This window comes from Micromys minutus (genome assembly GCF_963924665.1).
Source record: "Micromys minutus genome assembly, chromosome: 9".
Classification (NCBI taxonomy): domain Eukaryota; kingdom Metazoa; phylum Chordata; class Mammalia; order Rodentia; family Muridae; genus Micromys; species Micromys minutus.
In genome coordinates, this window is record NC_137978.1 from 41,072,148 (window position 1) to 41,333,262 (window position 261,115).

The 261,115-nt window shown below is 43.7% G+C and overlaps 6 protein-coding genes across 7 annotated transcripts; 1 reads left to right on the forward strand and 5 right to left on the reverse strand.

Moving 5' to 3' along the window:
• Window positions 1–9,649: 9,649 nt before the first annotated feature.
• COL8A2 (collagen type VIII alpha 2 chain) lies at window positions 9,650–31,868 on the forward strand (the record flags this gene model as incomplete). The annotated part of the gene is made up of 4 exons (XM_080920768.1): window positions 9,650–9,775; window positions 18,739–18,783; window positions 29,171–29,367; window positions 29,950–31,868. Exons 3-4 carry the CDS (start codon window positions 29,187–29,189, stop codon window positions 31,866–31,868), a joined length of 2,100 nt encoding a protein of 699 aa, XP_080776894.1. The 5' UTR covers window positions 9,650–9,775; window positions 18,739–18,783; window positions 29,171–29,186.
• Window positions 31,869–35,083: 3,215 nt separating this feature from the next.
• Window positions 35,084–41,191, reverse strand: ADPRS (ADP-ribosylserine hydrolase). 2 transcript variants are annotated; one of them, XM_080920607.1, is made up of 6 exons: window positions 40,966–41,191; window positions 37,412–37,508; window positions 36,974–37,181; window positions 36,710–36,894; window positions 36,299–36,399; window positions 35,084–35,866 (listed from the first exon to the last, which is right to left on the reverse strand). In XM_080920607.1, the coding sequence occupies exons 1-6, from the start codon at window positions 41,180–41,182 to the stop codon at window positions 35,574–35,576; spliced, it is 1,101 nt and encodes a 366-aa protein (XP_080776733.1). In that variant the 5' UTR covers window positions 41,183–41,191; the 3' UTR covers window positions 35,084–35,573. The 2 variants fall into 2 exon arrangements, with proteins under 2 accessions (XP_080776733.1, XP_080776734.1); XM_080920608.1 differs by having other exon boundaries at window positions 35,578–35,866; window positions 36,330–36,399.
• A 525-nt stretch (window positions 41,192–41,716) lies between these two features.
• On the reverse strand, window positions 41,717–44,309 carry TEKT2 (tektin 2; the record flags this gene model as incomplete). Its single annotated transcript, XM_080920913.1, has 9 exons — window positions 41,717–41,930; window positions 42,063–42,142; window positions 42,302–42,445; window positions 42,580–42,687; window positions 42,816–42,930; window positions 43,036–43,179; window positions 43,597–43,802; window positions 43,946–44,071; window positions 44,154–44,309. 9 exons carry the CDS (start codon window positions 44,307–44,309, stop codon window positions 41,717–41,719), a joined length of 1,293 nt encoding a protein of 430 aa, XP_080777039.1.
• An 18,624-nt stretch (window positions 44,310–62,933) lies between these two features.
• LOC308424874 (protein argonaute-3) lies at window positions 62,934–134,409 on the reverse strand (the record flags this gene model as incomplete). Its single annotated transcript, XM_080922062.1, has 19 exons — window positions 62,934–63,042; window positions 63,851–64,050; window positions 66,059–66,160; window positions 67,935–68,069; window positions 68,504–68,698; window positions 71,287–71,377; window positions 72,779–72,938; window positions 79,963–80,147; window positions 81,912–82,045; window positions 82,735–82,857; window positions 84,035–84,154; window positions 85,279–85,426; window positions 85,548–85,635; window positions 90,390–90,524; window positions 112,505–112,641; window positions 113,581–113,789; window positions 117,117–117,237; window positions 124,876–125,047; window positions 134,391–134,409. The coding sequence occupies 19 exons, from the start codon at window positions 134,407–134,409 to the stop codon at window positions 62,934–62,936; spliced, it is 2,583 nt and encodes an 860-aa protein (XP_080778188.1).
• A 9,477-nt stretch (window positions 134,410–143,886) lies between these two features.
• Window positions 143,887–171,547, reverse strand: LOC308423853 (protein argonaute-1). Its single transcript, XM_080920633.1, has 19 exons — window positions 171,398–171,547; window positions 166,567–166,750; window positions 164,353–164,473; window positions 163,797–163,978; window positions 163,234–163,370; window positions 162,872–163,006; window positions 162,652–162,739; window positions 162,007–162,154; window positions 158,425–158,544; window positions 157,947–158,069; window positions 157,680–157,813; window positions 153,136–153,320; window positions 148,260–148,419; window positions 147,996–148,086; window positions 146,824–147,018; window positions 146,100–146,234; window positions 145,457–145,558; window positions 144,982–145,181; window positions 143,887–144,748 (listed from the first exon to the last, which is right to left on the reverse strand). Exons 1-19 carry the CDS (start codon window positions 171,420–171,422, stop codon window positions 144,640–144,642), a joined length of 2,574 nt encoding a protein of 857 aa, XP_080776759.1. The 5' UTR covers window positions 171,423–171,547; the 3' UTR covers window positions 143,887–144,639.
• Window positions 171,548–197,426: 25,879 nt separating this feature from the next.
• LOC308424876 (protein argonaute-4) lies at window positions 197,427–225,917 on the reverse strand (the record flags this gene model as incomplete). The annotated part of the gene is made up of 16 exons (XM_080922063.1): window positions 225,798–225,917; window positions 222,156–222,337; window positions 221,865–222,001; window positions 221,635–221,769; window positions 220,587–220,674; window positions 217,906–218,053; window positions 217,425–217,555; window positions 217,159–217,273; window positions 216,841–216,974; window positions 215,426–215,610; window positions 213,830–213,989; window positions 209,852–210,167; window positions 209,612–209,746; window positions 200,325–200,426; window positions 199,863–200,062; window positions 197,427–197,535 (listed from the first exon to the last, which is right to left on the reverse strand). The coding sequence occupies exons 1-16, from the start codon at window positions 225,900–225,902 to the stop codon at window positions 197,427–197,429; spliced, it is 2,382 nt and encodes a 793-aa protein (XP_080778189.1). The 5' UTR covers window positions 225,903–225,917.
• Window positions 225,918–261,115: the final 35,198 nt, after the last annotated feature.

Consider the following 261,115-nt stretch of genomic DNA (forward strand, 5'->3'; position numbering starts at 1 on the left):
CACACTGCTCGTTCCCAGCTCCCCGCACACACCTTTGCTGGGATCTCAAGCACACCTTTAGTCCCAGCACTTGGGAAGCAGATGCAGTAGATCTCTGAGTTCGAGACCAGCTTAGTCTACAGAGTGAGTTCCAGTACAGCCAGGGCTACATAGAGGAACCCTGTCTTGAGAAAAACAAACAAAAAACTAAGAAACGAAACAGCAAAAGCTCCCAGTTCTTTATAATAGGATTTAAGTTGTCTAGGCTGGCCTCAAACCTGTAATCCTCTTGCTGAAGCTGGATATAGATCCTTTTCACCAGAGCTAGATAGATGGTTAAAATGATACAGTGTGTGTGTGTGTGTGTGTGTACGTACTTGTGCAAGCAGACTCTCATATGCACACATATTTCGGTCTGTTGTAGACATTAGAAGACAACTTTTGAGACCTGGCTTATGCTACCTGGTGAGCTCTAAGGTCAAACTCAGGTAGTCAGGTGTGGCAGTAGGTGCCTTTATCCCAAGCCTTCTTGTCAGTCACAGATAGGCTTTTAAAAAAATGTTCTAAAATTAATTTATGTGTATGGATGTTTTGTCTGCATGTGAGCTACTCTGGGGGTTTGGGGAATCAAATTTCAGGCCTCTGGAAGAACATCCAATTGTCTTAACCACTAAGCCATCTCTCCAGACTCCAGGTAGATCTTAAAGGGAGGAGACAGGTTGTCTTGGGCCTGTTCCTTAGGACAGACTAGGGCCTTGCATTTGACCAAGTTATTGGGAAACTGGACTGAGGCTTTTCTTGGTTAACACACCTAAGAAGAGCTGGTTGCATCATGCTGGAAACACGGATTGGTTCATGAGGATGGGACCAGGGTTCTGAGGCCTCAGGAACAAGATGGTTTGCACAAGACTTCCTTTAACTGTAGTAGGCCACTGGGGAATAATGTCACATTTCCTCAAGTAGAGGGAGGTGACCCTCAAGGATTCCATCCTTGGTGCCTCTTTTCCTCTTCCTGCAGATAGAGTCTGGGGCTCCATGACAGACCCTTTGTTTTGATCAACTGGAGTTGGGTTGGGACTCAGCATAAAGCCAACATAATGCCATAATCCTGTCATACCAGGTTTGAATGAATGAATGAATGAATGAATGAATGGGGTGAGGAGATGAATATTGGGACTCACGGGAAAAGCTCTGTGTAGTATGTGTGGACCCTGTCAAAAAATCAACTGCACTGCCCTGTTCTTTGAATGAGGGCTCCTCTTTCTTCCTCTCCATGCACCACATTCTACTTCCCAGCAGCCATTTCGGCATGAGGATTTGGATCTCTCCTTTCCCAGAAATAACAAACATCATGGGAGTTCCAAACCCTGGAAACAGGGCCTCCCTAATTGGTTTTTCCCACCTACAGCCCCACAATTGAGAAGTGTGCACACTGGGGGCTACTGAAGGACAGACCCTGACTTCCTATCCCTCCCCACCTTGTGTTCACCCTGTAGTTAGTGAAAGGTAGACCATCCTGCCCCCTGCCCCCCATTATGCCATACACTCTGTCCCAGCAAGATAAGGCAGGATAGACAATCTCTTGCAGGAAAAGGCTGACTAGTGGGGAGCGATTCTGGGGAGCCTTAGCTTCTGGCTGAGTTCTGGGGCGAAAGGACAGCCTTTAGGTCAGGCTGGTTGGGCAGAGCTCTGGACAAGTCGTGCTTTGCAGCCTTTAGCCACCAGAGGGCTCCAGATCACCACCGGATCATCCCCAAAAGTGACTGTTGGGACTTAGGGTTTGTTTGGTTTTGTCTTGTTTCTTTTAATTTGCTCAAAGATGCACCTGATGAGATAAATCTTAGAGGCTTGTCAAGGCGTGGAGTACCTTCTCCTAATTACCCCCACGAGACCCAACAGCAAGGCTCACGTGGCCACTATGCTAAGCGGCTGCCCGCTACACTCAAGGCATTGGAAGAATCTATTGGCCAAGGCTGTCTAGCCGCGCACACTCCAAAGTCAGCCTGGCCTCATGAGCTGTTCAAGGTAGCTCTGAGCCCTCCCTTCACCAGTCCCCCTTCCTGAGTAGGGTCCAGAGCCCCAGCCTCAGGACTGGACCCTGATGAAGCTGTTCCCTTCCTGCCCCAGACCCCACCTTGGCAGTCTCATGTTCAGACTATACCTCCTGGGAGGTTGGCCCTCCCTCACTGGGCATCTGGGTCCAAGAAGTGACGGCAGCAGAGGCCTTAGGAGCTGAAATCGCATTAAGTAAAATTAAAATAGACTCCTAACAAGTGGTTCATTGTGGCGGGTGAGAGGTGGGGGTGTAGGAAAGCATCTCCGTCCTCCTGGAGTTTAAGTGCTACCATGTGCTGTTCCTTGGAAGCCAGTACTAGTGGGAAGGGAGGGTGGTGGCAGGCGGAGACACGTAGTTACTGCTGTTACTGCTCCTGAGCCTTTGATGTAAGGCCAGGCCTGACCCCAGGACAGCCGCTGGCCACTGCTAGGGGATCTGTGGGGTTCAGCACATTCCTGGGGGCAATTTACACTCTGGCAGGAGTAGAGGAAAGTTTCTACTGTGGGGAAGGGAAGGGGGCTGCAGCAGTAGAGGCTGGGGAGAAAGTCTTGTAAGGATCTATGGAGGGAACCAAGGTACAGGGCTCCCTTGGACCTGGCTTGGTTGGAGGCCTCTGTTGGTGCTTAAAGCACCTTCTTACCACACTGGCTAGCCGCAGTTAGCTCAGGGGATGCTGGGAAGCAGCTGTTCTTTCCTGATGGTGATGGCTGGGAATGTTAGCTGAGCCAGCATCTCCAACTGAGCTGAGCCAGAGGAAGGGCCGGGAAGAGAGATGTGCAGGGGCAAGAGAGCACAAGTGAGCCCGGGCACGCGTGACCTGTAACAAGCACTAATACTTATGGCAGAACCGCTGTCTGCCAGTGCCGGATAAACAGCTCCCCTTATGTCTTACAACCTAATTACTATTCTAGGTTGCAAAAGAGGGACCGAGGTACCGAGCTTGTACTTGGCACATGCCGGATTTGAACCCAAGAAATCAAGATTTGAGCATTTCGCTGTGTCTTGGACATGTTGTGGATGTGTTTGTGTTTCCTTGTACTTGTTTGTGTGTAAACCCTTTGACATTTTTATTTGTATTTTACATGGTAGGGTTTCATGTGGCCCAGGATGGTCTCGGGCCTCAAACTCATCTAGTCTAAGAGGATGACCCTGAACGGATGCTTCTGCCTTTGTCTCCCAAGTGCTGGGATTACAGAACAGTGGCTGCTCTTCAGAGCACCCTCATGGCAGCTCACAATGGGTAGTAACTCCATTTCCAAGGAGACAGAAGCCTTCTGGCATGCACGAGCACCAAATGTATACACAGTACACAGATTTATATGCAAGCAAAACATTCATACACATTAAAGGGACACATTTTAGCAGGGCAGTGGTGGCTCACACCTTTAATCCCAGCACCTGAGAGGCAGAGGCAGGTGAATCTCTGAGTTTGAGGCCAGCCTGGTCTACAGAACTAGTTCCAGGACAGCCAGGGCTGCACAGAGAAACCCTGTCTCAAAAACAAAACAAATAATAGGCCTATGCTGCTGGCCTAGGCTCTGTGATATGTGCCAGAGCTTCTGCCCATTGCTGAAAGCAGAGTAAGGGGAAGAGAGGCTGAAAGTGAGAGGCGAGTGGTCCCAGCTCTGCCCTCTGTAGCTGCTGGACATCAGTTGTGGATGCTGAGCCTGTGTTTTCAGGGAAAGGGATTATGTAATCACTTGCTGTTTGAAAGGTGCAACAAAAGAAGGTCAGTATATCGACTTCTTAGCGTAGACAGAGTATTCCGTAATTGGCAGTTATAGTTACTGTGGCTGTTACTGGGAACTGTCTTTCAAAGTCACTGTATGGATGTATGAGTGTGGCAGGGTTGTGGCAGGGTAGTCAGTCTTGTGCCAGTGTCATGTCTGTGTTGCTCATTGATGTGCAAGGTGTATGCTCAGGAAATGTTCACGGCATGCTGACTGTATGGTGAGGGGAGAACCTTTGAAAGAGGAGGATGTGGGCAGGTCCACAGGACCCCATGCGTAATAATCAGAGGACTCAGGACAAAATGAAAATGTGGAGACAGGTGGATGCGGCAGTAGGTAATGTTCTCACATTTGCATGGAGAGTCCACACAAATCCAGACACAGTGGCACGGTCTGATAGTCTGATAGTCTGATGTAGGTGATGGCAAACAGGAGCCCCTGTCTGAAACAAGATGGAAGGCAAGGGCTAACACCAGAGGTTATCCATACTGTGGCATATACATACCCAAGCGAGAGCACGTGCACAAGTGCACACACACACACACACACACACACACACACACACACACACACGGGGCAGGGGAGGAAGAGAGACAAACAGAAGGCAGACAGACAGACAAGAGATAGGGAACTCCTTTGTTTAGAAATTGTTTTGAATTTCAAGATGACTAACAGGGCTACATGCCCATATTAGTGGGGAGCCCTGGGGGGAACCCCCATAGTCAGCTCTGACTCCACCTGTCTGTAGAAATTAATTATTCCTGGCCCTTCTCCTGGAACAATTGCCAACTTGTTGAGGAGAGGAGAGGGCCCACCCCGGGGAGCATGAAGAAAGGAAGGCTGCTCCGTGTCAGGTCAGGAGACAGATCCAGTGGTGGCCTTTAGATTTGCACCCCCTCCTCCATCTCCCCGCCAGGAAGACCCTCCAGAGCCAGGCTCACCTCCCACCATCAAGCCGACCACCGGGTGGTCTGGGCGCATGTGGTCACATTTAGATGTTGATTGAAGCAAAATTGTTATAAGATTAGAATACTTAAGATAACTTTAATTTCCACTGCATTACTGGGATTTTTGAAGCTGGAACTAAGAATCCCCTGGAGTGGAAGCTGTACAAGGAGGGTCTGCATTTCCCTCAGCTGGGGGTGGGGGGGAACAGGCCCTTGACAACCAACATGGCAGAAAGCAGTGAGCTAGAGGAGAGAAGAACTTCCTAGAAATCTCAGAACCAGGAGTTGGTCCTCTAGCAGATGTAAGGGGTGGGGGGGGGGGTTGGGCCCTGGTGGAACAGGAATTTGCCAGTACCGCCACCCCCTCCCAGACTATTTGTATGCCCTGGGCCACACATCTGTGCAAACATCCTTTCCCTCAGTTTGCCAGACAGAAGGGTGGCAAGGGGGGGGGTGTCTCATCCAGAACCTCTATGGGCTCCAACGGGAGTGGCTGGAGATGGAGGGGTGGGGGGGTACTTTACATTGGTAAAACAAAGCAAACTTGAAGGAATGGAGAGCCACCGTAATGGACGTGAGGATTACTAGCATGAATTGTTATTAAATGCTGGTGATAAAGATTCCTGACATTTATTGTAACTCGGCGCCTGATTATTTCTGAGCTACTCACCAGACTTTTATTAAACCCTCTGTTAGTCTCTCTATCTCTGGTTTGAACAGCACTCATTTCTCACAGTTCTGAAGGTTGAGAGTCTGAGATCAGAATGCCTGAACGGTCAAATTCTTGATGAAGCCTTCCAGGCTAATACTTACAGATGGATATGTGTGTCCTTAGGCAGCTGCCGCAGTTGCTGTCTCTTTGAAGAGACCCTCTGGCACAGGGAAAGTCCTTGGGGAAGCCAGCTCACTTCCTTCTTATCCGTGTGACCACCATGAGTGAGTCAGTCAACCCCCCTAGCCTCAGTTTCCCCATTTGCCAAATGGAGACACTAATACTAATGACCTCAGAGGTTGTTGTTGGAGATTAAATAAATTGACACAGGCCAAGTGTGCACTGAGGGTCCCAGGAGAAACTTGAGGCTTTAAGAAACGAGGTTTCTTGTCTCCAGTGACAGAGAGGTGGCACTGGGCCACAAACTAAGTCTGCTCCCTGAACCAGAAGGCCCATGCCAGTACTGGCACTACCCGGGGCTACGTAAGGTACCTGCCTGGTCTGGTTCTGTTTAACCACCCATGCATTTGGTACCTCTGCTCAGCACCACAGTAGTCTTTGAATCCTCGCTGGTAAGCCTACCATCCTTTTGTAAAAAAAAAATAAATTTATTTATTTTATGTGTGTGGGCGTTTTGCCTGCATACACAGACATATGTACCACATGCACCACGCCTGTGTATGTGTGTGCATGTATGTATCTGTTGTCTGTCTGTCTGTCTGTCTAGATAGAGTCTCTTGTGCTATAGTCTTGAGAGGGGTTGGTATTCATCCTTTTTTCTGGGGAAAGGTAAGGTTCTCTGATTTCCAGAAATGTTGATGCACTCAAAACACATAACCTCTACCTCCCACCAGTAGCGTCTGCTTGGTCACAGTGGCTGCCAGTTGGCCCAGAGTGGCTGAGGGGCACTAGAATCTGCCTCTCCACCAACTTCAGTAGCTTCCCCCCCTTTTCTATTTTTTTTAAACCTATTTATTTATTATATGTGAGTACACTGTGTTCAGACACACCAGAAGAGGGAATCAGATCCCATTACAGATGGTTGTGAGCCACCATGTGGTTGCTGGGAATTGAACTCAGGACCTCTGGAAGAGCAGTCAGTGCTCTAACCACTGAACCATCTCACCAGCCCAGCTTTTTTTCCTTAAAGGTGGGTTTCAGGACTCAGACTTGGACCGTCAGTCTTGCAAGAGAAGACTTTTACCCACAGACCTGTCTTGCCAGCCCCAGATTCTGCTTCCTTTCTTTTTTATACTTTAAAAAAATGTATTTATTTATGTACTTTATGTATATGAGTGCTCTGTTGCGTGTATACCTGCAGCAGGTATACGCTTGGATCTCTGTGAGTTCTATGCCAACTTGTGTTATGTCTACTTTTATTTCTGGTCTTTCTGTTCTAAAAGGAGACCATAGCCATGAGATCAGGGTGAAGCTGTCTCAGTTTCTGGGCAGCAGGCTGGGGTCAGGTAGCTAGAGCCCACCAGGGATATGGGAGTCTTTATGCCTAGTGAGCACTAGTGATATAGAACCTGACCATTCCTGAGCTGGTTGCAATATACTGGGCAAGGGAGGAGAAAGGGCCCACTAGGAGGGGTGTGTGGCACTGTGACCAGGTCTGAAGGGCTGGGGAGGGAAGTGGAGGGGTATATCAGGGACTCGGGGTTGGCATCTCAGTGCAGGGCCAGCTGGGTTTGTAGTTCAGTGAGGGCACGTGCATGAAGCCCATGGGAGTCTCCTTCCAGCAGCTTATCCTTATCGGCCATATCACTTGCACAACCCAGTGGTTTACACGGATTGAGACACATGAACCTCACGGCAGTCCGAGAAAGCTGTTGGAATGAGGAAACTGAGACACGAGAAGCTAAGTGGTTGGTTCAATGGTCCGTAGCGATGTGGTGGCACTTGGATATGAACCCAGGCAGGCTAACTCCAGAATCCATGGTATCATTCTCAATCCCTGCTGCTTAGTGAGCTCCAATCCTTTCTCCGAGTGCTCAGCCCCAACCTGAGCCCCATCTAAGGCTTGCTTTTCACACTAGTGATGGTGAAAGGCCAAACCTCTCAGCTGCTCTGACACCCAGTCCCTGCCTACCCCCTCCCCCTTCCTCAAGTTAGGCTCCAGCTTGACTTTGCTGTACTTCCTCTGGGCTGGCTCAGGCCACGAAGCAGGACCCAAAGACCTCCCTGGTAGCTCCCCAATTTGAGGGGTGGGATAGAGTACGCCCAGGCTTGGGGGTGGGTGGGGTGAGAGGCCCTGATGAATAGTGGTGGGGCAGCTGTATACCTTGGCAGGGGAACAGCTGAGTGAGAGGCCCTTGGAGGGCAAGCAGGAGGGGGAAGGGGTGAGGCTGAGACAGTGCTGGACTCTCTCTGTTCGTTCCCCCAAACCTCTCCTCGCCTCAGTTCATCTAAAATCCTCCACTACATTATTGCTGCCACCTCTTTTCCTTGGATGCCTCTTTAGCTTCTGCAGCCTGGCTACCAAACCTGTCCCGGACTCTAACCATCTGCCTGAAGCTGAAAGGGCCGCTTTTCTGTGAGGCCTGCCTGGTCCTGTGGGCCTCTTCAGCAGTCTAGGAAAACACTGGCTTTGCAACTGTTGCTCTCCTGGCTCTTTCCTGCCTCAGCTGCATCTCTCAGGGCTTTGCAGATCCCTCTTCTGTCTGGGCGGATGCAGTTGACCTATGCTGAGTCCTGAGGGTGGGGATGGGGTAGCTTCTCCCAGCTTCTGCGCATCCCATGGAATCAAGTGCTGGCAGCCCACAGGTCCTATTTCCCTTTTGGATCCTTTGAAGAGCCACAGACTCCCATCACCTGCTTTTCCTTGCCTTACCATTCCTAGGACATTAACCAGAAACCCAGACTTTTTTTTTTTTTTTTTTTTTTTTTTTTTTTTTTTTTTTTTTGACAGGATGTCTTAGTTAGGGTTTCTGTTATAGTGATGAAACACCACGACCAAGGCAATTTGGAGACGGTTTTTATCCGATCATATTTCCAGGTGACAGCCCATCACTGAGGGAAGTCAAGGCAGAAACTAACTCAAACAAGGCAGGAACCCGGAGACAGGAATTGAGGCAGAAGTCATGGAGAGGGGTGCTTACCGGTTTGTTCCTTAAGGTTTGCTCAGGCTATTTTCTTTCCTTCTTTTTCTTTTCTTTTTTGTTTTATTAGACAGGGTTTCTCTGTGTATTCCTGGCTATCCTGGAACTCTGTGGACTAGGCTGGCTTTGAACTTACAGAAATCGGCCTGCCCCAGCCCACTGAGTGCTTAGTTAAAGGCATGTGCCCCCTGCCGCCACCACCGCAGCCACAGCTGCTGGTACCACTGCCACCCATTTCAGCCTGCTTTCTGACAGTACCTAGGACCACCAGCCCAGGGATGGTCCCCTACCGACAATGAGCTGGGTCCTCCATCACCAATCATGAATTAAGAAAGTGCCTTATGGTGGCATTTTCTCAATTAAGGTTCCCTCCTGTCACATAACTCTAGCTTGTGTCAAGTTGACATAAAACTAGCCAGCACACAAGGTCTATGTATGTAGTCTTGGCTTTCCTAGAATTCACTATGTTCTAGGGACCTGGAACTCAGAGATCTGCCTGCCTCTGCCTCCTGAGTGCTGGGATAAAAGGCATATGCCCCCCCCCCCCACTCCTTTAAGACGCCTCTCCTCCAACACCCAAATCCTGTCTATTTAACTGCTGCAGCTCCTCTCAGGGTTGACCCTTCCTCCAGACTGCATGCCTAACTGGACCATCCCAGGACTTCCCATGGCCCTGTCTGTTATCTGTGCGGCAGCGACCTGGTTTCCCATGGCTCCCCATTTCCCTAAAGGTGACATCTAACCAACTTCACTCAGTAAGGCCCTTGCTTGCCTTTGTAAGTACACCGGCTCAGCTCACCGGACCATCAAGACCTCCCTTCCTTCCCCCTGAGTCCTCGTGGCTCAACCTAGGTCACGGTGTTGGGGGGGGGCGGGAATCTTTGAGTCTTGTGTGAATTCCTTACGAATGGTGCCCTACAAATGACTCCGTGCACCCCACCCTCTTTGCAGCGCCGGTGTTCCCTAGACCAGCAGCCGTCTAGGGCAGAGGTCCGCGGGGCTCGGAGGCTGCTAGCCCGCTGCGCTGCGGGCGGGGCGCGCACCCTTGGCTGTGGCTGTGGAAAGAGCAGGGCGGAGGCCCCGCCCCACCGCGCCCCTCCCGCCGCCCGCCCACTCAGCCGGGACGCGGGGCAGCGGGCAGAGCGACGCGGAGCTCTGGAGGCACGGACCCCGACGACGCCCGGGTCCCAAGCCTGCGCCATCCGGGTGGCCCTCAGGCGCCAGAGCGCTGCCCGGAGGCCGCCCTGCAGGTAAAGGCGGACAGCGTTGCTGGGGTTTGGGCCGGGGGTGCACGGGGCGGGGGGACACTCGAGGGCCGGATGCAGCCAGGTGTCCAGCCCCGACGGGGATCGATCGGTGCCTCAGGCCCCAGAGCGGGGACAGGACCTGGAGGCGACTTACACCGTGGGTTGACCCACGAATGTGGGGGTTTTCACCAGTCCCCAGGACGTTAACGACAATAGAGCCCCCCTGTTTCCTCCCTCTCCAACACTAGACAGTGGCTCCTTCACCTGTAAAACGGGAATAGCAAAACTGCCTTCGAGGTGAGGTCGAGTAGAGAGGGGGAAGTGAAGGGAGACTCAACGTTTATCTTACCTTCTCTCCCCATCTTTCTGCTATTTCTGATTCTCCGGTGACCTCCAAGTTACTTGGGTTTTCTGTCTCTACCCGAAGTTCTTTCTATTTGGAGTAACCTGGCAAACTCTACCGACACCGAAGACTGAGGCTCTGAGGAATGTCTCTGCCAGAGGCTCTGCACCCCCCACTCCCATTGAGACTCGTAGGGATTGAGGGGATTGAGTCTGACCAAAAGTGGCTGGGATCCCAGGTCCTTGGAATAGCTTTCTGGTGTCTCCACCACATGGGTCCCAGGAGGCTCCGAGGTAGAGAACCAGCTATCAGCCAGAAGACTTCTGGAGTTGAACCCAGGACAAACCCCTCTGAGTTTGCTTGGAGTGTGTGTGTGTGTGTGTGTGTGTGTGTCTGTGTATCTGCTAGAAAACACTTTGTCCGGGAGAACAGCCTAGATTCCTCACACAGAAATGCATCTGACCTTTCAGGGTACAGAGACAACCCAGAAATCTTCCTTCACTTGCCTGCCACAGAAGCTGGGGGAGGGGAGGACAGAGATGCTGGAGGATGTGCAGATGGGGTCTCTCGGTAGAGATAGCAGATCCTCACTGGCCTAGGCAAAGGGATCCACACCCCATCCCCACCCCCAGGAAGAGTGGGGGGGTGTCACAAAGAGAGCTGGCAGTCTTGGGGGGGGGGAGTCTGGCCTCCCCTTGAGCTGATGAATACAGATGGAGACTCTGATACCCAGAACCTTCTAAAAAGATAGGTCACACATACAGCCACGCTCCCTCCCACTGAGACTCACACACAATCACACACTAAATAAAGACTCAGTAGACACACACGACCACACTCTTACCACAGATGCTAAAACAATGACACGCATGTGCACACACAGTAAGCCCCATGTGGTCCAGCCAGACATACTTCCACAGGATAGTTGTACACACACACACACACTCACACCCCCGTTCACACTCCACATGCTCACTAGGGTCTCTCCGGTTTCACTTCGTCTACCCCAGTGAACGTGAGTGTTTCCACTTTGGCTCAGAGGAAGGGAAAGAAAGGAGGGAAGGGAATGTGTCTCTTAGCAAGAGGGAGGGAAAAGATACCAAACACCGCTGTCAGCCCAAGCCCCCAAACCCCACTGCTCTGGGCCCCAGCCAGACCAAAGGATATGAGCCCAACTTCCCTGCCCTGCTGGCCTGAAGCTTACTCCAGAAGTCAGTGACAAGCATGGGCCTCTTTGTAGAGAAGTGGGACCTCAGATGAGCAGGTCCTGAGGCTCTCACAGAGTTGGGTAGATGAACCCGAGGCACCAACATCTCTCATATGGAGTGCATCTATGAGCTCAGGGTGCCTGTTGAGGTACAGAGGGGAAGAACTGTGCAAGCTGGAATTCAGGGCTCAGAGTATGGGGAGAGGAACAGAGGTAACTCTGTAATGCTTTCAGTGATACAGAGAGTTTTGTTAGTTGGGACACACAGTAGGGAGTTGGGGGACCATACCGGTTTGAAGTCAGGGTTCTTAGGTTATTTTCTAGAGACCCGGGTGTGAGCTGCGTAGTGGTACCAACTGGGAGAGACTGGCTGGTCTGCGCTAAACATGAAGGGGACCCCTTCATCTTCCAGGCAAGGAGATTTTGGAGGAGGCCAGACAGTGTGAGAACAGGGATGGAAAACTAAGGAAGTGGTGACCATGAGGATGGTAGGAGGGGTTGATGAAGATGTGGTCATCTTGGGGAGAAGGGCAGTGGTGGCTCATGCCTTTAATCCCAGCACTTGGGAGGCAGAGGCAGGTGGATCTCTGTAAGTTCGAGGCCAGCTTGTTCTACAGAGCTAGTTCCAGGACAGTTGGGGTTACACAGAGAAAGCCTGTCTCCAAAAACCAAGAAAAAAAAAAAAAGAACATACTCATCTGCTTATGGGATCGGTAGAGGTCGGGCTGGGAGCCTTGCTTTGCAGCTCTGTGGCCTGTCCCCACAGGAAACATGGGATTGGCTTCCAGTCTCATAAACTACAATGACTGGGGACTGGAGCAAGGTATGGCCATAGGTTGGGGGTTGTCTCTAAAAGGCACTGAGTGTGTACAGAAGCTGGGGTGCGTCTAAAAGGCCAGAAAGCGCGCTCATGCATGCACAGACATGAGCAGGGGAAGCCATGCTCTCCGAGAGAGTTTAGATCTCTCTGTTCCCTGGTCATTTCCAGACTTGGGAGGATACCGGTAGCGGATCTCCAGTGAAGAGAGCATATGCAGGTTCAAGAGTTGGCCCTGGCGCTGCCCGCCTCTGCACCTCAGTGGAAAGGTGGGGGAGGGGTGCTCCCAGGTACCTTTGTCATCCAAGTAGCTCTCAACAGTATGCCTGCCACCTCCCTGGTTGGACCATGGAGAATAGAAGGGAGCTGGTGAACACCTTATGGGGAGAGCCAGGCCAGCATTACTGGCCATCTAGGGATGATGGGATTAGAGACATGGGAGGGATCATCTGAGGTCACAGAACAACCAGGGGCAGAAATGAGAGAAAGCAGAGGCCTGAGCTCAGGCCCTTCTCCACAGAAGCAGCCTTCTCTCACAGGCCTATCAGGGACCTGGGGTAGAGGGAACCTCACCAAACTACCTTACACTCCCTAATTTTTTTCTTTATTTTAAAAAGATTTTATTGTGCAGATTTTTTTTTGCCTGAGTGCATGTCTATGCACCACATGCATGTAGTGCCCTCGGAATCCTGAAGTGGATATTGGATCCCATGAAACTTGAATCACAGACAGTAGCTACCATGTGGGTCCTGGGAACGGAACCTGGGTCCTCTGGAAGGGCAGCTAGTGCTTTTAGCCACTGAGCCCAGACACCCTATGATTTTAATTCCTCTTTCTGTCTCTTTGAGAGAATGTGACAGTTAAGAGTTTGATGCAGATTTGTTGTTCATTAGGCTGTCTGTTGACATGTTGCTAATCCTCCAGCAATAGTACAAGGAAAGGAGCGATGGCTCGTTCAGCAGAGCAGGGTGGGTCAGACGCCAGCGTACTTGCTGAGTGCAGGGCTGGAATTCTCAGCCAGTCTATGACACCCACCTCTGGTCCTTCCCTGGGCTTGATTCTCTTCACTTTGGGAAAAGAGTGGACAACTGTCAGCATCTCCCCTATGCCACACATCTCTGTAACACTATTTCCCCCAGAGAGGAAACAATTAAGTACAGTAAGGACAGGCCCATGGGGAGACTCTGGCACAGAGAGGGCTGGGCTGTTGTTTTTAAGTATCTGAGACCTCTCAGTGGTCCCTGGCAGGGACACCTAACAGTAAGGAACACCAGTTCCTTCAAACAAGGGCTCTGAGCCTAGGATCTTGGCCTCACCTGTCAGTCCTGGTGGCTGCTATGAGACCTCAGTGGCCATGCTTCTGAGATGGGCTAGTGATGCTGGCCTGGCTCATCCTGGAAACTGAGGGGTGGGAGGCCATTTCTCCTCTGCAAGCTCTCAGAAGCCACTCTCTTCACCCCCTGCTGCCAGCATACCTATGAAGTTCCGGCTGGCCCGGAACTCTCTGTGTAGCCTAGACTGACCATAAATTCATCCTCCTGCCCTAGTCTCTTGAGAGATAGAATTTCAGGCGTGAGCTACCACGCCTGGCTGAGGCCAACTTTTTGGCACCCACCCCTTCCAGCATCTCAGTCCTTAAGACCAGGAAATTCTCCCTTCTGTCTAGCCTCCTTCTCTCCCACTGTGCTGGCTGCTGCAAAGCTTGCATGGGCCCTCCAGGCCACACTCCTGACAGGCGACCACGAGCTTATTAGTTCGTGGCAAACATTCTTTTCATAGTTCCTGGAGCACAGCAAATCCGACGCTTAGCCAGGAATGCAGAGCCCCCTCCCGAAGTGGCAGCAGGGACTGGGGAGGGGGTGGAAACCCTGGGGGTTAGCCAAATTGGGGATGAGCTGAGTGGATGTGGCAGACAGCCCCCTCCAGGAACACTGCATCTCAGCTCAGGAGCAGGATGGAGGGTTAGCTTCAGTAGCTTTGGGCTTAGCCAGCTTGGCTCCAAGCTCTGGGACCAACCTCTACCGTTTTGCTGATGAACTTGGGCAAGTGACCCATCTGTGCCTCAGTTTCTCATCTGTGAAGTGGGGTTTAGAATATTTCACATGTCTGCTGGGAGGAGGTGACATGGTGCTGACATTTTAAATGATTATAGTGGACATGTATCAAGTTCCCATATAACAATTTGCACTAAGTCCAGTACGCATAAACAGCATGTCTATTCCTCGTGCAAGTTTTAGGAAGCAGAGACTGTTTAGATATCGCTAATGAAGGAGTCAAGGCGCTGGCTAGTGGGGTCGTAAGAATACATTCAAGGAGCCAGAGAGATGACTCACAGATAAAGGTTCTTGCTCTCGAGCCTGACAACCTGAATTGAACACAAAAGACCCTCATGGTGGAAGGAGACAACTGACTCCCCAAAGCTGTCCTCTTACCTCCACACCGGCCCAATGGCACCCACAACCCTGTCCCCTAAGTAAATATATGAATACTTAAAAAAATAAGGTGTGTAATATAGTCGGGTGTGCTGACACAGGAGGATTGTGCTGTGCTCTACTTGGCTTGGGTTTCATAGCAAGACTCTGCCTCAAAACAAACAGATAATCAAAAAAGTCAGCTTCTCACTGCCTGGTTTGTTGGGCAGGAGGATCAGGACTTCAAGGTCATCCTTAGCTACAACTGAGTTGGAAGCCAGCAGGGTTAAGGAGACCCTATCTCAAACTAAACAGAACAAAACCACGTGCACACATGCTCTCCAGTGTGTGTGTGTGTGTGTGTGTGTGTGTGTTTTGTTTTGAAGATTTATGTATTTTATTCATGAGTACATTGTAGTATCTTCAGACACACCAGAAGAAGGCATCAGATCCCATTACAGATGGTCGTGAGCCACCATGTGGCTGCTGCGAATTGAACTCAGAACCTCTGGAAGAGCAGAGTGGTTCTTGAACGTATGCTTTTTTAAAAAAATAAGACACTGGGTTTGGAGGGATGGCTCAGTGGTTAAGAGCACTTGCTGCTCTTGCAGAGGACCTAGATTCTGTTCCCAGCACCAACATGGCTGCTCACACTCACCCATAACTCAGTTCCAGGCCCAGACTCTCTCTTTGGGCTTCTGAGGGCACCAGACAAGCAGGTGGCGTGTATATATATTACTTCCAGGCAAAACATTCGTACAGAAACAAATAAACCTGAACCAGAAATGTTTGAATTGGGACCGTACCCTTGACCTGCCCATAGTAGGTGCCCCCTGGCCAGCACCACCCTGCAAGGAGCAGAATTTTTCTCCCAGGGCCATTGGAAATCCTCAGGACCTGCTTTTGGAACACTGTGGTGAGAGCTGGGCCTGACACCAGGCTAGCCCCATTTGGGGAATTGGCAGCTCTCAGAAGCTTCTAGGTGGGGATGAAAGCTGTTTCTCCCACATCTGGTGTTGGATTTAGCTGTGCAAAGGGGAGATGTCACCAGAGGAGGGAGAGGATTAAGACATAGAGAACACAGCCTCTTTGAAGAAAGCTCAGACAGGGCCCTGGTGCGCCCCGCCCATCTACCCTGCTCTCTACTTTGTAGAATCTTGGGAGGCTCTCAGTTGAGGCTGTCCACTCTGTGACCAGTGTTTCTGTCCATAGTTGTGTTATCTGGGTTGAGGTGGCAGCTTGGGTAGGGTAGAGTGGATTTAGCAAACAGGACCCTAATCTGAAGGAAGCCCAAGTATGGGGGCAGTGGCCCCTTAAGGACTGGCCAGACCTGCTGCCTTTAAGGTAGACCTTGGAGACTGGATTTGGCTCCTCTGGGCCTCGAAGATCCTTCTCAATGAAACCGGGCAGGAGTTCCAGCCTTGCAGACCTGGAGGAGGTGGCGAAGGTATGCTGAGGGTGGGGGTAAAGGGGAAGTGAGGTGGTTTAGTGGGTTCAGAGGCTTTCTTCCAAGCCTGAGGACCTGAGTTCAATCTCAAGATGCAGATGGTGGAAGGAGAGAAATGACTCTTGAAAATGAAGTCTGATCACCGCGTGTAGTGGCCTTTGATCCAGCCCTCAGGTGGCAGAGGCAGGCAGATCTCTGAGTTTGAGGCCAGCCTGGTTTACAGAGTAAGTTTCAGGACAGCCAGGGATATAGAGAGAAACTTTGCCTTAAAAAAAAAAAAGAAAGAAAGAAAAGAAAAGAAAATTATTTTTTTGACCTGCACATTGGTGAGCGGAGGCATGTATGACTCTCCCCCACAATAATGAAAAATGTAGTTAAAACATTTTTAAAGTTATGCCTGGGATGTGGCCAATGCTGTTCTGTGAATAGCATGGATTTAAGGTTTATTATTTGTTTTGTTGTTCATGTTAGATGTTCTTGGGATTTAGACACTGTTATTAGACAAGCATGTGCAGCCAGCTTTGGGATAGACCCAGATCTCTTGACCCAGATACTCAAGGCTTTCCTCAGCTGAACCCAGGCAGCCCTCTCAAGCAAAGTCACCTGTTTGAGGCCTGCGCCAGCAAAATGGTTTAGCAGGTACAAAAATGGTTGCAGTATTAGCCCAGTGACCTGAGTTTGGCTCCCAGAGCCCAGGGTGGAAGGAGAGACTCAGTCTCTCCAAGTTGCCCTTTGACCCCAAGCACATGTGTATACATGGGTGCATGAGCAAAGATTTAAAGGGGGGGGGTCGCTGGCTCAGTGGTTAAGGCCACTTGGCCTTGGACTACATCTGTAGGTCCCGTAGCTGAAGATAACCTTGAGTTTCTGATCCTCTGGCTTCTACCTCTTAAGAACTGGGATTACAGATATGCGCTCACACACTGAGTTTATGTGGTGCATGTGGTGTTGGGGATTGAGTTCAGGGCTTTTGAGCTAGGTAAATACTAACTGAACTATATCCCTAGGGCCAGCTTGTGTATGTTTACATGTGTGTGCTGGGGATGGAACTCAATCTTATGCTTGGCCAGTGAGCTCAATCCTATCTCCCTAGATTTTTTTTTTTTAAAGTCCCCTTTGTCCCTTGTGTATGTTTAGGATTCTGCCACACACCAGTTCTCCTGGCCTGGATGACCAGTCCTCACCTCCGAACAGCTCAGTTCATATTTGTAGCCAAAACTCAGGTCTAGCTAAGATCAAATGCCCCACTCCCACCCCCAGCGAGGAGGAGCTGATGGCAGGGGGTTTGTACTGAGCGGTACAGACTGCCCAGCCAGGCCCCAGCAGCCAGGCCAGAAGTTTAGAAAGTGGTCTCTGCTGGGGTTCTGGTGTTTACTGTAGCCGGGCTGTTCAGGGCTCAGCAAGGTGGAGAGCCGGCCAGGAGCCGCAGGCTTTGGCATCAGGCTGTTCGTGCAGCTACAGAGAAGGCCAGGCTGTCAGAGTTTCCATGGGATCGGGCAGAGGCAAGCAAGCAGCTTGGGGAGAGAGTGACGAAGCCTCCCTCTTCTTGCCAGGTGGGCTGGCTGGGTGTCCCCTCTTTATTCTCTCAGAAGTCATGTCTGGGTCTGAATGTCATGGCCCCCAACTCCTCTAAATACCTAGACTGGGGTTTTTTACAAGTGTTTGGAGACCAAGGTCTCATGTAGCTCCAGCTAGCCTTGAACTCACATTGTGGATAAAAATGACCTGATTCTACTGTCTTCACCTTGCAAGTCAAGGGCTGGGCTGAAAGGCATGTATCAGGCACCGTACCAGATTTATGCAGTACTGGGGATGGAACTAAGTACCCTGTGCGTATCAGGCAAGCATTCTCCCAACTGTCTTATATCCTAAGCCCTGAACCTGGTACCATGTTTGGTTGAGGCACAACTGGAGGCTCTGAAGCTCTGGCTGCTCCTGCCTCCCCACTGCCTTATATGCCTCCCCATTGATTGCTAGCGAAGGCAGGTGTGACTTCCAAAGCTTGTCTCCCTGACACAGAACTCCTGCTGGTCTCCAACTCCAAAGGCTTCTAGACCATCCCAGAATCTCCCAGACAGATAACCACAGCCTGAAATTCCTTTACTCACCTCATCTGCCGCTCAGATTACTATTCCTTTTTCAGAATTCAGCCCCAAAGCCCCTTCTTCCACACAGCCTTCTGGAGGAAGCTCACTGGGGATTGGAGGAACAGTGTGCCCTTCTCTGAGCTTCTACAACCCAGAGATCTTAGCCAATTGTGTGTGTTGGGGTGGGACTTTTTTTTTTTCTTTCTGGAGACTAGTCGTACTATGTAGATCAGACTGGTCTCGAACTCACAGAGCTCTATGGGAGTACAGAGATTCAAGGGCAAATCCTGCGGTGATGACTTTTTGACTACAGCTTCCTGCTCTTACAGGGCAGGGGTGGAGACATCAGTATGAATGTCCCTAGAGGACCATGTCCCCATCTTAGGGGCCACCCCCAGTCAAGTTTAATGTAGAGACCAGGGTTGGCTCCGACAGGGCACACAGAGGGGTTTCCTCAGTGCCTGAAACCAGACCAGTCTCTAAGCACATAGAATGAAAGAGAGGCACTTTCTAACAGCAGAGGACCCCGCGCTGAGGAGGGGACCTGCTGAGCTTCTGGTCAGGTGCCATGACTAGCTGGGGGTGTCTGACTGGGAGAGGTTTCCCTGGTTTTCTCCAGGAACCCTCTCATTTCTCCTGTCGTTTATTCCCCAGGCTCACCTCTTCTAGGACGCTCGTGGCCCCGCCCACCTGAAAAAGGTAAGCTAGATCTGGGCGTGGTTTTCTGGTACCCTAGACTCGGAAGAGCAGTGAGTTGTTCATCCTCTGGTAAACTCATTGGCTCCTGCGGCAGTAGCAGCCCCCCATCCCATGTTCGGGGTGCCCTTGCTGCCGGCTTCTCCTGCAAGTGACCTCAACGCCTTGTGCTGTAAAACCCCGGCCCAAGTCGGAAGCAGCTTTTTCTCATTTGTGAGCTATCTTGCCTCGCTCCCTGGCGCGGCCGTGTTTGCTTGGCCCCGCCTGAGTGCAGTGGCCTGGCCGCACTCCCGCCGGCTCCCTCCCTGCCCAATCCGGCCTCTCCCGTTGCCGCTGCCGCCACCACGCAGGGAAGCCGCGAGGCCCAGGAATCTTGGCCGGCTGGAGCGACAGCGGCCGAGGGTGGCGCTCCGGAAAAGGCTGCAAATGGGAACCAGAAGGCGAAGAGCTAGCTGGATGGAGGCTGAGGAGGTCCGGACTGCCAGGCTGAGGCTGGGTGGCTGGGTCTGGAGACCCTCCAGTCTGTTTTGGTCAGAGGCTCAAGAGCTCTGCTGGAAGCTAGCACAGAGTGACGTCCGCTGAGGCCGTAGCCCCTGATGGAGGGAGCCAGATGTCTTGGCTACCCGCCTGGGGGAGCGGTGGCCGTGGGTCATCTGTCTCAGCCTGGACATTCATTCTTACCTCCCTGGCTGGACGTTTGGTGGCAATGAGATGTTTCTCCAGGGGCTAGCAGGTGTCTAGACTCAAGTGGGCAGAGGCCAGGGGCCAGGCACTAAATGTAACCTGTAAGGAGGGAGGGCATTTGGCTAGCTTTCTGTTAGCCCAGGCCTGAGGAACCAGGAAGAGCCCCAGCTGCAGGCTTTCTTGAGTCCTTCTTGAATGATAGAGAAGGGAGGGCTGAGTGTGTGAGGAGGAGGCTGGGAAGGCTGAAATCGAGGGTACTCTGGGCTGTGGTGAGTTTGTCTTATCCCAAGGCGGTTAAGTCAGCTCTACTGCTAGGCTGGGTTAGTTCCGCTAGACGGCTCTGTTCCCTAAGCTGTAGTCCCCTGCGCGCACCAGGTGTGAGACGCTGGGACCCTTGAGTGGAAAGGCAGCTTGGTAGGACAGTCACCATGAGCAGAGGTATACTTGAGCTCACAGCCACCGGGGTGCTGAGGTAACCAAGCATTTCCAAAGCTTTGGGACAACCCTTACCACACATTTAAACTAGGGGACTGAGCCAGAGAGGTCCGGTAGACACCCCCCCTCAAACCCCAGTTTCTAGCCAGACCTCATCCAGGGGGGCAGATACAGAGCCGAAGTCAGCATGCATAGGTATGGCCTGTCCACACTGGCCTTGCAGAAGGCCTTGTTACCTGACCGGCAGCTCACAATTTGCCAGAGCTGGACCTGGACCTCACTCAGGGGATAGACACCTCGGTTTGTTACAAGGGCATGGGAGAGGGTAGAGTCACTTGCATAGGCAGAGACAGATACTGAGATATGAAGACAAAGAAGAGGACTTAAATGGTTCTCAGGGTCCCCTCCCCAGCTCTTAGACATGGAATGTGTTCCCACAGTGGGGCCTCAGTGATAGTTCCGTACGATGGATCTTCTCTGCATCTGCCCCCAGAAGCCACATGAAAGGCAGGACAACACAGATGTAGCCTGTGAGTGCCAGGGGGCCATCAGAGAATCCAGAGCCAGCAAGAGCCATAGGCAGAGCTGTGGTAGCAGGTGGTCCACAGTCAGGACTCGTCAGCATAGCCTAGAAGCTTGGCTAGATGCAGACAGGGTTACACCAGCCACATCTGATCTGGTACAGGCTATGGTTTGAGAACTGTTGTTGGAGTCCACATAGACAATGTGGAGGGTAACAGACAGGTTAAAAGTGGAGGGGCGGAGTGAACGGGTCCTGTGGGCTTTGGTAAACACACACACACACACACACACACACACACACACACACACACACACACACACATTTTGGAGACAGGGTCTTCTGTAGGCCAGCCTAATCACTTGAACTCACTATGTAGTGAAGGATGACTTTGAACTTCAGTCTCCTGTCTCCACCTCCCAATTGCTGGGATTACAGGTGTTCGCCACCACACACCCATGGTTTTGTGCAGGCCAGACAAGCCTACTAACAGCTGAGCTACATCCCCTGAGCCCTCAGCAAGGTCATTTATCAAACCTTTATGGAGCGTCTGGGTTGTGCCAGCCTCTGGGCTGGTCTTGCTTGTTTGTTTTTTCCAGACACGGTTTCTCAATGTAGCTCCAGCTATCCTGGAATTCACTCTGTAGACCAGGTTGCCCTAGAACTCAGAGATCTGCCTGCCTCTGCCTCCCAAGACCTGGGATTAAGGTGTGCTCCACCACTGCCTGGCTGTGCTGTATTTTGGAAAACAAGGTCTCTCTATCCCAGGCAAGGCTGTGGGGAAGGGGTAGAAGTCATAGGGAGGGCTAGAGGAGACAAGTCCACAGAACTGGATCTGTGGCTAGAAGGGAACGGAACAGAGATGTGTAGTTGTGGCTACCTATAGGTTATGTGTAGGTGACTGCTACATCAGAGCCCTCAGGAAGGAGCCAAGTGAGCTGGAGGTAGAGGATAGTCTCTCCTAACACTGCCAAGGCAAGGCAGGGGGTGTAGACTCTGTATTACCATATAAGGAAGCGATGATGTTCAGTCTTTTATCCTGGGCACCTGGGTTGCAGGGGAGAAAGGAAGTTGGGAGGAAATGACAGCTGTGTGGGAAGGTGGGGCATATGTGCAGTGAGGGGCGGAGACTGGAGACCGTGCCAGTACGTGGTGATGGAACAGAATCTGGGGTCACAGGGAGACCTGGAACTAGACGGACAGTTCAGAGACCATGAGGCTGAGCCACTGTGTGGGAAGCCTGGCAGAGGAAGAGGGTGAAGAGACCCAGCCTGGGGTCAGGCAGGGATATGCCTGGACGGTGGGTAGATTTGTGGGGCAAGAGGCAGGAAGCCACATAGGAGGCGTCCACACTGAGACCCCTAGGGTGTAGTCTGGCCTTCATCCCCTTTCTTTTCAGGACTCAGGAACAGGAAAGGGCTTAGAGTTTGCAGTGTAGGCTGAGGACCCAGGCTGCTGGGCTGCTGGCTGGGTCATGTTCTCTGCTCACCCCTGGATCCTTAGTGACATTGTTCTCTGGAAGAACCAGGGAACGGTTCTCTCTAGAAGGGCAGAAAAGAGACATTCAGACTTCATTCCTCAAGAACATATGATTTGGATGGAGGCGAGATGCCACTTTGTATCAGGAAGGTATGTGGCTGGAAGGAAGGAGTCCCTGGCCATGAAGATAGCACACCTGGAGGGTCTGGTGGCTCCCATGATCTCAGTTGATCTTTTTGCCGAGGACACTCAGAAAGGCTAAGTCACTTGCCCACTGGTGGTATCCCCCATCTCTAAGTAGCTGTGCGGGGGGGGGGGGGGGGAAGCTTTAGGAGGATTAGGAACTGCAGTCACCTGACAGGTGAGGGAAGCAGAGCCACGGGGAGACCAGAGAGAGGGGAAGAGGCTGGGGAGTGGGGACCAGGCACTGGCCGGGGCTCTGCTGAATGTCTGCCCCACAGGAAGCGGCTCACAGCATACCTGTGGTTTGGCGGACCGGCCGCCGCGCCTCCCCGCCGCTACTCGCGGAGCCGCCGTCTGGGGTGCTTGGGGCCTGGATTCTGCTGCTCGGGTCGGGTTCCACCCGTTCCCACCCCGGGGCGGGGCCACAGCAGCCTCACCCTGCGCCCTGTCCCCGGGCCCCTCGGAACCACGGGCTAGACCGCTCGGTCGGGGGTGGGGCGTGGGGTAGGGTGATGGAGCGGGAACACACCTGGGATGCGACCCTGGGGACCGGCTCCGGGAGGGGAGGGGTCGGCCAGCGCCTCCTCCCACCTGTGTCTGGACGCCCCGGGGCGCCCGCTCCCAGCCAGTCTCCTCCGCCTCTGGGAGGAGGCCAGGCTGCCCCAAAACGCTGACTTGGACGAAATGGTGTTTTACGGCGATTTGTTGAAAAGGGGGGAAATCCCCATTAAGGACTTGCAGCTGTCCAAACACCGCGTCTGCCCCGCCGCCGCCCGGGCGCAATCCCCTGAATCAGCGTCTCCTGAACGCCGTCCACCTCTGAGGCTCCGCGCCCCTGCCATCCCTGACCGCGTTCAGAGTCCACACCTCCGGAGAGGTCACCAGAGACTGTGATGGCTTGCCTAAGGTCACACAGCCAGTCATGGGCAGAGCTGGCTGGAGCCTTAGGACTCTCCTCCTGATCCTCATCCCCCCCACCCCCCTACCCCCGCTTGGCCAACCATCCCTGCTGGCAGAAGGAGCAGCAGATGAATTGTTCCCTTTGCTCCACGCTTTTGGAGTGAGACTAGGCGGTGCAGACACTCTTCAAGGGGAAATGTTGCAGCAGTCGTTGCTGTGTTCTTGATGGTTAATGGATTGAGGTAGTCTGGCCTCAAACTTGCCAAGCAGTCAAGGATGACCTAGACATTTCTGCTCTTCCTGCTTCTGCCGCCGCCCCACCCCCACCCCCTCAGGCTCCAGGTGTGGGCCACCATATCCAGCACCGTGTGTCCTTTAAGTCTCCTGATGAATTGAGCTGTGGGGCCTCACTGTGTGCCAGCTTTGCCATGTAGGGACAGGGAGAGGAGGGGTGCTAACTAGGACATAAGAGCCAATCCTGGCTCCACAAACAGAGGCTGTGTGAGGCAGCCGATGGACTGGGTGTCCCCAGCCTGCCAGAGCAAGTGAGAGTTAACCAGGTGGACCACACCAAGGAGGCAGGGGATGCAGAGGCCACAGAGTCCCTGGGCCTGGCACACAGGCCCACACAGTGCCACATCTAGGTTCATTGGCTCTTTTCTTCAGTCCCGAACAGGCTCAGCTTCCACTCCCCAGCCTTGCGCCCTCCCGGCTGAAAGAAAGAATTTTTCTTGCCACTCTCTGCTACCCTGCCTGACCCTTGGAATGTTCCAGGCTCCAATGGCAGGAAATCTTAATGGTCACAGCTTTGGTTTGTCACAGGTCTCTGTCCTAGCCCTGTCATCGCTGTCCCCCAAGCTTTTGCAAGCATTACTGTGCTTCTTTGAACCTCTGTCTCATCTGCAGACAGGCCCTGACAGCGCCTTTCTCATGGAAAAGGCCACCAAAAAAAAAAAAAAAAAAAAAAAAAAAAAAAAAAAAAAAAAAGATTTTTTGGGGCAAAATTATCTAGAACATGCTGGACACTACATTTATGGACTATTGTTTTTCTCACTCTCCAAACACACACCTAGTACAGACCTGGCCCCTAACCTCAAGGAGGGAGTCTCTCCCTCTTCCTCTCCCCTTCATCCCACATCAGTGTTGAATAGACGTCATCAGAAGGGGCACGCCCTCTTCTGGCATGCATGTGTACATGCAGACACAAAATTCAAATCTTAAAAAAGAAGAAAAAGAAAAAACACAACAAAAAGTGCCGCCTGATTTGTATGTTGCAGGCTTAGCCAGACCCTGTGCACTGGAGGCTGAGTCTTGGTATCAAATCAAAGCCTATAAGACAGGTCTCTCTCTACATCTATAGCTCAAGACTGAGCTTTACACGAATCCACTGGGCTCTGTGAGGGGATCAGCTTGAGTATGACACTCAGGGACCCTAGTGACAGGTGTCACTGTCAGGCCAAGGCTCAGGGAGAGCAGGGGTCCTTTGAGGTCAGAGAGCTGAGATTTGAACCATGGACCTTCCCTGCAGCCTATGCTTAGAGGAGAGGGATGAGAGCCACAGCACAGACCCACAGCAGAGAGGGATTTTCGTCCTCAGGCCCAGAGAAGGGATTGGAGGGAAGTTCACTCTTCACTGGATCAGATCAGTGAGTTCCAGGACAGCCAGGGCCACATAGAGATCTTGTTTCAAAACACCAAAAGCACAAAACCAAACAAACCAATGAGCACACCCCCAGAAAAACCCCAAACCTCCCCCCTCCAAAAACGACAGCCTATTGATATGTAATTCAGGGATCTTACAATTAGTTCACTTAGATGTACAGTACAGGGCTGGATCTGTGGTGCAGTAGGTAGAAATCCTCAATTTAATCTCTAGCACTGAATAAACCAAACCAGGCACAGTGGCTCATAGCTGTGGCCCAGCACTCAGGAAGTGGAGTTGGGAGCATCAGAAGTTCAAGGTCACCCTCAGCTATGTAGTGAGATTAATGACAGCATGGAATACATGAGACCCTGTCTCAAAAAATAAATGTACAGTGCAGTTTTATTTTTATTTTTAAGGTTTATTATATTTCTATAAGTATACCGTAGCTGTCTTCAGACACACCAGAAGAGAGCATCAGATCTCATTACAGATGCTTGTGAGCCACCATGTGGTTGCTGGGAATTGAACCCAGGACTTCTGGAAGAACAGTGCTCCTAACTGTTGAACCATCTCTCCAGCCCCCGTTTTTATTTTTATTTTAAGACATAGTCTCACTATATAGTCCTTACTGACCTGAAACTCTATGTAAACCAGGCTGGCCTTGAACTCACAGAAATTTGCTTGTTTCTGACTCCTGAGTGCTGGGATTAATGAAGTGTGCCTTCATGCCAAGGTTAATTTTATATATATAGGTGTTTTTCCTACATGTATATACGTATTAGCATTGCCTGATACTAGCAATGGCCAGAAGAGGGTGCTAGATCCTCAGGACCAAGTAACAAGTATTTTCAAGCCAATGTGTGCTGTGAGCGGGCAGAGTCAAGTTTAGGTCCTCTGCTGACCACTGAGCAATTCTGCTAGCCCCAGACTTTAGCTGAGATTACAGTCTGTGCTACCCAACCCAGCTCACCACCAGTTTTCAAGCATTTCATTGCTCCTATGTAGAAGGCCATATCTGTAAGAATTGTTCCCCATTGTTCCCTCCTTCAACCCTCAACAACCCCTGATCTACTTTCTGTGTCTAAGCACTTAAAGATTTATTTATTTACTTATTATAAGTACACTGTAGCTGTCTTCAGACACACCAGATCCCATTACAGATGGTTGTGAGCCACCATGTGGTTGCTGGGATTTGAACTCAGGACCTTGGGAAGAGGAATCAGTGCTCTTAACCGATGAGCCATCTCTCTAGCCCTAGTCTAAGCATAAAAAAAAAAAAAAAAATGGATTCAGAGCTGGGACATAACTCAGTTGGTTAATTACGCCTGAAACCTTGGGTTTGATCCTGAGCCCACCCACTGGGTGTCACCCTAATGTTGCAACTCTGATGCTTGTTTTTAATTCAACATATGTATTGAACAGAAAAAATGTGCCTCCTTTTTTTTTTTTTAATTTAGGGGGAAGGGAGGAGGTGCCCGAGCACACATGTGAAGCCCAGGGGAGGTTGTCAAACATAGCCATGGCTGACTTTAATTTTTTGTTTGTTTTTTGAGACAGGGTTATTCTGAGTAGCTCTACCTGTCCTGAAACTCACTGTGTAGTTCGAGGCTGGCCTCAGACTCACAGAGATCCTCTTGCCTCTGCTTCCTCAGTGCTTGGATTAGAGGTGTGCACCACCTCACTTCACCTGGCCATTTGTTTTAAGTTTAAACATTTTTTAAAGTTTCATGTGTCTATGTATTCTACCCCCGTGTGTCTGTGCACCATGTGTGTGCAGAGCCCACAGTGGCCAGAAGAGGGCATCAGATCCCCTGGAATTGGAGTTTCAGATGGTGAGAGCCACAGTGTAGGTGCTCGGGAATCAAACCTGGGTCCTGTGGAAGAACAGTCCATGCTCCTAACTACTGAGTCAGCTCTCCAGACCCTGCAGTCATCTTCTGTCCCAAGGGAGTATCTTTGGGAAGAATGTGCTTATATATTCTTTCCTGAGGCTGTTTCTGCTGGTAGCTGTTTTGTGGCAGTGACTTCTCTTAAGGGCATACTCTTGGAAAAGATCACTTTTTTAGGCTTGGAATTTGTCTCAGCTGGAAAAAATCCTTGCTTGGCATGTGCAAAAAACCTGGGTATAATCCCTAGTACCCCATAAAACTGAGTTTGGTGGGTCACACCTATCATCTCAATACCAGGCAGGTGGAGCAAGGGTCAGGAGTTCTAAGTCATCCTCTGTTGTCTACCAAGTTGACCCTAGCTTGGATTACACGAGAACCTGTCAGGAGGAGGAAGAAGGGAGGAGGAAGAGGAGGAGGAAGAACAGCCAAGTGTGGTGTCATGCACCTGTAACTTCAGCAGGTAGAAGCAGGAAGATCTCAGCAAGCTTGAGACCAGCCTGGTCTATGTAGTTCTGGGCCAAACAGAACCACACAGTGAGACCCTGTCTCAAAAACAAAACAAAAAGGGAGGGAGGGTTTCAGAATACCTGCAGCTGGGGGAGGAGGGATGGGGTGGGTGGAGATGGGAGCAGACATGGCTGGAAGGACTTGACCCAAGTGCTAGGATTGGTCCTGAGTCTGGGCAGGGGAGCCGTGGGTTGGAAGATGGAAAGGAAGGAGGGGAGCAAGCTGGAAAGATTTGTGTACAGGTCCCATGAACTGAGACCTCTTCTTGAAGGCATCAGACAGCTGTTTTGACTGGGAAAATGAAAAGAAGACCACATCCTATTTAAGAATTTGTGAAAGGAGCTAGAGAGCTGGCTCAGAAGTTAAGAACACTGGCTGCTCTTCCAGAGGTCCTGAGTTCAATTCCCAGTACCTGAATCTGTCTCACATCTGTCTGTAACTCCAGGTCCAGGGGATCTGATGCCTTCACACAGACAGACATGCAGGGAAAACACCATGGTGGCTTATAACTATCTATAATGAGAGATCTGGTCCTCTCTTCTGACCTGCAGGCATACATGCAGGCATAATGCTGTATACATAATAAATAAATAAATCTATTTAAAAAATTGTGAAGCCAGGCATGGTGGCATACACAGTTAATTCCAGAACTCAGGAAGCAGAGGCAGGCTGATCTCTGTAAGTCTGAAGTCAGCCTGGTCTACATATTAAATTCCAGGACAGCCAGGGCTACACAGAGAAACAAACAGAAAACCACTTTCTGTTGCCTGCATGGGGTTACCAAGGGTTATAATCTGACATTTGGGTGTTTGGAACAGAGTCTGGAAGAGCAGTCAGTGCTCTTAACTACTCCACGATCTCCCTAGCCTCTATGCCCAGCTATGTCCAGTTTTTTCTTTTAAATTAATTTATTTTATGTTCATTGGTGTTTTGCTGGCATGTCTGTCCGGGTGAAAGCATCAGATCCCCTGGACCTGGAGTTATAGACAGATGTGAAACAGATGTGGATGCTGGGAACTGAACCCGGGTCCTCTGGAAGAGAAGCCAGTGCTCTTAGCCTTTGAGCCACCTCTCCAATCATATGCCCAGTTTCAAAAAGCATTTTTGGGAGGCACACAAAGTGACTCAGGAGGTAAGGGCTCTTGCTTCGCAGCCTTGTGGCTTGAGTTTGATCTCTGGGACCCACATGAGAGAAGGAAAGAACTGATTCATGCAAGTTGTCTGCTGACTGCCACCTGCATGCATGCCCTTCCGTCAAATAAATTAGCAAGATGTAATTTAAAAGGCATTTTTAAAAAGCAGTGCATTGTGTGGAGATCAGGCATGTTGTTCTAGCATCCCAGCTAGGCTTGCTTTCATTTGGGGCTGTTATGGATGATGTAATGCCATGAACATTTGCATACAAGATTTGCGTAGACATTTTACCCTGTTTTATTTGCCCCAACTCCCTCTCTGGTGAGTGCATTATTCAAGCTGGCAGAACCCAGGCCTTGTTCTCTGAGCTGAGCTCAGTGCTGTGGATACCTGGGACACAAAGGGCTATGCAGCTGTCAGAAGAGGTTTTGCAGGATAGGGTCTTGAAGGATAAATAGAAGGTAAAACCAAGGCCCAGAATTCCAGGGTTCCTGGGACCGGGGAGCTGACCTGTAAGGAGTCCTGGGTGAAAGAGTAAAGGCTGCAGGGAGAGGAAGGGAAGGCGGGGCTCATGATAAGGCATTGGCTTCTGGAAGTATAGCGTCCGGAAGGACATCAAAGTGATAGAGAATCACAAGGATCCAAGTCAAGTCCCAGGCCTGTCTCCCCTGTATCATCTGGGGTTGGCAGTGACATCAATATGCCCATGTTGAGATGAGAGTTTACACCTCTGAAGAGCCCCGGTGGTAGGTACTTGGCAGGAAGCCGTCCTGCACATGGATGGCAGGGCCCTCATCTTGAAAAGGTTTGCTTTAGCAAGGGATGTACTGTCTCCTAAGGTTCTGTCTGGTTGCCACCAATACTCAGCTGGGGAGATTGGTGAGGCTCGGAAGAGGTTTAGCAGAGCGTATATACAGACCAGTGACTTTGAGATTCGCTTTTGAATAACAACTGATCCGAACCCGTGGTCCTGGTGGCTGGTTTGGTGACAGCCTTTCTCCTTTATTCCTGCAGCACATCCACGGACACCATGCAGGGGGCTCTGATGCCCCTGCCTTCGCTGTTGTTGTTGCTGTTGGGGTGTGGGCCAAGAGTGTCCTCTGGCGGCGGAGCAGGGGGCGCAGGTGGCTATGCCCCAGTAAAATACGTGCAGCCCATGCAGAAAGGACCAGTGGGACCGCCTTTCCGAGAGGGCAAGGGCCAGTACTTGGGTGAGAGCCTCCCTACTCAACCATACTCAATATCTCTCCCCCGCCCCACCCCACCTTTCCTAACTCCCTCCAGACCTTACAGAGCACAGCTCCTCAGTAAATCGTCCCACCTCCATTTATTCTTCCTTGGGCTGGTCCAGGGATTCTCCACTCTAGAGAGTGGAAACAGGCTGTGGTTGGCTGGTACAGGTGGTCTTCGTATGGGGGTAGGGCCGGGCAGGACAGTAGATTGGTAGCGAAGCAGTTTGACTCGTCTGTAATGCGGGTTATTGGCGCCACCTGGTGGTAGGATGGCCACCAGGTCTTGCAGCTATAAATAGTCTAAGTTCGTTGGTCAAGACCTGGCCAGGAAGTTGGGTACAGGGGAGCCTTGGATGAGGACACCTGCAGTGCTCTCAGGATAGCAACTAGACAGCTCTGAAGTCCCTGCATTATGAGGGACAGCTCTGGGAGTGTTCCCTATGAGCAGATACAAAGCCTGTTCCTCCGCAGCGCTCTGCAAGTCGCCATGGGGGAATGAATAGATGAAGTACCCAGACTCCATTGTCCAGGTCCCTGACTCTCCCTTTCTCTCTCTTTCAGAAATGCCTCTACCGATGCTGCCAATGGACTTGAAAGGAGAGCCAGGCCCCCCTGGGAAGCCGGGACCTCGGGGTCCCCCTGGGCCTCCTGGCTTCCCAGGAAAGCCAGGCACTGGAAAACCTGGAGTCCATGGACAGCCAGGCCCTGCTGGGCCCCCTGGCTTCTCTAGGATGGGCAAAGCTGGTCCCCCAGGGCTTCCGGGCAAGGTTGGACCACCAGGGCAGCCAGGGCTGCGGGGAGAGCCAGGGATACGAGGGGACCAGGGCCTCCGGGGGCCCCCAGGACCTCCTGGCCTTCCTGGTCCTTCAGGCATTACTGTCCCCGGAAAACCAGGTGCCCAGGGGGCTCCAGGGCCTCCAGGATTTAGGGGGGAGCCAGGACCCCAGGGAGAGCCTGGACCCCGAGGAGATAGAGGCCTCAAAGGGGATAATGGAGTGGGCCAACCAGGGCTGCCGGGGGCCCCTGGGCAGGCAGGTGCCCCTGGGCCCCCTGGGCTGCCTGGTCCAGTTGGCTTGGGCAAACCAGGTTTGGATGGGATACCAGGAGCCCCTGGAGACAAAGGTGATTCTGGGCCCCCTGGGGTTCCAGGCTCTAGAGGAGAGCCTGGAGCTGTGGGTCCAAAAGGCCCCCCTGGGGTAGATGGTGTGGGGATACCAGGGGCAGCAGGGGTTCCAGGGCCACAGGGTCCAGCAGGGGCTAAAGGGGAGCCAGGGCTCCGGGGACCCCCTGGCCTGATAGGCCCTGTTGGCTATGGGATGCCAGGAAAACCAGGACCTAAAGGAGACAGGGGCCCAGTTGGAGCCCCAGGGCTCTTAGGAGACAGAGGCGAGCCAGGAGAGGATGGGGAGCCAGGGGAGCAGGGTCCACAAGGACTTGGGGGTCCACCTGGCCTTCCTGGATCTGCAGGGCTTCCTGGTAGACGTGGGCCACCAGGATCAAAGGGAGAGGTAGGACCTGGAGGTCCCCCAGGAGTGCCTGGCATTCGAGGTGACCAAGGGCCTAATGGCCTGGCTGGGAAGCCTGGGCTTCCTGGTGAGAGGGGACTTCCTGGAGCCCATGGACCCCCTGGACCAACTGGCCCCAAGGGTGAGCCAGGTTTTACAGGTCGCCCTGGAGGGCCAGGGGTGGCAGGAGCCCTAGGACAAAAAGGTGACTTGGGGCTTCCTGGGCAGCCTGGATTGAGGGGACCTTCTGGAATCCCAGGACTCCAAGGCCCAGCTGGGCCTATTGGGCCCCAGGGTCTACCAGGCCTGAAGGGCGAACCAGGCCTTCCAGGGCCTCCTGGAGAGGGAAAAGTGGGGGAGCCTGGCTCTGCTGGTCCCACAGGGCCCCCTGGAGTTCCCGGCTCCCCAGGGCTCACAGGTCCTCCTGGGCCCCCTGGGCCCCCTGGGCCTCCTGGTGCTCCCGGAGCATTGGATGAGACCGGTGTCGCTGGTTTGCATCTGCCCAATGGTGGTGTGGAGGGGGCTGTCCTGGGCAAAGGAGGCAAGCCACAGTTTGGGCTCGGTGAGCTGTCGGCCCACGCCACTCCAGCTTTTACTGCTGTGCTCACCTCCCCCTTCCCTGCCTCAGGCATGCCAGTTAGGTTTGACCGGACTCTCTACAATGGCCACAGCGGCTACAACCCAGCCACCGGTATCTTCACCTGCCCCGTGGGAGGCGTTTACTACTTCACTTATCACGTGCACGTCAAGGGCACCAACGTATGGGTGGCCCTGTACAAGAACAACGTGCCCGCCACCTATACATACGACGAATACAAGAAGGGCTATCTGGACCAGGCCTCCGGAGGGGCTGTGCTCCAGCTGCGGCCCAATGACCAGGTGTGGGTGCAGATGCCCTCAGACCAGGCCAACGGCCTCTACTCCACCGAGTACATCCATTCTTCCTTCTCAGGATTCTTGCTCTGTCCAACATAACCTGTGGGGGGGCCCTGCTGCCCTGGCCTCCTCCTCTTTAGCGATAGAGAGACCTTTCCAGTTACAGAGTTCTCCATTGGAAGGAAAGAGCCAAAAGCTGAACAGAGGCAGTGGCGGCCTTGGCCTGAGAAGACCGACCTGCTTTCTGTAGGCCGAAGTCGTTTCTGGAAAAGGTTGGCCTCATTTCCTTTCCCCCAGATGCACCGCGGGGTTTGTAACCCTGTTCTGGGCCTGCCTGGTCTGCAGGCGGCACCCCAGACTCAGCCCGGCCCCCTCGTGAATCTGGAAGCTGCTGGGAGAGATGGCTTCCCTGTTGGCCTTAGATGGCATGAAATGAGCCCAGGGCTTCTTGTGTTCCCTGGGTCTCTTCCAGCTCCCCAGGAGCCTCCTCTGAGGTTTTTGTTTCCCTTCGGGAGAAAGGAAGAAGGGAATGAGGACCATGGAGGCAGACCATATGGGTAGATGCCTGCAGTGATGAGTTCAGACCAGTCCTGACGGGGACAGTTATGTGGCTCTTGCTCCTGGCCTCTGAAAGACTCTTAAAGCAGCCATCTTTGGAGATCTGTGAGGGGACATGGATCAGGGACAAGCTGATCACTCTTCTGCTTCCCTGGTTATCTCCACTGGCTCTGGCCCTTCAGCATGAGTGTGGACAGCCACGGGCTGAGACAGAACTCTGTGTAGTGTCTGAACAGATTGCAGAGCCAACCAGGACGGACGATCAAGCAGATATGATGCATGCCCCTCCCACTTCCCTCTCACCTGCTGGGGGCGGGGTAATTCTCTCATTATCAGACTGTTGGGGGTGCTTGGCAACCCCAAACCAAGTGTCTTCAAGGCAGAGCGCCTCTTGTCGGGCCCTCTGAACAGAGGCACACAAGCTTGTGGGTGAAGACTTCTGTTTCTCTTTAATAAGCATCACGTTGTGGGTATTTAGTGTCTACTAGAGGGGGCTCATCTGTGGGTTCTCCCTCTCTGCCCTCTGCTTCCAATTTCCTGTTCAAAGCAGTGTAGGACCCAGGAGGCTAAGGATCTGAACAAAAGGATGCCAACGAGCCCCACTGGAATGAGCTGGCTCTAGAGGTTTCTACCATCCTCCCTCATCAGGATGCTCCTGCAGGAAACGGGCGGGCTGGCTTCCCAGCTGGCCTCAGTGCTGGGGGCTAGGGATGGTGGACATTCTTGCCTATGTAAGGATGGCTGCTTTCTCTGTGGTTCATGATCTTCCTCAGCCCTCACCCAGCCAGCCTACTTCACTGACCGAGTGTCAGTCTGGGACATCAAATAGGCAATCCAGCTGTGCTCCCGTTTGGGCACATTCACCTGCCCATGCTGACAGACTGAGGGTGAAGGCCTAGACTTCTCCCGGGCCTACAACTGCAGAGCAGCCTAGTGGACTTCTCACTTCAGTTTCCAAAGGGGGGATCTGCCTGCGACAGCAAGAAAAAAAAAAAAAAACCCTGGGACTCTGTGTACTTTTTTCCTGCCACACCCAAGAGAACCAGCTAGAGTCTCAGAGCATGCCTGGTGGGCCTTTTCAGTGTCCTCCTTTCCTGGGTCAAAGCCACTAATCTGATGGTCAGAGATTAATCTGCTCCCAGAAGGAGCCCTGAAAGCTGGTTCAGAGCAGAGTTGCCAGACCCCACCCCGAAGCCTTTAGGGAAATTCCGAAATGTTTGTGGATTGGAGCTGTAGGTACCACGGATCAGCTTCGACAGTGTCAGATTTTTAACTATGACAACTACACTTACCTTGTGCTTTTTTGTATTTTGTATTTTTTTTTTTTTTTTAAAGATTAATGATTTCATTTCTAACTTTGTGTAGGAAGTTCCTTTCTACTAACCACGTACCCCATGTCAGGTTCAGGGAAAATGCACCAGGGAATCAGAGAAAATAGGATTTCTTTTTGGAAAGAAAACTACAGTGCTGTTACTGACCAACCCCCAATAAAACCTGTTGTAGAAACACATGCTCTGACTGACATGTTACAAGGGCGCCCATGTGCTTCTCTGGCCCCTTGGGGGCTTTTCCTCACACCTACTCACTCAGGCTCCTGATGGCCTGTTAGAAGCCACTCCCTGCTCCCTCACTGCTGCCTCAGCGCCACCAGGCAAACTCTGGAGGCATTCTATGAAACCAAAGGGCCGTGGCTGGAGCCGGATTGAACTTTGCTGGAACATTCCTGTAAGCCCTCAGGAGCAGTGGGGCATGGCAGTTGGCTCAGGATCCCAAGGGCCAAGTTACCACATCTGATATAAATTATGAATGAAATTGTGAATCTCTGGTCCTGGGGATGGGGGGGGCTTGTGCTAGGCCCAGTGCTGAGGACGGGTTAGAGGGCGCTGTGCTGTGCAGAAGCGCCTGCTTACAGCACAGGAGCAGCGTGCTCATGTCCTGGGCTCTGAGGATCTGGTACATCAGATAAAAGCCACGTCCTGCTGTCTGCCTGCCCTGATAGAATCTCAGCTTGGCTGGAAGCCAGCTGCCTGACAGTCATGAAACAGGCCAACCACTGAGCTAGCTGCACAACCTTGCCCCTTCACTCAACCTGCAAGGATGCTCAGAAATTATCCTCATGGTTTGTGGGAGTTTCAACTGTCTTCTTTGTTTTTGTTCTTTTTTAGAGACAGGGTCTAACTATGTAGCTCTGGCTGTCCTGGAACTCACTTTGTAGACCAGGATGGCCTTGAGCCCAGAGATCTGCTTGACTCTTCCTCCTGAGTGCTAGAATTAGAGGCATGTGCCACTATGCCCAGTTTCAACTGTCCTTTATAATAGATGCTGTACAAAACTTCCTTGCAGGCCAAGGCCTTCAGCCTGGGCCTCGAGATAAGGAAGCATTCAACACAGCACTGGGATGCACCAATCCCTGTTTAAGGTGGGTGTGCTGCATCTCCTACAGGGTCCCTTCTCCTGGTTCAGCCAGGCCTGAACTATCTGAGGAAGAACAATCAGTTTCTACCCAGTGTCTCAGGGTAAGCATTCATCCATATGCCTGGACAACACTGTGCGACTTCCAAGAAAAGCCGTTGATCAGACCTACTCTGCCCTTCCTGGTTGGAAGTGGCAGATGGTCCCCAACACAGCAGCTACTGCCTTGGGTCCCAGTACTGGACAAGTGCAGTCCAGGTAGCGAGTTACTACTTAAAGACAATCCACCAGTGGAGACAGAAATAGGACATGCTGGGATTTACAAAAAACTGTTTATTGCTGTGACACCCACCAGAAGCTGTTAAAGAGCCCATCACTGTGAGGGCCCGGGCCAGGCAGCCAGTGGACGGGCTGAATGCCAGTCTCAAGAGCCAAACAACCTGCTGCTGGCTCCGCCCACTCAGCAATAGGCTGTCAAATTAGTTAAAACCCAACTGGAGATAGGACTCTCCCATAGGTCCACCTTCCCAAGTCCCAGGTCCTAGAGGAAAAAGAGTGCCACAAATACCCTTCAAAATAAGACCTGCCCTGGTCCCTCATAGTTCTGAGGACCCTGGGGTGTCATATAGCCCTGCAGCAAGCCAGAGCTACAGCCCCAAGGAGGCACCAGCTCCTCTGTTCCACAGGCTGTCCCAGGACTCCGGTCCCAAGGGAACCTCCAGCCTGCCCTCCAGGAATGCAGGGCAGGTGAGTTAACCTAAGGGAACTGTGGATTACAATCTGAGTTGTCCTTGGGCCCTGATGGTCCTGACAGGGCCACTGAAACTGTGGCCTTTACGAACTCTCTTGGAAGACTCGGTGCAGGCTCTGGGCCAGGACGTCTGTCTCCTCATAACCCTCACAGCTTTGCTGCCAGCTCTCCGGCACCTGTTCCATCCCATAGTAAGCTCCAGCAATGGCGCCAGCCATGGTGGCTATGGTGTCTGTGTCCCCACCAAGTGAGATGGAGTAGATGAGAGTCCTCTGGAGACTGTTGAAGGTGGAGGGGATCTCAGGATCAGGCTCCATGCAGCGCAGGAAGCAGTAGATGGCAGTGGGCACAGACTCAAAGGCGGCAATGCCATTTCCTGTGGGAAAGCCAGGGCACAGGAACTTGACCTTGCTTCCTGCCAAGAGCTGGCACTCCCAGCTTTGTGCAGGGCCATGCGTGAAACCTCAGGCTCTACAGAGAGACTCCTGGGGACCCACAGAGCCTGCTGGTGGCCAGGCAAGGTCCCACCTACTCCTGTGCGTGGCTTTCTCTCTCCTAGGGCTGTTGAAGCGTGGGTCACTGTAAAGGACTCTAAACTGTGCCCAGGACACAGGTATCAGGCACATTTACATCCATAACCACGTTAGTGGACAAACTGGTGCCCAGCTGCCTTTTCTGGGGACACTGACCCTTAAGGCTGCAGGTCCCATGTTCATAGGCCTGCCAGGGCCCTACAAAGAGGAGCTCTGGCTGTCCCAGCAGCCCCCTCTGCCCCATGGTCAGCTGGGGTGCATATCAGTCCACCCACCTAGCTCAGAGACCACATCCTCTCGGCTCACCACGTCCTGCTCCAGCAGCTCTCCGACCTTCTTCAGCCTACTGGAAAACGGACGCTCCTCCATACCCAACCTGGGGTTTGGGAAGCAATTTCAGAAAGGTCAGAGTGAGCAGGCAGACACAGGCAGGGGGATCGAACCCAAGAGGAACCGGGGACATCAGGTCCCATCCAGGCCCATGTGCCTTAACGGTGTTGAGAGGGCAGAGGTGTTTTTTCGTCTGAGACACTGAGGACCATGGACCTTTTGAGGCAAAGGGGCCTCTTCTAGCCAATCCATAAAGTTCCCAGTGAAGAGAGGACGGTTTGGCTTTGCAGCAATGCCCAACACCCACCCCTGCCCTGTACACACTGTGACTTGCCCTCGCTCCACCCTATACTCACTCCTTGGCATCCAAGACTGACTGGGCATCACCTTCCAACTCCTCCATGTGGCCCAGAAGCTGCTCAAGGAAGTGCTCACTGGATGATACACCCTGCAGAGCGAGGTGCACAGCCAGGGCCTGCAAGATGGCACCGTTGTAACCCAGGGAAGAGGCATGGGTCAGCTGAGCGGAGAGCCGGGCAAACTACGGAGAGGAGGAGCCACCGTCACATCTCTACAGACAGAGCTGGGAAAGGGGACTCTGTGACCAGCCTGCCCAGTACCTTCTGTACATCTTGGACACTGCTATAGGCCAGCGGGATGCCTGCTACCCGCATGGCACCCCCATTGCCATAGGAGCCCTTTCCATTGAACTGGGCCCGGGCAGGCTCATAGACATCACGGCACTTTGGATTCAGGAGCTTCTTGAAGACAGTGATGACCCCGGCCCCGTACCCTCTGTCAGGGTCCTTCTTGTATTCTTGGGCAAACCTGGTGAAGAGAAGGGAGGCAGATGAGAGTTTCAAAAGTGCCTCTCAGGGTTAGAAGAAAAGGCGGGGCTGGGTTGCCTAGGGTGTCTGTACCGACAACGGCAGTTTTAGCCTGGGAAGCAGATGTCAGCCAAGGAAAGGGTCTTGCTGAGGGGAGGGGTGCTGAGTATATACAGGTATTGCTCCTCTCTTGAGGCCTGTCTGGTCTCATGCCAGGGATACGTCGCTCACCTGTGAGCCATGTCCACCTCGTCGAAGGCCTCCTTGGCCAGCAGGGACTGCACCAGAGCCCTGGTCATGGCGGTGTCATCTGTATAGTACAGTGTCTCTGCAGGGAAGAAGGCGATGGGGTGAGAGCTACCCACAGGACCCCAGGGCAATGAATGCTTGTTCCTCTTGGTGGCCCAGCAGCTAACCTGGTCATGATGTAGGTCAGCTATGATGACCCCTCTGTGACCTCTTACCCTTCCTCCTGCAAGCTAGGAAGTCTTCAGATCTCAGCCTTGAGATCTCCAGCAACCGTCTCTTACAAGGCAGTAATGGGGCCACACTGATTTCTGAAGGGAAACCTTCCACTCCCTTCCTCCTTTCCTACTTACCATCTTAGTAGGACCTGCCTGGGCTTCGCGCCTCCTACCTCCAGTGTGGCGTTACTCACTGCCACAAATTCTTAAGTGGGACATTGCCTACTTCTGTGGGACTGTGAAAGGCAGCTTGGTTCCCAGCTAGAAACCCTGGTACCCTAAGGGACAGTAGGCATGTTGTCTGACTCCTGGGAAACCAGGCCTGTCACTAGCCACAGCCCTCCATAAATTTGTGGCCATCAGTCACGTAAGGGCAACACCCCAAACCCCTTTAAAGGTGAGGATGTGACCACAGGTCACGTAGGCTCAAGACTGATCTCCATTATAATGAGGTACCTAAAGGCCTGGAGGCTTAGCCAATGACCTTTCCTTCCCAGACACTCCTCCCTGCAGAAGGTATTTAATCTCAGGCCCACCCTGAGAAGTGGGTACGGTTTTACTCATCCACTTTCCCCCATGACAATAAATATCTTAAAACCATGGACTGTCTCTTTTCGTCAGGATCTACCGTAGAGAGCTGTGGAGAAGTCCTTTGCCTACAGAACTGCTGTCTAATCTCTCATGGAAGGAAGGCCTCTCTGCACTCCAAGCCTATAGCCAACCACCAACAAGACAATCACTCTCACAGGCCAGATCCAGCCAGTAGGCTCCCACTCCGTTCCCAGCATTTCTGCTGCATCCAGCAGTGCCTGGGTGTCTAAGAGCCTGAGAACCAGACAACCCCGGCCTCCTTACAGGCCTGGGGCCCCCTGAGCCAGCTCAGACTGTCCATTCCTGCACCTCAGGCTTCCCCACCCCCGAAGCATTGCCCTGCCGAGGGTAAGTGTGGTCAGACTTCCCCTCTTGCCTCTCCAGCCCTGTGATGGAGCAGACGCAGAACCCCCACCTAGCCCTACATACTTCCTTTAATTCATGGGACCTGTACACAAATCTTTCCAGCTTGTTCCCCTCCTTCCTTTCCATCTTCCAACCCACGGCTCCTCTGCCCAGGCTCAGGACCAATCCTAGCACTTGGGTCAAGTCCTTCCAGCCAGGTCTGCTCCCATCTCCACCCACCCCATCCCTCCTCCCCTAGCTGCAGGTATTCTGGAATCCCCTCCTTTAATGTATGTCTGTGTACAAGCACACCTGGTACCCAGGGAAGCCAGAAGAGAATGTCAGGTTCCTTGGTCTGGAGTGACAGATGGTTGTGAGCTGCCACGTGGTTGCTGGGAATCGGACCCGGGACCTCTGGAAGAGCAGCCAGTGCTCTTAACCGCTGAGCCATCTCTGCAGCCCCTTTTGGTTTCGAGACAGGGAGAGTCTCACTGTCTGTAGTTGTCTCGCCCAGAACTGTGTAGACTAGGCTGACCTCACACTTGCTGAGCTCTTCCCGCCTCTTTCTTGTGTGTGTGACATCACACTAATCATGTTCTGGTACTTCTAACATGCCATACTCAAAGAGGCTAATTAACCTGCTAGAGCAGGTTCTTTGCTTCACTGAGAGAAGACAGTTCCTGAGAATCGACTCTTCTAAAGAGCGCCCCCTGGATCTCTCAAATAGCCAGTCCACTCCCTCCTTGTAGCTCAAACTCCTCCTCTTCTTAGGTGGCCCCTGTATCCCACCTACATAGCTGTAAACACACTCCTGGTCTCTGTCAGCCTGGCCAAAGGTAAAGGTCACCCTCCATCACTGGGGTTAGGGGCTGCTCTTTGCCCTTCTCTATATATCCTCACCACACCTCTGTCCTCCCTCCGTTTGCTCTGTGTCCTGGTCTTCCTGAGGGAGCCACTCTTGCATCCCAGCTCAGGGTCTGACCTGCTGCCTAGTTAGATGGCATCTCTTATTGCCAGTCCCTTAATAAGGGCTGGGCTCTGGACTCAAGCTGCAACGTTTGTAGAGACTGGAGCAAAAGGAGAACCTCTTTTTGGGATCATACTGTAGGAAAAGGACCACCAAAGTGAGCCACCCCCAAAGGGAATCTCAAGGCCAAGAGGAACCAAGCAAGCCACTTAGAAGTTAGGTTGAGTGGCTGGAGAGATGGCTCAGTGGTTAGAGCACTGGCTGCTCTTCCAGAGGTCCTGAGTTCAATTCCCAGCAATCACATGGTGGCCCACAACCATCTGTGATGGGATCTGATGTGTGTCTGATCTGATGTGTCTGAAGACAGGTACAGTGTGCTCATATATTAACAAAAAGAAGTTGGGCTGAGCTCCTAGATTTAGCAATGCCCAAAGCCGGGTCTTCCTTTGCGCTGCTCACTGTCAGCTCTTTCATTCAGACCTTCTTAAATTGGCTTTTCTGCAGCCACAAGGGTCCCAAATACCACTCAACCTAAAACACACCCTTTATTCATGTACCATACCACAAGGTAATCAAATTGTTGCCTTTGTCTTATCTTTGCTTTCTTTTTTTTAAAAGAGATTTGTTTATGTATTTATTTATTATTTATTTATTTTATGTAAGTACACTGTTGCTGTCTTCAGACACACCAGAAGAGGGCATCAGATCCCATTACAGATGGTCGTGAGCCACCAAGTGGTTGCTGGGAATTGAACTCAGGACCTCTGGAAGAGCAATCAGTGCTCTTAACCACTGAGTCATCTTCTCTAGCCCCTCTTCGCTTCTTACTACCCGTTTTTACATGTTCTTGATCCACTTGACATGGTTTTCTGGGTCGAGACTACCTCGACTTTTCTGCAACACACCAGTGACCCCATCCTGACATTCTTTCCTGTTATCATTCTTCCTGCTTCTCGGTGCACACCTGTCCTTCCTCAGCTCCATCCCCTACCTCTAAATGCCTCTTAACTCAATGTCATCAACGGTTCTGGCGACGGTCCCCTTTTACTATGCTACATGGTCTTAACTCAGAGGACAAGCTGCCTATGCAAGCGAAAGGAAGGGACATGTCTTAACAGACTGGGGACAGATCCCGCGGACGCCCACATCGGGCCAGCAAGTTGAGAAAGCTGGCCACGCGGGATCTGGCTCTAGCCAAGATTTTAGGCGAGGCCTGCGCTCTGATAGTGGACGTGGCTGGAGACCTACTACTAGGAGAGCTGGAGGAAACCGACCGGGTCGCAGGGGCCTTCAGCCTCGTGGCTTCGCGGGAGCTCGCTGCAGGAGCCACCATCTCGGCAGCCTGTCTGCGCGTGCGTCCCCGAATCTCGGTCTCCCTCGCCCCGGGATGGGGACCCGATCGCTGGTGCCCCGCCCACCTGTCCGCGCGCTGCCCGGCGTGCCCGGGTCCGGCTCCAGGCTCTGAACGTGACTCAGGACTGACGTCAGGCTGACGGCATCGTGTGCCTCGTAGACAGCGCCCACGCAGTCGCCCAGCAGCGCGCCCGCCAGGCAGCCTCGGAAGCGCGAGAGGGAGCGGGCCGCACCAGCTCCGCTGCCGCCCGCCGCCGTCATCGCTGCCACGGCCGCCGCCATCCGCGGGCGGACTAGTCGCCACTTCCGGCGCCGACGCTGCCGCCTCCTAGATCGTCCCTCCCTGCGGCCCACAGCGCCCCTTGTGGCCTGGAGTCTCAGCCTAGGTCCTATCCCACGGTGCCACCCAGCGGCTGGGGTGGGGGGGTCGCAGTGCCCCGCAAGTGCTCGAGTGCTTTGCTTTGGCGCTCCTTACCTTCCCATTTGTAAATGACACCATACATCGGGCTCGCAGCTCCCTAAAGTCTCGCAGGGGACCCTTTGAAAAGCACCTGAACAAGAATGCTGCCCATTCAAAGCCACTGCTGCCCGCAGGTGAGCACCCATATCTTTACACCCGCATTTCTTCTGGAGTCGCTTTGGACTCGATCCCTACGAAGTCTGGGTGACTCCGTCTCTCAAGTGGACTGTCTTCTCTCGGTCAGCCATCCTCATGGGTAGCAGAGAAGAGCCTGGTTTGAGAACTCCATCTTTATTATTTTACTGTCCCCTCACCCCCCCCCAACCTTTCATTCCCCCCCCCCCAGCCGCCAAAGTCTAGGTTAGCTCCAGCTGGCACATTTTGAGAGGACTCAGTGTGCGGTTTGTCGTGCGCGTGAAGGTGTCCACTTGGGGCACAAATTTCTCAGCCGGCACCGTCAGCTTGCGCCGGGTGTCCATACACTTGGTGTCCAAGAGCATGGTGTTGGCCTTGCACGCAATATCAGCCTGTATCCGGGCCAGGTGCTTGAACAGAGCATCTAGAGCATCCCTGTAGAGGAGGCATCGACAGCTCTCAGCCGCACATCAGGCTGCAGGGGCCAGGTCATCTCAACCGCATAAAGCCCCCAGAGGGACCAGCAGGCAGTGCCTCCTACCCTTCCTGCCCTCTCTCTGAACCTACTGTGTTTGGGCAAGCTTCTGCTTCATGGTGTTGATGGTTGCCTCCAACTGGTGGACTTCATCAGTGAGGCCATACTGTGACTAGAGGCAGAGGGGCAGGATGGGGTTTTCAGTTCACCCTCATGGCCAGGCCACCTCGGGCCAGAATGCTTATTCCACCAGGAACGCGTACAGAGGGGGTAATACCGAGGGCTTCCTAGCAGACAGGGGCGGTCCGGTCCCCACTGGGGGCCCTTGTACCTGGTCTCGGCAGAGTTCCACATTGGGCCGGTAGGTTCTGGACTCCAGGCGGGTATGAGCAAGCTTCAAGTTCATCATCTTTCTACGCAGGTCCTCCTCCAGGCGCCGAATGTCTCCCTGCAGCTCGGCTATCTCTTCTAAGGTCTGTGGCAGAAATTACTGGTCTCCACCAGCAAGACTCACACTAGGGCTCTCAACTGAGAGAGCTTCTGGGCAGGGTTCCTCGTGCCTTGGCCTCACAGCCGGGAGGGAAGGGCGGGGGGTGGGGCGGGACTCACGTTTTTCTCTTGCCACTTGAGTTCACTGTACAAACTCTCCATTTCCCGGAGCCGCTTCCTGAAGGCAAATTCTGTTGCAACTCTCTGAGCTTCCAGTTCGTTGTTGGTCTGCGTGAGGAGAATGAGCCAGGCCAGAGGAGAGTCATGGACTCGTGAGACTGCAGTTTTAAGCCAGGAGAAGGGCTGACGTGTGGTCAGTGTGGAAGGAAACATAGAGATGAGCTGGGCTTAGTCACCTGAGCAATAGCTAGGGCAATTGCTTCCCTCAACTCTAAGGCTGCTTTCATCTCGGCCTCTGCGTGGTCCTTGTTGAACCGAGTGAAATCATCCCATTGCTGCAGTGTGGTGGAGCTGCGGAGGCAAGAAAACAGGGGGCTCACAGGGACACCCGAGGAAACAGTGGGCTCACAGGGACACACAAGGGACAGAAAGGACTGACGAGAACACTGGTCTTACTCTTTGGGGACTCGTGTGGGGTTGACTTTCAGGGAGATGTTTGGGGAAGTGAGGTTGAGAGAGAGACAGCCCCTGTCGATTTCCAGGGTCTCCATTTTGTCCCGGTGGTCAGAGCTGAGCTGCTGCCGGATTTCCTGCAGGAGGCTGGGGAGGGAGAAGGCACTGGAGCCTTCAAGGGCCCAGGATACAGTCCTCATTGGTCTGCAAGAATACTGAAGGTTTGTGGTGTGTGTGTGTGTGTGTGTGTGTGTGTAAAATGATGCATATGCTGCTGCATCTAAGACAGAACAGCCTCATGAGTGTCTCCCAGACACAAGGCACAAGTATGTGACTTCACATGCATGCACGAACACTTACAATAAGGTGCCCAGAGCAATGGCAGAAGCTCTCAGCCAAGGAACAAGGGCTGTCTAGGATCCTAACAATGACTAGGCCTTGGAAGGCACGCTCTAGATAAGTAGTAGTTTCTGCTAGAAGGCCGGGAGGGACTGAAAGTGTCGTCCAGTAAGTCCTGTGATGTCTCCGGTGTGTGTGAGTGTGCTCAGGCCCGTCCTGCCTCACCAGAGATGTTGGAAGGCCTGGCTGATCTTCTCCTGCAGGACCTTCTTGGTGCCTTCGATGACTTCCACCTCTTTCAGCAGCTCTTCCTCCACAGGGTCCTTCACCACATCAATGTCTCGCCGACTCTCCCTCAGAGTCAGGCACTCGATGGCCACATCCAGAGGCAGGTTCTTGGCCTGTAGGTTTTGCTCCGCTGATTCTTTGGCCTAGAAGGGAAGGGCACAGGGATTGCTGGGGCCGTGCCCTCACTTCAGCTGAGGGGATCGTGCCTTCCAGATCTAGAAATGGGGTAGGAGGAGGAGGAGGCCTTCGCATCAGAGCTTGCTGATGCCCAGTCCCGGCTCCCTGCCTGTGTCAAACTGTCGATCTCAGCATCTAAATCTGTCAGACACTTGTCCAGCATCTCCTTCCACCGGTTGACTGTATCGATCCTCTCTGCCAGGCGGGTCCTGTTGTCATGTTCATCCCATACAGTCTGGAAGAGACAGAACCACATAAAAAGGATGTCTGTGGTTAAGGACTCTCCCATAGCCCATAGGCCTGAGCAGGCCCACAACCTGGTTGTTGGTTTCATTGCGAAGGATCCGGGCCTCCTGGCGGATCTGGTGAGAAGCATCTCGCTGCCGCTCCGCATTGGTGGACAACAGGTAGCTGTTGGTGCGCCAGTCGGAGAGCTGGTAGCGCTGGCTGGGCTTGACACTCAGTGTAGCCATGGCTAAGGAGCCAAAGGTCTAAAACCCTTAGGCCTGTTCCGGATCACCACCTGCACAAGAAAGAAAAGCGCCTTTTCTGGACCCTGGAGCCTGTCCTCTTGGCTCTTAAGCCCTTTCCCGCAGAGTCTGCTGGGAAGATTTTCAACTCAGACCCCCCTCCAACTCACTTCCTGTAAGATATTAGCAATCAAGCTATATTTCCTCAGTGGTCTGTCTTCAGGCACAAAGCCCTGGAGCCTGCAGATGCAAGGATGCACGTAAAGGAAAGGATAAAGTGGTGTGTGTGTGTGTGTGTGTGTGTGTGTGTGTATGTGTGTGTGTGCGCGTGCTCGAGCGCGCGTGTGTGTGTGTGTGTGTGTGTGTAGGAGACGCCAAAAAAAAAAAAAAAAAAAAAAAAAAAAAAAAAAAGGATGGCAGGGAACATACCCCTTAAACCAGTTTCCACCCCTACTTCCAACAATCACTCTTTTCCAGGCTGTAGGCCAGGCCCACGGGGGATCTGGGAGATGAGCCTTGTTTCCTTTCCAGAGTAGTGTGACTGGGCTGGCACACCCAGGCTTTAACCAGCTATCTGGGTAGGGAGGGCAGCCAGGTCCCTTGCCCCGCCTGGTATGGAGAGGGCTGGCCGCCGGGTAGGAGGAGCTGGAGTCAGAATTTGGTGTCCAGCAGGTTCCTTCCCGTGCTCAGGCTCCACCTTTGGGGTTTCAGTCAATACCCGGGCCTGAGGACTGCGTCAGGGTGCCGCCCTCGTCCCCACCTGGTCTCCCCGCTCGCCCTCTGTGCCCTGGTCGGAGAACTCCTGTTGTTTGCGGCTCTGGTTGCCGAGCAACCGCCCCCTCCTCGCGTGGTCACCTGCGCCCCTGCGATGTCACCAGGGCAACCGCGCAGCTGCGGATCTAGGAACTGAAGATTTTAGTTTCGAGCAACGGTTTACATTGACAAGATTTTTAAAAGTATGGATAGTTCATAGGAACAGTAAAGGCTTCCCTCTCAGGCTCCCGTTCCGTTCAGGCCCCGTTTCCTTCCGCGGTCTCCTTCCAGAAATTGGTGGTGTAACAACAAATATATCTTAGGCTGCCCATCTAAAACAAATATATTCCTTTGATTTTGATTCGCCCAACAGTTTTACCATTGTTTTAAGCCATAAAAAACACAACAAACAAACAAAATACCCAAACAGTATTCCTTTTATGGAGCGCATACACCTGGAAAAGCAAACGGGTTAGTATTAGAGAACAGGGGCTGGACTCAGTAGGCCCTGCTTGTCTAATTTGAGATATCACCACAGCCGAACTGACAGCGATGGTTCACAGTTGTAATCCCAGCACCCTGGAGGCAGGGACTGGCAGGCACAATGTGTTCATCCTTCCAGCGTAAAAGTGTAAAAACAGGTGGAGGTGTACGGATTTGGCCCGCAAGTGGAGGGTGGGGTTGCCTTCTAAGAAGTGGGAGGTGCTGGATGGAGAGATGGCTCAGCGGTTAAGAGCACTGACTGCTCTTCCAGAGGTCCTGAGTTCAATTCCCAGCAACCACATGGTGTCTCACAAGCATCCGTAATGAGATCTGATGCCCTCTTCTGGTGTGTCTGAAGACACAGTGTACTCCTATGCATAAGGTAAACAAACAAATCTTTAAAAGAGAAGTGGGAGGCCCTTGCTTTTAAGGGATCCTTCCTTCTCACTAGTTCCAAAGCCCAGGAAAACTAAAACAGATTTTTTTTTTTTTTTTTAAACTTACCGATTTCCCCACTATGTAACCCAGGCTGGTCTCAGCTCAAATCCTCCCCCCTCTGCCTTCTAAGTGCTGAGATTTCAGGTGTGAGCCACAGACTATTTTGTAGACTCTGATCGGCAGCTCATAAACGGGACATGAACTGGAGTTGTTTGTTCATAGACAATCCGTGTAATCCCTGACTGTCCTGCAACTCACTTTACAAACTAGGCTGACCTCGAACTCACAGAGATCCACTTGCTTCTGTCTCACAAGTGCTGGGATGAAAAGTCTGTGAATGGGAGTTTGTGATAGAGCTCTTTTACAAGTATTAGAATAGACAAATTAATTGCTGGAGGAAATGATGGATCTTTAAGTTACTTGGCTAATTAATTTGGAGGGCATTAGGGACTGAACCTAGGGCTTCATAAATTCAGAGCATGTGTTTTACTACTGAGCTATATCCTGTAGCAGGAACAGCAGGGCTGCTTCTATGTAAATGCTGGGGGCCATGCAGAGGTAGAAGCATCTGCAGGAGGACCTAACTGAGGACTGCCCGTGACACCAGCATTCCTGCAGGAGGACCTAATTGAGGACTGTCTGAAAGAACAGGATTGCTGGTGTAAACAGTGCTAGCCAATCAGGATTGCTGTTCAGGAGAGATGCTTCTTTGGAGCCAATGGGGGTGTGGGTGGAGGGTATTAATGGGTATCAGAGAAGCTTGTTCTCACTTGCTCTGTGTTGTTGACTCTGTGCCAACTCTCCCCCAGCCCCCAAGAGCAGGTAGGGTCGGGCTGAGAGCTGTCCAGGGCACAGGCAACATATGCCCAGCCTTAACTCTGAGCTTGCTTATTTGGAAACGCTTTGTGACAGAAATAAATAAATGCTTATGATGGCTTGGGGTGGCTTCAGCAAGGACCCGTGAATGGGGAGGTGGCCCTACTTTTCACAGCTCCTGAGGCTTCCCAAACATCCTGGCCAAGGGAAGAAACTGTTTCCAGAGTTCAGTCAACTGATGGGTTGGCCAAGAAGAAAGGAGTGATGGGGATTAGTGAGAGGTTGGAAGTGTGTCGGTAGCAGAGTATCGCCTCACCTCAACAGGCACACATATGTGATATGTATGAACGAGAGAAGAGTGAGTGATATCCCGTCCGGCCATTTTGTGTTAGCAGCGCCAGGCAACTGATACCATTACTGTGATGGTCACCACTTTCAGGGAGCTCAGCTCCTGTGTGGGATGTGAACACACCACCAAGGATTTCCCAATGTTGGTGAGTTCCTGGCACATGCTTGCCCATTCACCAGCCAGCTGTTTATTTGCTAGGATAGAATCTAATGGAAGCCCTGAGGTCTTTTGATTTCCTTTAGTTTTAAAATTCTCCCACTCTTCTGCTGGAAGGGAAATTCGGACCAGATGGCATCTATCATCTGAAAGAAAAGGAAACCAGGATAGAAAGAGCCAAGCAAATGGCTGAGTGGACATCCAGGAGCAACAAATGTCAACACTGGCGTTAGAATGATCAGTCTCTCGGCTTTACTTTGGGATCTCCTTGGTAGGGTTGTGTACGGATGTGGGATAGGAAATTTATTTTGTGTGATGATTTGGTTTCTTTATCTTGGAGTGAAGGTAGTCCTGTGAAGCAGGACCTCAGGCAGGACTCCTCTTGGTCCCTGTACCTTGCGATCTCCTTGAAGGACTAGACACGCAATACAGTGTGAAACGTGGGCAGAATTTAGCGCAGAGCAGAGGATAGCACACTCCTAAGGACTGAGCATGCTCAGGCTGTGCAAGCAACACACACCAGCTGAAGGGAAAATAACTGTGCCTGTCTAGAAAGGCTTTCTCTTATTGCCAACATCTCTAGAACACGCAGCTCTTCCCAGGGGACTTTGCTCTGTCTAGGTGGTGATTGACAGGTCAGTTTTGCTTTGACTCTTGAGGATGGGGCAATGGTGGGTGTGTCTCTTTTCTTCAGCAGAACTCCTGCTGGACAGTGATCTTACAGGGTTTAGAGCTCCTGGAGCCAGATTCTAGATGGTTATCCACTAATGACTTTTGACCCTTGGGTTCTCCCTTGCTAGCACCAGAGATTCAATAGATCCTGTTCTTCAGACCAGTGGGTCTGCTACTCCTGTCTGTGGTTTTACAGGCACTGACTGTCCGGGAGCCTTCTGAATTATGCAGGATCCTAGAGACAGACCACAAAAGCAGGAAATCTGAAACCTGCAAAAGCAAAACATGCAGAACACTCACTCATAAAATTCAGGTACTTCTTTATTTTGATTGATAGTTCTGGGTTATATAAACCTTTTTTTCCCCTACTGCACACATTCCTTCCCCTGATGCATCTGGCTTTAATTTTATGTGTGCCTAATTTTGCATACTAATTAGGGGATTTCCCCTCAGAGTTGACTTCGAGGACACAGTTTATCTGACTTCGCACCTACCTCCACTAGTCTCGGCTGGATGGGCCAGCTTACTCTGAGCCTCATATTTAAAGGAACATCCTTAAATAAGGCTGTCCACGAAAGGCCGCTGATGTTTGTTAGAGACAGAGAAGCTCATCCCATTTTTGGGGGGTGGGTCTTTACACACAGTTTGATGCAGGTGTGGTCCTAGGTTGTCAAGTGCCTTGTTGAGGAGGGTCATGTGTACAGCTGTAGCCCAAATCAAGTGGAATCCCAGGTGGCTAAGATATTCTCTACGCCTGTCTGCCTTATCACCATGACTACTTTATGTATGCAGGGTCAGGGGTCACCTAGATCTTTATGCTTGATAGGCAGGTTCTCAGCCTGAGAATGAATACTTTTTGTTTTTTTTTTTTTTTCCAAGACAGGGTTTCTCTGGGTAGCCCTGGCTATCTTGGAACTCACTCTGTAGACCAGGCTGGCCTTGAACTCAGCTCTGGGGAGTAGTTCTTGAGGGTACCCAATAAGATTAAAATTGATCATGTCAAAAACTTTAGATCAGGGCTGGAGAGATGGCTCAGTGGTTAAGAGCACTGACTATTCTTCCAGAGGTCCTGAGTTCAAATCCCAGCAACCACATGGTGGCTCACAACCATCTGTAAGGGAGGAACCTGATGCCCGCTTCTGACCTGTGAATGTCTAGATCACAGGATGCAGAAAATGAAGTCATGCTCTTTAAAAACGTTATTTATTATTGTAATTATTGCTGTTGTGTGCATCGGTGCATTTATGCTATGGTGCCCATGTGGAGGTCAGAGGACAACCTTCAGGAGTCGGTTCTCTCTTTCCATCCTGAATTCTGATGACTGAACTTAGGTCACACAGCCAGGCTTGTCTGGTAAGTCTTCTACCTGGCTGGTAAATGTGCTGGGATTCTCTCTTCCTCTCCTTCCCCCTCTTGACAGTGTTTCTCTGTGTATCCCTGGCTGTCCTGGAAATAGCTCTGTAGACCAGGCTGGATTTGAACTTACAGATCCACTTGCTCCTGCCTCCCGAGGGCTGAGATTAAAGGGTGTGTCACCACTGCCTGGCAGAATTCTTGACTCCCGGTTGGTCAGACTCTTGACTAAAGGGCTCCTTTTCCTTCCTGTGCTCCACAATTTTCCCCACTTTCCAGCCTACCTTGGGTTACTTGTTAAGGGTTTATGATTACTCTAAAGTATAATATGGGTATTTCTGATAGGTCTATTATTTTATTTTATGTGTACAAGTGTTGTATGTATATGTTCCATATGCATGCTTGGTGCCCACGGAGGCCAGAAGAGGGTGTCATGTTCCGTGGAGCTGGAGCTACAAATGGTTATGAGCTGCCATGTAGACCAAATGGTTTAAAACCAACTTCTTCTAGCTCAACTTCACACATAAGGTTTTGAATTGATTTTTTAGGGTACGACAGTTAAACTGAAAGGAAACAGCACCAAGCTAGAAATACAGAAGACAAGCACTTTTGATTAAAAACTTTATTAGCTTTCTGCTTCTCATAATCACACATCATCTTTAAGGAGTTAACACGACAGATCAGAGCCTGGCCCCCAATACACAGTAAAAGAATTCAGCATTTGGTGACTCTACTAACATGTGATCACATACATCACCCCCAGGAGAGTTCCCATTCCTCTTCTTAAATATGGCAGCCAAGCACCATTCTGTATCTTTTCTGGTCCCTTGGTAACTTATAGCTCAGACTTACTCCACTGTCTTCCCTGGTGTTAGCGTGTAGCTAACTATGTAAAAAGGCGGCAGGTAGACAAACATTATGAAATGCTGCAGTCTAAATACTATAGTAAACTGTTCTTATGAAAAGCCAACAGGGGATATGAGGAGAGCTCAGGCGTGTGACAGAGCTACTGCGGGAGGGGACAGTGGGAAGCAGGCCAGAGTCCCATGTTGTTCTCTGGTGTCAGTAGGAATATTTGGCAAGAGCTGGGAGTATAAGAGGGTGGGAAAGATTACTCTGAATTTATGTAATATTTCAGTTTCAAAACATTCTGTTAACTCTGAAATAGAAGTTCACATCTGTAATACAAATAGGCACACATGGTTAAGGTGTTTCAAAGGTAAATTTAAAAGGCTATCCATGTGGAGGACATTTCACAGGTGGCCCCACCCTCCCCACATGTCTTATAATATTCAGTTCGCTCCTCGGAAAAGTCCCTTTAAGAAGAAGATTAGTTCTTCATCCATTACTCAGGGTTTAAAAGCAGCAGCAATTGTCTGAAGCAGGAGCAGTTAGCGACGCTTTGTGTAGACGAGAATCTAGAGGGAGGGGCAGGCTTGCAATGGAATGGGCATACTGCCATCTTAGTGTTCCCAACATGAAAGAAACAACATATTATTGTGTCTCTTTGAACTTAATCCATATAGTATTATAAAGTATTTACATATACACACACACAGACAGCACTGTTTTCCACAGCCTACAAATGCACCTACGTATTAATTCACAAAATAATACTTAGAAGGTACAGTAATACTTTTATGGGTCCATAACAGAGAGAGACATTAAAGCTACACACTACAGTAAAACCCATTTAACAGTGTTCTGATACATCAGTGTTAGCTATTGCACTGTGCACGGTGCCTTTTCTTTTGAGACAAGGTCTTGTTCCATAGCCGTGACTGGACTGGATGACCCTCCCATCCACCTGCCTTCCAAGTGTTGGGATCACAGATGTGAGTCACCACACTCGACTTTTTTTTTTTTTTTTTTTTTTTAAAGCATAAAGTCCCTCGACTTCTCACCTCGTGATTCTAATTGTTCTATTAAACTAACAACAGATATCATATTTGTTAGCAAGAAGTCGGAAAGGCCCAAATGCTTGCAAGAATGGGAGGTCAGTATTAGTAGAAATAAGAATCAACATTGAATTCATCTGTACCCTGTATACTTAGCATACATTCATTTTTCTTTAAAAACAAAAGCAATAAACTTGTCTGTTGCAAAAGGAGTTGTTTATACCTGTGGTGATATGCCCTTCTTAGAAACAGAAGAAAATGGGTTTCCTATTGGAAGGCCCTGCCTACACTCCACAGATACATGTGTCATACATCCAATATCACATGCAGCCAGTCTCTCTGATTTTTGAGAGAGGATCTCACTAAGTGGCCTTGGCCTCAAACGTGTGTCCTGTCTGCTGCAGCCTCCTGCCTGCTGGGACTCGAGGAGTCTGGCTTATGCTCTAACTTTTATAGATAAATGACAGAGGTTTTTAAAAAGTAGAGCCAAGTTCAATTCTGTGAGTGACAAGTGAAATCAGGACACTTTGCTCTTAGGACCTACCTACCTCTCCAAGGGAAAGGGACCAAATGTCTGCTAAGAAGTGGATGAGGCCTGGCAGAAGAGCAGCTGAGGTGCACAGGAAACACAGGCACCTGGAGACCAAGGGAAAGATAAAATCTGGGAGCCCGATAGCCTCCCCACCAGCTCACAGTGCAGCCGTGACTACTGTAGCACCACCGGAAGGAATGTAGTTTTGAAAACTTACATTTTTGCCAGCCGTTCTTACAAAGAACAAGGTGTGCCCATATGCTGACCTCTGGTGGGGAAGAGCCGGGACACACCACATCGAGGTGCCTCCACGATTCTCACGCTTGTCTCATGAAGAATGAGCTGCCTTAAAGACTTTCACAGGGGCCAACAGCAAAGGATCCCTCAGAACCTTCTCTGCCACTCTGAACTTCTAAACAGCTTTTCCTCTGGGGAAGTCAGGTGTTCTTCACAAACAAACGGATTCTCAAGGGGACTTGGTGAGGTAGGTAAGGGCAGGTACCATCACTACAGGGAGACAGGGACAGTGGGAAGAAAATGCCAGTGGTCACAGGACAGATGACTGGCAGAGCCATCGTGTTAGCATTATGCTGTACAAACCCTTCTACTCTCAGAGGCGTAACGCATTTCTTAATAGTCCTTTTAGTTGTGATCTGTTAAAAGTCACATTGGTTACAACTCAGGCCTGACTAGAGATGGGTTGATTTTTTTTTTCCTTTCTATTTCTAGAGACAGGGTCTTATACCGCCAGGGCTGACCAGAAACTTAAATGTGTGACCCCATGCCTGGTGCATATAAGGTTATGTTAATTTACTTATGTGCGTATGTGCCCACTGAGGCCAGGAGGGCTGGAGTTCCTAGCATTTGTGAGCTGTCAGTGTGGGTGCTGGGAACTGAGTTCTGGTTCTGACAGAACAGTAAGTGCTCTTAACAGTTGAGCACCTCTCTCTAGGCCCTAAAAAAGTACTTTTTATATAGTATTTTTTACATACCAATAAGTCAAATGTGATAAATATATCTATATAACAACTTTAGTTAAATAAATAAATATGTAGGAGGAATAGTTTAAGAAAGCAAGAAATATGTAAATTAGTATTAATCCATTCAACCTATTTAAAAATATATACTTACAAAGCCATATACTAAAATAAGTAAGTTTTGTTCTTGGTCTGGAGCTTGTGATGTAGACTAGGCTATTCTCAAAATCAGAGATTGCCCAGGCTCCTGGTGTGTTTTGATTAAAGGTCTGTGCCACCATGCCTGGCTAAAAATAGTCTTCTCAGGGAGCAGGGAGCGTCAGGCAAACGGCCTTTCTTCCCCAACTATTCACCCTTCAGAGAAACTGTAAACTGCCTGTAAACCTTTTTGTTTAAAGAAAAGAAAAAGTGCCCAGAGCTAAAAAGGCACCTGGAAAATTTTCAGACAAGAGTCTGCCAGTTTGAGCTTGCTCTTCTAGGTGGTTGTTTTCTGGAGGTGGCGGTGGGCGGGGCTGGGGGCGGGAGGGGGTGTTTGTGTTTGCGATGCAGGAGCTTTAGCACTTGAAGTACACGTGTTGGCTTGCAAGGCCCTCATCTCATCAATGAGTCATTCCCTGACTGTGAAAAGAGAGCTGCTTGCAATTAGTCATTACCAGATATTGAGTATATTTCTATACAAACCCAGGCTTCCTCTTACGAACTCCTTGGGACCAAACTGGATGTATTAACCAGATGGAAACATTTATACCAAGGTTCTTCCTTCCTTCTAACCCACCAGTGTTGCCCCCAAGTCTGCCCAGGAAAGTCTGACAAGGCCCAGACTGGGGTTTTCTAAGGAGAGACCCACCAAAGCTACAGTAACACCAGGCTCTACTTAAGGATGACAACTTCAAGGAACCTCCTCCCTGTGATACAGAGGCGACCTCTAAAATGTAAATTTGCCAAGACAGGCACCGCTCTGGGTCTGGAACAAACAGCCAATACACATCTCCATTACATCTTCCCTGACATCTGAGTGGAACAGCAACAACTGCTCCTCTATCTGTGATCTGTGAACTTGGAAAATGCTAATACAAGGTCTCTAGGATCCCAGCAAAGAAACTGTCTCTCCATTTCCCTTCCCTGTCTGTTCCCAGCCTCACTGGTCAGTGTCTTTATAAATCCCTCCTGTTTCCACAGATCCCTTTAATGAAGGTAGAGTCACACCCACAACAGACTGAAGCCATTCCTTCTTTGAGCTGAAGATTATCTACCGGCTAAATCCAGGCAGTTTTGTTTGCTTTGAAGATGGTAGCTTCAGGCACAACACAGCAGCCTAATTTCCCTCTCTGGTGTCTGTTTCAGCCAGTTACAAGTTTCCTAGGATGGCCTCCAACTCAGTACGTAATCAAAGAGAACCTTCAACTCTGACCCTCCCGGGTGCTGGGTTGGGTTACAGGAATGTACCACCAAGCCCAGTTTGTGAAGTTAGGGGTTGAACTCAGGGCTTCAACCACAAGAGGCAAGCAGTCTTCTTCCGCACGAGCCACGCCCCCAGCCACTGAGCAGCCTCTTAAACTGCAAACATCACGGCCCGTGACCGGGAAAAATAAAATATGCAGGGAGGTCTTCTTGAGCAATGTGTACATCTTTTTTTACTCACAGGACTGTTCCCTGCACAGACACTCGGTTCTGAAGAGGTGGACTGTAAACTTAAAACAAACCATCTGGAATTTCAGTGTTGATGTGGATGTGTGGGGCCTCCCACGGAAGCTCAGGTACCCAAAAGCTTTTAGAAAAGAAAACTGGATTTCAGACAGCCTCGAAAACATAAGTGTAAAAGAATGAGGTGCCCAGCTACTCCGAACAACGAAGACAAACAGTAAAATCGAAGATTCAGTGATCACGGGGACCTAGCTATACTTGCAGGAAAACAAAAGTCACTTGAAGCCTGAACAGCTAACAAGCTCGTCCGATCGGCGCGCTGACATTCAGGGAGTACTTGGTGGGTGAAGGAAGGCGTGAGCTTAGAAGGTAGGTTAGAAAGCAAGGTGTGTAACTAGGATGCAGAAAGAAATGACTCGGCTAATGCTTACATGAAGTCGCATGCTGATTCCTTTTACAGCGTGTTCTTACTATAAAATATCTTCTGATTTACAAGTACTTAAAACCTTCCCATTTCCTCCCTCTCAGTGGAAGAACAGAATATAATGCAGGAAGTGAAATGCATTGAACCTCAACAATCTGACATTTAAAAATTCAAGGGCTGAAGAGATGGTTCAGTGGTTAGAGCACCGAGTACTCTTCCAGAGGTCCTGACTTCAATTCCCAGCAACCACATGGTGACTCACAACCATCTGTAATGAGATCAGATGCCCTCTTCTGGTGTGTCTGAAGATAGCAACAGTGTACTCATATAACTAAAATTTAAAATTAAAAAAAAATTCAAGAAGGGATAAAGGTTCTCTTCATTTCTCACAGGAAAGGAAAATTCCTTAGCAAGCAAAGGAGTGTAAAAATATAATGGAAATATTTTACCTTCTTAAGGGAATATGTCTTTTTCATATACTTACATTTAAAGGAGTCATTGTGTCAATATAAATGATACTGAACTACTAAAAAACTGCAGTGATTGTATATACTCGAAATTAATATCCTAATCACATTTTATAATGGCTTTTCAATTAGTTCACGTTACTATTTATTTATTTATTTATTTATTTATTTATTTATTTATTTTGTAGTTCTGGAGACAAGGTCTCACTCTGACGCCCTGGATGACCGGAACTCACTAAGTAGCCAAGGCTGGCCTGGAATTTACAGCGGTCAGCCTGCCTCTGCCTCTTGAGTACTGCAATTAAAGTCCTGCACCATCATTTCAGGCCTTCTGAGGTCAGCTTAAATCAGCTGCAACGCTTTCATCATTCTGTCTTTTTCTTCACCGATTAAAACTATTCTAGGAAAGTTCAGGGTGGCAAATCTTCCAAATAATTATGGGAAGGAAACAAATCTCATTTGGAAACCAATTATCAATAACTTGCATATTCTTTTCTGCTTGTCTACCTGACTATAAAGTGAGTCACAGTCTTGAACAATGTGCCTCAAGCTAAAAAAAAAAGAAACTAAACAATCATTTATTTGACAAACTTCCCCCAAAACGCAATCAGGTAGAATAAATCCAGTTTGTTAATGTTTGCTATCCACTGAAGGGGAAAAACAAACCTAATGTACAGAGAAGCCCCCTTCCTATCTACATGTAGAAATTCACCTAAAGACGGTCTTTAATGCCCATTAGATAAAGCACTAAATATTCTAAAGCAGAGAACAGTGTTAATGGTTTGTTGGTAAAAATCCAAACTCTATAGAATTAGTAGTTTGGTTGATATATTAACACACTATCTCAATTACTGCTAACGTCACAAAGAAGGAGAAAAGCCAGATATGTCTATGAAAATAAAATACTTTAAATTCAATATCTGGGCAAAGTGCAAAAGTTGCACACAAATTGCCAATAAATCTGAACACCACTACAGACAAATTAATCTTAAAAATAAGCTAATAATTGCCAATAAGACATTATAAAAATGAAAAAGTTTAATGTGCAAACAGACACAGCTCACCACAGACAGTCAGTGTAATTTGACCGATATTCTTACATAATGCCGCAGACAAGGTTATGGAGGGGCAGTGGTTTCTGTGTGTTTTTAGTACAGTTATCTTCTGGAGGAATTGATCACCAAATTCACAAGCAGGACTTTGTTAGACTGACCATCTATCTGCTTACTGCTTCTGGCTGTGAGAAAAAGCTGCTAGCTTCCTAAATGACTGTGTTCCTAGCGCGCTTGAATGGTCTCACTCTGCTTATTACCACAGCCCAGATTTGTATCCACACCCCCTCAGTGCTAGAGATGAAATCGGGGCTTTGTCTATGCTAAGCAAGCACACACTCTTCCAATGAGGAGTTACATACCCTCAAACTACAATCTACTGTTAAATAATAAACCACGCCCCCTTTCTGTCATTTTTTTTTACAGTCCTTCCACCCTGAAAAACAGGAATCATTTAAAATAGTCATTACTGTCTAAAAACCCAAATCTTCCCTAAAGACTGAGCTGTCCTGTTGCTTTCTCCCTTAAACTAGTTTCAGTGATACAGCTCTTCCTTTGTAAGTACCGTCCTTAAAGACGAGTCATTAGGAAAGGTTAGGTCAGGAGGTAACTTGTGCTGAAAACGGAAAAGCTTCTCATAATGTAGTTCCTGCCACGGCACCTTTGCCATAGGGCACTTACTTCTATATCTGTTATCTTATATATATTATAGATACTTTAAACATAGCTGAGAATTAAAAATTATGTTTTCAAATCTACAAAATCCATTTGGTGAGCATTAACTTAGACGTGTTACTACATACAGGTCCCTTGGTTCTCTAGACCAAATTCAGGACAACAAACAACACTATTTATATGAAACTGGCATACTCTTGGTATTCTCAATTATCATGAGAATTTTTAGCTTTATGTTGTTTGAAAAATAAAAATCTACAGCACCATCTTCAGAGAAGGCACTTTCTAAGAACCACCTTGTGTTTGGACTTAAAACCCAGTGTCTACCCTGAAAAACCTCTTTACTGAGACCCTAATGTAAAAACAATAGCAGATTCTGGTGACCTTAGACATTGATTTCAGAAAAGGAAGGGGGCCCACTTCTGGCTGGGCGATTTGAGAAGATCCTAATTCTGTCATTGGTTTGCTGTCTATAACTTTGCCACAGTCTTCTACTGGGAATCCCACCCACCACACTGAGCTTGGCCATCCTTTTATTTTAGCTAATGTTATTAACTTCTGTGCTTTAAGAACAGAAGATCCAGAAAGCTCTAGGGCACTCCTTTTGATGGGGTGAGGTAAATTTCATCTGGCCATGAATAATGTCTACAGAAGCCTTGTTCGTTTTAAAGTTGCTGACTTACAGGGAAAATTAGAAACATAAAATGTAATGTTATTACTATCTTTTTTTTTTTTTCTTTTGGGATGTATTTTAATCACTATATAACCACTCCCTTTCCCTGGGACTCAGCTTGGGTTTAATTAATAAGAGCATCATATTTACCGTTGCCAAAATGTTTCAGAGACAATTCTCTTTCTGGGTTCTTTTGTCTTGTGTTTTTCTTTTTTGGGGGGGCTGGGGAGCAAGGGTTTGGCAGAGTTGGAGGACACTCTGTAACCATGTAACCTCGACTTGGCCTCAAACTGACCAGGTTGGTCTTGAACTCCAGTTTCTCTGGCTTTAGTCTCTGGAATGCTAGGATCATAGGCATGCACTAAGCCCAGCTGCCTTTCTGATTTCTATATAGACTTAAAAATTACAACGTTTAAAAGTACATTTGTGTGTGTGTGTGTGTGTGTGTGTGTGTGTGTGTGTGCTTGAGCTTGCATGGGTGGCGCCATGACATGTGTACGAAGGTCAGAGGGCAATTTTTGGGAGTTAGTTTCCCATAGTTAGATTGTCTTTCCACTATCTGGGTCCCAAGGATTGGGCTCAGGTTTTCAGGCTTGCTGGTGAGTGTCTTTACTGCTAAGCCATCTCCCTGACCTCTGTCTTGACCTTTACGTAGTTATTCTTGGCGTGGTTTTTTACTCATAGAGTCACAGAGATCTTATGTGTTAAGTGGAAGGGAAACAAAGACACTTTAAGTCAGGATTGTAACACGACTCAGGGAGATCTCGCTCAAGGTAAAGTTCTCCAACTATTTTTAATTAAAGCTTCAGAGATACCTATAAATTCTCAAAAAGGATGAAGGGGACTAACACTTCATGAATAAAGCAGCTGAATCAAGAATGTTGGACAAGTGAACTGTATTCCTTTGAGAAACTTAGGCAGCTTAGAAGAGACAGGTAAACTACATGGAACTGTAGTAGCCTTTCTCTGCTGCAGGAGAGTACCTACAGGGATGAGGTAAATAAAATGTTTGCTGTGCACTGGACATGGTCTCCTGTTGCTGAGGCTGGCTTTGAATTCCTGATGCTCCTGAGGGTTGGGGTTATAGGTGGAACTTATACTTGGCTTAATTGAACATACAGCTCAGTTAATAACACCCAGTTAATAATTATGTCGAGATGTCAGTTAAACTTCTTGGCAAACCATTATCATGAAGGTTTGAAAGATAAAGGAACAAACTATTCTACCAGTGTCCAAATTCCTTGAATTTCATATGAATTAAGCATATGAAAAGTCCCACTGTGTGTTTCGTATAGACATCTCTCTGGCCTTCACTTGTATGGTTGCTTGCCAAGTGCTCCCACTGCCTGTGACTAAGATCTGGAAGCCATCTCTACTCAACAGCAGCTAGTTTCTTATTCCCCAAGACACACTTCCAGCTTGTCACCCTAAGATCTACAAGACACTATGAAAGTCAATATCAGGCTATGGGAGCCATAGAGAGCCTGGCTTGGACAACTTGGTGGGTCTTTTGAAGGTGAGGAACCTCTTTGCTACCTCATCTAAAGGAGAGATGAATCTTTACCAAATGCCTTCCAAAACACACAGAACATTCCTACTGAAGTCCCTTCTAGATTCTCTTTAGGAACAAAAATAAATTAATAGGTAATAAGCAGAGGTATTTCCAGACTATTTTTTCCTGGAAAACTTGTTAAAAGATAATTATCAACAAAACAAAAGGTCATCCATATTTCCGTGGAAATGTGCCAAAGCCCAGAACTGAGAAGACTGAAGTGTCCTCATGTGGACTGTCAAATGTAAACTAACCGTACGTTTCTAGAGCAAAGGTATTCTGTTAGTAAACTGAAACCAGCGCGGTGTCATGTGCTTGCTGTTCGTTACCTTCATATTTTATGTCCCTAGACTTATCTAAGAAACAAAAAGTGACTGACACTAGCGTGGCATCTCACTTTTCTCCTTATTGTTTAGCGCAGTAAATGTTAGACCTACTTCAATAAATAGAGCAGCTACAGAATTATTCATGCGTGGTCTCAATGCCAGGGCTTAGGTACTGTAACATGCACATGTAACACGCACACGCTGCAGACACATTTGCCATCAAGCATATACATTAACCCCGCAACTCTTCTTCACACGAGAATCGATTCTACAAGTTGTTCAGATTGACGATTTAGTCAATCTTCTAAGCCATACCAACAAACAGAACAAAACAACAACAAAACCCAACAACCTGTAAGCCGACACTCATCAGCCAGGACCAAGAGTTTGGTAGAAGAACAACATTCCTATGGCTTCATGATGTTCAAACCGAAAGGAACTTAAGAAAAAGATTAGGAATTCTACCCAGAAATGGAAAAATAGCATACATCTCAAGAAGTATTTTCTATAGGCCTTTTTATCTTAAAATTCTAAGCACAAAGTTTGTTGCCATTAAGTTTGGTAGTAGGCAATTTATTAGTAGACAAAATAGAAATACACTATACATATTCTTCTAAGTTAAGGATCTTAAACTAGCAAGACCGAATAATGTAAATAATCTAAAACAAGAAACCATTTAAAAGATAAAACCTATATTTTAGGAAAAAAAATCCTTCCCTTTAAAAAAATCCTTTCAAATAAGAGTCAAAGTAAGGGCTTCGCTCTGGCATGTGTGAGATCAAAGGTCAGGAAAGGGACAGGCTACTCCCTAAAGCTCCTCCCATGAATATGTGCAGGGGCCAAAAAAGATGTTTTACTTATACTGGGCAAGCACAGTCCAGTCAGACTTTTACTATGGAGGCTGTACCATTCTATTCTCTTGGCCACATTCCCCAACAGTCAAGCATGATGGTGGGAGCCCAGTGGTCCTAACTACCAGGGAGGCTGAGGGTACTTCTGGAGCCCAGGGGTTGGAGGCCAACACAGGCAATAGAGAGGGACTTTGTCTCCAAAACAAACAAGCAAACAAACCAACCCCAAATATGTTGGAAGGAGTTTTCTTTTGCCAGGGTTGAGATAGAAATATTCTGGAAGGAAAAGAAATGTATGAACCATATAACTATCCTTTGTAAAGTGCTTTAAAACAGTAGTGAGAATTGCATTTTCGATACTTCAAAGCAATGAACATAAAAAATACAGTACTTTCTTTAGTGTTCTGGCAAAGGGACAGAATTCATGCCTGTAGGGCATAGGCTCAGATTTAGATTCAAAATTCAGTAAGTTGGCAATATTGCAGACTAAAGGTAAGAGCAAATGGAGACCCAAAAGCATTCCTGTTCATGGCAGACAGAGTTCCGAGAGGCTGGCACTGCCCACTGCAAACATCTGCAGTGTCTGTCCTCAGAGCTGGTGTGGGGACAAGAACAGAGAAAACTCACATACAGTTTTCCTGAGTTACAAACTGCACAGCTCCTGAACCTGACGTTACTGAGAAACAGCTCTGACTGCTTTAAAGTTAGGAACCGAAGCTGCTGGTTAAAGTGGAGAAACTACTGCATTTCAGAAATTTTACTAATTTTAAATGATCAAAGTCCTGATTCCCTTCTTCATTGCCATCTTATTTTTAGAGAGAGAGTTTAGAGAGAAAGTTATACTTGTAAAAGACAGAAAAATCATCCAGCATTTTCTTAATTCCTTTCAGCCAAAGAAGTACAATTCTTCAAGGAGATACATTTTTAGATAATTTAAAATATTTAAATCTTCAGCTGTTCACTGGCATTTTTAAAAGCCGAAGTTCAATGATGTCCAATCTCTTAGCTAAGTCTCCTTTAGTTGGTTTTACTCCTTTGGCTATAATTGTTTTAAGGAATTGCTTTAAAACTGAAAATTATGAAACTCTCCTTCTGAAGTTAAGGCGGTATTGCCTTTGGCCCCCTTAAATGACAGATGTCTGTTCTTCCTGCTTCCGTGGTGGGGACAACACACAACTTTCCTGTAAACTTGCTATTGCACTGAAGGAAAGCAAAAACTCATCTCAGTTTTTTAAACATGATCATAGTTCTATAAAAGATGTAGTCAACACAGCTTCTAATTATTAAAGCACTGTTCTAATGAATATAAAGGCAAAGGGAGCTATACTTCAACATAATATATGTTTATATATACATATATGCTTATATACACATATTATATATATGTAACATATATATGTAACATATATATATGTGTGTGTAACACATATATGTAACATATGAAAATCACATTAAGGTATGAGGGCAAGTAAGTAAACTAGCAAAAACAAAACAAAAACAACCCCAATTCCTTCTTTTTTCTATCCTATAGAGTTTCAGATTTTAAAAATATTTACCCTTTATAAAAAGCTTGAAGGAATTTCCAGGTATAACTCATAGAAGCAGAAGGCTTTAGAACATTTGCCGCTGGTCAGAAAGATGTTTGACAGGGTTTTGTATTTATAGCAGCTTTAACAAATTCACTACAGAAAAGAATCCTCGGTTGCCACTGTTTCTGAACATAGTGCACATGTGGTAAATCCAGAGCAGAAAGGAGCAGACCCTCCCAAACATGGTGTCAGGAGTGGAGGACTGCTGTGTGTGAGACAGGAGCTAGGAGCAGGGTACATAGAATGAAATCAGAAATCTGGTTTGCCAAGCCTTCCTTCAGTGAGCCACATGTATGGACACATGAATGTCACTTGTAGCTATAGGGACAAAGGAATGGATGCCGAGGGCCAGGGAGGTAGTGAAAGAAAAGGATGTGGCTGAAGGAAGGATACAAGGAAAGACAGTTCTCCAGGGGGATGTATTATAAAATATGCACACAGACATGTATATGCCAGTCATCTAGATCTAGATACATATGCACATGAAATAACGTGTGGGTGTTGAAAATACAGACTCCTTTACAAGAACAGATGCACATATAACTGAACAATCATTATTTGTGTAAATGTGTGTTTTTAAGCCATCATTCACTTTTTTTCTTTACTTTTTTTTTTTTTTTTTTTGCAGAGACAGTTGTGCTGCTAAGCAACTTGAGGTAAAGGCATTAAGAGAAGTTAGACTGTAAGACGTGAGAATAAACAACAGCAATGCGTCTTCTACAGGAGACCGCAAAAAAAGCAACGGGCTGGCTCCCTCGTGGACGACGGTGCTGCGTTCTCTGACAGAGTAAACGATTTTCCTCGGACCAACAGAAGGACCAGACCCCTACACAGGATTGGTGTCGGTATGGCTGGCAGCCTCCCCAGTGCACTGACCCCATTGGAAACATACACTGCATGTTGACTCGCCTTGCAGCTCTTCCTCGAGGAGAACACACTTGGACTTGTTAAGCGAAGTACATTGTGCGTAAGGTATCTTGGTGAATCTGTACAGCCTTGGCGAGAGCTTGTGGGTCGCGTCCATTGCTCTGTCCTGAAACATGGCTTCCTTCAGCACTGTAAGGGACGGTGAACACAAACATCCTGCTCTAATGTAGTAGCTCTGGAGAATATTACATGTTGCAGAAAATCCCAAAAATACTAGAAAATAAGAGACTGCTGTAGTGAACTTTGTGTCTGTCATTTAGACTCGATAAGGCCAATTTTACTTTGGCTCTTTCATTTTCTCAGGATTAATTAGAAGCAAATCCCAGACACCATGCCATTTTGTCTAATACATACATATAATATAATATAATAAATATAATATAATATAAATAATATCTTCCTTGGGTAATCTGGAGAAGCAACTAAGTTACTAGATAATTCTGGTTTTTTTTGAATTTCTGTTATTTTTTTATGTGTATGAGTATTTTGCTTGTATGCCCATAAGTTCCCTGTGCATTCCTGGTGCCATGGGTCCCCTGGAACTGGAGTAACAGGACAGTTGTGAGCCACCATGAGGATGCTGGGTATCAAAACCAGGTCCTCTAGAGGAGCAGCCAGAATTCCCAACTGTGGAGCCATTCATTTCCCCGGGCCCAGATCTTTCGATTATTAGTGAGTCCACATAGTATTTTTAGTAAAAAACCCTATTTTGGGCCACTGGTTGTCATTGCTTTTTGACACAGTGCACTGGCTGTCTGACAGCCTGTGGAACTTTTTTTTTTTAAATTAAACTATTTTATTTATTTACATTCCAAATGTTGTTCCCCTTCCCGGTCCCCCAAACAGAGGTACACATGTACATAAAAAACAGCCCGAGGAAACCAGACTCTATTTGGCTTCGGTTTAAGAATCCCTACTTTGCATAGTTTCATATTACCTGTCATGCTCCTTGTCCACAAGATGATATCTGGCTCTGAATGCCACCAGGTGAGCGTAGTATGCTGGTGCGGGGATAGAAACAGATCTGGTGCAGCGCACGTACGTGTGACAGAGCTGGTAAGTGAGCAGCTGAAGTTCATCTGCAGTGAAGCAGTTGTCATCCCACAAGACGTGATAGTGGGAAGGGCGGCTGGTTCCCTATGGAGAAGAAATGGTAGAGCCTGTTGGTTCCTAAACTTTTTCATTGGTGAGTTGGCAAGATGGCTCACTGGCTAAAGGTGTGTGCTGCACAAGTCTGGCGAACTGAGTTTGATTCCTAAATCCCACGTAAAGGTGCACAGAGAGAACAGAGTCCAGAAGGCTGTCTTCTGACTTTCACATCTGTGCAATGACACATTAATATTCACATACATACACAGAAAAAGCCCATTCTCACGAGTGTATATTCATTGTGTATAGTACTTGGTGCGTAAGGACACGTTCACGTATGCATCTTACTTTGAGCCTCCTGCCTTCCCTCCCCGACCTTCCCCCCCACCTCTCTCCACTGTCCCCCTACAGTCTCACCTCTTCTTTCATGTCATCTATACATTCAGGACTTACATATCCTCATAACTCTAATTGCTTTTTACCCATCGCTATCACTTCATTTTATGTGTGTGGCTGTTTTGCCTGCTTGAATGCTTGTGCACCATGTGCATGCCTATGCTTGTGGAGGTCTGAAGAGAGCACTGGATCCCCAGGAGCTTGAGTTACTACAGATGGGGTTAGTCACCAGGTGGGTGTTGGGATTCGAACCTAGGTCCTCTGGAAGAGCAGCCAGTGCTCTTAACTTCTGAGCCACCTCACCAGCCCCTCTGTACAAAATCTAGGACTCCTGATCCTCTTATCTTCACCTCCTAAGTGCTGAGACTCAAGTTTGTACCACCAGACCCAGCATATAGGAAAAGAGAGATCATGATGCTGAAAGTCACTATATTAAGCAAAATAAGCCAGATTTAAAAAGATAACACCAGATATTTTATATGTGAAATCTAATTTAAGATTATGTATGTATACATGTATATATGTGTATATTTATATGTTTACATGTGTGTGTATGTGTAGGTCATAAATCTAGAAAGATAGGAGGGGAGGAAGAGGTCTCAAGGAAGAGAGAAAAAGAGAGGGTCACAGAAAACATGTGAATGTGGGTGACAGGGGGAGGTACAACAGGGACAGGAGGCAGGAGGCTGCTAGGAAGGGGAGGGTAGAGGAAGGCGAAGGTATAGGAAGGGGAAGGTAGAGGAAGGGGAAGGTATAGGAAGGGGAGGGTAGAGGAAGGGGAAGGTATAGGAAGGGGAGGGTAGAGGAAGGGGAAGGTATAGGAAGGGGAGGGTAGAGGAAGGGGAAGGTATAGGAAGGGGAGGGTAGAGGAAGGGGAAGGTATAGGAAGGGGAGGGTAGAGGAAGGGGAAGGTATAGGAAGGGGAAGGTATAGGAAGGGGAGGGTATAGGAAGGGGAGGGTAGAGGAAGGGGAAGGTATAGGAAGGGGAAAGCATTATGACAAAGCACGTGGAACACATGCATGAAAATAGGACAAGAAAACCTATTATTATGCCGGTTGTGGTGGCACAAGCCTTTAATTCCAGCACTGGAATGCAGAGGCAAGTGGATCTCTGAGTTCAAAGCCAGCCTGGTCTACCCACAGGACAGCCAGAGCTATACAGAGAAACCGTCTCAAAAATCAAAACACAACAACAACAAAAACCCAAGCCAAAACCAAACAAAAGATCCCTACTATTTTGTACAATAACATTAAAACTGATATACATAAGTACATTTTCTAAAGTTTTGCATTAAATTAGGGATTTAGTTTAGGAAGATTTGTTCTATTAAGCTGATTCTGCTGTTTTCCTTCTCTTCTTTTGGCTTTTCAAGACAGTGTTTCTCTGTATAGCCCTGGCTGTCCTGGAACTCACTCTGTAGACCAGGCTGGCCTCTGCTTCCTGGGTGCTGGGATTAAAGGTGTGACCCACCATGCCCCACTCACTAATCCTGCTGCTTTCCTAAAAATAGCTCTCTCTCTAAGTAAGGAAAAGGAAGAAATTTATTTTCTAAGACTTACATATGGAGATAACTAGAACCACAGAGAAAAGCATTATTTCTCTTTTTGCTGTGGAGAACTGGGGCTCTAAGTGAAAACCTTCCCCTGGAGCAGGCTCACCTGTATCCCAGCGTGGCTGCAGAGATAAAAGTCGAATTCATACGGATGAGTGATGTCGGTGTCCACCGTGGTTCCAGCGGGGATGTTGCCGCTTCTTCCAACCTAGGTTTTTTTTTTTTTTTTGGATCAAAATTTAACCAACAATCAAAGAAAAAAAAGTATCAGAATGTGCATTAAAATGTTCAAATACACGAAATGACCTCACATTTCACTACTTTTAGTTTGAAATATTACTTAAGTAGCTATTAAGCACACCCCTTAGTTCCTAGTCTTTTTTTTTTTTTAAGACTTATTTATTTCATTTATATAAGTACACTGTAGCTGTCTTCAGACACACCAGAAGAGGGCGTCAGATCCCATTACAGATGGTTGCTGGGAATTGAACCCAGGACCTCTGGAAGAGCAGTCTGTGCTCTTAACCACTGAGCCACCTCTCCAGCCTGTTCCTAGTCTTTTAAAATCTATTTTTATTAGTCTTATCATTATTACTATTTGATTTTCCAAGACAGGGTCTTGTTGTTTAGCCCTGGCTAGCCCTGAACTCATAAAGCCACCCCTGCCTCTGCCTCCCAGGCGCTAGGAGTAAATGTATATGCTACCATGCCCAGCTTAATTATGCCCACTCTTAAGAAAATCCCAGCCTAGTAAATTAGCAACACATACCAGACAAAAGCTGTAACTGTTTAAAGAGGAAACAGAAGGCCTGGGTCTTCATGACAGTTCCAGTTTCTGGATTTAGGCTCTAGGGCAGTTAGTCTCAACTTTCCTAACGCTGCGACCCTTAAATACAGTTCCTCATGTTGTGGTGACCCCCAGCCAGAAAATTATTTTTGTTGCTATTCATAAACAATTTTGCTACTGCTATGAATTATAGTGTAAATAGTTTTGGAGACAGGTTTGCCAGATTGGTGGCAACCAACAGGTTAGAACTACTGCTCTATCTAGGACAAAGTATTTTACCTCTTTGTTTTCTCAGCTGTCAACATCTTCCATCCTTTTTTTCTTTTCAGTTTTGGGAATTGAACCCATGGTCTGAAATGCACATTACATCTAAACACTCCACTAAGCTCCGTTGCAGCCATTTTTAGAATTATGTGGAGCATGTAGAAGTAAGCGCAGATGAGCTGCATTCCTAATATCTGTTCATCGCCAGTCCACCAACGTCAGGTTTTCTGGGTATCAAAAGATACCAGTCATTTACAACTGAAGGCCTATAACAACCAGGAGGCAGTAATAAAAATCACCTTGCCTATTAGGCGATCTATCTTGATGATTAAAACACTCTGGAGTAGAGCTAGACCAACAGCTGAGAGGTTAAGGGCACTGGCTGCTCTTCCAGAGGTCCTGGGTTCAATTCCTAGCACCCATGTGGCAGCTCACAACTGTCTCTAACGAGATATACAGGCAAGAAAAATACCAATGTACATAATATAAAATAAAATAAATGAATTATAAAAAAGAATGCTGCGTCATTACATGGCTGGGATTTGAGGACTGATTCTGTCCTGCTTCCTCTGTGACCATCTTGAGAGATTACTTAAGGTTACAGCATCTTCATTTTCAAGACAGGAATGGTAATAACATACATTATTTATACTATTATATGTAATAATGATTGCATAATTTTGGGGGGATTAAATCAGTTAAATCAAAAAAAGCACTTAGGTTGAATGTGGATCTCAGTGTACACAGCCTAGCATTCACGAGGCCTGGAGCATGATTTCCAACAGCACAAAAAGAGAGGAAGAAGGGAAGAGATAGGAGAGGAGGGAAAGAAGGAAGAGGGAGAAAAGAGCGGAAGGGAAGGGAAGGGACAGACACTGGAAGCTTGATGGTGGTGGGGAGCTTGGCTTAGAGCAGTATTACATCAAATTACCCTTTCTGTTCTGTCTGCACAGAACAGTCGCGTATGATGTCTCTTCTGAACCACAATGTAGGTAATTCCAGGTTGATAGTCTTTTTCCAAACTGATACAGGCTTCTCGAATTGCCAGTAGCTCATAATATAATACCTGGAGAAGATACAACACAAAAATTGAATACAGCCAGTTGTTCCTTTTACAAATTCCAGTAAGATAACGATTTAACTTCATGGGGTTTTTTGGGGGGGGGATTGTTCTGCTTTTAAGGATCAATTTCATTTTAAGTTATGCATGTGTGTTTGAGTGTGAGTTTGTGCACATGGGTACAGGTGCCCTGGGTGTCAGAAGAGGGCATCAGATCTCCTGGAGCTGCAGGTGGTAGTGAGCCACCTGATGTAGGTGCTGGGAACAGAACTCAGTTCCTCTGCAAGAGCTGCAGGAAGATTTAAAAAGGAAAATCTACTGATGCATCAGTTTTGATTTGACAAACTTTTAACTTCAGATGTTCACCTCAGAACTATATACCACATCGTAAACTTCGTGTTTGGTATACTTATGGTCTAAATATATTCCAGGCAACCAACCTGTCTAAACTGTCCTTCTGAAACACCATCCCGATAAAAGATTATGCGAGTAGGTTTGAATCGGGTCGACTTATAAAATTGGATGAGCAGTTCCCGGACCATGGAGGCCAAGTCCTGGATGATTTCCTGTCGGGGTCTCTGAACTCTTACTGTGGCACAGTATCTGCTTGGATGGGCATCCATGCTACCTACAACCTGGGTGGGGAAAGTGGGAAAAAGTTAATCAAAAAACTAACCTTTGTTTTCATTTGCGTCCATATTTTGCTGAAGCCTGTTCATTGTTATTTACTTTGAAAATAACAAAACTTAGACAATTCCTAGTAAAGAACATCAACAACAAAAAGACAAGAACAGTGTCAAAAATAATAGGCAGTATTTTTTCTTTTTCTATTTTCGTGTGTGTGTGGTGTGCATGTATTCATATCCATATTTTATATGTATTTGGGCACATGTGTAATGCTCTCCTTACATGTGAATGTGTGTACATGAAGAGGCTGCACAGTTAAAGAAAGAGCAATCAGAAAAATTATAATAGTTATGGATTTAAGGAATAAAGTTAACAGATTTAATAGGTATATTATACCTATTTGTACCCCCAAACTAGAATGATCAGCCTTGGCCAAAAACTTCCAAACCCAAAGAGCAATAATGCAAGTTAGTGACAAGAAAATCACCAAAGAACTATAAAGATTAAAGAGAGAAAAAAGAAAGAAAGAAACAAACCAGGGGCTGGAGAGATGGCTGAGCAGTTAAAGTCACTGGCTACTCACGCAGAGGAGCCTGGTTCAGTTCCAAGCACCCACATGGTGGCTTACTACTGTCTGTTAACTACAACCTCAAGGGACCCAATGACCCTTGGTCTCCATGGGACCACACATGTGGTGTACACACACACACACACACACACACACACAGAGACAAAAATGCACACGTGTGCATGCATGTGTGAGTGTATGTGTGTGTGTAGAGGGCTATATTGTATGGATGTATCACCTGTCAATTAAAAACCTATGACCTATAGGAAAGGGTAGAATAGAAGGTGGGACATCGGGGAGGCAGGAAGAATTCTGGGATAAGCCAGGCTTGGGAGATTTTTGCCCAGGAAGGTGTGACGAGATAGATGCATAGTACCTAAGCATGGATAACCAGCTACGTGGCAGAACACAGATTAGAATGAATGGGGTGGGGCGGAGAGATGGCTCGGTGGTTAGAGTACTGACTGCTCTTCCAGAGGTCCTGAGTTCAATTCCCAGCAACCACATGGTGGCTCACAACCATCTGTAATGGGATCCAATGCCCTCTTCTGGTGTGTTGGAAGACTGCTACAGTGTACTCACATACATAAAGTAAATAAAATCTCTTTTTAAAAAATTGGGTTATCTTAATTTATGATTTCAGAGAAGAGCCTAGTTATATAGCCAAGATAATTTTGGGAGCATCGGGCTATAAGGAAGAATCAAGACAACCTTCTACATACATAAAATAAAATAAAATCTTAGAGAGAGAGAGAGAGAGAGAGAAGAGAGAGAGAGAGAGAGAGAGAGAGAGAGAGAGAGAGAGAGAGAGAGAGAGAGAGAGAGAGAGAGAGAGAGAGAGAGAGAGAGCAGAGAATGAGAACCAACTCCTGCAGGCTGGCCTTTTCGCCCTACAGGCGCGCTACTGCGCATGTGCATCTCCCCCCCCCCACATGCAACAAAGAAGAAAAACAAATGGCAACAAACACTTGACAAGTGGCTCAACATCCTTAACTTTAAGGGAAACGAAAAGAAAGGTTCTGTGATTCCATCTCACCGTGGCAGGGTGGCCACTGCCACAAATAAATGTGTACTGTCGGTGGGAATGTGAGCAGTGGCAGCTGAGAGCAGTAGACAGGGCTCGAACGTACTGAAATCGGAACTACTGCATGACTTAGACCACTCTTGCGTACACACCTGAAGAACTCAAAGTCAACACGGACCACAAAGACTCCTGCGATCACATGCGTATGGCCGCCCTATTTACAATCGCTAGGAAACTGCCCTCCTAGACATTCACTGGCAGACGAATGGATGAAGAAAATATGGTGCACAGACCAATAATCTGGGTTAGGGTGGGTTCCAGGGATGGTCTGGCTTGGTGGAAGGAAAGAAACAATTCTGGCAAGTTCTCCTCTGACCTCTAACCTCCACATACATGCCCGCCTCATAAACAAACAAACAAACAAATGAAATACTTGTACACACAATGGAATTGTATGCAGATGGGAAAAAATAAAATCATGGTGTTTAGAAAAATACATACAAATGGAAATCATTATGTCAAGTAAAATAAAGCCAGTCCTAAGAAGACAGATATCACGTGCTCTCTCTCATACATGGAACCTAAATCTAAAATCTTATTATATACGTGGACTAACTGGGAGAACAGAGGCCCAGCTAGAGAAGGGAGGAGACAGAGGAAAATGGAGGAGGAAAGGGACTGAGACCAAGAACACCGGCCCATGTGTGAGGATGCCAGGATGAAACCCACACATATGTGGTGATGCCAGGATGACACCAGCACATATGTGGTGATGCCAGGATGAAACCCACACATGTGTGGTGATGCCAGGATGACACCAGCACATATGTGGTGATGCCAGGATGAAACCCACACATGTGTGGTGGTGCCAGGATGATACCCAGTATGTGATATATTAACCAAAAAAATTAGTAAGGAAGAAAATACCAAATTTCGAAACGTGGAAACCGAAATGTTTTTGCTAGCCTGGATTTTCGATAGCAGACTTGTCTGGGGGTACTCACAGCAGCGATGGAAGGCTTCTTCCCGTCCCCAGCAGGTGGGTGCGTGACATCTGCGCCCAGGAAGATCACTGGTTGCTGGAACACAGAAGGTCTTAAACACATTTTTTTAAAGGGTTAGACAGTTCATTTACTTCATCTGTTTCACATGATTGCAATATAACTGCAGGCCGCCAACAGCACAAAGGAGGCCTGCGCAGCACCTGGCCTGACCCGCTGACTAGCGTGCTGTGTTTGGGGATTTCTGCATAGACCAGGCTGCCCTCCAACTCTCAGAGATCCCCTGCCTCTGCCTCCCAAGTGCTGGGACTAAAGGTGTGCCACCACTGCCCAGCCTGACTCTTAACTCATGAGTCCCTGGTCAATGAAGTAAAAGCGGTTACATCCCTCTGACATCTTGTGAGACTTGTCATGTTTTAAACAATGTTATGACGGTTGCAAAAGAAACTAATCTTACCATTCTCTGTAATGGGGGAAAAAACTATAGGCTTCTTCATAGTGTCCCAATAATTTTTATGCATTAAAAAAATCTTAGTTTTTTAAGTCTATGGGAATAAGGACAGAGAGAACCAGCAAGACTTTGACACTTAGTTTTAGCCTATTTTATACTTTCAGGCAGGGAATATCGAAGTCTACTATTTCCTGACCCAAAGAATAAAATTTGAATATATATTTAACAATCACGAGTCTTAGCATTTAAGTTTTTTTTTTATTTTACAACTTTATCCTTTAGAATTGAAAGGGTTGGGGCCAAGAGACAGCAGGTATTTGCCCAGAGGACTCAGCACACACACGGTAGCTCACAGCTCTTCTAACACTGGTCCTGGGGATCCAGTATCTTCTAGCCTCCACTGGTGCTGCACACATATGTGCACAGAAATACATATAAAATCAAGGTTAAAGATATTTAAAAAAAATACTGGCTGTTTTTTAGTTCTTGAATGTGTTAGTTAAGTTCTCTGCCTCACTTATAAATCACATCTCCTGCTTAGCAAGACAAGGTCTCACTGTATAGTCCTGGCTGGCTTGTAACTCAGTATGTATACCAGGCTGTCCTGGAACTCTCTATGTAGACTAGGCTAGTCTCAAACTCACAGAGATCTATCTACCTGCTTCTGCCTTCCAAGTGCTGGGATTAAAGGCACATTTAACCATTATGACTCCAGCTCCAACAATCTCTTAATCATGTTAAGACGAGTTTACAGGTGGGCTGGAGAGATGGTTCAGTGGTTAGAGCACTGACTGCTCTTCCAGAGGTCCTGAGTTCAATTCCCAGCAACCACATGGTGGCTCACGACCATCTGTAATGGGATCTTAGTGCTCTCTTCTGGCCTACAGGCATAGATTCAGGCAGAACACTGTATACATAATAAATAAATAAGTCTTTAAAAAAAAGATTAGTTCACAGGTGAGAATCACTAAGACTGTTTCTAATATCTTTTAGTAGTTATTTAAGCCTATGGGGAAAAACAAAGGACGAACAAGAAAAGCTTACCTTTGATGAGGTACAAGAATATTATTGATTCCTCCAAGTTTAACATTGATCTTTAGGCACAAGTTTGAAAGAGTTTGAGGAGATGTTTTTATTACATTCTTGACTTGCACGCACTGTGTGGCCATACCCAAAAGTGTGTCTCCTACACGTTTCACCTCCGCTGTGGAACAAACACAAATGACTCAGTCAGCAAAGACGACACATAAAAGTGAACTCCCTCCCTGACAGCAAAGCTCCGAAGGATCCCTTGAAACGTATCTCCATTTGGTATGGCATCTGAAGTTATACCAATATTAGAACAATAATAAATTAATTAAAACCCTTTTATTTAAAAAATAAATAATTTAAAAATGCATGGAAATTTGAAGCACCAAATTAGAATTTATCTATTGGCTTATTTTGTACATGAAAGTTTATTCAAAACATCTAAACTTTTAGCCAGGCATCGTGGCACATGTCTTTAATGCCAGCACTCAGAGGAAGGTTCCGGGGATCAAACTCAGGCTGTCAGCTTTCAGGCTTACATGACAAATGCCTTTACTTGATGAGATATCCTGACAAGCTGCCCCCCAAAAATTCTAAAACTGAAGGAAGGAAAAAAAAGACACACCTCTATCAATTTTAAAGGGTTTTAAGTTAAAGACAATTAAGATGCTGAAGAAGGAGTGGATCCAGGAGGAGTAGAAATTCATTGTATGCATGTATTAAATTATAAAAGAATAAATTAAAATATTAAAAAGGATGCAGAGAGAAATTCTGTTATTAAAAACTAGTACTATGCAGCCATGTGCGTGGGGGTACACACCTTTAATTACAGCATTTGGAAGGCAGAGGCAGGAAGATCTCTGTGTGTTTGAGGTTAACCTGGTCCCCAAAGTGAGTCCAGGACAGCCAGGGCTATCACACAGAGAAACCCTGTCTTGAAAAAAACAAAACCAACCAACCAAAAAGAACTAGTACTGTTCTTGCAGAGAATCCTAGTTTGGCTCACAACGCCTGTAACTCCAGCTCCAGGAAATTATCCACTTCTGGAATCCATGAACATCTGTACTTACATTCATACACCCAGACAGACACACAAACATACACATTATTTAAAATGAAATCGATTTTTTATTAAGAAAAACTGTGTATATGCGTGTTTTGTCTGCATGTCTGTGCACCACGTGTGTCTAGCGTGTGAGGAGGCCAGACACAGCACCATATTCAACAGAACTGGAGTTTGCAAATGCAAATGGTTACATGTGGGTGCTGAAAGTTGAACTCAGGTCTTCTGGAAGAGAAACCCATGCTCTTGATTTCTGAGCCATCTCTCTAGGGAGACCCATGATACATGCCTGGTGCATAGGAAGATTCTATAACCCTTTCTTGTATTCTTGACTCTAAAGCCAGAACCACGTGGTGAAAGCTGCCAAGTTCTACCGCTTGCTGGGGCTGAACTTGGGCCCTTCATTCAAGTACATTTTCATTAGCCTTCTGATTCTGGTTCTGGTGGCTTTCTTTGCCGCTTAAGCTTCTCTTTAATTCCCTTTTAATTTCAGTTGGAAATTTAGCTGGGTGGGATCTTGCTCTGAAGTTACTGTTCCCTTTATTTCATTTAGCATCGGGCTTTTCTTTTCTTTTTAAGAGTTATTTATTTTATGTATGTGAGTTCACTGTTACTCTCTTTAGACACACCAGAAGAGGGCATCAGATCCCAATGCAGATGGTTGTGAGCCACTATGTGGTTGCTGGGATTTGAACTCAGGACCTCTGAAAGAGCAGTCAGTGCTCTTAACTGCTGAGCCACCTCTCAGCCCGGGCTTTTCTCTCTCTGAGCACTGTACTTGCTCCAACATTACACATTCTGTTCCTTCCTTTTCCTCAGTCTGTACATGTATTTTTCCTTGCTCAGCTTGCTTAATCTATGGAAGAATGACCACTAATAACCACATGACACAGTCAATACTAGGCTGTCTTGAAATCTCCTCTGCCAATGCCATTAATCCAAAACTCTTCATTTAGCCTCGGGCAGATTTTTTTGGAGAACAAGGGCAAAGTACAGCCACATTCTTTGTCAAAATATACAAGGATGGTCTTTAGGTCACCTACTCTTCTCTGAAACCTCTTAAGCTGGGCCCCCACAATTCAAATCACCCTTAGTACTGTTGTCCATGTTCCTACTTGCGTGGCCTATGTCTTAGGGTTTCATTGCTGTGAAGAGACACCATTACCAAGGCAACTCTTATAAAGCCAAACAATCAATTGGGGCTGGCTTATAGTTTCAGAGGTTTCGTTGATAATCATCATGGTGGGAAGCATGGCAAGATGCAGGCAGACATGGTGCTGGAGGAGCCAAGAGTTCTACATCGATTCACAGGCAGCGGAAGGAGACTGTGTGCCACACTGGGCATATTTTAAACATAGGAGATTTCAAAGCCCACTCCTATGATGACATATTTCCTCTAATAATTCTACACTTACTCCAACAAGGCTACACCTCCCAATAGCTCCACTCCCTATGGGCCAAGCATTCAAATATATGAGTCTATATAGGAGGCCATGCCTACTAAAACCACCACAGCTTATTAAGTTCCCCTTAAAACATCCAACCGCTTTGCTAATCCAAAATCCCAAAGTCCACATTCCATCAACAAGTAGCACTGTAAGGACTGTCATAGCAGTGCTCTGCTCCCTGCTACCAACTTCCGTCTTAGTTATTGTTCTATTGCGGTGAAGAGACACCATGACCACAGCATCTCTTATAAAAGTTTCAGAAGTGTAGTCCACTGAGCACGGTGGCATGCAGGCGGACATGTAACTCAGTTTCATATCCAGATTCACAGGCAGCAGGAAGAATAAAGACACTGGGCCTATCTTGAGCTTTTGAAAACTTAAAGCCCATCCCCAGTGACACACTTTCTCCAACAAGACACACTACCGCAATGAGGTCACGTTTCTAAACCTTCTCAAATAGTGCCATGCCTTGATGACTAACCGTTCAAATACGCGAGTGTATGGGGGCCATTCTTACTCAAATGACCACAGGTGGCTTCAGGTTTTTGCTATTGATTGATTTAGACAAGATTTCTCTGGGTAGTTCTGACTGTCCTGGAACTCACTTTGTAGACTAGGCTGGCCTAAAATTCAGGGATCCACCTGCCTCTGCTGATACCTGAGTGCTGGTATTAAAGCCAGGCACCACCATGCCTGATTTAGGTCTTCATTATTTCAAACAGTGCTATGAATTAACCTTTATTGTTTTATTTCATTTTATCTTCAAGGTTTATTTCTAGAAGTAAAATCCAGGATTCAGAAGGAGATTATGGAGTATGTATGTGTGGGTATAGATATAAAATCTTTATAGATAGTGACAAACAAAAAAATTCAAGAAGCACTATATTTATTAATTTGTTGTATGTGTGCGAGTGTGTGTGCGTGTACGTACTTGCGTGTGTATGTGTGGTGTGCATGTGTGTGGCAGTGGGAGTACAATTTGCAGAAGTCAGTTTTTACTTCCACCATTTGTGTTTCTGGGATCAAGCTCAGACCATTAGGCTTGGTGACGAAACCTTTTTTTTTTTTTTAAGATTTATTTATTTATTTTTATTTATATAAGTACACTGAAGCTATTTTCAGACACTCCAGAAGAAGGCATCAGATCCCATTATAGATGGTTGTGAGCCATTATGTAGTTGCTGGGAATTGAACTCAGGACCTCTGGAAGAGCAGTCAGTGCTCTTAACTACTGAGCTATCTCTCCAGCCCATGGCAAAACCTTTATCCATTGAGCCATCTTGCTACTTCTTAGCAAAAAATGTCAATGAACAGCTAAAACCTAATCCTAGCATTATAAAAAGCATGGTATGTTTGAGTCAACAGACATTGCTCCTGCCTCTGTTTACTGTCTACTTGATAAAAGGCTCAAGTTGAATGATACAAATGTGAAGGCAACATTAAAAAGAGCAATAAGGTTTTATACAAGATACTAAGAAAAAATTGGAATTTTGTCAGGGAGGTCAGATAAAGCTTTTGTTAAATTTCAAGTGAACAGTTTACATTTCCTCTTGGTTAAGCACTGGAAGTGGAGTATGAAAAGCAATACAGGTAGAAGGAAGAAAGTGAATGGGGTCCCTGTGGGGACCTGAAAATAAAGGGAGATTAATTACAATGAAAGCAGCACTGCAAGAGCTTCTTACACCGGGGCATTAGGTCATTGTTGAGCAGGACCTAGAATTTCTGCTGACTTCTGACATGGGATTTTTGTCCTCCTCCTTTTGGTTACAGACATCTGAATTACTTAAACAACCCAAAGGTTATAATCTGCTCAGAGGCTCTAGGTACATATAATGGAGCCGTCAGACTTGTACTAGGGGCATTTCCATTCTTGGTTTTACATTCTTTCCTATTGGCCTAAAAATAAGCAAGGCATCTTTAAATTTTCAAATAAACAGTAGCCTAGTCATATCAGGAGATATTAATTTAAGAAATAAGTGACCTATCAGTTCTCAGAGGAAATGTGGAGGAACCTTGAATGTATGTACATTGCTAAGTGAAAGAAGCCTATTAGAAAGACTACGGCGCAGGGCGGGCAGTGGTGGACCGCACCTTTAATCCCACAACTCGGGAGGCAGTGACAAGAGGATCTCTGACTTTGAGGCTTACAGAGCAACTTCCAGGACAGCCAGGGTTGCAAAGAGGAAACCTTGTCTGGAAAAACAAAACAAAATAAACAATCAAAAAAAGAAAAGAAGAAAGAAAAAAGGATACATATAAAATGATTCCACTTTGTGACAATCTAGAAAAAGCAAAGCTGTATCAGTAGCAAAGAAATCAGTGGCTTCAAGGTTTGAGGGAGGGAGGGGAGGATGCACAGAGGAATTTAAAAACAGTGAAACTATTCTGTATGTGCTGCAATGATGGGCAATGTTTGCCAGACCTACGCTGTTCAACATGAACAGTGGGCGTTAATGTAAACTGTGGGCAATGTGCTTAACATATGAATGTTTCTGGTTCAATAAATGGAGCACATTAAGGAGAAAAGTTAGTCTGTGCCAAGGGTGGATAGACTATCTGCTCAGTTTTCCTGTAAATCTAAAGCTATTCTAAGAAAGTATACTTATTTATTTTTATGCATGCGTATGTGTTTACATGTTCATGAATGTGCAGGTGTGTGTGCACATGTGTGAGAAGGCCACAGGTCACTCAGACACTGTCTCTACCTTGTTTCTATTGAATGTACATTTACAGGTGAATGTAAAGTGGGCAAAATCAATCAATCAAACAATCAATCAGTCTGGAGGCTATCAAAATACTTTGCTTTCCACCAACAGGATATAAGAAACCATACTTACTCAAAATTTTGTCAAGAATAGGTATTATTATTGATGATGAGAATTACCTTACTCTAGTTAAGATTTCTTTAATGATTAGCAATATGGCATAGCTTTATTTTATTTCAGTGCTAGGGACTGAACCCAGGGTTACACACATGCTAGGCAAGTGCTTCGCCGCCGAGCTATATCCAGAAGATAAATTACTTTCTCTGAATAGGTAGTTTGAATTTGGAATACTGAGTTGCAGACTAAGAATACATGTTTAGGGGCTGGTGATTTAGCTCAGTTAGTAAGCTGCTTGCCAAACATGCACGAAGCCCTGGCTTTGGTCCCCAGCATCACATAAACCCCTGAGCATGATGGTGAGCACCTTCTCTAACTCCAGCACTCAGGACGGAAAAGCAGTATGACCAGAAGCTTCAGGTCATTTCCAGCAACACAGGGCGTTTAAGGCTAGCCTGGGTTAGAAACCCTGTCTTTTAAAAAAAGAACAAAATAAAAGACTAGGAAACATTTCCTTTGTTGAGTTAATATATTCTTTTTTTTTTCTGATAAGCTAGTATTTACTGTTTCTGTTTGCTGTGTTCTGTTGATTTTAAAATTACTATTGGTGATACAAATTTTTGTGTGGTCAAATGTAATAATTTTTCTTTGTTATTTCTTCTAATTATTTTGTTTTGTTTTGTTTTTGTGATGGTAGGAACCAACTCATAATGAGGCATTTGCCTATTGAGCTTCAGACCCTCCTTTCATTTCTTTTTCTTTTTTAAGGACATTTTTATTTTGTATCACTGAGTTATTTTAGTGGCATGGATATGTTTGCACCACATGCATGCCGGATGCTCACAAAGGCCAGAAGAGGGCATCAGATCCCCTGGAACTGGAGTTACAGAGTTGTTAGCTGCGATGTGGGTACTGGGAATTGAAACTCTGTGTCTCTCCAGTGCAGGGATTAGAGGTGCATGCTGCTGAGCCTGACTTTTTCTGGGGGTTCTTGGGGATCAACCTCATGTCCCAAAACCTGTACAGCAAGCGTTTTACGCTGACTGAGCCGTCTCCCTACCCTCGCTTCTGTCATTTCTAATATGAAATTATTTGACTACATTCAGTGGTTTGCAAGTTGTTGTTTTCCTAAATTTTTTTCATGACTCAAGGCACCAGATTTCTTTTATTGATCTCACAAAACTTTTTCTTTGTATACAATCATATGGGGTTGGGTATTAAAGTATCCCAGCTCCACAGGTGAAGAGCATGAAGCTCTGTACAGTTACGTGACTGAGCCACTTAGTACAACCTGCAGTATCTGAACACTGAACAACAGAGTATACCTCCACAGTCTGCGCTGGAAGCCACTACCGTGTCCTGTACGCAAGCTCTTCTGATGCCACTTCACTAGAAGATTCTTCTCCTAAGCACTGCTTGTGATGTCTCTTTTAGGTACTAAATGTCATTTCTTAGAGACTCGGTTTTTAACTATTTAGCTTATAGGCTTTGCCTTACAGGAATAATATGTGTTGTTTTTCTTTTTTTCTTCTCCAGAGATGGTTTCTTTGTGTAGCCTTGGCTGTCCTGGAAATCATTCTGTAGAACAGGCTAGCCTGGAACTCAAAAGATCCTCTTGCCTCTGCCTCCCAAGTGCTGGCATTCAAGGCATGCATCACCGCTGCCCAGCTAATATGTGATTCTAAATACTATGGTACAAATATATTTTAGCATGTGAAAAGTTTAGGTTATCTGATTCTCAAGCCAGTGTTAAGCAGGAGGCGAAGAAAATGCAGTGTTTCTGTCGCCGCAGTGCTGGAGACCAGATCCAGGCCAGTGCAAGAGCTAAACTCTCACTCCTGAAGGACACATTTAAAATACCCTTACCATACACTGGCGTCTTCCCGGGCAGGATGACAATGATGAGCTGCAGTCCTGAGTAGGTGTTCTTGAGATGCCGGAACATGGGCTCCACGCTGTCTGCCCCCTGTGCGTATTTGCAGAAGCATGGCTGGCCCTGGATGGGCATCCCTGCATCCTTGGAAATCTTCCGCAGCTGGTCTGTGAAACCTCTGAAGGTGAAACCAGTAAAGAGTAAAGCTTGGTCTAGACATCAAAATGCACCAAACAGTTTATATTGTGTGTGTGTGTGTGTGTGTGTGTGTGTGTGTGTGTGTAGTATTAAAGACTGAACTCACGATCTGTGTGTGTTCAGCAAGTACTCTACACTGAGCTATATCTCCAGCTCCAAGCCTGCCAAACAGCAATGAAAAGTTTACAGAAGAAATGGAAGCCAGGTAGTGATGGAGGAGGCCTTTAATCCCAGCACTGGGAAGGCAGAGGCAGGTGGATCTCTGAGTTTAAGGGCAACCTGGTCTACAGACTGAGTTCCAGGACAGCCAGGGCTACAGAGAAACCCTGTCTCAAACCCAAAAATCATTAAGGAAAAAGGAGGAGGAGGAGAAAGAAATAGCAAATGATACAAAGATCTGTGTTTGCTCGATATAGAAAAGGTCAACAGATTCCTAAAGTTAAAGGCAACAAAGGGAACCATAACCTGCAGTAGCCTCCCTTTCTCCTTTGCAGACATGTTCAAAGACTCCCCAGTGGGGCTGGGAGATGGTTTAGTTGATGGTTTAGTTGGTAAAAGATCTGCTGTGTATATCTATACAGTCAGCACTGAGGAGGTGGAGACTGGAGGATCCCTAGGGTTTGCTGCCCAGTCAATCTGACTGAATTAATGAATTCCAGATTCAGTAAGGTACCTGTCTCAAAAAACAAGGAGGAAGGTGGTTGAGGAAGATTCCTAAAATCAACATCTGGCCTCAGCCTATCTGCACACTGACATAGACATACACGTACACACACACACACACACACACAGAGAGAGAGAGAGAGAGAGAGAGAGAGAGAGAGAGAGAGAGAGAGAGTGAGAGAGAGAGAGAGGACTACTATTGGATTTAAAGTGTGGATGTACTGGACCCTATAATTTAATGCCTTTTGATTTTAACCAATGGCTATAATTTTTGAAGTCCCAGGTATAACAAGTAAATTTATACAAATTTGTTTTTTCTAATCTTTTCTTCCTTCCTTCCTTCCTTCCTTTCTATTTCCTTTATTGGTTTTTCAGACAAAGTTCTTCTGTGTATCCCCAGCTGTCCTGGATCTCACTCTGTAGACCAGGCTGGCCTTGAACTCAGCAATCCCCTGGCCTCTTCCCTTCTGAGTGCTGGGATTAAAGGTGTGTGTCATAACACCCACCTTTATAATTTCAGAATAAAATATTCAGTTTTAGTGTACATCTTTAAAACTTCAGCATGCATTTTTTTCCTTCCTTATTAACCTGACAACCTTTGTCTTTTCACTTAAATAGTTCATTGTGTTCTAAGCCAATGAGAGACACTGGTGGACAATGCGCAATGGCTGACATCTTTGGCTGACTTCTGGCCTGTACACGCAGAAACATGCACATTCACACACACCTGCAAATGTGTGGGCACACATGGACACACACACACACATTGTTGAGACTGGGTCTCGTTAATTTATGATTCTCCTGCCTCAGCCTCGGTAACTGGAATGACAAGTGATCCCAGCTGGACGAAAGAAATAGTTATAAATTCACTGGTTAAATATATCCCACAGAGAGGCAACATTTGTTAGAACATGAGGTGACTCATTTAAAAATGAAATACAGGCCTGGGGTATAGTTCAGGAATGCAGCCTATTTAGATGTACAAGGTCCTGGGTTCACCCCTAGTGCCATAAAAATTAAATAAATAAAAAAAAAATCCAAACACAAAAGGTCCCCAGACTAAAGCAATGAAACACCTTACTTGAGAATTTCTTCTCTGCACTGCCTCTGTGTGGCAAAACAAGCGATAGCCCACATTTTGATTTCAACTCCTGTGTGGAACTGTTTTCCTCGCATGTCCCACACTCCGTGGCTTGGTGTTGCTACTGTCCGGTTCTGTAAGAGAAATGACGTGGCAGAAAAACAAAAACCTTCCCACATGATTCACTGCAGGCGAGCTCAGGTTAGCACTTCAACTTTCTGAACCGATAAGTCCTTGGCACTCTGTGGAGTTGACTGTTCTAAATCAATCTTATTTATACTGCTAAAGCCAGAGTCCCACAAGAGGCCAGCAAGATGGCTCAGCAGGTCCTTTACAAGCAGCTCTTGTCCCCTTGCATGCTGGCCTGAGTTTGACCTCACTACACCCAAGAACTCATACAGTGGAAGGGGAGAACCCAACTTCCTCTAGTTACCTTTTGACATCCACATATGCACCGAGGCATATGTGTGCACCCCCACAATAAATAAATAAGTTATGTAAACGTAAAATGTAAAAGAAGTTATGCTAGACTAAATTCACCTCGAAACAAAGCACCCGATGTACGGTTGGAATGATAGAATAGCAAGTTCAAGACCTAGAGTACCATTGTCTCCATACTTAGCAAGTCTTTTATTTACTGTAAGAGTGCTCTGCTGCATGTGCACCAGCAGGCCAGGAGAGGGCATCGGATCCCTTTATAGATGGTTGTGAGCCACTGTGTGGTTGCAGAGAATTGAACTCAGGACCAGTTAAGTGCTCTTAACCACAGAGCCATCTCTCCGGCCCATACTCAGTGTGTGAGAACGTTACTGCTCGGCTTTACCCGTCCTCCATACTGGAGCATAGGTGCTGGAAGTACGCGTCCGGTCACATGGGCCATCTCGTCCCGCACTTTAAACTGAAACTCCTGAACAAACGGGTCTGTCTCATAGTTTGCGCTTCTTACCTAACAATGGGAAAGAACTGTCATTATTCTCAGACTTCCTTCAACCTCTTACTGCACTTGCTAGGACCTCTGCTTTCCTTCCTCTCTGCCAGCCATATGTTTGTAATAAGTGTAATCAACAGTACCCTGGCTATAAAACAGAATATTATCCTGCAGACTGCGAGCCAGGGACTGAAGGAAGTCTATGGACACCTTCAGAACTTATTCAGAACTAAGTGTAGATATTAGGTTGAATAATACACTTCAACTATTTGTGACCCATGAAAAAGATGATTTTAAATAATTAATTTATTATTATTATTAAATAAGCACTTTCGAGAGAGAAATACCTATCTCGAGTGGGATAAGAACCTCCGATTGGGCCAGAGTGGTGGTGCACACCTTAATCCCAGAATTTGGAAGGTAGAGGCAGGTGGCTCTCTGAATTCAAGGACAGTCTGGTCTAGAGAGTGAGTTCCAGGACGGCCAGGGCTGTTATACAGAGAAACCCTGTCTTAAAAAATGAAAAACAAACCAACTAAAGAAAGAAGAGCCTCTGATTGGACAGTCATAGCTTAGTCAAGATGAAAAAAAAAAAAAAACCCTTCGACTATAAAGAATCTAGAAACACAATGTTAAACTTTGTTTCATGTAACGTTTGACAGTGAGTATGAAAAACAACCCTTTTTCTGACTATCTGCTTTATAACTTATTTAATTTTATTTTCGTATCTTCAGGTCTATTACATCATATATGTTTATTTAAAGAAGAATAGTAAGAACAGATAAAAGAGCCAGCATCAGTTATAGATTAAAAACTTTATATAACATAGTAATGCATAGAGTCAAACAGATAATACATGGTTCTTCAGTGCTGTATCTTACCCTTACTCTCTTTTATTTTTCAAGACTGGGTCTCTCTATGTATCCCTGGCTGTCCTAGAACTCACTCTGTAGACCAGGCTGGTCTTGAACTAAGAGATTCCCTTCCCTCTGCCTCCCAAATTAAAGGTATGAACCACTATACCTGGCTCCATGATCTCTCTCTCTCTCTCTCTCTTTATAAAATGGTGATGTAGCATCAGCTGGTAAGGATACTTAAAAAAAAAAAATTCACTTTACATCCTGATAGCTGCCCCCCATCCCTTGACTGACTCACCCTAATGCACTTTAAATCCATTTTAGAGTTTTGTACTAACCAATCTGCTAATTTCCTCTTGTCTATCTGGTGCAGATCTTGCTGTTGCCTTAATCATAGTAGAAGTCTGATTGTCTGTTAGTTTCTTGATACACCTCTGCCCAGCCACAATATTACAGACCTAGAAATAGAATTAATACAATGTATATATTTTTGTTAGAACTCACTTGCTTAATGTCAATCACATGTTAAATATAATTTTAAAGTCTACTTTATTAAATCACTTCTTTTTGCTATATGTTAAAGTAAAAACAGAGAACAAATTACATAGGATCACATAATTTTAGATAGGAAAAAGGTATACAGGATAAAGACTGAAAGAAACAGCAAAAATGCTAACCAATGGTAGAATTATGGGTGAACTGTTTTCCTACCATGCCGGCTAGTTTTAATTCAGTTTGACACAAGCTATTGTCATCTCAGGCGAGGAAACATTAATAAAAAATACCTCCCAATGCTTTAGGGCATTTCTTAATGAGTGATTGATGGGGAAGGGCCCAGCCCATTGTAATGGTGCTGTTCCTGTGCTGGTTGTCCTGAGTTCTATAGGAAAGCAGGCTGAGCAAGCCTTGGGGAGTAAGCCAGAAAGCATCACTCCTCCATGGCCTCTGCATCAGGTTCCTGGCCGGATTGAGTTCCTATCCTCACTTCCTTTGATCATGAACACTGAGGTGGAAGTGTAAGCAGAATAAACCCTTTCCTCCAAGATGTTCTGTGGTTATGGTGTTTTATCACAGAAATGGGCACTCTGACTAAGACACATACTACTTAATGAATTTTTAGAAAAAAAAGTAGAATTTAAAAATTGCTCCAATTCCACAATACATGTGAGACTCAGATAAATCATAGGTCATAAAAGCCCCTAAAAGAATAATAAACAAGGCCAGGGAGATGGCTCTGCGGGTAAAGAGCTTGCTCCATAAGGACCTGAGTTCAGATCCCTACCACTAATGTACAAAACCAGGCATGAGGTTTATGCCCGTAACCCCAGTGCTGGGGAACAGGGAGGGGAGAGGAAGGTGGAGAAACAGGTCCAGCTGAAGTTCAGGTTTAGTGAGAAACTTTGTCTCAAAATACAGATGGATAGCAATATTGAAAGACTCTTGATGTCATCCTTTGGCCTACCCAAACGTGTAGCCACGGCACACACACACACACACACACACACAAGAAAGCACATTCACATGTGCACACACATACAGAACAATAAACAGATGCTAGTCATAAGCAGTATTAAGGCATTACTTCTAGTGGCAGGTACGTGTGCTTCTGCTCCTGTCCCACTTGCAGACAGGGAAGGTGTGGGTACTTCAGCTGAAGTGTGTACTTCTCTCTGAAGTACTGAGCAACCGTTCTCTCCACAGTTTGGCCATTTTCTAGCTGTAAAGGAAAGCTGCAAAAAAGAAGAGCTGACATGAACAACTCTTATGCCACTCTGAGCTGGTCAACTCCCCAACCCTTTTTAGAGTACGCGGCCCCACGTCACCGCTGTGGTAAACAGCAGCTTTTCTTACGTTTGGTGGCTGGCAGGCCTTCTCGTTACATTACAAACACGGTATTTCCGTCTCATTGTTCCACAATGAGTCACTTCAACCTTCAGACCTGTTCCCAACAAGAAAAACGAAGGTCATAGAAATTCCATGAAAAATGTTCACTACTATAAAACCTCTATTCTGAGCAGGCACAAAGACTGTGACACAAGCAATGTGATATTAGTGACATTGCTAATAATCTTAATAATGACAGCGCTAATACCAGATATTTTTCTTATACCATCGAGCTCTTGTTAAGAAAGAAAATCCTATAATTCACTAAGTTCAAAGATCAAGGGGCAAAGTTCTCCACTAGGAAAAAAAAATGTATTTACAATAAACTCAGGAATTTGTAAACTCAGGAATGAGAGCATATGTATTTGAAAAACCCCTTATCACATAGTGAGTTTCAAAAAGTCCAAGAAGGAAGTTCTTCTAAGATTTATGAATCAGGCAGGAGAAAAAAATCTGGTCCTTTTGTCAGAACTAGAGTGACAATTTTATTAAGCATTTTTCTTAATTTATTAATTTTTTTCTCAAAAAATAGTGACTACTAGAATGGGAGATAAATAGTTCTTAATTAAAAAAATATTTTGTGTGTGCTCATGCACACATGACTGTAGAGGTTGAAAGACAATTTAAAGAAATTGGTTCTCTCCTTCCACCATGTGTGTTCTGGGAAGCAAACTCAGGTGGTCAAGCCTGGTGGAAAGTGGATTTGCTCATTGTACCATCTGGTCAACTTTCCGAATAACTTTTATTTTTGAGATAGGGTCTTTCTATGTAGCTCTGGCTGTACTGGAACTTGGTGTGTAGATCAGGTTGGTCTTAAACTCACAAAGACCTATCTGTCTTTGCTGGGTGCTGGGATTTAATGTGTGGGCCATCACTCAGGCTCCTTCAAATCATTCTTAAAGTAGGTGATCTCTACTTTTTTATGGAGTCATTGACCCCTTTGAGAATCTGATGAAAGCAATAAACTCTCAGAAAAATACATACATAATGTGTGTGTGTGTGTGTGTGTGTGTGTGTGTGTGTGTGTGAGATGTAGCAAGTAATTTTAACTGTTTCTAGATCACTGTAGTCCATTTATGAATTTTAGTGATTCAAGGAGTCTAGGTTATTCTAGAAAGTAAAGAAGTGGGTTTTGAATGCTCAGCTGCAGAAAACCCCTGTTTTGGAGGTACTCAGGACCATGTGCACACAGGCACCTACCTGTCCTGCCACTGAGCTCTGACCCCAGCCTCTTTACCTTGTTTCAAGACAGGGACTTGCTGAGTTGCTCAAAGTATCCTTGAATTCTTTTCCTTCCTTAGCTTTCTGGGATTACAGGGGTGTGCCTCCATGACTGGCATATCAAAAAACTAGGAAGGTTCCTTTGGGCTTGTTTGTTTGTTTTGTTTTTGAAGGTAGAGGATGATAACAGGGTCTCTCTATGTGATCCTGACTGGAACTTGTAAAAAATATAGACCAGGCTGCCTTTGAACTCACAGAGATCCCCCTGCATCTGCCTTTCTAGTGTTAGGATTAAAGGCTTGCACTACTATGCCCAGCAGGAATTTTCTTAAATACCAATGAGAAACAGATTTCCAGAGATGATGTTTTACACTTGTGCTAATAAGATAATCATTATGTTACTGAGTACAGGAAATGCAGCTAATGTGCCTGATAAACTAAAAGTTTAATTTTAATTAAATTCAACAGATACACAAGCTCCTGGATGCCATATTGGCCAAAGTAGTAAGTAACCCAGGAGTTAAGAAATAGACATATAATAGCTATTCGTCACAGAAAAATAGACCCCATTTCTAAAGTTTGGCCTTGGCTCCAAAGAGCAAGTCTAGAAGGGTACAAATGAAGTTTTACTTTCTGAACAGAAATTATGGTTATTATATAATTATACTTTATATTTTATATAATTATACTTTAAATAATTTTACTTTTTTATTTATGATTCCTATAGTGCTGTAATTCTCATCTGGATGTGATTTTGCCTGCCCTTCACCCTGGAACATTCCACAAGTGTGCGTGTGTGAGTGTACATGTGGTGTGTGTGTGTGTTTTGCTGTGAACAAATCCAGGACCTTGGCACACATTAGGCAAGTACTTTACTAAGTTATACTCCCAGTCCCCCAAAAGAGTTCTGTGACTGTTACAACTATGTGATATCATTGGCAGCTAGTGAGTAGAGGTTGGATACGTCCAAATAGTCTAGAACATACAGAATTGTACCTGCCAACTCAGCAAAGAATTACTCAGTGCACAGTGTCAAGGGAAACTCTACCACAGTATAATTTGTTTTCTTACCTAATTACTAACCATAGTACCAATCACAATGTTCAGTCATAGTAAATGATATTTTCTTCTGACACTAGTAAATGGTTTTTCTTTAAAAGTATTCTTAATAAAAATTAAACCACTGAGAAGTAATTTTTCATTCTAACTACATTTCTAAAATTAAATTTCAAATATTTATTATGTCATTATATTATAAAGGAGGCCAGAAGACGTAATGGAAGGCCTTATAAGAGGGGAACAGCAATACTATGAAGTAAGGGACATAAAAATATTATGTTTAGGGGAAAAACAAAATAAGTTTCTGTTGTTTGAAACATTTAACTATTTATTTTCAAATCTTCCAATAACTTAAAAAGAATAGTTTTTAAAAATATAAATAAGGTTCTACATGCTTATAAAGCAAATACTAACTAAAGGTAAATTAGTGCTTTTATATACATACATAAAGTTATCCTACTTCCCCCAATATTTCTGCTGTTTAAGTACCATTCATTATTGGTTGATTAAAAAAAATTGCAGACTTATTACTAATTAGCTGGAGATAAGTTTAACTAGATTATAACCAATACAATAAAGTTTATATTCATTAGGACATAATTTATAGCAGTATTTAGCAGCTACCATCAAATTCCTTATATAAATTAAAACTTACACCCAAATGCCACTGAACAGAAAACTCTATTTTCTGAGTTCCTGTGGGAGGATACATGGTGTACTTTAAAAAGTTCTCATTTAAAAAAGTCTTCTTGACTTTGAATGGAGGGAAAAAATACTAATTTATTAATTAGATATAACCTAGACTTTCTACCCCAAATGTAAGACCATAGATCATACCTAATAATTAGATCAAATCCGGGGGCTAGCAATAAGTCAAAATTATAAAGAATAATCCTCTGCCCAGGCCCCTCCCCAAACCCTCCATCCAACCGAAACGTTTGGCTTTAACAAATATTTAACCTATAAACTTGGCTTTACCTTCACTCTAACATCAACTTTATAATGCTTTCTAGTCAACTTTTCAGTCATTTCTTTGGGCCCCTGAGCAGCTGAAGTTAAGACCGAGTCCATTGCTCTCCGGGCAGCAGCTGAATCCTTGTTCTGTACATCTTGTATTTTCTGTGACAGAGCGGTGATATGAGTTGGTTGCATAGTTACCGCAAAATAATGTAGGTGACTGCATGATCATCAGAGGTGGTAACTAAGCAGCCACTCGGCTAGAAACCATGGCACTGAGATGACCACATATATAATGGTGGGTAATGCACTGGCCTGAGGATGCTAACTGCAGTTGGAACAGGTTATGAAAGGACAATGATATGGTTGCAAACAGTTGTCTTTAACGGTTTCTGATTTTGGCACTTAATAACTCGAGATAGATGGATGCTTATTGACAAAACAGGAAGGGCTTTCCTTGTCATGTTTTATTACAATGCCTATCTCTTTTTCATAGTTACTGAATGGCACAGATGAATGGTAACTGAACAAGCAGGATGTAGTCACCTACTCTAATTGGTTTGGGGGACTGAAAGATGTTCAGTGAACAAACTCGAATGCTTCGTTCAAACCACAAGCTGAAAATTATCTGCAACAAATAGGTAAAATCTTAAACAACAGCATTTAATATAAACAAAGACTGTTACGCCTTACTAGATAATATCTGGTCTTCCTTCATGTCTACTATATGCTACACTAAATACAGTGGAGCTATATCTTATGTGAGGATTAGATCCTAAAGTCATAAATAAGCAACGAACTGTATACAGCCAAATTAACTTTCTAAAATTTGTGAAATTGCTGATAAAGCACAGTTATATGCGAGTTTGAACACAAAGTTGTTCATGCACTTAAAATGTACAGAAGGAATAAATATGCTCAGAATATAATATCGGAACACGATTAAAGTCATTTTGATTTGAGGGACCACAGAGAATAGCTTTTGAATTTAATGAACATAAGACGCACTGCCACTGCAAAGACTAAGTAAGACAGGCGCCTTTGTGATGTACGTTAAATAGCTAAGTACAATCTGGAAGAACACGTGAAAATGGTGAACTCCCATTTCTAAAATTCCAAAGAAATAAGATTTTATTTTATTTAAGAAGTAAGATTTTTAAAAAATTGTAATTTTAGAAAAATAACAATTAGAATATGTTCAAAGAGCGAGTCAAATTCTAAAGTAGCAATATCTTTAAGATAAGATTCTTACTTTAAAAAGATAGTATTAGAGAAACATTTTCCCATGAGACAATTTCCTCTTTCTAGCTAGTATGGGACAGTATTCATTAAAACATAGATGGATTACTTAGCATACTCTTCATTCAACCACTACCTAAGAAGCTACAATAATGGATATAATGTAACATTTTTATAATCTATATTCAACTGGTCAAATTACACACTATGATTCTAATTATACAAATACTTCAATAGAAAATTGTGTTATCCATGCAGTTTTAAATGCTAATGAGTATTAAATTATAGAAATCATATCTGAAAGTGTAGTCTTCTAAATGTGAATTACTTCACCTTTTATCTCCTTAGTGAATTTTACTCGATGAGAATCTGTCAGGGGTCTGGGTTGCTCATCGATGTTGTGGATGTCAAGAACTTCACACATGAACTGAATTACAGGTTGTGCTTTGTAAAAGGCAGTGGCAGAAACTAAGAAAAACAAAACACAAATAGTATAAATTCAATATTTAAAACCCAAGAAACTTCACTTTAGATTTCCATAATTAACAGTGTATAGTTAAAATGATCCATTGTGTGTGCATATTTATATATAAATATACATATCTACACACACACACTCACATGCACACACACACACCTGTGTTTTTCAAAATGAAGCAATTTGATTTCTGAGGTATAAGAACAGAAAGGTCAAATACTATCGTTTTTATCATCGAACTCACCATGGGTAACTATCTTCACAATGAAGTGTTTTATGAAACAAGAACTTGTGAAGCCAAAGGATGCCCAAGTAGAGAAGAGAGCGGATTATTTCTTAAATACGGCTTCTCATGCTACCATACTGCAGTCTCTTCTAGAGACAGCTTTCTTTATCTTACAAGGGTTTGAGAAAACAGTGAGATTGAATACAAGCCAGGGGGTCAGACTAAGGGTATCTGCCCAGGGGACTGAGTCACAGGTGGTGGTTTACTAACTACCTGTTTACTAACCTGCATGATTATCTTTAAAATAGTTTTTTTATTTCTAGGTTTTGGAACTACAAAGTGGTAAGAAAACCACACATCTCTCTTTTTATTTTCTCCTCCTCCTCTTCTTCCTTCTCTTCCTCCTTTGAGACAGCCATTCATTATGTATTGCTGGCTGGTCTGGAGCTCAATATGTAGCCCAGGTTAGCCTCAAAGTTATAAAGACACATCTCCCTCTGCCTCCTTAGTAATGGGATTAAAGGTATATACTACCATGTTTAGCCTTATATTCTTTTTTTTTTTTTTTTAGGAATAAAAACGTATGGATGTATTTGTATCTATGGGGATGTTTGCATATGTGAGTGTGCAGTGACCTCAGAGGACAGAAGAGAGTTTGAATTCCCTAGAGCTGGGAATCAGGTGGTTCTAAGATGTCTGCCCAGTGTGGGTGCTGAAGACAGACTTCAGGCAGGAAGACTGCTCTTAAGTGTCTCTCTCCAGACACACATAAATTGTGGAAACATCTTTTGTGCATAAAATTCGAAATGCCAGCAAAGAGAGAGGTGGTGACTCACGCCATTAATCTCAGCACTTATGAGGCAGAGGCAGGCAGATCTCTATGGCCACATGGCCAGCCAGGGCCATATAGTGAGCCCGGTCTCAAACAGAACAAAACAAAACAAAAGAAAACACAACAAAGACCCAAAAGTGGAAACACGCCGGTACAGTATATATTGTCAACATATTCTTCATATTGCTTGATTAGTTCGGCACATGCTGGCCTTCCCTTTAAGCCTACAGTAGATTTCCTTCACTGGATACCACGGATGCACCTACTGTTTCACACGCCACAGTTGGAACTACTGTGCACATGTCCACAATGACTTCTTCTACTTCTTTCTAACGATTTTCTTCCTTTTCTCTTACTCTTCTAATCACTCACTGCTACCATCTTCTAGGCCACATGCAGTAAGACGGGCATTTGAGGTGAAAGCTAAACTCTGTGATACAAAGCTTTAAAAAGGACGGATTGAAATCCATGAACACAGTTTAATAAGGGTAACTCCCAATGAGGAGAGACCTCTGCAGCCCTTTGTGGACCTTTCCAACTTTTGTTGTTTCACTGTTTAAGACGGCATCTGGTATAGCCCAGGCTAGCCCCACTCACTATGTATGTAATACCTTGGGCTCCTCTGTTCATCTTATTTCCACTTCCCAAGTGCTTAGATTACAGGCTGCACCATCATGTCTGATGATGTGGTACTGTGGACTGGACTCAGGGCTCTCTGTTCCAGCAACCAGACCAACTGTGCCACTCCCAGCCGGTGTGCCCAGATGCCCGCTGACTCCTAATATGTCATAAGCCAACATATTTTATTCTTTCTTTCCCTTTCATAAATAAGCTTGAAAAAAAAGTTTAACATTTCAAAACTCTACTAAACAAGTAAATTATAAACATAATGATATCTATTAATTAAAGGTTCTGGGTTAATAGAAACCTTCCTTAGAGAGAAAAATGAGTAATAATTTTTATAGATAATGGCCCAGAAAAGGCACTTGATAGAACCTAGCAGTGTAGCAGGTCCTGTTCTTGCTGTACTAGGGCTGGAAGGGAGTTTCCTCATCAGCTAGCTTCATGGTGAATCCAACTTTGTTTAAGACAAGTTCCTATTTACACAGTAAAGCAAATTAAGAGAAACAAAAAGTAAAAAAGAAAAGGAAAAACAAATGATCATACTTTAGTACAACTATATGGAAAATAACTCTGTAGATGAATTACTAGAAATGCTGTTATACTTAAGCTTAAAAAATAAATTATGTTTTTATATACTAGCAGTCAACTCAAGATATAATTAAAAGGTATTCCTTAAATCAACAAATTAAATTTAAAATGTATTTACTTATGGTACGTGTGGGTGTACTGTGCACTGGGTGTGTGTATGTCATGGCATACATGTGACAGAGACAAGAGTTGATTTCTTCTGCCATGTGGGTTCTGGGGATAAACTCAGGTCAGTAGGTTTGGTAACAAGGGTATTTACTGAATGGATCTTCTTGATGACCCGCAACAAGAATTTTAAAGTAGTTGGAAGGAAGACTGGACGAAGGATATGTAAGAATTATAGAAGTAATAGGTATTTTAATACAGCAAGATTTCCAAGATGCTCTGAATAGCAGAGTAAAACACCCTGGCCACGTATGTTTTCTCAGATTTATCCGCCCATTCAAAACACCTCCCACCAACACCACTTAACAGCTGTCAAGTAGGATGCAACTGTACATGCATGGAAATTAAGAAACTAATACTACAGCTGGCACAAAAGAGCAATGAAACAAGAACAGTCATGACAATTTGGAATAAGATATAGAGCCGGAGAGATAGTTCAGTGGTTACAGTGGTTACAAGCCCTTGTTCCTCTAACAGGGCATCCAGGTTCAATTCCCAGCACCTGGAGGCTGGCTCACAACCATCTGAAACTTCAGATACCCTCTTTTGATTTCCACTAGCACCAGGCACACATATGGTACACATACATACATACATGCAGGAAATCCAGTCATACACATAAAATAAAGGAAGTAAATCTTAAAAGAATAATCAGATTTGTTACAATCCTATTCAAGCCAAAAGACTTTGTAGACAGGAAAATCAGAACAGGAAACCTCCATCTATATACAAACCCAAAATACTACCGAAAGAATTAAATATACAGAAGAAACAAACACTTAAGGAAAATACAGGGGATTTTTATAAACGTGGAGATGAAGAAGAATGTCCTAAACAAGAAATAAGAATTACAACATAAAACTGTAATTAAAAGGGCATCATAACCAAGCGGTACCCAGCTAAAGATCAGTAGAGACTGTGTGTAAAATGGACAAAATTAATATGCAGAACATATGATCTTCGTAAATCGTAGATAAAGCAGAAAGTGGCAAAGGCTTTAAGAAGACATCTCATATCTCAGAATCTAAATGGCAAACCACATGAAATTTCATTAATAATCTTATTTATAAAGATGTATTTAAAAACCATTTTGAAGAATCAAGGTGAGTCCAAAAGTTCGAGAATGTGTACTCATACAAATAAAATAAATAGATCTTTTAAAAACTCAATTAAAAATAAATCATTCTGTGAAACGAAGTAACAGTGGATCTGGGGAAGAGGGAAGGTGGGGCAAATGGGAGGAGCTAAGGGGAGGTTGTGGTTGGGATGTACTGTATAAGAGAAGAATAAATAAAAAGAAAATTATTTTGACACTGACAACAAAAAGAATGAAAAAGGAGTTGGAAATCAAATTGACTCACTGGGGCTTACTTCTTGCCCAGTCCTCATTAATTGTGACTTTTCTCAGTGTTACTAATATATTTATTTATTATGGTTCTTAGAACTGAGCCTATGACCTCATGCTTGCATGTCACACCACTGTCCTTCATCTCCAGTCCTCTGAGCTTCTAATTCTTCATCTGTTAAAAAAACAGAAAATAGACAAACTGTTTCTGGAGTAGGAGATGACTCTATAGTTTTAATAGTGTTTACAACTGTTCCAGAGGACCCGAGTTTGGTAGCCCAGAATTCATAGCCAAGCATAACTCCAGCACCAACAAATGGACACTTACAACCAACAATGGTGTATGTACACACAGTGTGTATACACAGACACAAACACATCCTCAGAAATAAAGATACCTATCAGAGCACTGGAAATTACCAATGCAACAAATCCACTTGTGCCTCAAACATGGGAGCAACTCAGAGGAAAAACTTTGTTTCTCGTTGATCTATTGCTTATAGGCAGGGTTAAGCTATCCATGTACAATAATTCTTTGTACAATAATTCTTTGAAAAGGCTGTATGAAGTCCCGTGAAAATGAAGTTAGGATTTTCACTGTGTCCAAACTGACACCGTACGAGGACACAGGACGGTGAGGGAATTGTTTGGTGGTTAGAGGACTGGCCTAGATCAAGTCCCTGGATTTGATCCCTAGTACTGCAAACATAATATACAAATATGTATTTATTAAAGAATGGTAAATAAATGAAATAAATTGACACAAAAGAAAATTAAAGATGTAAAAAGAGAGAATTAAGTATTTGCAACATTTGCAATAATTTGAACACGTAGCAAGAAAGACTAGATCAAAATTAATAGTTGAAAATAAGATAATATATGATGGATCCTGGCAAAAAAACTTTATTACAACTATAGCTTAATGCTGGGAAGATACTGATGGGAGGTGTCTTGAAAAGTTGCACACTATGACTCTTACTTGCCCCAACAGTGTCACTTGGGTGGAGAATGGCTCAGCAATTAGGAACACTGGCTGCTTTTCCAGAGAACCGTGTTTGATTCCCAGCACCCATACAGCAGCTCACAACCATCTGTAACTACAGTTCCAGGGAAACAACCCCTTCTGGCCTCTAGGAGCACCAAGTATACATACGGCACACATACATATAAATACAGAAAAAACACTCAGACACATGAAAAAAAAAACTAAAATATTCATCTTGCTAGTACCCAAGAAGGTTCTTTCTCAAAATCTTTCCCAAACCTAACAGTGCTCTAAGAAAACCAAAATTCTTACTTCTGTATTAGTGCCTTGTTTATGGATTTACAATATAAATACACATCACTAAATCTAAGTTAGATTTGCCAGTTCTTAAATTTTGTGTAACTATTTTTTCCCGAGATTTTAGCTGAAGCTTGTGTCCAACTCAACCATATCAGTTAATTATATTAGTAAGTTCTTTGTTTTTTCTAATATGTGATTTTTTTTGAGAAGTACACAACTATTCTAATTGTCTTGGTACTTTTCCTTCGATACTAAAATACTATCATTGGTCTCCTTCCTTCCTTCCTTTCTTTTCTGAGACACGGTCTTGCTATATAACTTAGGCTGGCCTGGATCTCGGTACATAGTCACATCAGTACGTGTAATTTTCCTACCTCCACCTTTGCTGGTTAGGGTTACAGAAATGGGTTACCATAGCTGGCATGGCTTTTTGTTTTTGTCTTAATCTTCTTTCCACCTTTTGAAATTAGATGTCATAGCACAAACTAGTCTCAAAATTACAGCTTTCATACTGATTACAGATGTATACTATTGTTCATGTTGGACATACAGTCTTTTACACACACACATACACACCCACCCTCTAGAACAGACTATCTGTAAAATTTCTAGGTCATGAGGGGTATACATTTTTTTCTTAAATACATTATAATAATTCTTTCACAGTTATTTCAGCTTCTGACCGATCACAGGCAATGTCTGAGTTTCAGTGGTGGGCCAGTGAGACAGTTTTGCAGGTAATCACTCGCTGCCAACCTTGACCACACATGTTCCATCCCAGGAACCTATTTGGTGGAAAGACTGACTTCCATAAGTTGTCTTCTGACTTCTAAAACATGACCCTAGCACACATTCTCACCTCACAATAAATAAATATAATTATGATGCCGCAGGGAAGGGGAATGTGAGGAGGAAAGGTAGAGGTGATGGGGGAATGGGTGATGAACTGGCTGGTTTTGTATCAACTTGACACAAGCTGGAGTCATCACAGAGAGAAGAGCCTCAGTTGAGAAAATGCCTCCATGAGGTCCAGTTGTAAGGCATTTTCTCAGCTAGTGATCAAGGGGGGAGGGCCCAGTCCATTGTGGGTTGTGCCATCCCTGGGTGGTAGACCTAGATTCTATAAGAAAGCAGGCTGAGCAAGCCAGGGGAAGCAAGCCAGTAAGTAACATCCCTCCATGGCCTCTGCATCAGCTCCTGCTTCCTGACCTGCTTGAGTTCCAGTCCTGACTTTCTTTGGTGATAAATGGAAGTATAAGCTGAATAAGCCCTTTCCTCTCCAACTTGCTTCTTGGTCATGATGTTTTGTGCAGGAATAGAAACCCTAACTAACACAAGGTGGTTCCAGCATAGTGGGGTATTCCTATGACAACCTGACCATGTTTTGGGAAGGACTGTGGAAGAACTTTGGAACTTTAGAAGAGCCATTGGAATATTAAGAGCTCTGTGGGATGTTCTGTAGGAGCTCAGAAGATAATGTGGAGAACAGTGCAGAAGATGGAGGCCTGGCTTGTGAAACTTCAGAGGGAAGATTAAAGACTCCTATCAGGGCTGTTGCTGTTTTGATAATGAAAATTCTGTGGTTTTGGTTAGCTGGGGCTGAAGAATCAGCTGTGATTAACAAGATACCAGAACTACTAAAGCAAAACCTTTGCATTACTGGGACTATTGATGCTGGTCAGCTGGAGCCAAGAAATTAGTGGTGATTAGAAGAGACCAGCAGGTGCTGGAGAGACGGCTCAGCAGTTAAGAACACTGTTCTTCCAGAGGTCCTGTGTTCAATTCCCAGCAACCACCTGGTGGCTCACAACCATTTGTAATGGGATCTGATGCCCTTTTCTGGTGGTGTCTGAAGACAGCTACAGTGTACTTATAATAAATAAATAAATAAATCTCAAAAAAAAAAAAAAAAAAAAAAAAGAAAGAAAGAAAAGAAAAGAAAAAGAGAGACCAGCATTATTGAGGCGAAATCTTCTGGGATGTGTTTTCTGAGAGCACAAAGAGGCTGTGTTCCAGAGATAGCCAAGGTTGTACTTTGTGCTGTGGCTGGACTTGGTAATGTGTAAGACTCACCCAGGTGGTACTGTTTTGAAGAATGATGGGGTCATAAAGAGAAGCTGAGGCTTGGCACTGTGAGAGGCCATGGAAGGCCATTGGTGAAAATGCAGCCTCAGTTGCAACTAATGCCCCAGGATTGAAGGGGTCATGCAGAGGAGTTGAGGCTTGGGGCCATGAAGAAAAGCCTGTGAGAAGCTATTGGGGAAACCTAGTTGCAGCGGAAGACAGCAGGGTTTTGGAGATGCAGTGCCATGGGGTGACCGCCGAGAGAAGCAGCAGTGGCAGTGGAGAACAGGCAGCTGGAGCCTAGAAGACAAGGTGTGTGCTACAGAGGGCAGAGCTGGAGAGGTGACCCAAGCCCTTGAAGAGCCCAGAAGATTGGGAGTGGATCCCAGACATTGGACAGTTAAGAGTTTGATTTTGCTTTTGATTGTGTCTGTGCCCTGATATTTTTCCCTCTTAAAGGAACCACAGTTAAGAGACTTTTAATTGAAAAAAAGACTTTGAATTTTAAAAGAGATTGGATATTTTAAAGGGATTGAAATTTTAATATGTAAGATTTTGTAAAGACTGACTCTTAAGGTTATTTAGATCTTGGGAATGAATAAGGCACATGTTGGAGTCATCACAGAGAAAGGAGCCTCAGTTGAGGAGATGCCTCCATGAGATTCGCCTGTAAAGCATTTTCTCAACTAGTGATCAATGGGGGAGGGCCCAGCCCATTGTGGGTTGTGCCATTCCTGGGCTGGTAGACCTGGGTTCTATAAGAAAGCAGGCTAAGCCAGCCAGGGGAAGCAAGCCAGTAAGTAACATCCCTCCATGGCCTCTGAAGCAGACCCTGCTTCCTGACCTCTCTGGCTCTCCAGCAATAAGATTACAAATGCTGGGCAGTGGTGGCACACACCTCTATTCCTATAACTTGAGAGGCAGAGGCAGAATTCCTGAGTTAGAGGCCAGCCTAGTCTACAAAGTGAGTTTGACAGTAGCTAGGGTTACATAGAGAAACCCTGTATTGAAAAACCAACCAACCAAACCAACCAACCAACCAACCAACCAGTCAACCAACCAAATAAAAAGACAACCAGACACAATGGGATTCCAGGTACATGCCACCACACCTGGCTTTTTAAATCTTGGATGCTGGGGATGGAAACTCAGGTCTTCATTCTTGTGTGGACGGCTCTTTTTTTTTTTTTTCTTTCCATATTTGTATTATTTATTAAATTACATTTTCTTTGGGATGTGGAAGTTGAATTTTATTTTTATGGCATTTTATTTTCTTTTACTCATTAGCCTAATCTCATTTATATAATTTAAAATCAACAACATGTGTCTAGAAAACAATTTAGTGTCCTAAAAGAGTGAAGGTACAACTTTTATTAAGTTGTACAAAGTGTGAAAGAGTGTACTCTACAAATTTTCCCCATTCTATAAAAACTTGGATAAAATGTATCGTGTATAGTAGTTTGTGAAATTAATTCACATAATCTGATTGGGTATTTTCTTTTATTTATTGGCTATTTTCTGTATTTACATTCCAAATGTTATCCTATTTCTCCCCACTCTCATCCTCCTCCTCCTTTCCTTGCTTTCATGAAGGTGCTCCCTCCCAACCACCTTCTCCCACCTCAGCGCCTTGGCATTCCCTTACACTGGGAAAAGGAGCCTTCACTGGACCATGTGGATGGTTCTTTATTGTGTCTTCTCCTGTCTCTAGGATTTTCCTGTATTGACTACATTTTGTATTTTGTTCAGACTTAGGACTCCTTCTTTTTGCTAAAATAACTTCACATTTTGCCTTTCTTATTTAGGATTATAGTTCACACAGAAATAAATTTTATGAGATGTGAGATGGATCCAATTATTTTTTTTCAAAATAGTTACAACTGTTTAAATATAACTTATTCTTTTACTTTGTTTCCATTAACTTGAAATGCCACCTAAGACATTTACAATATCCCATCAATACACAGATGCTCTGCTTCCAGGTCCTCTCGACATGTTGATCTGCCTGCCCTACCTGCGCAGCACTGTGCTAGAAATGTTACAGTTTCATAATAGGACAATTCCTTTTTCTTTAAAACTATTGGTTTCTCACGGTCATTATCTTTCTACACGAACACGGCTTTATCACTCTGGGTGTGATGGTGGAACCCTTTAATCCCAGCACTTGGAAGGCAGAGGCCAATCTGGTCTATGTAGAGAGTCTGGGACAGTTTGGGTTACATAATGAAAGCCTGTTTCAAAAAAGACAAATCCAAACGGACTTATAAAGTATCATAACATATCCCATTTGGATTTTATTTAGTATTGTACTTACAAGTTGATTTTTGGGTTAAATGACATCTTAGGATTTCTAAATAAATATAACATGATTTAAGTCTTTTTTGTTTTTGGAGCATTGCTTTATGTCTTTCAGTAAAATATTGTATTTTACTGACTTCAGAAAAATCTATTCTTGGGTATCTGCTTTTTAATCTAAATTACCTGTCTTTTTCCTATTGTTTATTCAGTGTGGATATCACTTTGTTCTGTAAATATTTCTGGGTTTTCAAGCTCATTTCCTTCTCCACACTCACAGATGTGTTCACTGCTTGCTTTGTGGGAGTTATGCTAGGTACTGAGAGTTCACTGGAGAGTGACAGTGCTCTGTATGTCCATTTTATAGGGGACACAGAACAACAAACTGTCCTATCTCAGGTTAGTGCATGCTATTGTAGGGGAAGCGCACTGTGCTATGGGAATATGGAAGACAGATAACTAACTCAGACTGGGGGCTGGCTGGATTGGGAGAGAAACACGGCTTCTTAAGGAAGCAACAAATAGAATGAATCCTGTAAGAAGTTAGAAAACACACAGTGACTAAAAATCCTAGTCACTGATATTCTTTCTTCTTGATTTCCTGCAAATGGTCTTATTTAGTTGAAATCATCTAATGTTTGAATATACTGTTGGCTTCAACTTTGACCTGTTTTTTACTTTTTTTTTTCTTTTTGTTCCCATACTGCTTTTAACAATCAGTCTTGGTTCATTTGTTTTCTTACTTCCTTAAATACTGTAATTCCTCCTGGTATTAGTCCTTACCTTTCTGTTTTTATGTGCAATATTACTCTTAGAGACTTAAATTCCAGGCTGGCCTGGAATTCATTATGTAGTCCAGCTGGCCTGGAGTTCGTCCTTCCTGCCTCGGTCTCACAAGTGCTAGGACTACAGACAAGCAACACCACACTAGTATTTGTTTGTTTTAAAAGACAAGGTCTCATTATTTGGCTCAGTTGATCTCAAAGTCTCTGTAGGTTGGGGTGACCTTAAACCCCAGATCCTGTTCACTCTTGAGCCCTGGGATTACAAGTGTGGGTCACTATGCTTGATTTAGCATTCTGACTTTCAGCACCCTCTACGACAGATTAATAGACAAAAATTTTAAAAGTACAAATTTTTTAAAAAACCACTACAGAATTTTAGAACAATAGCAATGACAGAAAAAAAAATCACTAAACACCAAAAACAGGAAAAAAAGGCTACTTTAGAATATACCAGTCAATGTAACTAAAAATTTTTTAATGATTAAATAATCATAGAAAAATTTAAGCCAACTATTGATTGGTGCTAAAAAAAAAAAAAAAAAAAAAAAAAAAAAGATAAGAGTCTTACTCTGTAACCCAAGCTGTCTGCAAACTCACTATGTGGCCCAGACTGGTCTCACACTTAAAAGAACCATCTCTGCCTCAGCCTCTTCAGTACTGGGCTTACAGGTTAAGTCTACCATATTCAGTTTATATTTTTATTTTAAGGGTCAACTTGGCTGGGCTAACAACCATTGATTGTTACTTATTCATCCAAGCACTAATGTAAGTGTTGCTGGTAAGTTATAATCAGGTGACTGAGCATAAGGGACATTATCTAGGATAATTTGGACGAGCCCGATGCAATTGGTTGAAAGGCCTAAAAATCAAGGTTGAGACTTCCCCAAGGGAGAAGGAAAGAAGAAATTTCATCTATGTACAAGAGCTTAGAAGTCTAAGACTTCTGTCCTTGTCACCTTCTCTAAGGTTTCAGGTTAGCTTTACTACAGTTGTACAGACAAATCTCTCTGTATCTCTGACCAGTTCTGCTTCTGTGGATGAACTCTTGATATATCTGATACACCAGGCTTATAGTTTATTTGCAAGTATACTTTCTTTAAAAACTTGGTATTTCTCATCTGTATATTTCTAATCAGTTCTATGTGTTGGTCACTATACCCAAAGATTTTGCTTTTCTGGACATGGTTCTTAAGTCTGTTTTCTTTTCCAGCTCAATACTTGGAATATGTCCTTTCTCTCTCTCCATCCCACATTAGACCATCACCATCTCTTACCTGAACTAGTGAATGAAAAGCCCCTTAACTGGCTTCTCAGATTAGCCTTTTTCCTCTATCTAGTCTCCAAACTGCTGCCAGAGGTCTCTTTCTGGAAAACAAACATGATCACATCACTACCTTTTTTAGAAACCTGTGACATCTTCCTACTGACAGGGTTAAGTTTCCTTTTCAGTTCATTAACTCCTGCTTTTATTTATTTCCTTCTAGTCTCTTAGCATTTAATTTTCTAACATTTTTTAGATAAATACTTGGGTTACTGATGCTTCTGTTCTAGCAGGTCATTAAAGCTTTAATTTTTTTCTAAGCATTGCTTAAATCAATCATACCTGTATAAATATAAATATATATATAATTAACTATCATTTTGTTCAAAATTCAAATTTCCCTTGTGATTTCTTTGACCAATGGGTTATTTAGAAATCCTTTATTAATCTTGGAAGCTAAACTTTTAAGTTTTGGTAGAAACATAACAATTTACTCCCAATTTCTTCATCTTTTTTCAAGATACTGTACAGATCAACAGAGAGAGTATTAAGAAAAGTAATAAGATTAAGTGATCAAAACCCCCAGAAAATGCCACACTGTAAGTAAAAAAGGCCCTGATTATTCGGGACTAGCAACATCTATACAGACAATCCTATCTGAACAGTGCAGAAGGACAGGTATAAGGAAATCTATGGGGAAACGGTACTTTTCACTTCGAGAAAGGAAGTGTCCTGTCTTAAAAGGCATGTCTGGAACTGAAATGGAACGGGGGACTCTCAGATAGAAAAAGAGAAAGGATGTATAAAATCATGTCCTCAGGGTCTATGAAGAGTAGTTTAAAAATCGATAGTCCCAGAAGGAAAGACTACTTTTCTAAAGGTGAACCGGTTATGATTGCTTTGTAATCTCTTAATTTGAAATCATTTCAACTGGGTAGGAAAGGTATAAACCAATGGCAACCCAGAGGAACTCACAGCTGGAGCGCAGCGCTCACGGCACAGAAAGCCCCACGAGAGCAGGGGCTTTCACAGTAGAGACAGGAACGAGTCCCTCCACTCTTTTGGATGGAGTCTTCAAGCAGAGAAAGCTGGACATTTATCTCCCTACTAAGGTACAACTAATGTTCCTCCTACCATCTTCTAACAGTGGTTTCAGAGAGTACATCTCATTCAAATATAAGCTACAGAAAGAGAGTAATTATCCATACAGAGCGAGTATCTAAAAACTGTAAAGCTAGACCTAGAGGCACATCTTATAATCCCAGCACTTGACACCTGGAAGGCTGAGGCAGAAGGATAGAGAGTTGGGAAACAACTTGAGCCACACTATGCAGTGAGACTTTGCTTTCAAATAAAAAAATACCAAGAAGCGAAGTCATGCATTATACCCGACAAATGAACGAGGCATATGACAAAGTTGGTGAAAATTATTTTAAAACATCAAAGTCCTTAGGGGTAAAACTATATTAAATTTATTTTTTCTTTCTTCCTGTCATTGAATTTTTGTTATTTTTCTGTGAGCCAGGATTTCACCACGTAGCCTTGGCTGGCCTGGAACGCAGTCTGGAGGTCTGCCTGTCCTGCCTCCTCAGTGCCAGGACTAAAGGCATGCGCTACCATGACCCACTAGAAAGATCTCAATGAAATCGTGGGAAGATCTAAGAACTCAAGGAGGAGGGCTGGTGAGATGGCACAGCAGGTAAAGGTGCTTGCCACTGTGCCCGGTGACCTGAGTTCTATCTCCAGGACCCACACATTCTCTGACCATCACATGTGCCAGAGCATGGACTTACACTGACACAGTAAAACAATCACAACACCTCCCTCAAAACAAAAAGATCTTAAGGCAGATCTGACCTGTCAATATAATAAGCACACACCACAGAAGGGGCAGTAAGAAGTACAATGGGTGAGCATTAAAATTATTCTTCCTTAAGTTTCTTGAGGCGAGGGCTTACAGGGTAGCACGAGATGGTTAGAACGCATTCTGTACCTCGGCTGCTCTGGAGTTCTCAGCAATCCTCCCGCTCAGCCTTCCGAGTGCTGGGACTAAAGGCATGCGATTATGGCAATTTTGTACGTGGCCGAGCAGTCCTTTAGGGAGGAAGCCATCTATAAGATGCATGAACTCAGATCTCACTCAGACAAATCCTTGGGGAAGAAACAACTTGAGGTTGAACTGGAATCAACAAGTGACAAGCCAAACTCCAGTGAAGGAGCTGGCCAGACGCTCTAGCGGGTTCAGTGGCAGCCATAAGATGCAGACAAATGTGAACATGGGTGACAGACGGGACACCATTACATGCTCTAAGGGTGAGAGACCATCACATACGAATAAGCAAGAGAAAATAGAAAAAGCAGAATAAACTAAACGGTTGTAGCACATATTTAGTAATAGGTATGATTCAAAGTTAAGAAATTTAGGCAAAATTGGGGCTGGTAAAATGGGTCAGCAGTAGTGCTCATCAGAGCACAACTTTGACCCTAGCCCTTGGGAGACAGAGGAAGGGAGATTTTTGTGAGTTCAAGGCAAACTTGGTTTACATAGCAAGTTCCAAGCCAGCCAGGGGTAAAAATCCATTCCCTATCTCAAAAACAAACAAACCACAGAGTCAAAAAGCAGAAGAAAGAAGGAGGAAGCCTTTCTAGTATTGCAGCTACCACTGTAAGACCGAATAAACCAGGGCTGTGCACTTCGGCCTGTAACTGTAGCACCTGAAGATCAGACATAAGAGTTACATAAAACCCTGTCTCAAAAATAAACAAAAATCCCAGACAACCCACAGAATACACACCCTTTAAAAATTGAAAAGGCAATGGGGGGGTGGGGGTGGGAATGACACAAATTGATAAATCAAGAACTTCCTATTTGTCTGGCTTAGTCCATCTATTAAACAGAGCAAAACAAAATGTCATCAAAGCAAGCACTACTGACCTACAGAGCAAAACCATTCTATAATACATCAGGATGTTTCTATGGGCTGGAGAGATGGCTCAGCAGCTAGGAAAACTAACTGCTCTTGCAGAGGAGCCTGGCTCAATTTCCAGCACCCACGTGGTGGCTAATGAAAGTCTCGTACCGCGGGATCTGATGCCCTCTTCTTGCCTCTGCGAACCAGCCATGCCCATTATGCATAGACATCCATGGAGGTAAAACTTTCAAACTCATTTTTTTGTAACTGCTTGCTTGAATTGTGATCCTTTAATAAAAGAATGTCAAACTTGCCCAAAAAATATAAAAAGAAAGCCACATGAGTCAGTAGCCATAGCATTTAGAAAGCAGAAATTATTGGATATAAAAAGATAAACACAGTGGGGTTGTGATGGTGGCACACCTTTAGTCCTAGAGCTCTGGAGGCAGAGTCAGGCAGATCTCTATGAGTTTAAGGCCAGTCTGGTCTACAGACTGAGTTATAGGACAGACATGGAAAAAAAAAAAACCTGTCTTGAAAAACCAAAAACCAACCAACCAAACAAACACCCACCAAACCAAATCTGAGGACTGAGTCGTAAACCTTCAAAACAACAAAAAAGTTGTACATTCTCTGATCAACAACTTATTGAAACTAGAAATTTATAACAAAAGAAAAAAAAAAAAAACCAGAACTTAATGTAAAATTTAAGAAGACTCTTGAAGGAATACATAAGAACATTAATTTAAAAACTTTTAAAGTCTCTTTAACAATCTGGATTGGAGGGGAAGGTATGGGAATCTATGGGGGAGACCCTAGCGGAGATTCCTACTAGTAGGGGACATAGACTGAAGTGGCCCCCCTCTGTTAGTCAGGTATGACTTCCAGTGGACAAAGGGGGACGTCAGCTCATCCACAAAACCTTCAACCCAAAATTTGTCCTGCCTATAAGATACACAGGGATAAAGATGGAACAGTCAACCAATGACTGCCCCAACTTAAGACCCATCCCTTGCGAGAGAGCCAACCCCTGACACTATTAAGGATACTTTTGTTATGCTTGCAGACAGGAGCCTAGCATAACTGTCTCCGGAGACTTCTTCCAGGAGCGGAGGGAAACGGATGAGAGATGCACAGCCAAACATTGGATGGAGCTTGGGGGGTCTTGTGGAAGAGTCAGGGATGGAGAGCTAGAGGGATCAAGAAAACCTACAGAGTCGGCCCACCTGGGCCCAGCAGGGCTGACAGAGACCGAATCACCAACCAAAGAGCATGTGGGAGCTAGACCTAGGCTCCATACACTTTTGTAGCCGATGGGCAGTTTGGTCTTCATGCGGGTCTTCTAACAATTGGATCGGGAACTATCTCTGACTCTCCTGTCTGCCACAGAACACTCTTTCCCTACCTGGACTGCCTGGTTGGGCCTCAACAAGAGAGGATGTGCCTAGTCCTGCTGTGAGTAGATGTCCCAGGGTGGGGTGGTACCTAAGGGGGGGAGGCTTTCCCCTTCTCTGAGGAGAAGAGGAAGGGATATCTGGGGAGGAATTTTTAAGGGTCGGTCTGGGAGGAGAGAAAGGAGGGAGGCTGTGATTGGGTAAAGTAAATAAAAATAAATAAATAATTGTGGAAAAAATGTGGATTAGAGGTATAATACAAATGAAGGTTGCAGTTCCTGGAAAACTATGTAATGAAAACGCACCTCAGAGGCTGTGCAGTAAAGTTCAGTGATCAGAAGAAAATTCATAGTTTTTGAATATTTTTATTAATGAGGAAAAAAAAAGAAGTTCCTAAGTGGTTTTAAAAGGTAGGGAAACAACTTTAATTTAGCTAACCAGAGAAGGAAAACCTTATAAGGTGAAAGAAAAAAATGATAGGAAGCAAAGCTAGAAGAACTAGAATAAATAAACAAATATTAGCTCTTCTGCTGGGGAATAAAAGATCGGGGGCTGGGAAAGATGGCTCAGTGATTAAGGACACTGGGTGCTCTTGCAGCAGTTTCAGGTTTGAATCCCAGCCCCCACATGGAGGCTCATAAGCATCTGTCACTCCAGTCCAGGGGACCCGACACCATCTTCTGATCTCCAAGGGCAACACGCATACAAGCAGACCATAAACATACATGCAGGTGAAAATAAGTTTAAAAAAAATCAGCTCACTAAACTACCAGCCACTAATAAAATAGGAAAAAAGGGGAAAAAATGCACAAATACAAAAGTAAAACCTAGGGGAAACCACATACAGAGAAAAGGTTTGAGACAGTAAAAACCGTTTTATAAAATTCTACACATTCAATAAAACATGGGTAAAATAAAAATTTTATTAGTAAATAAATGTGACTTGTCAAAGTAATTAGAGACAGCCTGGATGCTGATTTTTTAATTCATTCATTAAGTTAAAAAGTGATCTATTTATTTTTATTTTATGTGCATTGGGGTGCTGCCTGCACCGGTGTCTGTGTGAGTGTGCCGGATCTCCTGGACCTGACAGTTGTATGTTGCATGACAGTTGTATGTGGGTGGCAGGCATTGAACCAGCGTCCTCTGGAAGAGGAAGCAGTGCTCTTAGCTGGTAAGCCACCTCTCCAGCCCACAACACTGATTTTCATATGGTAGATAGAGGAAGTTTTAAAGGAACCGCCCACCAACCAAAAGGAAACAAAACAAACCAGCTCACAGTTTTTCAGTGACTCCTACTCCAGAAAGAGCTGATGGGTTTTTTTTTCTTACAACTTTATTTAAAAAAAAAAAAAAAACAACAACAGAGATACATGTACAGATTATTAAAAGCATTTTAGCGTAAATATATAAGAATATATTTTTGTCAGTACTTGATTGTTTTTAAAGGTTTGATAGTATGCATTGAAATCTTACTAGTTACAATGATCATAAAGTACATATAAAACGAAATGTAACATGTAAATAGACAAAGTTTTCTTGGTGTGTAAAGATTAAACATAATGATTTTGAAATGCCAAAAATTGCCACAAGGCTATCTTTTCAGCTCTTGAGTTATTAATGATTTAAGGTCTAGGTGTACCCCACTCTGAGAGGGTGCTATACACTTATTTTTTTTTCTAAGAAGGACTGAGGCTTCCACTTTTTGGTCTCTCTCTCTCTCTCTCTCTCTCTCTCTCTCTCTCTCTCTCTCTCTCTTAGCTTCATATGGTCTGTAAGTTGTTTCTTGGGTATTCAGAGCTTTCTAAGGCTAGTATCCAATTATCAGTGACTGCATATTGTGTCTGTTCTTTTGTGACTGGGTTATTTCACTCAGGATGATATCCTCTAGATACATCCATTTTCCTAGGAATTTCATAAAGTCATTGTTTCTAATAGCTGAGTAGTACTCCATTGTGTAAATATACCACAATTTCTGTATCCATTCATCTACTGAAGGACATCTGAGTTCTTTCCAGCTTCTGGCTATTATAAATAAGACTGCTATGAACATAGCGGAGCATGTGTCCTTATTGTATGTTGGAGCATCTTTGGGGTATATGCCCAGAAGTGGAATAACTGGGAGAGCTGATGGTTTTATTACTGCTTTAAAATTGTTGCAAACTTTAGAAAATGGAAAATATTCAAAAACTGTAAATGAAATATGATGTTGGTATCAAAAATTGAAAAAGGCTTTTATAGAAAGAGAAGCCACGTGAATCTTCCCTGGACATTTCAATTCAAAAAGGATTCAAACAGAATCCAGTTTCATTAAAAGAAGCTAGTTTTTTTTTTTTTTTTAAGAGCTGTTGTCATCAGTTGCTCTATAAACACTAAAGAGGCATACAGCAAAATTTAAAACATATTGTGTGTGTGTATGTGTGTGTGTGTGTGTGTGTGTGTGGCTACACGTGTCTGAAGAGACTCTGGATTCCCTGGAGATGAAGGGCCAGGTGCTTGTGAGGCTGACCAGTCTGCTGGCAATGGACCAGTCGTCCTCTGAAGAGCACACATGTTCTTATGAAGGAGCCCTCTCTCCGCCCCTTTCCATACAGTTTGGATTAAAGTCTTTATGGAAATAGGACAATGCTCCTTAACAGGAACAGAACAAGTGCTCCAAACAACAATAAAAACATGCTTATGTGCATACTATTTATTAGAGAAACACTGGAAACACTTGTCCTAAAATGAAGGAAAAGTAGAGGATAATCACTGCTCTTTGCTACTACTGTATCTAAATTAGTCAATACAATCTAACAGGTTTAAATAAAGGTAAATCCATTACTCTGTGGAGGCCACATGACTGTAACGTAGATAAGTCAAGAAAATCACTTTAAAAATTACTCAAAGTATGGAATTCAATTCATAAAGCAGATTTAAAAATCACATATGTTAGTTAAAAGCCTTAAGAACCAGTTATATTAGATATTAAATAGGGGCTGGAGAGATGGCTCAGTGATTAAGAGCACTGACTGCTCTTCCAGAGGTCCTGAGTTCAATTCCCAGCAACCACATGGTGGCTCACAACCATCTGTAATGGGATCCAATGCCCTCTTCTGGTGTGCATGTAGACAGTGACAGTGAATTTACATAAAATAAATAAATAAATCTTTAAAAAATATATATTAAATAAGCACCATTAAATGTCAAACCCATTCAATACCAACAGATTGCAGGAGATGCCCTGGAATACCAAAAGAGTGAGCTGTATATAAGGAAAGCTTGAAAACTTTTCTGTATAAGTATATATAAATACAAGTATATCGTATGTTTGTGGGTTGAAGGCTAGACTAAACACCTTCTAGAAGCCAATTTGTTCTAACTTAAGTGTTAAAATAATGAGATCTTAGTAAAAATACCCTGTCTTCTTACATGCTGGATTAGGCACAGTACTTCTAAAGACTGTATCATAAAACATTCAGTAAGAACGGTCTTGAAAGCATGGGTACCATTATCATGGATGTCACAAGGTAGGCCAACAAGCAAACTTCTGTGTCTGAAAACAACAAAACCAAAACAACCACCCCCTATTCCAAAGATCAAAAGACAAGCAAAAGTTTAATTATAAACTGTCATCAGTAAAGCTTCTTTCTGCATTTGGCAGCAGCTAATGCAAGACTCCTAACTTGTCTAGGTGCTGAGACTCAGTGGCAGAGTACTCAGCACTGAAAGGGACCTCCATATCAACTCAGAATACCACAAGAGAGGGTAGAGAAAACTGCAGGAGCTGGGGGTGGGGGAGAGAGTAGTGTGAAATGCAGACGTGTGGATATAGCATGGCCATGCACTTTGTACTGGCTGGTTTTCTGTGAACTTGACACAAGCTGGAGTTATCACAGAGAAGGAGCCTCCGTTGAGGAGATGCCTCCATGAGATCCAGCTGTAAGACATTTTCTCAATTAGTGATCAAGGGGGAGGGCCCAGCCCATTGTGGGCGTTGCCATCCCTGGGCTGGTAGACCTGGGTTCTATAAGAAAGCAAGCTGAGCAAGCCACAGGAAGCAAGCCAGTAAGTGACATCCCTCCATGGCCTCTGCATCAGCTCCTGCTTCCTGACCTGCTTGAGTTCCAGTCCTGACTTCCTTTGGTGATGAACAGTGATATGGAAGTGTGAGCTGAATAAACCCTTTCCTTCCCAACTTGCTTCTTGGTCATGATCTTTTGTGCAGAAATAGAAACCCTGACTAAGACACACTTACAGCAACTGTGGTTACTTATACAAGACGGAGTCAGTCACAGAGCTATGGAGGCCTACCGCTAGTTGAGGAATGACAGGCAGTTGAAGGCTGCTGGAAGAGGAAGAGTAGTTTTCACTGGGGCACATGTGGCTCCAGTTGGAGGGTCCCTTACCCTTGCACAGAGTGACAGCACTAAGTGAAAACAGTAGGTTATGAAAAAAGAGAGAGGGGGGAGGGGGGCGGAGTGTCAGGAGAACTGGGGGTGGGAAATAAGGAGCAGATATAGTCAAAATACATCTTATACACTCATGAAATTCTCAAAATAAAATTTAAAAAGAAAGGAAGAACAAAATATGCAAACCAACAGTTTATTAAGGTGAATGGCTAGCCATATCAAGGCCTTAGGCTTTATTCTCAGTGCCTAAAAATAACAATAAATGTAAGAGTAAAAAAGAATAAATCATAAGTGGTCCTCATATTAGTGAAAGACTACTTGGTTCATTTTGAGGCAGGCACAGTAAGCAATCCATGCCTATGACTCTACAGCTGGAGTTGGAGCACAAGAATATCGTGGACCATACAGTGAGTTCCACGCTGGGCTGAGCCACATAAGAACCTGTTTCCAAAAAATATGACAAATAAAACAATGACAACAAAACCACTTAAAATAGCAACTTTAATTGGCAACAACCTAAGAGTTTGATAGCACACATACGAGGAAGCAAGTCTCCTGACGAGTGCATGGGAACCATTGTAACCTTTATAGAGAGGATCTGGAAATACTCACTCTCTTTTGCTTTTTTCAAGACAGGGTCTCCCTGTGTTGCCTGGCTGCCCTGGAACTCACTCTGTAGACCAGGCTGACCTCGAACTCAGATCCACCTGCCACTGACGCCTGGGTGTTAGGATTAGAGGTGTACACCACCATCACCCGGCCTTATCAGTCTGTCTCCAGACACATACGTTAAATGTATGTAAAATAATATTTGGAGATAGCACGTTAATAAAAATATCCCTAGGCTAAACAGTGTCTCATTATATCTATGGTGGCAAAACTGCTAAGAAAAAAAATGTGACGATTCTGTGTTGATTTGGAAAGATCCAGGGATCCATGGAGGGATGGCTAATTCCACAGACTAAGCGAGAAACATGATGAAACTTGAACATATTGCTGTGCTAGGAAGCAAGAGAGGTATCAGTGACTTATCAACTAGATACTGTGCCTCAGAATTCCACTGAATCCAAAAAGAATAGAAGGAGAAATGTCTCCAGTTTGTAATCTCTAGTGAAGTGAAGGTCCTGAGAGCAAGGAGCAGGAGCACATCAGTAACTGCCAAGTTTGAGTCGCAGGCTCATAAAGGAGAGGCCTTCGAACCCACTGACATCTATGGATTCATCTTTGCACACCATTTAGACCCCCAGTACCGCCTCCAAATAGGACATAACACAGAATCCTTACGTCTTCTACCCAAAGTGAAAAATTCTAACAAAATGAATAATAAATACATACATATGGCAGTTTGCCATATTATTCTCTGTACTTATATATAAGCTTAAGAATAGTTGCAGGAAAGCACCTAAAAATAAGAACGCAATTAGCAGCGCATTAGTCCAACAGGGACGCCTGGTTACGGTCCCTAAGACCGACACTTTTGTCTTGAGGATATGAATTTTAAAATGAAAGGTTGACTTAAGGGTAAAGAGAACAGAATAAGATAAAATTCTCAAATGATCTATCACATCAGGGTTTTTACACATTTTCATGTGCCTGTTTCAAGTTTGATAGTGTTCTCACACAAGTTCTGTATAAATGAAATATAATAGAAATATTCAGGTTTCATTAGGTTGTCGTTCATATATATATATATCCAAGTATTACTTTAAGATACCAGTACATATAACTGTATAAATATTACTGTACATACATGCCATATAGAAATCGACTACCCAATTCAGAATATGGTTTTAGTTCCCTTACCATCAATATTTAGCATCATTTTCCACATGGCAGGCCGAACAGATTGATGGAATCCAAACCATACTTCCCTGCCCCCTCCCAGAGGGTGGTCATATCCTTCTGGAGCTGAGAAAAAGGAACGCCCCACAGGCGTATATCTACAAAATTAAAATGGCATGTTCAATCCTTTCCTTCTAATACTAATATATAAATCTGCAGGACAGGGGACACTAAAGCAAAGACAATTAATTTATTATAATGATACTTATAATCATAAAAACACATGAGAGCAAAAGCTATTCTAAGTGAAGAAATTTATCAGCAGCCTTCTCTGAAATTGTCTATTTTCAGAATCTGTTAGTTTACAAAGCAATATAAATGTATTTTACTCTTTTCCTTAGAGATAGTCTCATGGTGTAGCTCTCCACAGCCTTGAACTCACAATGTGGACCAGGCTGACCTCTAACTCACAGAGATCTGCCTGCTCCTGCTCACTGAGTGCTGGGATTAAAGGTGTGTGCTATCTCACTTGTCCCTTAAAATGCTTTACCAAAAATAAGCTAAGAACATTGTAACTTTAAAATGTTAAAGAGTAAGTTATTTCTGCAAATATGTTCAAAGACATATATTTGACATATTTAAATCCAGAAATAGGAAATTCTAGTGTGACGTTAAAAATAGGTCCTCTCCTTTGTTCTTCTGCAGAAGCCTGAATGAATGCAGGACCTCAAGTATGCTGGGCAAATGCGCCACCCCTGTCCCCATCACCAGCCCAAGAGTAGCAGTTTCAACACAACCTGAGACTATTGTATAAAATATGAAAAATCCCTTTTAAAACAGGTGACTTAAGTTCATAGCATATCTGAAAATGTCAGTTATTCAAGACTTATAGGTCCTAAGAAAAGAAGGTTAGGAATTACTCTGTAAAATAATTCATTAGATTAGCTAAACTAGTGATAGGTATTGTACATGATACTATAGTTCAATGGAAAACATACAACATACAAAGGATAACCAAGGAAGGTATATACTGCTCTCTTAGGAAGGAACCCTTCATATTAAAGATCTAATGAGGAAAAAGAACCAGTACCACCTACTTCATGGAGGGCAGATGTCGGAGCACCACGTCAACGGCATGGACCGGGTTAGTGCTGATTGGCTTGTCTAATTCCAGTGGCTCAGGCAGAGACCGTCCAGTCAGTACTTCATGTAGTAGGTGCCAACTGACCCGAGACACAAATTTGACTGACACCTTGAAAGGTCGATCTTTTCCACCTTCCCCAGGTAAAGTAACGTCTAAATCTACCTGTTAATGGCAAGAGAACCAAGTGTAAAACATTGAAAGAGATAAATGTAATTATTTTAAACTTAACATAAAAAAACAACAGAATATTTAAAATCTTAATGCCAAATTAACAGAATAAAATTGCCAAGGCTGGTTGATATCCATGGGACTTTTCCCCTTTTCTGAGGAGAAAGGGATGAGGTGAATGGGTAGAGAGGAGGAGGGGCTGAGGAGAGGAGGGAGAGGAAGTTGTGATTGGGACATAAAGTAAATACATAATATAAAAATTATAAAAACTTAAATGCATAGTTTATCCATGGCAGTTACATTGATCATTCTAAATCACTGGAAACTACTTAAATATGCTAACATTTTGGCAGCTGTTAAAAAAAGAATAAAGATCTTTTTGGAACTGTTATCTGATCATTTCTCAGTCATATTATATTACTAAATGAACAACCCAAATATGAAAGACTATGAAGGACAAAGGCTTTTGTAAGAGAGGAAAATGAGAAAACAGTCATGAATCTGCTTCCTTTAGCGAAAAAGAAACACAAGAAGGAAGCATGAACCAGAAACAAAGGAACTGGTTAAATCCTGCCTACAGGGAATGGATTGGAAGAGAGAAAAGAAAGGCACGGCTAGTGTATTGGGGGGTGGAGTCTTGACATTGGGGGACATTCTAAAATTCTAAATAATCAAGGTATCATTTCAGCTACTTGAGAGGCTGAGGCTGGAAAGTCAGTTGATTAATAAATCCAAGATCAAAAAGGATGAGCCAGATATAGTGATTTGTGCTCGTGACCCCAGCACTCAGCAACAGAGGCAGCTGGGAGGTGGTGGCACACAGCTTTAATCTCAGCACTCAAGATGCAGAGGAAGGTGGATCTCTGTGAGTTCAAGGCCAAGGGTAGCCTGGTCTACAGAGTTCCAGGTCATCAACAAAACCCAAGACCAAAAATACTCCAACAATGATAAAAAGACAAAACAAAACAAACAAACAAACAAACAAACAAAAAACAAAAAAACCCTCTAGCATAAACAGAATCAAATTAATACAAACATATTTCAAACAAATAGAGAAAACAATAATCCTTTCAAGCATAAATCACCAATTGCTAAAAAAAAAAAAATAAGGATATAGATCCTTAAAGGTTTGGGCTGGAGAGATGGCTCAGTGGTTAAGACACTGACTGCTCTTCCAGAGGTCCTGAGTTCAATTCCCAGCAACCACATGGTGGCTCACAACCATTTGTAATGAGATCTGATGCCCTCTTCTGGTGTGTCTTAACCAGAAGAGGGCATCAGATCTTAAGACAGTGACAGTGTACTCATATACATAAGATAAATAAGTCATTTTAAAAAAATCCTCAAAGGTTATTTCTTACATAAAAACAAAATGCTGTGCATCAAAGGGCACAACTGATGGAGGGAGAGACAGTTTACAAAATGTCAAAAATAAATCTTTGTAAACTATATATGTGAAAAGGGGTTAGCATCCATTAAAAAAACTCCTGTAACCATTTACTACAAAAACAAAAAAACCTATTTTAAAAACTGGACAAAATATTTGAATGGACATCTTAATGAACATAAAATGACCAGTGAAAACATCAATATCACTAATTTGGAGGGACTCTAAACCACAATGAAGTTGGTTGTACATCTGTACAACCTCAGCTCCTTTGAAAGCAGAGGGAGGAGGATTTTAAGTTAAGATGCCAGCCTTGTTCCATAGAAAGGGTCAAAGTCCAGCCCTGGGTCATACAACGTGACCTAAATGCGTCTATCAGCAGAAAACTGATAAACATAACGTGTTGTGTAAATGTAGTAGACTTATTACCCTTGAAAAAGAAATGTTATAATATGGATATAATTTGAAGACATAATGCTGTGTGAAATAAGCAAGCCACAGACGGGTAAATGTTTCACGATTCCATGTATGTGAAGTACCTAGTGGTGTTGAAGTCAGACACAGAAAGGAGAATACCAGTTGCCAAGGGTTGATAGGCAAGGGCAATAAAGAATGTTTTCAATTTTAACAGAGTTTCAATGTAACAGGATAGACAACTCTGGGGTGGATGGTGTCAATGGTTAGACGGCACTGCAAAGGTACCTGACAGCACTGAATTGTACTTTTAAAACAAGTAAGATGTTACTTGTACTTTACATGTTAAAAACAAACAAATAAAAACGAAAAAAAAAAAAACTTCCCCTTAAGATATTAAATACAAGGAGAAAGAGAGTATCTTGTAAGAAAAACTGGCAGGAATCAGCCTAACCAGGTGGTTAAAGTTAACACTACCATTAATGGAACAAATATAAACTATGTACCTCTGGGCACAGCCCCAGTGATTAAAATATTTTTGTAATATTGTGGCCAAAAATATATAAACAAAACATAACTGGGGGGAAGGAGATGTCAAATCCACTTCAGGGTCAGTCTGAAGAATAATGTGGCTGTGATATTCAGTCATGTTTGCATCAGAGGCTAGGGAATAGTTCCATACTAGAGACTGACAATGTGATGCCTGTTAGCATAGTCTTGGACCAGATTTTCTATCAGGGGAGGGGAAGACACTAAAGAACATAATTAAAACAATGGGCAACGCTAGAATATTGAGTGTGGATTAGAAAAAGGGTCTTATGTCAGTATTAAACTTAATTAAGTTGGTAACTATAGTAAAGCTTTTATCCATATTGTTAGGAAATCTGTAACATTATTGTAACAATATTAAGGTATGATTAATGAGCATAATGTATGCAACCCAAGTGTGAATGGATTAGGAACAGGGAAGCACGTATATATGTGTTTCTTTATATCAATATACCGAGCAATAATGAAAGAGCAAAGGAGAGTAAGAAAAAATGTTAAAATCAATGCAGCAAATGGTAAAGGCATTGGTGAGTCGGAGAGACGGGCACACAAGTGCTCTGCCACTGTTCTTGAAGCTTTTTTTGTAAACCTGCAGTTATTTCAACAGAAGTTTAAAAATGATCATATTAGCAGACTGTAATTTTAAATGGTAGTAAAATAATTTAAAGAGAGATACAGGGGCTGAGAAGATGGTTCAGTGGTTAAGAGTACTTGTTCTTGCAGAGGACCTAGGCTTGGTTCCCAGCACCCACATGGCTGCATACAACCAACTCTGACCCCAGTCACAAGGGATCGGGTGTCCTTTTCTGGCCTCCTCAGGCATTGTACAAACATGGTGCATGGACATACATGCGGGCAAAACACCCATAAAATAAGAAAGTCACATGAAATAAGAATGAATAAATCTAGAAAAGAATAAATTAAGGAGGTGCCACACAAGTATAGCTTTACTGTAAAGAAACACGTCTTACCCCGGCCGCTGCCACAGGAAGTGGATTGGCTGTGTAAAGGCTTCTCTTTCCGTCATAAACTGGTCTACGGTCTCCAAATATAGTCACTTTAAAATGCTGAACCATTGAGTCAACTACTTCTCTAAGAAAGGGGGAAAAATACATTCACATAATCCTCTGCAAGATGAAACACAAAATTACCAACTGAAATAGTTCCTGGAACTGTTTGATGACCTCACTCAAAACAAGATTTGCTTTCAGACCACAGCTTAAAAGAGCAAAGGCTGCTGGTAACGGATGACACAGGTTCCTCAGGCCAAAAAACAAAAACAAAACAAACAAAAAGGAATGAATCCAACAAATTAATCACTTTGGGATACTCTTAATCAGAAAACTACTATTAGAATTTGATTCAAAGTTCAGTAGGTCCTTAATAACTCTTCCAGCAGTGGACAGTCGGTCTGCTTCGGTGACCTTCCGAATCTGAGAAGCAGGCAGCTGACGCTGAACTGAACAGCTTTACTCCTGCCTGAGGCCTGGCTGTACTCTGTTATTACTTCTATTTGATTAATGGTCCTCCATACTCAGTTCCTCCATTTGAACCCTGATGACTTGATGCCCATGCCTCTCCACTGCATTAGTAACTTTCCGATCTGAATTACCACCACCTTAAATTAAGACTTCAGTTCTAGCAGTTGGATTTCTTAAGGTTTGTTTGTTTGTTTGTTTTGTTTGTTTTTAATGTCTTTAGGTTTTTTTTTCCTCCTCCAATCCCACTGAAAATCTATCACTGCTAAATAAATCCTTCTGCAATACTTTTATTCCTAAACGACAAAAGCCTGCTTTAGGTTTGGGTGTGGTGGCCCATGCCTTTCATCCCAGCTGAGCTCACCATCGTTGTAAGCTCTTGGCACAGAAACCTCTCTAAGCTAAGGGATGTCCTTCCTGCCAGCTCCATTTTCTATGCCTATTCTCCTAAGTTATCCCTTCTGATGTTCTTGAAAAGCCATGTACTCCTATGCGTTCTTACCTTTACCTTCTATATGTGATTTAAAAAAAGATTTATTTATTATGAGTACACTGTAGCTGTCTTCAGACACACCAAAAGAGGGCATCATATCTCATTACAAATGGTTGTGGGCCACCATGTGGTTGCTGGGAATTGAACTCAGGACCTCTGGAAGAGCAGTCGGTGTTCTTAACCTCTGAGCCATCTCTCTAGCCCTAAATGTGATTTTTTAAAAAAATCAATTCATACTGCTGTGGAAAGATCAGTTGCGTTTTTTAATAGTAACTTTTCAAAATTATTTTCAAAGGCTTCTCCTAGAAAAGCAGTTGTAAATGACTTTAAACTTACTTGATTCATTTCTGACTGATCTGGAAATAATCTACATTATTCAGTCATGCTCTCAGCAGGAACCTTCACTTACCTAACTGACTGACAGCTCTAAAAGAAACACAGCCGCAGCGCATCATTTCCACACGTGTATCTTCTGAACTGATGTGAGAATTAACCTCTATGTACCCAGAAGGAGTATATATAGGTCAAAGTGAATTTTATCAATGAACTACTATCAACAGTGAACTACTAAACTGATCTAACTGGTTCTAATAATCCACACCTTTTACTGTTCTAGTTTATCCTACCTCAGTCAAGATTTTGCTTTCTAATATTGGCTAGCCGGATGGGCAAACTTAAAACCTTTTTAAATGTAGCTCATTACTAATGTACTCATTACTAAGTAATGTGAACATCTGGCTGCGTTTCTGCTCTTCTACAAATGCCCTGTTTGTTTCCTTTGCACCCACTCGACTCCTATATTCTTCCCGTTGAACTGAAGATGTCCTATTTATATTCTAGATAGTAATTTGCAGTCAGGATTAGTCACTGTAAAAATCTTTGCCCACAACTGTTTTAACTACATACCTGCTTAACTGAACCAATAATTTTATATTACTGAATTAATCCATTTTTTTCACCCGTGGCTTCATACTTTTGAGATGCTGTTCAAGAAACACTACGTCAATACAGACTGCATATTCCTTACCTGAAATGCTTAGAACTAGAAGCATTTAGATTTTTTTAAAAAATCTTTGCATATACATACATATGTATACAGAAATGTTATTTCTCAGCCCAGAAGAAAAACAAGATCCTGTCCGCTGGAGGAAATTTGATGGAACAAGTCATATACTAAATGAATGATCCAGACACTGATGTACAAGTGTCACACATTTGGAAGCTAGAATTTAGAAAGAAAATTATATGCCCTGATAGCATTAGTAGGCCAGGGAATCAGACAACATAAAGAAAGAAAGCAATCAGTATAGGAAGCAATGTTGAGAAATGCTATGACCATGTGTAAGACACATATGGAGCTAGAGAAAGCTCGGTGATAAAGGAAGCATTTGCTGACCTTACAGAGAACCAGGGTTCAGTTTTTAGCACCCACATGGTAGGTAGCTCAAAACTGTCTGTAGGCATACACTTGGTGCACAGACATTCATATAAAACACTCATAGACACACAATAAAGCCAAAAGATATACATACATGCAGATGCCTCAATGAAAATCATTAATCGTGGCGGCTAGTTTTATGTCACCTTGACAAGCTAAAAATCGTCTGAGAGGGAACCTCATTTAAGGAAATGCCTCTATAAGTTCAGGCTATAAGAAAGCCTGTAAGGCACTTTCTTAGTGATTGATGAGGGAGGACCTAGCCCATTGTGGGTGGTGCCATCCCTAGGCTGGTGGTCCTGGTTTCTATAAAAAAGCAGGTTGAGCAAGCTATGAGGAGCATGAAGCATCCATGGCCTCTGCATCAGCTCCTGCCTTTACGTTCCTGCCCTGTTCAAGTTTCTGCCCTGACTTCCCTTGATGGTGACATGGAAGTGTAAGCCAAATAAATCCTTTCCTCCCCAACTTGCTTTTTTGGTCATGGTGTTTCATCACAGCAACAGAAATCTTATGACAGTGAAATATTAAAATGTTAAAATTACAATTATGCAAAAGCAAAAATACAAACAAAACCATGCTCATCAGTTGGAATTTATTTAAATTATTTAAAGTAAGAATTTGTATGTATGTGTATATATGTGTGGGGTGTGCAAGTGTGCATGGGTGTGCAAATGTGCACATGTGTGTGCATGAGTGTGGATTGAACCTAAGGGATTGAACTCAGGTCCTCATGCTTGCAAAACAAATACTTTGAGCCCTCTGAGAGACCCTCACAAATATGCTTCAAGTATAACAAAGGTTCTTCAAATAATAATTGGATAGACCACCATGCATTATCATCAAATATAATAAACTGTTTTTCTCTTTTCTTTTATAAGTAATAACAGATTATCACTCTATAGACTAAAGCCGGCATCAAATTCATACCAAGCCACCTACTTCAGCCTTCCTTCCTGCTGGATTACAAGTGTAAGCCAACATTCTAAGTGTCAAACATTCTAATACCAATGGCAATTTCTGGCAATTATGAGAACTTTAACTGGGGTTCAGTATAGTATAGTTATGGAATATCTGTTTTCTATTGTAACAGTACAAGTGGACAAGGTGGAAATAGAGTCTCTTGATTTATTTTTTTATCCAAATGCAGAATTTTTAGCAGAACATTTGTGTATACCATTAAAACAATTTCTTAGCTTTATAAGACGTGAAACTATATAACTAAACCACATAACATTTTTGAAGTGGAAATTCTGGTTTCTTTGGAGAGTCAGTTGTATCGGATGGTGTTTTGCTGGGGCAAAGCCGTGGCGGAGTGTTTTCCTGAAGCAGACACAGGTGAGAGGATGTTCTGCTAAAGCAATCATGTGAAAGGACACATGATAAACAAAAATGAGTGTCCTCGCTAATGACGCACATGTAGTGGTTCAGCTTACATTGTGTAGCTGAGCTCTGCTAACTTCTGCTGGTGTTCTGGCGTCTTCTTGCTTCTTCCTCAGACTCAGGCTGATGGGCAGAGAGAGTGATGTCAGCTGAGACAGACTCATGATGAGGCAAGCCCCAAGGAGGACAGGTGATGTGTGAAAGGAGTTTATAGAAATAGGACTCAAGGGACTGTGAGGCTTCTATATCTAGCTCTGCAACGCCTCCTAGTCTTGTGCCTTGGCTTCATTGAGAAGCATGGCAAAGAATGTCTGGCCCAATTGCTCCTTCTGACTTGTGCGGATTTGGCTGAGGCCTTGGTGTTTCTGTTAGGTTGTGCCACTGCTGATGACTTGTGCTTGCTATCCCAACCCTACTCAACTAGACTGCTGACATATTTGTGAAGGACTTGCAAATGGATGGAGCTGCCGCTGCTGAATCCTGTGAACTGAGCTGCTGATCTCCTGACCACACAGATTGGATTTGCTCCAAAGAACAACTTCTAAACAGGTCCAGTTCCCCTAATAATCTTTCTTTTCCACTGCCTCTGCTGGGTGGTGGGCTAGAAGGGGGGGGGGTTAAAACATTTTAAGAACCCATATTACAAGTAGGGTTGAGAAAAATTTAAGCTTGCACATTTTAATTTAAAAGTTTAAATGATATCATTTATTGTGTGTTTATGTATGTATGTACATGGGTAGGTGCATGTGCCATGGCATGCAAATGGAGACCAGAGGACAATTTGTAACTGGTTCTCTCCTCCTACCATGTGGCTCTCAGGTAATCAGGTATGGCAACAGGGGCCTTTACCCAAGCAATCTTTTTTTTTTTAAAAAAGATGGATTTATTATTATATTTATATGAGTTGTGGCTGTGAAGAGGGCATCAGATCCTATTACAGATGGTTGTGAGCCACCATCTGGTTGCTGGGAATTGAACTCAAAACCTCTATCTCTCCAGCCCCCCACTAAGCAATCTTGCCAGCAGTTTGTTTGTTTGTTTGATTTAGATGGGATCTTACTGTGTAGCTGACTGAACTGGAACTTGCTATGCAGACCAGACTGTCTGGAACCCGGAGACCCACCTTCCTTTGCTTCTGTATGAGGGCTAAAGGCCTGTGTCGTTTATGCTACGCCAATCAGCCCAACATTTTAACTTAAAAAGAGTATTTAAGAAAATAATTTTGGAAAGAAAATTTAAGTAAATGGAGCTAAGTTTTACCTACGTTTCAATGGCTTTCTTTCACTAGTCAGCTTAGTCTAGGGAAGGGAGAATTCTCGCAGAAAATAAGTCTTTTCTTCTTTCCAGAACTTCAAGCTACAGTTTAAAATTTAGAATTTTTCTGGCAATTATTCTGAAGATGAAACTTGCCTGAGTATGTTGAGTCTGGTAAAAGGCTACAGCCTCCCTTCCCACTCTTCCCTCAGCTCTCACTGTCTGCGTTTTAGTGGTGCCACGCTGTAAACGCTAACTTTTTTTTCCCGATATTTTCTTTACTTATATTTCAAATGTTATCCCCTTTTCTGGTTTCCCTTCTGGAATCCCGCTATCCCATCCCCCCTCCCATCCACCAACTCCCTCCCATCTCCCCTACCCTGGCATTCTTAAACACTGGGGTGTTGAGCCTTCATAGGGCCAAGGACTTCTCTTGTTGATACCTGATAAGGCCACCCTCTGCTACATATGCTGCTGGAGCCATGGGTCCCTCCATGTGTACTCTTTGGTTGGTGGTTTAGTCTCTGGGAGGTCTGGTTGATTGGTATTGTTCTTTTGGGGTTGCAAACCCCTTCAGCTCCTTCAGTCCTCTTTATAACTCCCCTATTGGGGACCCCATTCTCAGACCAATGGTTGGTTGAGAATTGAGTATTTCTCAGGCTCTGGCAAAGCCTCTCAGAAAACAGCTAGTAAACTCTACTTAATGAACAAGTATTCCATTCCTACATTGAAAGACCTTAAAGAAATCTGTACCATTCCCATATAAATTTAGCTGGACAGAATTGAGGTCCTATTTCTAAAATATCTGAAGTTAAGTTATTGTGACCACTCACTTCTTTAAAAGCACACACGGTTTTAGATGTACATATTAAACCTGCTCTCTTACCAAATGGTTATTTTTTAAAAAGATTTATTTATTTATTTATTTATTTATTTATTTATTTATTTATTTATTTATTATAAGTACACTGTAGTTGTATTCAGACACACCAGAAAGGGCATCTGATCTCATTACAGATGGTTGTGAGCCACCATGTGGTTTCTGGGATTCGAACTCAGGACCTCTGGAAGAGCAGTCAGTGCTCTTAACCACTGAGCCATCTTTCCAGCCCCGGTCATCTTTTTTAAAAAATATACTTAAAGAATGTATTTATGTGTGTAAGTGTTTTGCCTGCATGTACATCTATGCATCATGTGTTGCCTGGTACCCACAGACGCCCGAAGAGTGTTGGATTTCCCTCAGGAATGGAGTAGCAGATGATTGGGAACTACCTAAAGCAGCCAGTGCTTTTAACTGCTGAGCCATCTCTTCAGCCACAAAATAGTCATTTTAATCAAAACAAACAAATGAACAAACAAACAAGTAGATGAAGCCAACACATATACCCAAAAGCAGAAAATAAGTGTAGAAAGCAAGTCTGCAAGAAGCTGACTCACAGAATGACTCACAGCATTTTCTGGGTATCTGGCCAAGAGAAAGCCTCTGACTACAGTGCAAACTTTGTTATTAATGCCTTACTGTTACATATCTGTGCATGTGGTATAAGAACAAGAAACACCTCATGCTCAAGAGTTATCAGAAAAGCTCAGTCGCTCAAAAAGAAGATAACTTTGACATTATAGATGGTAGCAACACAACCTTTACATTAGAAAGCAACAATTAGATGTAGCTTTATCCATTTTAAAAGGGTTAGCTAGAACTAACAGCTTCATTTTGACCCTTAGCTATTTTAGTACTGTTCAGAAGGAATTGAAAAAAGGCCCACAGTGACCTATGTCTGTAAGCCAACACTTAGACTGACATAGAAGGAGCTACCTAACAGCAACACAAAAGACACGCTAGGCATGCTTGGCTAGATTACAAACAACATGCAAGCGTGGCTTGAACCTTTTTGTTTTGTCTTTTGTTCAATGGTGCTTTCTCTTTCAGGAATAGATATTCAAATATATATTGCATATGCAAATAATAAATATATAATAATATATTGAAAGACTATTGCTCTTTCCAGAGGTCCAGAGTTCAATTTCTGCAGGTTTATATATAGATAGAGCACTAATACATAAAATAAATAACTCTTTAAAAAAATAATCTATTGCACATATAAGTATATGTACATATAATCATATAAATATTACATACTCATATTTAATATTACATGTGTATTATATATATGTTATATTTTAATCTAATCAGATTTTTATATCTTTTCCAAACATTGTTACTTTAGACTTTCCTTAAACTATGTTCACAAGTCTTTGCTTGTTCTTACAATTTTTTTTTTAAATTTACTCTTCATCCCCATCACAGCCCACCTTCCTCTTCAGGACAGGATTTCCCTGTGTAGTCCTGGCTGTCCTGAATTCACTTTGTATCCCTGGCTAGCCTTAAACTCAGAGATCCACTTGTCTCTACTTCCCAAATGCCGAGATTAAGGCGTATACCGCCAATGCTTAAACTTTATTACCACCCAAGTAACATGTAAGCTCGTATAAAATGGGGTAATCTGAAGGACATTTGAAGATTTCGTGTCATCTACTGCTGAAGTACAAATGTCAGAACAAATTATCCATGTATTCCTGGTCAAAGTGTTAATGCTATTGTTATTCAAATATGTAAGATATAGTCATTACTAATTTACTACAGCAAATACAGATAGCAAATGTCAGCTAAACTCCACGGTTCTTACCTGTTCACTCTTCGAGGACACTTGTCTGGTTTGATGTCTACCTCATAGAGGTAGACATCAATCTTTGGGATTTCAACTTGAAAACAGTTAGCCAACAGTTTAATGGGTTTGCCCATAGTGCCATACCCAGGTCTTCTGGGCACTATGAGTAGGGGCTGGGCCCCAATGGGTCCTGTGAGGGAGGAGAAAAAGGTTTCACACAGTTAAAACTCAAGTTCATATAATCTTATAGTAGGTTAGAACTATTGGTACAGCTGATAAATGTTTAAACTTGGTCCTGAAAGGTGACATTATTCCTAATATTTCAATTTCTTTCCTCTCATCTCATTCTCTTCATTAAAAACAAATAACTATGCTCTGGAAAAGAGAGACAGATAAACTATGCAAACTCAAGTAATCCAGTGCATATCAGACCCAAGGAGCATCATGCCAACAGTAAAACACATCTAGAGTAAAGTAAGACCCAAACCCAAGATGAAAATGGCAAAGAAACTAAAGAACACAACTTCAGGTAAGAAGTAAAAAGGGGACTAGAGAGATGGCTCAGTGAAAGACGTGTTCACTGTGGAAACACAAGGACTTGAATTTGGGTTTGGGGAAAACTCAGGTAAACATTAGGTGTGCCTAGAATCCCAGCACTCAAGGCAGACAGGAGGTCCCAGGGACCTGTGTGCCAGCCAGTCTAGCTGAGACCTCGAGCTTCAGGTTCAGTGATAAAGCATCTCAGAAAAATAAGGTGGAGGTGCTGGAGAGATGGCTCAGTGGTCAAGAGCACATGTTGCCCTTGTAGTGGACCCAAGTTCAGTTTCCAGCACCCACATAGAGGTTCATAATCACCTATAATTCTAGTATCAGAGAATCTTACAACTTGACCTCCTTGGACACTAGCCATGCACACGGTACAGGTAAAACTCTCATATTCACATACAGTAATCTTTAAAAAATACAAACACACACACACACACACACACACACACACACACACGTACAGTGGAAAAATAGCAAAAGTATGGGCTGGAGAGATGTCTAAACTGTTATGAACATAGATTGCTCTTGCAGGGGATTTCACTTCAGTTCCCACCATGCATGTTATGTTGGTCACAACTACCTATGATCCCAGCTCCAGAGATCTGATGCCTTCTTCTGGCCTCTGTGGACACCTATATACATTATATATACGTTATATATACATTATTTTTGCTGCCACAGGACTCACGCATACATGTATAAATAACTGAAGTGAACCTCGAAAATAACAGAGTAGCATATGGTACAATGAGTGTTAACATTTTTGTGCTGTTGAGAATCTTCTATTATTAGTATGTCTGTGGAAGGGTGCACATATGCCTGCCATTGTATATGTGTGGAGGTCGGAGAGCAACTTTCAAGAATCACTTCTCCCCTTCTACCATGTAGGTCCTAAGAACTGAACTCAGATCCTTAGACTTGGTGTTAAATGTACTTAATCTCATAAGCCCTGACATAGATACTTGCTTCATCAATGTTGGGATTGATTATATGATCCAGTAACTCTCCTTTAGGGGAGGGATGCATATGAGTGTGTGTTTGCGTGTGTTTTAAGAATTGAAAGGAAAAACCTGAACAGAGATAATTTAACACCCATGTTTATTGGAGCATTATTTACAACAGCAAAAAAGATAAAAAGCAACTTAAATGTTTATGGATGTATGAATAGGTGTGGAAGATACACCTATTAGCAAAATATTCAGCCTGAGAAAAAAATTCTTTACACATACTACAACCAAGACCAACTTTAGGACATAATGTTAAACGAAATAGCTAGTTACAAAACGACAAGCACTGTGCTACCACCTTATATACATATAACTTCTATAAGAAAATGAGAGAAAGGGTCAGCAAGTTGGTTCCGTGGGCAAAGGTACTCGCTGCTGAAGTTGACAACCCGAGTTTGATTCCCAAGACCCACAGGATGGAAAGCCAGAATCAACTCTACATGTTGCCTCTAATGGGTAGCACGTACACATCCTTCCCGACACAAAATAGAAAATAAATGGGCTTTTGCTTTGTTTTAAAGACAGGAAGAAGACAGGTGGTGGTGCACACCTTTAACCCAGCACTCAGGAGGCAGCTGAGGCAGGAAAATCTCTAAGTTGGAGAGCAGCCTGGTCTACAGAGTGAGTTCCAGGGCAGCCAGGGCGACACAAAGAATCCCTGTCTCAAAAACAAAACAAATAAACAAACAGGAAACAAAACAAGCAAACAAAAATAAACAAGACAGGAAGAAATGTAGTTGTTAGGGGCTATGGCAGGAGCCAAGGGGGAGTCAGTTTCAGTTTTCCAAGAGGAAAAGAATTCTAGTGACTATCTTCACAATAGTGTGAATGTACTTTATCACTGGTGAACTGTACATTTAAGTGTACAGAAGATAAATTTAATGGTATGTGTATTTTACCATAGTTGAAAAAAACAGTCTAGCTGAGGGTGGTGATACGCTTCTGGAAAATGCTTCCTGAATATTGGCTTTAGTGTGTCTTCCGTCATGTATAGTTCTAATTTCATTAAAATTTTCTCTTTTAAAAATCATTATGTTCAATCTATACACACCAAGAAAACTTTGATCATTTTCATGTTACGTTTAGTTTTACGTGTACTTTATGCTTATGGTAACTAGTAAGATTTCAATGCATACTATCAAACCTTAAAAAAAAATCAAGTACTGACAAAAATATATTCATATAGTTTTGTTCCAAAATGCTCTTAAAAATCTGAACATGTATCTCTCTTTTTAAAAATAAAGATGCAAGAAATTTTTTTCTCTTTTTCTATTTTGGCTGAGTATATTTTTGTGTTCTAATAGCATAAAAATTTAGGTTCTTATATTTATTTATGGAGGTCAGAAAACAGCATGTGGGAGTCAGCTCTCTCCTTCCATCATGTGGAGTCCTGGGGACTGAACTCAGGTCGTCAGGCTTAGTGACAAGCACATTTACCAGCTGAGCCATCTCACTGGCTTACCTGGTAATTTTTAATAATTTAATGTATACATTGAGACAGGGTTTCTCCACATGGATCCTGGGAATCGAACCCAGGTCTTCTGAAGGAGCAACCAGTGCTCCTATTCACTGAGCCATCACTCCAGCCTCAAATTATGGAAACTTTTGCTTTAATATTCATAGAATACCTGCTCCGCCAATTTTATTTTTAGGAATTTATACACCAGGCAACACTGAACTAGTACTCAAATATCTGCATACTATGTATACCAAGATACTTGGCCAAAGCTCATTTATAATGAAGAAAAACTGGGGAAAAAAAAAAAAACTAAACTATCACCTCTAAGACTGATTAAATAACATTAAAAATTAAATATATATACCCTTAAAAGTCATCATTGTTGTCACATAGGTATAAATAATGACACAGTGGGAATATTCATGACACATGATTTAATAGGAAAGATAGGAGTAAAGCAACATGACAAACAGGCAAACTTCTTTTTCTCTCCCTCCTGCCCCACCCCCACAGGGTTTCTCTGTGCAGCTCTGGCTGTCTTAGAACTTGCTCTGTAGACCAGATTGGCCTCAAACTCACAGAACTCCTCCGGCTTCCAAAGGTGTGCACCACCATTGCTGGCAACATTCCTTTCTTTAAGGTAAGCCCCTCTATACTTGCTTTAGGATTACAATCATTCACCACCACTCCAGACTGATAGTCTTATGTGAAGGTTAGGATAATATTGTTACACAATGTTATTTTGCATTCCTATATAGTTTGGCTTTTTAAAACAAGGAATATGTATTGATTAGTATACAGTTAAAAATATGTCTCTGTTTCACAAAAGTAAATGTATTAAGTTCGTCTTCAAATTTAAAATAATGATATGATTTTATGCCTTCAAACTCATACTAGTACACATTAGTACAGAATGTCTAGTAAGCTCATATTTGCTAATTTCAAATTCCATTTATTTATCCATACATAAACTCACCAAGAAAGACAGCACTGGTAGTCATATTCACTATACCTAAACAATCACATATACAATATTAAACCTGGTAAGGGTTAACTGCTTCAGATGCTAATATAGGGAGGAAACCTTTAAAGAATTTTCTCCCTTAAGAATAAGAGTAAATATTAAGTAACCCATTTTGCAATCTATTCATTAACTATTTTTAAAATTCAAGTAAATATTATGCATAACTTAAGTTTTTAGAAGATTTAAAATTCAAAAGTGCATCAGAATTGTGTTAAATAAAACTAAAATAGTACATAAATTTATTGTGAATTTTTTAAGTATAAAAAAATCTAAAAATGTTTCATTTATTCATGTTTATAGTTTATAAATAATTTCTGATTTCCTAAGAATTTTAAAATTATAAAAAGGATAAAATAACTGTATGATATATAAAATGAATACTTCCAGATTATTTTCTTAAACTAATATTCTAGACAAATGTATGAACCAAACCACAAAATCAATACAAATATAAACTAATAAATTACATATATTACATAAACTAATATATATTAATGCCAACATATCAAGCAAAATTTGCCCAAATTAAAGGACATCATTTCTATTTCTTTTCATTCATTTTAACTGTTTGCTAATCAATCCACAGAAATCCACATTTATAATGTAAGAGAAGGCATTAGTTGTTTGAATCTCAATAGTCTTTTTTTTTTTTTTTTTTTAAGCATTGGCTAGCCAAAGAAAGTCATTCATATTAACATAGATAATGGCAGAAACCACAGAAACACCAAACACAGAAAGGCTGTTTATACATCCTAACAGCAAAATCATTATAGTAGAAAAACACACAATATTCTTTCTCACATCTGTTTTGTTAATGAGCCAAGAATGAGTATTCCAGACAAGTGAGTTAGAAAGTAGAAATGTCTGGTAAATGTTCATTCTGGCACTCTGAAACTATAAAAGGCTAAAACCAAAATCATTTGCGAATAAATTATCTTTTTAGTTTGATGTTCCTGAAAACAGATCTATAAATTCAGCCTTTTTTCCCTCTTATATGTTAACTATTTAAAACAACTTACTTTTAAGATTTAAGTGCTGTAAGAAAAGGTTTTGTTAAATTAACAAAAACACAGATTTCAGTTTGTCTTTCAGGTATAGTATTCTAAGAATTTAGAAACCAAATGAAACTAGGTATCTATATTAAAGTAAGATAACTTTCAGCTGGAATCCAACAGCTAAAGACAATCTGGCAAGAATTTCTCTCTGAGCTAGGGTTTTCCATATACAGGAGAGAACTCTTCCAGGAACTTTCCCCTTTATAGGGCCCCAGGCCTCTTGGCATGCTGTTTGACCAGGCTTAGAGAACCAAACAAATATAGTGTTCCCAATGAAGAATATAAACTAACATATATGAATACCAACTTATTAGGCAAAATTTACCTAAAGAATAAAAGGAAAAGGAATTTATGTATCTTTTCATTCATTTTAGCTGTTTTTCAAGGCAGCTTGGTTATGGTTGACTAGTTTCTAATTTGATTTTTAAAAGTAAAAATTAGTTGTTTCATAGTAACAGGCTCCTGGGTTTTTTTTTAATATTTTCATTATGTTTATAAGACTACATTTTAAGTTAAATGCTTTGTTTTGACTTCTTTAAAGTCTTTGACATCACTCTATAGTCCTGACTGATCTGAAACTCACAATGTAGACTATGCAGTTATAAACTCAGAGAACCTGCCTATACCTTCCGAGTGCTGGTCACCATACTGGGCCCTAAATTCTTTATTTACGAGAAAAAAAGTGGGTGATTATATTCAAAGTATGTTATATACATATATAAAAATGTTATAGTATAACCAACTATTTTACATACTACAAGCATAATTTCATTAAAAGAAGTGGTATTTGTCTCCTTTTTAATATTCTCTCAGAGTACCCTATTACTGGTAGAAATTAAATTCTAAAACAATAATCAAAATAACCTTGTATGGTTTTTGTAATTCAAGATGCCCAGTCTTAAGTAGCAAATCCTAAAATGTCATAATGGCCATTTCAGGACAACAGCAGCAACAAAATTTTAAGTGATAATACAGCAGGAAATTTTTTTTTTAGTACTTCCAAATTCACAACCACCACACAAAGGGGCAATATGACATTTCTCCCTCCCCCCAAAGCAAGTTATATATATATAATGTTTATAGTAATGAATACTTCCCAAAGTGATAGGTTGCTTTAAATACTAAGCTGAGAATTGGATGGCGCTGTGCATGTCAGTTATTTTGAATCTCTAATTGTCAACTTCCTCTTCGAACCCTCCCTTTTATTTTGAGTTGGAGTCTCACTATGTAGCCCAAGATGGCTTCCAAGTCACATTCTCTCTCAGGCTTCCAGAACGCTGCGATGACAGGAACACCCATCATACCAGACTCCGAGTCTCCTTCTTGATTTACTTCAGCTTTCTTTACATCAGCTTTTGTTCTGAAATTTAGTCCCAAATGAGCTGTTTCCCTCCCCACACTGTTTGTTTGTTCAGTGTATGTGTGTCTCTGTGTTTGTGTATGTGTCTCTGTATGTGGGGGGATGGGACAACTCTGAGGAGTCAGTTCTCTCCTTGCATATGAGATCTGGATCAGGCTTGGCTGCAAGTGCCTTTACTTTTACTCACTAAGCCAGGCATCTTGCTGGCTTCTGACTCAAACATTTTCAATAAAAGAAATACAGGGCTCTAAGACAACTATATTCAGAGAAAAATTAAAAATTTAACTTAAGGGGACTGGAGAGAAGAGGTATACAACCTCATAGGAAGAACAACAATATCAGCCAACCAGATTCCCCAGAGCTCCCAGGGACTAAACCACCAATCAAAGAGAACACATGGAGAGACCCATGGCTCCAGCTGCTTATGTAGCAGAGGATGGCCTTGTCAGACATCAGTGGGAGGAGAGGTCCTTGTTCCTGTGAAGGCTTGGTGTCCCAGTGTAGGGGAACGCCAGGATGGGTAGATGGATGGGGGAGCACCTTCATAGAAGCATGGGGAGAGGGGAAACTGGGAAAGGGGATAACATATGAAATGTAAATTTTAAAAAATCCAACAACAACAACAAAAAAAAAACCCAACAAATTATCCCTATTTTGTTGTTGTTGTTAAATCGAAGTTCAGGTGGTACTAAATTAGTAGACTGTATAAGACAAAATGGCTTACAGAGCTAGGCATGGTGCATACATCTTTAATCTACACAAGGAGATCTTCATGTGAACCGGAAAGGAAGAATAAATGAGGATTGCTCTATCATTAAATAATTACATATTTGTATTTGATGTGCTCTATTGCACTCCTTCCCTTCCTCCTCCCTCCCTCCTTCCCCTCCTCCTCCCTCCTTCCTTCCTCCCTCCTCCTCCCCTTCCCCTCTCTCTTTTGAAAGGGTCTCCCTGGAACTCAAACTCACAGAGATCCACCTGCCTCTCTGCCTTTCAGGTGCTGAGGTTAAAGTCATGGGTCACCACTCCCAGCCAAAAAAATCATTTTTGATGATAATAACCTTACCTTGGACCTGATATTAAACAACAGCCAGTCACACATAAACTTCACTGAAGAACAAACAAAGTTTATGTTTCAAGATGGCCAAGCATGGTTGGTTGTTTTTATCCAATTAACAACAATTTGGTTGTTTTGTTGTTTGGTTGGTTGTTTAAACAGGGTCTCATTATGTAGCCCCAGCTGGCCTGGAATTCTCTAGATAGACCAGGCTGGCCTCCAACTCAGAGACTGAACCATCTCTGCCTGCTGGATGCTGGGACCGAAGGTGTGAGCCACCACTGCCAAGCTAATTAATAAATCTTAACTATATCCGCCCTGATGTGGACACATATCCATTGCTCTGTATTTCATCAAAACAACACCCAAAAAGAAAAGGTACATTTTATTTTCAGAGTCATGCTTAGCTAACTGTATCAGCTGATTAGGTGGCCTGATCACAAGTAATCAATACATGTCAATATTTGCATGTGAAAAGCCCAAATAGGGGAAATACTCAGTTTTGGAAAAACATTTTCAAAAGTTTTAGGTAGATGAATAACCAAACCTTTAATTCATATTTAGTTTCCCAGGCTCGAAAACAGGGTAGCTATGTAAAAATCAGACAGCCAGAATAATCAGGTATCTTATAAAATAAAAGCAGTACAAATGGGATGTAAAATTTTAAAACAGGGAAAATACAGTCTGGAAATATACAACTTGGCAGTAAGAGTCTAAAGCTACACAGTCTAGACAAATTTCGCTGTTAAGAAAATATGGGGGAAAAAAAGAACATAGAAAGGTCAGAAACTAAGCAGAAAGCCCATGTAATAAAGGAAATGCCTGTTATTTTTTTAAATATTTACTGCAACAAATGGCTTTTTGTATCCTTTTGAAATTATGTTCTCAACCTACTTGAAGGCTATGTCTATGTCGCTAGTTTTAATTTCTCGGGGTCTTTTTCCTTATATTTGGGGACCTTTCAAACTGGCAAGATGAGATATGAAATCCAGGGACTTGCTAGAACATAATAACAAGAAAGTCCCCCAAATATATGAATAAGTACATTACTGATCTTAGGGACGAAGAGAACTTTCTTCCCCACTCCCCACCCCCAGCTGAGGATCGAACTCAGGGCCTTGGGCTTGCAGGATCGACAGCTGAGTTAAGTCCCCAACCCTGAAGAGAACTTTCAAACGAGAGAACAAAGTGGCGGCCAAGCAAGCAGACCATTTATGTAACTCCTATTCCATGGAACTCTATCAATGACTTTAGAACCACTGACTACTTTTTCCTTTTTAAAGACAAGCACTGTCTAGGTTGGCTTCCTTTCTCAAGACCTCCATTTTTCCCCCCTCAAGAGACAAATCCTAAATTTCAGCTTTCCAGGTATATGGCAACTGCTGTTGTAGGGAGTAAACAACGGGGGTGGAGGGGGGGTGGGGACGGGAAACAGTGTCAGCATTCTGAAGATCTACCTTCTACATAAGCAGTGGTTCAGCCCGACAGGACATCTCCAAGCTCCTCAGAAACTACACACCTCACTGCCACAAACACAGAACCAGAGGTGGAAGCAATGCCATCTTGCATCTGACGTTCCTTGAGCACCAATTATAAACTTAATCATGCTGGTTATCTCAGAGTATCCCCAAACTACATTAAAAGGTAGATAAGGGTGATGACTGACTTGTCCTGCATCCTGCATCCATGGGACACACGACCTGGTTAAAGGACAAGCGCACTTTATATTTCCAACACAAAAGCAAGGGCAAACTCCTCTACATCCTGGGGGGCGGGGCGGGGGAGCACTCTAGAGGGGCGTCATCTAGATAACCCCAAACTTAACCCCTCCTTGTAGTTTCGCCAACTCAGTGACCCCAAGAGAGTAGGTGCGGGGCTGTGGTGAGGCTACCCGCGTTGGGCCTGAAAAACCAGCAACTCCCTCACTATGTGCACTGACAGCACCTGAAGTGGAAGGAGCAAGGATGCTCAGGGGACATCCTCCAGGTGACGACCCCACCTGCCCTGTCTAGCAGCTCGACTCACCTGCGGAGCCGATTTCCATTCATGGAGCTGGGGGGAGTGCTTCACGAGAGAAAGGTGCCACCACAGAGGTGAGGAGCGGACGCCCTCTGAAAGCTCGGGGTAGAAGAGGCACTGTCGGGAGACAGGTAAGAGCGGCGACGGTCGGGAGCTGAGGACGCTGGAGCCGGGTCCGGAACTTGCGTCGCCTACAGCTGCTGACGCCTGCACCTCCGCGACCCGCCAGCCGCCCCGCCGCCGCTCGCTCTCCCCGGTCGCCCCCGGAAGCCCGCACGCGTCAGTTCCGCTCTCAGAATCGCACCCAGCTCTCTCTCCGGGTCTGCAGCTCGCCTCCAGGCAGAGCCCTGCGGGAGCAACCTCTGGGTAGCTGTGGGCGGGCGAGCCGGTGCCTGGCCGGGGCGGAGCCGCCCTGCACCCGCTGTGCCTGACGGTGACAATCCCGAGGGAGAGGCCAGCTTTCCCCGTGCCAGCCACCCGGGTGGGGATCGCTGCCTGAGGCGATGTCGCTGCCAGCCCGCGGAGCTTACCTGAGGTACAGCCTACCTGAGAGTGGCCAGTGACCAGCCAAGGACATCCTCCCTCCAGGCTCCATCTGCCACACCCTCTTGGAGCACGTGTACTAGGCGGTGACCACAAGTTCAATACAGTTTTTAAACAGATGAATAAGGAACGGGATGTTACATGAATACCAGAGGAATTAATTTTATGTTTAAACAGTCTCCTAATACTCTTGAGGAACCTAAACTACTTTCTGGTGTTAAAACACTTGCAACGGGGCCCTACCCTTTCTCTTCTTCTGGACTGAAGACTTTTTACAGCTAAACTGGTCAGCCTCGTTTTCCCCATACGGCTTGGTGCTTTCCTGCTGACTTGGAACCTTTGGGAGACTAGATCCATCTTATTATGAAGCAAATAGTTCATCCTTTAAAAATACTTGCCTTCGTGAAACCAGATACTACTTCATACAGGCTTCGGAATGATTCACTATTTTTTGCTGTGTCCCAGTGAACCAGTAATGTTTAGACATATATTTCATCTTTTTAAAGAAAATTGAGGAATAGTTTATTTTCAGTATCTCTCCCCCCATTCTGAGTTTTTGGATTAGTCACTTTTATCTTTGAACTTTAGTTTCCTCATCATAAAAGACCAACATGTACAATGCACAGAAAACAACCCTCCCAAGTGTTAGTAACAAAGATATTTCCAATTGGTTACGATTCTGAAGCACTTAATAAATGTGCTGACTATGTAATAAATGTTTAGTAAATGGAAGGGACTCCAAGCCACATCTGACACACTGATTCTCATGTCCTGTTGATTGAAGAGCGTCTTCCCAACTTTAAAATACCAAATCCCCAGATGACTGAGCACGTCTCAGAAGTCATGTTCAAACTCTGATTATATACAATCTCAGACTTGTGCAAGGACCTATCATACCCTTATCTCTTGACTCCAGAACTAGTTCTTTGAAAGAATGCAAGCTCAGCTAGCTTCCAGAAAACATGGTATGGTGACAACCAGCATTTGTTTTGTTTGTTTTAAAATGTGTGTGGTGGCATCTGGTCTATGTATGTGGGAGTCTGGTGTCCAGAGAGGCCAGAAGAGGGTGACATATCCCTGGAACTGGAGTTAAGACAGTTGTGAACAATCATGTGGTTGCTGGGTATCACGCAGGTTCTCTGGAAGAACAGCCAGTGCTCTTAAACCACTGACCCATCTCTTCAAAGGTGCTGTCTTTTGTTTGTTTGTTTGTTTGTTTGTTTTAAACACTGGAGGAAGATTTGGGCCCTTGGAATCAATACAATTCAACAAATGTCTCTGATGGGTTCCCATCTACTTCTGCTATTCAGAACCACACTGTTTTAGAGTAAGCTCACATGAAAAGCTCACAAATTAAATTTTAAAGTTGGGAGGCAAAAAATGTCTAGGAGATTGTTGCCAATAAAAAGTTGCATGAGGCTTTCCCCTGACCAAATACTATTTGGGGTAACTGATTTCCAAATGAGTCTTCAGGACATAAAGTCTTGTGTGTCTTGATAACTGCCACACCTTCAGTGCTTAGAGCAATGCTTGTTGCTGTCCTATTCGAGCACATTAAGTAATTGTTTGTTGGATGGTTTTCAAGGATAGGGCTCAAGAAGTAGGACAAAACTCTGGCCTTATCCCTGATGGCATTGGCTGTTCTCTGAAGGAAGAACTATAGAATAGTCCAAAATCTTGCGTGCAGAGGAATCAGTGTGCACCAGCCGCCACCTCAGCCAGACAATCCAGATTTTCTTTAAATACTATGAAAAGGGCATGAACTACAGAAGTTAGAAAGGCAATAAATTTAACTTTAAATTAATAAATTGGACATAAAAATGGAAGTTTTTTTCTACTCAAAATGAAAAGGCAAGCCATGGATTAGGAAAAATTACTATATCCAACAAATAACTTATTTCTTGAATTTTATATGCTTTTATGGTTCATTAAGACAAGCAACCGAATTTTAAAATGAGTAAACTATATGAGCAACTTAACAAAAATATCAGGAGAGCAAACAGAGTGGATACATGAGTCAACAGAGCAAAGCACATTAAAATACCAAATACTCGATGCATTTCAAGGGTAGAATGCTGAACTTCCTACTTTAACATGTGGTAAGACCTTGAGGCCAACAAGTGAGACTCGGGAATTTAAGAGCGCTCACTTTCTTCCCAATCGCCACTGTTATCCTAGGCCCCCAGTGCTTCTGTAATCTACTTCCTGTGTTAGGTAAGACACATCAGTAAACAATGGGAGCCTCCACCAGTCCTTTCCGCAATGACTTGTACTTGTAGCATTTGCAACGACCACAATACAAGATACTGTAAGAACACATGGAGTGGGCTGGAGAGATAGCTCAGTGGTTAAGAGCACTGACTATTCTTCCAGAGGTCTTGAGTTCAATTCCCAGCAACCACATGGTAGCTCACAACCATCTGTAATGGGATCTGATGCTCTCTTCTGGTGTGTCTGAAGATAGCGACAGTGTGCTCCACATACATGAAATAAATCTTAAAAAACACATGAGGCTGTTTGCTATTCACAAGCCAGGGCATCCAACCAACAGTCCTTACCTGCTTCTGACTTGTTAGATACAACTAACTTTCCTAGTCCCTATGATTCAAAGGATAACGCCCATTAAGTTAAGTCTTACAAAGGATGACTTTGCTTTGCCAGTGGCATGAGATGATCCAGTGAGACATGAAGCCTGAATTGCTAGGGCATCCAGAGGAAGACTTCCTTGTTTTAGAATGAAACACTGCAGCATGTGTGTGTGTGTGTGTGGGGGGGGGTCCTTCTATATTCTGACACAGCTCCTTTGAAGGATTGCTTCTTTCACGTTCTCTGAGTATCTTCCCAAGCTTGTAAGCCTTCCTCAGCCTATAGCCAAAAGAATGTCTGGAAAATGAGATAATTTGGTATCTTAATGCATCATTACGGAAGTGATGCTGACAGCAGCCTGGTAAAGCACGGCAAGGCTTAGAACTGTCTTCCACTGTAACGTTAACCTCCAAACCCTAACTGCCGAAGATTCTAAGGCAAGAAATAGCCACATATCCTTCCTTACTTTGCCTCATGGTACATCATAAGCTACATCATATCTTTACTAATAAGGTAAGAGGGAAGATTGTTCAACCAATACTAAAACAGATATCTAAACATAGGACTTCAATCGCAACTTGGGACTCCAGGACATGACAGTTAAGTCATGTTAGGTATCTTTGAGAAGCAACCAATTGCTAAGTCTTTCGAAATAGAAAAGCAAAAACTTCTGTGTCACTGGATGGTGGTAGGGCACACCTTTAATACCAGCTCAGAGTTTGAAGTCAACATGTGACTCCAAGGCAGTTAGGACTCTGGTTCACAGAGAAACCCTATCTTGAAAAACCAAAACAAAATAAATCGTATTTTACCCAGGAATATGTTGTTCAAATCCAACCAACTTGCTGTAAGCTTCGAAGCTGGAAGGATCATGGTGTCTTAAAGGAATCTGACAGGTGGTAACCACAGGCTTAGCGTTAGAATTTGCAAAGTCATAGTACTTGGCCTTCAGAGGACTGCTAGACCTATCATATGTACACTTGTCTACCAGTGATAATTCCTCCTTGGGCTCTCTGCCAGAATCCTTCTCTGAACCATCTTCTCCAGCGTTGAGAAATCAGTGTTCTAGTATTAGGGAAGACACCAGACCTTTCAAGCCAGCTATAGGTACCAGCTTAAGGTATGAAGCCAAGGAACCCCTGAAGTTGGGAGTGAAAGTATTTGAAAATATGCTGACACAGAGCTTTTCTCCTACTCTCCTTACCTGAAGATGCTGGAACATTGTATTTTGGCTTACATGAAGTTCAGGATTATAGACTCCATTCTGTGGAGGATTTTTGTGTTGGTTTGTTTTGAGATAGGGTCTTACTAGGTTGCTCTGACTGTCCTGGATGGAACTCACCATATCTATCAGGCTGGCCTTAAATCAGAGATAACCAGTCTCTGTCTCCCAAATGCTGGGATTTAAAGTGTGTAGTACCGAACATGCCTCAGTATCATTTCCTGATTTGCCCCCTCAATACTCATCATCTCTAGCTCATTTCACTCATTCCTAAACCTCTCTCCCTTGGTATCATCTGCTGTTGTCTTGAGATGACAGAGTAGAATGTAGTTTCTGTTCCTAGGGATTGACATTCCTGGAGAAGACAAGTTTTAGCAGTAAGCACAGCAAGCTAGGTTCTGCCTGGTGTACCTGCACACAGTCCATAAAACTTGTTAGGGACAAAATAAGAATGCTTTCTTCTCCTAACTAGAGAAATCTGAAAGCAGTGGTGTTATCTGGTGGTATTTGGAAGTCCAAAATTCCTTTTTGTTGTATTTTTCTCCACTTTATTTAAACCAGCCCAAAAGAAGTTAGCAGTTTATCTAGTGGTGACTTGGCTGTCACCTAGCTTCTGCCTCCTCTGGATCCACAAGGCTGGCTGGACATTGGATCTCTTTGCAAGCTGTTTCCCGTGCACCTGAGGCCTTAGCCACCATTACCCAGTGTGAATCCTGTAATTGAACCAGTGGTTTCCTATCCTGCCTAAGCACCAAGACTATGTTTATTGGAAACTTTAACTATTCCCCACTGGAATCTCAAGATCCTGGAGGCTGGCAGGTTAGGACAGGCCTCCAATTCCAGTACACGGGAAGTAGAGCTCAGGAGATTGTGAATTTGAGGGTCACCGGAACCCTCAAACCCTCAAAGAAAACTTTTAAGTGCGGCTACTTATCCTTTATCAGGAGATGTGCTACATGCCTTTTATAGTCTCACTGATCCTGTCTTGGTAAGAATGTCTCAGTACGCCATGTTCAAGCAGAGACGTAAGCACTACACTCTACTACTCTCCCTCCCATCAGTCCTGACATCCTCTTCACCTTCTGCCCTGCTTCTCAAATCTGCCCTAATGGCTGTCTTCACAGCTGCAGTGCAGTCACTTGTAATGCTTTGTACCAGGGGATTAGGTGACCAATGATCTCCCCAAGAAACTTTAAAGACATCCCATTTTTCTCATTTTTGAATTGTACCTACTCCCTCCTCCCACATTACCCCCCGGCAGTGTTTTTTGCATGTCTGTGAAGAATACTTGGAGACCCTGTGCAGTGAGACTGCACTGAGATCTACTTTTCCATCCCAAAACCCAGAGATGCAATTAATACCAACCACTTATTTTGTGGTAGGAAAAGAAAAAGAGACTGCACATTAGAAATAAAAGCCACTGTTGTCTTTATAAAACACAGGATTGTGCTGCTGTTGCTTGCTTGAGAAGGGAACTGTACATTACAGCTGCTGGGATAATTTCACAATGGACGGGACAGGGGACAGCTCAAAGCAGGACACAAACACAAGTCTCAATGGGAAACAAATGCAAACAAGTACACAGCTGCGGGGCTCCAGGGACATCTCCCCATCCATGCTGGACTTGAGAGGAATAAAAAGTTTAGAAAATAAAGTGAAACCCAGAGAAGTCACACATGTCCACCACACGGCTGCTAAGTGCAACATCACACACCAATCAGGTTGGACTGTGTGCACAGGAAGTCAATTCATTTTTCCTTATTGCTATGACACTAGAGGACTCTCAGTGCATTCAGACACATTTTCTTTACTTACACAATTCTTGGAGAGTTTCTGATTTCCCTTTTAAAGGAAGGCAATCAGCCTTCCTTACATTATTGTTTTGAGCCCATCCTTTCCGTTCCCTTTCCTGGGCTATCGTACAGCAGCCAGAGGTTCTACGTCAGTAGGAGCAGAGTAAGGGGAGAGCACCAACCCAGCCTCTCTCTCGTGGCTCAGGGAGAAGGCAAGTCCTAGTAAGTGGGGAGAAAGAGAAAACCAGAAAATCCCCCTTTCCCAGTCTGCTTAGAGGGCTAAGTAAGTATTAGAGTGCCTTGCATATCCCTGCCATGATCCCTGCCCAAGGAAGGCATAATTAACTACCGTCCTGGGTTATCTAAAGCCCAGTACATTAAAAACAAAAACAAAAACAAAAACCAAAAAAATAAAATGAAATGAAAACCAAAACGAAACTTTTACTCCCGACATAAATTCCCAAAAACCGCCTTTTGGCTAGGTTAGAGGTGACTCTTCTACCCTGATAGGGAAGAAATTCCACCCTCCTCTGTGATGCCTGATGCCAGGTCTACAACACTGAGCAGCCTTGTAGACTTTCCCAAGTAAGAAAACTATGTCCCTGGCATCATCCACAGAATTCTGGTTAAAAAGAAAACTGTTCAAAAACATTGCTGCTCGGCCACAGAGGAGCTATGTTGCAGTTGAGAACCAGATTTTCAGTTTCATACTTATGTTCAACTTCATAGTCCAAGCGTAAGTTCCCGGTAATAGCTCCAGGCCTATCCCAACGGGCTGGCAATAGCACCTCAACCAATAGGGCACACTGGACTGACGTCAAAGCATCGCTCTCCTCCACCTCTTTCCTACCCTCTCCACAGAATAGGGAGGCCTTGAAACTGCCAGAGACCTTACTGATTTTGTCCCTTAGACAGCCCTGCTGCTCTAACCCAGTGGAAGCTTGAGGACAGTGCAACCCAGGGCTAACACCACCGGGCATGAGAAACAGCTTTTTGGTCTTCTGTAGTCAATGAGCTCAGCCTGACCTTGCCAAATGACAGTGGGATCATTGTAGCCATGCAGAGAATTCATTATCACACAGGCAGACAGGCAGGCAGGCCAGCCAGCAAGCAAGCTGAGGGAAGGAGAAGGAAAAGGAAGCCAAGGAAGGCGAGAAGAGGAAAGGGAAAGCCAAACATTTGGGGGGGGGGGAGGGAAGAGGAGAAAGATCTGTCGAGGATGAGGTTGGAATCCTCCCAGAGCTCCGTACAACACACCACTTAAACCAAATTCAAACAAGCTGAGGCTTGGCAACACTTTTTAATGTGATACTGCCTTTAAATGAGAAGAACCTGCACGGTCAGTAGTTAAATCTCATAGAACTGTTTAAATAGTCACTGCAAGATATCACCCAAGTCATTTTTCTCCATCTTTTTTAATGGACACATAGTCTTGCTACGTAGTACACACTGACCTGGAATCACTGAGCAGCCCAGGTGGACCCTGAACTTGCAAATCTTCTGCTTCAGCCTTAGTGCTGAGACAACAGAACTATAGACGTGGGCCATCATGCCCAGCATTCTCTTGCTTTTAGATGGCACGTAAATTCCAAAGGACTGAAACTGCCTTTCATTTTAGCTTAAAACCCAACTGGAGAGAGTGAGGCAAAGAAGAAAGGAGAGAACAAAAACTTGTTGCTGGGAGTTGTGACTGCCACCTGTTCCCTATGGGCATCTGCAAATGCTGGTGAATGACTAGACCCTCCTGGAGTAGTGCCCTTAATCCAAGCCCCCAAATGTACCCAAGTTGACAGCACGCTGTCTGCGAAGAGCTCCCTCCCCAAAGGGTGACGGAACATGAAGTAGACTGTCTATGAAGGCGATGGACAGGGCGGATGGAGTGTTGGCATCACTCTGTTTAGGCACTTGTGTAAGGAATGTAGGCTCTCCAGTGAGCTGCCTCTTCCCAGAGCCCTCCGTTCTGTTCTTCGGCTGGGCCTGTGCCCATGGGGCACTCCATACTGTAGCCAGCAGAAAAAAAGGACAGGAGGAACTACTCAACAGTCCTGGGCTTTTTCCATAAGGAATGTTTGTGCTACCTGTTGGGAAATTGCTGAACAATGTAGCCAGCCACAACTGAACCTGGACTATTTGCATAGCAAATCTGGCTCTGTACAAGGGCTCCTGGTTTTGACTCCATAGGCCAGGGTTCAGACCTTCCTTTTTCCAGCTGGCCTCTAAGCCTGGGTTAGATCTAAAATATCATGGCTTCATGATCAGAGTAGGGCAAACCTAACCTCAGGCTCCTCAGAAGGGGAACCTGTACACGGAGGTTCAAATTCCCCCATCCCAAGCAATAATGCAAGAAGAAAAAAAGAACAGTCAAAGAAAGAGGGGGCCTTGCTTCAAGGTCAGCAAGGACAAAACTAGAACCCACTTCTTTTCCAGTCCTGCAAGACAAGCTGAACCCCAGTATCTCAAGAGAGGGGTAGAAAAAGAAAAGCCCATGCTACCCACTCACATGCCCTAGTGGGAAACAGGAAAATTTCATTTGTGTAAACAGAAGCAAAAGGGAGCAGCAAAATTCTCCAGCCTGTCCAGAGGACGTGCTGGAGTCTCGGTTAGTCAAGGAATCAAAGGACAGTCCAGTCCAGAAAAAGGGAAGACGCACTTAAAAGGCAGAGTGCAGGACAGACAGCGCTGTGGAGGAAGGCTATCTTGAGGACAAGGTATTATCTGCAGAGGGAGGATGGAGGCTGAGCCCCACCTTGGGGAGACAACCACCCCCTACTTCGCCAGGTTAGACTACAAGTCAGGTCCACAGTTCCTTCTGATGGCTCCATGGTTCTGAGATGCAGACTCATCAGGTATGGGAGGGATTTCCAGATTTTGGCAATAGACTCAAGTTACGGTATAAAAATAACATTTAGTTTTCTGTTTTCTTATTTTAGTCCTTAGGATCTTCTGTTGTAAGAGACCCCGGTTAAGAAATAGTGAAACAAAAGAGACTTAACCATCAAGGGGAAAAGAAGTCAAGAATGAGAAATACTATGACAACAACTCTAGACCTGGCAGGGTGAGGATTGGGGGTGGGGCCAGGGAAAAGAGAAGGCTAAGGGAAAAGGCCAAGGGCCAGTTATCTCAGCAGCTCGGAGACTTGTCATGTCTGAAAGTGCAAATGTCAATGGGTTTTAACCATCTTGAGGTTGTGATTTTTTTTTTTTTAAAAAGCTCAATGATTATGGAAGTCAATTCCTTCAAATGAAAATTAGCTGGCATTCTGGCTGGAGGCTTGCTGGCATTGGGATATTTCTTCTCTCCCTCCCTCCCTCCTCTCCCACCCACACCCCATCCCACAGAGAAAGGTACAAAAGGTTACAGTTCTGCAGCATCACCGTACGGGAAGGCACTGGTTACCCACAGCAGGCGGAAGGAAGACAGGGCTAAGTGCCATAGTGCCTTAAGTGTTACTAGGGGCTGGATGTCTGTCAGGGAAGAGGCGTGTGGGGGCAGAGAATATGGAGAGGAATAATGGGAGGGGGTGGCAGCTGGGGAGGAGCAACCCGAACCATTAGCATTAAAAATCTTCCTACAAACTGGATTCTGAACCCATGAAAACATCTAGTATCCTAAAATATCGATCTGAGTCTGTTTCCATTTTTCTTCTTAAACAAATCTAGACCTTTTCTGATTAAGGCTCCTAAAAATTCCTTCCCTCTTCCCACCCACTTTCTCATGTAGCATATCAAACCCAAACATACCAGCATTTGACCACAGGGCTGCGGAGCTGACCCTAGCAAGCTGTCAAGCATGAATCTTTAGCACTGTGAGTCACATGAGACAACTGTGTGTATGGCGGCCACTGGTGATGCCCCTTTTGGTCCAGGGGGGTCGGATGTGACAATTTGGGGAGAGGGGTAGAGGACATGAGGTTGCTATCAGAGATTCCTGGCTGGTAGTCTGTCTTGCTGGTCCTCTTCCCACCCTTATACCCCCTCTGTAGATAGAAACAAGGTCTCCTATACTCCTTCCGACCCCACCTCCCTCTGCCTTGCTTCCTCTGGATTTGGGTGGTACGGCTCCCAGGCTTGGAAAGCTTTCTTCTATCCAGTGAGGTAACAGCGTTCTGCCTTCAAGCGAAGTACATGGTGCGTAGGGTGTCTTGGTGAACCTGCACAGCTTTGGCCAGGGCCTGCGGGTCTCGCCCATTGCTCTGCCCCGATATGTGGCTCCCCTCTCCACTGAAAAGGAAACATAAAAAACGTCCTTCCTGGTAAACTGAACTGCTGCTGATCCCTCACCCATCCCTACCGTGCCAATTTGGCATGTAAATACCAAATTAAGAGAAAATACCAACCCAGGTTTAGGTAGAGAAGCCCAAGGGCATCAAATTGGATAACATCCATTTCCTTCTGCCAACAAAAGTCGAAAGGGTTGGTACAAAAAGCTGAAGCAAAAAGCAAACAGCCATTACCTGTCATGTTCCTTGTCCACCAGGTGGTATCGTGCCCGGAAAGCCACCAAGCGGGCATAGTAGGCAGGTGCCGGGATAGAGACAGAACGTGTGCATCGTACATAAGTGTGGCACAGCTGGTATGTCAAGATCTGGAGTTCATCTGCGGTGAATCTGTTGTCATCCCAAAGGACATAATAATGGGATGGCCGGCTGGTACCCTAGGTAAAAAAGATGGCAAGGGGTCCCTGATTAGGCAGAGTGAACGGCTGCTGACAAGAAATAAAAATCAAAAATCAAAAACCACCAAAACCCCCCAAAACACTAAGTACGAATGTGCTTAGGCTGCATGACCACATCCCACCACCCACGAAGACACAAAATCAAATATTATAAAGTAACTTACAAGTATACTACAACAGACATATTCTAAATGCAGTAGGAATAACCAACTAATCCCTGACCCAATAAAGACCCCAGGACATGGCCCACCTACCTGGATGCCTGCATGGCTGCACAGATAGAAGTCAAACTCAAACGGGTGGGTGATGCTGGTGTCCACAGTGGTCCCAGCCGGGATGTTACCACTCTTCCCGATCTGCAGACAAACAGCCAAGATCCCAAGGCCTGCCTGGCCCTGCCTAGCACCTTTACTGGATTCTATTCTTGCTCTCCCAGAATTCCAAGAACAAAAGAGCCTATTCTCAGAGGGAATTAAGTCTTGAAATAATGAGCTTCGAAAGTCAAGTGCCTGAATCCTGGTTTCCCCACTTACTAGTCGTGCGATCCTAGCAAGCCGTTTAACCTTCCTGAGGTTAAATGGAAAGATCAATAGTACCTTCCTCACGGAGCTGCTGTGAGGAAGACTCCTCAAACAGTATGTGGCACATAGGAGAAGTTCAATAAATGGTAGTTCCCTTTCCCTTCTCTGGGAGCTGGTCTATATATATAGGGTCTAGGCCAAGGAGCTAGGAGGAGAGGAAGTATAAGGGAAGGAGGAGCAGTGAGGACTGGCCACAAAGCCTGGGACGACGGCCTGGGACGACACACAGGAAAACTAAATTCCCAGACTGTATCTCAAGACTTCTCTCTCAAGGCACAGAAGAGGACATCGGTGGCTTCAGCGCTTCCTTACTCACCCGCTCATTCTTGTCAGCACAAAAAAGGCGAGTGTGATGACGCTTCTGCACCACAATATATGTGATCCCGGGCTGGTAGTCTTTTTCCAGTTTGATGCACGCATCTCGAATGGCAAGCAGCTCATAGTGAAGGATCTAGGCATGGGGTGAAGAGGGAGAAAAGGGCACATGGCCCTTTCTTAATCCAAAGGCCTTAGTGACCCAAGAACATTCCAACTTGTATGTGGCTATTTTGCATATAACCTTTATAAGCTGATGCTCAGCAATTAGAAATGATGGGTCCTGATACACAGCATATTTGATATTGTCCTAGAAAACCTTTGCTAGGAATCATGGACACAGTACCTATCTGCTCTCCATGCAAAAAGAGACCTTACATTAAGACACACAACTAGAACGGTGTGGTGGTACACACCTTTAAACTCAGTGCTCAGGGGAAAGAACAGAGTATCTTTGTTAAGTCAAGGCCAGCCTGGTCTACATAGTGAGTCCCAGGCCACGCAGAGCTACATAGTGAGACCCTGTCCCAAAAGAAAGGAAAAGAACCGCTAAACAGTCTCAAGGCTAACTACCCAGGAACACTAAGAACTGTGTGGTGAAACAAAAGCCCATAGGTACTTGCTACCCTGCTTCTCAGTAGTCCTCTACTTTTCCAGCAGGAACAGCTTTGAAAAAGTAGCCCTCTGGTGTCAACAAGAAAATGGACTGGCCACTGGGATCATACCTGGGGCAGCTGGCCCTCAGGGACCCCATCTCGGTAGAAGATGATGCGGGTGGGCTTGAAGCGGGTGGACTTGTAGAACTGGATGAGCAGCTCACGCACCATATAGGACAAGTCCTCGATGATCTCCTGCCGTGGGCGCTGCACACGCACAGTGGCACAGTATCTGCTGGGGTGTGCATCCATACTGCCTACCACCTAATAGGAGAAAGCATCAGCCTCCGGAATGTCACCTCCCTGTGCTCTGAAGTAATGGGGCCTGAGGGAGGAATTCTGAGTAAGAATGCTCTACAATGGATGAGTTCGCTCACTATACTTCTAGAGAACCTTGACAGTTCAGAAGACAGTGCCTAACTGGCTGGCATGCAAAAGAGATGATAGGAGTTAGGATCCAATAAACACTGGCTTCAATCTGTTCTGCCATGCAAAGAGAAGTCTTAAATGTGTGATCAGAACGTTTGCTTCCGGACTGGAGAGACGGCTCAGTGGTTAAGAGCACTGACTGCTCTTCCAGAGGTCCCGAGTTCAAGTCCCTGCAACTACATGGCAGCTCACAACCATCTGTAATGGGGTCTGATGTCCTCTTCTAGTGTCTGAAGACAGTGTGCACGCATAATAATTAATTAATTAGAAAAACAAAAACAAAAAAACAAATCCAGCCAGATAAATGCATTATTCTTTAAAAAAAAAGTTTGCTTTGTCTTTGCAGGAAAGTACCCACACTCGATGATCTATGGCTAAGCTGAGGATGTGAACTTTAAGAATAACCTTGAACTCCTGATCCACGCTCATTTTGTATTGTTTTTCTTTCTTCATTTTTTCCCCTGTCAAATTAAGTGCTCTAGGGGCTGAGACTGTAAAAACTTAAGTGCTCCAGATAGCACAGGGAGTGGAGAGAGAGCCCCTCTACTAGATGGATCAAAGGTCAAGGTGAGGTAAAAGAAGGGCCAGTCCTGCCATCAGGTAATTCCCTTAGACGAGGTTTCAGAGAAGAGATAAAGTCACTTCCTTACCACTCCCAAAACTGGAGCTAAAACAAAAATGAATGAGTGCGCAGAAAGAGCCACCCCAACCCACGCAGGGTTACGTTTGCAGAGGGGTGCATGGGACGTGCAGGGCTTAGGGCTAAATGAGAACACAGCCTTAAGGACTTAGAGTTGAGAGGAGCCACTCACTGCTGTGATAGATGGTTTCTTCCCGTCCCCAGCTGGGGGGTGTGTAACATCAGCTCCCAGGAAAATCACTGGCTGTTGGAAAACAGCAGAGCTGAGCAAGGAGAGAAAACAAAATGGTAAGGAACTGAGTGTTCCCTGGCTGGCACCATCCAGCGCCCATTCTAGTCTTCAGTGTCTTCTGTCTCTGTTACTCTGCGTGGAAAGGATGCTAGTCTTCACCACGCCCTAGGAGGTTCCCTTGACAGAGCAAGTCAGGGTTCATACCGCTGGTGTGGGACGAGGATGTTGTTAATGCCACCGAGTTTGACATTGATCTTGAGGCAGAGGTTAGACAGAGTCTGAGGTGAGGTCTTGACCACATTCTTCACCTGCACACACTGTGTTGCCATTCCCAAGAGTGTATCTCCAACACGTTTCACTTCAGCTATGGGAAGAGAGAAAACTCATTAGTGCATTTGGCATTTTGCTAAAAGTCTGCTATATGTCACACAGTATAAAAAATAACAGTGGTGAAATAAAACGGAGCTGTAAGAATGTGTAAGACGAGGTAAAAACCTAGTCAGCGGTGTACGACTGAATTAAAATCTGGGAAGGAGGCGTTTCAGAGAGGGAGGGAGGGAAAGAGAGAGAGAGAGAGAGAGAGAGAGAGAGAGAGTGCGCATTCCAAGCAGAAAGGAAACATGAAGCCTGAGGTAGGCAGGATGGTTCACACCTGTAACGCCAGCAACTGGGCGATGAAACAGGAAGAACATGACTTTAATGGCAGCCTGAGTTAAATCATATGAGTCTCAAAACAAAATGAGGAAGCAGCAATCTACTGGGGATATAGTAAGGAACTTTAGAGGAATTGATTTAGATGGGCGGCTGAGGGGCTGGAGTGGAGTAAGCAGCACAGCGGGTGCTAACAGGCAGGAGCGCCTGGGTTCAGTGCCCAGCACACAAAAAGGCAGCTGAGCTGCCGAGATCGAAACAAATGGGTTCAAGAGATGCTAAGGAACCTGGGTATAGATTCTAGATAAGGGAAATGAGCTGTTATGGATGATTTTATTAATAATGTTTCAGTCTAGTACACAGTAATAAGTCACATTATGGTGTCTTCACGCATGCTCCTTGTTTATAGATTACTTTCAAGGCTTTAGTTTTCCTAACAGATATAGATCATACACTATTTTGAGTGCAAAATTTGTGCAACATTGAAGTACAAGTAGTAATTGAAGGTGTGCTTTTGATGAAGTCCCTAACAAAGAGAGAGAGAGTTTTAGCAACTCTTAGGATGGGAAGCTAAAATGTCCCAAGCAAGGCTAGATCTGAATCTAGAAGAAAACCCAACATTTGCAGAACAAGCTAAAGAAGACAAGTCTGCAAAGGAAGGGAGCTCAGCAAAACTTAAGAAGCCAAGCCAGTGTAGTATATGAATATCCAAGGAAAAGAAGAAACGAGTAACTGACAAAGTCAAATACGGCTGAGAGATCAGGTAAAAGGGGAACTGCAAAAATTCATTGTATTTAGTGACACTGGAAACTACGGACACTGTTTTAGTGCTACCCAATACAGAGAAAAAAAACGTAAGATTAAGGAAGAGTTTGGTATGTTTTCAATGGGAGCATATTTAAAAGGATAAAGAAATCCTTTTAGCTTATAAAAGACTGAGAAGTTAGTTGCAAATCTGTTCTTTGGAAATCAACATTCAGGAAAGTCAGACAAAATATATTTTGGAAGGCAACAGAGACATGTTAACTGAATCAGGAGACTGGAACATCAAAGAGGGAGGAAATCCCATGGCCATGAGCTATCTGCTGTAGAAAACGGTCCCCATGTCCACTGATTCCAGGAGTGTGCAGAGCCGAGATTCCAGCACCTGCAACAGCACTGGGCAACTGCCAGGGGACAGCAAAGCAATAAAATGCTTATTCCCTTTACTGAAAGATTGCCAGATGTGAAATGAGAAAAAATAGTATTTTCAAGCTGGACATGGTAATGTATCACACTTAGAAGGCTAAGGCAAAGGAATTACCAAGTCAGGAGTCAACAAAAAAAAAAAAAAAAAAAAGAGGAAAAAAGAAAGAGCAAGTCACAGAGCAAAGATGGTGTGTGATATAAATAAAACTGCTGTGAACAAGAACTTTATAAAGCAGGTTAGTCAAGCACAAAAGACAGAAACATCTAGAGCTATTGAACACTGATGGTAAATAAAATCTGACACACTCAGAACCCATTCCTAGACCTAGGAGCAAGCAGGAGTGCTCAAAGGATACATACGACCATTATTCCTAACAGCTAGAAACTAGGAACAATCCAAGTAATCTCAACTGTGGAATGAAACAAAGCATAAAGTACGTTATATTCACACAATGACTATACAAGAAATCACAGCTAGATATAATACAGATAAATCTTACAAACCAGAAACATTAAAAAAAAATACACACATTATAATTGCATTTGTATACAGTCAAAAATAGGCAAAATTACGCTACAGTGTTTGAGATGAGAACCATGGTCACCAACTGAGGAAGGGGTTGTAGTGAGGACCCCAGGAATAACAATGTTCTATGGGGTACACTTGTTATAATGTTGTGATATTTGTGAGAGAAAAAAAAAATTACTCAGTTGAATACTTAAGATTTATAGGGCTGGAGAGATATCTGAGCAGTTAAAAGCCCTGTTTCTAATAGTTTTTGCTCCCTTTTTCTCTATTAGATTGATACTATTAGCTTCTTTTAAAAAAAACTATAAACTCATTTATTTTATTGCTATAAATCTTGTAAGAATTTTTAAGTCTTTATAATTTTTTTAAATGTAAATTTTGTTCATGGGTGTTTTGCCTACATGTATTTCTGTATACCATGTGCATGTATAGTGCCCAGGGAAGCCAGAATGAGGTGTTAGTGCTCCTAGAACTAGTTACAGATGGTTTTAAGCTACCATGTGGGTGCTGGGAATCAAACTCAGGTCTCCTGAAAGAGCAGTCTAATAGCAAGAGAAAACGGACCTAAAAATATTAGAAAGAGGATATATATAAGACTAAATCAAGGCAACATCCAATGTTTTTCCAAAAACCACAATGCCAACAGGACCATGACATGAACATCATAGGGACAGTGGCCACCCCCCCCCCCACCCCAAGAAGGTAAGGTAAAAAAAACATCTTTTTTTTCCAGCCAAGGGGAACTTGAGTTATAACCAACTTCTTCTGTGAGGAATTACTGAAATTATTGTCATCAGTGAAAATTCTACTTTAGATGTGTGTCAGAAGAGAGTTAGATCTACTTCATGCTCAAAATAAAATCAAGCAGCCAGGTGGTGGTAGTGTGGGCTTTTAATCTCAGCAATCAGTAAGCAGAAGCAGGTGAGTATCTATAAAAGTTTGGTCTACAGAGTTCCAGACAACCAGGGCTACACAGAGAAACTCTGTTTCAAAAACAGAAGAAAAAAAAAAAGATCAATTAAGGCCATAATTGCTTAGCTTTCTAATAAACTAAGGAATTCAAAAGAGTCCCAGTGGGGCTAAAGAGATGATACAGGGGTTAACAGTAAGTACCTGTTGCTCTAACAGAGTACCTAGATTTAGTTACAGCATCCTTGCTGGGCAGCTTGCAGGTTGGTAACTGCAGTTCCAGAGTTCCAAAGAGCCTGGAGCTTTTCTGTACTCACATGTTCATAACACACACATACTTTAAAATAAATACATCTTTAAAAAAAACAAAAGCAGCCAGATATGATGGCACATGTCTTCAATCTCAGAGGCAGAGCCAGGCCATAGTGAGACCTTGTCTCAAACAAACAAACAAACAAAAAGAAAATGACATCCTCTCCAAAAAAAAATGACCAAAAGATAAAAAAAGAATAATTTAAACTAGGTTTTGGGAGGTGGGGAGAATGTTAAGGGGAAGAATGGCAAAAGGAACATTTGGACATCCGAGCCAGGGAGAAGCAATACAAGCAGAACACAGCCAGAGAGCAAAGCACAGACAGGAGCGCTCACTTTTCCTCTCTGCCAAGGACTGTTAGGTGCTGCTTGTTATATAACCAACTCATGAAGATCAGAGAGCTCATTCGTCGAAGAAGACAACCTATTCTTCAAGTTATCTTCCAAATGCCACAGTTCCTGTAACATGTAAACTGCCCTCTGCCCACACACAGGCGCGCGCACATGCGCGCACACACACACACACACACACACACACACACACAGAGTAAATAAATAAATAAATGTTTTTAAAGTTCCTTGAGAAAGATTAGAGGACAAACAAACGGGTGTTGCAGAGACTTCAAGGGCTGGTTTTCAGAGTCATAGTAATGAGTGATGGCCAAGGCAACCAGAATGAGAGAAAAAAGTATCAACAGAAGACAGAAGAGGACAGAAAATCTTAGACATCCCTGGTAATGACTAACAAAGTGAGGGGAGAAAAGTGTCTGGAAGTCAAAGGAAGAAGAGAAGAGAAACAGGTCCTCAGCCTGAGAGCTGGAGGAGGAAAGTAGACAAGGTAAGTGTGCATACAGAAAATGAAAACGATTCTTTCAGATGAAGAAAAACAAAAGCAAACAAAATGCTTAGAAACACTGCAAAATGGTTGCAAGGGGCTTCAGGACAGGTCACCTGAAGATGCTCAGAGGCACCAGGACTGAATGGGAACAAAGAGCAGAGCAGGGAAGCAAAGGACCAGCACGGTCTCTGAGGCAGGCAGAGGAAGGGAGGAGAACTGAGCAAGAGACTTAGTAGCCATTCATAAAATAAAAAAAGGAAATGGAGAATGTTGCAAAAAAGTCCACACCTCTTAGCAGAATCACCTCTGCTTGAGCTCATAACGTCCTATTAAATCACCACTCCCAAATGACAGCCATCTGGCCTGACCCTTCTCTGTATCCAGCTATCTCAGTCTGCCAGAAAGACGCTGTCATGGGAGATCCTGGAAAATGTGATGGCGCTGGAACAGGTAAGCAAAGCTGAATGACTCAATAGCTCACACAGAACATTTCTCTGATTTAAGAACACACAAAGCAAACAAACAAACTATTGACATTAATGACCATCTCTGGGGAAAGCCAGATTTCTCCACTGGCTCCACCCTTGAGGCCCAGAGAGGGCTGCTGTGAACGGAATCCTATCGTCATGGTCACTGTCCCAGGAGAACTGTACCATACACTGGTGTCTTCCCGGGCAGGATGACGATGATGAGCTGCAGTCCTGAGTAGGTGTTCTTGAGATGCCGGAACATGGGCTCCACGCTGTCTGCCCCCTGTGCGTATTTGCAGAAGCACGGCTGGCCCTGGATGGGCATCCCTGCATCCTTGGAAATCTTCCGCAGCTGGTCTGTGAAGTTCCTGTAGCACAAACATGGTCATGGCAGGATGTAATAAATCCCACTGAATCTGATGAACCAAATGCCTCCATCTTGAGTGTTCAGCACTGGGAGATTCCAACATGAGGGACCCAACCACAGCTGATGTAAAAAGTACATTTATAGTAGAGTCAAAACAAGGCAGAGTTTGTTCAACTAAAGAGAACAAACACCAAGGGAACTGAAGAGTCCAGAAAATTGCTTGTGGGAATTCTCAGTCAAGGCAGCCTAGACACAGAAGCCCCTTGACTGGGCTGAGACCTGTGGACACCTGTGGATACTCTTTACATGTTCAAAGGGAAAAGAGACAGACAGATGCCCAAAGTCAGTGAGGCCTACTTGTGAAAGCAGAGGTGCTCGGGCAAAGTCAGACTCCTCCTTCCCCACCGTTCAATAAGGAAAAGAGCCAATTATTACGCACGCTTCTTCCCTCTGACATTAGGTTTTATCCCGAGAAGAGCAACAGAGTGGTGAAGAGGGATGTAATACGGTAATAATAATCAAGCTACCGTAAACATACAAAAACGTGGCAAACAATTTAATTTGTAAACACCTTATTCCTTCGTGTGAAAGCAATCAACAGTGGAGTACATGCCTAGCGAGGGCAGGCCTTGGATCCATGCTTAGCACTGATAAACTTAATCGATAAAACCAGTGATTTGTAAAATGGACAAAAATGAATGTTTCAAAAGAATATACCATATACATATTTTTCCACAAATTTAAAAAATAAGGTAGAAAAAAAACGTGTATCATGAATTTACAATCATATATACATCTATTAAAAACTGGATAGAAAGTATTTTTCCACAAATTTAAAAAATAAGGTAGAAAAAAAACGTGTATCATGAATTTACAATCATATATACATCTATTAAAAACTGGATAGAAAGATTGTAATCCATGCTAGCAACTGAACCAGAAGAGAAAAACGAAAGTAGAATGAAAAACATCAAATAATGTCAAGCTTTTTGTTTGTTTGTTTGAGACAAGGTTTCTCTGTATATTAGCCCTGGCTGTCCTGGAACTTGCTTTGTAGACTAGACTGGACTCAAATTCAGAAATCCTTCTGCCCCTGTTTCTTGCATGCTGGGATTCAAAGTGTGTCTCACCATGCCCAGATAAAAATGAAGTAAATATGATAAAACTCTGAAAGTTGACTGTGGATGTGGACTATACATTATTAGCTCTGCTATCATCATTATCGTTGTTATTATTATTATTATCTGCTGGCTAACTTTTCATCAGCTTAACAAAAAGCAAGAGCCATTTAAGAGAAGGGATGCTCAACTGGGAAAATGTCTCCTTAGATTCATCTGCAGAAAAGCCTATAAGGCATTTTCTCAATTAGTAATTGATGGGGAGGGCTCTGCCCAGGTGGGTGGTGCTACCCTCAGGCAGTGTGACCTTCTGGTGCATAAGAAATCAGGCTGAGCAAGCCAGTAAGCAGCACCCCTCCAAGTTTTCTACTTCAGTTCCCACCTCCAGGCTCCTGCTGCTAATTCCTGTCCTGACCTCCCTCAGTGCTGGACTTTCACCAGAAACTGGAAGCAAAATGAACCCATTCCTTGCCTACTTGTTTGTGGTCATGTCACAGCATCAGAAACCCTAAGGCTATTATTTTGGTTTTTAGAGACACTCCGTAGGCCTGGCTGGCTTGGAATTGTATGCAGCCCCAGATGGCCTCAAAAAGGAGGCAATTTCTGCACTTTGAGTGCTGAGGTTATAGGTATGAGGCATGTCAGTCTAGCTACATTATTTTAAAAATATTTGTTAAACAAATAAACAAACAAAGCTAATAGATAATAACATTTAAAAACCACAACCTGCAGGTCTCAAGGCATGCATGCACTCATAAGCCCAACACTGAGAGAGTGAGCCAGGACCACCATGAGTTCAAAGCTGGCCTAAGACACTCCATCCCAACAATACTGTATCAACATTCTCATTTAAAATTAAAGAAAAACAACAGAGTGACTAAATACTCACTATGAGCTAACCATTGCCTCCTATAAATAAGAGATGGGGCTTTGGTGGCCTGATAAAGATTTCTTCCTTTACTGCTTCTTACACAATGTAGCTACCAAACATTAATCAAATTTTGTCTTACCAGACTTCATTACACAGGTATTCCCTCTTCCCTCCACTACCACACTATGACTGGGATACTATGTCTGCTGCTAGGAACCAAAGAGTATTGAGATACCTAGAATGTGGAAGGCTATATTCTAACAGACACAGCTATAGTGATAAAGACAAGACAAAAATTAATAGGCTTGAATTTGTTCGTCCACCACTGACTAATTTTTCCATCCCCACAGTAGTCTGTCTTCTGCTACATTCTTCATGAAAAGGAGGCTTTTCTGTAGGCTGAGTCCAGTGTCCTCCTCTATACTCAGGAGTCTTTGTATATAAATAATAAAATTCATTTAATTTCCAATTTTTCTATTTTCAACTTCTACTTTCTGTGTACAGTCCCTAGAAAGTCTCCTCCACATGCCATGGCTGAAAACCCAGGGATCCTTATCCTCAACCCAGAACCATGCATTAAATTAGTTACCACTATGCAGATACACAAGACACTTTTTTAAAAACCCCTATATGTAGCAGTCATTAAGAAAAAAGGTGCCTGATGCAAACCTGAGAGAATAGGTCTATCAGTTCCTGGTAAACCCTAAAGGCCAAAGCTATAGATTATTAAAACAAAAACAGTACCAACACCACCACCACCCTTGCTCTTCCCCAAAAGAACAGATAAAGTAGACAAGGGGCAGGACAAAGGACTAGGAAAAGATCAGGCTACCAATGAGGTGGCTGCTGTGTAAGGGTAGACAGAGCTGGGACCCCTTCAGAACTGTTCGGGTCCATCCAAACAAGGCCAGACACAAGAACAACTGAGTCTGAATCTAAAGAATCCAGGAAAGGAGACCAAAGAACAAAAAAGGAAACAAGAAATTACAGTTATGATGGCGGTGGCTACATGCCTGTGTGAGAGAAGGGAGGATGCAGGCCTGGAGGGCCAGCATCTAGTGGGTGTTGATAGAAGAGATCCTTATACAGACATCAGAAGCACAAATCTATCTCCATTACCTTTGTCCAATCCAAACCAGTCAGCTCCACTAACTTCCTCATTACAGAACATGGTACAGGATATGATAATGATCATATCCCAGAATCCTCACTTAAAAGAATAAAGACTACAGGAAGTGTCAGTGACTTTTCTACGCATCCATTACTTACCCAGGCAGCTACTTCTTCAATCTGCTTCACTAAGCCACTTGGTAATATCTCTGGCTTCCTTGCTGCCACCCACTCCCGACCTCAGTGACGATGAGTGGCCCCTGAATTCATGTGCACCTACATCAATCAGATTACTTGGATCTGAATTAACTATGTTGCTGACTACAGTTCAAAGGACCAGCTGCTGGTGCTTCACACACACACACACACACACACACACACACACACACACACACACACACACACACGAGATTCTAATTAGAAATGTATGTTTTGAAGCTCAGATCCGATTTGATCTTAACCCTGAACCTTTCTTGATCTGTACACTTTAAACACGTTACTTAACCTCTTTCAGCCTTGGTTTCCTAAAATATTACCACATATGGTGGTCTGAATGAAAATGGCCCCCATAGGCTCATACATTTGAATGCCTGGTCTCCAATTGCTAAAGCTATTTGGCCAAGGGGTAGCCTCGATGGAGGAGGGGTGTTTCTGGAGGTGGGCTATGAAGTTTCTAAAGACCACTACATTCTCAGCGTCTCTCTGTCTTATGTGTGTGGACCACAATCAAGCTCGAAGCCACTGCTTCCTGACTACGTACCTGTTGCCACACTGCTGTCATGAAGGTCACGGACTCACCATCTGGAGCTCTAAAGCCCAATGAACCTTTTATTTTAGTAGTTGCCTTAGTTGCGGTATTTTATTACAGCTATAGAAAAGCAACTAAAACATCACCTACTCACTATCAAGATGAAATAAAGTACAGTATTCACTTAAGTGTAATGTTAGCATGAATAGTATAGTTATTACTTCTATTTATTACCAATTATGATCATTAGAACAATAAAATGACTCAGGCCTGCCTTAGGAGAGTCATACCCTAAAATTCATCGCTGAAATACCTATGGCTCCTGAACTCATCTGACCACATATAGACAGAAAAGAACAGGCACACATCTAAGTCAGCAATGACAATGTAGATTGAGTTAAAAGAGAAAAGGCAGATTGCAGGTCCGTTCTGGCACCTGGAGGTTGTGGGATCTACAGCTCTGGGATCCTTCCTATTCACCCGATCCCAAACCCAACCCTCAACCATCCTTACTTGAGCACCTCTTCTCGACATTGTTTTTGGGGTGCGAAGCAGGCGATGGCCCAGACTTTGATCTCAATTCCATTGTAGAACTGTTTCCCACGCATGTCCCAGACACCTTGGTTGGGTGTAGCAATGGCCCGGTTCTAGGGATAGGCAGAGGGGTGCCCAGGTGAGCCTCAGTAGAGCCAGGTGAGGAGGGAACAAAACCCCCTGAGCTCTGCAGCCCAACTACCCCCATATGCCCCAGAGACGTTGTCTGGCCCTGACCCTGCTCACCCGGCCGCCATACTGCAGGATGGGCGCCGGCAGCACTCGCCCCGTCACTTCCGTCATATCGTCCTTCACTTTGATTCCAAATTCCTGGATGTAGGGGTCCAAGTTGTAGCTGGCATTCTTCATCTGCAGGGCAAAATAAGGCGATCTTAGGAGACCCAGGCTTGGAAACACCACTCATGTTCTGTGTCCCAAGGGAAGCTGAGGCTGACAAAAAAAAATAGCCCTAAAAAGGGGGTGGAAGAACCAGAAGATGAAGGGAAGGGGAAGAGGATGTGGGAGTTGTTGTAAAGGAGAGGAAAAGAGAAAGAAGTAGCTAAAGGTTCAAGGACAAGAACAGCCTGGCAACGTCACAGACAATAAAACCAGATTTGGGTTTTTCTGAAGGAAGGTCTTACTGGACTGACCCATTAAAGCATCTATGCTACCAAGGGCCCCAAAGGCTCAGTGAACTCATGCACTGTCCAGCAGTCCCACTGACCAGGCGACTGATCTCCTCCTGTCTGTCTGGGGCCGACCTAGCTGTAGCCTTTATCATGGTTGAAGTCTGGTTGTCAGTCAGCTTCTTAATGCACCGCTGCCCAGCCACAATGTTACAGACCTGAGGAGGAGGCAGAAAAGTAGTTATGGCCTGAGAGCAGCCTATACCTCTACAGTATCTTAACTATCAACCAGGGGAAAAAAACTGCAGAACCCTCTATGTGAGCACAAGCTTGGAATCCAGGGTGGATCTGTGATCAGGTCTCATGTGTTAAGTGAGAATAATCACAGTCCTATAGGGTATCTAGAGATTAAACACGGTATTTAAAGAGCTGAGCACAGTTCTGGAACACTGCACTCAGTAAGTTATAGCATACATTATTATTTACCCAAGGACTAAGTACACACATCTTCTGAATATTAAAATCCCAATATACTATAAGCAAACCAGATGCCTACGGTAGCTCTCCAGTGGTAGCAGGAAGTTAGCTGCTCCATCTGCAACCAACTAGGAGGAACAGACATGGCTAAAAGTTCTTGAGCCCCGAGGTATAAAAGAACACGAATCACGATTTCCTTTTGTCTTGTGTGTTTGTGTTGGAAAGGATGGGTGTACACAGCGGTATGTTCAGAGAGCGAACTCAGGGCTTCATGCATCCTAGGCAAGCAATCTACCAACGAGCAGTATCTCCAGCCACAGAAATCACTGTTTCTATTGGATGGCAGTGTTCTTTGTTAGTATGATGAACATCCTGCTACTTCGTTCTTGTCCTATGCTCAAGATGAAGATCCAAAATGATGCCTAGTGACAACGAAGACTTTGGCTTCTAATCAGGACACAGGGACAGGAAAGCTTATAATAGGTGGAAGCCAATTGCTTTCAGGAGGCTTATATTTGAAATATAGCTTTTAATTCTAAATGATTAGCCTTGAGGTAGTGTCAAGTGTCTGTCTGTCTCTGTCTCTCTCTTTCTCTCTCTCTCTCTCTCTCTCTCTCTCTCTCTCTCTCTCTCTCTCTCTCAGGTTTCACTGTGTAGCCCTGGCTGGTCTTGAACTCTCAGAGATCTACAGGGCTAGGGTCTTAACTGATCTGAGATTCAACTCTTTCGCTTCAGCTACAATTAAAGGCAAATAAAAATATTGCCTGAGAATATTGTGATGTCAAGAAAATTCTGTGAGGCCAGTGCTCTGCCTGTACCAGCTTTAGTTCTAGCTCCCAGGGTTCACAGTGAACGAAGGGAAGAAAAGCCAGGCCAAGGTAACCTGCTTTCAAATTCCACATTTCAAAGAATTCCCATGCGCACCCAGAACTGCCGGGATGCTGTCAAGCAGTGGCACTGCATATCTTAGCTTCAGAACTAGCACTGCCAGAAAACTAAAGAATGCAGAAAAACCGGAACTCTACACATTGCTGGTGGGAGTACAAGCCGTCGAAGCTGCTGTGGGAAATGGTCCTGTGATTCCTTACTACATCACACGTGTAATTACCATGAGCCAGTACCACGTCTGGCTAGGTACTGGAAAGAAGAATTTGCACAGCTTGGTTCATAGCAGCGTTATTTACATAATTGCTATCCACATGTGCATTGTATTAGCCAATATAATCCAAATGTGGTATACACATAGAGGAGTGTGTTATGCCTTAAAAAGGGAGAGAATCCCAACACACCACACAACATTGTAACCTTGAGGACATCACGCTAAGTAAAATAAGCCAGTCAAAAAGGATAAAGACATGCTTATACTTCATGGAGAACCTGGAGAAGTAGTCAGTTCCTAGGAGGAAAAGTAGAGCAAAGAGAGACAAGGCTGGAGGTGAGAGAGGTCAGGCTTTAACGCTTTGGTTCTGGATGAGGAAAGCTCAGTCACTGCTGACAGGACTGTAAAATGGGAGACAGGTCTGGGAGCGCTTAGGATGATACACGGTTCTGTGCGATGTCACTCTTACACGTGTATGCAAGAAAAACTAAATTGTGTTTAGGGAAACAAGAAAAGGAATGCTTACAGCAGTATTTTTGTCTATCACCCAAGAAATGTAACACAAATGCCCATCAATGTTGAAGACACAGAATGATGTAGCTCCAGATGGGAACATGGCAACTCTTAACTGTCTGTAATTACAGTTCCATGGGATCTGATACCCTCATACTTACATACATTATATAAATTAAAAAGGAGAAAAGGGAAGGAAACCATTTATAAAATACACAATTTTGTCCAAAGCAGGCAAATCCAGAGCTGGAAACTAACTTAATGGTTACTGGGGAAAAAGTACAGGCTTTCTTCTGGAGGTGATAAGACATCCTGGAATTAAATAGTGGTGATATCTGTATAACTGTGTGGATACACTAGGAAATAGTGAATTATACATTGTCATACTTTTATAATGTCAAATATATCTTAATAAAGCCATTTTTTTTAAATCCTCCACAAGATTCAATATAATCTGAGCCTTCACCTCGTCCAACACTGTCACCCATTACTCACTCTCTCCGTACATACACGGCCCTCAGTCTGTCCCTCAAAAAGACCCAGATGGTCTCACTTTAGAAGCTCCTCCTCTTGCCAGGAAAGCTTGTCCCTTGTCCCTGCTATTATTATAAGGACAGTGGCCATAATTTGGAACTCAGATCAAATGTCTCCTAAAAGAAGACACCCTTAACTAATTCTATCCCTTGACCTGTAAAAGTTCCATGAGAGAAAGGACTTCCTCACCCCCCCCCCGCCCCCTTTACTCTGTCCTGAGAGCATTACTATCCTCTTGCTGATGGCTGCATTCCAAAGGTCTGTGAAGTGCAAAGGCATGAAAATCTGGAGACTTAGAACCTTCCCCGAAGACAGCACATCAGCCACTGGGGCAATGGGATTTACATCACAGGTAATATTTGTCTCCGTTTTCTGCAGAGTAAGATTTAACTGTATTTCCAAGTTACTCATTACCTCTAACTGCAGTCAGCAGGAAAAGAGAAATTAAGAGATAACGTGTGTGTGTGTGTGTGTGTGTGTGTGTGTATGTGTGTGTGTGTGTGTGTGTGTGTGTGTGTGTGTGTGTGTGTGAGTGTGTATCTGAAACCTCTGTCCTGACCAGTTGCAAAACAGTAAATATAATAAGGCTGGGGATGTAGCTCAGCTGGCACAGGGCTTGCCTAGCAGGCATAAAACTTTGGGTTCAGGTCTCGATACCCCATAAATGAGTGTGGTAAAACCCCAAACCATGGAAGGAGACAGGAGGATCAGAAGCTCAATGTTATCTCTATCTAAATATGAGTTCAAGGCCGGCCTGGGCTGGAAACATGTCTCAGTCAACCAACTAACTAGCCAGACAGCTAGCCAGCTAGCCAGCCAAACAACCAATTAACCAAACAAACAAACAAACACAGCTTGCCTTCTGCCCAGCAGTCCTGGAAGAAGATAAAAATAAAGCCAGGGACAAGAAAAGAATTTAGCAAATAGGAAGTCTATATGTCACATGAAAACAACCTTAAACCTTGAACATCAACTTCTCAAACTGGAAAATGAGGAGAGGAGACTGTGACTGGCTCTCATGACCGGTGTCAGCCAAGCCACTCTCTGGCAGTCTTACCTCGAGGGGCAAATAGGTATGCTTCTGTTCTTGTCCAACTTGTAGGCAGGGCAGGTGGGGATACTTGAGCTGAAGGTTATATTTCTGCTTAAAATACTGTGCCACAGTGCACTCCACAGTCTGCCCGCTCTCCAGCTGCAAGGGAAACCTGTTTGGAGGAAGGGAAGGAAGTATCATAATTCGGCATCAACCCCACCTCTCTACAGCCACAAGCAAAGACCGCCTTAGGCCTGGCCTCATCCTCTTCCACCACTGCTGCTCACGGGAAAGCAAAGGCTACGTGACTTTACTGGAAAGCCCAAGGGTGATGGAGATGCCCACACAGGCCAACCAATCTCACGCATCTGCATTTCTAAGGCCTGAGTAGGATAGCTACTAAAGGTAAGAGTCCAGCATAGCCTGGAACCAAGACAGGGGATGGCAGTATTTTATATGTACAAACCCAAAAGTAATCGGTGGACCACTCATGTTTTATGGTAAATGTCCAAGGAAGAAACCAAGACACTGAGGGAAAAGTCATGGAGAGAATCAGTCTGGGGAGATTAAGGAGAGGATGCTCATTCTTATTCTGACAACAAAGAAGGGCGGTTGGGAGCTTAACCATCTACTACCAGCTGAAAACGCTTAGCAATGCTGCCAACTTACGTCTGATGGCTAGCAGGGCGGCGGGTAACGTTACACACGCGGTATTTCCTCTTCATCTGTCCACAGTGGGTCACTTCTACCTTCAGGCCTAAAAGACACACACTACTTGTTAAGGCTGAAACAGGTTGCTCATGTTCCCCCACTGGCCCTTCCCAGAGGGAATTTCCTCTTAGGGTTAGAGAAAGTAGTGTTTTCCCTTCCCCAGTCGGTGGGTCCTCACCTTTTATCTCCTTGGTAAACCTAACCCGCTGGGAATCCGTGAGGGGCTTGGGTTGTTCATCTATGTTCCTGATGTCCAGGACCTCACACATGAACTCAATCACTGGCTGTGCTTTGTAGAAGGCAGTGGCTGAGACTGTAGGGACAGGGGAGGGATAGCTTGGCTCAGATTCTTTCAGAAAAAAATACACGAAGGCATTACAGTTTGTACTCTCTTCTTTGAAGGGCACCAGGATAGGGACAGGGCTCGCCAGGGTTACAGGAATTAGACTAGGACTGTGGTTGCAGAGCTGGGAGGGATGAGGCTGGGAGTGTGGTCACTGGATTTAGGGTGCCCCTGGCTCCACAGCTCTCCCTACTCACCATCGATGTTGAGCATCATCTTCCACATGGCAGGGCGCACAGACTGGTGAAAGCCGAACCAGACCTCGCGCCCACCCCCCAGCGGGTGGTAGTAGCCCTCAGGCGGTGAGAAGAAGGAGCGGCCCACAGGGGTGTACCTGGCAGGGACAGGCAGAGAACTGGTCCCTCGGGCACAGGCCCCCACCCTGTGAGGCCTCCTGGGCACGGAGGAGCCCTGGCCTGGAAGGCAGGACACCAGGGCTTTAATGCCAGCTCTGTTCTTGGGCCAATAGTAAGACTGACCTTGTACAAATTTCTATCTTTCTCTCTGCCTTATAGTGATAGATGGAGTGAGGCCAAAATGGTATCTAAGGATGGGGCCAGGAGTCTAACCATCTAAATGTGTGTGTGTGTGTGTGTGTGTGTGTGTGTGTGTGTGTACACTTGCTTGGCACATGCACAGTAGGCCTTCAGTTCTTTTTTCCCAATGACACACTGAGGGACCTTAGGACATACTCACTCCCTCCTCCCCCAACAGCAGTTTCACCAACACTTGTAGCTTAGATAATAACTATACTCAGTACCTCATAGATGCCAAGTGCCTCATGGCCACATCCAGGGCTTGCACAGACTCCAAGGGCACAGGGATCTGGCCACTGACCAAGGCTTCATGCAGCATGCGCCAGCTCACGATGGCTAGCCACTTGATGGAGACCTTAAAAATTCTATCCTTCCCTTCCCCAGGGATTGTCACCTCAAAGTCAACCTTCAAAATGAGAAGAAGGAAAGGATTACTATCACGTCCCCACAGACTACTCTTCCTGTCCTACTCTCGGTCTCACACTCCACAATCTGCCAAAACTAAGCCACCCCAAATAAAAACCCACACCCTGATTTCCAGACGATGCCTCAGTGCTTCTGGCCTCCTTAATCTAAAAGGAAATCCTTTTCGTCTTTTTTTTTTTAAGACTAATCTAATCTCACTATTTGGAGACAGGCATGCAGTACAAAGCTTCTACCCCGATTTACCATGCCCCCAAAATATACTTTTCAGCACAAAATAAGAGAAGGATCTCGGGCCCGCCATCCTCCAGGTAGGCCTCCCAGGCCCCCCAGGCCTCACTTCGTCCCTGGCCTCACCCTCTCGTTGCCAATGGGCAGTGCTGTGACTGTGTAGATATTCTTCTTCCCATCGTACACAGGCTTGCGATCCCCAAAGATCTGTGGTTTGAAATGCTGGACCATGTATTCCACCACCTCCCTGAAAAAGACAGACATGGTGTGGAAGCTGAGAATATCACTTCAGGCTTTTGGAAACGGTTCAAAAGTGAAGCAACGCCCCATGTACTGCGCTCATTTCTAACATCTACACCAGGGCAGTACGCCTCAATCCTTAACATCCTACTGATCGCCAGATTTCATTAAAGTCATCTTCTGATTTGTAGTCTACAGTGTAGCTTAAAACCCACACTTCTGACTAGGGTGACGCTGTGGTCCTCAGACCACAAGGTGCCTAAAGACCTCTGGAGCGGAGGAAGGCCTGTTCCCAGGTCTATCCTGTCTGTCAAACAAAAACAAAAAAGAAAGGACATGAACTATCCTAGAAGTAATTAAATAAGGTGAAGAACAATTCCCCTCTCTCCGGCACTTGGAAGTTTTACCACTGTTTTCTCTCCATTATCATCTTTCCCTGTCTCACTACTGAATTCTTCTGACACTGCCTCTAGGAATCGACAATGTCTCAATTCAAACTGCCTTGTGCCAGCCATTCCAGTCCTAAGGTGAAAATATGTATCTTTATATAATACTTAACAGTTTCAATCTTGTTGCAAAGTTTAGACTCAACCTAAATATTTCACAACAGATCAAGCAAGTTATGGGGCCATTCCAAGGACTATACAAAATACACAAAAGAATAAGGCAGATCTACATAGACTAATATATACTGTTTACCAAAGTATATGATTAAACAGAAAAATGGACAATATCGAGAGTATATAGGTTTATATTTTAATATTGTGTATGTTCACACATTACACATATTGTACATAATATTAATGCACATATATTGTATTATATGTAATACTTGTACAAACCAATGTGTATATGTATACATACATGTTTGTGTATACACATAAACAATAATGTGTAGATTGTTTTGAAGCTGTTGTATTTTAATGTTAATTACACACACACACACACACACACACACACACACACGCACACGCACACGCACACGCACACACGAGCGCGCAAGAAGGGCTGCCTAGTCACATAACTCCAACTGACCCTTCCCATTTTAATTAGTAAAATAAAGAAAAGCCAGTGACTGGGCGGGGCAAGGAAAGTAGAGAGGGCTGAGAGCTCTGAAGAGGTCAGAGGACAGAAGTTGAAAGTCATCGTGGTAACATGGAGTTTCCCAAGGACCAGCTATACCCAGGTGATATTAATTGGCCTTAATTATGAACATTAAGGATTTTATAAGTCTAGCATCTTATATGAAGGGCAGTTTGTATCTTTGTCTTTGATGTAATCTTGTTGTGTAGAGAGTTTGTAGATTGAGAGTTGAACATATAAACCTGTATAAAAAGCTATCAGGCTATAGAGTTGTGTTTGTATGAGATTTTGGGGTACAGAAATACCCCGGGACAGAGGTGGAGAACAGGCGGTGGTAAACCGCCAAGGGAAGGGAGTTGCGGGGACTAGTTGCCCTGGTGGCTCGGACCAGACTCCAAAGGCGTGCAGGGTTGAGGAGTGAGACCTCAGGGTCGGTAAAGAGATAAACCAATTTTTTTTAATAATTACTGCAACAAATGTGTAATAATGTAATATTATATATGGTCATTAATAATGTCATTAGTAATATAAATAAGTAATTAATGATAATTGTAATTGGCAGTAATATATTACTATAAAATTATTATATATTCATACCCATATTGATGCACATGTATTAATGAATGCATACACAGAAAAATATCTGAAAATACACTCAAGACTGTTGAAAAAAATGTTCTGAGAACAATTTTTCACTACTAATTCCTAGTTTTGAATTGTGAATATGGTTTTCAAATAATAATGAACCAACTTAATCTGCTTCTACAATTAATCCCTCCAACTATGTATCCCAGAACATCATCTGCATTCACCCAGCTCTTATTCCCACCATTTTAACCTTGCCTTTTAACTTCTCTTTTTCTACCAGCTCCTTTACCTACATCTCATTGTTAAAATCTCTGTACTCATCCAACTCAGCAAGTGCTGGAGTATGTCCGAGCTACCCTGTTCTCTGGCTGGCACGTTTCCATGTTGAATGAATTGGACCCCATGACCCCTCCCTCAAGCATCACTTACCGGTTGACTCTACGAGGGCACTTATCGGGCTTGATGTCCACCTCGTAATGGTAAACGTCAATCTTAGGAATGTCCACTTCAAAGTAATTGGCCAGAAGCTTGATTGGTTTGCCCACAGAGCCAACGCCAGGCCGGCGAGGTGCCTGGAACACCTGCTGTAGGGGAGGCAGGTAGGCACCTGCAGCTATGAAGACAAAGAAGCCAGTGAGGACAGAGTCTGGCAACCTTCTAACTACTGTGATCAGGCAAGGCCTCTCAGAACAAGACCACAGGTCTCTTTCTGGTTTCCAAACTCAGCAGGGGGCTTCCACTAGCTCAGACATCCCCAGGCTCGCTGGCTTTCTGATGGCTTATTTCACTTTAATTTTTGTTTTAAACCTTTCTTCAGTTAGGAACATGTGTATCTGAAACTTCATCAAGTAAATGTGTAATAAGTTCCTAATGCATCAAGAAAAGTAGCTAAGTCAGTTTCCTAGTTCACAAACTCTTCCTTCCATACTAGATTGAGACACCTGTGTCTACCAAGTAACTAGCAGATTAAGAACAGATTCTGTGCTCCGAGCTCACTTTGCTCATTACCATCCAGAACACAAAATGGTGCCAAAACTTTGTGATTACATGCTGTTAATGTGGACAGGTGAACGACCCCAAGAAAGCCAGGCTGGGAAGGGCAAGGCCAGTGCTGAGACAGGACTGAGACGTGGAACAGCTGTCTCTGGGAGATGTAAAGAAGGGTAGAAGACTCAGAGGCTGCCAGGGTGGGACAGAAGGTGGAGGCCACAAGAGAAAATGGCTTAAACTGGTCAGAAAAAGGAAGGACGGGGCAGGTAAGGCAAGGTATGTTGAGTTGGGGTATAGAGAAATAATTATCAAGATGCAGAATTAAGAAACAGAAGAAAATAAAAACTCACATGAAAAAAAGCTGAGGCTCTGGAAGGAGGAAGAGCAGTAAGAGGGGAGACACCAGGTCAGAGGGGGAATATAAGACACTTTCCACTCTTCACAATCTTTCCACACAGAGGGTCCAGACAGCAGAAAGGATCGATTTCAGAACAGAAGGGGCCCTTGGGGAAGAAAGGGCTAGGATAGGCCAGTATGAATGACTGCTACTCAGTCTTTTCTCTCTCTCCCCCTCCCCCCCCCCCGTGTGTGTGTGTGTGTGTGTGTGTGTGTGTGTGTGTGTGTTGACTAAGTACAGCCTTTGTCCTCTGCGACGGTTGTCTTGCCAGCAGAGGCCGGCACAGGTGGAAGAGGAATAAGCCCAGACCCTCCCTTTACCAGAGCTCTGCTTTCACAGAAAGGACTGGGGGATGGGACCGAGGTGGGAAGGTATGGAGCTTATCTTAGGCAGGGGGGTCAGGAAGAGTAACATTTATGGAAGGTGCACACTTTCCAAAGCTGAAGAACTTGACTCCCTCAAGGTAACCACCTGTCAAATCAGTCCTTCAGAACTCAGCTACAGGGAGCTAGCTAGTCACACCTGTCCCAGAAAGAGCTGTAGGGACACTGCGTACAAACAAGCCCACTGACACACACACACACACCACACTGACAAACCAACACCTCTCTCATGTATTAGCTCTCCAAAGTTTACAGACACTTCTCATCCTCAACTCAGTGTTTCAAAAGGGGCCATACGTGACTTAATCACAGCTCAAGCTAATGCCAGGCATAAAGACAGGTACTTCAGTATACTCATATGAAATAAATGAACAAGCAGAGTACACAACCACACAACCATGCTTGCAACTGTCTCAAACAAACTTAAACTCTGTACAGAAGAAGCATTTGTCTGTCTCCTTTCAAATATACTTTTCCCTTTCCAAGTTCTATTCACCTCTTGCCTCCTAGACGGAATAATCAGTTGAAATCCTGGGAGAAAGACATCCCTCTAGAACCATGGGCAAAGCAGAAATTAGAGAGGGTGAGGTGAGACAGACACTCCCCCTTAGAGCTCTCTCCACCCCAGAAATGGACAGCACACCTGTGCCTAAGAGCACTCTCCTGTCCAGGATTCAGGGAAAATAGAGAACATATCTCCACTTCATCCCAAACTAGGGAAGAAGGCAGGAGGAAACAACTACCTCTCTGCCACAGCTGTACCAAGTCTCGACTCCCCAGCCTCGCCCTGCCCCCCAGCCTTTAGTCTGAGAAAGGAAGACACTTCCCCTCAGACCCAGACAGGGACAGACGGCCACTTTGTGATGCAGATGAGGGCCCCAGCACAGAGGACAAAGCTCCAGCTTGGGGGAAAGGGGCGGGGCCCTTCCCTGCAGACAAAAGCAAGAAGGGAGGGGCCCTGAAAATGACACTCCCCCTCCCCCATCCCCAACCAGCACTAAGAAGGAAAAGTAGCTGAGCTCAAAGCCCAGACTCAGGATTCCTTCCCAGCAACTCAAGAGGCTCACACATCTTCTAAAGAACCTAACAGACTGCTCAGAGAATGTGTACCCATGGTAAGTCAGGTAGGTGGTGAGCAAGAGAGGACTAAGAGACCAATCTCTCCAAAAATATTTGTCCACAAACATTCAACACCCACACGCATAGACACAAATTACAGAATATACCCGAGTTTAACCATATGCTCATACTGAAATGATCTGAGTCAGTTAATAGACTCTATGTCAGGGCCTCCAGACACCAGGCAACCGCTGCTGCCACAGTAAGTCGGACAGCACCTCTACTCTTAGCGTGCTTCCAGGCCAGTCCACATGCCTGTACACGCCAGGACACTGAAGGCACATCTGGATGTGAATCTTCTCAGAACAATACTCCAACATCTTCCAAGAGAACAGTAGTCTAGCCCTAGAAGGAACCAGTTGTGGGGTCTCTCCATCAGGATTTCCAGCCTGAATTTTAATTATGTATTTTGATGAGGCAAAGCCCACACCATTAGCATTTTGTCAAGGATACAGCTGACTCCAGTGTTCCAGCCCTTCACCTAGAAGCTTCTTTCCTGGAACAAGCCCCTTTCTTCATCACCCCCACAACCCATTAAACATTCATCAGGATAACATCATTAGCAATTCAGGACAATGTGCCTCCATCAGTCTGTCTGGACATGGGTCCTATTCTAGCCTGCAAGTTGTTGGTAGTATCCAACCTAGAAAAACTAGGATTTACACTCTAACTAACAAGGCTGTTTGTTTGGGAAAATACAATCAGCGCACGTCACAGATCATTGAATCAAAGACTTGGGAGAGTTTTGAGATCAATTCCATTGGCGTGAAAAACAAAGATGCTTCCCAAAATTTTTGGAAAGTGTACAAATATCCTGTTGCCATCCCCACACGAAAAGGAGGTAGTGAGAGACAACAGAAAGTGTTCTGGGTTCAGACTGTCTTTTCTACCACAGGGTATGAGATCTATGACAAAGGTATCCTAAGTCTACAGCCTATCCTGGGGACTCCACTAGCCTCGGGGCAGCCCTGCCTCAGTTTCTTCTCTAACACACACATCCTCTAAATAGGGAAAGTAAGTCAGGGCTATTATTATCAGGGTCAATGCTACCCACCCCAATAACTGGGTTTTTTTCTCCCTCTCTCTTTTAATTTTTTGTTTTCTTTTATTTTTTGAGATAGGGTTTCTCTGTGTAGTTATGGCTGTCCTGGAACTCGCTTTATAGACAAGGCTGACCTTGATTTCATCTGCCTGCCTCGGCCTCCCCAGCCCTGGGATTAAAGGCGTGTGCCACCAGTGTCTGCCTAACAACTTGTTTCTATCAGACAGACAAGCTTGGCAGCTGTGAGTCTAATGGCATGCCCCTGACATGGGAGAAGATCCACTAGAAAACAGGAGCCACAGGTATATAGAGAGATTATACTATAACATAGTCAATTCAACAAAAAGGACACTACCCTTACTTCCTGTCACTCCTCAGTAGTGGTCTAGAAACTTGAAAACCTTGTAGGCCTGGTTTCTCAGTAACCAACACTTTCCCAAGGCCTATGTGCAGGGAGAAGTAGCTCATAAAGCATGGCTTTGGTCCCCGTCTTTCCTCATATAGCAGAAAAAGGCAGTTTACCTCAACCCTTTCTTTGGCAAACTGCTACTCCAGGGTTTAAGGACCAAGTGTCAGAGACCTCCCCCCTGCCCCCCCCCCCCCGCGAGACAGAAGAAGGCATTTCCATTTGTACTCTGCCAACAGAATCTGAGAAACTGCACCCATCAGGGCACAAGGCACTCCTTCTCCTAAGCCCGGGGGCACAGGAGGGGTACTCAAACAGCCACGCCCCCACCACACAGGGCAGCCCTTCTGGCTGGTACCTCCGCGCATGCTCCCCCGCCACCACTCAAGTCCCCAGCCTAAGGGGGAAATCCCTAAGCTAAATCCCCACCCACCACCCCCTGACCCTCACCTCCTCCCCTTCAGGCCCAGCTGGGCGGAGCTCAGAGGCCAGCCCCGGCGCCTACTCCCCAGAGACATTAGCTTAGCCCAGCCCAGCACGGTCGAGCCCCCGCCCCCCGACAGGCGGTAGTTCCAGGCCCATCTGTGTCGCCCCCCTCCTCTCCTGGACACCTGGAGCCCGCCCCCCTGCCACCTGCCGGGCCTCCCCTTAGGCCTCCCCAGACCTCACGGAAGGACTCCCGTGCATTCAGGCCCTTCTCCCAGGTTACTTCCCACCCTCAGCACTGTATACTGCTTCCTAGGACAAACAGCCCGGGTCTCAGATCTTCACATGGTTCTCAGCCGGAACTGCACACAACCCCCTTCAAAATGGGCCCCCCATCCCCTGAGAGCCCCTCTCCTCACTCTGGAACCATGCTCTATCCCGCGAGAGCCCTCAGGGCTTTGGAACACACACTGCTCCCCGTTCCCGAGGGCCCTTACCTGCTCCCGAGGGTCCCGCTTCCATCCCATATACCCGTGCGGAGGACAGGCGGCCAGGAGACTGAGGAGTCCAGCGTGAGGGGCCTAGGTACCTCTCACTTGCACTGCTCGGGCTCCCGGGCCGGGCTCGGCTCCCCCCCGAAGCCCGGCCGCTTGCGCTTTCGCCCCCGCAGCCTCCGTTGCCGCCGCCGCGGAGCCTGCAGCAGCTCCCCCTGCTAGCGCCCGAGTAGCTGCCAGTGCGCAGGCGCGACCGATGGGCCCAGGGGGCGGACGGGAACGAGTCAAGCTCGACGGCAACAAAGGCCAATGGAGAGGGGCGGGGGCGCGGGGACAGTGCAGCGGCCCCTGGCGGCCACGAGTGGCCGTGCAGCCTGGCGGGAGGGCTCCAGTGGCGGAACCGCGCAGTGGCGTAAGAGGGGAGGGGCTGGGCGACACCCCTTCTCTGGCTGCAGCCTCTGTCTTTTCCCTAAACAGATCCCTGGTAACCTACCCACAGCCCCCGCCATCAACACAGAGCCTGGCTGCCACCTCTTTCCCCGACCCTCTTCCCCTCCAACAACCTATCACCTTCCCTTAAGCCCTGCCTCCCACCTCTCCCAATCACCCTCATCCTTAAGTCTTGGCCTAGGCTAAGTCAGTCTTCTGAGTCCCTAGTTGCTGATCGCATTACTGCCACCCTCCCTTTCCCTTCCAGGCTGCATGCAGGGCGCTGAGATCGCAAATGTGTTAGAGACCTTGCCTATTCTGGACGAAGTAACAGTTTCGACCCAAGTGTGGAGACAGAGCTCTCTATCTGCAGGAAACACCTGCCTCCACTTTTTCATCTGCAGTGGAGCAGATTTTCTTTTGCTCCTACCAAATCACTTAATGACGTTTTGTGCCAAAACCCAGAGGCTAATTTTCTATTATTTCTCTACAGTATCTGACACTATGCCTCTTTTTTTTTTTTTTTTTTTTTTTTTTTTTTTTTTTTTTTTTTTTTTGGACTTTTCCTTGGCTTTCACATTTTCTTAAGTCTCCTAATGTCTGTCCTGTTCAGCTTTTGTCAGTGGTTCCTCTTGTTTTGTTCCCTGTAGTTATAACCTGAATTTTATATTCTTCTCTCCCCACTATTTTTCACAGGTTCATGCACTCTTAAAGCCCAAATATCTATATATACATAACCATGTTGCAGCTTATTTCCTGTCTGCTGGACAGCTCCAGCTGGATCTCTAACACTTCAAATTTAAGTCCAAACCTAACCCTTTCTTTTCCCCTACCAAATACATATATTTTCCTTGTAAATTTACATATGTTTTCAATGAACTGCATCTACATGCCGAAAAATATTGGTTCCTGTCTCCCTTGTCCATTTGCCATATTCGACTGTGTCTTGACATGCTTTGCCTTGCTTGGGTCATTCTCATAGCTCCTTGTGTGGGTGCCCTCCTCAGACCTTGCCAGAAATGTCAGAGCTGCTTTCTTGATGGTCTCATATAGTCTTTCCATTGATCTGCTGACAGGGTAATTAGAGGGGGCGGGGCTAGGGTCTCACTATATGTTCTTGGTTGGCCTGAGACTTGTTATGTAGACCAGGTTAGCCTTCAAATCATAGTATCCAGTTTCTTCTGCCTAAGTGGTGGGATGAAAGCTGCCTGCCAGCACACCAGCTCCTGTGTGATTTCAGCGTCCACCTGGCATCAGAAGCTATACAAAGGACTAGGAGCTTAGGAGATGGCTGACGCTCACACCTTACCATCGAGATGAATTTAGGACACACATTTTTTTAAATCAAACCTAATTTCCCTTCAGCAGAGTTTCTCAAAGAGCAACCATCACAATTACCTGGAGGGCTTGTTAAATCACTGACTATTGAGCCCCGCCTTCTTAGTGAGTCATAGGCCCTATAATGAATAAAAGGATCTATGTCTCAGGTGGGTGGGGTGGCACACGCCTTTAACCCTGCACTGGGGAGATAAAGACAATCAGATCTCTATGAGTTCAAGGCCAATCAGGTCTACTTATACTTAGTGAGTTCTGGGATAGCCAGGACTACATATGAGACCCTATCTCAAACTTTACCCTGCCATTCACTAGCTATATAACATTAGACAAACCATTTCCTTTTCCTGTTTTCCCTTTTTCTCTTGTGTAAAATGGTGGTGATGTAGTAGTTACACCACTGGCTGTTGTGAACATTAAAAGAATTATTAAAACTTTAGACCAAAGCCCACAGGGACAGGAGCACAGGAGCAGCTGCTATCGGTTTCTAGCTGCCTCTCACACCATAAGCTCCTAAAAGATGGATCATATCAGATATGTCTCTGCCTCATTCGCTGTTAAGCAAATATGTGCCTATGATAATTAGTAAATTTGGGTTTAGCTGAATTAAATAAAGCAAAAAATAGAGCAAGAAAACACAGGAAGAAACCCAAAACAACGTTTAGAAATAGCAGGACCTTTGCCTGGGTTAAGTGAGTGAGAAGGACAGCATTCTCTAAGCACCAGAGTCTCCCGGTCTCCTTCTGTTAAGGCTCAGCCTTGTGTTTATTTTAAGGAATGGAACTGGTCACTTCTTTGACTGATCTCCAAAGTATATGGTGGCCACTCTGGCCCAGCTGTCAGGGTTTTTCTGCCGACTGCCCTCATCATTAGGAGTTCTACTCTCAGCTAAGAAAAGGGGTAAAAGGAAATTCAGATAGTTCTTGGGTTTTCAGGCTGACAAACTCAGGGCCTCTGGTTTTTAACTATTATATTGTGTGTGTGTGTGCTCACACCATAGCACATAATTGGAAGTTAGAGGACAACACAGGTCACAGTTATCAACTACAGGTCATGAAACTCAGCAGCAGGTGCTTTTGCCACACTGGGCCATCTTCTTGGCCACGCAGTAACTCATAATATACATTCCTGGAAATTTACTGGCTCACTCTCTCCCCCATTCAATCATTGCGTTTTAGTCCACTGCTAACACACTGAGGGCCTACCATTTGTATGTATCAGTCTAATCATCTTTCCCCTCACAGCTTCTTAGAATTGAAACAAGAAAAATGACAAAAAGAGAAAAAAATTGTATCCCCATCTGTGCTTTCCTCTTCTAAACATTAAAAACATTGTAGAATACAGACACTGCGGTACGTGACCACACTCCTAGCACTCATGAGGTTGAGGGGATGAGAATCTGTTGAGCCCAAGAGTTTGCTACTAGCCTGGGCAACAAAAACCCCTATGTGGACGGGGAACAAGGAAAGAAAAAGGGGGAGAGAGAAGAGAATGAGAACAAAGAAACCATAGTGAGTACATGGAAAAAGTCAAGGAAATAAGTAGTAATTGACTAGTAATAACTAATTAGGAGCAATGATGATAAACTATCCAGTTTGATCAAGAAATAAACATGGAGAAGTTTGTGGTTTGGATTAGGAAGTGCATCTGATCTAGTAAAAAGCCACATTCAAAAAAAAAAAAAAAAAAAAAAAAACGGAGTAAAGGAGAGAGACCAAGTTCCTCAATGCAAACACAAGCTAAAGCAGTAGTGACTGCTGGGCTTAACGATGCAGCCAGGCTTAAGCATCAACCCCCAACCCCCAGATCTTTATACTCCAGACGAACAAAGATACAGACGAACAAAAATACAAGGATAGATTTGAGTTAACACCACAATTTCGAAAAACAACACAGATGGTAATTTCAATGAAGCCTCCAGTATAATGACAGAAACACATGGGTGGATCACAAGAACTGTAAAATGAGTCTAATCCAGCCTAAGATATTCAGGGTAAGTTTCCTAGAGGCATGGGAGTAATGAGCAGAAATTAACCAGGCAAGGGAGTGATAAGAGAAAGGTGTTAGCAGAGGGTGCAAAGGTCAGAATCAGCACATACCATGGGAACCATCAGTGTTACTGATGCCCTAACACAAAGACATAAGCAAAGCACTGAGAAATAACCTCTATCCCCTACCCACTAGCCTCGGTCAGGGGAGGGGCTGCAAAGGCAACAGGAGCTGTCCCTGGTTCTGACACTCAGGCTGGAAATAAATGACTCACAACAAAACATGGCTTCCGCAACATACCTGTCCCCAAACCGTGAACTCAGCCTGGCAAGATAGGAGAATCTAGAAGCTTTGGAAAGGCTAACTCTGGGAAGAATGGTTAAATCCAGAAACATTTTAGTCTAGGAATGATTACTCTGCTACTGAAATTTAGGCTCATTCTTCACATCTGACTTCTCAGTAACAGCTCTGTGATGTCTCTGAAGACTCCAGGGCTCAACATCCCCAACTTTGAAATGCTCAGATCTGAGGAGACTCACAGCACACTTCAGCATATGTTCAGTATATGAAAACCTCACGTTTGTTATATCAGATACCAGTGCAAACAACCATACCAAAGACTGGGCTGTGGCAAAAGACGACAAAATAGAAATCACTTAGGGTTAAGCTATAGAAAAATCAGAGAAAAACATCTACCCCTTCAACAGACACAGATGCATAAACTTATTTTCTCAAGTGAATCCCAAAAGTGGTAGTAAACAATAGGCTATCTTAACCATTTAGGAAACGTGAAGGAACAACTTAACTTCCTTTCTTGTTGTTCTCTCTTCTCTCTTCTATCTGTCCTGCCCCATCATTTCCATGAGATCCAGCTGTAAGACATTTTCTCAACTAGTGATCAAGGGGGGAGGCCCAGCCCATTGTGAGTGGTACCATCCCTGGGCTGGTAGACCTGGGTTCTATAAGAAAACAAGCTGAGCAAGCCAGGGGAAGCAAGCCAGTAAGTTACATCCCTCCATGGCCTCTGGATCAGCTCCTGCCTACTGACCTGCTTGAGTTCCAGTCCTGACTTCCTTTGGTGATGAACAGCAATGTGGAAGTGCAAGCTGAATAAACCCTTTCCTTCCCAACTTGCTTCTTAGTCAAGATGCTTTTGCAGGAATAGAAACCCTGACTAGGACAAATTGGTACCAGCATAGTGGGGTATTCCTGTGACAACCTGACCATGTTTTGAGGAGGACTGTGGAAAGACTTTGGAACTTTGAGTTAGAAGAGTCATTTCAATGTTAAGGCTCTGTGAGATATTCTGTGGGAGCTTGGAAGATAATATTGAGAAGATGGAGGCCTGGCTTATGAAATTTCAGAGGGAAGATTAAAGACTCTTATCAGGGCTATTGCTGTTTTGATAATGAAGATTCTGTGGTTTTGGTTAGCTGGGGCTGAAGAATCAGCTGTGATTAACAAGATACCAGAACTACTAAAGCAAAACCTTTGCATTACTGGGACTATCAGTGCTGGTCAGGTGGAGCTAAGAAATTAGTGGTGATTAAGAAGAGACCAACATCACTGAGGTGAAATCTTCTGGGATGTGTTTCCTGAGAGCACAAAGAGGCTGTGTTCCAGATATAGCCAAGGCTGTACCTCATGATGTAGCTGGGCTTGGCAATGTGTAAGAGTCACCCGGGTGGTACTGGTTTTGAAGGAATGAAGAGGTCATGGAGAGTAGCTGAGGCTCGGCACTGTGAGAAGCCATTGAAGGCCATTAATGAAGGTGCAGCCTCAGCTGCAATTAGTGCCCCAGGACTGACAGTAGTGTTTGGGAGATGCCAGTACCATGAGATGACCACCAAGAACAGCAGCGGCAGGGGAGAATACGCAGCTGGAGCCTAAAAGACAAGGCGTGTGCTACAAAGGACAGAGCTGGAGAAGTGACCCAAGCCCTTGAAGGAACCAAGAAATTCGTAAGTGGATTCCCAGACAGTGGATAGTTAAGAGATTGGTTTTGCTTTTGACTGTGACTGTGCCCTGATAGTTTTCCCACTTGAAGGAAGAAGTGGAGCTCACGTTTAAAAGACTTTGAGTTGTAATAATACTTTGATTTTTAAAAGAGACTGGATATTTTAAAGACATTGCAATTTTAATATATAAGAATTTGTAAAGACTGTGAGACTCTTAAGGTTATTTAGATCTTGGAGATGAACAAGAAAGTAAGGATTGAGGCTTAATAGTGATGTTTATGTGTCAAGTTGACAAGGGGTCAATTGTACTGGCTGGTTTTGTGTCAACTTGACACAAGCTGGAGTTATCACAGAGAAAGGAACCTCAGTTAAGGAAATGCCTCCATGAGATCCAGCTGTAAGGCATTTTCTCAACTAGTGATCAAGGGGGGAGGGCCCAGCCCATTGTGAGTGGTACCATCCCTGGGCTGGTAGACCTGGGTTCTATAAGAAAGCAGGCTGAACAAGTCAGGGGAAGCAAGCCAGTAAGTGACATCCCTCCATGGCCTCTGCATCAGCTCCTGCTTCCTGACCTGCTTGGGTCCCAGTCCTGACTTCCTTTGGTGATAAACAGCAATATGAAAGTGTAAGCTGAATAAACCCTTTCCTTCTCAACTTGCTTCTTGGTCATGATGTTTTTGCAGGAATAGAAACCCTGACTAAGACAACTACATATTCAATTATTTAAAATACATTGGCATTGATATCAGTATAATACTCAAGGAAGTAATTTGATAACATTCATCAATAGTCAAACAATTTTTCTACTCCTTGACTTAAAAGTCCATCTACTACATATTGAAACACAAATATAAGTGTGTATAAGGGTAAATATAGGTAAAATCTTAGATCTACTGCATACAAGACATGTGGTAGTACTGGGAAAACCACAGTACTACCAAAATTTTTAATTTGCATAGGTAACAAATATCAAGAAATACAATTAAGGGCTAAAGAGATGACTCAGTGGTTAAGAGCACTGACTGCTCTTCCAGAGGTCCTGAGTTCAAATCCCTGAAACCACATGGTGCCTCACAACCATCTGTAATGGGATCTGATGCTCTCTTCTGGTGTGTCTGAAGACAGCTACAGTGTACTTATATATAATAAAATAAATCTTTAAAAAAACACAATAGAGAAAATAGAAATACAAAATAGATATAAAAGAAATTTCAAACCATTAGGTAAGATGTCTATATGATGACTAAAGAGATTGAATCAGTAGGCAAGAATCTTCACACACACCAATACACACACACACAATGTTGCAGGCAAGTTCTGCCAAATGTTGGAAAAAGTGAGAGATCGCTGTATATACATTTTGGTGAAAACTGTGTTACAAAATAGTATAATAGTTCCTCTATCCATATATTATCTTACCCAAATCAGGAGGATTGTACAAGAAAGGAATGTTGTAGGGCAGTGTCGTTTACCACAGAAGGTTGCAGAAGAACAGACTCCAAGTCTGGAACTGTACTTTAATTTTGGTTTTAAACCAGGGTCCCCTAGGTAGCCCAGGTTGGTCCCAAACTTGCAATCTTCCTGACTTGTCCTTCAAGAGGTGAGATTACAGATAGAATAAAAGCAAAATCATAGCTGAGTGTAGTTACCTATGCCTGGGACAGCAGCACTCGGCAGGCAGATGGGATCATAGCAAGTCGATAAGTCTGGTTTAAACAGGAAGTTTTAGGCCAGTCAGGACTATAAAGCAAGTCCCTGATTTTAAAAAGTTAAATGAATAGAATTTTATCAAGCTTGATCTAACCCAAGAATATAAGGGTGATCCACTATTAGGTGATCTATAAATGTCAGGCTGAATGACCATATGATCCACTCAATTATAGGAGAATCACTTAATAAAATCCAACCCCTACTCACAAACAGAACTATCTAAGCAAACTAGAATTGTGGGGGTTTCTTAAACAGGATAATTATCAAAGCCTTATAGCAAATACTCAAAATTAATATTGTAGGTAATGAAAAATGGAACAAATACAAATGAAATAAAATTAACATGATACTGTGGGACTTGTCCAAGCCTGCATCACTGGTACAATCAGCTCTCAGATGTTCATCATCTAGATATCAGAATAAAAAAAACCAAATTCCTTTTCTTTTCTTCAAACAAGGCTGTTCTAGAATTCATTATAACCCAGGCTGGCCTTGAAACGATTCTCCCGTCTCAGTTATCAGAGTGCTGAATTTACAGGTGTGAGCCACCATACCTGAATTAAGTGGTTTGTTCTTTTAAAGATTTGTATGTTTATCTCATGTATGTGGGTACACTGTCACTGTTTTCAGACACACCAGAAGAGGGTATCTGATCCCATTGCAGATGTTTTGAGCCACTGTGTGGTTGCTGGGAATTGAACTCAAGACCTCTGAAAGAGCAGTCAGTGCCCTTAACCACTGAGCCATCTCTCTAGCCCTAAGCATGTTTTTAAATTCAGTGAGTGTGTCTGTGCATGTGTGCATACATGTACACACATCAGAGTATGTGTGGAGGCCAAATAACTTTTAGAAGTCAATTCTCTCCTTCTACCATTTGGGGTTTAGGCATCAAACGGGCTTGGAAGAATGAGCCATTTTGCTCATTATTATTCTTAATAATAAACATTAGAAAGAATATTTTCAAAAAATGGTGATGATGATAATAACAACAAAAACACTAGAAAGCCATGTATGGTGGTTGCTGCACACGTGTAATCCCAGCACTGGGGAGACAAAGTTAAGAGGTGTAGTGGCTATTCCTGGTTGTCAACTTAACCATATCTGGAATAAACCACAATCCAGATTTGGGAGGCCCACCTTTGATCTTGAGGCATAGGGACTAAGAATCTTAGGACACTGAGGCAAGGAGATCACTGAGCTCAAGGTCATATGGGACAAGCAAGTCCCAGATCCAGGTGTGGTAGTACATACCTTTAATCCATAAATTCTTAAAAGATTATATATAGCCAGACTAATGAAAAGATTAATATTTTTAAAACCCAGTGCATTAGGCAGATAACTTCTCTAGATATGGTAGTGATACTAAGAAAATCAAGACCATGAGCAAGGCAGTGGTGGTACACACTACTAATCCCAGCCCTTGGAAATTCAGGCAGGTGGATCTGAGTTCAAGGCCAGCCTGGTCTACAGAGCAAGTTTCAGGATAGCCAGGGAGACACACACACACACACACACACACACACACACACACACACACCCTTTACCTCAAAAAAAGTTTGAGACTTTATATGGGCTACATAATGGGATTGTTTCAGATATATAGATAAATAGATAGATAGATAGATAGATAGATAGATACATACATACATACATACATACATACATACATAGATCTAACTAGACATCATAGTATAAACCTTCAATCCCAGCAGGCAGAGGCAGGGGTAATCTGTCTAAGTTCCAGGTCAGTCAGGGTTACATAGTAAGACCCAGGCTCAAATGAATGAGTGAGTGAGTGAGTGAACCAAACATGGCTGGGCTGTAGCTGATAAGAGGACTCTGCCTGCTATGCACAAACCTTGGGTTTGATCCCCAGCAAGGCATAAACTGGGCATAGTGACACATGTCTACAATCCCAGCACTCAGGAAGACAGGAGGACCAGAAGTTCAAGGCCATCCTCAAATATACAGAGTCTGAGGCCAGTGTGGGATACTCAAGATTCTGTCTCAAAACAAAAACCAACCAACCAGATGAAAAAAAATAATAGCAATATTAATTTATATTGGCAATATAATTAAGATATAAGAACATGCAGAAACTAATTTTTTTTAAAAAAAATGAACTCAGGACCTCTGGAAGAGCAGTCAGTGCTCTTAACCACTGAGCCATCTCCCCAGCCCCATTTTGGTTTTTCAAGACACGGTTTCTCTGTGTAACAGAGCACTTGCTATCCTGAACTTACTTTATTAGAGACCAGAATGTCCTCGAACTCACAGAGATCTGCCTGCCTCTGCCTCTTGAGTGCTGGGATTAAAGGGGTGCACTACCACACCCAGCTGTGGTCTGCTTTCTTATACCACAAAGAACCAACTGCCCATGGATGGCACAGTCCCATCCCATGAAATGGGCCCCTCCTGCAGCAATAGTTAGTCAAGACAATACCTCACCAACTTGCTTCTAAGGCCATCTTATGGGAGGCATTTTCTCAAGTAAAATTCCTTCTTCCCAGATATCTAGGTTTGTGTCAGGTTGATAAAAACCAACCAGCACAAGAGAGATAGGAAGGACCGTGGGGTGACTATGCTGAAAGTGTATAATGTGCACGTGTGACGGTCTCATTATGGGGTCTGAAGAGATGAGTAAGTGGCTAAGGGCACTCAGTGCTCTTGCAGAGGATCTACGTTCAACTCACAACACCTACATGATAGCTCACAACCGTCCTTAACTCCAGTTTCAGGGGATCCAACACACTTGGTCTCTGAGGGTACCAAGCACATGGGTGGTATATAAACATGCATGCAGACAAAACACTTACACGCCTAAAATAGATAAGTAAAAATCTCATTATGAAATACATTATTCCATATGATTAATATATGCTAATAAAATGTCTTTGAATGGCAAGAGAGATAAATATAATAAAAATAATTATGTAAGAAATAATTACCAAAAATGTATTGGAAGACATTAAGGTCCTAAGTAAGTGTTGAAGAAAGGAGACAACTTGCCAGTGTGTGTTGTAAAATTGGTTTACTGTCAGTAGAACAATAAAGTCCCTTTGTGTTTATGTATACACAGTGTGACAAGATTCTTTGTTTCCTTTGAGATGAAGCAGTTGTGACTACAGGCATCTGCCACTGCACCTGCCTGACAATCTGATTTTAAAAGGTTTTTACAAATGAGGCTCAAGAGATGGCTCGATGGCTAAGAACACTTGCTGCTCTTCCGGCGGACCCAAATTCGGTTCCCAGCACCCACATGAGGCAGTTTACAGCTGCCCGTAACTGCATCTCCAGGAGATGCTCTGCCTTCTAACTTCCATGGGCACACACAAATAAAAGTCAAACTAAATCTCTTTAAGGATGCACAGAAATGAGCCAGCTACGACCTCAGGAGACTTAAGCAAGTTAGCTCTGAGTTCAAGGACAGTGTGAACTACTTAAGTGAGTTCCAAACCAGCTTGGGCTGCAGATGGTGAGACCCTCTCAGAAGTCAAAACCAACCAACCCTAAAATAATGCATTTACAATGCAAAACAGTAGATACATAAAAAGAGTAAGGCAGAAAAACCGGACTACTAGGTATCAAATCCTATTATATAACTCTAGTATTAAGATATGGGGTAGGAGCCTAAAATTACATAAGATGGCTAGTGCAATTAAATACATCAATTACCTCTCAACCAGATGAGATACCTTCCAAGAATGCCTGGAAATGCCCAAAGAATTGAAACCCATACATATTGTTTTCACACACACACACACACACACACACACACACACACACACACACACACACACCTTTGGTAAAATGTATAAGTTAATTAGATACAGTAAGAGATGAACAACAAAAACATCATAAAACAATTTTAACAGTCTGCTGTAACAGTTATGTACATGTGTTCTCCTAGCTGCCCATCATTATCCTATTATACGTTACCTTTTCACATAAAGAAGCACTTTATCGGCTCCCCTTTGGGAGATGTGAACCTTCAGCACCACTGCTCTGTACACTGTGGCCATTGTTACTCGAAATAAATACGAGCATCCCAAGACCAATAGTCAATCTAATATCAGAGAAGACCACCAGGTGATGAACTGGTAGGTAACCTACACAGAACACAAACACGGGCAGACAGGGCTAGTCAGAGATGCCCATCTTGCAGGCTAAACAGAGCAATGTCTATGTGAATGGTGTGCAATTTCAAACCTATGCCTTTTGTTTCTAGTTTGTTTGCTTGGCTGGGTTTTGCAGCATTGGAAATAGAACCCAGAGGCTCAGCAATGCTGCTCTACACTGCGCTACACTGCCAGATCTTTTTTTTTTTTTTTCTGAGACAGAGTTTCACTAAGCTGACCAGGTTGGTCTAGCATTCACTCTGTAATCTTGTGGTTTTTTTGTCTCAGTATCCCCAGGTCTGTGCCACCAGAACCAGCTTGAAAACTCCAATTTAATATTGTCACACTGTGGATGACAGGTTAACCTACACCATGGGAGATAAGATAGGAGATAAGGGAGACTATAGTTCAAAGTCGAGAAACAGACCTTTCATGAATAAAAGGGATACTGGTGTGGCCCAAGTGGCAATACAGACACCAGGCAAGGGACAGACTAACCAGTAACAGGACCAGGCAACCAGCTGTTTATAGATACAGAAATCATTAAATTAGAGCCCTGCTTAGTCCACACACAAAATCCTGAATAATGTGTAAAGAAAAATGTGTAAGACACCAAGGTGAGGAAGAATTCCTAAGCACAAGGAGATGCTAATCATTCAAAAAGAGAATCTGGGAAGGACTCTTCAAAGGGTAAGAGCACTCACTGTTCTTCAAGGGACCCGAGTTTGTTTTCCAGTGCTCATCTAGGGGCCCGTAACTGCCTACAGCTCAAGTCCAGGGGGATCTGATGCCTCTGGCTTCTACACAGATACATAGATACACAGCACAGACAGACACACACACACACACAATTAGAAATAAATGTTTTTAAAGTCTTAAAAAAGACTATTAATACAACTATATTAAAATTTGGAGTTCAAATTCATTAATAAATACCAAAAATAAAAGGGAAGACAAGGGCTGGAGAGATGGCTCAGCGGTTAAGAGCACTGACTGCTCTTCCAGAGGTCCTGAGTTCAATCCCAGCAACCACATGGTGGCTCACAACCATCTTCTGTAATGGGATCCAATACCCCCTTCTGGTGTGTCTGAAGATAGCTACAGTGTACTTACATACATAAAATAAATAAATCTTTAAAAAAGGGGGAGGGAAGACAAGGTAAAAATGGAGAACATTTGCAATATATTAAATAAACAAATAATGTAGATAGATAGATAGATAGATAGATAGGTAGATAGATAGATAGATAGATAGGCAGACAGATATTGAGAATTATAGGGGCTGGAGAGGTAGCTCAGCAATTAAGAGCATTGACTACTCTTCCAGAGGAACCAGGTTCAATTCTGAGCAAGCACTTGGCAGCTCACAACTGTCTGTGACTCCAGTTCCAAGGAACCCGACACCCCCCAGGAACACAGACAGAGATGCAGGCAAAACACCAATGCACAAAAATAAAAATAAATAAGTAATTAAAAAAAAAAAAGAATTACAAACCAGTAGAAGGCAACTGTGTTATTTGAAGGAAGCAAACAAATTGTTACAGATGGCTGTGTCATGGAGAAAGAACTATAAAGTTCAAAGGTTGGGGGTGGCCTGTGGGTAAAGCACTAGGCACACAGGCACGAAGTCTACAATTTGGATACCCAGAACCCATACAAATGCCTGCATGGCAGCCACCTGTAATTTCAGTACTTAGAAGGAAAAAACAGAGACTCTCCAAAGCAAACTGGCTGGCCTAGCCACATCCGACTCCTGGAGTCCAGGACAAGTCAGTGCTCTTCCACACCTGGCCCATTTCTCCAGCCCAACAAAGTACATCTGTTTTAAGAATACGAATGTATACAATCAATAAGACAAAAAAAAAAAAAAAAAAAAAAAAGCAAAGGGGAGGCTGGAGAGTTGGCTCAGCTGACAAGAGCACTTGTTGATCTTGCAGAAGAACCACGTTTATTATTTCCTAGTACCCTTACAGTGGGTCATAATTATCCATAACTCGGGATCTGATGCCCTCTTCTGACATCTGGAGGCACCAGACACACACATACAGACATATGTACATGATTACATTTGGGTAAAACATTCATGCACATAAAATAAAATATATACATGTAAGAAGAAAATCAAGAAAGCTAGAGGCATGGCTCAGCATATCTGAGAGTGTTCACTGCCCCTGCAGAGGACCCCAAGGTCGGTTTCCAGTGCCCACATCATTAGGTAGTTCACAGCCCATCTGTAACTCCAGCTCCAGGGCATCCAATGCCCTACAGACACCTACATGCACATCAAATACACAGAGATACAAATACATAGACAAATCAAAAATATTAAAAAGCAAAGAAATGGGAAACGGAAATTCAAGATTACAGTTACAATGGGAAGAGAATGGAACCAGATTAAAAATGAATTCATGCAACACTTTAAAAGGTAAAGGCACAAAACATAACAAAAGTAGTGTTTGCTTTCTTTCTGTCCACCGGGAAAGAACTGTGACTAATACTGATTCTCACCTTATTTTGCTTTACAATGTTCATGAGATAAATATTCTTTGGCTTGACTTTAGACAACTAAATTGGTTTCCCTAAACCTTTATTTTCTGTAAGGGGGTGGGGAGGAATGGTTTCCATATTCATAGAGTTGATGAAAAAATACTGCATTTATTAAATAAGACTCCGAGAATGGGAAGAGATTTTAAAGAAAACAGAATAAGTAAAAGATTTGTAAAAAGGCATCCACTAGACTCCATCTGACCAACAGAAGATCCACTTCAGGAGAGAAGAGGGGCTTAAAAGGGGGGGGGGGGGAAGCAAGAAGAAATAAGCAACGACAACAAAAAGTCTTTCTCAGATATCTCTCCCACCCCCCCACCCCCCCACCCCCAGGTTAGGCTTCTCTGTATAACAGAGCCCTGGCTATCCTGGACTCACTTTGTAGACCAGGCAGGCCTCAAACTTACAGAGAAAGGTTGCCTCTGCCTCCAGAGTGCTGGGATTAAAGGCGAAAATCACCATGCCTGACTTTCTTAGCTCTTTCTAATTAAGAAGCATTCTGCATCCTGAATATTGCGAAGCAAGGATCAAAGCGGGTAGAACAGACAAAGACCAGTCCTCCCCACCCGCCTACAGGGTCTTTCCCATGCTCAGGAGCTCCCTTTCCAACAGCTTCAGCACTTCAAACAGAAGAGTTTAAGTCACTTGCCTGACTGCGTCCTTGAGTGGATGGCTTGAGACAAAGGGCCACCCAGTTATGAGGGTCCAGGAAGACAACTCGTTAGCGTCGAGGGAGCCTTTCCACACCGCGTGCCTTTCGCCAGGCTTACATTCCCCACCAGGCATGTGATTGGTGAGCTGAGGGGGGAGGGCGGGAGTAGGGAAATGAGCATGCGCCATCTAGCCCCGCCCTTCCTCCCTAATCACAGCTCTTTTTGACTCTGTGAAAGCCAGTGTTCCTAACAGGGCTTAATTGCCATTCAGCAGACTTGTGTTTAAAATGTAAAAGATGTTTTAATTAGTTGCCTAATAAGTTAATTACATTAAATAAAAGCAAAGGGCTTGGAAAATGGTTCAGTGTTTGTTGAATAAGCGTGAAGACCTGCATTTCATCCATATTACCCACAAGTACACTGGTCTCTTCTTCTTTTCTTTTTTCCTTTTATTGGATATTTTTAAATTTGCATTTCATATGTTATCCCCTTTTCCGGTTTCCCCTCTGGAAACCCCATATGCCATCCCCCCTCCTCTTGATTCTATGAGGGTGTTCATCCACTACCATCTCTCCTGCCTCCCCTCCCTGGCATTCCCCTACACTGGGGTATCCAGCCTTCACAGAACCAAGGGTCTCTCCTCCCATTGATGCCCATCCTCCACTACATAGTGGCTGGAGCCATGGGTTCCTCCATGTGTACTCTGGTTGGTGGTTTAGTCCCTGGGAGCTGTGGGGGTGAGTCTGGTCTTTTCTTAACCACAGCTGATTTCTCAGACTCAGCTAACTAACATCAATTTGTCCCAACAAAACAAAGGTTTCACTTCAATGGCACTGACCCCTTGTTAATCACAGTTGGTTCTTTAGCCCCAGCTGATTAGAAACCAGGTGTTTTTAATATAAAATGCCATAGAGGCAAGCAGAGGGAGTATTTCTTCCCTCTGAAATGTCACATGCCAGGCCTCTGTCATTCGCATTTCTTTCAGCATTCAGAAGCTCCCACAGAACAGCCCACTAAGCACTCAGTAGCTTTTCCAGCCCAAAGTTTCAAAGTTCTTCCAAAAGTGCCTCCCTCCCCCCAAAACAAAACATGGTCTGTCACAGCGATATCCTCTGATCCTGGTACCGATTTCCACCCTAGTTTGCTCTCCATTGCTGTGATAAAGGTTTGGACAAAAAGCAACTTGGGAAAGGACCAGATCACAATCCACTGTTGAGAGAGGGCAAGGCAAGAACTCAAGAGTGAAGGGCAGGAACCTGGAGGCAGGAACTGAAGTGGAAACCAAGAAGAAATGCTGCTTAGTGGCTTGCCCTCATGGCTTGCTCAGTCTGCTTTCTTAAACAACCCAGGACCACCTGCCCAGAGGTGGCACTGCCCACAGTGGGATGAGCCCTCCCCCCCCCTCAATCATAGATCAAGAAAAGGGGCTCACAAGCATGATTTCAGGTCAATCCAATGAGGCAGTTTCTCAATTAAAGTTCCCAAGGGGGCTGGAGAGATGGCTCAGTGGTTAAGAGCACTGACTGCTCTTCCAGAGGACCTGAGTTCAAATCCCAACAACCACATGGTGGCTCACAACCATCTGTAATGAGATCTGATGCCCTCTTCTGGTGTCTGAAGACAGGGACAGTGCACTCATACATAAAATAAATAAATAAATCTTTAAAGTTCCCTCTTCCCAGACAACTCTAGCTTGTGTCTAACCGGCCAGCACAGTGGCATTATAGACAAAGCTATAAAGTAAAAATAAGTTACTAAAACCTTGTTAGTGCAGTAGTGTACATGGTATAGCACTCTGCAGTAAAAATGAGCACACTCTCAGTTACGTGCAACAACACAGGCAAACACCATAACCATAACGTTGAGGGAATAAGCCAAAACCAATAGGCTCCATTTATATATATTTCAAAACAAGCAAAATTCCTATGAGTTCCACCAAGTCAAGATAGCTTGACTGTTGTGGGCTGAAGAGATGACTTAGAAGGTAAGGGTGCTTACTGTTCTTACAGAGAAACCAGGTTTAGCTCCAAGTCTAACTTTAACTCTAGTCTCAAGGTGGATCTGATGACTTCTTTTGACCTCCACAAGCACTTGAATGCACATGGTACACATAAACTCAGGCAGGTACACACACACACACACACACACACACACAAACACCCACACACATTAATTAATGAATTAATTATTTTAAAGATGATGGCTATCTTGGTTTGTTTACAGCTTAGGCTGTCCTTAAACTCAGCATGTGTGCCACAGTGCAAGCCTATGTGTACCTATGCCCACATATAAATGAATATATGTAATAGTTGTAAAGATCTAGGAGTTAGAGTGTGGTTCAGTCATTGAGCACTTGCCTACCATGTATAAGGCCAGCCATGGGTTCAAACCCCAGAACTGTGAAGAAGTCAACACAAAATCTGAAAATGTCCGTTTGAATTTGCAGCAAGGGAGCTGGGTAAGTGTGATGGAAGCTCTATCTGAGGCTGAAGAGATCTAAGGGATCTCTAGGACAGACCCAGCTAGAGGATCAGGTGTGAAGGGAAAGGATTAAATCTGAAATTGTATACAGTGAAAAAGTGGATCCCGTCTGCAGAAAGAGAAAGGACTGAGCACGCATGTGCACTGGAGAAGGGGGTGGGGACAAGGGACACTGGAAACACTGAACAGAAATGAATACTTGATAGAAGACTGTGAGGGAAGTGGAGGGAAAGATCCCACATGTAAACAGAAAAGCTAGAAACAGAAGAGACTAACTATAGTCTAACTTAATTTTTTACGTGTGTGTGTGTGTGTGTGTGTGTGTGTGTGTGTGTGTGTGTGTGTGTGTTGGCAGAGGTTAGAGGACAATTTACAAGTTACAGGAACTGGTTCTTTCCTTCCACTATTTAGGTTCCTGAGGTGGAACTCACTACATAGACCAGGCTGGCCTTAAACTTGTGGTGAGCTTTCTGTAGCTGCTTCCTGAGTACTTGTATTTTAAATGTGCAACACACCTGGCAAGAAATCCTTTTTTCTCTCAGATTTTAGGACAACCGGTTCTATCTCTGTCTCATCCTTGCTCTTCTCTTGTCTACCTTTGTCTGTGTTCCTCAGGACTCTGTGTGCGTCATCTCATCGGCATGGACGTTCGAATGGTTTCTATCAGCACTGACATACTGATGTGTCTGCTCTCTTTCTCCTGTCCAAGTGACTGGCCCTCAAGTCCAACGTGCCTGAAACTAAACCTATGCTCTTCCTCCTTCCCATAAACCTGCTGTTTCCCTACGACCTTCCTCTTGGTGGCGCTCTCCTTTACCCATCTACCCAGACCAGAGGCTGAGATCCTCCTAATGACATCTACCCACCTCTTTCCCTTCTACATCTGCTCAGCCACGGAGGCCTCATCTCCATTCCTTCTAACTGCAACTCACACGGCTCAAGTCCGGGTTTTTTTTTTTTTTTTTTTTTTTTTTTTTTTGCTTGCAAAATTTACAAAAAGCCTTGAACTTCTCTTAAGCAGAATCTCAGCTTCCAGCTGCCACAATATTCTTGCCAGCAAAACCAGTATGGAGCAGAATGTGTGCGTGTAAGAAGAGCATTTCTAAAGTCCTTAAAATGCCTTTCAAGTCTTGCCTAAGAATCCCGGGCTGAGGTCATAGCGTGGGTGGTACAGTGCTTGAAGAGCACAGGAGGTGGTGAGGTCAATCGCTTTGCACTACGTTAAAAAGACAAACAAACAGAGCAAAGCAAAGTAAAACGTGGTGGTGGGGGGAAGTATGAGACGGTTCCGCTGCCAGAGTATACACCGCTCTTAACGAGGACCTGAGTTTCATCCCCAAGCACCCTCATTAGGCATCTCACAGCCCTCCTGGAACTGCTGCGCCAAGGAATTTTGGAGCCCTCTTCTGGCTTCCAGCACCTTTGTGGGAAGAATGCTAAAAGGTCGACTTCCAAGAAGAAATAAGCCAACACCTGCCATGCTGTACAATAGAGCTCTTGTGCTAACTCCAGACACCTGAAACTCTGAACCTGGCGATAGTCACCTAATCTGCTCCTAGTAGCCATCATTCCATTCTACTTCTAGACCAACTATTTTATGTTCTGCACACAGGTGAAGTTATACCGTGCTTGCCTGTCTGTGCCCAGCCAGTTTAAAGTATTCTCCTTCATTCCCATCCACATTGTCAACAAGACAGGATTCCACCCATTAAAAAAAAAAATCATGTGCACCAAATATATGTGTATGTTTGTGCACTAAGTGTATGTGTATGTCTGAGCCCGGGAGAGGGCAGCAAAGGATCTCCTGGAACTGGAGTTACAGATGACTGTGAGCCACTTTGTGGTTGCTGGGAAGTGAACCTGGAAGAGCAGTCAGTGCTCTTAAGATCACTGAGCCAACTCTCCAGCCTTCAGCCATTCTTTCCATGGCTGAATAGGTTTTTATACCACTGTATTTATATGAACTTGTTATGTAGGCCATGTTGGGCTTAAAACTCATAGCAATCCCTCTGCCTCACAAACTCATCAGTTCTAGGAAGCAGTCCTTGGGCCAATGAGGTGGCACAGTGAGTGACAGTGTTTCTGCCAAAGCTGATGACTTGAGGCTGACTCCCAAGAATCATATTGGTGGAAGGAGAGAACTAACATCTGTTAAGTCGTCCTCAAATTCAGAGAGATCCAACTACAGACTGCCTCTGCCTCCTGAGTGCTGGAATTAAAGGCATGCGCCGCGCCACCACATCCAACTCTTCTGGAAATGTTTCTGAAACAGTTCTAACCATTACTTCTTGCTTGGTAAATTTATAATTGTTTTCTTTTTTTCTTTTTGAAAAATACTTCTAATTTTAGCCCTTTAAAAAAAGAATTATTTTATGTATATGAGTACACTGTAGCTGTCTTCAGATACACCAGAAGAGGGAATCAGATCCCATTACAGATGGTTGTGAGCCACCATGTGGTTGCTGGGAATTGAACTCAGGACCTCTGGAAGAGCAGTCAGCGCTCTTAACCACTGAGCCACCTCTCCAGCCCATTTTATCCCTTCTTCTCTCTAAGAACTTGCCACTAGCTTCCAGAGAACACCAGCACAGTGAAAATTGGAGCCAAAAAAGAGGAAAAGACAGCAGAGGCCCATGCCCTGCAGTGGTGCTGCTCAGTCTGTCCCCCTATTTCCTGGTCACACAGAAGGGACTGGAGTCACTGCTGGCCTTGGTAAGGCCTGTTCCCTCTAACGCTTGTAGATCAGGTAAGGACATTAGCATGATATACAGATGGTATGCCAGGGAGGCCACTCTTCTGAACCACACAGAAAAATGAGATTTCCATATAAAAGGGAGATCTGTCTCCCAAAGGAGGAGTAAAAACAAAACAAAAACAAAAATCCCCACAAAAAAACATATATATCCAGGCTTGGTGGCACATGCCTTTAATCCCAGCACTTAGGAAGCAAAGGCAGTCAGACCTCTGAATTCTAGTCCAGCCTGGTCTACCAAGTGAGTTCCAGGACAGTCAGGGCTACAAGGAGAAACCCTGTCTCAAAAAACCAAACCAATCCAGCGAAGGGTCATTTTCCCAGTGTAGGGGAATGCCGAGGCACTGAGGTGGGAGAGAGAGGTTGGGAGAGGGAGCTCCTTAGGAGGCAATGGTAGGGAAAGGAAGATGGTATTGGCAGAAAGGGGATAACACCTGAAATGTAAATACAGAGAATATGCAATAAAAGAAATAACAAACCCAAACAAACATTTCTAGACAGTTATGATCTGCTATGAGGAAGTAGTGTGCCTAGAGTTATGCATGACCTATCCCCACAGTTGCTAATACTGTAAAGTCTTTCTTGACTGCCATATAGCAGAATAACAGGCTGATTTCTGTTCCGAGAATCTTAAGAATTTTAAGCTCAACAGTAGGTGCAGTGAAGTTAAACAAGCATGTATTCAAATTCTAGATTTGCCACTCAGTGATTACATAGTTAACCTCATGAAAGCTGACTGGCTGGCTTTATTTTTGCCATGCTAGAGACTGGACACATGGCCATATGCACATACTGCACAAATTAACTCCGCCCCCAACCCAGTACTTTTTTTTCTTGAAAATGAAGACTCCACTATCAACCTCAAAGAGCTATTGCTAAGATTAAAGATGCCCCCGATTAAAGCGTCTAACAAGCATTTATGTTAACTGTGCTGCCTCTTCCTCTACCCTACATCTTGTTAGAATGAACTTTTAATCTATTAGGCATGTATCTGTGATGTGTATATGCATATGTGTGGGTGCACATGTATGTACATGTGGAGGCCTGAGGCTAACACTGGAAGTTACTTTCCACATTATTCACTGAGGCAGGGTCTCAAAATAGCCACCAACGTGGCTGATCTAGTTAACCAGCTTGCTCCTGAGATTCCTTGTCTTCACTTAACTGCTGAATTATAAACCATTTTCCATACCCATCTGGCCTTCACGTGGGTTCTGAGAATCTGAACTCTGGTCCTCACGCTTGTGTGGCAGGCATTGTACACACTGAGTGTGCTTTACAGATTCTAGAATGAACTGTTTGAGGAAATTGTAACTCTCTGTGTCCTAAGTATCTAGGTGGAGACTGTATTCATTTGTGATGTATGTTACCTAACATGTAAGTAGAAATTGTGCTGATGGAAAACCAAAACCTCCCTTCTCAGGAGTAGATTGCATGCAGGGCTTTCTCTCCTGATAAACTAAATTCCATGAGAATAAAGTTCAGGTGGGCAAATCTCTGCATTACTGTTATAACTCTTGATTGTGGATATTATGAGCTGGGTGGGCATGGTAGTTCATGTCAGTAATCTTGCCACTTTGGTGACTGAAGTGTGGGTTCATGACCAGCCTGACCTACACAGGGTGACCTTGCCCCCAAAGCAGTCAAGAGACTGGAGACTCCCTGTTTTGGTTGAATTGGGGACATTCTCTAGAGAATTTAGTCATAAATATAAGCATCTGGCCACAGTGTCATCTTAAGACTTTTTTGTTTATTTGCTTGTCTTTGAGACAAGGTCGAGTGATTTGACTGAGAAATGTCTCCCACAGGCATTTGGATTGACTCCAAGATGGTGACATTGTTTAGGGAAGTTATGGAAAGATGCAGCCTTGCTGGAGGACGTTCATCACTGGGAGCAGGCCTTAAGAGTTTACAGCCTCGCCTCATTTCCAGATCACTTTCTGCTTCATGCTTGTGGTTTAAGATGTGGTTTCTTAGCTTCCTACTGATGCTGCCTGCTGCCGTGCTTTTTACACCATGTGGACTCCTTCGAGGACCATATGCAAAGGAAATAAAACAATTCTCCCATAGGCCATTCCTGGTCCTGCTGTTTTAGCCCATCAAAGAGAAGAGTAGCGAAGGGTCCCACCCTAAGGCCTGGGCCAGACTCAGAATCAAATTAATCTTCCTGCTTCAGTCTCCTCAATTGTCAACGTTTCTGTATGTGAAATGTTCCTGGAGTCCTTCACAAATTCCCAAATGGCAATTCCTAAATATAGGGAGACCCAGAAATTAAACACATGTCTCTTTTTTTTTTGTCCAATTCTCAAATAGACAATACTGTTTAAAGTAAGCATGTATGATGCCATTACAGTGTATTCCATATTTATTACACAACTGATAGGAAAAACAACTTTTAGCACAAGAATGCCAATTTATTCCCCTCCCCACTTTTTGAACACATGAACACAACATATCCCTGCAGGCCAAAAACAAACAAACAAACTAACTAAAACCAATAACAATAACAAAAACCTCTGCAAATTTAAACAACCGTTTCCTTATCTCACATAGGGATACAAACCCTTTCTTAATAGCTTAGAAAGTACCTCGTATCGATGGAGACAAACATCCAATCCAAATTAATAAAAACACATTTTAAAACATTACAAGTCCAACAATACAGAAACAGAAATCACACCATTAGTCAGATGCACAAACACAAACATTTCAGCCAGTAGACACAGAAGAAATATGAGTGTCAGTAGGAAGGGATAAGAAAATGGTTGACCAATAAAGATCTTTCCTTTAATTCTTGGAGTTGAAGCAGTATTGATGCCCTTAACCTTTGCTTTCTTAAAGTGAAAGGAGAGCAGCCACCTTGTTACTAAGCAAGAGAATCTTAGATCATATCCATGGAGGACAACCATGGTGGGGTAGAGAGTGTGAGCCTGGTTAAAACAGTGCATTACCTTTTTCCATGGGAAGGAATAGGTAGCTGAACCAGGTAGGTAGGCTTTGATATAAGATACGGGTTGGACACCAGATCCTAAGATACAGACCACTTAGAACATGCCTGCTTGTAAATCATCACCTTTGGAAGCAGCATATAGGATTTATAGTAAGAATGACTGTGGTTCGCCTGCCCAGAACACTGGCTGCATCAAGCCAGCTGCTTCACATTACAAACAGCTCAGGTTTCAACAACTAATAAGACAACAAAACATAATTGGTCCCACATTTGGGTCTTTCCCATTCGTAATGTCCTGTGCTCCCTAGCCCCAAATTGTCATTCTTTAGAGTTGCTACACCAAAATCTTCCAAACTACATGACAGTACCTAAATAGGCTGCATTTAAAAGAACCAAACAGCCTAACACTACTTCTAGAGAATGCACACCTCCCATTGATTGACACATGCATAACATTTCAGTCAGTATTGAGGGGGGTATTTGAATCGCCAACTCTAGTTAAACTATGCATTCAGATTTGCTTGCGATGCTATTACTGTAATTCTGATTCTGCAGTGATCGCCTCTTTACTGTTCAGCCCCTCAGCAAGTTTCCCCCCAGTAATCCTAACTCTTCCATAGTTCTTTCCACTTGTCCAGAGCAACAGCATCACACCCTTATTGGTACTGTTTTCCTAGAAAAGTTGTTCTCCTGGCTTTTCCTCCAGCTCCACATTGATTCACTAGGGCTGCACACCAGGACTGGCAGTAGTCTTTCAGGCATATTGCTCATGGGCAAACCGAGAATCCAACTGGAGGAACGTGGATGCGGTTTCTGGGCACACAGCTTGCTCACTGTTCCATCCTGTGGGAAGATCCCAAGTTTCTTCTGTGCCTTGTTACCAAGAGAGCCCTAGGCACTCCAGCGCAGGTATGGTGCCCTCTGGCTAGCTGCCAACCACCAAGAGTTCACATCACAGGCTCCAGGCAAGCTTTCCTTCTTTTTCCTCCTCCTCTTGGGTCCAGACTGACTATGCTGCAGAGTGTTTTCTGTGCTCTCCCTGAACAGGTGTGAATAAAAGTGGTAGTCAGCCGTTCATCAACATGTCCTGATTTGTATTATCCAAGTGAGGTATTTGCAAAAAAGGAAAATCTCAGGGAACCGACACCTGCTGTCTCTTCATTCCTATGTTGTGCTTCAGCCACAGGACTTGCTTTTTCCCACTGTCTGCAGAGATGAAGGAGGTCTGCACCCATCTTTATGTGCTATAAGACCAGATGGACATTATAAACTCTTTAAGACCAGTCTCAGCAAACACTAGTGGCACTGCTGAGTGGCAGCACACGGAAATGTAAACATTTAATGTATATACACACTTGTTTAAAAGACTGAAGGGAAACAGTGCTTTATATTGCTGGGATTATGAGAGGGCTCCTTTAACAGATTTGGACCTTGAACCAACTAATGAATTCAAGCAAACACCCTTTACCATCTGATCCAGTGTTTCCCACCAATGGTTCCTACACAGAGACTGCAAGATTGGTTTTAGTACATTGTGCTTGTCTCTTCCTCAGCACACTCCTCAGCCATGAGGAGTGTGGCTCTACATAGAGCCTCTTACCTTTTACTCCTTGCCCTTCCAGGTTAGAGTAAAATGTGTGCTGGAAACGGTGAGTGGAACTACCTTGACTATGTAATGCTTGTCCTTTACCAAGTACTATCTACACTAAATACAGAATACATTTCCCCTATGTTCTAACTGACACTTGCTTCACATCAACTCCCTTTGTTTAACAAGAAAAGGAGTCCTGTCTTCCTGTGAGGGAATCTAGAATCTATTACAGAAAGAGGGGAAAAAATCATCTTCTACAGAGTTTTAGCTGAAAAAGAGATAGGCAAAGCCACATTTCAGGCTGTCTTGTAAGCAGCTGTATGCACAGCCTTGATTCCCAGGGAAACTGTTTTTTACTGGCCGGTACTGTTCAAGTGCAGTACTGCAAAGCCTGACCAATCAGAAAGCATCCCGGTTCCAGCTTTTTTTTTTTTTTTTTTTAAGTGACAGGACACTGACTATAAAATAGGTTTTGTTTTGTTTAAAAAAAACAATTATTTAAAGGACATGGAAATCCATGTCTTTATAAACTGGTTTCAGAATATCCCACTTACGATATATAAGAAATAGTTGATAAAAATCATACTGAAATCTCAACTAGAAAACTATGTCAGAAGAGAAAGGGCAGGGACCTTAAAAATGCTTATTGCCAAAGTTAACTTTCTATGAGAGAAGTTTAAAGATCATTTAGATCTAACACACCACACAGCAGCATAAAATGGGCACTTTTGAAAATGTGGAAAAATACTAAAAGCTAATTCTTTTTTTCCAAGTATGGAGAACATGGGTACTTTTTTATCACAGCAGTGAAATCTGTCCCTGTGACACGCGTCGCATCTGCTTATGTCACAGATTCACAAAAGCCAGCCAAAGGAACTGCTTGTTCGAATCTGCAGCCAAACATAGTGCAATTGCCGGGCAGCCTGTCTTCCACAGCGAGGCCCGAAGAGATCAGTAAGATGAAGCAGTAAAGGTAAGAGTTCTGTAAACCTTTCAGAAGTTAATGCTCCTTATAGGCGTTTACAGTAGCAAAGTCAGAAATCTCCATTAAGAAGTCTATGGACCCACCCAATTAAAAAGTTACATGGAAATGATAGAGTTGTTTGGTTTCTCTTCCACTTATGCATACACTCCATTCAATGAACACAGGAAAAAAAAAATAAAGAAAGAAATACTCCTCGTATTTTGCTAAAATATCACATCTAGCAAAAGATTCCACAGAAACCCTTCTTGGAAAGTCCTTTAGAAATTCAAGGCTGATCAGCCTTTGCACCTTGAGGTAAAAATTCTGCCCAGTGCGTCAGAAAACATAATCTATGAGTATCTTTTTCTTTTTAAAAAATGGCTCAGTTTTGTTGATGCATCAGACAGGGCTGCAGAGTACAGATTCAGTGCAACTATTCTGAGCTGCTGGTAGGGACCACCTGAAATCACTGTGGCACTAAGAGAGGCAGGAGGCATCAGAGACACTTTGAGGATGCATGAGATGCCAAAGTGGTTGAGGTCTTTTCCAAAATTCTCAGGCAAAATACATAGTGTGCTGGGTATCATGGTGGATCTGCACAGCCTTAGCCAAGGCCTGAGGATCCCGGCCGTTGCTCTGTCCTGACACATGACTGCCTTCTGCACTATAATGAGAGCAAAACAGGAAAACAGGCATTAGCAGAAGACTACTTGAAACATCAGTGTTTCAAATAGCACGGTCTTGTATTCAAGAACATCATGGCTCAAGCCTAAGCTACTCAAACAACTTATGTTTCCTTAGACACATTTGTTCAACTGAAAGGTACAGTACAACTTATTTAGTGGATGGCTGCAGTAACTACATAATGTTCATAAACCCCGAGTGTTTGATAGCACCTGCGTAAGGACTTTACCGCCCCTTCTGTCTGCTTGGTTTCTACTCATTCTTTAAGCTTCAGTTACAAGTCATGTCCCTCTTAGAAACTTCTCTGACTTCAAAGTCCGTGTCAGGGTCACCTAGAATATGTTTTCACAGAAGACTGTGCTTTTTCCTTTACAGTGTTAGACACAATGGAAAATGAAATTGTTGGTAAATTTCTAGGTTTTCTCAGGTATTCTTTACTGAAATGAAATCTTTAAGAAAAAGTATTCTTCTCTTCCCCTTCTTCCTTTCTCCTTTTCTCTTTTGAGACAGAATCTTACTATGCAGACTTCACTCACCCTTGCCTTGAGGTGTGCACCTCCATGCCTGGCTTAACCTTGCTCCTACTTGCTAACACTGTTTCCTACATTGATAAGTCTATGGGCCTAGCAGAGTGCTCAAAGTTCTAAGCATACATCTTGGGGTACCCTGTACCATAGGGTCTGGCAAACCATCCCTTTTTGAATGTTGAGGTTTTGATCTGGGGCTTCATGTGTGTTGAGAGCTATACTCACCACAGAGCCACACCCTTGGCCCCCAACTTTTCTCTTTGAATGCTGATGTTACCCTAGTCATCTTTGACTTCACCCTCTGTTCCTCCCCTCATACCATTCCAGCCCAGGAACAGCTTTTACATTTAGCAAAGACAATTTTGCTCTAATGCATAACACGGGTTTCCACTCCATGCCTGCTATTCTCTTTTGATATGCTCTGGCCAAAGAAAACCACTACTACTGTTCAAAAATCTAATATCCTCTCTGTCGCTGTCTATCTGTGTCTCTGTCAATCTCTCTCTCTCTCTCTCTCTCTCTCTCTCTCTTTCTCTCTCTCTCTCTCCTGAAAAAAATCCTCTTTCCTTTGTAAAGCAAAGCCCTGCCCACCCACCTATAAAATCTCTACCAATCTTTCCTCTGATTTGCCACTGCATGGTTATCTACAATGAGTTAAACTATTGCCACTTTTATATTCACCTTTATTACCTCTATCCTGAAATATAAAATCCCCACAAGGAAGAAACATGGCTTACTAAACTCATTGTTTCCTAGTGCCTAGCACAGTACAAGGCATATAGTACCAAACAGATGTACTGCACGACTGAATGTGCATTAAGAATGGGAAGTGTAAAGCCATAGCTGGTGCTTTCTGTGACCCTGTGATTTTCAGCTCCTTACAGAAACAGACTTGCAGTGGAATGTCTACTATTCAGCAACTGAATTGAGACTTGGGGAAGAGCCCAGAAACTGCTACACTTCACAAATGGCCATTTGGGAAAGAAAATAAATGCAAAGAGCTCGCTTAGCCATTTATTAGTGGCCCAGTAATAGGCCAAAATGTCTGAGTCTCTTGAGATCCCTATGTGGAAATGAAGATGGTCACCTCTCCTGTTTCCCCATAAGCCCCAACTTACTCTGGTCAATGCTGGATTGTACTGGAAGCAAAATGAGCTAGGTATGACTCCTGCATGAAGTGGAATACATAGTTTGTGACTACTCTGACTAGAGCCAGGGCGCTCTGCCCACCACCTTTTGAGGCTGCCTGGGACCTCAGCAGAACCGAAATGCAGTTAGTTCTGTGTGAAAACCACAGGCAGTTCCAAGTGAGACTCTGTTAGAGACTCAAGTTTAAACAAGCTTGAGCACTTCTTGGACCAAAAGTCACATTAAAAGTTCTCAAAGCCTCATGCAGTTTTAACTGTCCCTTGCAGACTAAACCTTCAAAGGATATTTAAGTCTTTTTTTTCTTTTTTAAAGATTTATTTTATTATATATAAGTACACTATAGCTGTTTTCAAACACATCAGAAGAGGGCATCAGATCTTATTATAGATGGTTGTGAGCCACCATGTGGTTGCTGGGATTTGAACTCAGGTCCTCTGGAAGAGCAGTCAGTGCTCTTAACCACTGAGCCATCTCTCCAGCCCCATTTAAGTCTTTAAATACATACATACATACATACATACATACATACATATATATATATACACACACACACACACACATATATATATATGTAGCTTGTTTGTAAAAACAAGTTTCCACAACAGGAAGGGATTTTCATTGAGGAACTTGCCTGTCATGATCTTTATCCACCAAGTGATACCTTGCCCGGAATGCTACAAGCCGGGCATAATAGGCTGGGGCAGGAATGGAGACTGAGCGGGTGCATCTCACGTAGGTGTGACAGAGCTGGTAAGTCAGTAGCTGTAGTTCATCTGCAGTGAAGCAGTTGTCATCCCACAAGACCTGGTAATGTGAAGGACGGCTGGTTCCCTGAAGGGAGAGTTTTAGGATTATTGTATTTCTAGCAGGACGTGGCTACCTCAGAGACAAGAGGAACTGAAATCTAATTATTAAGTTCAGCAGTATTTCTGCCTCACCCCATACCTACAAGTAGATCCCTACACAGTAGTCCTAAAACATAGCAGTTAGCAAAGCTGGACACGGCATTTAATGACAAGTCTACTCAAGCCAGCTGCTGAGCCGGCAGGTATTTCCCTACAAGGTCAAACATCTGGACCAGTTTCCAAATTACCTGAATTCCTGCATGACTACAGAGGTAAAAGTCAAACTCAGATGGATGTGTGATGGTGCTGTCCACAGTAGTGCCTGCTGGGACATTGCCACTTTTCCCCACCTGTTAAAAAGATACCATTTTAAAAAATACAATAACCACCCGAGTAATAAGCTGGTTTAAGGCCAATTCTTTCCTTTAACACATTAACTGATAATAAGTTAGTAGACTGCTGTTATGTGAAATCTCAAAACTAGGTTAATTTAAGATGTTAAGCCAGTCATGGTGATTCATACCTGTAACCTCAGCATTTGGAAAGCCAAGGCAGGAGGATTGTTTTGAATTCAAGGTCAGCAAAGTCAGTTTGGGCTACAGTGTGAGAGCCTGTTTTCTACTACAACAAAAAAAGTTGTATCCCTTTAACTTTTCCTTAGCCTAACCTTTTATACTAAAGCATATTCTCAAACAAGTCTACAGAGCCTTTTTGGGGAATCCAAATATCAGCTTTCTCTATAGTTTTGTGCATCAATATTGCCACATGTTTATGATGATACTCTGTATGCAGATGAGGGGAAAACAGAATTTAAGGAATGGAAATGTAGCTCAGCTATGGAGTGCTTGCTTAGCATGGGTGTGAGGGAGACACTGGGTTCAGTCCTTAGCACTGCAACAAAGAAAAAGAGACAAGTACAATTTCCCAGAAAAAATGACCTCCATTCCTCACGTGAGAGAAAAAGAACCCCCAACACACACACACACAGCTTTCAGTAAAAGATAAGATGAAGGGCTTCAAACTGGTTCACCGTTCACCAAGTTCAACAAAACTAATATGTTTATAGGATGGAGATACACACATACACACACACATACACACACACACACATATGCATCTCTGTGTGTGTATATGTGTGTGTGTGTGTGTGTAGAAGTTCTGACAGATGGTTATCAGAAGCCCCTGCTCAGATGGAGATTGAAAAGATAGTTCAGAGCCAGGCCAGTACTCACATCCTTGAACAGAGCAGAATATCTCTGTGCCTCAACCAAATCATCTATTAAATCAGGTCATGACCTCTTACATTTTTTAAAAAAAGATTTATTTATTTATTTTATTGTATTGTATGTGAGTACACTGTCTTCAGACACACCAGAAGAGGGTATCAGATCCCATTACAGATGGTTGTGAGCCACCATGTGGTTGCTGGGAATTGAACTCAGGACCTCTGGAAGAGCAGCCAGTGCTCTTAACCCGTGACTCATCACTCCAGCCCTGACCTCTTGCATTTCTAAAACCCTAAGGCTCTAAGAAGGGGATCAGGGTACTCCAGAAATGCAAAGAGAAAGCTGAATAGCACATAGGCATGTTTCCATGGGTTTTTTTTTTTTTTTTTTGTCTCCTTTCTAACTACTATTCATTCCTTCCAGCTATAAATCACATTAACAATGATATAAGAACTTGGATTACAGAGCATTCTTTCTTCAAATTCATATCAAGCTTGGGTATCTAGCTGAACCAGAGAAAGAATAACTGAGTTACAGTAATTCCTGCTTATCTCAAGTTATGGCTTCAGTTACTTGTGGTCAGGCAATGCTCAAAATATTAGCACATGGGAAAAATTAGCGATGGGAAATGGAGATACTTTGAGAGACACATTTTGCTTTTGTCACCTCCGTGTTTATGAGACAAGATCTGTTATATCGTTTAGGGTGGCCTGCCATTTAGTAGTTTGGGTGATCTTGAACTCACAGTTCTTTTATCTCAGTCTCCTGAGTGCTAAGGTTACAGGGTCAAGATACCACATCTGATTTACATAACTTTATTACAGTTTATAGATTTTATTATTATTCATCTTTACTATGTCTAATTTATAGTTTAAATGCCACAACAGGCATGTATGTTTAGAAAAAAGTGTGTGTGGTGTGTATGTTGTACATGTGTGTTGTGTGTTTATTGTGTGTGTGTGTTGTGTATGTGTTGTATGTGTATGTATGTGTGCTGTTGAGGGGGTGTATATGTTATGTGTGTATGTGTTATGTGCAGTGTGTGTGCGTGTTTTGTTGTATGTTTGTTTGTTTTGTGTGTGTGTGTTATGTGTATGTGTTGTATGTATATGTATATGTGTTGTGTGGGGAGGTATACATATATGTTGAGTGTGTTTATGTGTTATGTGTAGTGTGTGTGAATGATATGTTGTATGTTTGTCATGTGTATGTGTTGTATGTTTATGTATGTGGAGGGTGTATGTTGTGTGTATGTGCTGTGTACGGTGTGTGCTTATATATGTGTTTGTGGGGTGTGTGTGTGTTTCAGGGAACCGGTGGGGAGTCTTATATCTCCCATGTATAGAGGAACAAATGCATACTAGGTCTAGCATCTTTCTTGAAAGTGTATTCTTTAGGAATATTAGTTTTTTACAGTGTATTTAAGTGTTTTTTTTCCTCAAATTTGAGGACTTCTGCATTAAAGCACAGTTTATAAGGCTTTTTTAGGGGGAGAAATATATCTCAGAAGATAGCACATGCCTACCATGTGTGAGGCTGTGGCTTCAGAGTCTAGCAACACACACACACACACACACACACACACACACACACAGGCTTTTCTAATGTGTAATCTCTCAAAACTACCGTCTGATCCGGTATGATATTAAAGAAGACAAGGGATAGATGGTGGTTCCAAACATATTTAACCACAGCGCCTCTTTTAACTTAACTCTTAACTCTCTTAACTCTCTAAGAATGTCAAGTGGTGGCGGCACACGGCTTCATTTCCAGCACTGAGGAGACAGAGGCAGGTGGATCTTTGAGTTTGAGGCCAGCCTGGTCTACATAGTTCCAGGATAGCCAGGGATACACAGTGAAACTCTGTCTTGAAAAACAAACAAAAACTTTGACTATTTCCATGTTACATTTTGTTTTACATGTACTTTATGCTCATTGTAACTATTAAGTTTTCAATGCATACTATCAAACCTTTAAAAAAAATCAAGTACTGACTAAAAAATATATTCATATAGTTTTATGTAAAAATTATTTTAAAATCTGAAAAAAAAGTACTGACAAAAATGTATAATTTTATGCAAAAAATGCTTAAAATCTGTACATTTATCTTTGTTTTGTAAAATAAAGTTGGTAAAAAAAGAAAAACAAACAAAACAAAAATAATCCAAAAACATAACAACAAAAACAAACTCTAGAGTTTTACAGACGAAAACCTAAAGCTACGTCTGCATGATGCCTGGAGGAATGGAAACCAAACACACTGAACTCAACAATTATTGCTTGAGCACCTAAGCTAGGCCTTAAAAATGTTGAGTCTAAGAGCCAACGGCAGAATGCATCAATGAATGGACTTTCATAACACAAGCACATTGGTGCAAAGTGATACAGGTAAAGGCACTAGAATTTCTGGTAGGGAGGGAGTCGTCACACTATGTCTTATAGCTTAAGGAGGTCTTGGAAAGGAAAGGGAAGCTGAGTATGATAGCACACACCAGAACTCTCGGCACTCAGGAGGCTTAGGCAAGAAGGTTGCAAGTTTGAGGCCATCATGGGTACACAGCAAAAACAGTGTCTCTAAAATAAATGAATAAATAAAACGGGATAAAGTCTGAAACACTAGATGCAGCCTGAGCCCAGGCACAAATGAATAAACTGTAGCTCGTCCATATATGTCACATCTGAACTCAGCAATGGGTGACACTTCAATATACTGTATTAAATAAGAAAAGCCAAACTCAAAAGCGACAAAAAAATATGATATTTCTATTCATATTTATATGGCACCCTGGAAGAGGCAAAATTATAAGCGAGAAATTCCTATCATTGCTGCCAAAAACAAGGTGAGAAAAAGGTTGAGTACAAAAGACTTTTCTGGTGACACCAACCTGTGAGCCTGGCCAGTCAGGAAATGGAAGTGGGAGGTTCTCAAAGTTAAGCATTGCTCAGGCTACAGAATGACTTCAAGATCAACAAAAGTAAATTAGTGAGACCCTGCTTCAAAATGAAAGGTAAAAGGGGCCTGGGGATATGGCTGAGTGACAGCACATTTGTTATATGTGCAGGACCCTAGAATCAATGCCCAACACCATTAAAAACAGATTTGGTGTATACAGAACTATATGCATTAGTCTGAACCCTAAAGTCCCACTGTTATCTAAAAGGGCACTTGTAGTAGTCCTTAACACAGACAACAGAAAGGGGTGGGATGGCTGTGCTCAATCCACAGGAAGGGGTGCAGTGGGAAACGGGAGACACAGTGAGGACACAGTGGAAGAAGAAATGAGTTTTGGCGCCCCAGGGAAAACATGAAGGAGTACAGGAAGGTGTCTTGTAAGCAATGGAGAACACTTGGAGACTTCTGAGCAGTGGGGTGTGTTTTAGAGCCCAACCCATGGTAGCAGGATGAAGGAGTAATGGCAGCAGAGACAGCCATGAGTCTCCCACACTGCAAACAAGTTCTGCCCAGGAAACACGTGAGACAAAAGAGATGGGGGTAGAACACAGGAGACTACTTGGCAAACTGGACATAGCAAGGACAATAAGGCAGGAGAAGAATTTTTAAATGACTCTAAGTTTGTAGTTTGGCTAACATAAAACACAGTAATGCCAAGCAAAAGAACCTAAGAAGTAGGAGAGGCTTTGGATGGGGATTAAGCAATAAGTGGGAGGTTCAGATGTGTTTTCTTGACATGCCTAGGGTAGACTGTATCACTGATGCCAAATACTTCTGTGCCCCTCCCTGGGGAAAGATTATAAAATCCCACCCAGCTACCACAGGAGTGGCCATATAAATTGCTTTGATAATAATATGTGGCCCAAAATGAGTTACTTCTGGGCAGAAGCTTTAAAACCCAGCACTCAGCTTGTCTTTTCTTTTTTTCCCTTCTTCTACAGTGACTGGCAAGGTTCCAGATAGATTGTCAGCCTAGGTTCCAAAGAAAGGACAATGGGGTCACAGCTGCAGCAGGGCCACATTGAATGTGCAATATGAGCAAGAAATGAATCGTTGTGAGCCACAAAGATGGGTTGCTGTTATCTCTCCTACACAGCAGGGTCTGTGGAGACTGACAGAATGCTCACGAGCATCTAAGGGAAAATACCTGGCAGATAATTCAAAGAACAAATCGAGAATCAGACAGAGCAGCATAAGGTAGGAATATGGATTTGGTGTTGATAAGCAAGTCAGCCTAGAAAAGTGGATGAGCTAAAATTGAGAAGGGGAAGGAGTCAGGGAGGGGCAGGAGAGATGATTCAGTGGTCTTTCAGTGGATCTGGGTCTGATCACCAATCACACTCCTCACAAACATCTGTAACTCCAGTCCCTAAGGATCTGTCCCCCACCCCCTTTCTGACCTCTGCCGGTATCAGGCATGAATGTGGTATACACGCAATTATACACATAAAATGAGACAAACAAATCTAATTATTTTAAGTAAAGGGAATCTGACTGCAGAGGCAGGAAGCCTGGCAATTCGTATCACAAGAGCCAGAGAAGGTTGTGCTGTCTTACATGTGGCTAAGAGGTCATTGTGGAAATCTGACTTGGCTGGAGATAAACAAGGCACAGAGGCACAATTTTAGTTCTCTCTTTCACTTCCTATTTCCTGAATATCACAGTATGAAGCTGATGTGAGGGAACAGGCAGCACCTCAAGGGGCTGTTCTTCTAAAAGGGAATTTATAAAAGGAAAAAAGAGAAGGTAGCCAGTAAGAGGGAGAACAGTTACCAAATGCTGATTGGAGGAACTGAGGAAGAACTGAACAACTTCTTTAACACAGAAGAGGCCATGGAATAAGGAAGACGAGGGCCTGTGAGCTGGCTCAGCGGCTGATGGCCTGAGCTCCATCTCTGGAACATACACACAAGATGTCCTTTGACCTCCTCACACGTACACAGGAAATGACGAAGTAGTGAGGTAGAAAGAACTGAGTTGAAGGCACAGACGGGCAGATGAGCCCGAGCTGTGAGGAGGAGAGAAGGACGCACAAGATGACAGTTGAGAGTAGAGGACAGGTAGGCAATGACACAATCCATGACTCCCAGGTCCTAGCCGCCGGACAGCAGAGGAAGGATTCTGAAGGCAGCTATGCCTGCCACTGTACTGTCAGGGTAGAAGGTATCTTTGTTATCATTAAGACGTCATAGATAGGACTTAAAACATGGGATAAACACTTAATGGGGAATAGAACAATGAGAAAAAAATCACAACATTTAAGGTTTAAGATTTGCTCTCATGTGTTTATAGAACATGGTTCATTACTAAATAAATGATTTGTTCAGCCAGCAACTCCCATCAGTCAGAGAGTAGAAGCAAAGCAATGAGCAAGTCCATGTATTTTGGAGTCGGAGGCAAGCAAGAGAACTGGAGATACTGGTCAGAGTAAAAAGAGAACTAAAGAATCGGAACATCAGTCCTGAATGGTGGTAAAGATCAGAGCTATGGGGTAGAAAGATAACTCAGGGTCTGGCAATAGCTCAGTGGTAAACTGCTTCCTGGTATATGTGTGACCCTGTGTTCTATTCCCAGCGCTGGAGGTTGGGGTAAAATAATCCAGGTCCTGCATTTCCTCTCCACTCCACAGAAAACTGCATGGACAGCAAGTTTACATTGGGACAGAGAGGAAACCATGGCAATAAAAGATGGGTGGCAGGATATTTTCTGCTTCAATTTCAATCAAGCTTTCAGATGATCTATATTAGCAAAGTCTAAGAATTATCAGTGAGGCAGGGCCAGAGCAGCTGGAGGACAGAGATCTACTGTAAACTGGCTAGCAGGCCTGGGAACCATAGGGAAAAGAACTCAGTCTCCTATAGCTCAGGAACCAAACACAAACATCTTATTCCTGGAAAAGAGACAACTTTTGTCCTGGAAAATAATAGGAGGAGCCAGCAAGCTTAATGATCCAGCAGGAAACAGATCCTTCCTAGGCCTGAAGGAGAGCAAGACTGCACAACATGAAAGAATATCATAAAAAGCACCCAAAAAGCAGCCATCCAATATTGAACACTTGGAACTCACCCACTTTATCTTTTTTAAAGATTATTTATTATATATAAGTACATAGTGGCTGTCTTCAGACCCATCAGAAGAGGGCATCAGATCCCATAACAGACGGTTGTGAGCCACCATGTGGTTGCTGGGAATTGAACTCAGGACCTCTGGAAGAGCAGCCAGTGCTCTTAACCACTGAGCCATCTCTCCAGCCCAACCCACTTTAAACATAAATATTACATCATAAATAAAATAAATAGATTTTTAAAAAATCAAGTACTGGTAATTATACCCAAAGTCAACCCTCATTTATTAATTTAATCTTTACCATACTTCTTAAAATAAATTCTATTTCTTTTTTGTTGTGTTTTGTTTGTTTAGACTGCCTCACGTGGCCTAGGCAAGCCTTGGATGTATATGTCACTGAAGATATGTACTGAGAAACCGAATGCAGGGCTGTGTGTGCGCTTGCTGCGTCTCCTGCATTTGCTCTTTCTTTGGAGACAGGATAACTCAGGCTAGCCTGCAACTTATGATCCTCTTGCTTTACCTCCCAACTACTGGAGGTACAGCTGTGGAGCCAGTCTGCCTAGATGCTGTTCACTATCACATTTCACAAGTGAGAATACACATGTTCTTCAGTTTATGAAGGGATTACATCCAGCAGTCTCATTATAAGTTAAAATGTTTATAAATAGACTTCACCTAACCTATGTAACTTTCTGAGTATCATAGCTTAGCAGTATAGTACACTGCCAACTGCTTACTCATGAGACGGTGGGTACATTATAAGGAACATTATTAAAGCAAAGTCACTACAGAATGCAGACCGCTTACACAGTGACAGAAAACTGGCAATTCTAAATCTGGAGCTGGAGAGATGGCTCAGCAGTTAAGAGCACGTGCTTCATAATCCTGAGGGTTGGTGTCCCAGTTAATGCCTATAACACTAGATCGGAAGTGGAACCAAGGCAGGAAGAATACTGGGGCTCACTGACTTCTAGCCTAGCCAAGAAAATGCAAGCCCTAGGTTCAGGAAAGACCCTGCCTCAAATGAATGAGCAAAGAATAGCAGAAGGGGACACCTGATGCCCTCTTTTGGCCTCTGCATGCATATACAGATACACACACCTACATATATTCACATGTACACACACATACACACACAAATAGGTACATACATATACACATACATACACTTGTACATACATACATTCATACACACATATACATACATAAATAAAAATCTTAAATCAAACCAGCATAAATTTTCATTGTAGCTTAGAGACGTAAAGTTTCTTGCCTGTGATGAATAAGTACGACATCATAATTCTGCCAAGTAGATACCCCAGTAATTCCCTAAATTGATATAAAATCACCAAGGTGATTCTGCTTTACCCCCTAGAACTATCACACATACATCAGCAGTAAAAAGCAGCAAAAACTACATGTAAAACTCTGGATTTGATCTCCAGCAACACACACACACACACACACACATACACACACACACACACACCATCCTATTTTGAAGTTGCCTGTTATATTCTAACATACCTGGCATGTTTCTAACCAGCACCCATAAAAGCTACACAAAAACAACTTGTGATAGTTAATACTGACTGTCAACTTGACAGGATCTAGAATCATTTGTCTAGGAGACAAATCTCTGGACATAAATGCAGGAAGTTTCTAAATTAGGTTAAATTTGGTGGTTTTTTTTTTTTTGAGACAGGGTCTTTTTATATAGCTCTGGCTTCCCTGGAACTCCCTACATAGATCAGAATATCTCTGAACTCATAGAGATCCACCTGCCTTACCTCCCAAGACCTGGGATTAAAGGCATGTACCACCACGCTCAGCTTCTAGATTAGGTTAACTGATGTGGGAAGACCCACCCTAACTGTGAGTAAAGTGAGCTGAGCACTTATTGTCTGTTGACTATAATGTAATATAACCAGCTGCCTACAGCTCCTGACATCATGACTTTCTACTCACGATAGAATGCACCCTCAAACTGTGAGCCAAAGTCAAGCTTCTGTCATGTTTTGTCACAGTGATTACAAAAGTAACTAATCTACAAGTCTCCAATACCCTCTACAAAACTCTGGAGACCAGCATTACTGTCACACAAGAGAAACATTCATGTTAACACTTGTGCTATCTAGAACCAGTCATCTAAATTCCCCAGCGGTTAATATATTTATTAAATTATTTTTTGGACACAGGTGTTTTGGAGGATACTGTAAACATCTACTCAAAACCACATTTACTTGCCACACAGTGTGATGAAGAAACTTACTGCACGCCTCCTTACCCTTTCAGTTTTATCTGCACAGAAGAGCCGTGTGTGATGTCTCTTTTGTACCACAATGTAGGTTATTCCCGGCCGATAGTCTTCCTCTAAGCTTATACATGCCTTTCGAATTGCTATTAGCTCTGGCCAAGCTACCTAGGAGACAGAAGGGGAATTTTGTTTCACGGAGAACTTGCCTAGAATCCCTCAGGTCTTGGGTCTCCAGTGGCAGGTAGGATGGCACTGGGCTGATGGGAGCACCTGTTTCATCTGTCCCTCGGATACCCCTCCGCGGTAGTAGATGATGCGTGTGGGCTTGAAGCGCGTGGACTTATAGAACTGAATCAGCAGCTCCCGAGCCATGCTCGTCAGGTCCTGCACGACCTCCTGACTGTAGAGGAGCTCCTGGGCAATCTCCTGCCGAGATGTCTGCACTCGGACCGTGGCACAGTACCGGCTGGGATGGCCATCCATGCTGCCCACCACGGCGGCAATAGAAGGCTTCTTCCCATCCCCAGCAGGTGGATGAGTGACATCTGCTCCCAGGAAGATGACAGGCTGCTGGAACACTGAGGGCCTGTCGAATTTAAGAAGACAGTGGCACTCATGACTCTAGAAAAATGTATCACCAGAGATGGCTGCAGGTATAATCTCAGAAACGAGGATCCTCTGCCCATTAAGAAAGAATACTAACCTTCTAAAAACCAACTCACTTTAAGTTGTGAAATTTAGAGAAGAAAATAAAATTCATTCTTATCTGTTTCATACTTATATTTATAATATATATATTCTCAAATTTTATGCATAATATTTATCACTTAAACCATATATTTTATTTATTTTTATTTGCATACACACCTACACAAATATAATCTCTATAAGAGTAGAAATTTTGGGGCTGGAGAGTGTTTAAGACCATTGACTGTTCTTCCAGAGGTCCTGAGTTCATTCCCAGCAACCACATGGTGGCTCACAACCATCTGTAATGGATCCGATGCCCTCTTCTGGCATGCAGATGTACATGCAGATAGAGCACCCGTAAAATAAGTAAATAAATCTTTTGTTTAAAAAGAGTAGGGATTTTATTATATCTTGGTTACTACTAGTACCTAAAATGTTGCTTAGCTCATACTTGACATTTGATAAATATTTGTTGAAAATACAATTCATTTACTGCCCCTAATTATTTTATCTAAGGACAAAGAAGAGAGCTGTATGAAAAGTTTCAACTTCACCTTCTGCCCAATATAGCAGTGGCCAAGGCTACAAACTACAGCACTTAATGTAACTTTTCACATCTAAGAGCTTATATAAAAATGGTATTTTATAGTTGAAAAGCAGATGCTGTTATCTTCATAGACAAGGAGCAGAGGACCACTATCTTAAAATTTTACATGGGCAGCCATCCCCAAATCTTTCAATTCTCGCCAGTACCCTGTTGACCACAGCACCATCTTGTCTTAGTGTCTGGTTACTCCAGAGCCAATCTGACAAGTTGAAACTTAAAAAGCTATCACTTGGAGAGAAGAGGACTCAGTCTGATTAGGTATTTCCGAGGCAGGGGATTTGGCTCAGTGATGGAGGCCGATGCAGTGTCTGACACCCAGTCACTTAGAGCTGGACGGAGTGATAGGCACCTATAATTCCAGCACTCCAGAAGCAGAGGAGGATTACTACACGTCTGAGGCTACCCTAAAGGCAATGTAGTGAATTTCAGATCAGCTAGGGCTTTATATGAGACCCTGTCTTAAAAATAACCCAAAAATTTAAATAACAACAATAACAAGGCAAATAACAATGATAACAAATTAAACAACAAAAATGAATTTGTTTATTAGAGTAAGATACAAAACACAGCACAGATAACATAACTGCAAATCTATACACTATCAAAGACTTACAACCAGAAACCACATAAAACTGTGGCTATAAGTCAATGAAATTATCTCATAATTCAATATAAAAAATGGGCAAATAAGCCATGTAGATTAGCACCTGCAGTTCCAGCTGCTCAGAAGGTTAAAACTGCTTTAGCCAGAAGTTCAGGATCAGCCCAGGCAATGGACAGAAACTCCTCCTTCCAGGCCCTCCTCACCTCCCTTCCCTTCCTCCCCTTACCTTTCTTTCCCTCTTTGTAGTACAGGAGACCAGTACCTGCATGTGCAAGGCTAGACAAGTGCTTATCTCCAAGATACAGCCTCAGCCCTACCTACAAAAGCTATTTCTTTATCCCGCCCCTCAAAATGTAGATTTAGTGCCCATAATCTCAGCTACTACTGAAGCCAGATTACTTAAGCAGGGTCTCACTATGTATCCCTGGCTGTCTTGGAACTTACTATGTAGACCAGGTTGACCTTGAATTTATACAGATTCACCTGCCTCTGCCTCCCAATTCCTCTGATTAAAGGTGTGTAACTATCAAGCCTGGCAAGATTTATTTTTTAATTTCATGTATGTGCCTGTGTAAGTTTATGTGCACCACAAATATAGATGTCCTCAGAGGTTTCAGATTCCCTGGAACTAGAGTAACAGACAGTTTTGAGCTGCCTGATGTGGGTACCTGGACCTGAACTTGGATCCTTTGTAAGAACAGCAAGCGATCTTAACTGCAGAGCCATCTCTCTAACCAAGCCCTCCACTTTAAGATGAACCTGGACAATACAGAGAGGTTCTGTCTCAAATAAATATATAAATAAACAGTAATAAATCAGTTAGTAATAAATCAGAAGGTAGAGAGAGGTTCAAGGTCATCTTCAGTTAATTATGTTTAGACTATTTTAGGCTACATGAAATTCTGAGATCCTATCCTAAAACAACAGACAAACAAACAGACAAGCAGACAAAAGAACTAAATTAGCTCCTTACAAAAGATGCCCAAAATTAACCTTAAACATGCTTATCAACATCAATCAGGGTAAAGAAAATTAAAATAATGATAAGATGCCATTTTTTAATAAAAATGGCTAAATTTAAAAAACACTGATACTGCCAAGTATTGCTAATGGTATGGAATGACTTGAACTCTCAGGGGAAATGTAAACTGGTATAGACAGGTTGGAAAAATGCCTGACTGCATCGTTAAGACTAAGTCTTTGTATTCTCTATAATTCTAGTCTCTACAACACAGCAAATCCACACCTGGAGTCCCACACGGTGCTTAGATTTATCAAAACTGTAGAACTATAAAATGAATATATATAATATTGATCAAAGACAAAGTTATGCGATTTTTCCCTACATAAAATAATCCATAACAATGAAAACTGAAGAAATGCAACAGTTAAGTGAATGCACAAATATAATGTTAAGAAAGATAAGCAGACGGAATGGAGCACTCCTTTAGTTCCAGCACTCAGAAGGCAGAGGCAGTCAGATCTACATAGGGAGTTCCAGGACAGCTAAAGCTACATTGTGACACCCTATTTCAGAAAAATAAAAAGGGAAAAAAAGAAAAGGAAGACAAACAGAATAAGCATACTACCCCCAGTGACTCCAACTTACAGGAAGGTTACAGGTAAACAAATCTATGACAGGTCAGGACAGTTTCTTTTGGGGTTACCCGTTTGTAGGTAACTCAGGGTTTTATGTAATAAGTAAGTGCTAGACCAGTAAGCTACAGCCCTGGCCCTGGGAGTTAGCTTTGGAGTGACAAGAGAGAGCTTAATAGAGTCTGGAAAAGCTCCAAGTCTTACTGGTGGTGGGTAGATTTACACACATTACACAAGAAGCACCATCGAGATGCATGTTTGAGATGTTTATTGGTTTTGTACTGGTGGGAATAGAACCCGGAGCCTTACACACACTACACAAGTGTTCTGTCACTTAGCTACATCTCAAACCTTGGTCTTTATTTTGTTTTGTTTTGTTTTTGAGACAGGGTAGTGTCTCTATGTAGCTAGCCTGGAGTTCACTGTGTACATAAGGCTGGCCTAGAACTCATTAGCTGCCTTGGACTCCAGAGTGCTGGGATTAAAAATATACGATCACACCTGGCTAACAAACCCTTGGGGAATTTTGTTTGTTTTTAATTTAATTTTGTTCTGTTTTGTTTTTTGCGACAAGACCTTAATATGCAGCCTAGACTGGCATGAAATTCATGAACCTATGATCCTCCTGCCTTATTTTCCCCCAAGTAATGGTAGTGTGTACCATCATATCTGGCTGTAAAGGGTGTTCTTTAACACAAATCACATAATTTAGATTTTAAATAAAAGTAGGAACAAAAAGTCACCATCTTACCTTTGATGAGGCACAAGTACATTGTTAATTCCTCCTAGCTTTGCATTTATCTTCAGGCAAAGGTTGGAAAGGGTTTGGGGTGAGGTCTTCACAACATTTTTGACCTGGACACACTGTGTGGCCATACCTAGAAGGGTATCTCCAACACGCTTCACCTCCGCTATAAAAATAAATCAATAAATTAGCTCCTTTTGAAATGCTTAGTTACCTAATTACTATTCGTAAAGGGGAAGTCCTGACCATTTAACATTTATGGCCTGCACGCAGGGCTTCGTGAGTGTCAGGTGCCAGCACTTTTTCCCTACTAAACACTCAGAGAAGCCTCTCCTTTCCCCCGGGGCTGTAGCTCTGAAAGCCAGCCCACTTCCTTTACCCTTCTGGTGCTACCTGTCACCACTTGCTAGGTCCCTTGAGGATTTTATTCTTCAGAACTGGTCTGGTGAACTGCTCCTGGCTCCGCCCTCCTCAGAGCACGCTCCGCCCTCTCAGTTTTACTTTGTTCCTCTAATCATTAGACAAAAGAAGCAGATAGAGAGCATTAGAGGTGCAGCTTAAGGGCGGGTGTGCTCTTACAGTCGGACTAAGGCACCAAGAGAAGAGCCTGTGTCCCTTTTCTAACAGCAGATACAAACTTCGCATATCTTCTTCCAGGGACAGCAGCTCCCTCACCCCCAACTCCAGTCTACTTCCCCACTCTTGATATTGCTAAGTTTTTCACTAGGGCATTCTGCGTCTTCTAGCTTCCTGGACTATAGATGCATTTCTAGACCCTATCATCTCGTTCCGTCCTCCCACCAGGTGGAGTTGTATCCAGATATAGAGAGAAAAACATGGTGGCCAGCAACCTTCTAAACTGTTTGTTCTACTAAGTTGGGTCTTAGAGTGGGAAGGGTGTGACTATGTGGAGCAGAGACCCATGGCTATTGAGAATAGACACAAAAGAAGAAAAAGAAATGAATCTTGACTGGGATGTGGCTCAGTTGATACAGTGCTTCCCTACCATGTATGAGGCCCTGGGTTCAATCCCCAGTACCACATAAGTCAGGTAGGTATAGAATTACATTCCTAGAATCCCAGCACTTGGGAGATAGAACTACGATTCAATGTTCAAGGCCACTCTCTATCACATAATGAGTTCAAGGCCAGCCTACATAAAATCTTGTCTCAACAAAAAAGAGGCGGGGAATAGGGGGCGAAGAGGAAGGAAAAGAGTATCATCGTACCCTGACCCCATCATTTTCCAATGTTGCAGATCAAATGTAGGGCAGGGAGCTTGTTGAGCAAAGTACTCTACCACTGAGCTATATGCCCACATACACACCTGAATCTGTGGCTTAGACCACTAACAATGTACAGCTGAGGCTGTGGAATCACCTCGCTTATCCTGCCAAGCCTAGGACTTGAAATCATCTGTCACACAACATTAAGTGTTTATACGCTTATATTAAAGACACATGCTTTTAATCCCAGCACTTGGGAAGCAGAGGCACGGGGATCTCTGTGAGTTTGAGGCCAGCCTGGTCTACGGGGTGAGGTCCAGGACAGCTAGGGCTACACAGAGAAATCCTGTCTCGGAAAAAGCACAAGTGTTCATACCATATACCGGTGTCTTTCCAGGCAAAATCACCACTATTAGCTGCAGGCCCACATATGTCATTTTCAGATGTTTAAACATGGGCTCCACACTGTCTGCACCTTGAGCATACTTGCAGAAACATGGCTGGCCCTGGATGGGCATTCCTGCATCCTTGGAGATTTTCCGAAGTTGGTCAGTAAAACTCCTGTTAAGATAAAAACAGCGGTACAGATCACTTTCAATTTCACATGTAAACAAACACAAAAGTCTTTATGCAATTGCCAAAAATAGATAGGTAGCTGTACCACTGCAATTAAATCAGAACAATCAGTATTATTAAGCTAACAGATAATCGGTCTGAATTTTTATTACTATTTTTTGTGGTACTGGAAATCAAACCCAGAGCTTTAAGTATGTTAAGCAAGCATTCTACCACTGAGCTATACCTTCAAACCCCATTTTTAATTTCTAAAACATTATGGTTCAGCTGAGCTTTAGGGACTAGAATAGCATTTATATTTAAAATATGTTTTTAAAAAATAATCAAATCAGTAATTTAGAGCTTAAAAAAAAGAGGGCCCCCAGTTTCAGCAACACATATTTTGATAAGGCTGGTAAGTGCTGAGTAGGTGAGCTTGTGTCCAACTCAGAACATGTGAACATGCTTTCGTATTCAAGTCTATGTGTTTACAGTTTAAAACAAACCTGTATCTAATTTAGTTCAAGAAACCAACATTTTTTTTTTCATTTTGAAATTTAAACTTTGGACTTAAGAAATTACTTCAGTCTATGCACAGGTCAGGTTCTCACAATTTAGCCTTAGCTGGCCAAAAACTTGCTATATAGACCAGGCTGGCCTTAAACTTGCAGAGTCCACCTGCCTCTGCCTCACTAGCGCTGGGATTAAAGGCGTGAACCACCAGACTTAGTATCAAAGTGACTGATTTTGTACCTCTGCCAATGACCTATAGGGTTCCTTTGTTTGGCCCCAGTTCTGTTTCTTGGTTTTCTTCACCCTTCTCATGAGCTTCCTTACACAGAAGCTGTATCTATAGAGGTGACACAACCCTCAGGCAGTTTCCTGCATCAAGACAAGCTCACCTAAAGAGTTATAACGGCCAAAGACTGAGCTAGCTTCCATTTTCACCAGAAAAGGTACCCTGGCTATGGAAACGGTCTCCTAAGAACTGGAGAGTTTCCCAAATAGCATTGCTCCTACTCTGTCTACTTCATAGCTTCTGGTGAATTGCTTCCTGAGTTTCTGCTTGAAATATGCAGAATCTGAGTCAGACTCTCAGCGTAGGGTCTTTTCTGTAGAGCCAGATGGCATCACTGTGGGCATGGGGGGGGTCGGCGCCAGTGTACTTGGCACAGTCACAGGAAGGGAATATTTCGTATCTAAGGGGTATTACTGAGCTGGAAATGGGATACTCACTTTAGCAAATCTTCCCTACATTGTTTCTGAGGCGCAAAACAAGCCACTGCCCATACTTTAATTTCAATGCCAGCATAAAACTGCTTTCCTCGCATGTCCCAGACACCCTGGTTGGGTGTGGCTACCGTTTTATTCTTTAAAAACAAAAAACAAAAAAGAAACAAAAGAAAAGAGAAAAGACATTACAATCTAAGACCATTTTTATGTTGAAGGGGGAACAAACAAAACTTTATGTGGTACAGTCAGAAGTCAGAAGCAACAGTGAGCTACAGGTAAATTCAAAGGTGTGTCTGTTTTTGGTTGGTACAAGCAGCTTACCCGGCCTCCATACTGTAGCATTGGAGCCGGAAGCACCCTGCCCGTGAGCTCCATCATCTCATTGTGCACAACAATCCCAAATTCTTTCAGGTACGGGTCAGGTCCACCCACCAAGCTGTTGCTCTTCACCTAAGGAACGGAAAGCCTGCTTATGTAAGAGCAAACAGGAACTGTGTCCCCTCCGGAGCTTTTTATTCTGTATTGGTTTTTTGGGTTTTTTTTTTTTTTTTTTTTTCAGCTCACAGCTGGCTAATCTTGAAGACCACGCCTTACTGACCAGTCTACTGATTTCCTCCTGTCTGTCAGGAGCAGATCTTGCTGTGGCTTTGATCATGGTGGATGTCTGATTGTCTGTGAGCTTCTTTATACATCTCTGTCCTGCCACTATATTACAGACCTGCAAAGAGACAAAGAGAAGCTAGGTTTCGTAGAAATGGGCTTCTATACATGAAGCCTTTGTCTAGTTCCAGGAACAAATTGTCCTATAATAAATGTATATGCACAAGATACTCCAAAAAGACTAAACTCTGCCACAAGTTTATAATACTGTGTTATGTTTAAAATACGGGTTTTCTCTGTGTAGCCCTAGCTATCCTGGAACTCACTTTATAGACCAGGATGGACTAGAACTCACAGAGATCCAACTGCTTCTGCCTCGGGAGTGCTGGGATTAAAGGTATACACCCATACGCACCCAGTCTGAACACTTTTAAAAATAAAATTTCAAGAGGAATGTCATTTGCTTACCTCAAGTGGCAGGTACGTGTGCTTCTGCTCTTGTCCCACTTGCAGGCAGGGGAGATGGGGGTACTTCAGCTGCAGACTGTACTTCTGCTTAAAATACTGAGCCACTGTGCATTCCATAGCTTGACCATTTTCTAACTGCAAAGGGAAGCTAGAGGAAAGAATGTCTATTTAAAACTTTGACTTCTTCAACAAGTAAACAAAGCCTACTAATATTTTCTATGTTGGTTAGTCACTTAAGAAACAGAGGCCAAGGGCTGAGGATGTGGCTCACTGGGTAGAAAGCTTGTTTAACATGTACAGAGCCCTGTGTTTGGTCCCCAGCACTCCATAAGCACTGAAATAAACAAAATGGTACATGCCTGTAGTTACACCCTTAGGAGATGTAGGCAGGAGAATCAGTCATCCTCACTTACATAGTAAGTTTTATGCTAGCCTGGACTACATAAGACTCTCCGAAGGGAGTGTGGGGAACAGCAAGTAACGCATTAGGTGAAGGTACTTGCTTCCAAGACTGACAACCTGAGTTCAATCCCCAGGACCCATGCGATGGGAGGACAAAGCCAACTCTCATAAGCTGTCCTGTGTGTGTGTGTGTGTGTGTGTGTGTGTGTGTGTGTATGAAGGGAGGGGAGAGAGCATGCACAAACAAATAGCGAATGCACAGAATGAATACAGTCTTTTGTTCAATCCCCAGCACTAGCAACAAAAAAAAAAAAAGTCTGAGTACTTTCAGTGACGTCATTTTAATATTGTACCAAAACAATTCTGTTGAAATTTCAATTTTTTGCTGAAGCTGAGAAAAAAAATTTTAATTCAAAATTTACTTTTTTTCCAACAAAAGAAGACCTAGGTCTGGGGGCTCACACTTGAAACCCTAGTACTCACGAGAATGAGGCCAGACTAGATGTATTTATGCCCACCGAGTGCTTGCCGGTTGCCTCAGAGGTCAGGAGAGGGCCACTGACCTCTTGGAACTTGAGTTATGGACAGCTGTGAGCTGCCATGTGGGTGCTAGAAATTGTACCCAGATTTTCTGCAAGAATAACAAGTTCTTCTAACCACGGTGCTCTCTCTACTCTACCCTGATGGCCACTGAGAAGTACACTTGGAGTTATCCACATAATTTTATTTGCTCAAGATAAACTTTTTCTAAATGAATGACTATATTTATTGAGGCCACATTTTTTAGATCTCCAAGATTTGAGATTCCTATCCAGAGCAAATTATGTAGTATGGAGGGGACAAGACTAAATACACAGGTTAACGAGATAGATTAGGAGGTATTAAAAAAAAAAAAAAACCTCACTTTGCAAGCCCTATATCCTGAGCTCTATCCCTGTATCATACAGTAGAAAAAGTACCAACTCCTAAAAGTTCTCCTCTGACCTCCACATATACTCTATGGCATACAGATGTGCGCTCTCGAGTGCAAGTGTACACACACACACACACACACACACACACACTCGGGGTTTGGGGAGAAAGAAAAAGAGGGAGGAGGAGAGAGAAAATACCATGGACACAAAGTTATACCAACAAGAAATCATGCATAACCAAATTAATAAATATTTAACACTATTCGTTTAGGAGAGCCAATGTTAGACAAAAGGTTTGTGCTGCTGCTGACAAGAATGAATCTACCATATGCAGTAAGGGTGCGGGCACTTCCATGCATAGTCTCACTTAGGCACAGTATTTGATGCAACACCAATTGTGTGATTAGAAAAGCAAGATTGAGTAAGAGGAGAAGAACGCACTGCAGGAGACAGACACTAATAGTTGAGAGTAACATCGTGCTATAGAGGAAGAGGAGAGACAACTACACACTAACATAACAGCCTTTATGATGACTAGACCCTGGCAGTGTCAGCCTGTACTGAGAATTATAACAGCATAGTAATTGGTTACGATGACTGTTGTATTTCTTTTTAAAAGTCTTAGTTGTGTTTGTATATACATGAATGTAGCAGATGTGTGCATTTTTGTGTGTGCATGTGTGTGCGCATATGGAGGCCAGGGGTCAACATGAAGCATTTTCTATCACTCCCCAACTTCCTTTGTGAGACAGTCTCTCACTGAACTTAAAGTGCACCCAGAGACTAGGCTGGCTGATAGGCAGCTCAGGGATCTTCCCACTTCTGCCCTGTGAGAGCTAGAATGACGGATGTTCCCCACCATGCGGAGCTTTTATGTGGGAGATGAGGATCTAAACTCAGGTGCTCATGCTACTCAGCAGGTACTGCATGGACTGTCATCTCCCCAGGCGCTGATGGTTACATTATTCTCAAATAGAAGTTGATCTACGTTTAGTGTACTTGGTTCAAAAGGTAAAGTGAATCACAAATTCCTAAAATATTTTTAAAGCTTTGATGAGGGAAGATTCCCGTGATTCTGAAAACCACACAACCATGTGTCATCTTCTCCAACGATGTTCAGTAGCTTCCTGTTATCAGACTGATATCAAATTTTACTGTTAATTTGGGTTTCCTTTTGTTGTCTTTTTCTTTCATTTGTTTTTTTTTTTTTTTTTTTTTTCACTTTTTGAGACAGGGTCTTTTGGGATAGCACAGGCATGACTCAAACTCACAGCAATCCTTTTGCCTCGGTCTCTCAAGTACTGAGATTACAGGACTAAGCTGTCATGTATATCTCCCATAGTATTTTACATGTGATCCACATACGTTTGATGACTGGCTGGTCGTCTTGTCACATTACAGACTCGATATTTTCGTTTCATCTGTCCACAGTGAGTCACCTCAACTTTAAGACCTGAAGAGTTAAAGGGAAAAAAAAGAGAGAGAATCTAAAATATCAGTTTTAAAATCATAGTTACAAAACTAGATTTGAATGCTGTCTTTAAAAAGTCAAGGAATGAAAAAAGAAAAGAAAAGAGCTGGAGAGATGGCCCAACAGCAAGATCACAGACTGCTCTTCCAGAGGTCCTGAGTTCAATTCCCAGCAACCACATGGTGGCTCACAACCACCTGTAATGGGATCTGATGCCCTCTTCTGGTGTGTCTGAAGATTATACACAAAATAAATAAATCTTAAAAAGTCAAGGAGAGGCAGGGCATGGTAGGACACATCTTTAATCCCAGAACTCAGGTGGCAGAGGAAGGCAGATCTCCATAACTTAGAGGCCAGCCTGTTCTTTAAAGTGTTCTAAGAAAGCCAGAGCTATGAAGAGAGACTGTTAAAAAAAAAAGTGCATTACTCTGGAAAGAATTCTCATGCAGATAATAGAGATTTCTTCTCCACATACATACAAAAGGTCAATAACTTAATACAGAATAAAAGACGCAACAAAATGGCAACAACTTTAATCATATAAAGACAAAATCTCAGCTAAGTAAACTAAATTAGGTCCTAGAAGATCTAAGATGTTCAACCAAAAAAAATTTTTTTTGAGACAATCTTCTACACAGATCAGATTAGCCTCCACCTTGTGATCTTCTGGCCACCGTCTCATGACTATTGAGATTACAGGCACGCAATGCCATGCCTGGCTACGTAACTGACCTTATTAGTTTACTCAATAAGTTTGTATAAGTATCACTATGTCCTGGTGTGTATTTTCGAGTGTAAGTGCACACTTACTCTATGACTAACTCAGCTGAAGAACTTATCCAAAGCCCCACTGCTAGGACTGTCCAGGTCTGTGTGGTTCAAGCCCAGGTGACCTGTACTGCGTTCTATTCACGCCACCATGACATTAGCATGGATACCTACCCCTGATTTCTTTGGTAAACTTGACACGCTGGGAGTCTGTTAGAGGTTTCGTCTGTTCGTTGATGTTCTGAATGTCTAAAACCTCACACATGAACTCAATGATAGGCTGAGCCCGGTAGAAAGCAGTTGCAGACACTAACAAACAGAGGAAGGATACTTAGCATCAAAGCAAAGTGAAGGGCCCAAACTAAATGAACAAAAACCAGTTAGTAGATGGAGTTCTTACCCACCATCAATATTGAGCATCATATTCCACATGGCAGGTCTCACAGACTGATGAAAGCCAAACCAAACCTCTCTACCCCCTCCCAGAGGGTGGTAATAACCTTCAGGAGGTGAGAAAAAAGACCGGCCTACTGGAGTGTACCTGAAGAGACAAAGTTTGAATACTTCATGCAAGACATTTTGACGTCAGTTTGTGAACTGAAATCAAGTTGAGATGTTGGAACCTTTGCATGGCTAAGAACAATCTGTCAAAAAGCCTGACATTTGTGGGAAGGGATCCAAAGTAAGGTACTGACCTCATAGAGGGGAGATGCCTTGTAATCACGTCAAGTGCTTGTACTGAGTCATCCGGGACTTCATTCAGGTGTCCAGCTAAAGCTTCTAGAAGCAGCTGAAGGCTCACAACTGACACCCATTGCACGGACACTTTGAAAGTTTGGTCCTTACCCTCACCTGGGAGGGTCACCTCCATATCAACCTAGATAAAAATATATACAGGTTTATAATGGTTATAGGAAAGACCCCAAGAATATTCCATATGGCATATGGACGATGTCTATTTATCTTAACAGTTTTTATAACTGCAGACCATTGGAAACAATATAATTTTCCTAAGTAAAGAAATAATTGAATAGAAAACATTATACAATAATTAAAATAAGAGGCCAGAGGAATGGAATAGTAGGTAAATGCTATTACCTCTAAACCTAACGACCTGAGTTTGATCCTAGGCACCTCACAATAGAAGGAAAGAACCAGTTCACACAAGTTGTTCTCTAACTTCCATATGTACACCATGGCAGGCATGAACCCATCATATATACATACATACATACACAAAAGTAAATAAATAAAAATAAATAAATAAGGAAGAGAATATATTATAGATGAACTTTATAAATATTGTGCTAAGTGAAATAAACCTGACATGAAAAGACAAATATTGATAACTGTACTTAAATGAGGACTCAGAATGGACAAATTCATAGCAACAGAAGGTGGAATGGTGGGTTCCGAAGCAGGTAGCAGGAGGTATGGGGAAGTGTTGTTTAGTGGGCAGAGCATTTCTGTTTAACAGAAAAATTCTAGAGTAGGTGGTGGTTACAAGTACATGATGTAAATGCTCTAAAAATGGAGTAGCTGGAGCTGGAGAGACCACTCAGTGATTTAGAGCACTGACTGCTCTTTCAGAGGTCCTGGGTTCAATTCCCAGCAAGTACATGGTGGTTCATGACCATCTGTAACAGGATCTGATGCCCTCTTCTGGTGTGTCTGAGGACAGTGATAGAGTATTCATATACATAAAATAAATAAATAAGTTTTAAAAGTTGTGATATCAAAAGAAAATCTTCATATCAAGACAAAAAACAAACAAACAAACCCAACAACAGAGTGGCTATTCATGCCTATAACCCCAGCAATCAGGAGGTTGATGCGGGAGGACCATGAATTCAAGGCCAAACTGAGACATATCTCAAAACAATTTGCTTTGGATTAGAAAATAGAGTTAAGTGGTCTGATATTGTATATAAATGGAAACAACACTCAATAAAAAATCACAACAATATGCAACAAATAAGCACTTACATAAGCATACATGTAGAAAGATAACACAAAATATCTGATGACAAGTAACATGCTAATGTGGGATGCTCCTTTAACAATGAGAATGGACTGCCATGAGGAAAGACAGGAAATCATAGTTTTTGTGAATTGCCTAATAACTTTAAGAGGAACATATATTCACATACTACTTATAAACTTTAGTTATCTATGTAAGTGTACTGTCACTGTCTTCAGACACACTAGAAGAGGGCATCGGGTCCCATTACAGATGGTTGTGAGCCACCATGTGGTTGTTGGGAATTGAACTCAGGACTCTGGAAGAGCAGTCAGTGCTCTTAACCACTGAGCCATATCTCCAGTCCTATAAATTTAACTTAAATTAATAAAAAAAAAAATTGTGATCCTAAGAATTCAATTCAGAGCCCTGTGGATAGGCAAGTGTTATACCACTGAGTTATCTTTTCAAGTTTACTTTATATGTATAGTGTTTGCCTGTGTATATGTATGTATCCCATGTGCATGCCTGGTATCCTAGGAGGTAGGAAGAGGGTGTCAGATCTCCTGGAACTGGAATTATAAATGGTTATGAGCCACCATGTGGGTGCTTAGAATCTGGGTCCTCTGCAAGAACAACCATGGTTCTTAGCCACTTAGCCATCTCTCCAACACTACATTTTAAAATTTAAAAGTACTTTAAAGCCAATTTTTAGAATATTTTCTCCCTTATCTATTTTTGTATATGAGTGCAGGTTCCCATGGAAGCCAGAGAGAGAGATGGAGTTCCTGGAGCTGAAGTTACAGGCGGCTGTGCTGTCTGATGTTGGTACTGGGAACCAACCTCAGTCCTCGAGAACAGCAGCAAGTGGTCTCAACTGCTGAGCCATCTCTTCAGTGCCTTCTCCTAATGTTTACTATATATTTATTTATTCATTCCTGTATGTGTATGTACGTGTACATGTTTGTAGGTGAGTATGTGGTCTGGCACATGTGTGGACATCAGAGGACAACCTGTGGAAATCAGCTCTCTCTTCCCACCACATGGGTTCCCGGGGATCGAATCCAGATTTTCTGGCTTGTTTTATACTATACCCACCAAGCCACTTCAGAATCCTTGATTTTAAAATATTACAGGCTTACAATACCCTATAACTCCAGCTCCAGAAAATTTGATGCCTTCTTCTGACCTCCGTGGGAACCACGTGTACAAGTGTACAAACTCATAGTCATTTGCATAAGTATAATTAAGACATATAAGTTTTAAAAATATTTATTTATTTACTATAAGTACATTGTAGCTATCTTCAGACACACCAGAAGAGGGCATCAGATCCCATTACAGATGGTTGTGAGCTACCATGTGGTTGCTGGGAATTGAACTCAGGACCTCTGGAAGAGCAACCAGTTCTCTTAACCACTGAGCCATCTCTCCAGTCCCATATAACTTTTAAAAATAATTTTTTTACTCATTGTTTTGTTTTTGACTCAGGGTCTTACCCACCCTGGCTGGTCTGGAATTTCACAGGTAGACCACACTGGTTTGGAACTCACGGAAAAACATCTGCCTGTCTCCTGAGTACTGGGATTAAAGATGTGCACCACCATGCTTGGTACTTTTTAAAAAAAGATTTATGTATGTATATGAGTACCCTGTAGCTGTCTTCAGACACACCAGAGGAGGGCATCAAATCCCATTACAGATGTTTGTGAGCCACCATGTGGCTGCTGCGAATTGAACTCAGAACCTCTGGAAGAGCAGTCAGTGCTCTAACCACTGAGCAACCTCTCCAGCCCAGCTTGGCACTTTTTTCTACTATTGAAATAATGTTTAAGAGTGTACTGTAGTATTGGTTTCATATGTGAAGCAATGAAAACACTGCTATAATATTTAGGCAGTGCTTTGTTAAAGTTCACTGTGAATGTAGAAACTATGGAAAATGTGAAGGTGACGGAAGCAATGTGACCCCAGTGCTCCTCACATCTGTAATTGCCAGTGAAGATGCAGTGACTGTGGGATCTGAAACCAGTCTATCATCACAACTCAACAAACTCAAGTGAAAGAGGCTGTGAGTGGTTCAGGGGTTGAGGGGTCACCCAGCCTATGTGCAGCCCGGAGTTAACATCCCATAGCAAGGAGAGGAAGAGCAGCAAGAGGAGGAGGAAGCTTGCCAAATGGCTCAGTGAGAAAATAAGCTTGATGCCCCAAATTACATCTCTGGAACCCACAAGCCTCATGCACCATGGTATTTGCATGCCTCCCAACAGTAAGTAACTGAATGAATAAAAGACCTGAAGGGTGACTTAGAAGGGAAACCTTGTGTCTGTCATCTGCAGTTGCCACTGAGTAAGCTGAAGTCCCCACTGCTGACACTTACCCTATCCCGTCCGATTGGCAGTGGATGTGCTGTGTACATGTTTCTTTTGCCATCATAGCCAGGCTGCCGATCTCCAAATATCTGCATCTTGAAGTGTCTCACCATAGTGTCTACTACCTCTCTTAACAGTAATGGAGACAGTGGCAGTTAGCTTTGAGAAATGACCAACAGAAAGTGGCACCATGCTTTTTTTTATCTAAACTCTGTGTGGTGCCACTAGAAAAAAAAAATCAGTCACAAAGATGACACAAATAATCAAAAAAAAAAAAAATTAACTTAAGGAAGGTAACAACACATGGGCACAAATGAGCACATAGAACATACCTGTAATCCCAACACTGGGATGGTGGAGGCAGGAGGATCGGGAGTTCAGAATCATCCTTGGCTAAACACTGAGTTTGAGACAAGCTTGGACTATGTGAGATCCAGTCTCCAATGAGATGGCTCAGCAGATAACGCTAATCCCATCCCAGGACCCACAAGTAGAAGAAGAAAATCAACTCTCCACTTGTCCTCTGACCTCCATACATATGCCACAGCACACTTGTGCCCATGTACACACACACACACACACACACACAAATAAAAATGTACAGAAAGAAAACTTCAGTGCTTTGTGCTATCACCTTTCAGAAGATCAGAGGAGGATACTGGATCCCCTAGAGCTGTAAGATACCCAATGTGGGTCCTGAGAACCAAGCTCCAGTCTTCTCTGAAAGCAAAAGGCATTCTTGACTTTCTCTCTAGCCCCTGTCTTACCAACCTTACTAAGCTCCATGTTTGTGAACTGTATCCTAACTCAAATATCACAGCCATCGGAATTACAAGTGAAATCAGTGAGAAAGTCACACTTAAGAGCTATGCATCCTTTCCATATTAGGAAAGGATACTTTGTTTGTATTCCCTCCCGCTTTTTTGAGACACTGTCTCATGCAGCCTAGGCTGACCTTGAACTCTTCATACTGTGGGGGTGACACCTGGTTTATAGAGATCAAACCCAGGGCTTTGTGGGTAGTGACAGGCATTCTGCTACTGAGCTACAGTTCTGGCCCTCATCCCTGCTTTATTTTTCATTATGTTTTATTTGCTGATTTATTAAGTTTTGATCATTAGAATATGAACTTCTCAAAACACAAACACTGTCCCTCTCCCAGGCCTAGAAGCTTGTTTCCCTGTCCTTTTTCGTTAGGAGCTCTGCAGAACAGTCTCCAGCAGCTCACTCCTGTGCACCTGTGTGGTGTTGCTGGCCTGTCAGCTGAACGCACGTGCTTTCTGACTCCTAATCATATTCTTTCAGGGTCTTCAAGAAGCTAGCTCATCTCTTAAGAGAACTTATGTTCAGTGTGCCCATTTTTCTTGGAAAATCTTGCCCTTCATTTCTTTGCTTACAGAATGCCAAGGGCATGCTGGGTAACAGTGGAGACTTTTCTAGCTTTCATGGATGGTAGCACTTGTAGAGGTTTTCTTTTGAACAGCACCCATTCCCCAGATGCCTACAATTTCATCTTTCCTATGTATTCATTGATATGTGGCCAAAGGAACAATTCCATGTTTTCTAAAAAGCCTAGCTTGCATACACGGCAACCCTTCCTCGTCATTCTGGTGAGTGACTAAAGATTGTAATTCTCTGGTACAGAACAGCACCTAACAACACCTGCTACACTGTGCATGCTCAGCCCAGTCTGTGTTGAGCCAGGTGTGGAGGCCTACACCTACAGCCCCAGTCCTCGGGGCTGTTTGGAGTCTTATTTTCTATAACCGTGTTCACTTCCTACAATGATCTCATTCAGCATCATGCTTTACCAACAATATACTCATGACTCCCAAATGCCTATTTTCAGCACATGTCTCCCCTAAGTCCAATTTCCCAAACTCCATAACCTAATAGACATCATGACCTAGCATGTCTAGTTTATCCTGGGGCTAAAGAGGTAACTCAGCAGCAAAGAGTAAAGGTTTGGTTCCCGGTACCTGAGTTGGGCAGCTCACAACTGCCTGTACCTCCAGCTCCAAAGGAATCTGACATCCTTTTCTGGTTTCCATGGGCAGGGACACACACACACACACACACACACACACACACACACACACACACACACAAACATACACACGTACAAATAAATATTTAAAACACATGTCCTCACTCAGAAGACTAAAGCTAGAATATCTGAATTTAAAAAATCATTGTAAATCAATGTTTGTCTGGGCTACATATCAAGATCTATTCTCAAAACATTATTGATCTCTACACCTGAGCTGAATTATCGTGGGTTTATACAACATTAAACCATATCAGAAAGCTAAATTATTGGAGTGTGATTTTTAAAAAGGATAAAGCAAAAACAAAAAACGCCATAAACATCACCAAATAGTTCAGTTGGCAGCAAAAGCGTTGTCACAAAGCAAGATCTTAGGATGGAAGGCTGCTGGAGGATGGCCACGCGACACAGTGACAGGGAATGAGTGTGTGTGTCTTACTATAGGGCATCTTCGTATTGGTAACCTGACCATATCCACGGAACAGTTCGCTTCCTCAGACCCTCCTCAATAATGCTAGAAATAAGCAGGGCTTCTCCTGGAGCTTTTTTCTCTTGCATCATTATGTTCTCACATACCAAGCCATAGCATCTCAATCTCCAGATAACTCCACTTCCCACACACTAACATCACCATCTACCGTCATAAACTTCTGGTACCTTTGATTAATAATGACCACTGACATGCTCACTTTATCAAAGAGTACGATTTGTTGAGAGATCAGTGCTATATCCAACAGAGATCGGAGTTCTGAAACAACCAAAGAGGATCACATCACACTCACTATTAGGGTAAAAGAGTTCCTACCTGCTGGGAGACTTCAGAAGACAAAATGATACATAATAAATTACCTGAACTATATGCACTTAAAAGTCTACTCTTTCTAATTCTTACCTGTTGACTCTACGAGGCCGTTTCTCTGGTTTAATATCCACATCATAGTGATACACATCTATTTTAGGGATCTGAACCTGGAAATGATTGGCTAACAGCCGAATTGGTTTCCCAACAGTTCCAAGGCCAGGACGCCGAGGTGGCTGGAAAAGGCTGACTGGAGGTCCTATAGAGAGTGAAAGACATATCGTGCTATTTGATAATGAGGAGAATTATTAAGATATCTTATTTATCATTGAACATGTTCTGATATTAAAAAAAAAAATCTTGGATCTCTGAGGCTGGAGAGATGGCTCAGAGGCTAGAAGCACCGGCTGCTTCTTCAGAGAACTCAGTTATTTTTCCCAGCATGACAGATTACAACAGTTTGTAACTCCAGTTCTAGGAGATTCAATGTCTCCCTCTTCAGACTTTCATGGGCACCAGGCATATATGGGGTACAAACCTTCAGGCAAAACACTCACACATTATTTATTTTAAAATAAATAAGATACTTTAAAAAATTATGCATATTGGTGCTTTGGCTGCATGTGAGGATATCAGATCCCCTGGAACTGGAGATACAGACAGTTGTGAGTTGCCATGTGGGTGCTGGGAATTGAACCTGTGTCCTCTGGAAGAGCAGTCATTGCTCCTAACCACTAAGGCATCTATCCAGCCCCATTTTTGGTTAATTGAGGTATTGAATATACTAAACTTATCTAGATTTCTAGGTAGTTAACTAACAATGTTGCTATTATTTTCAATATAAGGAACATCAAAGTTAGAGAGTACAATGAATTTCTATCATACACAAGTTTACAAAAGTATATGTGTTTAAAAATAGCATGTAGCCAGGGATGGTAGTACGGTGGTACACACTTGGGATGCTAAGGGAAGCTAATTAAGAGCTCAAAGGCATAACCCTGTCTCAAAAAAAAAAAAAAAAAAAAAAAAAAGCAATAGGGGTTGGTAAAATGCTCAGTAAATAAAGACTTTACTGCCAAGTTTGACAACCTTATTTTGATACCCAGGACCCACAGGGTCAGAAGAGAGAACTGACTCTAATGCACACAGGCATGAGCACAGGTGCGTGCATACACACATGCACACACACACACACACACACACACTGAATGCTGGAGAGATGGTTTACTTAGCCCTTAACAGCACTGACTGCTCTTCTGGAGAACTCAGATTTGATTCCCAGAACTCACACGACAGCTCACAATTATCTATAACCCTGATGTGAGGTGCTCTGATGCCCTCTTCTTGCTTCTGTGAGCACCAGGCACGCACATACAAACCTGTACTCACAGTCACATACGGAGGCAAGGCACTTATACAGACAAAATACAATTAATACAAACTTTAAAAATAACTATAATAGAAAAGTAAAACCAGGAACCAGGTGAGATGGCGTATTTCTTTCATTCTGGCACCTAGAAGGCAAAAGCAGGCCAGCCAGAGCTACAAAGTGAAATTCTGTCTCAAAAAATAAATAAATAAAACAAAGATAGAAATAGTAAAATACTATGTAGCTCAGTGGTGGAATACTTATCTAGCCCTGGGCTTAAACAAACAAACAAGCAAACAAAAACGCTGGAGATGTAACTTAGTGATGGTATTTGGTTGGTTTGTACAAGGCTCAGGTTCAATCACTACCACCACATAAAATAAATAAAAAGAAACAACCACTAAACTTTAGGGGTCATCAAGAGCCTTTGTAGTTGGAAAGGATCATTAATTCCCCACAACTAGCCTTGCCTTACTTTTCTCTGTACAAACAGCAGGAGATTAAACAGCAGCTGTATTAATCAGTTTCCTTTTTTAGTATCAAGCTGGAACAATATCAACTATAATATACATTTTAATCTGTAATCTGATTTTATTAGAACTGTGACATCCTAGCCAGCACACACCTGTGATTCCAACACCCAAGAGGCAGGAGAATTGCCATAAATTCAAAGGCTAGCCTGAGCTACAAAGTGAGTACCAGCCATGCCTGAGCTCCAGGGTGGCCTCGTAAAATAAAAATTAAAAACAAGGGCTGGAAAGGTGGCTCGGTGGTTAAGAGCACTGGCTGTTCTTCCAGAGGACCCGGGTTCATTTCCCACACCAACACAACAGCTCACAATTGTGTCTAACTCCAGTTCCAGGGCATCTGACACCTCACATAGACATGCAGGCAGAACATCAATGCGCATAAATTATAAATGCATTGTTTTAAAAGGATTTTTAAAAAACAAAATAACATGAACTAGAACCCGATTCATGGGTGGGCAGTGGTGGGACATGCCTCTAATTCCAGCACTCGGAGGCAGATGCAGACAGAAATATGAGTTTGAAGCCAGCCTAGTCTACAGAGTGAGTTCCAGGAAATCCAGGGCTACACAGAGAAACCCTGTCTCAAAAAACAAATCAAAACAAACAATACTGATTCATTTTTTATGTACCTAACCTGCATTGTGTACTTAGTATCAGAGATCGGCCCTCAGTATCAGTAGTCTAAGTCAATGGTTCTTGACCTGAACATTAGGCAAATATCTAGACATTGTAATCTGTCACAACTAGGAATGCTAACATATATGATCGGGAACCACACAGTTTAAAACACTAGGAGTACCCAGGTTGAGAAGCCTTCTAATCATGATTCACAAGTCATATGTCTATAATACCAGTTCTCAGGAAGAAGAGGAAGGAAGGTTGAAAGTTGAGGCCAGCCTAGGCTACACAGGAGACCCTATCTCAAAAAAGAAAAGACTCTCATATATTAAAGATATATATATATATATATATATATATATATATATATATATATATATATATATTAATATTATGTAGTCTCTCTTTTCCTAATATATATTATATATAATATGTATGTATTATATATATATATAGTGCGTGTACATGTACATGTGTTATGTTACATGCCTATGAATGTGTGGAGGACAAATAACATGTCATCTATCAATCTCCACCTTACTTTTTTTAGATTTTGTGTGTATTATGAGTGCTTTGCATGTATGTATATATGTGTACTACATGTCTGTCTAATGTTGTTACATCAGGAGAGGGCATCAGACCCCCTGGAACTGGAGTGAACCACCAAGTGGGTACTAGAAACCAAGCCTGGGTCCTCTACAAAAGCAACAAATGCTCTTAACCACAGAGCCATCTCTTTAGCTCCCTCTGCCTTACTTTCTGAGACAGTATCTCCCACTGAACCTAAAGCTCACTGACTGAGCTGGACTGGATAGCCAACGAGAGCTCCGAAGTTTTGCCTGTTTCAGCACTGTCCCTTTAATTTCTGCCATGTGCTTTTTATAGGTGCTGAGAATCCAAATCAGGTCCTCATGCTTGCACTGCCCACTAGGCCATCTCCCCAGGCCCACAAGATACAGTATCATGTTTCTCTCTTAAGAGACCTATGCTATGCAACGAATAATGAAGACACTCATTGTTTACTGGACTCATTTTACCACTCTTCCTCACCTTTCCTCTTCCTCTTTCCCTTTCTCCCTTCTCCCTCCTCACCTCTCTTCCCACTCTCAAAACTGAACATCAATTCATCTTCTTTGGAAAAGGATTTTGTAGACACAGCCTGCAGATACCTATCTAACCAGTCTCCCTCTAATGAGAATATCAAGTGGACACTGGCCTAAAAACTAACCATCTTCTCTATTATGGATAGGCACTGAGCAAAATAGGTTGTGGTTCCAATGGAAAGTTACAAGACCTCTTACTAAAGTGACATCTTACTGACTGAGAATGGAGAGAAGCCACTGAAAAGGGAAAGCTTTGAAATACTTACTGCTCTGGTCCAACATCACTCAAGGACACCACAACAAATATCTTAATGGAATCTGTATTGACAAATCGCCATATACTAATAGCTAAAGCACTGAAAATCTCTTCCCACTTCAATTTATTGTTCCTTTCCTCCTAAAGTAAACACTTCAGAATGTAGTTCAGATGTAATTTTCTAAGAAAGACCTATCCCCTGTACACACAAGACACCGTGTGTAGGGTGGGACTTAGCTCAAGTGTAAGAAATCACCAGCAAGATGGCTCAGCAGGTAAAGGTACTTTGCTGCCAAACTTGACTATGATCCCTATGTCCACATGATGAAAGCAGTAAACTGATCACCCCCCCCCCAAATTTTTTTAAAGGAGTAAGTTGTTAAATTGTCTTGTCTTCTGTAATGGACTTAGAAATTCTCAGAAGAACTAGAATTCCAGTTCTGGTTCCCACAACACCTAACTCATCACCCAGCAAGCTGTGCAAACTCAATACATGTGGAAGAGCAACCTTAGTGCCATGTAAAAACAAATCAGAAACCTTAACCCTAATGTGCAAAATGTGACAATTATTCTTTAAGGAAGCATGTAGAAAGCATTGCTGTGAGGCACACTAGGGGTAAGATAAGGCAATTATCAACCCAATTAAACCATACAGATAAGTCAGCTTTGCACAAAATACTTGTAAGCAACCATTATAACATAAAGTTACAAAGAATCCAGCTATAAAGGAGAAAGTTGGAAGCAGAAACTTGGATCAAAGGAGTTCCCTAGGAAACTGATTTGTAACAGTTACCAGATCAAGGCCTCCCATTTCTTCTCCAGATTTCACAGGTCTTTGATTATCTACTTCTCTAAAGTACTTAATGGCAAAGGGGTTGAAATACAAGTGGTTAAATATCAGGTAGTGAGTATAGCTCATTGATAAAGGATACCCCTATAGATACAAGATGAGACCCTAGGCTGATCCTTAACACCAAAGGGGGAGGGCACTGGAGAGATGGCTCAGAGGTTAAGAGCACCGACTGCTCTTCCTGAGGTCCTCAGTTAAATTGCCAGCAACCACATGGTGGCTCACAACCATCTGTAATGGGATCCAGTGCACTTTTCTGGTGTGTCTGAAGATAGCTACAGGGTACTCATATAAATTAATAAATAAGTAAATCTTTTTTAAAAAGTAGAGTAAAACATTTTGTCTCTTTTTTTTTTTCTTGACACAAGAAAAGTCAGGTGAGTGGCCACTTCTCTAAATAAGCTTAGATCTATTTAGAAATTATATTCTAAAATGTTCACTCCAAAAGCCAATTTCTTTGAGTTAGGCAATTATCTACTTAATAAAACAAACATAGCAGCTAAGCTTCAGGTACCAAATGATCTGGATTTGAGTTCGGTTCTGGTATTACCATTTCCTGACTGTATAGCATCAGGCTATTTCTTAGCTTCTCCAGATCTCAGCTTCCTCTTCTAGAAAGCAGGGTGTGTGGTAATAGCATCTATCTCATAGTGCTTTTGTGAATGTTCTAGGACACAATGTCTACAAAAGACTCAGCGGGCTTTGTAACAGTTATGCATTCAGTAAGGTTAGGTATTATAAGGGCAACAGTATACGGTCAGAGTTAATGTTCACAGATATTCTGGTTTTACATTGGGGGCATCCGTAGGACTTGGGACAGTCAAAAAAGAACATCTTCTGAAAACAAGATGCTCATGATTTAACTCAGAATGAATAAGATCGGCCTTAAATAAAGAAGGCGTTAGAGTAAAAATAAGATGCTGCACACTTTGACCCTCATTTCCCCACAGATCTATGAGTCTTGAGGAAGTCATTTATACTCTTTGAACTTCGTTTTTTCATCTGTTAAATGAAAAGTTACCTGCTCTGTCTACTTTCCCAAAGGATCAAATGGGTTGATAGGCTTTGCTGGTTGGTTTGGTTAGTTGCTTTGTTAGATGATTGAATGGTGAGGTTGATTGTTGTTGCTGTTTTGTTTTGATGGGGTCTTACTCAGTAACCTAGGCTTTGGACTCATGGTAATCCCTCAGCTTCAGCCTTCCCAGTGCTGAGATTATAAGATACCTGGAACAGTTCCAATGTGCTCATAATTATTAAACTATTTTCTTAGAAAAAGAGTACTTTTATGCGAGTGCATGTTTTTCTTGCATATATATATATATATATATATGTCACATACATACAGTGCCCACAGAGGCCAGCAGAGGTTGTTGGATCCCCTGGGACTGGAGTTACAGACAGTTGTGAGACACTGTGTGGGTGCTGGGAATCCAACCCAGGTCCTCTGAAAGAGCACCCAGGACTCTTAACCAGTGAGTCATGTCTCTATCCCACACAAAAGTATTCCACAGATTGCACAGCACTACTAAGGGCTGGAGGACTGCCCCTCAGTGGAAGGGCATTTGTCCTTTATTCATGGGGCCCAGGGCTCCGTCCCAAGCACTGCAAAAACAAATAAATAAACAGGCAAATGACTAAGCAGGCAAAAATTAAGGTTATACTCACTATAACCAAAATGAATGATAAAGGTCATCTCATTTTAAGTTTCTGAGAGAAGATGAACCTGGGTCATGACAGAGGGTGTGAGCCTAAGAGGCCTGCTGGGGATTGTTGGGTCCTCTGCAGAGGACCCAACACACTCTCTAATGGAAGGAAACGTGCTCCTTTGGTTCTAAAATGGCCTAGAAGCATGGGCTTTGTTCCCTTTGTTTCCATCCTATACTCAACAAGGAGGTGTTATTACTTGTTATTAACTGGGTTTCTAAGGGAACCGGATACCAAAACAAGAGTCTGCTGTAGGGCACACAGGAAAATATGACTCAGCAAAGAAGATCCATGTAAAATTTTGGCTTAACCATGGATATCTCACTTTCTACAAGTCCAGAGAGTCTAAGTCAACTTCCAAGTCTTCAAACCTGCAAATCCTAAAGTCAAACCAAACGGGGTGGGCAGTTAGTTTCCTGGGCAGTTCCTTATCACCATATCGATTCTTTTTATGAAACTCAGCTGTACACATAGTTACACAATCACTTTTCATAGCCTCTAATAACTGCAATAGTTGCTTCAATTTTAAGTTACTCATGGGAGGAAGAAAAGAAACAATTGTTGAACAGCTACAGGAGTCCTGACAAGACTTCTTCCAAATGTCAGATCTCAATCTCACATGCCAGTCTAATAGAACACTAGCCTTGTTTTAGAGAAGAGGAAACTGAAGTTCAATGTTATGGGGAAGTGGAGGTGGGGATTAGGGGTAATACAAGTATAAAATTACTATATTAGTTTTTAATAGAAGTTTGGTACAGTCCTGAAGCCATAAGAATCCTTTTATCTATAGGAATAGGTCTAAAATAACAGCATAATATGCTGAGGTTTATCAAATATATATAACAATACATTTGATAATATGCGATAAACCAATGTGGTGTTTTGTTTTTGTTTTTGTTTTGTTTTATTTCTCTCTTTTGGACAGTCTATGTAGCCCAAGCTACCTTCAAACTCTTGCTTTCTCAGCCTTCCAAATGCTGAGATTATACTTATGCACCACCACAGCAGGCGCAAACCTGTTTATAATCAGGGTCTCAAGTAGCCTAGGCTGACCTCAAATTCACTTTGTAACGGGCTAGCCTTGGAACTCTGGATCTTCCTGCCTCCACCCACTCACTGTCAGGATTATAAGCATATGACACAATGCCCAGCTAAGCTGATTTATTTTGTAAAGGCCTATGAGATTTGATTATGAGGGCTTTTAAAAATAAAAAATAAAAAAACTTTAAATAGCAAATAAAGATAAGATTTAATCACTCAGTTATGTAAATATGTTCCAACAAACCTGCAAAGTTTCCAAATGCAAACAATAAACCTAATTTTTATGTATGTAAAAAAACATAAAGTCTACTATGTAAACAAGGTTTGAATATGAAAATTAATTCCATCACTGTCCCAAAACCTTGCCCTACTTAGCCAAGCAATTAGCAACCTGTTGTGGGTCTTGAGACAGGAGCACAAGGCTCAAAACGAAGAACATTCATGAGAGTTTGGAAAGCTTCCTTGGATTGGGGCAGAGGGAAATAAACAGGGGCCATCCATAACCAACAAAGAATCACGGTTTCAAAAAACACTTTTTCGTTTCGTCTTCATGGGCACTCATAACCCAATTAAAAGGGAACGCAGGACATTGATTCCTGTGCTGGAAGAGTACTGGCTTGTTCTACATCACTCTGGGACTGACAGACAAACTGACAGATTACCAAACTTCAGGGCTTTGGGAAAAAGAACAGACATTTCCCCCTTTGGCTTTCAGGGATGGGGTGAATGGATCGGTCTTTCTTCCTCTTCTGAGAAACCAGATGCCAGTGCAAAGGAAAACAGAGATTCTGCCCCCACACCAAGAAAACCCTAGACAGAAGAAGGCCTTCCAGGTTTGGGCCAGGCCTCCGCGTGCACCAGACACACGGTCCCATTTGAGGCCCCAGCTAGCCTCGCAGCGACCTAAGATCTAGGACAGAGATCTAAGGTCCGGACCGGTCCGCCCTACCCCAGGGACTCCGGTCGCGTCTTGAGCCTCCCTCCCTTAGACATCCTCGCGACGGGTCCGGAATAGACCCAGAGTTTTCAGCTGGGGCGCGATCCCCGCCCCCCGGGGACCAGAGCATGGGACCTCTTCCTTCCCGGGGCCTGGCAGCCGGCAGCCAGGTCCGCGAGAGCGGCGACGGGACAGCGACAGTCCCTTCAGCCGGTCCGTCCGCACTCCCGAGCCCCGCGTCCGACCCTGTCCCCAGCGCGCTCCTCACCGGGTCCCAGCGCCTCCATGGCGGCGATGGGGACCGCCTCGCCCCGGTCCCCGGCGCCTCCCGCTCTGGACCCCGCCGCCGCCGCCGCGTAACGCTTGCTCTCCGGAATACTGGCGCTGAAGCGGCGCCGCGAAGACGCGGGCGCTGGGGAGGCGGCGGCGGCGGCGGCCGGTCCGGGGACAGGGACCCGGCTCTCTCACCGCTCTTCCGGCCTCAGCAACAACAAAAACAATCCCCGCCGCCGCCGCCGCCGCCAGCTGGAGCGGGAGCGGGAGGCGGCGCGCGCCCGCCGGGCGGGGATGGGGCGCCAGGCGCGTGCGGTCCGGGATCCCCGCAGGCGAAGGGGGCGTGCGCGGCCCTGCACGCGCCCGGTCCAGCGAACCCTTCCGAGGCTGGGGGCGGGGTGCGGCAGGGACGGGCGCGCGCCCTGAGGGCCGAGCCCGGAGGACGCGCGTCAGGCGCGCACCCGCTCGCCCGCCTGTCCGCTCGCAGGACGCTCGGCGGCTCCTCCTCAGGCAGCGGTCTTCCTCTAAGTCGCCATCGAAAGAGCTGGATTCCAGTCCTCGATGACCTACAGGCAGCAGCCCACCACTTCGTCCTGAGACTCACCTCAGGAACCCCTTCCGCACCCCCACCCCAGATGACCTCTTCCCTCTCACCCCTGGACACCTTAGGCACAGGTCCTTCATTCATTCCTTCCCCCCAACAACACACGTCCTGTGCAGGGAAAGCAGGTTCTGTTTTGGGTCCCAAGACTGGTCAACACGTCACCAAGGCAGCATGAGTCCAGTATCTTTAAGGTTTCCAATCAGGAAACTTACAGTTAAGATGCGGACATAGGCTGTCAAGTCAACTAAATGGGGCAACGGCAGTCTCCTAGTTAAAAAGGCTCAACAGCCTTATTCTAGTTTGCTAGGGCCGCCGTCGGGTACCACAAACTGTGTAGTTTAGTACTACAGAAACGCACACCGACAGTCTAATAAGATCTGTTAGTGTGGTGGGGGTTGAGGTTTTTCTCCCTCGGTTGTAGATGTCTGTCTTCCTGTATTATCACAGGTCTTCCCATTGTATCTTCTATCCAAATTGCTCCTATTTTTTTAAATTAATTTATGTGTATGAGTGGTGTTTGTTTGTTTTGTCTGCATGTATGTGTTTGTGCCTGGTGCCCCTGGAAGCCAGAAGACGGAATTGAATCCCCTAGAGCCAGGGTTACAGATAGTGTCAGCTGTGTAGGGGCTGGGAATCAAACCTGGGTCCTCTGCAAGAATAACAGGTGCCCTTAACCACTAAGCCATCTACAGCCCCCAACTTCTTTTTCTTATAAGGAAGATGGCTCAGTGGGTAAAGGTACTTTATTACACTGACAACCTGAATTCCATCCCCAAGGCAGATACAATGAAAGGCAATAAATAATAACTGAATCCCGATGAGTATCAGAGAATATCTCTGACCTCCACACGAGTGTCATGGATACTAATAAATAAATAAATGCTTTAAATTATTTTAAGAAACAAAACCAAACCCTGGGTAGTGGAGCACTTGGGAGATGGAAGTAGCTGGAGAGTTCAAGGCCAGCCTTTGCTACCAAAGAATTTAGGGCACTCCAGCTGGGTGTGGCCTTTAATCCCAGCACTATGGAGGCAGAGGCAATCCAGTTTACATAGTGACTTCTGGGATAGCTAGGGTGAGACCCTGGATGGGGGTGGGGGGAGCGAGCCTTTCTCCCAAAATAAAAAACAAATCAGGTATCAACTTCAGTAATAACGCAGTGGGGGAGGGGCTGAAGATTGGGGGGGAAAGTGCTCAAAACTAATTATGCAGTGCTGGTGGTTGAAATGGCCTGGTTGGAGGCCGACCTTCTCAGTCTTACTTCCTAACAAAAGTTCTCCTGATTCTTTAGGCACCCTGACTTGGGCTTGTTCTCTACATTTAAAAAAAAAGTGTTACCATGAACGTAGAGTCTGGAGCATGAAACGTGCAGTTCCAGTAAGGACCGAAATGTTGCACCCCTCAATATCCCAACCTGAATGGTATCTCTTTCCCATTCTCACGCTCATCACCTTTACTCTCCGCCTAGGAACCCTTCCTATTGAGGTTCCGCAGTCGTGTGTCTCAGTTCAGGAAACCCTCCCTCTCTGCTTCCGGCTGCGGCTAAGAAGCCATGCCTCAACACCACTTCCCCTTCTCTGCAGTGGCTGCAAACCCCGCTATACCTCACACACTTCCAGGAGGAAGAAGGGTAGAGGCTTTGCCTTTATTGTCAGTACATAAATTATTATTTTTTCTTATTAAATCCTCTTGTCCCTTGGCGGCCACCACTTTGGTGATACAATTACTTCATCTCCTTGCTTAGATTATCAGCCCAAGTCTGCCTCCCCACTGTTCTATAAACTCTTGAGGGCAGACCTTCCTTAGGCTTTTATTCAGATATGTGCTGTGACTCCTAACAATGTACACAGTATCAAATGGGGACAGAGCTTATGAAATAAATGAGCGATCCAGTAAAGGTGTGGACGCTGGAAGCTAGAAGCAGGTAGTGTTGGAGTCAGAGTCTCGACGAGACTCTCTGGGTAAAGTGCCTGCTTCTATGGGTGTGTGTGTGTGTGTGTGTGTGTGTGTGTGTGTGTATTTTTAAATCAGATAGGTCTGAGCTTCGATTCCCATTCTATAACTTACAAACTCTAAGGACATGTAGCCTCATCTGCTCAAGGCTATCTCGAAGAGGAAGCTGACCCCTCTATGTCCGATGCACGCTCTTGTGTGCCTGGAACACCGTAAGCAACAGTGGCTAGTTCTCCACGTTCCTCTTCCTTTGGCAGCCGCGTCTCTCCGTTGCCCTGCTGGGTTAGTCCCTTGAGAGACAGTGAACTCAAGATCTCAGCTCAGGGTAAGTATGGAGAACAGAGCCCTAAGGGACTAAACATGTTTACACGTTCTGTACCTGAGTCACGCTAACAGAGGTAGTTGGCTCACTCATCTGGAGGAGAGAGAGCTGAGCGCACTCATGAGCATGCGCAGTTACGGTTGACAAGTAAAACTGAACTGACCGTGCTGTTCCAGAGGCAGGCTAAGCCAAGGGATCCTCACCAGTGGATGCTGAGCTCAAGCTCCGACTCCCACCACCAGTCTACTTTGTGACACTCCATCCTTGTCTCTGTCTCTGATCTGCCACCACAGCTGCCTTTCTACCAGCTTTTCTGAAAGCCCATTGCTTGCACATTGAGAAAGGACGTCTTTGCAGTTGACCAACTGCAGTAGGTAGACCTGCTGTTTCAGCTCGTAAACGTCTCAATTCAAACAAAATTTTTATTTTATTGTCTATTTAATGTATATGAATACACTGTAGCTTTCTCAGACACACCAGAAGAGGGCATCAGATCCCATTACAGATGATGTGAGCCACCATGTGGTTACTGGGGATAGAACTCAGGACCTGTGGAAGAGCAGTCAGTGCTCTTAACCGCTGAGCCATCTCTCCAGCCCTTTATTTTATTTCATTTCATTTCATTTACTTTTTTGAGACATGGGCTCTCTCTATAACCTGGGCTGCACTATTCTCGGCTTCCAGGGTGCTAGGATTACAGACATGTACCACTATGTCCAGCTTTCAAACAAATAAACTTAAGTAAAAATTAAAGTGGGTCCATTCCAACTGATGGAAGCAGGTACCCACCCACATTGTGCTGGTTAGATTGGATGCATAGTCATGTGGGAAGAGGAAACTTCAACTGAGAAAATGCCCCAATCAGACTGGCCTGTGGTGTGTCAGTAGAGCATGTCCTTGATTAATGACCGGTGTGGAAGGGCCTAGCCAAAGTAGGCAGTGCTGCCAAAAGGCAGGCAGTTCTGTGCTGTATAAGAAAGCCAAAAGAGAAAGCTGGAGAGACCAAGCCAGTATGCACTTTTCCTTCATGGTTCCTGCCTCAGTTCTTGCTTGAACTCCTGCCCTGACTTCCCCAGTAATCAACTGTGATCAGGATGTGTGAGTCCCATGTGAGTCACATAACCCCGCCAAGTTGTTCTTGATCACAATTCTTATCACAGTGACAGGAAGCCAATGTGGGTCAAGACCTGAACTTGACAGCAGCCCTCCAGAGCCACCTAGATGGAGCACTGTACCATTTGCTCCCAATCCACAGCAACCTCGCTCTTTTCCAGTCTTAAGTTAGATATAATTTCTTTTAAAATTTGCACTTATTTATTTATAAGTGTGTGCGTGTGTGTGTGTGTACATGTGTGCCGTGCTCAGGTGTGGAGCTGAGAGGATACCTTGGGAACGTTGGTCCTACCCTTTCATCATGCGGCTTTCAGAAATCCAGCTCCAGTTATCAGGTTTGATTCTGAGCTCTGTCCTTCTCTCTGGCCCTTCTACCGTAAAATTTACCCTCCTTTTGTTTGTTTCTGTCTTGAGGCAGAGTCTCACTATGTGGCTCTGGCTATCCCAGAAATCACTATATAGACCAGGCTGGCCTGGAACCCACAGAGATTCACCTCTGCCTCTGAGCTTAAAGGGATACACTACCATGCCTGGCTAACACTTACCATCTTAAAAGTTCCAATTCAAAGGCTTTCGTATACTCATGAGATGTAATCATAATTTCTTTGAAAATTTGCATTCATTTATTTATAAATGTGTGTGTGTTTATGTGAGTATGTGTGATTCCAGAATGTTTTCATCACTCCAAAAGGAAGTTTTAAAGGTACTCACTGTGCCTTCCTCCACATATCCCCTGGAAACCATGACTCTACCTTTTGGCTCCACAGGTTTTCATATTCCAGACATTCCATATAAATGAACTCATATGTGGCCTTTTGTATCTAATTTCTTTCACTCAGCATGTTTTCAAAGTTTATCTATGCAGTAGCATGTATCAATACTTTGTTTTTTTATGGATATGGATATACCACATTTAAAACTTTATTACAGCAGCTGGAGAGATGGTTCAGCAACTGAGAGTACTTGCTGCTCTTCCAGAGGACCAGAGTTCAGTTCCCAGCATTCATGTCTACAACCCCCTATAACTGGTCCACAACCCCCTATAACTCCAGCTCCAAGGAATCCAACACCCTCTTCTGCTCCCCTGTGAACACCCACATGCATGTGGCATACACAGACACAGGCACAGGCACCTAAATAAAACAGATGTTTTCTGTTCACAGCAGTAAAATTGGAAGACAGTGAGTTTGAAGCCAGTTTAGGCTACATAAGACCTCATCTTAAGAAGGAAAAGAAGGGGCCCAAGATAAACATTTTATTTATTTGGGGGTGATTAGGGTATACACACATGCCACTGCACCATATGCAGGTCAAAGGGTAACCTAAGGGAATTGGTTCTCTCTTTCCACCAGAGAGGTTCCAGGGTTGCAACTCAGCTCATCAACTTTGCTGGCAGGTGGCTTAAACCACTGAGCATCTTGCCAGCCTTATCCTACCACATTTTATTTATCCACTGGTCCTTGACACTGGAGTTGTACACATTTTGGCTCTAACACAGTTGTGACCATTCATACACAAGTTTTTTTGTGTGATCATAAATTTTCAGTTGTTTTTGGATGTCTAGGTATCAGTGAAATTACTGCTGTCTTATGTGGTCATTCTACATTAAATTTGTTGACAGTTTTCCTTGGTGGCCACTGGCAATTTATAAGGGCTCTAATTCTTTTATTTCTTATGGTCTGCATATCCATGTGTGCCTTTGTGTGCATGTGTACATGTATGTGTTGATGCTCGTGTGTGTGAAGTCAGAGAATAACTTCGGGTATCATTCCTCTGGTGTCATTAATGTAATTTGGAGAGAGGGCCATTCACTGGTTTGGAACTAGTTAGCTAGGTTGGCTGGCTGGTGAGTCCCAAGGATTGGCTCTCAGTTCCTTCCAAGGACTGGGATAACAAGTGTGTGCTACCATGCATTTTTTACATAGACTATAAGGATCAGACCTGTGTCCTCATGCTTAACACTTTTCTGACTGAGCTGTCTCAGGCCCTTTCTTTTCTTTTGAGACAAGGTCTTATGTAGCCTAAACTGGCCTTAAACTCACTATCTTAGAGTTTTACTGCAGTGAGCAGACATCATGACCAAGGCAACTCTTGTAAGGAACAACATTTCCCTGAGGCTGTCTTACAGGTTCAGAGGTTCAGTCTATTATTATAAAGGCAAGAGCATGGCAGTGTCCAGGCAGACGTGGGGCTAGAGGAGCTGCCAGTTCCACCTCTTGTTCCAAAAGCAGCTAGCAGAAGATGGCTTCCAGGCAGCTAGGAGGAGGGTATTAAAAAGCCCATGCCCACAGTGATACACCTACTCCAACAAGGTCACACCTCCTAATAGTACCACTCCCTGGGCCAAGCATATACAAACCATCACACTCACTGTGTAGCCTATGATGATTGTATCTAGTAGGAAAAAGGGGGGAAAGTCAGCCTAGCCTGAGCTGATTTTGACCTCAAATAAACTTTTAGGGAGAATCCCCTATTTAGCATTTTACGCCTATACATAGCTGAGCATGCATATGATTAAAGTAAAATGCATTGTGGGAAGGCACAGGTGCAGCAGAAAATGATTATATAACTGAATCTATTAACCAAAGCAGAGAACTACACTCACCATGCCCCTTAGTCACCAACTTCCTCCTTCTCTTAGCCTAGAAAAGGAAGCCCTGATTCTTTACTTATATGGGCCATTGCTCCCTTGAAGTGTATTCTGATCTCTTTTCTATGTTCTTTCCCCCCTCTCTAGGATGATGTCATCACATAAGTGGTCTCTAACTCACAGAGCTCTGTCCACCATTGGTTCTCAAGTGATCTGATTAAAGTCGAATGCCACCAAGCCCAGGTGCCTTGCTTTAAATACTGTTTCCAAACTCCTCAAATTTCAACTCCTCAAACAAGAGACCAAAAACCTGGAGACTCCTGATGCTGACTCCAGCTTCTGGAAATATATTGAGGTGGAATTCAGTTTAATAGAAAAATTAGTCATTTGGGTATCATTTAGTAAACTCACACCCTTTATAATACCCCTTTTTTCTAATCACGAGGCATATCAGAAAAACGATTCTTTTTTCATATCACCTGTCTCAGAAGACTCTTATCTTTTCTGTCACTACATCTTTTACGACTTGGGTTGGCAAGATGATTCAGAGGGTAAAGGGGCTTGCTGCCAAGCCTTGCAACCAGAGTTCGATCCCCAAAACCCACACAGTAGAAGTGAATGGACTTCTTCACCTTGTCCTTTTTCTTCCACATGGCACTGCAGTACCCACAGGCAGGTGCAGGATAAGTATGTTTTGTTTGGAAATGAAGACAAAGCTCTCAAGATCGCAGGACTCCTAGATTGAATGGGTTGGGTTTTTGTTTTGTTTTGTTTGCTATGGCAGATGTTTGACAGAAGGACCAGTCCCTGGGAAACCAGCCCACAGGTGCCAGCATCAGGGCCAGGTGAGCAGTCCACAATGCATCTGCTAGGTCAGAACTAAAAGCATTTTTTTTAAATCTATGGAAAGAAAGCATAAAGTGTGTATATTGCCTCTACATTGTTGATTTGGAGAAGTGAGGTCACACTAAGCAGGGGACAGCATGGGGCAGGAGTAAGTTCACCAAAAGCAGCTGTTGTTTCTGGATTGGTTGGGCTGTGACCAGGGAGTGGTGCACCTTGGGGACCAAGGTGGGATTTCAGTGCAGATTTTAACACACATTCAAGAATATGAAATCTTTAATATTTTTAAAGATTTATGTACACGCCTGTTTTGCTTACATATGTCTGACTCCTGTACCTCCCTAGTACCTACAGAGGGTATAGTAGAGGGCATCAGCTCCCTTGGACAGGAGTTACAGATGATGTAAACCCTTATGCCGGTGCTGGGAATTGAACCCAGGTCCTTGGAAAGAGCAGCAGTGCTCTCACCCACTGAGCCATCTCTCCTAAGATGTGTGTTCTCTCCTTAGGGTCGCTAGCTTGTGCACCTTTGCCGCCTTTCCTTCTTTTCATCCTCCAACACTGGCAATTAAAGTTAGGCTGTCTCGGAGTCTTTGTTTCAGCATTGTGAGTCTATTCTCACGCTCCATCAAAAGCTATTGGGTATAGAGTTCTTGGTTAACATAAGTCTTCTTAAGAACACTGTTCCTTTATGTCCTAGGTTATCTGCAGAGAAAACGAAATCCACTCTGGTTCTTGGTGCTTTGGATGTGACCTATTTTCCTCTCTGGAATTTTTTATAGAAGCTTCTCTTTATATCTGGTATGCCGGAACTTCAAAATAATATACTTGTCCATAGATTTCTTTTCTAGTCATTTTGCACTTGGTGAACTCTTTTATGCTTAAAAAAAAAAAAAAAAAAAACCTTAAGTCCTGTGGTTTTTTAATCTTCATTCATTTATTTTTATTTTCTTTTTAAGATTTATTTGTTTATTTCATGTATGTGAGGACACTGTCGCTGTCTTCAGATGCACCAGAAGAGGGCATCAGATCCCATTACAGATGGTTGTGAGCCACCATGTGGTTGCTGGGAATTGAACTCAGACCTCTGGAAGAGCAGTCAGTGCTCTTAACTGTGGAGCCATCTCTCCAGCCCCACCCCTTTTTTTAACTTTTTGAGGCAGGGTCTCAGGTAATACAGGTGGTTTGGAACTCATGATGTGGTTAAGGATGATCTTGCATTTTTAACCCTCTTGTCTCAGCCTCCACACTTGCTGGTACATTGTAACTAAACACCACTGCCACGCCCGATTTAGTCCACACAGGAGATCAAAGGGGTGGGAGGGGCACTATGCATGCTAGGCAAGCACTCTTCCAACTGAGCTACAGTTGTGGGCTTTCTCTTGGGTTGGTTAATTTCCCTAAGGACTATCTTCCGATCTCCAAAATGGGAAATATGAGCCTGGCTGCTCACTGATGCAGAAAAGGAAGAAAGAGCTGAGAGCATCCTCACTCAGCTTACACACTCAATCCCACAGGGCTGCGGGGAGTGACAAAGCTCTGACCGAACCTGTCTGAGCAAGGAGGGTAAGAGACAACTCAGAGAAGAGACAATAGGCAGGTGGACAATAAGGGAGTTGTAGATCAATTTAGGAATTTAGATGTTTATCCTCTGAATCATTGGGGCTATTTAAACAGGAAAGAAACAAACAACACCAAACACCCCACTTACTCTTTGAAAGGATCAAAATAGGGGGCTGGGAGTGTGGCTTAATTGATGGGATGTTTGCTGTGCATGCTCAAAGCTCTGGGTTTGACCTCCACAACTGCCAAAACTGAATATGTTGGAGTGTATGCCTGCAAGCATAGCACTTGGGAGGTGGAGGCAGGAAGATCTGAAGTTCAAGGACAACCTTAGTACACAGTCAGTTGGGAGTTAGACTGAGCTACATGAAATCTGTCTCGAAACAAAAACAGTATGAAGGGTCGGCAAGATGGCTCTTCAGTTAAGAGAGCTAAACTGCGCTCTCAGAAAACCCGGGCTTGGGCCCCAGCACCCAAATCAGGTGACTCACAACTGCTTGTAACTTCAGGCAGGGGATTTGATACCCTCTGATTTCGGGGGCAGGGGGGAGCTTACATGCATGTGGTATACATAAACTTGTGTACTCACACACACATACACATAGGATGAAAGAAAGACACAAGGAAGGAAGGAAGGAAGGAAGGAAGGAAGGAAGGAAGGAAGGAAGGAAAGAAGAAAGCAAAAGAATAAACTACGAAAATGGGCAGAAATGTAATGGTTGGCTTAGTATTCTTAGTATTTCTTATAAAAGTCAAGTTAAACTCCTAAGCCCAAACAAAATTTTATCTGGAAATAGTTTTTGCAGAAACGGTCAATTATTAGAACTCAGTATCATTTGGATGGGTCCTTATCCAATACAACTGACATCCTTATAAAAAGAAGAAATCGTTCCAGGTGTGGTGGCACACACTTTTAATCCTGGCATCCAGGAGGCAGAGGCAGGTAGATACCTGTGAGTTTGAGAACAGCCTGGTCTATATAGTGAGTTCAAGGACAGCTAGAGATGCATGTGCTACATAGTGAGACCCTGCCTCAAAACAAACAAAACAACAGCAAAAATAAAAGTAAATAAATAAAAAGGAGGAGGAGGAAGAGGAAGAAGAAAAAGAAAAAGAAGAAGACGACAACTTCGAAAACAGACCACGCAGATACTCCACAAACTATGCAGAGGTAAAGGAGGTTCTCCAGAAGGAAGTATGACCTGGCTTGATCTCAGACCTCTAGTCTCCAGCACAGTGAGGTAGTACACGTCTGCTGCTTGTATCATCTTGTGATGGCAGCTCTAGTAAACCAATGTGGTGAGCAGGAGCAAAACCAGGAAGCTGAAGAAGCAGGTCACAAGATGACCCAGGAGAATGATCCCAGTGGCCTAGGTGAAGAGGTCTAGTGATGAGTCCCGGTTGTGTTTTGAAAACAGAGCTGATGAGGATTTGCTGATGGGCTGAATTTGGCTTATGAGAAAAGGAGAGGCATTAAGAATGATTTCAAATTTCCGGTGCTGTCAGCCTGTGGGGGCTTTCCCTGGCAGATAAAGAAAAGCCACTCCAGCAGTTCCAACCTTAGACCTGAAGTGCCGAAGGTTAAAGTGTATAGAAAAAGCTCTCTGGAGTCTGTGTATAAAGAGCTCACCTCCTTCCTCCTTCATATCAGACAGTAATGTGCGATATAACCCAGGACTGCCTCAAAGGCGGTTCTCCCTCCCCAGGGCTGCAATTACCGGTGTGCACAGCCAAGCCTCTAACTCCAACTCCAGGGAAATCTGATGCCATCTTCTGGCCTCTTTGGGTATTGCATGCGTGTGCACAAACCCACACCAAGACACATATCCATAATTAAAAATAACAAATAAAACTTGACTGAAATTGGCTTGGAGGCACAGGGCTGACCTGCTATAATTTTCAAAGCTGAGACAGAGGATGATGAGTTCAAGGCCAGATTGTAGTACACTGTAAGATACTATCTCAAAATGGAAAGGGCGCAGGGGGACTTTGATTGGAACCTTCTGTTTTTATATGTTGCCAGTTGACGGTCTTTCATAACAAGAGCTTCGTTTCCCAGTCCCTCTCCCCTTTTCATTGTTCTAAATAAACCTTCAGAGCCACAAAGCACAAGGGTGCTTCCTACTAATGCTCTTGTCTCTGACCCATCCTTCTCCCTGGGTCTTTCTACTTGGGTTTCTAGGCCTTCTGGTATTTGAACTGAACTGTAGTTCTGGGGCAGCGGGAGGCCTACCTGCCAGCGCTTTCAGCACAGTTTCCCACCATCCCCCTGATGGTCATCTCCCACTCCCTATCCTCGTGGGTTTATTCCAGGGTTATTTGCCTGCTCTCAATTTTGTGAAGCTCTAGGAAGAGGAGATACTCGTCTATATTCAAAGCCATTGCTTTCCTTCTTACCCGGCATACGGTCTACGCTTAGCAAATATATCAGCTCTGGGAACAGAATTTCAGGGGAGATCGTCTTCTCTTTAGACCCCTTGGGGATCCTGTATGCCTGGAGTCCCCCACCCCCGATGCTAAAAATGAGCCAGAAATATTTTTACATAGGACATATGTTCTTTTCCAACTATCTGACTATACAGGCATCTCCTACTTCCCAAGGAGCTAAGTCAAGCTGACTCTATGCTGTCGAGCCTTGGGTGTCACACAGGACTTAACGCTGAGCAATAGGCACAACTATATTAAGTCCTCAAAAATGAGGATGTGCTTTAAACTGAGTGCATCCTTGTGTCATGAGTAAGGGTGATTTAGGTCACAAATGTGTATAGGTTTCTCCCTGTGTCCCTCTCTCTCACTTCTCCCCTCCCCCTCTAAAGGACAAGCAAGCAAAAGTTTACTGAGCAGAGTAGGGTCTCTGTAGCACAGAGAGGTCCCCAGAATGTGCCACCCAATCCTAGTGTTTCATACAAAGCTGGTGATAAGAATAACTGAAAGCACTTTCACTGTAAAACAGTACTCTTCTAAGTACTTAACACGCATGCACGCGTGTACAATCACATGCACACACTTGTGCACATGGAGACCAGAGGGCAACTTCAGGTGTTGTTTCTCAGGAGACGTTCAGCTTGCTTTTAAAGAGTCTTTCACTGGTCTGGATTTACTTGTCTCTGTCTTTCACTCCCTAGCCTTGCAGTCCTGGAATCACACACGCTGTCCCCCACCCTTTTCTAAACGAGTTCTGAAGATTGACCTCGGGTCCTCAAGCCCTCAGGCCCACTTTATTAAGCCATCTCCTGGCTGGTTTTCCTTCTCTTCCTCCTCTTCTGTTTGACCAGTGTTGGGAACTGGTGATCCTCTGTTAATATGCATGCTCAATGGCTCAGCCCACCAGACTCAGATTTTTTTTTTCTTAAAGCTGTACTGAGGTTTTGAACACGGTGTCTTGTGTATGGTAGGTAGGCACTCTACCAACTGAGCTACATCCCCAGTCGAACTGGTTTTTGTTTTTTTAGAATAGGGTTTCATGTAGCTTAGAATGGCTTCAAACTAGATATGAAGCTAAGCATGACCTTGAACTCCTGATTCTCCTGCCTCCATCTCCTGAGTTCTCAGATTACAGTGCACGGGTTATGTGCCACTACACACAGCTCTAAATGCTTAATATCAACTTGTAAAATAAAGTACCTACATGCTAACTATATACTCTTCAATGGGGCTATGATGTCCTTACTATCATCATCTCAGATTGCTGCTAAGAAATGAAAGCAGGGACAGGAAAGGTGACCAGTTGGCAAAACACTTGCCTTACAGCATGAGGACATGGATTTAGATCTGTAGCACCTGTGTAAGAAGATAGATGCCGTGGTACATGCATGACATGCTAGCATTCAGGAGGCAGACACAGGAGGATTTCTGGGCCTGCTGACCAGCAGTCTAGCCAAGCCAGTGAGATCTGGGTGCAATAAAGGATCCTGAATAATGTAAGGTGGAGAGCAATTGAGCAAGAGACTGGGTGATGACCTCTATTCTACACACACACACACACACACACACACACACACACACAAGAGAGAGAGAGAGACAGAGACCAGCAGGCAGACACAGAGACAGGCAGACAGGCAGACAGACAGACATCAAATCACAAAAAAGACAAACCTAACTCTGACATGAATTTTCCTAAAACAAATGAAAGAAAAAAAAAAAAAAAAAAAAAAAACTCAGATCCAAGAAGCCAAGAAAACCCTAAGCAAGATAAGCATGTATGAAATCACACCTTGACATATTTTAGCCAAACTACTGAAAAATCAAAACCAGATGGCTCAGTGTTTAAGAACACTGGCTAATCTTCCAAAGGGCCTGGGTTCCCAGCACTCACAAGGCAGCTCATAACTACTTGTAACTCCAGTTTTAGGGGCTCTGACGCCCACTTCTGGCCTCTGCTGGCACCAGGCACACAAGTGGTGTACAGATATACATGCAGCCAAAATATTTACTCATGCACACAAAATAAACAATTAAATAGTACTGATAATTGAATCTGGAGGTGGGGTGTGTCTGAGAATGCAGTTCAGTGGTAGCAGGGTTTGTCCAGCTACCCTGGACATGAGGCCCTGGACTCGATCCTCAGCACTGCAGAAACAAGGCATCTGCATCTGATGCTACACTATTCAGAAAGCCAGTTTTAACCCAGAATGAGGATGAAAACACTGACCCAAAACAGTAACATGGGAGTCCTTTGAAAGCAGACAACACCTTATTTATCATCTCTACTTTCAGTATAACCATGCATGGTTAACATGACTTTGCCATGAGGGAAGAGCATTGGGGCACATTCTCATCAAGCATTTCTTGTGATATTCAGTGACACAGGAATGGCCAGACCCATTTCAGTTTTCACGTGACCATAGCATTTTACAGTGGCGATGGTGGCTGAGGAAACTGGTGTAAGTTTTGTACTTGCCAAATACCAATCAGTGAGTTAGATAACTTGACCTGTACCAATACATTATTATTAATAATTATTATATATTAATATTATATGCTATTATATATTATAATCTTAAATGTTAATATACTATATGTTAATAATATATAATAATAGTATGTGTGTGCACACACACATGCATACATGTTGAATCTAAGAAAAAGGAAACAACTTCTCTTGAGTTTCATGGCTGAGTGGTAGAGCTGGCATCTGGATAAGGGTGGCTCTGATGCCAGTGCCTGCCTTGTCAATGTACCATCTGTCCTTCTCCCTGCTTTACCTGGGCCTATCACAGTGACATTTTCCTCTCTCGTGTCCCTAGCTCCAATGTGTTCCTTCCTGATCCATTCTCCAAACTGAAGAGATTCGACAACAAAAAGAAGTCAAAGGGATACAAATAGGAAAGGAAGAAGTCAAAATATCACTATTTGCAGATGACATGATAGTATACTTAAGTGACCCCAAAATTTCACCAGAGAACTTTTACAGCTGATAAACAACTTCAGCAAAGTGGCTGGATATAAAATTAACTCGAATAAATCAGTAGTGTTCCTCTACTCAAAGGAAAATCATGCTGAGAAAGAAAATAGGGAAAAGACACCCTTCACAATAGCCACAAATAATATAAAATACCTTGGTGTGACCCTAACTAAGCAAGTGAAAGATCTGTATGACAAGAACTTCAATTCTCTGAAGAAGGACACTGAAGAAGATCTCAGAAGATGGAAAGATCTCCCATGCTCATGGATTGGAAGGGTCAACACTGTAAAAATGGCCATCTTGTCAAAAGCGATCTACAGATTCAATGCAATCCCCATCAAAATTCCAACTCAATTTTTCATAGAGTTGGAAAGAGCAATCTTCAAATTCATCTGTAATAACAAAAAACCTAAGATAGCGAAATCTGTTCTCAACAATAAAAGAACTTCTGGAGGAATCACCATCCCTGACCTCAAGCTATATCACAAAGCAATTGTGATTAAAACCGCATGATATTCATACAGAAATAGGTAGGTAGATCAATGGAACAGAATTGAAGACTCAGAAATGAACCCTAACACATATAGTCACTTGATCTTTGACAAAGGAGCTAAAAACATTCAATGGAAAAAGGACAGACTCTTCAACAAGTGGTGTTGGTTCAACTGGCAGTCAGCATGTAGAAGAATGTAAATCAATCCTTTCTTATTGCCTGTACAAAGCTCAAGTACAAATGGATCAAAGACCTCCACATAAAATCAGGTACACTGAAATTATTAGAAGAGAAAGTGAGGAAGAGCTTAGAACACATAGACACGGGGGAAACTTTCCTGAACAGAACACCAATGGCTTATGCTCTAAGAGCAAGAATCAACAAATGGGACCTCATGAAACTGCAAAGCGTCCGTAAGGCAAAGGACACTGTCAAGAAGACAAAAAGGCAGCCAACAGATTGGAAAGGATCATTACCAATCCTACATCTGATAGAGGGCTAATATTTAATACATACAAAGAACTCAAGAAATTAGACTCCAGAGAATCAAACAATCCTATTTTAAAAAATGGGGTACAGAGCTAAACTAAGAATTTTCAACTGAGGAATATTGAATGGCTGAGAAGCACCTAAAGAAATGCTCAGCATCCCTAGTCATCAGAGAAGTGGAAACCAAAACAACCCTGAGATTCCAACTCACACCAGTCAGAATGGTTAAGATCAAAATCTCAGGTGACAGCTGATGCTGGTGAGGATGTAGAGAAAGAGAAACACTACTCCACTGTTGGGGTTGTAAGCTGGTACAGTCACTCTGGAAGTCAGTTTGGTGATTCCTCAGAAAATTGGACATAGTACTACCTGAAGACCCAGCTATTCCATTCCTGAGCATATACCCCAACATATAACAAGGACACATGCTCCACCATGTTTATAGCAGCCTTATTTATAATAGCCAGAAGTTGGAAAGAACCCAGATGTCCTTCAACAGAGGAATGGATACAGAAATTGTGGTACATTTACACAATGGAGTACTACTCAGCTATTAAAAACAATGACTTCATGAAATTCTTAGGCAAATGGATGGAACTAGAGAATATTTTCCTGAGTGAGGTAACCCAGTCACAAAAGAACACACATGGTATGCACTCACTGATAAGCAGATACTAGCCCCAGAAAGCTCTGAATACCCAAGAAACAATTCACAGACCTTATGAAGCCCAAAAAGAAGGAAGGCCAAAAATGGGGATGCCTCGGTCCTTCTTAGAAGGGAGAACAAAACAATCACGGGAGGAAATACAAGGTCAAATAGAGGAACAGGGATTGAAGAAAAGATTATTCAGAGGCTGCCTCACCTGGGAATCCACCCCATATGCAGTCACCAAACCCAAGCACTATCACTGATGCCAAGAAGTGCTTACTGGCAGGAGACAGATATGGATGCCCCTCAGAGGCTCTGCCAGAGTTATACAGATACAGCTGAGCATGCTTGCAGCTAACTAGCAGACTGAACATGGGGACCCCAATGAATGTGCTAAAGAAAGGACTGAAGGAGCTGAAAGGGGTTGCAACCTCATGGGAAGAACAACATTATCAACCAACCAAACCCTCCACAACTCCCATGGACTAAAACACCAACCACTGAGCACACATTGCATATGCAGCTGAAGATAGCAGTGTCTGGCATCAATGTGAGAAGAGGCCTTTGGTCCAGGGAGGGCCACATTTTTCCAATGAAGGGGAATGCCAAGGCAGTGGGGTGGAGAGGGTGATTAGGAGTGAGTGCACCTTCGTGAAGACAAGTGGAGGGGGAGGGAGGATGGGAGTGGGGTGGGGGAAGGGGATAACATTTCAAATGTAAATACAGACAGTATCTAATTTAAAAAAAAGACACATTCGATAGTATGTTAACTATACAAAAAAAAAAAAAAAACACTGTGCAGTTTAAAAACAAATCTTATACAGCCCTACATTTCAATTTTTATCTTTAAAAGGAGTGAGTTGTGTACAGGGAGGTTAAATGCTTTATAGACAAAAAAAAAAAAAAAAAAAAAAAAAAAAAACTACGCTAGAACCAACTTATTCATCATCTTCTTCCTCTTCTTCGTCTCTCTTCTTCCTTATCTTCCTCATCCTCTTCATCCTCCTCATCATCTTCCTCTTCCTTCTTTTTCTTGCTCTTTTCAGCCTTGACCACCCCCTTTTTCACTGCATCAGGGTTTCCTTTATCTCTGTAGGCAGCAATATCCTTCTTGTACTTCTCCTTCAGCTTGGCGGCCTTCTTCTCACAGGGCTGCTTGTCATCCGAGGTAGTGCTGTTCCACATCTCCCCTAGTTTCTTTGCGACATCACCAATGGATAAGCCAGAATGCTCACCTTTGATTTTTGGGCGGTACTCAGAACAGAACAAAAAGAAGGCTGAAGGAGAGGCCTCTCCGGTGCATTGGGGTCCCTTTGGGGAGATGTAGGTTTTCATTTCTCTTTCATAACGAACCTTGTCAGCCTTTGCCATATCTTCAAATTCCCCTTTTCTTTAGCAGACATGGTCCTCCACCTCTCTGAGCACTTCTTGGAGAACTCTGAGAAGTTGACAGAAGCATCCGGGTGTTTCTTGTGCTCCTCCCGGCAGGTTTGCACGAAGAATGCATATGAGAACATTTTGCCTCTTGGCTTGTACTGCAATGGCTCTCTCAGATATTTCTAACCACTCCTAGAGTGTAAAAGCATTTCCTTTCTGTTTTCTGTTCTCTCCCTTTCCCTCCCTTCCCCTCCCCCCTCCCTTTCTCTGACATAGTCTCATAGACCACAGGCTGTTGAATCCTCCTTCCAGCCTTTACTTCCCAAGTTCTATGATCTCAGGTATGTACCACCACACTTGGCTTTATATGTTGCTGGGAATGGAATCTATGGCTTTGTGAGTGCTAGGTAAGCATTCTGCCATATCTGGAGTGTATATTTCTTACTAGAATATTTAAATGTTAAATATAGTTTCCTGGAATTTACATTAAAGATAGTTAACACACATATATATCAAACTGTAATGTACACTAAAACACTATGATTTTCACACATACAAAACATGTATAAATATATGACATTTTGTGTTGTGTATAATTTATTATACTATTTAAACAAATTCTAGAAATGGTAACACTTTCTCTGGAGTTTTATCAAGTGATGAGACAGGACAAGCTGATTTTTTTTTCTTTTCTTTCTTTTTTTTTCCCCTCAGGATTTATTTATTTATTTTATGTATGTGGGTACACTGTCAGTGTCTTCAGACTCACCAGAAGAGGGCATCAGATCCCATTACAGATGTTTGTGAGCCACCATGTGGTTGCTGGGAATTGAACTCAGGAACTCTCTGGAAGAGCAGTCAGTGCTCTAACCACTGAGCCATCTTTCCAGCTCTCTTTTCTTTCTTGTGTCTTTTTGTTTTGTTTTGCTCATTCATCTGGAGGCTCACTGCTTCTGGATGGTTCAAAAGCATCAACCTTGGCCTCGCCCATCCAATGCTCCACAGTCTACAGCTTTGTGTGCATATTCCATCCGCAGAGAAAGGTGACTTGGATCTAGCAGACAGTCAGGCTCCAATAGCACTACAGAGGGTTAGCGAGTTGGATTTAACCTTTCTGTCTTATTCGCTGTCTCCTTCCCCATCACAATCACCTACTCTTCTCACAGCCACTCCTTGAACAGTCCCTTAATCCTCTGCGTCCTTCCTACCTCCACAACTTTGTTCAATCTACTTTCCCTGCCTAAATTATTCCTCTCCTCTTTCTCTTTGCCTGTTTGAACGTTTCTCACTGACATTTAACAAACTTGGCTTCCTCCACCAAATGCCAACGATGCCTGCGTCATGATGACAGCCAGGAGAAATCTCTGAATGCTACTCGAGTAAAGCCATCCTTTGAGCCAATGGTTGGGACGGCATTAATCTGTCCAATACTATTTCTTGTTAGCTTTAACTTTCTAGATAGATTTTAACTATCTTACATGTCTGATGGGGCTTAGGCATTAATCAACCTATACAGTAGATGCTAAAACCAAACAGGTAACAATGAACCAACACCACTCTTCCTTCTGTGGTAAAATCCTTTTCCTCAAGCATATATACCTAGATGAGTTTCCCTTCATTGGCTAAGGCTTATATAATCAAAGCACACATATACATATACATATACAACATATACATATACATACACATACACATACACATTTACATACACATATACATATATATATGCTTAGCTATTATATACATAATATATATGAACATGTATAAAATATGTGACCTATGTACATTAAATGTCTACATTCAAAAACTGTAGTCTCTCTCTCTGTGTATGTGTGTTTGTGTGTGTGCAGGTGCCCATGGAAGACAAAAGAGGGTGTCAGATCACCTAAAACTGGAGTTAAAGGCAGTTATGTGCCACCTGATGTGGTAGCTGGGAACTGAATTTTATTCCACAAGAGCAGCAAGTGCTCCTAACTGCTAAGCCCTCTTTTAAGCCCAGTCTGATGTATATTGGTTGATCAAGTGCTTAGGATACTAATGTCTCAATAAACCTTCTTTGTACTGTTACAAAAACAGCAGAGAAAACCGTGTCCATCCAAGGCAGAGGACTTCTGTCATATGTATTCTTGGGTAGGGAACCTGGGAAGAACTGGATTAGTGAAGGCAGTAAGTGAGTAGGATACACAGAGCTGCTGCATTAAGGCTCTCCTTGGTGCTAGGATAACAGATATGGGCCCCATCCCCTTTCTGTGGCCTTGGGTGTGCCCAGCAAGCACCCTAGCACCAGAGCTACATTTCAAATTCTCCTTTGCTTTCTCTGTCCTTCTGTCCCTATTTCTCCCTCCTTCCCTGGCCTCAAACTCACAGTCTCCTTTCCATAGACCTCCAGAGTGATGAACAATCTTTTCTTTTTTGTAATTGGTTATTTTATGTATTTAATTTCAAATGTCGTCCCCCTTCCCAGTTTCCTCCCTACAAATCCCCTATCCCTTTGCCCTTCCCCCTGCATCTATGAGGGTGCTCCCCCTCAACCACTCCCACTTCAGTGACTAGCATTCCCCTACACTAGGTCACCAAACTTCCACAGGACTAAGGGGGCCCCCTCCCATTGATGCAGGATAAAGCAATCCTCTGCTACATTTGCAGCTGGAGTCACAGGTCCCTCCATGTGTACTCTTTAGTTAATGGTTTAGTCTCTGGGATCCTTGTGCGGGTGGGGGGGGTCTGGTTGGTTGATATTGTTGTTCTTCCTATGGGGATTTATTTATTCATTTTAAGTATGTGAGTACACTGTAGCTGTCTTCAGACACACCAGAAGAGGGCATCGGATCCCATTACAGATGGTTGTGAGCCACCATGTGGTTGCTGGGATTTGAACTCAGGACCTCTGGAAGAGCAGTCAGTGCCCTTAACTGCTGAGCCATCTCTCCATTTACTCATTCCCCCAGGAGTGAGTTTTTACTTAGTGACATGCATCCTCAGTTTTGATGGGTGGTATCCTGGTCTGTCACTGGAGTCACCTCCACTCTCTAACCATCCAACAAGCACTGTTAATCGGCACTTTTTTTTCCAGTCCATCTGTATCCCATTGTTGCTATCATTGACCTAGTTCAAGTTCCCATAATCTCCCAGAGACAACCGGTTGTTTCCGCCTCCAGTCTAATCCCCGTTCAATTCACCTTTCACACACTGTAATCGAGTAATCTTTCTCAGGCATCTGACTATGTCACTCACTTTGACCATTTCTACCCTCACACCTCAACTGCCCCATTTATCCTGTTTAAATTCTGAGTAGAACATTCCAGGCATTTTGTTCCTCCTGTAACCAGCAGCCTTCGCTTTGGCCCCTCCCCCAACCCTACATCCACACCCTGTGCTCTGGCCGTAGTGACCTACTTTCAGTTCCCCAAACACAACATGCTTTATCAAGCCCCTGCACATCCATGGAATGCTTTCTGTGCCAGCCGGAGGGACTAATTCATCTTTGAAACTCGGTGAGTGAGTCAATCTCCCTGACTTGCCCCAGCCACACTCTGTCGCCAGTTGCTTCTCCCTCCAGCTCTCTGCCATTCCTTACGAACATTTACATATTGCATACACTTGCTTATACACTTGCTTATACACTTGCTTATACACTTGCTTGCTCGCCTGTCTCCAACTGGCAATGGGAGGCTCTCTGAGAACACACTCATTCGTATGTGTCTTTCCGTGCTTCATGTCTATCGTTGGCTTAAGATAGGTGCTGCTGAATGAACAGGTGACTCTTTTATAAGTACTTTAGGTTGGACAGAGTTGTGGCACAGGAGCCTCTGCACAGAAAATAGCTGGTTTGTATGCTGACTTACCTTGGAGAAAGGCCCTGGTCATATTTTGCTTTTTGTATATTTTGATCACTCATTCAACAATTAAGCATGGACTATGTTGCAGGTTTTGCATGACTTTTTTTCTTTTTTAAGATTTATTTATTTATACACTGTAGCTGTCCTCAGACATGCCAGAAGAGGGCATCGGATCCCATTACAGATGGTTGTGAGCCACCATGTGGTTGCTGGGAATTGAACTCAGGACCTCTGGAAGGGCAGTGGTGCTCTTAACCACTGAGCCATCTCTCCAGTCCTTTCTCTCTCTCTCTCTCTCTCTCTCTCTCTCTCTCTCTCTCTCTCCTTTTTCTTTCTTCCTTTATACCAAAGACAAGTTTGCATAACTGTTCGAACAATCTTAAAGCGACTCTCCTACTCAAATACAACCCAATCCTTCTGTAAGTGGCTTCAGATAAGAAGAGTGGGGAAACTAGAAGGAGGCTGAAAAGATGGCTTAGAGGCTAAGAGTGCTTGCTGCTCTCACTTCTGCCCAGGGATTTACAGTATCATCCATAACTCAGCTTCAGAGGGTCCCAGAAGGAGAATACTGCTCTCTACAGGTTTTTATACATCCCCTACACATGGGTCAGGGCATATAGTGTGTGTGTGTGTGTGTGTGTGTGTGTTCCAGGAGGTGGGGGGCAGTTACCTCCAAAAAAAAAAAAAAAAAAAAAGGTAGAATAACATTACTGAAACCTACCACTGGGTGGCAGTGCTTCTCCATAAATGAGTGTCACAGGCCTAGGCCTTTAGATTAAGCCAGTTCATAAATTCTACAGACTTGTAGTAAAACCATGATAGATACTCTCTCTCTCTCATAAAAAGAAGAAAAAAAAAATCTAGAGCCATATCAAGGAGGAAGAGCTCTTATTTAGCATGGATGAAACCCTAGCTTTGATTCTCAATGCGGCAGCCACAAAAACCAAGAGTCAAAAATAGAATTTTGGCATCTCTTCCAACTTTTCTTAATCTTTTTTTTTAACTTTATTTTAAAAAACAAAGATAAAAGAAAAAAATTTTAAACATTTTTGCATAAATGTATACAAATACAATTGTGTCAGTGCTTGGTTTTTTTTTTTTTTTTTTCTTTTTTTTAAGGTTTGATACTCTTCATTAAGGTCTTACTAGTTACAATGAGCAAAAAGTACATGTAAAACAGGATGTAACCCGGAATTAGTCAACGTTTTCTTGGTGTGTATTTCTTAATCTTTCACATCTGTTTTTGTTCATTTCCATGGAACAAACAGAACACTTGAGAGTGGCACGAACGTGTTAAGTTCCATTTTCTCATGTACTTGTAATCTTGGAATATATTTATTTGTGTGTGTGTGTGTGTGTGTGAGAGAGAGAGAGAGAGAGAGAGAGAGAGAGAGAGAGAGAGAGAGAGATGCATGCTAGTGCTGCTTATGACATGTGTGTGGAGGTCAGAGGATAACTCTGAGGAGTCACTTCTTTCCTTCCACTGTGGGCTCTAGGGACAGACCTAGACTAGGCGCTAGGGCTGTTGTGGCCTCTGCAACAAGCACTTTCACCTGCTGATCCATCTTTCTGGCTGAGAACTGGTCTGTAAATATTGATTCCGTGTGCTATGTCAAAATCCAAAGTGTTAATTTTGGAAGCGTAGACTAGTAGATGAAAGTGATGATTTATTTTGGTGTATATGGGTGTTTTGCGAGAATTTTATGTCTGTGCTCCACATTCATGCCTGTTGCCCAGGAAGGCCAAAGAAAAGGTATCAGATCCCCTGGAACTGGATTTACAAATAGTTTTGAGCTGCTATGTTGGTGATAGAAATTGAACCCGGGTCCTCTGAAGAAGCAGCCAGTGATCTTAACCTCAATTTAGCCCTTGGAAATATTTTTTTAAGGAAGAATTATAATTGGGGTAACAGAACAGGAGAGGGGGGACTTTGGAGGATGCTCTCTGTGAGCCCTGAAATCACAAAAAGCAGGTGACAATGGGATCCCGCAGTTCCTAGCTTTTTAAAAGTCTGTTTTTCTCATTTGCTAAAATAGAGATGATCCTATTACCTCCCTTACAGGCTTCCTCTTGATTATAAATTATATAAATTATAAAATTCTGCCCATTGTTTCTGCCACAAACTGCATAGCCAATAAAAGTTGGTCCTTCAAATGCTGGGAGAAGTGTTACAGATAGATGCATATTTATGAATCACTGATGTATAAGGTCATTGTAAAATAGATTTTTTAAAAAGGTGAACCATGAGGATGGAACTCTATTTTTTGCAATCCTGGAGATTACTTCCAGGGCCTAACGAAAGCTAAATAAAAGCTCTACTACTGAGTTACCCCCCCCAACCCCCAGCTCAAGACCCTTGGGTGTGCAGAAGTGGGCTGAGATGTGTTGAAGAAATGTTGGAGTTGCTTTTTATCTGAATGTGCATTCAGATAAAGCTGGAAACTTTAAAGAGGAGGCAAGTGTCACATGTGACCAGTCATCCCCTGTATCCTCTGAGGAGGCTCTGGGGATGTGAGGCTTTCTGTGATAAACCTGGGAAAATCCAAAGCGAAGTGGACAG

Excerpts from the sequence above, each read along its gene's own strand:
- LOC308423853 (XM_080920633.1), bottom strand. The coding sequence starts at position 171,422 with ATGGAAGCGGGACCCTCGGGAGCAG. Across the intron at positions 157,814-157,946 it reads TCCTGCAGTATGGCGGCCGG|AACCGGGCCATTGCTACACC; the intron begins GTGAGCAGGGTC and ends GCCTATCCCTAG. Across the intron at positions 147,019-147,995 it reads AGAAACCATCTATCACAGCA|GTGGTAGGCAGTATGGATGC; the intron begins GTGAGTGGCTCC and ends TTCTCCTATTAG.
- ADPRS (XM_080920607.1), bottom strand. The coding sequence starts at position 41,182 with ATGGCGGCGGCCGTGGCAGCGATGACGGCGGCGGGCGGCAGCGGAGCT. Across the intron at positions 37,509-40,965 it reads GCCGGGCAGCGCGCGGACAG|AGACACTGTACTATACAGAT; the intron begins GTGGGCGGGGCA and ends TCTTCCCTGCAG. Across the intron at positions 36,400-36,709 it reads TCAGTCTTGGATGCCAAGGA|GTTGGGTATGGAGGAGCGTC; the intron begins GTGAGTATAGGG and ends CCCAAACCCCAG.